At 40.9% G+C, this 249,127-nt stretch overlaps 16 protein-coding genes across 23 annotated transcripts in view; 9 read left to right on the forward strand and 7 right to left on the reverse strand.

Moving 5' to 3' along the window:
* kdm5c (lysine demethylase 5C) overlaps positions 1-11,664 on the reverse strand; it is an 18,230-nt gene extending 6,566 nt beyond the window's left edge. The window contains exons 1-13 of one of the 4 annotated variants that reach the window (XM_061057741.1): positions 11,644-11,664; positions 9,390-9,537; positions 8,713-8,790; positions 8,483-8,605; positions 8,217-8,387; positions 7,944-8,078; positions 6,081-6,137; positions 3,064-3,187; positions 1,907-2,184; positions 1,528-1,686; positions 1,223-1,342; positions 948-1,106; positions 1-148 (exon numbers count right to left, since the gene is read on the reverse strand). The exon at positions 1-148 is cut by the window's left edge and continues 34 nt beyond it. In XM_061057741.1, coding sequence (XP_060913724.1) covers positions 1-148; positions 948-1,106; positions 1,223-1,342; positions 1,528-1,686; positions 1,907-2,184; positions 3,064-3,187; positions 6,081-6,137; positions 7,944-8,078; positions 8,217-8,387; positions 8,483-8,605; positions 8,713-8,790; positions 9,390-9,533 — 1,696 coding nt within the window. In that variant the 5' untranslated portion in view covers positions 9,534-9,537; positions 11,644-11,664. Of the gene's footprint in view, positions 149-947; positions 1,107-1,222; positions 1,343-1,527; positions 1,687-1,906; positions 2,185-3,063; positions 3,188-6,080; positions 6,138-7,943; positions 8,079-8,216; positions 8,388-8,482; positions 8,606-8,712; positions 8,791-9,389; positions 9,538-10,999; positions 11,272-11,643 lie in introns of those variants that run through there. The other 3 variants (XM_061057743.1, XM_061057740.1, XM_061057744.1) reach the window with 3 other exon arrangements.
* A 1,071-nt stretch (positions 11,665-12,735) lies between these two features.
* Positions 12,736-42,932, reverse strand: iqsec2b (IQ motif and Sec7 domain ArfGEF 2b). Of its 3 annotated transcripts, none has more exons than XM_061057747.1 (14): positions 41,543-42,926; positions 21,999-22,293; positions 21,523-21,840; positions 20,327-21,381; positions 20,053-20,214; positions 19,777-19,899; positions 19,512-19,678; positions 17,985-18,124; positions 17,758-17,883; positions 17,532-17,631; positions 17,276-17,437; positions 16,893-17,078; positions 16,593-16,642; positions 12,736-16,271 (listed from the first exon to the last, which is right to left on the reverse strand). In XM_061057747.1, the coding sequence occupies exons 1-14, from the start codon at positions 41,992-41,994 to the stop codon at positions 15,084-15,086; spliced, it is 4,524 nt and encodes a 1,507-aa protein (XP_060913730.1). In that variant the 5' UTR covers positions 41,995-42,926; the 3' UTR covers positions 12,736-15,083. The 3 variants fall into 3 exon arrangements, with proteins under 3 accessions (XP_060913730.1, XP_060913731.1, XP_060913732.1); XM_061057748.1 differs by lacking the exon at positions 41,543-42,926 and adding an exon at positions 22,457-23,107; XM_061057749.1 differs by lacking the exon at positions 16,593-16,642 and having other exon boundaries at positions 16,122-16,271; positions 41,543-42,932.
* Positions 42,933-45,450: 2,518 nt separating this feature from the next.
* On the reverse strand, positions 45,451-93,289 carry LOC132989849 (membrane-associated guanylate kinase, WW and PDZ domain-containing protein 3). Its single transcript, XM_061057751.1, has 17 exons — positions 92,997-93,289; positions 79,814-80,103; positions 75,973-76,089; positions 69,330-69,449; positions 67,129-67,302; positions 64,851-65,046; positions 63,496-63,566; positions 62,234-62,395; positions 60,564-61,089; positions 59,231-59,795; positions 58,457-58,520; positions 57,940-58,353; positions 52,179-52,379; positions 52,008-52,084; positions 51,750-51,896; positions 49,557-49,695; positions 45,451-48,594 (listed from the first exon to the last, which is right to left on the reverse strand). Exons 1-17 carry the CDS (start codon positions 93,077-93,079, stop codon positions 47,447-47,449), a joined length of 4,494 nt encoding a protein of 1,497 aa, XP_060913734.1. The 5' UTR covers positions 93,080-93,289; the 3' UTR covers positions 45,451-47,446.
* Positions 93,290-94,751: 1,462 nt separating this feature from the next.
* Positions 94,752-101,904, forward strand: gpkow (G patch domain and KOW motifs). Its single transcript, XM_061057752.1, has 11 exons — positions 94,752-94,968; positions 95,196-95,365; positions 96,860-97,005; positions 98,121-98,227; positions 98,875-99,079; positions 99,215-99,347; positions 99,839-100,028; positions 100,177-100,297; positions 100,581-100,650; positions 101,467-101,552; positions 101,637-101,904. The coding sequence occupies exons 1-11, from the start codon at positions 94,775-94,777 to the stop codon at positions 101,763-101,765; spliced, it is 1,551 nt and encodes a 516-aa protein (XP_060913735.1). The 5' UTR covers positions 94,752-94,774; the 3' UTR covers positions 101,766-101,904.
* Positions 101,905-101,949: 45 nt separating this feature from the next.
* Positions 101,950-104,496, reverse strand: pqbp1 (polyglutamine binding protein 1). Its single transcript, XM_061057753.1, has 6 exons — positions 104,392-104,496; positions 104,167-104,278; positions 103,348-103,448; positions 102,974-103,159; positions 102,835-102,892; positions 101,950-102,372 (listed from the first exon to the last, which is right to left on the reverse strand). Exons 1-6 carry the CDS (start codon positions 104,456-104,458, stop codon positions 102,222-102,224), a joined length of 675 nt encoding a protein of 224 aa, XP_060913736.1. The 5' UTR covers positions 104,459-104,496; the 3' UTR covers positions 101,950-102,221.
* A 1,988-nt stretch (positions 104,497-106,484) lies between these two features.
* Positions 106,485-112,439, forward strand: timm17b (translocase of inner mitochondrial membrane 17 homolog B (yeast)). The gene is made up of 6 exons (XM_061057895.1): positions 106,485-106,560; positions 108,900-108,999; positions 109,092-109,155; positions 109,373-109,501; positions 109,583-109,693; positions 111,058-112,439. Exons 1-6 carry the CDS (start codon positions 106,535-106,537, stop codon positions 111,120-111,122), a joined length of 495 nt encoding a protein of 164 aa, XP_060913878.1. The 5' UTR covers positions 106,485-106,534; the 3' UTR covers positions 111,123-112,439.
* Positions 112,440-114,874: 2,435 nt separating this feature from the next.
* On the forward strand, positions 114,875-138,839 carry cacna1fa (calcium channel, voltage-dependent, L type, alpha 1F subunit a). Its single transcript, XM_061057755.1, has 46 exons — positions 114,875-114,976; positions 116,882-117,021; positions 117,114-117,259; positions 118,407-118,559; positions 118,654-118,850; positions 118,948-119,051; positions 119,161-119,303; positions 119,391-119,459; positions 119,538-119,601; positions 119,699-119,725; positions 120,784-120,944; positions 121,051-121,276; positions 121,387-121,594; positions 121,714-121,834; positions 122,899-122,971; positions 123,148-123,211; positions 123,297-123,354; positions 123,456-123,552; positions 123,726-123,855; positions 123,945-124,004; positions 124,100-124,206; positions 125,059-125,146; positions 125,272-125,379; positions 126,181-126,233; positions 126,338-126,484; positions 127,272-127,473; positions 127,571-127,729; positions 127,830-127,940; positions 128,023-128,106; positions 128,886-128,906; positions 129,028-129,156; positions 129,253-129,318; positions 129,476-129,567; positions 129,852-130,011; positions 131,668-131,795; positions 131,896-131,992; positions 132,085-132,187; positions 132,306-132,407; positions 132,621-132,745; positions 133,233-133,573; positions 133,671-133,850; positions 134,625-134,977; positions 136,139-136,251; positions 136,345-136,680; positions 137,966-138,232; positions 138,311-138,839. Exons 1-45 carry the CDS (start codon positions 114,920-114,922, stop codon positions 138,170-138,172), a joined length of 5,910 nt encoding a protein of 1,969 aa, XP_060913738.1. The 5' UTR covers positions 114,875-114,919; the 3' UTR covers positions 138,173-138,232; positions 138,311-138,839.
* Positions 138,840-141,614: 2,775 nt separating this feature from the next.
* sypb (synaptophysin b) lies at positions 141,615-155,900 on the forward strand. Its single transcript, XM_061057759.1, has 7 exons — positions 141,615-141,754; positions 143,223-143,288; positions 149,429-149,553; positions 150,633-150,831; positions 150,947-151,138; positions 151,249-151,573; positions 153,645-155,900. Exons 1-6 carry the CDS (start codon positions 141,737-141,739, stop codon positions 151,534-151,536), a joined length of 888 nt encoding a protein of 295 aa, XP_060913742.1. The 5' UTR covers positions 141,615-141,736; the 3' UTR covers positions 151,537-151,573; positions 153,645-155,900.
* A 1,587-nt stretch (positions 155,901-157,487) lies between these two features.
* On the forward strand, positions 157,488-166,451 carry plp2b (proteolipid protein 2b). Its single transcript, XM_061057760.1, has 5 exons — positions 157,488-157,834; positions 164,024-164,179; positions 164,280-164,378; positions 165,135-165,231; positions 165,326-166,451. Exons 1-5 carry the CDS (start codon positions 157,742-157,744, stop codon positions 165,337-165,339), a joined length of 459 nt encoding a protein of 152 aa, XP_060913743.1. The 5' UTR covers positions 157,488-157,741; the 3' UTR covers positions 165,340-166,451.
* A 235-nt stretch (positions 166,452-166,686) lies between these two features.
* On the forward strand, positions 166,687-190,149 carry prickle3 (prickle homolog 3). 2 transcript variants are annotated; one of them, XM_061057757.1, is made up of 11 exons: positions 166,687-167,748; positions 173,693-173,775; positions 183,208-183,391; positions 183,627-183,740; positions 184,977-185,114; positions 185,473-185,676; positions 186,306-186,492; positions 186,739-187,077; positions 187,188-187,475; positions 187,572-187,955; positions 188,842-190,149. In XM_061057757.1, the coding sequence occupies exons 1-11, from the start codon at positions 167,707-167,709 to the stop codon at positions 189,291-189,293; spliced, it is 2,415 nt and encodes an 804-aa protein (XP_060913740.1). In that variant the 5' UTR covers positions 166,687-167,706; the 3' UTR covers positions 189,294-190,149. The 2 variants fall into 2 exon arrangements, with proteins under 2 accessions (XP_060913740.1, XP_060913741.1); XM_061057758.1 differs by lacking the exons at positions 166,687-167,748; positions 173,693-173,775 and adding an exon at positions 177,901-178,066.
* Positions 190,150-190,705: 556 nt separating this feature from the next.
* On the forward strand, positions 190,706-193,857 carry fam110a (family with sequence similarity 110 member A). Its single transcript, XM_061057769.1, has 2 exons — positions 190,706-190,861; positions 192,068-193,857. The coding sequence occupies exon 2, from the start codon at positions 192,233-192,235 to the stop codon at positions 193,484-193,486; it is 1,254 nt and encodes a 417-aa protein (XP_060913752.1). The 5' UTR covers positions 190,706-190,861; positions 192,068-192,232; the 3' UTR covers positions 193,487-193,857.
* Positions 193,858-194,505: 648 nt separating this feature from the next.
* mfsd2al2 (major facilitator superfamily domain containing 2a-like 2) lies at positions 194,506-203,643 on the forward strand. 2 transcript variants are annotated; one of them, XM_061057771.1, is made up of 15 exons: positions 194,522-194,657; positions 195,685-195,763; positions 195,859-195,978; positions 196,059-196,183; positions 196,286-196,418; positions 197,410-197,488; positions 197,576-197,739; positions 199,060-199,150; positions 199,268-199,389; positions 199,864-199,947; positions 200,539-200,622; positions 200,712-200,824; positions 201,062-201,205; positions 201,289-201,465; positions 202,591-203,643. In XM_061057771.1, the coding sequence occupies exons 3-15, from the start codon at positions 195,949-195,951 to the stop codon at positions 202,925-202,927; spliced, it is 1,683 nt and encodes a 560-aa protein (XP_060913754.1). In that variant the 5' UTR covers positions 194,522-194,657; positions 195,685-195,763; positions 195,859-195,948; the 3' UTR covers positions 202,928-203,643. The 2 variants fall into 2 exon arrangements, with proteins under 2 accessions (XP_060913753.1, XP_060913754.1); XM_061057770.1 differs by lacking the exon at positions 195,685-195,763 and having other exon boundaries at positions 194,506-194,657.
* Positions 203,644-208,731: 5,088 nt separating this feature from the next.
* On the forward strand, positions 208,732-212,557 carry LOC132989857 (peptidyl-prolyl cis-trans isomerase FKBP1A-like). Its single transcript, XM_061057761.1, has 5 exons — positions 208,732-208,848; positions 208,960-209,007; positions 209,309-209,421; positions 209,576-209,751; positions 211,672-212,557. The coding sequence occupies exons 1-4, from the start codon at positions 208,812-208,814 to the stop codon at positions 209,705-209,707; spliced, it is 330 nt and encodes a 109-aa protein (XP_060913744.1). The 5' UTR covers positions 208,732-208,811; the 3' UTR covers positions 209,708-209,751; positions 211,672-212,557.
* Positions 212,558-213,041: 484 nt separating this feature from the next.
* On the reverse strand, positions 213,042-218,742 carry LOC132989930 (syntaphilin). Its single transcript, XM_061057874.1, has 5 exons — positions 218,572-218,742; positions 216,235-216,353; positions 215,999-216,130; positions 215,249-215,398; positions 213,042-215,045 (listed from the first exon to the last, which is right to left on the reverse strand). The coding sequence occupies exons 2-5, from the start codon at positions 216,279-216,281 to the stop codon at positions 213,788-213,790; spliced, it is 1,587 nt and encodes a 528-aa protein (XP_060913857.1). The 5' UTR covers positions 216,282-216,353; positions 218,572-218,742; the 3' UTR covers positions 213,042-213,787.
* Positions 218,743-219,349: 607 nt separating this feature from the next.
* Positions 219,350-226,751, reverse strand: rad21l1 (RAD21 cohesin complex component like 1). The gene is made up of 13 exons (XM_061058206.1): positions 226,583-226,751; positions 226,374-226,503; positions 224,926-225,025; positions 224,621-224,724; positions 223,885-223,992; positions 222,961-223,059; positions 222,776-222,874; positions 222,334-222,563; positions 221,542-221,623; positions 221,288-221,430; positions 221,039-221,149; positions 220,671-220,745; positions 219,350-220,332 (listed from the first exon to the last, which is right to left on the reverse strand). The coding sequence occupies exons 1-13, from the start codon at positions 226,727-226,729 to the stop codon at positions 220,156-220,158; spliced, it is 1,605 nt and encodes a 534-aa protein (XP_060914189.1). The 5' UTR covers positions 226,730-226,751; the 3' UTR covers positions 219,350-220,155.
* Positions 226,752-231,681: 4,930 nt separating this feature from the next.
* Positions 231,682-244,904, reverse strand: opn7d (opsin 7, group member d). Its single transcript, XM_061058296.1, has 6 exons — positions 244,754-244,904; positions 236,463-236,553; positions 236,172-236,334; positions 235,137-235,264; positions 234,701-235,035; positions 231,682-233,246 (listed from the first exon to the last, which is right to left on the reverse strand). Exons 2-6 carry the CDS (start codon positions 236,551-236,553, stop codon positions 232,770-232,772), a joined length of 1,194 nt encoding a protein of 397 aa, XP_060914279.1. The 5' UTR covers positions 244,754-244,904; the 3' UTR covers positions 231,682-232,769.
* Between the last annotated feature and the right edge of the window lie 4,223 nt (positions 244,905-249,127).

Genomic DNA, 249,127 nt, shown 5'->3' on the forward strand with positions numbered 1-249,127 from the left:
CCTCGATGTGCCAGCAGAACGCTGAGAACACCATGCCCACATAAAGCCACGGCACCTTCATCCCAGAGATGTCTCCATTAATGTGGCACAGGAGAGATTGCTCCAACACGGGCATCACGTTCAAGTTCCAGCCACTGCGGGCATATTCCTAACAAACACAGAAAACAGACAGCTCTGAAAATAAAGACCTGGACTTTCACTATGAAATGTTTTGATTAATGACTGACTGCAGGAACCACGTAAACAGGATTGCTTTATATACGCAGTTCATGTCATTTGAATACATTACAAAATAATTAAGATTTTGATCAAAGATTTTTACTCAAATACAAACTGAATGACACTATTGACATTCTGTTGTCTACAGTACATTTATTGAAAACAATTTTTCCTGGTGTTGGTTTTTGTTTGGATTTGACTGATTCTGAAGTTTTTTTTTTTACAAACTGACCCAGATCAACTCCTGATTCAAATTCTAAACATCAAAACAAGAAAGAAGAGAAGAGAAGCTTGTAGCACTGTATCAATAGCAGTCACTTTAGTTTCAGTTATCACTATCATGGTATTTTTTACAGCATTAGGCAGGGATATGTTTGTCCATACATGTCAAAACAGTTATAATAAAACACATTTCATGGGTTTGATTGCTTTTATTTGTGCATTATCTCTTTGTCTGTAATTCTGTTACTATGCCGGCTTGTTTTGAACTTCAAAGATTTTGAATATTTTCTGATGAAATAGAAAACTGAGTGCCAAATGAGCCTCCTGCAGTCATGACAGTGGATTTAATGTTTTTTGGGGGGGAGATCAACACTTTACTTGAGCAGTTTTGAGCATTTTAAAAATGCAACCAAAAGCAGTTTGCTGTGGTCTTATCTCGAACCTTGAAGACTATTCAAGCAAAGATTAGCTACGAAAGGTTAGTAAAGACACAACAATGTACGTACCTCCTCTTCCGTTGTGAGCTTCCTCTTGCCATTGTCCATCGGGAAGCCGCTGCCAAACTCTTTTGAGTGAATGTCGGCTCCGTATTCAACAGTCACGTCTTCCTCGATACTACTCACTAACCTCCAGAACTCTCTCTCCACGAGCTCAGTGGGAACCATCTACAAATGGGAACAACGCACAGGCTGGAGATTAGTCTCTCATATTGTCAACAGTCAGGACAGAGTCGTGCCTCAAAGTAAATAGGTGACATCCTGCTGTCTGTGTGCACACTTACATGGACAGGCATGTTGAAGTAATCCGCTTTGAAGGCGTCCGCCATTTCCCCAAAACTCTGCAGGCTGTATTCTCGTGTGGCCTGCTCAAAGCCAAACGCTTCTGAGGGTTTCTTGACCTCCTACAAAATTTAAATAGTTAAATGTTTTAACTCTCAAGACTTATCTTTGTTGTGAGAATATCACAACAAAGATAAGTCTTGAGAGTTAAAACATTCTAAAAGCAAAAATGTGAAATCTGGAATAAGAGTCACACAGTTAGTCCCACCAGACTCCTTTTTGAAAGGGTTAAAATAGTTTTACTAACCTCTGCGACACACTTTGGACATCTCCAAGTGCCTTTGGGAGGATCAGTGACCGGGGGCAGTAGACAGTATGTGTGGTAGTTATCATCACAGCCATCACATAACAGGAGTTTCTCATCATCATCTCCCCGGCCGCACATCCGACACACAAAAGAATCCACCTTTGAAGAAGGGAGAAGAAAAGCAGAGTGTGGTTACCTTTCACGAAAGCAGACAAACACACTGTCCTCTGAACAGATGACATTCTACAAAACATCAGACTGTGGGAAAAGTAAGTCGAGTAAAAGCTATTCAGAATCATTTGACTAGAGGTAGTTTACATTATGGAAATGTGGATCTCAATTTGAACTGCTAACCAGGGGCACCCTGTGGTCAACTTACACACTGTGGGTTGTTGAGGTTGCGTCTAAGCCTCATGGTCATTTTGGTAAAAGGTCCATCTTTATCATTTTCCTCATATTTCTCTTTCCCATTCTCTTCCTCCGCTTCTTCTTTTTTCACTTCTGTTTTCACTATGAGGCTGGGAGGAGGCGGCTCGGGGCTTGATGTGCTTCCTTCACTCTTCTTCTCTGGAGCCTCCAGAGGCTCTGCTTTGACCGAGGTATCAGCAGGAGCAGGAGACAAATCCTCCTTGATGGTAACAGTTTGAGGAAGCTCATCTAAAAAGAAGAGAAAAGAGTGTTCAGAACAGTTCCATTTTTAGAGACGACAGCTACCGGTAGTCCTGATTGTGGTACTCAAACTGACAGCAAGTTCTCAAATATATTGACAATAGCAGTCAATAATAAATTCTACAGTCAATATATTTGACTGCACCAATGGATGCAGGGTTTCCCCGACCATTCATTTGTTGTGGTGACCAACCATCACAATGTGACCGCCCACCAACATAAGAATAAATGAAATAAATAATGATTAAATGGAATTCATGTACACTCATTTCAGCTGAGAAATACATTTCCAGAATGCCAGAACAGTTTGCCGCTTGTGATTGGGTTGGCAGCCTACACTCTGCATGTAGCGACCCTTTGTTGACGAGGTGAATCATGCAGAATAAAACACTGACTTTCTCTGGACGCACCATCCCATTTAAATCTTATTTACTTCATATTCAGTCCCCTCATGTTAACAGCATGTTACATGCTGACGTTTAGCATTGTAAATCATCTCACATATATGATAGTATCATTTTTAACCTTTAACTCTGTAAAGCACTTTGGTCAACCTTGGCTGTTTTATTTTTATTTTTTTATTAGGTGCAATAAAGTGACAAACTGGTGATATACAAATGAGGCACAAAAACAAACAGACAAGGTCAGGACAACGACTCCAAAATACAGACAAGATAGACAAGAAGACAAATAACCTTGGCTGTTTTAAATGTGCTATAGAAATAAAGGTGACTTGATTAGACTTTATATACTAACACATCAAAGGGGCAACTTTTTAATTCTTAGTCTGAGGTTCATAAGAAGTTATGTCTCAGGTTTTTTTAAAATCCCCATCTTAATTCATTTTTCCACATTCAGGGCACTAACCTTTCTTCCTGAGGCCTTTGTCTCTTGCCACCAGTCCAAGTCCCATCATCTTCGGCCCCGCACCATAGATCTGTAGCTTCTTCAGCTCTGGGTTCTTCTCTATGTCCTCCTCTGTAGGTTCAGGCTGTGGATGAAAGCACATCTCAGTGACAAAGGCTTAAAAAGACGACAGCTACTCTCCAAAGCACAAAGATCAAACCAAGTGTGTCGGCCAAATGCAGAGCAGACAGCTGAAAAACTTGAGAGCGCAGCAGTGCATCACAAGAAGGTTTACGCTCACTTAGAAAGTAAGGAAAAGTTAGGCTACGTCAAAGTGAGAGCTTAAAGAACAAGACCCACCACCAGAACACAAAGTCAACAGCAGGTGAAACCATCCAGTTGAGACAGGGCATCGTTAAAAATGTGTTAATTGTTATTTTGGTTCTCATCAAATCCTTGCATGATGTTCTTAGTATATTATTTTGGATGGGGAAGATGAGAAGAAGTCAAAAGAGAAAATAGTTGTCATTTGTAGTAGATCATAAGGTATTTTGTAAGATTGTTTAGTAAGAAGGCAAAATAAATAAAAACAAACACATCTTGCTAAGCACAAGTGATCCACTGTTTTATTAACCTTTTTCTGTCTTAGGTGATTCTGGGGAATTATGACCTCTGAGGAGTTCTCAAGTCAAGTCATTTTATTATCATCAGCACGTTTCACTGTTCTTGTTTAAGTCGTATCCAGTCACCCATTATCTTTTGTGCCTTTTAATCTCCCAGCGTCCCCAACTGCTCTCCTGCAGATCTGTTCCATGTCCCCCATAGAAACAGAGAATTCTTAAATCTGTTTTATCTTTTACTCCCACCTAATATCTCAGGTCATGTGTGCTGTTACAAGTGATAACAATGCATCACAAGTTTTGCATAAACATATCATTCTCTAATAGTTACTGTCACTGTCAAAGCATTTTTTATCTGTCTCTAATGTGATTAGATTTTTTGGGTCAGAGTTATTTCCTGTTTGGATCACATGTAAAACTTAATTAAATCTGAAGTGCCGCACCGCATGCGGGCCACATTGAAAGCAGCAAGAAGACCACGTGCACTTGTTTGTTTTTTAAAAACCAAACCTTGCTTTGTATTTACCGCCTACTTGAACACAGCCTTCAGCTGCTGTGAATTATGTTGTCTTGACTTCAGTTCAACTTCATCTGGCTTCACACAGTGTTCTCTTTACTGAGCTGCTTCAATCCCCCCCAAAAGAATACTGTTTACAGTAAACTCCAGTGAGACTTCTGTATCTTAAAGTGTGAGACATTTGGCTGAAACAATGTTGTAGGGAAAGCTTTGTCACCCTGACGTCATACCTTTCAGTACATTTAAGAAAAAGCTAAAGACCCAGCTCTTTCATAAATACCTAAGACCTTAATGATGATGATGACGATGGTTTTGATATTATTGATGATGATGATGATGATGACAATGGTTTTGTTTGATAACATCCATTAATGATGGTTTCTATGCTGATTAGAACTCAAGAACAGCCGTCGTGTTGTGCATTGCCTGTCATTTCTTTTGCTCTTTTTTTCCCTTTAATTTTCAAATCACAGAATCAGTTTTATAAGTTTTGTAACACTAGTTATAGTCTGTCAGCCTTATGATTGCAAACAGAACACATAAGTCATGTGTATTTGATTGTAGGTGGAAATGGAGAAGGTCATAAATCATAAAAACACAACAAGCAGGATTCAAATGATTCCCGACTCCTGCCCTGGAAGTCGTTTAACATCCATTCAAGATGCTTTCACACCACCAGTTTGGCTCAAATCTGAATGGATAAAAATCTATTATATAAACTCTTTCTCTACTCAGGTGTGTGGTCTGTGATGTCTGAACACAATGTGAATTCACACACAGCAGAGACTTATTTATACATGCCATGGCAACATTGCAAGTGCCAATTAGAGCACAAAGGCTTAATACCATTAAAGAGACATTCATGTTCAAGAGTTTCAAATAGAGGACAAAGGATGAAGCATGTTTGTTTCTAAATCTGTCTGTATCGGTTTCAGTTCCTTCAGTCGTGCTGATTTAGCTGCTGTGGCCTCGTTATTCTCTGTATTTTTGCATAAATAAAAACAGGTGCTTTGTCCTGGCATACTAACTGTGCCGACCAGAGGAGGACTCAAGTGAGACGGGGATTAAAAACAGATTACAGAGCATAGCTCAAAGCATGGCTTGGTAGAGAGGAGAGGGCAGTAAAACTTAGAGACCGACAGTCAAAACAAAATGATTTCTTAAGACTTCAATATAGCTCGGTCCATCACCTGACTATACACCTCAAGAAGTGAAAACCCATCAAACTAAGACTAAGTTCTTCTATGTGAGTGCACTCTAAAGAAAACTCATGCAGCCACACTGTTAGCTGCTGAATTAAGCAGACAGCAAGGCAAGCCGGCAAAAGTGCATAAGCACACTGACAGCCAAGCAACAAAGCGTTTGAAGCCAAGTACAACCAGAGACAAAGAGCATGGGTGAAAGGGAGAAAGTTAGAGAACCTGGGAGAATGTATGTTTGGTATTTGGGATACATTGAAAGTTTCTTCAAGAGCCCTCAGTGAACTGTGACATTTAGGATCCCTTAAAAAAAACCCACGGCCCAAAAACACCTTTGTCCAACATAAGACTGCACAGTGTATTTTTATTAACAGTCCATGGGGTATAATCATGAGGAACAAAATGTTTCATAACAAAAAATAAGCAGCCTGGGGAATCTCACTGTGTACGGTGTCTGTTCTAGAGTTTGAAAATGTGAAACATGGCCATCATGTTTACAACAGTTATGAAGCTACTGCCACTCCTACATTGCTTAATGTAATCCCTTTGAATGCATGTTAATGAAAATATTTTAGTGGTTAGTTAGGATAACAAGAAAAAAAATCTAGACAACTTCAGAAGGGGGCTTAAGTGGTCGAGGAAAAAAGCAGGAAGAGAGCAGGGGAGGGCAGAAGGTGAGCTTATATGCTCACGAGGCAGTACCGCAGAGATGAGTTCAGAGCCAGTGGTGAGAGGATGGGGGGCCAGATCCTCTGGACCCTGCAAGGGGAGACAACAACAGCAACAATAAACTGAGACAAGAGGAAATTAAGAGATGAGAGAGGAAGGGAGTGAGCCTGGAGGGCACAGAGCCAGCAGCTGTAGGAAAAGGGACACATCATGAGACAAAGGTCACAATAGATGTGGGACGTGTGACGGTCCAAAAGGAAACAATGTAGATCTAGATATTAAATGTTGCCTTTCAATTTAAAAGTTTGTAGTTTTTGCATAACTGTTATATCTCCCTCTACTTTGGACAGGGCTGACTTGTGTGCAGCCTCAGAGGCCAGTATGTTGCCAGACCATTGTAAATGACTATCATTATTTATTTTTTTAAAGCTATGCCATTGTAAAAATGCTTTTGTATTTAAGAGAACTGTTTATCTTTTATCTCTGCTGTGACCTAGAAAGATACTGTCCTGAAAGCTGAAAGAGTTCTAGATTGGTACTTGGCATGCCAAGGCATTAAATATCCAGGTCTAAGTGATCAATTGAGATCTCCTCACTTTTGTAAATAAGTTTAACTGCTAAAACAAACAATTTCAGCCAGAATGCTTGAAAATGTGTTCACTGGTAATATAAATAATAGTTCATAATAAGAAATAAAACAAATGAGCAAACAAATTATTGCACGAAAGCTCTTATGAGTAGTAGTTGCATTGATCTTTTTATTGTTATCTGTACGAATTTCAGTCCTGTTTTTGTCAAGTCAGCAAATAAATGCATATGCAAAAAAATGTGTTGCAGATATGGTGAAATAACTGGAATCCACTGTCATGTATGAAGTACTTTAGAAAGAACATTTTATGCTACTTTTATGTTTTAAAAATATTATAAATATTTAAGATAATAATAACGGAAAGTGTATGTTACAAGCTAATCATCAATAGCTTACATGGAGCAAGCATATGATAACATACTTTAGGCTGTTCCACAACTTTAACTGCATGTTTGTAGATAATGTAAAAAAAAGAAAGAAAAAAAGAAAGAAGTTTTGTGACGATATGAGGCTTGTGAAACACACAGCTGGGTGTCTACCTGTGAGATGAAAGGAAGTGGAAAAAACACAAAGCAGGGAGCAAAAACAGCAAAGATAAGCAAAGCAGCATAGCGGGATGGAGAGTTAGCAAGCTGGGATGCGCTCTAAGTGCACTTTTAGATCTTCCAGATACTAGCGACACTGTAACCAAAGTAAAAGAGCACATGGATGAGCACAGTTAACAAGAAGCGTGTGAGCTTTGACTTTTTGTTTGTGTGTTATGATGGAAGCTAGGATGTTATTTATGTGTGAAACTAAACCATGTTTATAAACAAGTGACTCAAAAACTTTCATGTTTGCTGTTCAATCCACAAAGAAAATAAGTATAAATCTTATGTCCAATAAGGTTTGATGTCCTGAAAATAAGCCTGCATATTCATTTTGATTACAATATAAGAAAACAATGTAGTTACAATGAAACAGAGATTAGAAGTCTACAATTAAAAAACCATATCTGATGAGGTTAAACAGCCAACTACCTGGTATTTAACCTCATCTGCAGGTTGATATTCAGATTTTCAAGTGCCACTGTTGCATCAAATTCTTCTTTGACAGATTATCTTCAACAAACCCACACAGTTTTTTTGGTATTTCAAAGTAACCATGGAAACAACATTTTTATTTTTATATTATTATTCATTTTCCTCGGCTGAGGCATCAAGGCAAACACAGAAATGTGAACCAGGACATTACAGCCCACTGACCAGGTGTATTCAGTGTAGGGTTACTGGGAAGAGAGTTATGCAAATGAATGGAATGTCACTCACATCAGGCTGGCAGCGGTTAGCTCTGCGTCCGTAACTGCTCATTTTGGATGGCTGCACAGACTGTCGCAGGGGGATGGAGTGCGGCTTGTACTCTTTATCCACATCCTCACCATCATAGTGCTTTGGCTTACAATGCTGGAAATGATGTTAAAGAAGAGAATATACATGAAAACCTTTGTAAACACCCGCTCAGCTCCAAAATAAATTGAAGACTTGAAATGCTATCACCCCTGGTTACACTACAGGAGGAAATAAGAGCGTGTAGATAGATACCGGCATGCTGGCACCAGACTGGAACATTTCAAAGGGGTAGACGATCCTCTCGTAGTGCGAGCGCAGCAGAGAGCCAATGTTCTTGCCTGGAGGGTAGCCAAGCCTTTGGGCAACACGAGCCCAGCGCCGTTCCTTACAAACCATCTCAAAACCTCCTTCATCGGTCACAATCTGGAACAGGAAAGTATTCCATCCAGTAAGAAATGAAATCCTACATTTATTGATCAACATATTTTTTAAGTTCAAGACGTTACATTAGTATTTACCTTAGACAGGCTGTACAGATCAAGGATGCGACGTTCAATATGTGGAATTTTCAAGGAAGAAGCCTGGATCTCCCAAAACCTGGCAATGCGGTCCAAATAATTCAGCTTCACTCTGGTCTCCGCCTAAAATAGGATTCACAAGGGACATGATTGATAGTTTGACAAGATCCATTCACATATTTAACTGTCTTTCATCAATGTGCAACTTTTAAGAATATATATTTTTTTACCTCCAACTCATTGAGCCTCTGGATACGAGGCGTGAAGCGGAACGTATCCAGCTCCACTGAAAACGGTGGCTGCCAGTCCTGTTTGAGGGTAAAAACATGCTATCAAACATCAAAGACTTCAGGACTGAAAAATGTTGTCAAGAGCAAAGGGAGGTGAAACTTTCATTCAACCCCTTTAAACGCATGCCTGCTCACCAATCACTAGAGATTTTCCAAGGAGCTACTTTCCTATTCGGCTAAACAGAAATCTAAAATCCAGACTTAGGGACCAATTTAAAAGTATGAAAACACTCAGAAAATAATTTAAATTGTGAACAATCACCTGAATGTGGTAACGCCTGACTCGCCTGGTTGATATGCCAGTTTAACTTGGCACAGTCTGTATATAACTATTTCTCAATATTCTAGATCAAACTACTACTCCTATAGGATGCTATCCGTGCTTGTTTACATCCTGGTAGAAGAGCAGGCTACAGCCCCCGCTAGTGGCCTATACCGATAAGATGTTAAAACTCGGCTTGACTCTGCTGTAGGTGGATGTATCAGCAAGGGTGAGAAGGCTGAGGTGGGCGACTCTGTCACATTGTGCAACTCAACATGACAAAGACCAAGGACCTGATTGTGGATCTGAGGAGGAAAAAGGCATCCCTACAATTCAAGCATTAGCAGATATTTACTTGTGGAGGCCGAATCTTGCAGATTCCAGACTTCTCTGCAATTGGACGTATCTTGGCGATGTAGCCCAGGGGATCCAGAAACTCCTCCCATGATGGCTCAAAAACTGGACACTCCGGAGGAGGTACAAAGTCTTCCCCTTCCATTGCCCTGAAAAATAAGAGTGAACAAAGCAAAACAAGTTATTTAACTGTGGTAGACTCACCAAAGGGCACAACAGCATCAATAAAGCATCCGCGAAAGCACAATACTCTTATATTTAATTCTCAATTACCTCAAGATACTCGGGCACTGTTAACATTGATGTGACGAAAGTTATGGGAAAACAATCATTTCAGAAGTTTGTTTACTGTACAGCAGCGATCTTTAGAAATGACATTTACTCGACAAAACCATAAATGTTCGAATGTTAAAGGAACATTACAGCAGATTATACATTTGTGACAAAAGTCTACTATATTTGTTTACTCTTTCAAAATATTTGATTTATCCTAGCACATGATTTCAATAGCCTCAGTTTCAAATAGAAGGTAGTTAGTTCCTCTTCAAGTTTCATTGTTTATAATTTACATAAATACTTTTCATAAACATCCATAAGAGGCATGGGGATTCACAGGATGAGGGTTTTTTTCCACTCAGAGTGGTCCTTGTTCAAAACCCCTCCCCCAACTCCAGACACAACAAAACAAATGCCCATGATATTGAGAATCAACAAGGCAAAGGGGGGCAAAAGTTTTTGCAAGGCACCACGCTTTATCAGCTGCGGTGCAGAACATCAAACACAAAAAAATAAATATAGAAATGATTGCAACATTTTTTTTTGTGTAAGCACTTGAGCAATAGGCACTGCTTAAAAAAAGACTGTTCAAAGTGAAGACAAACATATTTTTTTCCCCCAGAATACTTCTTATTGAAGAAATTGTATCAAACTCAACACTCCACATGCTTCACTTCAGTGTCAAATATCTAATTAATCTGATTCTTCATGAGCTTCCAGGCGAGAACAATGGCGTGGAGGCCATGAACCCTGAAGGTATAGAAGGCCATAAAGGCATCACCACTCACAAGTGGGTAGATTAATCAACAATCTTTGTGGAACACACATAATAAATTGTATAAACAAAACAAAAATGTTGCCTTACATCTTGTAAATACAACTCAAGTGTATATATAAATGTCAGCAGCAACTATTAGCGACTTTAACTTCGGAGAGCTTACCTTCCAGCGAAAGTCATAACACTCAATTAAAGAAAGGATCTCCAATTTAATAATATTATAATGTGTTGGCTATCTTAAGTGTTAATCATGTCTTCTTCGGGCAATCATGAAGTCTATTTGTACCCATTGTTCGTGCTAGTAAGAGGTACAGCCGCTTGCAGCTATCGTTAGCAACGAGGCCTCCAGACCGAAAAGATCGCTTTACACGGTTTCAGGAAACTAGCACCGCTGAGCTAACGTTAACAGAGTGTAAGTCAACATTTTAACCTTACATGGCGGAGCTGGCAACACGCTACACATATGTCACCTATATGCAAAAAAAAAAGAAATGCCACATGCAGTTATTTGTTTATCAATTCATACTACAATGCCTCGCTGCATTCAATTGACTGACCGAAGACACCTCGATGTCCCGGGGTATGAGTGGGCAAGTGGCCGCTCTCCTTCCTCTGTTGTTGTGATGACTGGCGGTTAGCTAACGTTGGCCAAACTGTTCGGTCCAGTTGGCGAGCTACCGTTGCTAGCCGACCCCGTTTTTCCCAACCTCAGGTGTCCATACACTCCGTTTTGGTTCAACACAGTGACGGCAAAAGGTTCGTTTAACAGCAAACGAGAGTCTTAAACTTTATCAATTATGTCGTTATCGATCATTTTCCGACCACTATCATCACTCTCTTCAGGCCATCCTATCTTTCTTGACGAGACGCCATCTTAGTTTTTTTTTTTTTTTTCTCTCACGACCGAAGCACCACCTCAAATCTTCACTGCGCGTCCGTCACGTTTACTCCCTGAAAGTAGTCCCCACGTACGCAATCAGCAAGTCTGATAATTAAATTAAACTGCAACAAGGTTCGGTACGTACAGACAAAACCTAGTGGAATTAGTACATTTAAAACCTTTATATTGCAGTGATAATTTAGGATGCTGAAATCAAGGCTCTTAAGAATAAGGTATCTTTTTAAAATATAGCCTATACTATAATTTAGTCCTCATGTACTGGGACATTTTCAAACCATTGCAATATCATCGGGTTCTTACCTTTGTTTCCAGTTAAATAAGCAGTGACGTAAGCGGTGACATATGGAATTTACACAACACTTCAGTTTAGGTAATGTTGCGTAATTTTAACGCGTAGCCGAATTTCCGGATTAACATGCAACTCGTTTCCTAATAGCGCTTGTTTCCAAATCACACTGGCCATTAAATGTATTTGAGTTGAGCAAGACTTATCTAACTGCCCATTTAACACTGCAGAACAAGAGACAACGATGGACAGCTAAAGCTGCATTTCCACCATAAGTACCCAGGACTTTTAGTTCCAGGGTCTTCTTGCCAAGAGATTAACAGCCCCACCGAGAAAATCCGACCCCTATAGCCTAATAAGGACATTTTTGGAGGTTAAGATTAAGATTAAGATTTACTTTTATTGATCCACGCAAGGGGAAATTTCTGTTTTTACACTCTGTAGTCATGCAACACACACATGCACAAACAGGATCCTATGGACATGCACTAATGGAGAGATGTCAGCGTGACAGAGCTGACCACAGCGGGCGCTCCTGGGGAGGGGGTTTGGTGCCTTGCTCAGGGGCACCTTGGCACCTGGCGCCTCTCCAGCTACCAGACCAACGTCCATATTTGGTCCACACTGGGACTTGAACCGGCAACCCTCCGGTTCCCAACCCAAGTCCCCACAGACTGAGCTACTACCACCCCCGTCTTAAAGTCTTGCACTAAATCCCACATTTTATTTATTGACTTTAAGATTAATTTTTGGGGTTTTGCCTTAATTCGATAGGGCAGTGTATAGAGTTAGTGATCAGGAAGAGAATGGGATATGGCATGGGAGAGGAGCCACAGGTCAGACTTGAACCCGGGCCGCCTGCCTCATTACATGGGGTGCATCCTAACCTGCGTTCTAAGTCATCTGCGTTCCCCAAACTTTTATTTGAAATATCTATTTCCCTTACTGGTAAGAGTTGATATGCAAGAATCCTACAGGTCATCACTTAGACTAAATCAATTACATTCCTAAAATAAAAGAACCTCATATGATGACTGATGTGATTATTTGAGTTGTGTAATAGTGACAGATGTTTGTTGTGTAAGAACTGGACACGTAGACACAGGCACTGCAAGGACACTTTAATTTATCAGAAGCAATAAATATTCACATCTCAGTTCTCTATTCTTTCAGTACACATAATACATACACAAAGGAAAAATTGAAATCATTTGTTTTAAATGATATCAATAAGTGCACTGACGTATACACTTTTTAGGCTTCAATTTATAGCACAAAAACTCATTCTCTCACCTTCAGTCTTAAATAATAAGAAACGAAAAAAAAGTCAATAATTCTTTTGGCCAACATCACCTCTGCACCCCCCCCCCCCCTCCCCCTTTGTTATGTACACACTTAGTGGCACTCACATGCACACACCTGAATACAGAATGGGAAGTGTTCATCCCATAGTTATGATAAGAAGCCTATGTATAGTATATTCTGTACATTCAGGTTTATACAATACAATCTATTCAATAAGTGCAGATATATTCATGCAAGAAGAGCCAAAAAAGACACACTTAAAAAGAAAGGCTAGCCAACACATACTTTTAAAATCTTCATCTGACATTCTTGACTATCTCCAAACCTCCTTGAAATCCTTTCTAGAGGATTCAGATCTCGTTCAACTTTGACATCTTTTTGGGTAGCTTGTTCCTCTGACTTTTTTTATTTCTCAACAGCCATTCTTTCTCCCCTAAAATCAGAAATACATGTAGTTTTCCCTTTGGGATGAATGGCACCGATGGCATCAGTACTCAGTCACAACCTCAAAAAATACTGTAGCAAAAGGGGCATCATAGAAAAAAAGAATGAACCTGCAGGTTTTTTTTTTTTTAACATTCTTGACTTTTTTTTAATGTGTTTAAACAATAAGCGCTCAACAGCACTGATGTTATACGATATCTTTAAAAGTGGCTGAAGAGGGAGGATAAGAAGGCCATTTCTGACTTATGACATCACATGTGCAAAACCACAAAACCTCATGTAAAAAAAACAAAAACGTGCTTCTTCAAAACAGAAAAAATGACAAAATCTCATTGCTGCAAAGAGGTGAGCATCGATGCTGTATAGTGATGAAGAAATGGCATTATCAAGGGCCTTTTTCTCAATTTCCACAACCCTAATAAAAGCCCTTTTCCAAGACTACGAGCCTCAAAAATGTCATAAATTAAACAGTAAACTCAGATCCATTGTAAATTCAAGTTCTGTTAATTGCCCCATTTAAGAGATTGTGCCTATTGCTCACATCAAACAAAACAGAAAAGGAGGAATAATGTTGGTGTTCAAATCAACTTAAACAAAACAAAACCCCAGTCATTATTTTGAACAATCAATAATACTAATAATTAAAAAGATGAAGTAATGGGAACCATGGTACTATGGAAATAAATCACACTTCACATATCGGAACACCCTCTGGTGGCTGTGGCAAACTGAGGGAATTTATATGTGCATATACTCTCTATAACCATGTACGAACATCTGCTGATATAATTAATCACTGATCAAAACAAATATTGGACAATATTCATCATACTCATAGCAGGTATTATAATATCGATAAAACAGCAAAAAGCTTCAGAAACATTCAAAATATATGATTGATTGTATCATTAATTTCCCATAACCCACAAGGAATGCATTATAAAGCCAGGTGGATCCTGTTGACATGTAAAAGACCATTAAGCAAAAAGACTGTCAGGAAACCGTGCACTGGTTTTAGAAGTTTAAGACAAAGCAACATATCTGAGGTTCTTTTTTTTTTTTTGGAAAAAAAAAAAAAAAAAGATGCCTATCAGCAAAGCAGAACCTGCAAGAATAGACGGAGACATCATGAAGCCAGGAAAATTATTGCAAAGTCAAAGGACATTTTTTGCAACTCTCTGCTTTTCTCAGTGGCAAACTGCGTTGAAATGCAGTCAGTGGGTTTAGTCTTTATTTACATCCCCATGTAAGCAGCTCAACATATATGGTCTCTGTATTTCCAGTGTCACATTATCACATTTTGGTACTTTACATGAATATAGTCTCAATTAGACTTAACAAGACTTGAAACATTTTAAACTGAGGCAATATACTTAGATATAGATTTAGATTCATCTTAAATTATATGGCTATAGACTTTCTTTGACATTATGTGCAGAAATGTGAGGAGTGTTTGTCCATATCTGTGTGCAGGTTCCACTGATGTGTGCACATGCTATTCTAACTCTTGCTGTGCTTTATGTGTCCATCTACATGTGTGGGAAACGGAGGTGAAAGTAACAGAGACGAAGCAAACTGCGTTTCCTCTTGTCACTCGCGCTGCTGCTGTTACTTTCTGTCCTGGCAGACTTGGATCTGGCTCTTGCTCTGCCAACCTCCTCCACTCTGTAATCTGACCTGTGACCCCTGGGTCCCGACACTCTGCTCACACCACGGTGCTTATCCGGTTGATAGGTTTGGATTTGGAGCTGTTGCCCCCTGTACCTGTCGCTCCAGCCCCCGTCACCTGCGGCCCCTGCTGAGGCTGCACGGGGTGCTGGGGGGGGTGAGGGGAGAGTGGTGTAAGAGGGGTAAGGGGGGACGAAGGGGGGGGTAAAGGGGAGTGTGGTGGGGGAGGGGGGATGGAAGAGAGAGGAGGGTACTGGGGCAGATACGGGGCGGCGGTGGCAGCGTGATGTGCATTGACGGTAGCGGACGGTAGGTTGTGGGGCAGAGTGCCGAATATAAAGTGTGTTTGGTGGGTGGAGTGGCTGCCTGGGTGTGGCGTGTGAACGTGTCCGGGGTGGGTTTGGGAGTGTGCGTGTGGGTGCGGGTGGGAGTGAGACAGGGTTAATGGTAGTTTGGTACCAGGGCCGCCGCCCCCTCTGATAGAGTGTGTGGGCTGCGCGTGGTACAGGGCGAACTGTGGGTTCTGGGAATGTTGGGAGAGAGGAGAAAGGGGGGGGGGACACCCCACCACCATGTTGGTGTAACGACCCGCAAGGCCATGCTGGGAAAGCTGGGAGAGATGGGCCAGCTGCGGGTGCTGAGTATGTGGGGGGCCAAGCGGTGGCCGACAGGGTAGTGGGCCTCGCTGTATAGTATGAGGAACCATACCTTGCAGTGGAGGAGGGACAGTTTGGACGTGGTAACGATGGTGATGGTAGTAAGGTGGTGGAGGCTGCACGGCTCCCACGTGACAGTACTGTGCGTGCAATGCCTGGATCTTGGAGGGTCCCCCGTCCATCTGGCACAGAGATGAAGGGGAGAGAGGAGGGGGCCCTCCTGTAGTCGGTGGGGGGACAGGCGCGGGGAAGGGTGGCCCCGGTGGAATAAGAGGGCCTGGTGGCTTGGCGCGTTTGCTGCCGAAAAGGGATCCCAGGAAAGAGCTGCTGTTGTTGTTGCTGCTGCTCCCCCCAGGGCCACTCCCCACTCCTGTTCTCTCTACACTGCTGGAGACTCCCCCAACTCCTGTCCCAGCAGTGGTATGTTGCTGCCCCGGCCCACCCCCCACCCCCGTTCCGGGGCTCAGGATGGGGCGGTGGGGCCGGAAGTCTTCTGTTCCATAGCAGCCAGGCATCACACCTGGCATCGGGTAGCGCTGATGAGGCTGAGGACTGTTAATGATGGAGCCCTGGGAGGACAGAGCATCGTCATGCTTTAGAAAAATCACTGGATGATTCACATTCTGTTTCCAATTACATCTTCACACCGGACATATTTGTATCTGGAGGTAACAAACATGCTGGGGGAAAGTATGACAACAACAAAACGAAGCAACAGGTGTAAGTGCAGGACAAGTACATGTGGACACGGGCGCATGCTTGTACACGTGCACACCATCTAAGTATATGCACAATCAGTGTTTACACACTGCATGTATTGGAAGATGTAGCATCACTGAGGGGGAAAACATGTATATTAGCATGGCCACATCAAGTCTTGTAAGACTTACTTCCATGGTACTGTCCAGAGAACCAACACTGTTGCTGCGACCACGTTTCCCTGCACCCCACCAGGAAGAGTCAGGTTAACAAAGAGTGGAAGATTTGAACGTTTGCACAATTTAAAAAAAAAAAAGAGAAAAGCTTCAGAGCAGTGTCTCACTGACAGCAAGAAAGAGGAAAATGATGCAGCAATAGTTTAACTCTCACTTTAGAAGCTGTGCTCCCCAATTCAAACCCTGGAAACAGAAAGGAAATAGGATTGCCCCCCCCCCCCCCCCCCCCCCATCTCTGAGGTTCTGTTGTCTCACCTGTGTCCGATAGGTCCCTGAGAGAAGAGCTGAGCCCTGAGCGTTTGAGACCCTCGCAGTTGTCATCAAAACTTGTCCTTCCCATGGTGCCATTCACCACGTCGCTCTTCAAACCTACACCTCCTCCAACCACTCCTCCAGTGAGCAGACTGGGCCGCATCACACCTTTCTGCTTCTCCAACTCAGCTGGAAATAAACAGGAAGGTCACAGGGGAATTCAAAATCAGAAGGATGTGATGAATAAGACGAAACCATATTCGAATACCATCAGCTTTTTTTTTCTTTTTTTTTTAAACTAAAACCCCATTTAGGAAACCTTTAAATATAAGCATACACACTAAAAACTATGATTTCTAGCAATGACCAGCAGATGGAGTGCTTACATTCAACTCTGTATTTCTCCATCTCCTGCACTTCAGCAACACTCTCCCTGAGGTCGCTCACAAAGCGGGTGCGGTCCTGTTGACTGGGTGCCATAAAGACGATAAGAACCTTCCTCTCCCCGCCCAGGACCGCTGAGGTCAGACGGATACCATGAGGGTAGTCTAAGAGATTTCAACAGACACAAAACACACTTAATATTCACAGAGGCAAATTAGGAAATCATTGAAATGTGTAAAAAGAAAACGGGTCTCTTACAGGAGTTCTGAAACATGTGCACTTGCATCTCAACCAAAGGAAAAGATTGTCTGAAACTGTAAGTCACTGAGGTTTTCTTCTTCTGGAATATTTTGGTCACCTGATACACAACATAAATGGGTTGTTAATATTATAATAATATAAAATACTTTTTTTTTTTTTTTAATGAGCTGACTTATTTGTCTTCCTTGCCTTAAAAAAAAAAATCAATAAATGTGAGTCTTACCACCAGAAGGTCGTTAAAGAGGAAGACCTCTCGCTGGTGCACTCCTGTCCTCTGAGGTCTGTTGGGGTCAGGGACCTCGTACAGCTGGCAGCAACACACCAGCCGACGATGTGGAAGGGACAGCACCTACATAGACAAATACAGAACAAATTAGCTTTGTAATAGTAGCTACTGTAAAATATAATTAAAGCTCTACATGTTGCTCGGCATTCAGCTTCAACACTCACAGGTTTCTTTCCCACAATGACTCTCTCTACCGCCTGCACTTGGGACACATGGTCGTCGTTGGTCCGCAGCTCCCATTTCTGTATCCGCTGGTAGATCCCAACCAGCAGGTCCCTGGGTATATCCTGACCGTTGTCAACTCCTTTGGTGGAGACAGGGAGAGATAAGGTTTTGTTAAATGATGACTATCAAAGATGCACTGCACAGAGCACAAATTAAACAGCGTGATGAATCTTAATGTATTTATATTTATCATGAAAAGGAGGACAAAAAACACATTTGAAAGCTTATTACTACTTAAAGTCAAACCGAAACAAGTAATAATTTGTTGCAGGTGTTTAATGTCAGTGTATTTATTAAATGAAGGTTTCTATAAAAAAAAGATTTTGTTGGAAAGTATCAGAAACATTTTAGTTCAAGGGGAATGTTTGTTTGAGCTGGCAGGCTTTCAGACAGACTGTGTTACACAGTGGGAACAGACACACAAAGTAAACAAACTCACACTGTAGCCCACTTGTCATAGGCAGACATCATGATGTTAAAGTTATACTTAGATAGTAGACTATCTAATACTGAAGGAACTGGATTGGCCTACACAGAGACCTGACCTAAACCCTTAAATAACCTTTGAGAGGAAAAAGAACGCTGAATGTCAAACATCATTACCTGACCTCAGAAATTCTCTTTTTGGCTTTGAGCTACAGAGGGGTCCAACTGAATATTAACATTTTAAAATTGGATGTCCAGCAAGCCTGAATGGTCAGGTGTCCACTGACCTTTGGTCTTATAGTGTAATTTAGCTGGAAACTTGAGAGGGAGAGCTAATTTTGGTTATAAGTCAAAGCTTGTGGCTCTTGTGTTGAGGAGCAGGCTGCTGACCCGCTCAGTATGACTCTCTGCTCTGCCTATAGGGTCAGCTGTGGCTCAGCGGTAGAGTCGGTTGTCTCTCAAACAGAAGGTCGGGGGTTCAATCCCCAGCAACATGTCCGATTTGTCCTTGGGCAAGACACTTAACCCCAAGTTGCTCCCGCTGCTTCGTCGGCAGCATGTGAGTGTGTATGACTAGATTAGGTAATACTGATGGACACATACAGTCGCAGCCTCTGCCATCAGTGTGTGAATGGGTAGGTTTGACCTGCGGTGTGAAAGTGCTTTGAGTAGTCAGAAGACTAGAAAAGCACTATACAAGCTCAAGTCCATTTACCATTATCTATGGTAAACAGACTCGACTGTTTTATGTATAAATGAATGCCCTGTGTTTTAATAAGGTTTCCATTTGAAAGAAGATATTTGATATTGAAGTCAGTGGTCAAATGACTACTAAAAGAAGGGGAGCTATCGTGTTGACATGAATTCCTCCCTTTGGTTTATAATTTAACACATGACACAAGATAACACAGACAATGTCATTTGAGAAGTAGAAACTGTATTTGTGTTGTAACACAAAAAAAAATACATTTTTATTTCAGTACAACTTGAATCTACCTCAATACTGATCTTATTCAGTATAAGCTTAAAATTACAATTACCTCTCAAATTCTTGATGAAGTCCTCTAGTTTCATTTTCCTCTCAGCTTTGACGTTTGGACTGTACATGTCTGTGTTGAGGAGGATTATGGCAAAAGCCAAAATGAAGATGGTGTCCGGGTTCTGGAACTGCCGAACCAGGGTCGGGTTACACACACAGTATCTCTGACTGCAAGAAGACGCAGAGACAACATGTTCAAGCATTAACACCATATGGACAGATGCTAAAATTAAATGAACATGAACTCGTCCATCACATTCACAAACCTGAAAGCCTCAATGAGCCTCTCCACTTTTTGGGCTTCTCCTTGAACTTTAATCTGAGCCTGGAATTTCCTGAGAGCATCATCCAGGTCCATACCTGAGAAGTCCATCTCATCCACCACACAGCTGGAACAAAAGATACAAGAGGTGACAGTCTAACCTAAAGCACTGCAAAGCATGGATTTGCAGAAACATTACACACAAGTGCTTTGTGTTTGGATCAACGTTTTCTCTTCCTTAATATACAGATTTACTTTTTCTGTCAATCCAAATACTCACTCTAAGACATCTTTGTTGAATTGTTTCTGTCGGTTTCCCAGGAACTCCCCAATCATCTGCCTGCTGAGGCCCTTCCTCTCCAGGATAAAGCGAGCAATCCCGACCGGAGTGTCCGATACAAAACCTCTCTCTATCAGATACTGGATCCCTTTCTCTGGCTTCCTATTGTCAAGGAAAAGGACTTTGTCACAACAGCTTCGCAGCGTTTATTACATGATTACCTTCAATTGGTCTCAAAGGATTTTGGTGTTCATTAGCAGTAGGAGCGTCTTACTTGTTGAAGAGGTTGAGACCTATGCGGTACTGGCGTCTCTGCACCACATCGCTGTTAAAAGGCGGCGAGTCCCAGCTGTGACGGCTCTCTCTCTGGTAGGTTTGCTTCCCCAGAGGGGGCAGAGGCTCCCGCAGGCTGTCCTGAGACGAGGATCCAGAGCTGCAGTTGACCGTCTCGTTGGAGTTGGTGGTGGAGTTGAGTGAATCGTTGTCTCCATCCGAGCAGCACGGCTGCTCCAGACCGCCGGAGGGCAGCGCTGTAGAGGAGGAGGAGGACAGAGGGGTGGTGGGGGGTTGCTGTGGGGATGAGGAGGACGAGGGTGTGTCTGGGTACTGATGGTGGTGGATAGGATGGTGGTGGTGGTGGTGGTGTGCGGCCACCTGGTGAGGGATATGTGTTGGTATGGGTCTGCCAGGGGCTCTGGTCTGACCCTGAGCAGCTGCTGTGGACGAAGGGCGGGCGCCTGTGTTGGGGGAGTGTTTGAGGGTTCCCTGAGGGGAGCCAGCCCCTACCCCAGACTCCTGCTCGTAGACCAGCTGCCTGCTCAGGGAGCCTCGATCTGAACGGTCACTCATGTCCACCGAGCTGTCGCTGGGCGGCTCAATAGTAAGAAGAGGCAGATGTGCGCCTCTTAAACGATAATCCCTGCATTCAGTACACGGGGTGCTGCGCCGACTGTTACTGCTGCCCCCTCCCTCAGTGTCCCTGCTGTCCTCACGTCCTCCGACACCTCCGCCTGGACCCCAGTATTCTGTGTCCGTGCTGCTGGGCGCCCGATCTAGGGACAGCGGCGACGACGGCATGCCGTCATCCATGTAAAGAGTAACGTCACTGTATGAGGTGGCCGTGCTGTCACCGTGCATACTGAGTCCTCCGCCTGCACCCCTGGCCCGTTCTCCCAAACCTCGTTGAGAGGAGGGGTTGCTACTGCTGCTCCACACACACTCCCCAAAGTCTTCACTGATGCCTCCACCTTCCCTGCTGCCCTCCTGGGAGTCATCGCGTCCTGCGCGGCAGGTGAGGGCATCGTCTATGGAGTCAGCTAAGGACTTGACCTGGAGGAAACAACACAGCTTAAAATATCAGTACTTTACCTGCAACATTTGGAGTTCAGATTAAAATGTAATGTCTAAAGCATTAAGAATCAAAGGCTGGTGGTACCAGATATGCCTGACATGATAAGAAATGTCTTTCACCTGTTTGGAAAAGGAGTCCTCTAGGCGGGTGTAGTCTCCCGGGCGGTCCGGGTCGGGTGAATGAGGAGGACCTATGGCCACACTGTGGGTGAAGTTGGTCTGTGTCTGGGCCTGTTGCTGAGGCTGCCGCTCATCAAATGAATACTGTAGCCTCATGTTGGACAGGATGATGCGGCGCGTCATGCGACTCTCCGACGCCGAACTCCGGAGGCGCTCAAAGTTCTTGTTCATGCGATACTGTCTGAAGGCAGTCTGAATGGTCCTCGCGGCTCTGCGGCTTACAAAGGAGCCTCCATATTTTCTTTCCAGCATCTCCACCTGGCAGAAGGTTGCAAGGGGAAAGAATTCAGATTACATCATATCCATCGTGTTGACTTGCATCTTCGATCCCAACTGGTCTGCGTAACGTTTGCACATGGGTGCCGTCCAAAGAACACAGACATTCTCAACACAAACAACAGCCTCAGCATTGATACCTTCTTATCCTGGAGATCTGTTGAGAGTTCATAGCTGTCCGACAGGGCCTTGCATCTCTTGTTCTCCTCTTCCTCTTGCTTGCGGAGGGCCAGACTTGCAGGTTGGTGTCTTGTTCGCAGTGCCCAGGCCAAGCTCGCTGAACTGGAGACGGACACGTGCGAGGGGTCCCGGGACACAGAGGGCGCGATGTTGCTGCTGTCAGCGTAGCGCTCGGACCCACGCAGGTAAGGCGTTTGGCTGAATGAGCTGTCTTTGTGGGTGCCAGTGTCTGGACACTGGGAGTCCCCTTCCACACTACAAGAGAAAAAATGAGCAGAAGCTTTGACAATGAGCCACTTGTGAGTAATACTCACCAAACATTTTTCAGTGCAAACAGGAAACTGATTTAATGAGTGACTAAGTTCAGGATCACCAAAGCATGTAGAACAGTACTGAAAGAAATTGGATATGGACTTACATGTACATTTTAGAGCGGCGAGCAGTTAACCATCTCTTACTGGAACTCATGATGTCACTTTTTAAAGCAGTGCAAAATCCTGAGACCTGACAACATACTTGACCTACATTGTGAGTTTAGAATCCAACAGGCATAAAAGTCTCTAACTTCTATCTTCTTCCTTTGCTGGGTTAATATATTACTACATTCAACCAAGCTACTAGTGTTTATGCACGGCCCTCTTTCGCTTCTCACTGTCTTCTTTCTCCACCGTGTATTCTTGTCTGACAAACACAGCAGTGATATCACACTTTGAGGAGTCATCAACACACTCCTCCACTGTCGTATACCAGGAACACCATACTGACAGGAAAGACCAGGTTGTTCAGCAGCCGCGGGTATAAAACAGGCCCATTACATCACTATGAGACATCGTGACACAAAAAAACACATGCAGTACACGTCTACCACGAGATGGCAAGCTGCTAAGATTGTGCACTTCAACTAATTCATCAACTAAGTTTAGCTGGAGTCACACCGCTTTGCAGGAAGCACACCGAAAAAAACCCATAAAAAAAAAAACTTATCAGCATTCAAGTTAATCCAGAAATCCTCCAGTGTCCTGTAACACACATCTGCCCAGACCAGTCCATTTGTCAGTGTGTGTGTGTGTGTGTGTGTGGGAGAACAACAGCGGTCACATGCTCCTGCCTACATTTCCTCCTTGTGTTGGCCGCACCCCCTTCTGTCAGCTGTGCAACGCCGGCTCTTTCCCATAAGAAGGCAGGGCGACAGGGGCGTGTGTGCAGATTCAATTAAGCGCATGAAATACAAATTTTCTAAATTTGGCTTTTGTGGTTTATATCTTTTGCATACTGGTCGAGCATATTTAGGTCATGCAGTTGACAAAAAGTACGACAAAGTGACCTTAACTTTGACAGTTTTTGCTTTCAGTGGGTGGACTAATGTACGCCTATACCTCCCTGCCTGAGTTGCTTGCTGTTCCACAGTTGGATCACAGCGACTTCCTGTGTTAGGGTTTGTGGACAAACAAGGAAATCACTGTGTATTTAACCTCACTGCACTTGATTAATCTTGAATGTGTTACTGAAATACTTGCCAGTTTCTACAGCAGGACTCAGAATCTTTGGAGTGAACAAAGGGGGAAACTGTTGTTCACGGGAGGGTCTTTCATCAGGACTTCCTTTTTCCTTCAAAGAACACATGACCTCACTAAATGATTGTTGAGTCTAACAACACAGAGGACGGATCTGTTATGGCTGCACAACACAAGAGTCGTACAAAGGCCCTGGATTTAAGACACAATGAGATTAGACTAACATCTACAGGACTAATTACATAAGCACGTCTAAATGGTGAATATTGAAAAGCTACTCCACGTATTATTGATTCTATTTGCAGATCATTTGCGACCGAATTAACACGCTGTTCATTGTTTATCCTCAGAGCTAATTCATCACGAGCAACAAGTCGTTGAGCACAACTCCATCTCCTTTTCAAAACAGAAATGTGTTCTCCGAGCAGCATTTATCATTCCTCCTCCTCCACTGCTACTTAAATAGAGAAACTGAGAAGAGGGAGGGGGGTTGCTTGGTGACGGTTGCCGTGGGACCTTTGTGGGCGGTGAGTCAGTTGTTAGGATGAGAAGCGGTAGTTGCCATGACAATGCATTGACTGTTATCACGCTTGAGGTGGGTGTTGAAGATGCTCCACAGGTTGTGAATGACAGTCTACATAATACTTGTCTTGTTATGAAAACAGAAGAATAATAAATATGTGCAGCATGCAAATCGAGCGATGTCTAAACTTGTTAGTTCAGGAAGACTGGATGCCTAAAAATACCCTCCGAAATTTGGTTACTATTTATATAATGTCCTGGGTAACCTGTGAGAATAGGAAATTTAGTCTTTCTGCCTTCAAAGTAAGAAGTGCTCCTTTTAAGGAATGGAAAGTAGCTCCGAGAGTGCCTCTGCCAACAGGTCGACACAAGCAGCGACCCAGCTTCCTGCCATGCACATCAGCAGGAGCAGATGGTATTTGCTCATTCAACTGAGTCACAGAAACCTAAAACACATGCAGCGCGAGAAAATTCAGGAGCCACAAGCCTAGTTTTCATTAAGCTGATTGAATATTCATGGCTGTTCCTCTGGATTGACTTGACCTCAAAATGCTTACAGCTGCCATGCCACTTCTAGTGGAGACAGAAAAAAGCGAAATCCCTCAGGGGGAGCTGTGTTTTCTACAGCGGCGTCACAACTCGCTGAATCAATGACCGCCTGTATGGATTATGTGACAGAACACACAGTGTCATTTTCATTTTTACAGTATGTATGCAGTGATACGTGCACACATTTTAAAATCTTCATCAGAGCAATAAGAAGATTTCCGAGTTGAGAGGGATCCAGTTAAAAGTTTTGGCACTTCTGTAAATAAATTTGATTCTGTTTCAGCATTGATTTATTTTTCTCCATGCAAGGCCTTTCAACTCCACCTGCAGGCGTGCGTGCATTTAAACAGGACTTTCATTTGGTTTTCCCCGTAGCAAACGCCAAGCGGTAACATGCGGCAGTGGTACAAAGTGAGAATGATATACGAGTGAAAAGTTGATTGTATAAAACATGAGTGCGGCCATATCGCAGCTGGCATCTGCACCAGCTCATTACTTATGTAAGAAACCCCGTATTCTTGTTACAGTGCCAGAGAGAGGTGCTCTCTGGAGGCTCCCTCGTAAAAAGACCAGCACAGAGTTTCACTACCCGCAACCATTTAATTGGAGGCGAAACAGATGGTTGAAGTCTAATAAACAGGAAAGTGATCGCTGATAGTGTTGAAGGGATAAAAAAAAATTGACAAGAGTTCTAACGAGAGAAACTGAAAAGTGAATGATGGTGTGAGCAGTCAACTAAATGCAGTCGCTCACTCATGTATTATTGATGCACTTACAGTGTGTGAGTGTGTTTTTGTTTGTGTGAGGAGCAGCAGCAGGTCTGACTGTGCAATCGAACCCGCAGCAGGACATGCAGGCTGCCACCTGCCATGAAGATGCCAATAATGGCATTGATCTTGTCTGTAGACTCATATCCACCTGAGAATTAACTGAAAGTAATTATCGCTTATCTCATTTCCTCTGGATCTATCTGTTCAAAAGCTTGCTGCCCGAATGTGGACTGTGAAGGAGAGGAAAGGAGAAGAAAGGCCGCACAGAGAGATCCAAGATAACTTTGAAGTTTTGCTATGATTAACCACCAGCTTATGGTCTTAAAAGAGATTTTAAAAAGACAGTTTGTTGATGTTTTCCGTCATACTAAACCTTCAACAGGGACAAACTGTGCTCTCTTTGTCACGTGTGATCTCATTCTTTGAAATGGCCAAACTGAAAGAAAACAATCAAATCATTCATGGGTCAGAACGGAGAATTCCACCTCCGCCAACACTCCTCTGCCACTTCTCAAGCTGTGAGCTTTCCAACACACACACACACACACACACACACACACACACAAACACACACAGAGACACACTGTTCATTCCTTTGGATGACCCAGACCCTCAAGTTCAAGGCTGAGTCGATATAAAGCGATCAAAGTAGAAGATGTTCCTTCATCCAGCATTGAGGAAGTGAAATCTTAAATAAAAGACTAAAGCTACAAAGTGATGTAGCAGGATATTTGCTGTTTTTTAAGCATGACTGTTTCAGGTCATCTCTGGCACTGAAACAAGAGAGAATGAAGAGACAAGCAAACTAGAGGTCAACATTCATTATAAGACTTCTTCCTTTCTTGAAGGCTAATTGTAGTTTGTATTTTACACCAATTGTTTTTGAGTCTGTTACAAACAGCACTGCATAATTTCCACAGTTTGTTTTTGTTGGTAACCGATTCACTTCCAGATTTGGGCAGAGCTGATTCAGCCTCTACAGAGCTCACGCTAACGCTCACTTCACCAAATCGCTGACTGCAGACTTTCATTGAAATCCTCTTTACATGCCGTCAAACTTGAATAACAAACCTTAGTGGATAGTACGTTTTGAACTGAAGAGGTTAGAGCCATTTGTCAAGATCCTGTCAGGTGTTCTGTATTTGCGTTTCCTTGTGATTGACATTCGGGGACAGGCTGCCTAATTATCCAAGCTTTGAGAAGTATGTGATCTGTCATCTGAACGGCATGTATGCTCTGTCACACAGCGCACACCTCTCGGTAGCCCATTCATCACTCCGCCTAAGTCAGCTTCTTTTAAGATAAATTACTTTATTTTTTAAAACAAACCAGCAAAATGAAGCTGAATTTGAGGATTCAGCTTCATGTATCTATTTGTCAAACAAAAGCAAATGCAAGCTCTCTCTTGTACCAAACTTAATGCTCTTTTTTTTTTTTTTTACCATTTTAAAAGTGAAAAAACAAGTTGAGTTCTTACCATGCTGCTACTGTCAGAGACGGTCCTACACTGACTGGAGCCGTGTCATAACAAACACACCCTCTGACTCTCTCTTTCCTTCATACACACTTTCACATTCGCTCTCGCCCTGAATAAGCTGTCCAGGCTACATTCTCGACAGTCATTACTTGACAGTCTATGAACTTCCCTCACCCTGCCTGGCTCCCCCCCCCCCCCCCCCTCTCTCTCCCGCCTCCCTGCTCCAGATCACTGACACATGCACATGCACAGTCACGCTAATTACACAACACACGACCAAACAAAACAAAGAAACACGTCACACAAGACGACCAACAATAGGAAAAGAACGAGAGACACGTTGAAGAAGTGCATTCATTTATTGAAAAGGAGGGAGGAGAAATACAAGAAAAATGATTCCTTTCGCTTTTGTGTTGCCACTTTGAAAGAAAATGTATGCCCTCGACGTCTGCAGGGAAGTGTGTAAAAGCCTTTCAGACGGGTGACATAAAGCAGCTTTTAGTTTTCGAGATGAATGAGATGATGTATTAGTGTGGATGAAATGTACTCAGATGAAAATGGCCACTTTTTTGGGGGGGGGGGAGAAAACGCAGGAAACACGTCATGAGAAGTTTGTCAAATAATGAAGTTATGGTGTAATGAACCTTATACGAGTAACACATGCTCTCTGAGGTTCAGTAGTTCATATTGCTGCAGTGTGCATGTGTAATAATAACTGTCCTGAGTTTTCATGATTCGACATCACATGCAAGATAACACATCTACACACAGTGTGTATGTTTGGGAAATTGTACTATTTTTGGCAAAGGACGAGGCTGATCTCCTTCCAAAGCTAGTTGCCAACAATAACGGGGCGACATACTGTGTGTTCTGCAGAGGAAAAGAATTAACATTCAGGGATTATGCACGACAAAAACAAATCAATACTTAGCTGAAAATAGAAGTCCTATAATTAAATGTTGCCTGTGGATGAGTGCATTGTGCTCGAGGTGGAGATGAGTGGGGTGGTAGTGAATGCGAAACATTCCTGCATGACCGAAAGAAGACTTAAAAATGACAGCAACACTTATTTTGCCTTTGGAAACTTTGGAAAGAAAACCGAATTGTGAGGAACTGGAGATCTTTATTTTTTTTTTCTCCAGAAAGAGATTGAGCTCCTCCAGGGAATTAATAAACATGAAAAAAAAAAGTGCAGAATTTGCAGGAAGTATCAAACTAGCATGTGACACAAACTCCATATTTTAAATCTTTACATCACATAGGAGGTTAGCTTCTCTGACATTGCATAATGGTTGGTGACTGCATAGTGATTTGCACAGATAACAAACAGTGACTACTGGGCACATCCGAACTGACATGACTCAACTAGTTGACCCTAGATAAGCATGAGCGCGACAGTAACGAGCAAAGGATGGTGATGTGTTCTGACAGCTTGTTATGGCTGCAAGAAATGAAATAAATAGCAGAATACAGAGAGAAAAAAGAAACATCACGACTCCTAGAAAATGCAAATTAACACTCAAACCATATGATACAGAAATAAATCAGCGATAGCACATTCACATACTGCCACAAAGACTACAAGTTGCATGCATTTTTTTTTCTATAATTCTTTGAAAATACTCTGTAGTGGTATTTTTTTTATTTTTTTGGTACACAGTGAGGTCTCCGTTTTCTGGCAGCATAAAGTGTGAGTCTTTTCACAGGTAAGCGGGCGAGTGAGACGTTGTGCGGTCGGTCACACCTCGGCTCAGCGAGAGGAGGGGCTACTGCAGCCTGAGGCGGAACAACAGAACTGATGGGCACCCTCCTCCTCACCCTCCTCTCTTGGAAAGCAACACAGGACGAGTAATAAAAAAAATTAAAAAAAAGAGAAATTGAAAGAAAAAAACAGGAAGAGAAACACACAGGAAGGCAGACAAACAGGACAGAGGAGGAAAAAAAGAGAAAGGAGGACAGAGTGAAAAACAGCATGAGACATGTAGAAAAGCAGAGAAAAGCTGAATGTAGAAGAGCAAAGGGCTGCAGCGAATGACTGTTTTCAGCAACGATTAATATTCTAATTATTCTTATTGAAGTGATGTCTCCAAATTGCCTCTTTTTGCAACAAAAAAAACAGACCTCAAAGACTATTCATCTACCAATAATAAGTTAAAACAGCTCCTTTTCCAAACCAAACTCTTACTTTAATTGTTACACAGCAAAAAAATGAAATATTGATGCAACTGGGGATTTGATTTGTTTCAATAACTGTGCCCATACTTTCACCATAACTACTAGAATTGTAGCTTTAAATCTATTTTATATATCGTTGTTGTTACAGAGTTTGTCTCTATCCATCTCTCTCTCTTTTTCTGCATCTCCCTCTATCACACCAGCCAAGACCAACACAGGTTTCGGCAGATGGCTGCTCATCATGAGTCTGGTTCTGCTCGAGGTTTCTGCCTGCTAAAAGGACGTTTTTTTTCCCTTGCCACTATTACTTTGCTAAATGTTGCTTAGTGCTGTGCTCATGGTGGAGTGTCTTGAGATTGCATTTGTTATGAATTTATAGCCTACATAAAGATTGATTGATTGATTGATTGATGTGCAAAACAATCATCAATGTTATATTAATATTAATATTCTTTAATATTATAAAGAATTAAGTCAGGAAAAAAAACATCCTCATTACAAGTAAAGCATCATCAGGGAACATGCCATTTTAATCAACAATTTATGCTGTTTTTAAAAAAGTGTGAAAGACATGCTCATCACAGCTATCTAGAGGCTAAAGGGACATCTTCATATTGCTTTTTTATTTGGTGTAATCAACCGTTCCAGTGCCAAGACTCTTTATTTACTGCCATGAATCCCATCGACAAGCAGCAAATCATACCATTAAATAAGCTGGAACCAGTTCATTTTTTACATGTCTGCTTCAAAAAAATTAGCGAACCAATTAAACAGATTTTAAAATACTTTGTGAATTATATTTCTTTGATACATTTCTTTTATGCTGACTGCATTTTACTGCATTTTAAGATTAACAATGACAACAACAGGCGTCTTCATTTGAAGTGTCGACCATGCAATGAGGATCTGCTAAGATCACATCTGTAAAATGCCATTAGGTGGCAGTGTTGGAGCATCATGCACTGATGTGTCTGAGAGCAGCATCAGGTGGGGGATAAATGAGAGGAGAGATGAGGGGAAGAATTCATCAGGTTCAATTGTGACTCAGCGCACCTTAGTGTCCTGACTTAGCGCAAATAACTGCTCCCTCTCGCTCTCTGTGAGGAGCTGTGTCTTTTTCAAACCGAAGTGCCTAACTCAAGCTATTAGTCACAACTGGGAGAGGTAGGAGACTAAAAAAAACAGGCTCTTAAGTGGGATGAGAAGAAAAGGGAAGGGGGTGCACAAGGGTAAAGCAGGCAGACGAGGCTGGAATGAAAGGAAAGTGAGGCTGAAAAGGCCACAGAGGGAGATCTGGACGTGGTTGCTAGGATTTGGGATAGTTGCAAGGCTCCTAATGGATTCTCGGCGCCTTGCAGTGGCCCTTACCTGTCCTCCCGCTGCACACTTTGGTCAGCAGAGGGGCAGCAGTACTGATGGAGGCTGACGAAGCTGTGAACAGTCAGACTGGTGGGTAACAGAGTGGCATAACCAGCTGCCGTAGGAGTGCTGGGAGCCGAGGTGGGCTGCCCTGAGATAGACGACGGCCGGACGCTTTACAGGAGGGAACCAGAGACGGACGCGCAGAGGGACAGCAAACACAGAGACATGGAAGAAGCAGAGAGAGAGAGAGAACAGACAAAGGACAAACAGTCAGCGACACAACAGAGAGAGACAGAAAGAAGAGCATTGGTTTGAAGCCGCACATTGACAGTGACAAAAAAAAAGCAATGGTAGCACGAGGAATGACACATTGAAAAGGAAATAATAGGTGCGAGAATTTGAACACACACACTGACAATAGCAACAATGACAAACATCCGTGAAACACCTCAGATTTTGGTTGAAGATTCTCAAGGGACACGTGCATTGAAGTGCAAGAAGATGGGAAGAGTTTACGGTCAAGGCATTAGAAGAAACACATAGAAATGTTCAAACCAAGGTTATTTAATGAGAGCTTTGTGCAACAAAAAAAAAGCTCCTCCAACCCCTCTGCTGGATTTGATAAAGCTCTATAGTGATCTACAGCGGAGTTCTTTTGTGGATAGTCCTGTTTGAAAATGTGAAACCACTTTCTCTAATGCATGCAAAAGTGCACATATAGCACAAAAGCCTCTCTACCAGCCATCTACTCAGGCAGGAATTAGAGATGTTCCCTCTACAGATAGCGAGCCAGCGGCTGAAGAGCGAGCAGTGGTTGAGATTAGCATGTACTTAAATCGCTGGTTTCTCACTGGGGCCAGCTGCTGTCAAGGACGCGCAGTCCCTGTCACTTCAGCATGGAAGCACTCTGAGAGGGGAGCGGGAACCGAGACAAGATAGAGGGAAGAGGCTGGAAAAGGAAGTGATATTTACTGTGTGTTAGGCAGATACAGCCAGCTGAGAGAGAAGGGGCGATCAAACTGACTGGACTTGTAATTCACTTACTGGTTGCATGAAGAGAACTCAGAAGCTACAAGTACGGCTGCAAGTGGATAGCTTTGTTTTTTTTTGTCTTTTTTTAATGACAATAAAAAGGTGAAAGAAAAGAAAAACAACAACAATGAATCAGTCGTAGTAACAAGCTCTGTCTGTTTAACTCAAACTCGTACATCTTCCATTACAGCTATCCAAATGTTGCCTCGATATCCTTAAACATGGCAACTGTACACAGTACACATACACTGTCCTGCTGCTGTGAACAGTCACTGAAAATACATTATGTAAACCTGTTTGAGCAACGTCTGCTAAAAACAGCTGTACCAAGCTGTGGAGTGAAATCAATAAGCCTTTTTTTTTTTTAAAGTTAAATTGAATTGACCATCTAGCTAGTGGAGCATTTAGCAATTAAGCACAGATATGGAGATACACACTGCTGGTTTTTCTTCTCACTGGACTCGTTAACAATAACACACGAAAAGTAATCCTTCTTCATCCGTTAATCCAACTTGATGACATAAACTGAAACATGTTGGGACTGGATTTCAAGTTGTCTCTGCCTCTTGGGTGCAAAGAAGACACAAATGCAGCGCACTGATCCCCGGGCTGTTGGCAACCGTGTAAAGGTTTCTAGGCGGATGGGAAACACTGGTGGTTAAAAACGATGTTTGTGTTTAAGGATATAACCATGAAGGGCGGAAAGCTTAATTGCTTGGTGCAGATTATAAAAGTTCAAATCACGTGGGGATAACCTGTCAATAGGCTATTTTAAAATCAGAGTGCGGAACAAGAGCGCCTTGTCTGTTCCTTTTATATTAAGAGATTACACAGAGGGATGAGCTCCCAGGTTTCATTAACAGGAAAAGACCCCGTTCTGTTGGATGTCCTTTTCAGATGTGACCTGTGTATTGTACATTTTCTGTTCGTCAGATATCCGTAGCTCTGGGCAATAAAAGGACTATTCTGCACAAATGAACCCGCTGACCTGTTCAGCTTGGGATGGAGATGTGAAGAGAGGCAGAGGTGCTGTTATGTAAGCCTGAGCAACGCTTGTACTCACTGTGTGGCCTTCTCACTGCCAAGATTTGTATCTCACCAGCGGAAAAAAAAATGCCTCCTGATAGACTTTCCCCAGTGTGGCAAGTGTCGACAGCCTCATTTAGGATGTTAGTTTTTTTTTTTTTTTTTTTTGTTGCTTCATGAGTAGTTATGCCTGAATCCCACAGTGCCTTAAAAACAACTCACACACACACACGAGGCCCCAATAGTCATCCTCCTTCTTCTTCCTCTACTCCTCCATGGAATAACAAAATACACAAACTACCCACTCGTGTCTCTTTTTGTCGTCAACAGGCACACAGACTGGCAAAATATCAAAGATAAGGGATTACGATTCCAAAGTAATGGCTCACAGGTGAGGCTGTGAAAACGTCTGATACTTTGATACAACTGGTATTAAGGGTACGACACAACCTCTGTTATTTTAGTTGTTGATCGAAAAGGTCCCCAAACTTTTAATCATGTGCGGATCATCAGTCACATTTATCCCAACGCTGCCTGCAAGAGAGAGGGTGCGCTGTGTAGAGGCCATTTTAATCATGATAACTTTAGTTTCAGAAGTATGGTTTAAGTTTGTGTTTATAGAGTATATTTTGTGTGTTGTAAGAAATAAGTATTCATTTATGCGAAGTACTTGATTTGACATAGAAACCTTTATGGTGAATAATGGATTTATTTTGTGTTATGGGTGGAGCTGAGTTAATCATTTGGGTGCGATGCACAGGTGCCGAGAAAAAAGTAGATTGTTTTTTTGTTTGTGGACTGTGGTGGAGGTATAGGAGCCACGCAGCAAATGTTTTTTGATCGTGACCTTTGGTTATGAGTTTTGATATATTCACTTTGGATCTGTTCTGGAAACAAGTGGAATTACGAATAAAATAAGAAATCGAGTGAAACAACGGATCTGTGAGTATATTAAAGTGGACACGCATCAGGAACGAACAGGTTGGCTCCTAGGACACAAGTGACAATTTTTATATGACACACAAGAAGAAATTGCCACTACACGCTGTCTAGATTAAAAAAAACAAGAAATCACCCAAAATTGGGTGCCTAGGACTTCTATTTGTGTTGCCATGGTGTCGGAAACATGTATCAGTATCGTTTGATTTTTTACCAGTACCATATCCAAGTTTAAAATGCTGGTATTGTGACAACCCTAACCACAGGTGATGACACATGAGAAAGGACACAGGAAGTCCCAGGCTAGAGAGAAAACTGGGAGAAAGTGTGAGGGTATTTAAAGCGTTGAGCTGACAGAGGCTGGAGGCGGGAGGAAGAGTGGGAGGAGAGCGAGCTACACAAGAGTGGGAGAGGTTGAACATGGAGGAGGGCAAGGGTGAAAATAATCAAGAGAGGAGGAATCAAGGAAATAAGGGAAAGTGGAAGGATAAGGGCGGAGGACGGTTGTGAAATGGGAAAAAGCCGGAATCTGTGTTTTTCCCTCGAACCTGTGCAGCGGCAGGGATGGGGGAGTCAGCGTGTGGGTGAGACTATGTATAGATGAGTGAAGAGAGTGGGAACCAGGATCACATATGAGGAAGACTTCTCCAGCACCAATGTGGCAGCACCTTACGCTCAATCCACCCGCCGAGTTTTCATAAACGTTCAGATTTGCCCATTTGCAATCCTCATGGATTTTCTTTCTGGTGCATAATCCATCCTCGCTCTTTAGCCATTGTGTTTTCAATTTTTGCTTTTTTATTTCTCCGCCATTGTCTATGAAATAAGCGCGTGGGAGCAGCACTGCGTCATCCCACCTCCAGCGCGTGACCCGCCTGACTCCTGCTGACAAACAGAGACGTTTGATAACCACACACGCTGCGCTGTAGCCCAAAGTTAAGTGTGTTTTTATACACACTACCCTTCCCCTCCCCTCCACTTTCCTTCCCTTCTACCAGCTATTCCACAACCAAACTCCCCTCTCCTCCCCTCTCCTCTCCTCCCTCCCTTCCTCCTCCCTCCACTGCCTCCATCACTTTCCACTGTGAGCTTGAGTCTCCTGCTGCTTGGCAACAGCGCGGACTGCCTGTGTGGGCGTTTGGCGTTGAGTGCCGGGCGAAAGCACTGACAAGGAGGGGCACAGTTACAGTTACGACTCGACTACGCACACCAGGCACCTGCTGTACCCTGTGAGGTAGCCTGCCCATGTTTGAGCGCCTGTGTGCAGGTGTGTGGGTATGATTCACCCAATGAAGAGCAATTAGGCTTCATTTAAAATGTGACGTGGGAGACGGAGAAGGGGTAATTCAAGAAAGCGATACCCCTCCAGAACACCAACGGAACCGTTCGGTAGAGTCTGAAACAGATCTCAGCAATAAGCGTGACTCCTTTTCTCCTCACGGAAACAAACTTTTCTGATTTTTTTTTCTTTTCAATGAACCTGTGAGAATGCGATCAATAAAAAGTCGCAGCGCTCATCTGTCTCCAATACATCTCCTCCGTCCCCGTCAAGTCGCCATTCAGTCCTGCTTCTGTCTTTCACCCTGCTCCTGCTCCCACTCCTACCCTCTCTTCCTCTCTCCAGCTCGCTCTCCCTATTCTGTGTCTCTCGCCCACAGACTTCTTCACAGAGGAGCTCGCAGCGTTCCCACGGTAACCAGTCTCCCTGTTCTGCAACGCGTGCATGAGTGTTTGACAAACATTCCGACTTAAAAAAAAAAAAAAAGAAAGAAGAAGAAGAAGAAGAAAAAGAAAGTGCCACTTATCCTGCATTTGAACAGAAAAAAAAAAAAAAAGGACAATGAACAAAGTTAGATAGTAGCAGCTGGGAACCGACTTAGGAAGTGTTAATCAAATTCAGAGCTGGAGATTCCGATGCGAATGGTGAAGGGAGTGATGTGAGGCAGAAATAACATGAGGCATGAGGGAAGACATAATTACGTCCACAGTGATTTTTAACCCGCTCGGGAACGGACAGAAGGCTTAGCGCTCGGCCCTCCTCGCTAATGACAACGCAAGGCCGCTAATCTCTGTGCTAATTGTGTTGTTCGGACACAGCAGTTATCCATACACCAGCTGCACTTAAGCTAAAGAGGCCACCTTGATGCATCTTAAGGTAGGGAAAGGGGAGGAAGTAAGGGCAAGCTCGGGATATTTAGCAGCTCCATCCAAATCCCACTCCTGGATAAAAGGTGTTTGAGTAGAAGATAAAGGGAAAGAAATGAGGACAGCCAGGCATTACTGTTTCCACAGCAACTACATCTTTCACATCACTCCCGGTCCAAGGACATTAAGCTTCCTGTGAAGAACTTAACATCACAGCTATTCACTCATCATTTATAGGGAAGTCATGTTGGATCATGAGACACAGAAAAATGCAATGACATGATGAAAAGTAACTAAAGACAAGGAGGTTAGGAGCGAGAATGCTTGAGGCAAGGTGATGTGGCGACAGGTGCGAAATGTATTCTGCAGACTTTAAAGACATACACGTTAGGGGAAGGTCTGTCATAGGCTTTCTGACCGCCTACTGGCTTTTTATTTGGAGTAATGTTATAGCCATAGTCAAAGACAAAACATTTGACTGATTCTTTAAGCTTTCGTTTCTCGTGTTTTCGGTGTTGTCGTTTTTTTTAAAGTCCCACTTTTCTGTAGTTCATTTCTGCTCGTATTTTGAGTCTGTTTGTGAATCACTTCGGGCTGCATGTTTGTATGAACGGTGGGATAGGAAGAAAGTGAAGTTGTCTGCATGTTGCAATATTAGTTGTTGTTAGTTTCACTGTTTGTGGCTACAAAGAAACATATCGGCTTCCTGGCAAATCTAGCTGTCAATCTGTTTAAAGTTGTCTGTCTTTATGTGGGAAAAAAAAAAAGCACATTTATTGAAAAAAATGAAATCCTTAAAAAAATCACAAATCCACATTTAGCTGAATATGCCCGAGGGAGCTGAGGTCATTGGTCAGTCTTCTCTGGCGCTGTCTTGCCATTGGTCCACTGCTACTTGAAAATATGTCACTCATGAATTGAGCAACATGTGATTAAATACAAATGAGAGAGTGTGCCTTTCATTATCACACACATACACACACACTCTGTAAGAATCCAGGAACAATCACTGCTTTCAAAAATGGTGAGGAGAAGGCAAAAAAACACCGCCTACGTACGCTTGCCTCCCACACACAAACACACACACACACACACACACACACACACACACACACACACACACACACACACACACACATCATTTAAATTTACGTTAAGCCAAACTGCATCATACCAATCATTAACCCCCGCTGTTTGAATCAAATTCAGGGCAAATTAAACACTGTTTACTCCATACATATCCGGAAGTGGAAGATTTAAAGTACGAGTTTGACTTCTTGAGGAGCTGCGGTTTTCTCTCTGTTTCTTCTAGAAACTCAACGCAGAGAGAGAATAGATTACCTCCCATCACATCACACAGACTGTTTGCAGCAGGTCAGCACAGCTCGGCTGAGCTAACCCACACACTCGCCCGAGGGCCGGTTCATTCCTCTAAGTTGTATCTGCGCTATCTTTGCAGCTATAGGATGTGGAAAAAAAAAAAAAAAAACGCTGCTCAAAATTCTCAAATCAACGCTACGTTATGAACTCTCTACCAGCGTGAAGAAAGAAACATTCAATCACGCTGATCGGAAACAACAACAAAAAAAAAAAAGCGTGATTCAGTTAATAGCAGGAAAAGAGCGAGTGAGCGCAGGGGATGAGAAAGAGAATAGCACAAAAGTAATTTCTGCAGCTTCTCTGAGTCATATCTGCAGCAGTGGGAAAGAGAAACAGCGAGGGGGAGAGAGTGAGTGTGTGTACGTGGGTATGTGAAATAGAGAATTAGAGAAAGAGAGAGTGGGGGGGGGGGGGTTTGTGTGTAGTAGTGCTACACAAAAGTGGCAAATTAGGCTTCTTTCTGAAACAAAAACCCATTAGCGTCCTCAGCGGAATTAATGTCAATTTCTGAAGGAGACTGGATCACATGCACGCGAGGAGAGAGAGATGGATAGAATAGAGAGACAAGTGGAGACACAAGCACCTTTGCAGGGCTCTTTGGAGCTCCTCAACACTCCCGCTGTGACAGTGAAAGTGAAAGTGAAGAAGGAAAAAAGATAGCTCTGGCTCTCTTTCCGTGCGTTACATAATAATACAACTCTGCGTATCAGCACCACTGTCATCCGCAGGAACTGGAGCCACTCCTGCCACTCACTCCCTGAACTGCAGGAAGAAAGAAAAAAAAAAATACCGAGCACATATATGTGACACATAATGAAGGATGTGATCTCTCACCCATGCAGGGAGAACTGTCCCATCATCATAGCGTGGCAGCCTGTGTGGCAGGCCGCAGGTTCACATTGGCTGTCTAATAATGGGCATCCTAGGTTATATCCTACTGTGTGTGCACACACACTCACAGAAAAAGACACACATGTATACACACACAGCATTAATTATCACCCCAGGGCGAGTGGTAATTATACTCTGGTCACACTAATTAATCTCTCATGCACTCTCTGTATGGACCTCCCTCCCTCTTTCACACTTTTTGGTGCGCTCACACCATCACATACATTATATAAAGATGTACTCACTCTCACACACACACACACACACACACACACACACATGCAAAGATTCATGCTAAAAAATGTTCTTGCATGACCTCTCCCCGAAATAACAACAAGAAAACATCTGCCGTGCTCACAGCGAGACGCGGCAATGCCCTCAACCCCGCTGCTTTCTTGAAGAGGGCACTTGACGTTGAAAATCATTTCACCCAAAGGCCTGTACGACTCGCATTGTTCACACTGCCATTAACGGGAGGAGGAAAAAAAGGGGATGACAAAAAACGGGGGGTAGCATTCGGGGACAGCTGTTTACAGTGTGCCCCTGGGAGGAAAGAGAGAGAGAGGGGAGAGAGGGGCCGACTTTGTTTTGGTGTCGCACGAATGGCTGAAAATGGAAAAAGAAAAAAATGGGGACAGTTTATTCAGCTTCCCTCGTCCAGAATTGAAAATTGTTTCGTGAGGCACAAAGAGTGAAGAGGACTCCTGCAGGAGGAGCAAAAAACTAATTGGACAGAAAAAAAAAAAAAAAAAAAAAAACAAGCCTTGCCTTGACCGGCCCAGACTCTCTCCCCTCTCTCTCGCCCGCTCTCACACACTGTATTGACAGATGGTAAATCAGTGTGTGTGTTCCACCTTTTCTCTTTTAGACTGAGGCCCGCTGAGTGAGGTCGCCCAGTCACTTTCCTCCCCCTTGTCATCTCTTCCCCTCTCCCACATCTCCCTTCTGTCTCTTGCTCGGATTCGACACCATATTTAGAGCAACGCAGGCTTTGGTGATGAAAAGAAGTACATGTTCCAATCTGATCCAGGATAAGAGGCGGGCGGGGGTTCCGTCACTGACCTAAGCTAGTCGGCCAGTTTTTGGGTTCGGCTGAGTCACAGCCAGACGGGGACAATATGGCTCTCCACTGTGCGGGTGACTCTTTATTAAAAGTGACACTTCGTATGATACGCTTGTCTGAGCTCGGCTCCAAAGTCATGCTACAAGCGCTACAGGCAATTAACAAGAGAGGACATGCAAGCATCTACATTTGCAAATCATCTCTGCATTTAACACCCACATAAATAACTAAATGTGCTTCTGTGTAATGACTCAGTCCCCCCCCCCCCCCCCCCCCCAAGAGATGATGAGTGGACGGAGACAGCAGAGGACTGCAATCGATAAGGGATTTGGTGAAGTCAGAATCAATCACCGATGAAAAGATTGGGGGCAAAATCCAGTAATTATTACAGAGATGATTTGATGAGGAGAAATCCTATCACAGGCTCAGAGACCAATGGTTTTCTGTCACAGTATATTTCACTGTGTACTTTTTCTACATGAATTGTTGCCTACTCACAAAAGCCTAATGCTTCCGGGAACAAATCCCGACTCTATCTGTGCGTGGTGAAGTAAAAAAGCGAGGACAGATGCACTTGCTGTTTGCCAAAGCAGTGTGTGTGTGTGTGTGTGTGTTTTTTCTTTCTTTTTTTTGCAGTACTCTTAACTTCAGGTCAGCCTTGAGATTGGGGGAGTGGGGGGGGGGGGGGGGGGGAGAAAAGGAAAAAGCAACCAGCCTACAGTTCAGAGTAAAGAGGGGGGGAAAAAAAAACACAGTTTGAGCAAACCGTAGGTGGATTTTTTTTCTTTTTATAACAAAGGGTTGCGTTGGTCTGAAAGTTCAACTCGCCATCCAAGAGTCCCGTTCTTCTCCTGCATGATCTCAAGTTTTCCTCGGCACACTACTACGCTGATCGCACACACATCACACACAATGGACTGTGAACCTTACCCAAATGAAATAGAGAGACCAATAACCAAATCGTGTTTTTATAGGCCTTCTAAGCTGATAGCAATATCTGTATCAGTCTCCAAAAAACAATCATTATCAGTGTACAGGCCTCCATTAATACAAAGATTGGTATCAGGTATATAGGCCTTTAAAAACCAAACCTTTATTGGCACAGGCCTCTGATACAATATCAAAATTCAACCTCCAATAACAACACCATTATCGATATCAGCATCCAATACCAGTAAAAATATCTGTAGCAGCATCTAAGAACCACACCATTATCGGTATAGGCCTCTAATACATATACATATATCTGTATCAGCCTCTGCTAACTTTACTTTGAGCACAATGGGAATCAAATTTAACTAAAAACACTCTCTGTATTGGCCTACAATTATCATGCAAATATGGTATCAGCCTTTATTACTCTCCAACACTGCAGGGATCTGTTCAAATAAACCATTAGTCCCCGTAAAAATCCAAATTTCCAGCATATTATCTCTCAAACACAACAAAAAACAACAGCGCCTTACTGTCAGAGTATGTAATGTTCATCAAAGCTAACACAATAATGGCACTCAAAGTGTATCCAACAATATTAAAAGAGAAAAAAACATCATACTAGTATATGCAGGGTTCTCTTATCCACTGGTACTTAAGTCTAGGTATGGGAGTCATTACCGGGAAGGGAAACGATAATACAGCATCTGTACAAATTGAGTTGTCCTGATAGTGATACCAGTATCTGTGTCAGCCTCATATTCTGCCTTAAAGTGCAGTACGGGCTGTCAGCAAGTGTGCAGTATTCTGTGCAAAAATCCATAAAAATAAATCAGTTTCAGACAAATTATTGGGTGAAAATAACAAACAACAACAGAATGGTGCTTGAAGAGATTGCAATGTTAGTTTAAGCTTACCAAATATTGTTTTTACAACAAAGTTATGTGTATTATATTTTTGATTACGTCAGCATCCGAGGGGTACTTGGAATCTGCCCATACTCAAGTCTGACTTCAGACTTTCTTTTATTTATTCCTACCTGTATCTGAGCGGCATCGGTCAATACTTAAGTCTAAGTATCCAGAAGTAAAAATGGTATCTTTACAGCTCTACTACTGCAAGTTGTCCAGTATAGGTATCAGCCTTCTACACTGCCTTAAATAAAGTATCGGCATGTATGCCAATCGATAACTAATTAGCCCAACAAAATAAAATGGTTTCGAGTATATTATTTTGTGACAATAACAAACGATAACAGTGCGGTGCGAGCCGTTTGAGTATTGATAGTCAAAATGTCCAACTCTCAAAGCCATGTATAAGAAAGGGAAACCACTCTAATATCTCTAAAATCAAACCCTCTGCAGGCCCAATCACACACAGCGTGACGTAATGGACACCTTGAGCACTTATCACTCTACCCATAATCCTCCTGCACTCTGCATATTTCCTCACAGCAGTGAATTAAACATTCCCTTCTTAGGTTAAGTCCCATTACTGTGAGGATTATCTCTAAAGACTGGAGACGCTCCACACAGCCTGTCATTAGACTGGTTTGGAATATGTGACATGATGGATGTTACGCAGACTTTGGTCATCGTTGCAATTTAGAGCAACCTGGACCAACATCTCTGACATTCCTGTGATGTGACATGAAGCCACGCTCATCATTCATTGGTGGATGATCGGGCCAATAGAGAAAGGTTTTTTGTGTTGGAGGAGAACTTACTTTCTGCGTATGGTGGAGCTGGTGTTGGTGTCCGTGCTGTCGGTGCGTTCGAGCCGGTCTCGCTCGGTGGTGTTGGAGCCGCAGGAGAGACCTCGGGTCAGCCTGGTGTGGCTCCTCCTCTCCCTGCTGGGCCCTGGAGTTGTAGCCGTCCCAGCCGACGCCTGAGGCGCAGAGGCACCACTGTTCCCGCCGCTCCCGCCTCCGTGATGGATGGGCAGGGTCAGCGGCTGGCTGTGGTTGTGGTTCTGCTCAGGGGTTTCCAAGCCAGCCCCGTGTGGGCTGCGTTCCTGCTTCAGGTCCTGGTTCTCCTGGCTGACCCGGTCCAGCTGGCCTTCCAGCTCCTCAATGCGGCGGCGCTGGGTCTCCAGGAGCTTGGCCTGACTCTCAATGATGTTGTTGAGCTCCAGCAGGTACTCCACTGCCCGGTTTGGGCTCTCCGGGCTGGTCTCCATGGTGGAAACCCTGCCTTTAGGGTTACGACCACCACGGTTTTGACCCCCGTGGGGGCCTAGATCCACCCCCCCCACCAGCCCTGATGAGTGGGGGGGAGGGAGGGACCAACGACTAGTGAAGATTTACTGCTGCCGTTGGATGTTCAGAAACAGAGAGTCACTGAGATTAGGAGTTCTTGCGGCTCAAAAAGACTACATATCCCCAAATCTGAGGGCAAAGACGAGCATTATAGCATTTTCATGGCCGTTAAAAGTGTTGCAATGCAGAGAAAAGAGTTCAAGGAAAAGGAGGAGTTCATAATGCTGTTGCTTGTCTGATTTCCAGAAGTCATTTTCAAAGCCCATGCCAAATCTGCACGGAGTGCGTCAAGAGTTGGGGGCATCATGATGGATATTAATCATCAAACTAGATATGAGGGGAAAAAAACTGAGTCTGGCTAATGAGGAAGCAGTGACAAGTAAACATCAATTATATTAGGCAAAGGCTTGATTTAATGGATCTCTAATCAAGTAATTACATGCAATCTGAAAAAATGTAATAAATATTCATTCACCTGTGCCATATTTTTTTATACAACCTTTAAATCAAGCACTCTTTAGGCTCTACTTAAGGGGAAAGGGGAAGGGGATGATTGGGGGTGATGATATTTAAGATCGACCACTAGTTATCAGTTGTTGTCAATCATTACATAACACAGAAATTTCTGCTCCCTCCCACGTTGAGTATCCCCGCAGTCTATCATCGTCGCTTTCAACCCATGGCTCGATGTGTCTCTACAGCACATAAAGTAAGCACAGGCAGCTCACGAAGTTCATTCTTAGGGTTTGCGAATCCTCCGATAAAGCTACATCTCACAGTTTGAAGAGTCAGATCAGTTCCGTTGGTTGTGTGTGTCTCTCTGGGATTTCTCATCCGAGATAAACGTAGAGTTGGACTTCCTCGTCACGCATTCACAAACACTGCTCTTGGAGATAAACTTGTTAAGGAACCCAAAAAAACTATTAGGAATCGGTTCTGACCGCCCGAAAGTCTCAATAAAAGCTGTGCCAAAAATCTTCAAACCGCACTTTCGTGTTTGCAGCGTTTAGGTCGCTGAGCTGAAAAAAAAACAAAAACGGTTTTATGCGAAAAACGGTTTATTTGTTTCCTACTTATCTGAGTGGAGTTTGGCGGTGGCAGGTCAGTAATCCACGCAGGAGAGCAGCGGTGAACCTTCTTTTGCGGATCCGCAGAAACACAGAGGTTTCTCTGAACTGCAGCGATGCGTGCGGCTCTTCCTCTGAGAGCTATCGCCGACAAGTTAGACATAAATACACAGAACATCCGGTTAGGGTTTTCAAAATAAAAGTGAGGTTACAAAGGTGAACCAGATTCCTTAGCAAGGAATTTAGCAATTGAAATACATCGAATAACTTCGCTTGTTTAAAAACAGACACACAGAATAACAGAGAAGTAATAATAATAATAAAAAAAACATTGGTTTCTGAATCTGCCAAGAAGCTATATTGTTATTTTGGACATAGGTAGATCTTTTTGCATGGACCATGATTTTCACAACTGGTGCATCTCTTGTAGATAACCTTACTTTTCATAATTTTATTGATGTAGTTTGCATGATAATTCATTAATTATTAACAAAAACACTGATCGCAACATTTTCATCTTGATCAAATGAGCTTGTTTGGATTAAAGACACTAAAATATGAATGCTGTTATGCAAACCAGCTGGTCATTGGTTTTCCTTGCATACTGATAATTCAAAGTTTAAAACCATCTGAATAATGAAATGTTAACTCGAGTTAACATTAAGAGCAACATCTTCACTTAATTTCCCCTCTCCTGTGTCTCTGTTTCCACGAATTTCCTTCTATAAAACAAATAAATAAGGGTAGAAAGATATAGTAACACAATACATAATGTGCAGTTTTTTACACAAAAGTTTTGAAATTTGGAGATACATGTTAATGCAATTTTGCAATGTTTACTTTTTATTTAAAAAAAATGTAATGAAAATGTGCGAAGTTGCAGGTGGCATTTTATTTTGAAGGTACTACCCGGGTCTAACTTTACGTCTTTCTTTGTACCTTTACACACTCCAGGAATCCTGTTGAGCTCCAGTGGACAATCGTGCACATGTAGAAAACAGTAATACTGTAAAATGAAATGTGGTCGCCTGCAGGGACGTGAAGACACCACATTCTCCTCCGTTAAAACATTTTACATCATTCTTATTTTCCAACCTGAACTGAAGTCGTTTGGATAGTTTAGGCCCACTTATTTTAGACCGATCTTCTTCTGACTCCTCAACAGTGAAACTGACTGCAGCGCTGTTCTAACTGCGGTGATTTTTTTTTTTTTCTTTTTTGCATCTGAGCTGACATGAACAGAAGGATGCAGCTTAGGACAACATGAGAGCGAGGCAGCCTCAGAGCGGTGTTATTTTTAGTGACAGTACTTAAGTGCTCATATCTGAACTGAGACGCTGGGCTATGAATTCACCCACTTTTTTCCCCTCGCTCTCTATAATAGCTCGCACAGGTGTACAGTATAGGAAACTAATATTAGACTGAGCGATGGGCGTGCAGAGGAAATGTAAGATCCTTGTTCTTGCAAAAAGCAGGTTTAATAATTGATCTTTGGAAAAATTATCAGATTTTTTTTTTTTTTACCCTTGTTGCATGTCTCATTCAACTTTTACATCTTAGTCTTTATTCCCAAGCACACATCTCACCCTATTTCTGACTATAGAAGCTTTTCTTTTGGGCACATCTGACTTAACATCTCCCACACGCCAAACCCTCTCTTTAATATACTGCACTGTGTCCTACAGTTTTGCTGCCATCTGCTGTCCACAACACCGACTTGTCTGTTAGTGTTAAAAAAATAAAAATAAAAGCAATAAAGCAGAAAGACATGCATGACCACTGAGGAGATTGGTTCAGCAGTTTATTTGGAGTTTTATTAGAACATGTTTACAGTTCAGCCATATAACCCCCCCCCCCCCCCCCCCCCCCCCCCCCCTTAGGAAATGAAGGTCTAAAAAAAGAGCTTTAGCAAACCTTATAAAACAAGTCTGACATATAGGATACCAAGCTACTCTGAACGCTCATTGGTTGGGGAATGCAGTATGTTGGTGTGGTCACTGTGCTGTGCAGCATAGCAACGCAAAAACACATGGTCAGGGCAACACGTTGGTTTGGGTACAAAATGAAAGAACGTCTTCATTTTTAGAATCAACCTTTCGATAATGATGGGTTGGTAACAAACAGCTGTAACAGTCTGCGTCTCGTAATGCTGCCGTAAAGCCACAAAAAGAACAAGAAAGAAAAAAGCTCTAACGTTTAAATGATGTGTAATGAAAATGGTCTGAAGTCACTTTGTAGCTTCTTTCGTCTTAATAATGGCTTATCTATAGAGCTTAAAACCTGAGTATTTCCAAAAAGATAATTTCATAGAAAAATAAAATCTCACAGTATCCGTTAAGTCTGTTTTTTGTTTTTTTTCAACAACAGAACTATTAAAAAAATGAGAGCAAAAACTAAAGGATGTGCTATTTTTGCCATCTTGGACGCACACTGAGTTTTATCCTAAGTTTAATCTTTGTAGATTTACAGTAAGGGCCTTTTTTTTTTTTTTTGGCATGACTGAAACTACATAACGGCTCGCCCACTTTTCCCCGTATTAGAGACCTCAGAGCAAAAAGGGTTTTCACAGTAAGAAAAATCAGCAGTTAGGATAAAGTGATTTATGTTACCAAGGCAACTGTACGTGGCACGATGGGCACAGCACTCACTAGAATCAAGATCGTGTTTTTGTTCTGACCCCACATACACAATATTATTAACAGTACTGGAAATATGCACACTGCATATGCATATTTTTGGCATTTTCTTTTCTGACTTCTGAAGATGGGTACAACACAGAGCTTCCTTATCCACACCGGAGCAGCTTAATACTAAACATTCATGTCTGAATAATCAGGTACAATATAGTCTGTATTTACTTTATGAGCCTTCACAAAAGCTATATACCACTTTTCACATGATTTCTCATCACACTATAATAAATAACATGTATGGGTATCTGTAGTGTTTAATATAGATATACTGCATATGTATATTATTCTATTTATTGTTACGTATTACAATATAGTAATACAAACTTGCTCCAGTTAGTACAGTATTTACAATAGGTTCTGTCATTTATTTCTGTACATATATTTACAGAATATAGATTTCACACCTGCTGTCCAAAAAGGGGATTTGCATGATCACAATCAGTGAAATGGAACAACGTTACAAGTCGAAAAGCAAGTGACCACATAAGAGGATTTTGAACAAACACGTCACACAGTGTCCTCTTAGTTCAGTTCGACGTGGCGCAGCGGAAAGAATGGCTGTCTGTGACAGTTGCATTATTATTGCTCAGTGTCTTCATGAGGTATAAAGTGAACGTCTGTGCAGTCTCTGTACAGTAGGGGGATGATTAAGAGAGGGGAGGCTCAGCTAAAGTGGCACGCATGAGGACAGAGACGCAGAGAGTCGAGGAAGTCATTCAGACAATACCTTGTTGTCCTGGAAACTAGAGATGTTCTGATGCCATTTTCTTTTCTTCCCGAGAACCTAGACTTGAGTATTGGCTGATTTCAAAGCACCCCTCTGATACGGGTGTGATTGAAAAGAATAACGTCCTTATCAGTGTGAACAGCTTCAGTCTATGCTACTAACCAAGTATGCACGTCATATGATTACAGCCATTGTTGTATGGCTCAGTCTAATAAAGGAAAATCAATCTGAACGGGCTAAGCTAACATTTCCGTTAGTTCTGCGTATTCTCTGCTGAAGCGTGTCGAAGCTAACTTTAATTTTTAACATAAATCTTTTTCTGTTTCTGGGTTTATAGCAGTTAAAATCAAGTCTTACTCAAGTTATAAGTAACTGGCATTGAACCTCTCGCCAACAGCACACTGCTGTTTGCGTTTGTAAATGACATTTTATCCGTGTGTAAGTTTCTGTTTTAGAGAGAAGAAACAAGTAAATGTTTTTGGTGGAGCTGATAAGTGACGGCATCAGATGGGTGCATTGACTAGCTTCCTCGCCAACACTGGTTACTGCGTTATCCGTTAAATCAACGGGCATCTGTTCCACCGGGTTGGTGCTGGAACATCTCTAGTGGTAGTGATTACAAGAGCAGCAAACATAAAAAAAAAAAAAGGAGTGTATCATTTTTAAAATAGTCGACTCAACAGTAAAAGGTGACATAATTGTTTTAGCATGTTGGTGCATTGACAGGTTAAAATAAGATTTTTTTAACATTGAACACCTGCCAGAGGTCAGCTGTAAAAAGGCACAAAGAATATGACTTCATACTACTGCAGATATCAAAGTGACTATGAGGAGATGTTGGTACAAAACGAGTCAAAGTCTAACAGTGAGAGATCGACCGACTCAGCTACTTCTTGTTAAAAAGTAAAGAGAAAGGGTTTCTTCTTCTTCTTCCTCCCTCCTGCCCTTCCCGCCTCCCGGGGCTACCACCCTCCTCTTCCACCTGAGCCTCCCTGTGTTGGCTGGGTTGGAGCCAGGGGCCTGGCACCACCGCAGCTCTGCGCCTGCCTGCTTCTGTGCCGACCAGGGAGAGGCCTGAGATGCTGGCAGCAGTCACGCTGCCGTCAGATTGGCTGCCTTCGGACTCCGACTCGTGGTCGCCCAGCTGCTCCGCGGACGGCGTGGAGGTGAGGAAGGAGAAGGGATTTCTCTGTGACGTCCGATCGATCACATCAACCCCTAAGGAAGGCCTCTCGACGCCAGCGCCCCGCGTGTCCTCGTCACTTCTCCGGTCCGTGTCGCGATCTGCGTCTCTGCTTTCCCCCCCGTCTTCATCCCGCTCCACCTCCTTCTCTCTCCTCGGCTCTCTGTGTTCTGCCATCGTGCCCCAGTTTTCGTCCTCCTCGACCTCCCAGTGGAGTTTAGGTGTGGGAAGTTTTTGGTTGGGACTTGGAATGGGAAGAAAAACGTCATCGTCACTCTCGTCCATCTCTAAACTGACTCTCTCCTGGAACTCCTCTCTCTCTTCTACCACCTTCTCCTCAACTGCAGGTTCCTCCTGCTCCTGATTTTCCTCTTCCTCTTCCCCTTCATCTTCCTCTTGCTCCTTGACCTCTGCCTCCCTCACGCTCTCCTCATTTCTACTTTTCCTCTCCCTTCTTTTGCTCCTCCCCCTCTCCCTCTCCCGTCCCCTCTCGGTCCCTTTTTCCGTCTCACTATCATCATTTCTCCTCAACGCGTCTCTGGGTAAACTCCGAGAGCCTCTTTTTTTACTCCTCGTCCTCCTGCTCCTCGTCCTCGCTCTTGCTTCCGGAGACATCTCCTCCGGCTCAGAGGTTGGGCTCCTTAATTCAGAGCGCCCTCCTCCGCCCTCATCTGAGCCCCGTCTTCTCCCTCTCCTTACCGTCGCTCGCTCTCCCTCATGTCCATTTGAAGACCTGCTTCTCCTTTTCTGCTTGGAGCTGCGCCCCTTCCGCCCAGTGGAGTCTACTGCAGCCAAACCCTGCTCCTTGGGGTGACGCAGGGGGGAGGGGGAGGTGACTCTGTGCTCACGGCCTGGGCACATATATTAGAAAGAGAAGCAGGTGGAGAGAGGAGAAGAAAACAGACTGAATGAGCAGGTAAAATAAATCACATCTCTGACAGAGGGCTTTATATAATCTCTTATTACAGAGCCTACAATCCAGAAACTGATTGTTTTGATTTAGAGATTTTTTTTTAAATTAGGTACACTTGCGTAACAACAGCTGCTTTCCATTTCAGTGCAACATGCAGATAATGCCTTTCTTCAAATAAGAAACCAATCTGCCAGTATCCTACATACATAACGGTGCTTTTCTCCTCATTAATAACACACCTACGAATAGTGAGATTGGGGAGTCCACTCAGAGAAAGATTGGAGGGAACCAGAAAATCAGATCACACATTTTTTTTAAATAGTTCTCTAGCTTAAAACCAAGACCTTCTTGTGCAGGAGGTTAGCAGTGGTGACTGAGAGGAGGAGTGTAGAGAGACAGAAAATGGGAGAACTAACAGGAACCATTACCAACCGCGTATTCTCTGTCCGTCCAATGACATAGAAGCAAGGCTCTCCAAGCTTGGAGTTGGTCATACATAGAGACAAACTGGAGAGCTCCACTGAGAGAGAGAGAGAGAGAGAGAGAGAGAGGGGAAGGAAAGGCAAGAAAGAAAAGGAGTAGAGTAGAAAGAAGTGTTAAGAAAAGGAAATACGGAAACCCTCAAAGGCCAAATTCAGACGCAAAACTGATTAAAATGACCAAAGATGCAGACGGGTTAGAAAATAGGGAAACAGGAAAAAAGGAAGAGTAAAAAAAGTAGAATTTTTTTTTTTTTTTTTTTGTTAGCATCAGCCCCGTGGAAATAAAGGAGAAAGGAGATAACACACCCAAGACAAATTCATTGCATGCCATTTTTCTTCTCTTATATTTCCCCCCTTTAAACACATGGCGGTAACAACACTCACAACACTATTCTTAAACCCTCCCACTGTTTCTCACCATAGTCGGGCACATAGCCGTTTCCTCTCTTGAGCACCAGGTGGATGCGGTGGCCTCCTCTGCGGATCTGCTCCACCGCCTGGCTGTGCGTCATCCCTGCTGTGCTGTCCCCGTTGATCTCCACCAGCTGATCACTGACCTGCGACATCAAAACACAACAACACCCACGGCATTACTTTATATATATATATACTGTATATATTGTGTCTGTTTTAACCTCAAAATACTTCAATAACCTGCAATAAAGAAGACACATAACAGCAATTTCAAAAGTCGTTTTCCACAGCAGACAAAAACACTGTTACCCATGATGACAGTAACGTCCCCCAGTGTCCCAGCAGCCTCATCCATGACGGTGTGAAAGTTACTAGCATTTGCAATAACCAACAAAACTGAAGATGCTCATTGGATTTTTTTTAAGATCTGTCATATCCTCCCAAAGTTTGAAGTTAATTGTCGTCTACTGTGACGCGATGACTTTCTGTACTTGAGGTGAATTAAAAGGAAACTTGTTCACAGCAATGCTAGCAGCTCTGTCAGGTCAAACGCTGATGCTAGCATGGTAACATTGCTAACATAGTATATAAGACCAAGTCAATTAGGAATTGATAGAATCTTTCATTGGGGTTAATTGAGAAATGTGTACACTTCCTTATTATTCATGTACCACATACAGACCTGAGATAAAACACCTGCACATGTAGAATTTATTGACATGCGTTGTTTAGAGATGTTAGTATGATACTGTGTGTTGCTCCTTACTCAGCACTTTAAGCAGTTACCTCAGTCACCTTCTCAAGGGTACCTCTGCAGTGCTGAGGAGGAGGCCTGGCCCCTCTCCAGGTATCACTACAAGGCTGTCAAAAATGTGTTTCTTCACACAATAAGACTGTGACTTTTACTCACACTATTGCTTCTTTTCCCCCTTTGAACATTTGATTATATTTAAGCTCCAATGAGGATTTTTTTTCTAGCTATGAGAAAGACTGAAATTAAAATGATGTTTCTGTATGACACCTTAAAGCAAACAAGACAATTAGCAACAAGAACAATTAGTAGACCCTTCTTAATTATTGTTCTTAATGCCTGAAACTGCTGCCGAAGTGTCAGACGTAGTGACATCACGCTTTTTTATATTTTCCATGGCGAAGATACATTTCACTGTAAAAAAAGAAGCAGAATTAATGTTTTGTTTAAAGAAAAAAAAAAATTTTTTACTTACAGGACAAAATTTAGCAAAGAAATAAGAGGTAACTCTTTGTCCAAATTGGAAATTGACAGAAGCAAAACCTAATTTAACTGTCAGGCTTAGCAAACGCAACGCTGTAATTACAAGGTTTTTAAAAAAAACAACGGAATACAGATCAATTTCTTTGTGTTTAGAAATATATAATTAATTGATGACTCTCTGTCTTTCAGGCATCATATTCAGCAACTTGTAAAGAAGCTAGATGTCTTGTTTTCTTTCGCTGCATAAAAAAGACTTGTTGCTTCTCCCTGATTGATTATGGTGATGTTTTATACATGCATGCATCGTCTCAGAGCCTAACTTTTTTTGGATACTGTATATCATGGTGCGCAGAAGTTCATAACAAATCTTGGGGATCTGACTCATCATTGTATATTGTATGATCGAGTTGACTGGCCTGCATTGTCTAAGCGTAGACAAAATCATTTGCACGTCCTTATTTATAGGGCTATAGTCACAAAACATATTCTTCTTTTTTCCCAAAATGCGTCTTGAAATGGGGAAAAGGTGTTTCAGGAACACTGCTCCTGTGGTCCGGGATCTCCTGCAGGATGATCTGTGTCTGGGGGATCGGGTCTCTTTAAATATTTTTAAAAGAAGTATACTGAAGGCAGAAGAGGAAGATGCTGCTGGTTGTAGATGCTTTGAATAATTACTTCTCTGCTCCGTGACTCAAAATATGTTGATCTGTTTCTGTAATTGCTCTGTGTTTTATGTCTGTAACTTGTTTGTTGTGCTGCTGCCCCTCTTGGCCAGGACACTTTAGTAAATTAGATTCTTAATCTCAACGAGGTTCTCCTGGTTCAATAAAAAAAATGAAATTCATTAAAGGCCTTTTGGAGGGTACAACTGCACAGTACAGATTAAAACACATTAAAGTGGAAAAGTATAAAGAGGATACGAATAAAGACAAACTGTGAAATGCACACAGCAAACAAACACACCTGCATTTTGTGGCTCCGTGACGCCGGCCCCCCCTCCATCAGTCCCAGCACGTAGAGGCCCATGTTGTACTCGCTGCCGCCTCGCAAGCTGAAGCCGAAGCCTGATGGGCCTCGATCCAAGTCCACGCTGTAATACCTAGAGTCACGCTGGGGCACGAGAGCACAGAGGATAAGAAGGATGAGAAGATGAGCTACAACAAAATCGTTTCAACTCAGTGATCACGTGACCCAAATGATTGATTATGATACAGCTCTCACCTTTGGACGCGATCTCTGACCCTTTCTGCTTCTGTGAGTGGGGTCAAAGTCGTTGGTTTCTGAAAGGCTGGAAGAATCTGAAAAAAAACAAAGAGGATCAAATTGGATTACAAACAAAGAATCAGGCTGTAGGCTTGTTTGTGTTTCCTGAATACTTGTGTCTTTGCATACAGGTGCTGGGGCGTGGGACAATGGTGAGGCGCAGAGTATTTCCCGCCCGCCGAAGGATCTGAGCGAGTTCTCGATGAGGCAGAGTCACCACTGAGCGTCCCTCCACCGCCTCTAATCGATCTCCAGGACGGATCTGACCACTCTTGGACGCCGGGCTGCCTCGCCGGACCGTCACAAACCGGTGCGGGAGTAGAGAAGCAGCTAAAAAGCAAAGAGACAAATCAAAGAGTTCTTATTACCTCAAATGGCCTTTTTCTTACTTACGAGTTAAGTAGTCCTGTAAAGTTCCAGTTGGAACACAATATCCCAAAAAACTTTCCTTTTAACTGAATCAAGTGAGTAATAAGTGCGGTCAAACGTGGATACATTTAATAGCAGGATGATATATTTCACCTGTGTTCGCCAAAACTCCCAAAACAAGATGTAATTATGCTTTGGATCGTTTTTGGCACAGTTAACTTTATATATTACTTCCTACAGAAGCCTGAATCAACCTCCCCCACCACCACCACCACCCACTGTCACCTTGAAACACTCTCCTCCTCTTCCCCTTCATCTGCCCATCCGTCAACCCATCTCTCCGTCCGCTGCCACGCGGGGAAATGTTATTTGCTGTTCGATGATTTGTCATTGAAATAACTGTCATGGAAGATGAGCTTTCCAGCATTTTTTTTTACTCTCAAGGACCTGTCAAACTTCCTGAAACCCCGGACTGGAGACATCAACACTTCAGTTTTTACAGAGTCAGTTTGAATTGCTCAGCTCCTTTAGGATCCACACACTTGCAGTCTGTCTGCATTGCTATGCCACGAGCATACAAAACACTAACACACACACAAAAAAAAAAAAAACAACCGCAGCAAATATTCTATTGTTTATGCTTGCACCACAAAATGTCTTCCTCCCCTGTTTTAGAAACACTTGCAGCCTTCTCCCAGCTCCTACACTACACAAAGTCATCATGTTTATCCCCCTAGAAGGGTCAAAGGGGACCCATGAGTATTTTTGTGAGCTTAAAGTGACTTATTAGTTGAGGCCTGAGGCACTCCAGACAGCAACCTCCATCGTTGAAAAATGAAGCCAATGTGAAGGACAAAAAACTACATTTCCTATAGCACCCACTTGAGGCTGGCTCCAAGAGGAATCTCATTATCACACATGTTAACATGCATATTCAGACAGAGAAGTAAACATGTTAACAGCCTGGTTCAAAAGACATTTTCTGGTGGAAACATAATTTCTCTACATGTTAAAACTGTGAATGAACAGAGGGAGAATCTGTTTGATTTTATTGAGGATAAGGCTTTTGCATAAACTTGCATAAATAGGGGTGTGGCTTATTGACTGACAGGTGGCCACATTTGCCTAGGAAGCTAAAGATCTCTCTCAACTGTACCTCATTGTCTGTTACTAGAAGACCAAAAGTTTGCCAGCATTCCCAGTAAAAGGGCGACGGCCGTGGTTCAACTTCCAAACGACTCTTCAGAAAACAACGTGAGACTAATGTCTGTTTTTATACAGTCAGTTGGGAATGAACTGTAGGAAAGTAGTGGACTTTGCTTTCCTGGTTTCAAAAGAGAAGCAGATGCAGATCTTTCCTAAACCTGAACTCTTTTTTTGACTGCACTGTTCACAAAAATAAGTCATATTGTATTAAAGCAAATGAGAAAATGACCACCTGTCAGTTGATTTATTACCACAGTTAACATTTTTCTAACTTATTTATTTCTAGTTTACTTCAATACAACATGTTTCTTTTAATGACAGTCTCATTTAGAGTTAAATTGATAAATAAAGTTGTGTACGCTTTAAGGCTTGACATATATCCTGTCAGTCAGGATAGAGACGTTCAAACAGTGACAGTGCTTAACCCTCCTATTTTCCAAATATCGTCACTTTTAGATACTAGAAAGAAGGAAATGGCGATGTGTTCCCAAACCAAATAGGTATGTTACTATGGCTACGCCCCCTTCTTTTATACAGTTTATTTGTGAGGTTGGACAGTGGGCCACATGTCTTGTTTATACAGTTTGACTTGTCGTCTGCACATGAAGATAATTTACAGGAAACCTGGTCAGAGTCTGAAGTTCATGAGAAACAGTATGAAGCAGCCTAAAAATAAATCTGCCTTCATTAATCTCCAACTAAAAAGCTTCTTATAGTTTTTAGCCGGACAGTCTGTCTCCGTCTGCTTAGACATCTAATTCCATCTTCTGTTTCTCCTCCTGTATCTTAGTAAACTCCCAATTGCTCCCAATCTGACCCCTCTTTCAGGGTATGCTCTGCTCTGCTTTGGGTGACAGCTGGCTCCTCTAGAGTCTCGCCGGTGGCCTTACGTAACCCATCAGGCAGCAGACACAGGAACAAGTTTCTTATTCAGCTGAGGCACAGAGTCATTCCACATCTTTGGGAGATAACAAAATACTCTTTTGAACTCTCTAATAAAGTGCCACGGCATGCTTATTAACAGATTACATTGTGTAATTGACGGGGGCGAGGAACATGCGATGTAATGTATGTCACACTGCCGTTAAAAGGCAGAGTACATCTCCAATGTAGGCCTAATCTGGGTGACCCAGGCAGAAGCGGCAATCAGGTCAAATCAAAGCCAAGGCAGCTTTGCAAATAGTCTTCTTAACATGCATAATACATCGCTCCGGCATCAGCAGTGGCTAAACACATGAATACGCATGCAAAAGCCATGCTCACAAAAACACACACACACAGCATCATTTTGTGCACGCAGACACATGAACCAAACCACACACACAGTGACTCACACGCAGAGGGATTTGGACAGATGTACTCAGCCACACACGCACACACTCTCTCACACACACACACACACACACACACACACACACACACACACGTAGCTTAAACCACACACAGATGCATCCAAATGGACTGCTTTATATTAGTGTCTTTTCCTCTGGCTCTGCATGTTCTCCTGTCCAGAGTAATCCCGCTGCGGTATGCCCTGCGGCCAGGCAGCCTGTAACACTGCAATGATCACTGCTCAGGAGTGAAAGCAGCCCCCCCTTCTAGCCGTCGTAAAAAAAAAAAAAAAAAAAAATCCCCCCCCCCCTCTGCAGTCCACATGCATCAGCCGGTGCAGACGCCCCCCCAGCAGCCTGCAGATGCCTCGTACATGTCGGACACCGGAGAGGGAGAGAGAGCTGTTGATCTATAGCAGGATCGTTCATGCAGGAGTGTGCCGGTTGGTTAATGCTGAACTCAGCACTGCTGAAGGTATCTGTCAGTCATTCATGTTACTGCATGTGAAGCTCAGAGATGGCTCTGACACACAGATCTTTACCACGTTATCCCACCATGTCGTGTGCTCTGTTAAGCCTGCATAGATTTAAAATGTTTAAAAATTCTGTTCCTGTTGCTTTTGCTGCAGAAATCATCCACTAAAAAATGTAAACAAATATTTCATCCAAATAACAACAGCTTGATTGATTTGACACCCCCAACATGTGAGTCTGTGGATCTAACTTTCACTATGCAGAGTCAACACAAGCAAACTTCACAGAGTGCCTCACAGAATGACAACCTTTAGCTCATGCGTAAAGCTCAACAAGAAACATTGCACCAAACCATTTCTCTTACTAAACATGAAAGAATAAGTGGAGCGAATAATTACGTTTAGACTCCTTCACAGTTCTCAAAGCAGACTGTAACCTCTCCAGCATGGCTGTTTGATTCGCATGCGCGGAAAAAAAAAAAAAAAAAAAAAAAAACTCCTTATGCTCTTCTCAGGCAGCGTGAAGGTGTTGAGATTCACGTGTCGGTCAATAGGAACTAAAACATAGGTCCCCTCTGTTGATCCTCTGCAAGGGAAACGTTCAGTGTAGCATTTCTCTTAAGCATTCAGAGAGCAATGGAGAGAGCGGGAGGTAGGTGGAAGGCGGAGGTATGGAGGGAGGGAGCGACAGAGAGAGGAAGAGAGAGAGGAAGAGAGAAACAGGCAGGGAGAGTTTTAATCTTTTGAAAAAACAGACTGGATGCTTTTACTGCAGAGTAAAGGGGTGAGAGAAAGAGAGAGAGGGAGATGGAGACGGGGGGGGGGGGAGCTTGTGAGGGAGAGTGAGAGAGTGATGAGAGGAGGAGAGAAAGAGAGAGATGTGAAGAGGAAATGATATAGGATAGAAATAGAGAGACAGAGGCGACTTCTTCCAGTGACACGACAGGAGTGATATGAAGAGAATGAGGAAGCAGAGGAGATGGAGAGTCTCCGGACCACTGAGACAGGTGCACCTACAACCTTAATTCCCCCCCCCCCAATGAAAAGAGAAACATGTGCTCGCTCGGCCCATAACGCAAATTGAACTGCATCAAACTGGAACAGAGGGCGGCCAATACAAGACAAAGGCAGTGGAGAGCGGGTAATAACTCATGGGGATGCTGCGGTTAAATCTGTTATTCATAAGCACTGTACTAAGAGCTAGTAAGGGCAGGATTTGTTCCCAGACACCATAAACAAGCCTCAACCTCCTGTCAGGTCAGGGCGGATAAAGAAGCTTACAGTGACATACAAGTGATACTTCTAACAAAAGGTCATTTAGCTGGGGACACACAAGCCGACAATTAAATTAAAGGAGCACGCTAAGTGTAACACTTGTTAGCTTGTTATAAAAAAAAAAATAGGCTGACATTGGAGTAAATAGGCATATTTGCTTCATGGTAATTTAATGTCTCTTCAATAAAAAAAAGAAGCTGAGGCCAGAAAATGGTTAGCTTAGTTTAGCATTAAAACTTGTAACAGGGAGAAACAACTATCCTTTTTCTGTATGAGGACAAAACCTGCAAATAGTTGCAGCTCAATAGTTTAACACACAGTTCTTATTTTGTTCAGTAAACATTAAAACCAACGTCTGGAAAAACAAACACAAGTTCTGTATTTCTGTTTAGCTAATAGTATTGAGACTGGAAACAGGGAGAAACAGCTAGCCCGGTTCTGTCAGATAACTAACTGCAACAGATCCCTGACTTAGCACCTTCTTATCTTGTTTCTTTAATTTATACAAAAACTCCTCATAAAAAGTCTAAAAAAAAAAAAAAAAAAAAAGCATGTTTGGCTTTAGCATTAAGACTGGAAACAGTGGAAATGCTAGCCAGGTTCTCTCTGAAGGTAAAGCTCCCCTCTAAAAGCTTATTTAAATCTTCATGTCAAATTTGTTCTAATCCCACAAAACCTAAAGCTTTACAACAACAATTTTGCTATTGCTGTTAAGCTTAGCTTAGCCAAAGGAAACATAAGGAAACAGCTTGACTAACTCCTAATTTAACAAATTGCTGGAAACCAAACTCACAGATAAATGAATAACATTTTGTTTGTCTGATTAATACGACAACTGAAGTGTTCAAATGCATGTTGCAGTTTTATTGACGGTATGAGCCAGACCTTTTTTTTTTTTCTGCTGGGGGCTGTGACTTATGGAGTTATTTTTTTTTTTTTTTGATGATGCATCATGACTCATCCAGTGGCATGAAGCCATTGTTACCACTTTTTAATCTGTAATTACTTAATGGTACGTTTGTCCACAAGGGCATCCAAATAAAACCTGTTTCCCTGGGCAAGACACCAAATGGTTCTATGGGGGCCAGAAATGTCAAACTTCTAACACGTAATGCCCATCTAGGCCTCCTCAGATTAAATTATAAAAAAAAAAGATTTTCAGTTTTGAAAAGTACTTTTTCAGCACTTTACTTGATAAAGATGTTGCGTAATTTGATTTGTGACAAAGCGACCCACCTTTTCCATTTTCCACATCCTGAGAGGCAATGACGAACCCAAAGCCCTCTCCAGGTTTTCTCCTCAGCTCCACATCAAACCCTCGGAGTGGCCGAGTTCGTTCAACACCCTGACCCTCCAGACCTGAATCAGGGACTGTGACACCGCCCGCCTCTTCCTCCAGGCCCGTGTTGATCCAGTCTTTGGGCTCCATGGTCAGGGTCACTGGAATCGACTCCAAGAAACTGGTGCTCTGGATCAGAGAGGATCTCATCTTGGCCGGGGAGGGCGGGGTGCTGAGGGAAGTGCGGGGTACAGGCAGAGTGTCTGGGAGCAAAGAGGAGTTTTCTGAACCAACAGGTGGAGGAGGGGGGCGGAGCAGAGGCGGAGGGAGTCTTCTGATTGAGCCGGGGGAGACGGTTGAATGATAGATGCCTGATAATGAAACAGAGACAAACCGTGAGATAAATTTAGCAACATAGATACCTGTTTGTCCGGAACAAAACTCTGACTTTTCAAAGATTGTGAGCAAATTTACCTCCTCTGTAGACCAACAAGATGACTTCTGCCTGCCTGGTGTGTTCATGAAGAATTGTTTGTACCTGTAAACCAACAAAAAAAAACATGCAATAACTTCTAAGACTCACTGAATAGCACAAAGTAATGCTTGTATATCCTGCATGGTTTGGGAATGCCCGAACAGTGGAGCTTGTCAGATGGAGTTTAAACACAGAAATAGGAATCAAATAAAAAGATATTCTGTTAGTTTTGGGAGTAAACTTTGTAAAAGTAATTAAACTACCAAAATACCATTATCCTATTCTGTCTTAAACGTATATTAAGCCCAAAATCTACTGATTTAATCAATCATCCTTATTTTTATTTTGTATAACTTTTTATTACAGTCTATCTTATCATATTTAAAAGTATTTTTTATTTAATATTAACTCCCACAGGAGTGGCAATAACCATCTTGAAACTTAGTCCTAACCCCAGGGTAAGGAGGAAGGTTTTTTTTTTCTGTGAGGAAAGATGAAAAATGTAATTATTACCCTAAAGTTTAGGATTGTTTCTTGGGTTTAAATTTTAATTTCTTTTGAAAAACTAGTTTTGTTGCTCAAGGCCAACAATACTTGCAAATGATGAAAATCATAATGAACCATCTGACAAGGTAAATAGTGGTTGAGATAAGCTGAACAAATCATGCTCCCAGGTGAATAAGTAGGAATCAGACATCACAAGGTCTGGAACAACAACACTCTTTAAACTGTTTTTATTCCACTGATCTCCCTTCCTTCTGCTCCCCCTCTACCTGTGAAAAGCTAAGGCTCTGAACATCTGCTCCGTTGATCTTGATAATAGCGTCCCCTGGCTGCAGGGAGTTGCACTGCTTCCTGTCCCAGACCCTCTTCACTATAGTCATCCTCCCTCCGGGGCCGCCGGCCGTCACGCTGAAGCCCAGCCCTTGATCTCCTTCACACTGGGCTAAGGCAACTGGAACCAGCTCCCCTCCGCTTAAACTGCCAACCCCACTGCCCATGCTCATCGCTCCGGGAGAGGACATGCTGCTCGGACTTGCAGTGGGGCTGGTGTTGCCATGGAAACCGTTGAAGCTGCGGTAGTGGGGGCTCTCAGGTGTGGGGGGAGGTCTGAGGTGCGAGGCGGTCTGCGGTCTGAAGACGTGGGCGTGGGCGTGAGCGCTTCGCGGGCCACCGGGGGAGGTCGAGGGCCTTCTCGGGGACTGAGGGAGGGGCAGGCGGGACCCTGACAGGGTGCAGGTGGACAGGTCGCTCTCGGAAGACTTGGACGTGCCGTAACGCAGGGAATGTTGGGGCGTTGAGAGGGAGTTATTGTTGTGGTTACGGATCATTGAAGCCCTGATGAAAAGATGAAAAACAATTGAATGAGTTCAAATCAGAAGTTAATACAGTAAGACTTTTTAAAAGATATTCTGAGGCTGAAATGCTAAGGGATGAATCCATTTCACAATTCTTATTGTGTTCGACACAATTATTGACTCTTTATCAACTTATTGTTGAATCGATCTTTACTCGCAGCTCAACAGTCGTTAAAAAAATTGATGAACTGTATGTATTGGAAGAAATGTGATATTTTGCTATAAATGAACATTTCAGTGATTTTCAAGGCAAAAAGGCAAACAGTTGCTTGATGAACAAACTTAAATGTGGTTATGTGCTTTTCTAACTAATGTATTTACACTCTATAAAGTGTCTTTGGACTGTTGTTTCCATTAAAGCTGAAAGCTGAAGTCATGCACTTTGGGAAATTGTAGTAAGGATTTCTTTTTTATTTCTTCTTTTTTATCTTAAATACAACAATTCAAGCTTTAAGTTATACCCCTGAGGCATTTTCACTATAAATATTTAACAAGTAAAATGCCATCACACCAGAAAATTATAAATGATATAAATTGATGATATAAATTATCACTGAGTAATATCAAATTTTTCATTGAGTCACATCTGGATCTCATACAGTTGCTAATTTCACATTGTATCTTTCTGAACCTCAAGATCAGGACAAAAACAACCTAAATTCAAAAATCCCAGGTAAACTTTCAGATTGTTTTTCTCTCAAAAAACTGGAAGATGTTTTGATGAAATATTCAACAGTGGAGGTTTTACCTGTGTGAACCGATGGCTGAAACAACCTCACTGTCACTCTGGCTGGCGAGCGTGGGGTCAAACGACTGCAGCCTTGCTAACCCCCTGATGGAACGAGGGGGGCGCATGGGGACGGAGGAGGCGGGGTTGCTCACGCTGGAGCGTCTGTATGACGGCGGTTGTCTGACAGCGAAAGACATGGCGTTTCCGTTAGCATCCAAGGTCACGCCTGGTTCCATGTAGCTCACGTCACTGTGGACCCCGTTGAAACTAAAGTGCTGGGGCTGGGGGCTGGGGGTCAGGCGGCGAGGTAGTTGGTGCAGAGGCTGAGGCTGGGTGGTGGTGGGTGGTAGGATGGAGTCTCCGCTGTCCAGTATCCGTGGCGGGGGTTGCTTGGGAATGCCGTCGTGGTTGTACAGCATGGGGTACCCTCTACTGACCTCGACATCCACTGTGTGACCCACAGGCACTGACTTGAGCATCTCTACCACCTCTTTGTGAGACACTCCCAGCACACAAACGTCATTAATGTACACGAGGATGTCCGCTGATAAACACAACAGAGACAGACAAAACTATTTATTATTCACTTCTCTTTTTTGATAATTAAAGCAAAAAAAGAGCCTGACCTAAATGAGATTTTTTGGATCATGTGAGTGGTTATGAAACAGACTGAAATTATAACTGAGACCTCTTAATGAGCTACACAAGCAAAAGAGAACATCAAGGGGAAGGGGATTATTTCTATATTGTTATTTTTAATGCCTTATTTTTCATTATAATACACTATTAACCAATTCTAGTGCAGCTGATTGTCTGCTCAGCTGCGATGATGTGATACATGTGCTATGGAAAGTGCGGAGATTATTGTAAACTACGGAGTTGGAGGGCGCTCTTTAGTTCAAATTAGGCGACGACACAACTTCTAAATCACAGCGAGCATTTGTTTTCTGTATTGTTTGAGCTGTTACAAACGTCTATGAGGCTGACATATCCGTTATAGATCTGCATGGGTGAAAATAATATCTTCCAGAAGATTTATGAGTCAGGCTTTCAAAATCACCCTTTTGCAATTTTGTAGGAAAACGTTCACATCTTCATTTGTGTTTGTTTCAACTCTTCTGGCCTTTTTCAGCAGTGTGCAGATAAGCGTAGTTTGTAAATGAGACACAATCATGTGTTTTGTGTGGGCGTCGACTAATCCAACCAACAAATCCCTCTAAACCAGCCTATTAACAGATATGAACTAGATCAGTCCCTGCAGAGACAGCCTGTGGTGCATGGGCTTGATAGAGCGGTAATATCTGCATGCCCGGGTTTTTGTGCGTGAGTGCTGATGTGTACCGTTGCATACGCACACGTTATGATTACGAGCTTGATTATGGCGTGCTAGCCCTGAGGATTAAGGACTGATTGTGATACACACTTGCTGTTGGATATCAGACGATGACAGAAGTATAATCCCAGAGAGCGGAGATGGAGAAGTAGGGATAAGATGTTGAAACACACAGCTGATTCAAATGTTTTGCAAAATTTCCAAGTTAGAGCTCTCTCTCTGCAGCTATGGAAAGTCTTGTACTATTTCTTAGTAACTAATGTCTTTGTCCACTTCTTCTGCATTTAGCGGCTAGGACTGCAAGTATATATAGTCCTTTCATGCAGTAGTCTCCCTATGTTTATTGCAAATGTACCTGTCTTGAGTGCTGAGGGTCCACTTGAGGTAACGCTGTAGACCTGCAGGAACTCTCTCGGCCTGCTGCCTCCGACAATATTAAACCCGAACCCTCTGGAGCCCTTTGTCAGGTGTGTGTGCACAGGGAAACCCCTGAGCTCAGAGGGCTGGTCTGTAAACCCTAATTGTCACCAAAATATAAAGAGACAGGGTGAGATAGTGATGACGCTTACCTCTGAGGAAAAATACACACATGTCATAACAGCCTTTAAGTCTTAATGTACCATCAGAGTTATGACACAAACGGAGAGGAATGCCAACAGAATTTATGTTTTTTGAGAGTTAAAGAGAAGAAAGAGAGAGTCTGAATACTGCATAATAGTCGCCAGATGGCTTTTAACAAATAAAGTTAAAAAGAAATAGACCAGCATACAATCTCTGAAGAGTTTTGTGGAATTATTGAATTAAACGAAACATTCCTTACAGACTCTTTCCTTAAAATAAAACCCATAATCCATTAGATTTATCCAATTCTGTATCTTTTCCACTTAATTTGCTCTTAGTTGGCATCTCAAAACCGTGGACAATTTTTATTTAAAAAAAAAAATCAAATTTGTACCTCAATTTTACTGCAGTTTTTAATTTTGTAAAAATAATTTAAAGTAGCAGAAATATAAAAAAAAAATTGTCCACTCTTGAATGCTAAAAATGTAGTTGAGATTCCATTTGTTCAAGATATTACAGCCATCATTTCTCCTGCAGGTACAACTGTCCATAATGAAGATTATATCCCCTTCTGCTGGTGAGAGAAGTGTACTGCACTCTACTGAGAGGAGCTGGAGTCACAGCTCTCTAACAGATGGGTTTCAAAGAGTTTGCAATCAGCCATGTCATACAGACTTCAAAAACTAGATTATGTCCTTGTTCTTTTAACAGAGAATCATGTGACCAAATTATGAAATTAAGTTGCCGGTCACATGCTGTCCACGTGTCGACCCCGCCAGCCTCAGCAGTGAGTCTGGCTCTTTGCCAGCAGCTCCGAGCTTTAGGCCTTAATCACTTACATGTCTCTGTTCAGCTAAAAAGCTCATTCCATCTCATTTGACTCTAACAAGCTGCCTCTGTCTCTTACTTCCGTTCTTGACAAATATGTAGCTTCATTTAGGTCCTTCAACGGTTAAATGTGTCACTAGTGTTGAAATAATTACATCCAGAGAGAGAGAGAGAAAGAGAGAGAGAGAGAGAGAGAGAGAGAGAAGGGAACAAAAAAAAGAGGCTCACATTCATTTTTGTAGACGGTCTCCCGACTTGAAGCTCGAGCACTCTGCCAGCTGGTCCTCTTTGGGTTGCGTCTTGGAAACACAAAGGGGGGAAAAGCGAATGAAAAGCCTTCCTCTTCAGAAACATAATAGTATTGGATACGACAGCATTGGAACTCAACACACTCAGAATAGAGACGCCTGCCAGTGAAAGTCAAGACAACTTTGCATAAGAGAAGGAGAAGCTCTTTTTTTTTTTGGTTCAGAGCACGTTGGTTTATAAATTCGGGAACAAGCAGATTCACTTTGTTGACTTGGATGAGAAGACAACAAAGTGACTGGTGATGTGGGACACTCATCAGTCTGAAGTTGGAGCCATCAGACAGTTAGCTTAGCTTAGCATAAACACTAGAAACAGAAGAAACAGCTAGCCTTTCAAAAGGTAACAAGCCCTGTTTATGTGCCTGTCTTACAATCCAAAAATGACATTTACAAGAGGTCATGTTTCCCCCCTCAAATACTGTAGAAACAGTGTTTCACGCTTCAATAGTGATCTCTGTGGTTGGAATAAAGGCATTGTTTGGGCATGTGGTTATGCATCATAGTACTGGCTGCTTGGCGTTATGATAAACTGAAATTAGTGTTAATCATTAAAAATAAAATAATTAAAGTATGGTCAAGGCTAACATGAAACACAATTCAGTGGGAGACAGACACTTGGTCATAAGAACTCACAAATCTACAACTTCTCACTTTTTTTTGTCACTGTAGCATTAAATGAGGAGATGTTGCCTCACATTTTAAATCTTAGGTTGGTTTTATTTCAGACAGAACCAGAAGCTAGCTGTTTACATCTGTTTTAAGTCTTTATGCTAAGCTAAGATTGACCGCTAAAACAAACATGTTTTTTTTCTCATTTAACTTGTTTCAACGATTAAAAGAAATGATCTGTGAGTTTTTAAAGGTGCGTTAACCTTCATGCAAGCTAGCTGTTTCCCCCTGTTTCAAGTTCTAATGCTAAGCTAAGCTTGACTGCTTCAACAAACTTGTTTTAAAATGTGTTTTTTGAAGAGTTTAAACAAACTAGATACAACATGTAGGCTGTGTGAGGCTAACTCTTTCCCCTTATATTAAGCCTTTATGCTAAGCTATGCTTAACAGAAAAACCATACTTGTTGTTTCACATTCAGTTTTTGCACTAACTAGAAACAACATGTTAAATCTGTGACTTTTTAGAGGTAGGTTTTAACTTTAGACAGAAGCAGGCTAGCTCTTTCCTTAACTCTAGTCTGAATGCTAAGCTAAGTTTAACAGCAAATCCCTTCTCATTTCACGTTCTACATTTAGGGACTCTGTGAAGAACAGGTTGATACTCACTCTACATGGTGAGACTTTCCTGGGTCACTGAAGGCCAGCTCCCAATGATCAGGCATCACACCTCTCAGCCTGGCACCGCTTCTGCCGCTGAGGATCCCGTTCTCTACGACACGACCATCCCCGCCGCTGGCCGTCCTGGGCCTTCGGGGGGACCGATGGCTGTGTGGGACCCCGCTGCTGATGCCTATAGAGCCTCCTGTAATTAAAGTCACAAGAAAGAGTGTTAGAAATCTAAATTGGACAGGGATACATTATTTACCCAAGGCAGAAGGTGAAAAAGTTTCTACTGCAATCTTTAACGACTAGATGGCAGCGATTCCACTGGGAGGACTGTCGGGCAAAAAGACCTGAGGTCAGCATCTCGGCTGGTGCTTTGTGATCCCTCTAAGGAGGCAGAGCGTGTCACCATGCATGCCACTCCACCAGCACAAGAAAAATAAGCATATTTTTTGCCTAGCTGTCCTTGTAGCTGTCCTTCAGCTGTGAGCCCCTGCATGGATCTGAGAGATGTCGGACACCGCACGAGGCGTCCCGAGTCCTGCTGCACGACAAGTGCTGCCGAAGCCCTCCACCCACACAGTATCACTTCAGTAAGATGACTCAGCAAAGGGCAGGGTGTTGGATGGCTCTCTCTTAAACTCCATCCTGCCTGCATCCCGCATTCAAATCCCCCCCCCCCCCCCCTAGTTCAGGCTGCCTGCTGCCCTACCTGCCTGTTTGGAGCACTATCTGGATCTGTCGCCTTCCTGTGTTTATAACCTCCCACACATTTCCGCCTCGCTCTTATCCTGTGTATCATTCTGGCTCCCTGCCTCCACCTTGCCTAAATCTTTCCCTACCTGCTGCCACAATCACCCTGTGTCGATGGGGCGATGGCTGGCCGTTCCTATCTAATCTCAAACTCTCCTACTGTTCAGCTGTGTTCTAGTTTATTGTTGCCTCATTTTTTCCAACTCTCAAACTCAACACAGCCATGATTTTGTCTGCACAGATGACTTGGTGAACAATGTTGGAAAGTACATTTTTGTAGGTACTACTAATTTGAAACCAGTTGATTTGCTAGTTGATGAACAGTTATTGGCTGTCCATTAGCTGGATCCTTTCCTGCCATGTCATTCCTGCCACTCTCTCTCCCTTTCCCCGATCTCTGACTCTGTCCACTGTCCTATCTCTAAAGAAAGGCATAAAGCCCAAAATAAACCTTTAAGACAACATACATTTCCTATATGAAGATATTTAAATCTACTTTATACCATGCATGTTTTTTTAATTAATTTAAACGATTGGTTTTAAAGAATCGTAAAGCTTTTACTCCTTTTAAATATAGTTATGTGTCTTTTATTTAGTTTTATTGCTCTGTAAAGGGCTTTATCTATTCAAATAAGCAGCCCTGTCTTGCTTCTAAATAGTGCTGGTTTCCAACATTTAGTTTCTGAGCAAATACAAAAAGTTTCTAAGGAGCCCTGTTGGAGCCATTGTCACCCTAAAGCTGCAACATTGCAAACATTTATACATAATAATATAAATCAAAAACTATTTAGGTGAATCAGTTAAGCTCCATTATAACAGTAAATTGGATATCTTCAGATTGATGATAAAGACATTTAATGGTGACATCTTGGGCTTTGATCAAACTATTTATTTTACAGTTCCCATCATATTATAATAAAGACAATGGCTGACAGACTAATACACAGTGAACATTATTGTTAGTTACAGAACTTTTCAGATGAGTTCTTTTGATCAGTTGATATGAATCTCGTCTGGCAAACTGAGTAATCAGGCACTTCTTTAATGAATGATGAAATGATGCATATTACAGAGAATTACATCTATATCTACTAAATGTTGGTAATTAGTGTTATGTGTTTTAAATCACCTTCGCAGCATCCTTTTTAAATGACCTCCCTGGGTGCATCCTCGCCTATCTCCTTACCTTCTTGCCTGCTCGACCTAAGGCAGTCTGACCTTCCCTTGGAAGCGATCCAGCGATCAATGAGGCCACAGCCCCTGTGAGAGTTTAGAGCATGCTAATCGTGCAGATGATTGATTAATCTGGGTATCAAAGACTGAAGCTATAGCTAGGGGGACAATGCAGTATTTAGCTGCTGGCTGCTGTGCAGAGTTTAACAGACACGTTTTCTTCTGTCTGAAAAACAACAATACTCTTCTTATGATGCTGTTAGCTATCGATCCGCTCTTATTTTCCCTTCAGCTTCACATTCTTGACCTTGTCCACACATGCTGTCATATGCACAACAGTTGTAGGGATACTTGCCTGACAGGCCCAAGTCCTCCTCACTGTTCTCGCCCTCCTCTGCAGCCTTCTCCAGGTTGCTGAGCGATTTGCTGCGTGTGCGGAAGTTTCTGAGCAGGTTGCGGTGTTCCTGGTAGGTGATGGGGGGGCTCTCTGGGCTGATGTGAACAGGCCGAGGGGTGCCGTAGTAATTCCCTGAGACCGAGAAGGAAAGGAGAACAGCATCTTAAAATGGAACTCCAGTACGGGGTAGTTTATGAATTCTTTCGATTGGAACAAATCACATTTTATTGAGGCTTCAGAACACCTAATGAGAATCATTTTTGGGAGAAGTTGAAATAATTCATTTAAATCACCTGTCTATTTGTTAATCTGTTCACATTAGTTACATATACGTGTGTGTATATAAAAGTGTATCTCCTTTGATACCATGGAAAAACACATGTTGAACAACCCCATGTTCCCTTTTGATTACAATCACAATTTTACTGTAAAGCAAAAAAACAAAAGATGGATTGAAGAGACAATAAGATAAGATAAGATACAATAAGATACGATATAATACACTTTATTGTCCCTTTGGGGAAATCTGTCTTGGATTAAAAGTGCTGCAAACATTCAGCTGATCAAGTGGACAATATTTTGTAATATGACTGTATTCAATTTTTATTTAACATTGTTAACATGTATATGATAAAAAAAAATTAAATAAATAAAAAACATCAACTGGGTGAAACGGCATTTTCTTGAAAGAATATGTCATAACTGATACAGAAAAAAAATAAATGTCTGTGTTATGAATGAAATCCCATAACATGAATCTAATGGTTGCAGGTAATAGAACAAAGCCTGCTTCAACATGTAAATAAAAACTTTATATTCAGATATTCTGCAGCAGAATGGGTTCATGTCACAACACACACATTTGTATGTATGTGCATTATGTATCCCCTGAGATCATCCTCTGTATGTGTTCTATATTCTCCGTCCTAACCATCTGCTCCAGCTACCAAAGAACAAATTAAATTACCTCTGCCCCTCCATTTGGCTCAATGGGTTGGGGGGAAACATTAGATTAGTGAACCCAACAACAAGGTCACCAGCCGTCACCATTTTCTGCCGTTTCTGCAGGCGACTGAAGGGACAATGCTGCAGAAACCTCCGATTGCTATGCTGCAGAGATGTGCCCGTCAATGTCACATGTACGGCAAGCGGGGATGACATTCATTGCTCCCATTAAACTCTTATAAATTATGGATGCTAATGTATGGAGGCTTTTAATCAGACGCAGCACTGTGACCCTTAATGGAGGAGGAGTCTGCTGAGTAGATACAGGCTGGGTAATACCTGATGGCATTCATATGCATGCAGTGAGGTGGCTGTCCTTTTATGATCTGTGTAATCCTCATTTATCACAACAAAACATGTCAGTGTTATTTATAAGCAGCAACAACCATGAATATATAATAAGTAAGGTAAATATCCAAAAATGAACAGTTTTGATAGACAAGCTTGTTTGTCTTCTTAACTATTAGTTAAAGGAGCAATATGTAACTCTGACACTCAGTGTTTAAAAGTGGTACTGCAGTCCAAATTCAAAACATAGGAGAGAGCTGTCCTCCCTAGAGACGATGTGTACACAGTTTGCCATGTCGGGGACACGGAAGCTTCAGTGTTTAGCCAGCTCTGCATCAGTCTTGAAACCTTTCTGTGTTCTAACCTCTCTCCATTTTTCAAAAGCATCTCCAATATTTATCCTAGTTTTACCACGTTTCTGCCCGTGGAGCTTATTAGTAAAATGCAGAAGCTTTTTAGGTCGGGCAGAATGAGTTATATCTGAACTAGTTCACTCGCCCCCGCTTCCATTGCTGCAACACCTGTTTGGTTTGAGATTTGCCTGGCAGCCGAGCGAGGGGTGTGCAAAAACGTGCCTTAAAACCGCCTCCCTTCTCTGGTCAAAACAAATACAGACCCCAACGTTCCTCTTCTTCCAGAGAAAAAAGGGGCCAAAATACAATGCTGCAAAACACCACCAACCACAGATGATAAGAACTGCGGCCTGTACTTTTAGGGGGGTTAAAATATTGTTGACAGAATTTAAGTTAGATACTGGTTCCTTATTGTAACCAGCTGAGTTTCTCTTAAGTTCCTAGTCCCTTGGGAAAGTTCCCGCGGTGGAAACACAGCTTAAGTTGAAAAGATCCAACAAGTTAAAACCTCACCTTTGAACTTCCCACTCTCAAGCAGCGCTCCTGCCTCCTCCAAGGAGAAGAACTCCTCAATGGAGACAAAGTTGTAGTCTACTCCTGAGATTTCCCCATCTCTGGGCCGTCTGGTTGTACCTGAGAGAAGAGACCACAGGAAATACTTATGTCATACATCAGAGTAATGCAGGCTGGAGATAATGCTAGCTCTAATGTTGATGATAAGTCAATTAGTCAAGACCATTTTTGTATCATAAGGGCTCATTAATCAGAGTTCAACAAAACAACAACTCAGCACATAAGTCTTCATATTTAATTAGTTTGACAAATTGACAACAAACAAAAGGTAGAAACTAATGGGATCTATTCCTGCTTTTATTAAAGCTTATTAAAGCAATCTTTGAAAGAAGCTCAAACACGAACATTGAGTGATAATAACAACTTTTACAAGTGACCTTTTTATTCGCAGCATTTTGCTGTTGATGTTAATTCAGTCCCAGAGCAACAGAGCATCCACCCACAAACCAAACTCTGCCCTTTGTTTTGAAGAGCACAATGATGAAAGCAGCCATTTACCATGCCGGCCTTCTTTATTACGAACAGATCAATGAGAACAGAATTAATCATTAATGAGGCGCTGTGAAAGTCCTAAAGTCTTTCTATCACCATCGCAAAGATGGAGCACTTGGATGATCAATGGTGTGTCATCATAATTGATTCACATTGACCTTGGCCCCGGATGAGAGCTGGGAGTCGAAAGCACAGCAAAAAAAAAAAAAGAGTGTCCCATCGTTACAGAATCACAGAAGAAACCATTAAATTCATGTGCAGGCATGTGGTGAGAAACACATCACATCTTCAAAGAACTGATTAAGCTACAAGACACCCTGTCTGACCTTGAGACAAGCAATTTCTTTCCCAAGACGGAATCACACCCGAGCCCAAACTAAGGACGAATCTGTGTCCTTCTCCTTGAGGACCACATGTGATGTCAGTGTGGAGCTGGCAGGAGGGAGTCACACCCAGCTACCCTATAAAACCCATGATTAATGCACTGCCGTCCTGGGAGCCGCTCTCGCAGCCACAATGACACATGCAGGACAGTGAAGAGCATGCATGCAGACACACACACAACACACACACACACACACACACACACACACACAGAGTACTGGAAACACAAATATTAGAGAGCATGAGGGCATGGCACAGTCTGACCTCTTCTCTCTGTAGCACAAAGTGTGTTTAATGTACAGTCTGAGTCCCAGTAAGCCGCAGACGATGAGACACTTGCTTCCGATTACAGCTACAGTTGTAATGCCATTTTTGTTGTGCTAACTCCGACTCTCCTCTTTATATATTGTTTTATAAAACAGCCAAGGCCGAAGGCACGTTTCAAGGTCTTTATTAGTAAAGGTTATGATATGGCCTCATCAAAAATCACAAAGAAACCTGTATATATATATATGTATTATATGTGTAGGGAAGGGTTGCATCTACCCCAAAAACGGACATCAATATTGTGTGAGTAGCTGGAAAACTGAAAGTGAAATATATGCTAAAAATGACAAAGATGGTTGATTATTAACATTTTCAACAGCTTTTTTTTCTACGGATTGACTAGTTGATTGATGGACTAACTGGAGTTTAGATTCCTATCCTGTGTACTTTGAAGAGGAATGACATTTTGCGGCTCATTAGGAAACAGCCTGGTTCTTTTAAAGGGCGAGTGTAGAGGGCCGATGTGATTGCTCACCTTTTGGTCAACTCTGTGACATGCTGCACATCTTCACTCTGTAGCATGGGGAGTGTGTCTACTGTAAAGTTTGTGTCCTCATCCTCTGCAGAGGATAACGCAATGACCTTTGATTTGTTGCTTGCAGTCATATCCTGCAGTTTTTAATACAATTTTTGTTCGGCTTACTCCGTCTACTTATAGGAAAAGCAGATCAAAGAAAATCATGTTTCTAGACTGGAAATGACTAGATTGAATAGAAGACTAATGAAATAGATGGACTGATAGACTCACAAAAACAAACAGGTAGATGAGTTTGTGGTTGCAACTTTGTATTTAACTTATCAATCATTCTGTGTTTAGGATATAAAGATTATAAATATATCCAACCCTCTATATTTGTAGAGAGCTGTTAAACTGCTAAATCTGACATAAGATCATGATCCGGCTCAGGATAAGTTTTGCTAATGCTTTTGAGTTTAAGAGTCAGAGACATAAATAATGATTTGTACTGTCCTAAGAACAGATCCTCACTTCCTGTTAAGAATCTGGCGCTCTTAATTGAGACGTGATGAGCTGGTGTGATTGGCCATCATTAAAGCTTTTTCTGCTTTTCTGACCACTTTGCGCCACTTGCCTTGTATTCGCAGGTTTTGGTCACCAAAGAGAAACAATAATTACCTTCTTGCATGTGATTAAAGAAAAGCACAAGTCTCTTTGACTAATTGCAGATGTTACGTCAAATCTCCCACGATGACACCTGACATGTGTAACTCTTCTCCGCCCCCTCAGGACACACATTATCTCTGCAGCTGATATGGTGCGAGGCAGGGATTCATTATCTATGCACCCTCCCAGGAAATATATATGACATGTCAGTGGGGGGGGGCAGGATGGATTATTGGCATCTTCTTCTTCTTCTTCTTCCCTGCCTATCCCTGTAGGCGCCACACACTGATCCCACGGGAGGGAGGTGTGAGATAGAAATTGAAGAGGTAATTACACAGAAGCCGGTACCAACACCAAAAAGAGAGCGTTGTCTGTCAGGACCATCGCACACAAATAGATAACAATGAATCCCGCAGTTGAAAAGGCCACAGACGATCTGTGTGACAACGCTGGAGCGAGCGAATTCGAATAACTAAATGATGATGTTTTCTTATCTCTGACTCACTCTGAAGACAATTAGAAAAGTCTTTTATGGAAGGGGGGGGGGGGGGGGGGGGGGATGGGGGGCGGAAACGGAGCCAGCCTTGAAGCGGCGACATTGGGACTGAATCATTCAAGGGCACATGATACAAATGGTCTGTGCGATTTAACGAACAACGGCGGGAAAGTTCTTGAGGCTTACGTAAGATCTAAAGAACCTGCACAGAGAACAAAAGAGTGTGAATTAGAAAGCTGCGTTATGTAAAAAGGTTTCTTTTACTTGACTGAACACACGATATACATTTACCTGCTCCCCCAGGGCTTCACAGTGAGCATCCTGTCTGCTTCAATATGATGCACACAGAACCATTAAACAGCCACTCCTCCACTTTAGCACTGATGGACATTTGCTTTTAATTGAATACCTCACTCTAGATTGTTGATACAGTAGAATATATCCATTTTTATACACTGCCCTCATGAGTGAGCGTTTGTAATGATATTTCTTGCACCGGTGCCAGCTCAAACATCACAGCACATTGTCTCATCAAAAGGACTCGGGGATTGTGGTATTCTTTAAATAGCGCAGTCACAAAAAGCCACAGATTCAAACAAAGAACAAAAAGATCAAAACAGCACATAAAAAACGGAGGCCTCTTTATACTATTTCTGCTCCTCTAGAGTAAGAAACATTAAAAACTTAAACTTGCTTACAGAGGCCACTCAATTTGTATCTTACCTAACTGAAAGTGTTAATCACAGAGAGAACAACACAGCAAAGCGTCTGCTGAAACCAGAGGAACATACATGTGGTCCTGAAGGGGGCCACAAAGAGCCACTGATGAAAACTCCTCAGCTTTTGGTTCCTGTTGAATCAAGCACAGCTACCTCCTTTGAGACAACAACAAAATCAAGACAGAAAAAAATCTGCTTCTTTGCAGCCTGACACGAGACGTGATGGCTACCAAGCCGTCTCAGGATCAGGACAGCATGCGTGTGTTTGTGTCGGCATGAGAACAACAGCATCTTATTGGGTCGTCTCCAGCAGATCAGAGGATTACACACCCGGTGGGGGGGGGGAGGCTGAGCCTGCCTTGTTGTCACTCTTACTACATGAAAGCAGTGAGAGATTGAAAGTTGAGTCCAAACTTTGACACCACATTCAGGGGAAGGCTAGACAGCTTGGTGTAATATGTAACAATAGCTTGCCAATAAATAAAGTGATATGCTGTGTCTTTAAAACACCCCTGATTAAACATTAAACTACTGATATCTAATTTTCTACATGACAAGCCTCTTTTATCCATCCCATTCTCTGAATCCATTCACTGAGACGGCTTAGAGCATAACTGTTTATTTAGGCAATCACTCTCCGAGCAGCAGCTTGTAGATGAAACAGGATGCACGCATGCATGGCTAAGTAATGAGAGAGCTTGATTTGAATAAAACTGCAATTATAGTCCGATATGAATATGCATGTTGTACGCTAAGAGACACAGTATTTTCTTCCACGCACCGTCCTGGGAGTTTTGACCTGTGCCTTGTCCTGTCAGCGAGTGGGCTGTGCTGACAGACTGTCCCACATGACCTACTTCCTGGACTAAAGGAGAGATTAGCAGCAAGCCCACACTACTACGCCAAGGTTAAGACTACGGGCACACTAGGCGGTTTATAGTCTCCCCAATATAACCACCTGAACAAGAAAAAAGAAAAGTAATGACTTACGCAAATCAAACAATTACACAAAAGAATGCACATGTTTCTCAGAAAAGCCTGCACGGCTGCTCTATCCTCTATCTTTTTTCCAGTGACGTCATATTATACAGGATTAAGATGGCAACAGATGTACTACAACTAGCTGCGTTTGGCTGCCATTGTGCCTGATTTTATACTTAAGCATGAAAATGGAACAGGCTTCTTTTTCATGCAGGGGATCACACACACAAAAAAGTGTACAATTAAAATAAAAACCTGTTAATCATATGACGAATATAAGACCCAGTTAAAACCAGAGTGTAAAAATGAATTTCCTCTCTGGGATGAATAAAGTACATCCTCTTAAAACAAAGTAACTAAACAGCCACATGGGGCGGCTGTGGATCAGTTGGTAGAGTCGGTCCTCTCTCAACCAGAAGGTCAGGGGTTTGATCCCCAGCTCCTGCAGCCACATGTTGTTGTGTCCTTGGGCGAGACACTTAACACTAAGCGCTTTGAGTAGTCAGAAAACTAGAAAAGCACTATACAAGTCCATTTACTATTTACCAAAACCAAAGAGGTGGGTAAGTTGTGAAACTGCCACTTTTGATAAACACAGTGTTTTGCCATTAAAAATGTCCAATCTGACTACACCTGTGGCTCTTCCTCTCTGGCTTAAGCCCGATATCAGCTGTTACAGTCTTATAACAAAGCCCTGATAACATGTTCTTTCATTACTTCGTTAAATTAGCTCTGTTCCTCTTGCATACATTGACAGGAGGAAGTGTGAGAAACAGCACTGCAGGCTTAAATGCCAATTAACACCAAGATATTCACATGGTGGAAATTATAAGATGTGTTATCTAAGAATTAATGAGGTCAGTAACCTAAGACAGATATGCCTGGATAGATTAAGGTAATGAAAACTGATTTTCTGATCAATTTTTTTTCCCTTGATAATACTGATTCCAATACCTGGACTTAGTTTTTGCTACTCTGACAACAGTACAATAAAAAAAAAAAATTGTGATTATTTCCACAGCAGTATTCTAGAAACCCTGTTAGAATGGCCCCGGTTTAGTACACTGGTACAAACCTTTAAAGAGGACATATTATACCCCCTTTTCCAGTCCCCTGTTGTCTAAATGAAACATCTGTGCTGTGCTTTGGTCAAAATATAACATGAATCAAGCACCAGAGGAGGTTTGTGACCCTGTATAAACCAGCTCTCTCAGAACGTTCCGTTTTGGTGTGTGTGTCTCTTTAAATGCAATGAGCCCCCCCTCAGCCGCGGGGTGTGCTGAGTGGTGCCGACGAGTTCAGCTATGAGCTTCCATGGCAACTTGTCAGCGTGCCCCCTGGGAAAAACATGGCTGCCGGAGACAACACAGGAGGGGAGGGGATTTTTTTTTTACCAGAATCCCACTGTGACATCACAAGGAGAGCTCAATTGAAACTGAGCACTTTTCTCTGTATTGTAAGACTTATTCTTACCACAAACAAAGGACTGGATGGGTTTATTTCACATTTCATGGGTCAGTAGACACTCTTACCCAAATACATGTTCAAAAACAAAAAAACTAAAACACTGTAAAAGTGGATTTTTCATAATATGTCCCCTTTAAACAAAACAAGCCCTGCGCCTATAGAAAACAGGCTAAGCTAATGTTAGCGGCAGCTTGACGTCCCTTGTTTGTCTAAAGTACATCTTAAAATTCTGACATAAAACAGGTTCATTTGAAGTTTTATGAGTTTATATTATCTGAAAATCAAATTAAAAAAATCAGTATTTTTTTCTGATTCTAAAGCTGTAGTTGCAAGTGGATGGTCTATATTGTAAAAACAATATGTTTGTTAAATAGGAGACAGGTTTTTGTTTCCTTAGGCTAATAAATAATGGTATCCAATTAAGAACAAAGACTCTCGACACTGGTGTCTGTATCGAAATGACTCTAAAGGTTAAAAATGTAATTCTATATGTAAATGAGCAAATATCTGCACAGGAGGTGTAAAGCACTGAGAGCTATGAAGACAAAGTGCAGAGAGATCCAAAAAGAAAAAGAAGCACATAATGGGACTCACAGGGTACAGCTCGGAGGTAGAGGTTCTCTCTGATGACCTGCTGAAGTTGGCTGTCCACTGAGCCGGGTGTGAAGCACTTACTCAGATACAACCTGAGATCCTTGCACAATGTGGAGCCTGAGGGAAGGGCAAAGGTACGAGCATGGTGAGGAGAGGAAGAAGCAGAAAGAGAGAGAGAGAGAGAGAGAGAGAGAGACGTTAAGGAAACAGCTCAGTAAGCACATCACTCTGATGATGCATATTTACTAAGATTTGTTTGTTGCCTGTCCAATAGAGACTGAAATTTATATAATGTACTGATCTTTACTGCCAGGCTTGATTTAACACTATCATTTTACAACCTAGACTTACTGATATCCCTATATCACTTCTCATAGATCCTGAATATAAAATGTGTTTCCCCGAGTACCTCATGCATACATAACAACCCGCTGAGGTTAATTGCTGCAGACACAACAGTCGACGCTGTCACCAAGGGAGGCAGAGTTGATCATGGGGGGCTCAGTTTCCTCTCTCTCATCTCTTAATATCATCTCAAGTGCTTTATAGCCTCTGATGACAGGTCACTCACTGTTATGGATCGGCTGAGAGCTTCTCCGGGTTGTCACTCTGACAGACTACCGCTCTGTCTGTGCTTCCATACCCTTGTCACCCCCCCCCCCCCACCGCCTGTTACAGCGGTTCTGCCTGGTAGCAGACTGAATTTGTGCTGTGCGCCATTAAAAAAAAACGTCACAATGTTATAATTTTATTAGTGGAGAACAGTCAACTGCGCGTAGATATTACTGGCTGCATACGGCTGCCGCCCGTAAAAAGGAAATGAATCCAGCCAGCTGCCTTTTGGGAGATATGAGGGGCTTTTGTTCATCTCGTTATGAAACAGCTGCTATTTTCTAGTCTATTAGACCTCAACATCAGCTCTCAGAAATTGAATGAGCCGATATCTCGTACATTGTGCAATACAGGCGAGCATTAAGGAAGTCAGAAGTCAAGGTTAATAGCTACACAAAGAAGATGTTCTACAGTGCCTTACATAAGTCTTCTTCCCTCTTGGACTCGTTCACATTTTATACCCTGTTTTTCAAATTATACTACGTATTTGGGCTTTTTACCGCCTGGTGAACAATCAGAGCAGTTGAACAAGCAGCCATCTGTGGATGCACGAGTAATAACCCGAAGGCGATAAGTTTGGCACCTGATCTAAGTTAGGCATCGCTTATTATTTTGTAGTTGTTTTTGTTTTTTTAAGTTAACCATGCAATTGAAAATAGAAAAAAATAAATCAAGAGCAGCTGTTAAAACAACATTTTTAAAAAAAGTTAAAGATATGAGTGCCAAAATAAGAAAGTTGTTTTTTTCATTACAATTGAAACTCTAATCACAAGAAGGACACAAACAGCTTCGCTAATTGTTCTGAAATGTTGTAATCAGTTGCAAAAGTCAATTCAAGTATGAGCAAGATAATGATAAATAACAGAAAGGTAACTGAGAAAATGGAGTAGCTATAAATAAACACATGTTAATAGCCTACTTTTACCTTCTCACATTTAGCCACACTTTATTTTTCTTGACTATTTAGTGTCAGCCTGTTACTAATAACCTCAATACAATCCATTTTAATTCAAAGTTGTGACACAACAAAATATGGAGAAGTTTGGGGAGGGAGGCCTAAATGCTTATGCAAGGCTCTGTAAACTGAGGCTCTGCTGGCAGAGTCCACCGAGTGAAATTGGACCTGTCATATCGCTACCCTTTGTTTTTATTCCCCACAGAGCAACAGTATTAGTGCTTAAACCTTTAACCTGCAGCCTGCCTCTGCAGAATGCAGCCCTGTGTCCTGTATTTGAGCCTGAACCGAAGCAGAGGGAGCTGTAATAGTAGCAGGAGTAGGAGGAGGCGTGGTACAGCAAGCGGTCGCATCAGCTCATCCATCACTGTCCACAGTACACGCAGTCGAGCTGCAAGGGGAGGGGCCAGGCGGACTTCAGAAAATGATAATGGATCTAGCAGCAGCAGTGGGAGCCGGAGCAAAGGTCCCCATTTACACCCCTGCGGCCAAATCAGCTATCAATCTGGTCGGCAAGGCCATCGGGAGCCACGGTCAGGTGACATCCCGGTGACATACTGCTCTGTTCAGAGCGAACAAAGACATCCGTTACCCCCCCCCCCCCCCCCCCCCCCCCCCCCCGAGCTAAACATCAAGGACCCCTCACCAGTGACAGACAACTATATTGCCTCGCTCTTGTCATGTGTCACCAGCAATTTTGACCTCCTACCCACATATTGACCGATTGCCTTGACATATCCGGACTAATTGACAAGTGCAAATCAGGCATCAGAATGCTCGAGGCTGCAGATCTGGCTTGTGGGAGTCAGCTGAGCTCGATTTTTTTTTTTTATGAGTGACAGCCTGGACGCTAGGATAACAGATTGTTTGGGAGTAGTCCAATGAAGTTAGTGTAATCAAAAAAAGCAACAGGTTTAACTGTCACAGTGTTGGGCAATAAAGCAACATCACACAAGAGCCAATGCTGTTGTACTGAATATCGGCATGATTGAATATTTATCAGAATCACAACCATGCTGATATCCACCAACACAGCACTCCGTCTTGTTTTTTTAACTAAACAGCGACTTAAATATTATTTTGTGCTTATTTATTTTTTTTTTTTTGGGCTACACCAACACATTGAGCTCCATACCATGACTGAAGCTGACCTAATGCCAAGCACAACATAAACATTTCCCTGTGCTCTCTCCATTTTGTGTAAGACTAATAATTTCACCAGACCCTCTACTTTTAATTATAATAATAAATAATAATAATGCATTTTATTTATAAGCGCTTTTTTAAAAACTCAAAGACACTTTACAATGGTTAAAACATAAAGAATAGCACAGAAGGACAGACTAACGGACATCGCAGTATTACAAACAAATCATAAAGATAACAACAATAAAGATAACAACATAAAGCTAAACTACAGAAAACAGAAAATACGTCACAATCATACATTAAAAGCTTGTTTAAAGAGGTGAGTTTTGATAAGTGATTTGAAAGTAGGAGGGTCGGTGCGGTGTTGAATGTGTGTGGGGAGTGAGTTCCAGAGGGGGGGGGGGGGGGGGGGGGCAGCTATAGAGAAGGCTCTGTCCCCCCCAGGTTCGGTGCTTGGTTCTAAGAGGGGGAGATAGGAGGTTGGCTTTTGAGGAACGGAGGCTGCGTGCAGGAGTGTGAGGGTGAAGGAGAGCCGTGAGGTAGGAGGGGGGCCTGGTGGTTAAGGGCTTTATGTGTGAGGAGAAGGATTTTGAATTGGATACGGTAAGGGACAGGGAGCCAGTGGAGATTTTGCAGGACAGGGGTGATGTGTTCGCATGATCGGGTGTGGGTGAGGAGGCGTGCAGCAGAGTTTTGGATGTATTGAAGTATTGAAATTATGAATCTTTATCTGCATGTTTTTATTTATCATCCACCAGAGAAATAAACACTGTTGACAGTTGCGTTGGTGGACAATGTGAAGGGGAAACCAGCTTGATCAATTTAGACTGTTGGAAGAATGTTGGCTGTAGCATCAATTGACAGAAGTCAGAACACATGCAGCAGAGTGACACGCATCATAAAAAGTCCCTCCCTGCTCTATATCAGCACTCTTGCCTCTTGTCCAATCAAATCGCTCAGTCAGAACTAACTGTTAACACATAAATAAAATTAGCAGGAGGAAAGGCCTTGCAGTTTATTCTGTCCACGCCTCGCTTGACTGCTGATTATTTACACCTCCCAGAACAACGAAACTGCAGACTAATTTACAAGGCTGTGATTTATTAGAGTGCTGAGTCATCGTACCTGGAGACAAGGTTTTGATGCGGATGGGATGGGAGCAGGAGTTGAGGACACCCCGGACATCTCCTAATGTCATCCCTAGTACTGGTGTTCCCCCGATCTCTAGGATGATGTCACCCACAGTGAGGACGCCTCCCGGAGCCGACGTGACGAAAGGAAACTCTCCATAATCCGCTCCTCCGCCGACGGCGATGCCCAGCTCACCCGACGAGCCCAGCAAGGGGACGAAGCTGTCCTGCACCTTGGAGCGCCAGTGCAGCTTCTTCACCGCTGTCTTAGACATGGCGAATGAGCTGGGGAAGAAAGGAAACAGAGTTGGAGACTGAACAGAAGGTGTGAGACTGTAATAAGGTGGGGGAAAGTGCCAATTACATAACAAGCTGGAGGATGATCCTGTGACTGCAGGCAGAAGGTTGTTTTGTTATTCAACCTTTGTCAGTTCTTGATGCCTGAGGTCTGTGGAGTGTTTCTGCTTCACATCAAAATGCATAAAAGTCAAGAATAATTGCAGCTTCACAGGTTTGGATATTTTCTCTGAGAGTTGGAACATTGCAGAACCATGTCTTTGTTTTGGGCAACAGCGGCAACGGCGCTGTGCATGACCGTCCAACCAAAAGAAATTCACAGACATTCCCTCATGTTCACTGCACTTGCTGCAGGCTGACGTAGTGTTTTCATGTAAACACAGGAGTTAGTGCACATTCCAGCACATTTTGTGTCACATGGGAAAATCGAGTTTGCGTTCAATAAAGTTGCGGGTCATTGAATGCACACAGGCTTAGACAGGCAGGACAAGAACCTGTGGCTGCAGTCTGACAGAGTACTCGGAGTCGTTTCTTTATCTGCACTGATGCACGATGCTGGTACACGAATATAGATTTTTATAGATTTTTCAGGACAATGAACAATGACCCTGTTTGTTTGCAAAGTGTATTTCCCCAAGACGCATTCTTCAGTTGCCTATTCCATTGCAGTGTGAAATGACGTGTTTTGCGTACTGATTAAAGCTCCAGTTGCTTCAAGGGTGACCAGTCCTACTGCAACTGAAAATAATGTGTTTCGCTACATGTTTCCTAGGGAGCAGCTGTGTGTGTGTGTGTGTGTGTGTGTGTGTGTGTGTGTGTGTGTGTGTGTGGGCTGAGGATGTAGCTGACATGGTGAAGATCGGTTTGAGTCGACAGTGACTTGACAGCTGCGTTGTCCGGAGAGGGGCGGACAGGGTGTCTCTGACATTATCAGGGAAGCACTGTCACCTTGACGCACGGTGCAACAGAGATGCGCAAGGTAGGGAAACAGTGACATGCAGATTCTTACACAGAAAAGGCCTGATATTAAAGGAATACTCTGATATTCCAGGCAAAACATTTTATTTGCTGTTTGCCATGAGTTAGATGAAAAGATCAATACAAATCTCAAGTCTGTTCATCTAACAAAGCCAGAGCCTGGGGGCTATTTAGCCTAGCTTAGCATAAAGGCTCCATGGATGCAGGAAGACGCAGCGGGACTGTTTCTACTTGACAACAACTTTAGAATTCCCATAAATGGAAGATAGCTCTTTAAGCTTACATTTCACATCTATAAATTAAAGACGCCAAAAGAAGCAGATTTGCAGCTTTTTTTTAATGATAAATACTTTTGTATCTCCTGGTCCATTAAAAAAACATAGAAATCCTTTTGAAGCTCTCTCGGGTGTGTGATAATCTGCATCCAATGAAATGCAATATGATATTCAAGTCCCTCCCCCAGGATTCACAGGAACTACAAGCTAGCTAACAATTGTAGGCCGTAATTATTGAACATTGTCTGATTCGGTGCTACTGGCAAATGTGAACACCCATCAAAACACAAAACATGTCCCACCCTATCTACCTGTTTTAAAGGGAACCAAGTCAGTATGAAGAATATAATAACACCCTGCTATAGGGGTCCTTCTTGGAAAAAAATGGGAAGAAAGGATAATATCGTATGTGAATTTCTTTATCAGTATTTACATGAAGTCATATTTTACACATTTGTTATGAAGATCAATCAAACTACATTTGTTTATTCATTGGTTAAATTCAAAGACGCTCTTGTGTAGAGTTTTTTTTAATGTTGGACCATGAGGCCAGTGCTTCCTTTTTTGCAGGTGCAAAAAAACTGTGTTTCCTACAGTGTCCACTTGAGGTTGGTTTCAAAAACCAAGGAGCCCCCATTCATCGCTTTCACAAGACGTCACACACTTATTGAACCGCCCAGTTAGTGAGCAAGAAAGGCTTCCTACTGCTGCACGCTACAGAGAAGTTATCAGTCTCAGTTGCCACCTGCATGTTTTTTTATCAAAACAAAGTCAAAGGGTAAATGGACTCGAGCTTGTATAGCGCTGTTCTAGTCTTCTGACTTCTCAGAGTGCTTTTACACTGAACGTCACACCTACACATTCACACCCTGATGGCAGAGGTTGCTTTGTAAAGTGACCATCGGAAGTAACTAATCCCAGTCATACACACTCAAACGCCACAGGCAAATCAGCAGGAGCAATTCAGGGTTAAGCGTCTTGCCAAAGGACACATCGGACATGTTGCTGCTGGAGCTGGGGCTCGAACCCCCGAGCTTTCCGTTGGGAGACGATCGACTCTACCAACTGAGCCACGGTTGCCCCTGGCTGTATATGGGAAACACACAAAGGGCGGAAGTAACTCTGGACATGATACACCAGGGGCAAGAACTACAAAATAAAACAGGACTAACGACTAAACGACTAAACTTGAAAATACTACAAATCAAAGTATACACAAGGGAAACGAGCAACACCAGGGAAGAATGAGTGAAAATAAAATAGGAGATGAAATGTAAACACTGAAATAAACAAAATACAAACTGAAGATGAACAAACGTGACATAATTAAATTTAAGAATAAACTATTTGTAGCCTTATAAGCAATATTCCTAATGGACAGAACTGATCTCAGAAGATTAGCATCATCACTTCACAAAGACCCAATCCTCTTAACCAGTGTGTGTCTATCATGACCCTCTGATGGGTGGGAGCTGAGTGAAACACCACACCACCACCATCACTATCAGGATCACGCCGGTTCCTCCACCAGGCCTCATGAGACTGCTTTAAAGAGCCAGAGACAAAGACAGGATACAACTAATCCTTTCTGCTTGAGTGGTCATTGGACAGGAAGATCTGACAGAGATCTTCTTCTCCATCCTCTCTCCTACTGCTCGGCCAACAGAGGGGTCTCACGTGGGTTATTCAGAGATGGACAAAGAAGGGAGAGTAGGGCAGAGAGAGATTAGAAGATAAAAAAGCAGAGGTAGTGTAAGAATGAAACGTGCGGCTATGAGTAAGTTGGGGCCGTTCAAGTCGTGTTGAATCCAGTGTCCATGAAGGTAAGTACACAATAACTGATAAAAAAAAAAAGAAAATGAAAAACAGCTCTTCCCTTCTGGCTGTAATGTGATCCGTTTAGACCACTTAGTAGAGTAAAACATATTTTTTTATCTTTCATTTTTTTCTTGTGATGTTCAGTGTATTTCATGTCTAAATTAAAAAAGACGTTACTCAGTACTTTCTCTGTGGGCTGATGCAACAATTTAGTCATGTTTTTTATTAAATATATATTTTTTGTTAACAATACAGCATTTCAAATCTAAACATTGGCAGATTAGGGGACAATAAAAAGGTATCGTATCATTTCATATTGTGTTATATCGAATCTTGTCGCGTCGGGTCGGGTCATGTGGTAGCGTATCTAAAGCGTTTATAAACGCATGTCTGAACCTGAAATTTATCTTAACACCTCATCCTTTGCCAAACACTGCCCCCAGTCCCTCCATCTCCGCCCCACTGTGAAACCTTCTGCAGTAACACTGTCGACCAGCCTGCTATCCATCCACCCACACAGAGTCACAACTTGCACAAAGTGTCTTGTGAGAAGAGAATAAAAACAAAAACATCAACTTTTTCCATGAAAACTTACACAACATATCCCCACATTCATGAATCTGGAATAATGATTCGATAAGCCGTTAGTCTCTTCATTTCATGTTTTAAGATTTCTCAGAATTTCTCAGCAGTTGGCAGGAATGATTAAAATGCTAAAAATAAAACGACTCATAAGTCTTGGGTATTATCCTGTTGGGCCAGCACAGTCACATTGTGTGTGTCCACATTATACTCATGTAGGAGGAGTGTGTCGCCAGCGCAGTAGCTGTTGTCTTGACCTCGTGCGTCTGACGGGGGTTTAATGAGCCACAGCCTGTCAGGCCCGCTGAAGCCCGGACACGTCCCGCAGCAGACACACCCTGACACCGCTCTCTGCTGCTGGTGTTGATGCTGCAAACTGGCCCTGTATACTAACGTTACTGTATGCACATTAAACACGGTTTAGGTAGACGGTGAGGCTGAGGAGGGATGTTCTGCTGGTGGCAAAAGGAATTTTATTGATTCAGAAAGTTGCATAGTGCTGTGTAACTCCACTATAATTAATCATCAGGAATTTGCTAAAAAAAAAAAAAATGAACCAATAGGATTGCCTGAGATAATCAAACTAAAAACCTAAAACCTAAAACATTGCATTTTTCTATTTGAAAAAAATGGAGAGAGGTTAGAACGCAGAAAGGTTTCAAGGTTTCTGCATCAACTCTAGGGTGGAGCGGCCCGGGAAAGACATCTATCTTCAATGTTTTGAATTTGGACTGCAGTACCCATTTTAAACACTAGGTGTCATACTTACATATTGCTCCTTTAAAATGTCCGTTAAACTTGTGCACGGCCTTGTGCAAAAATAAGTTTTGGTCTGATTAGTTAATGTCTTTATCGGCACACACTGTACGTGGGCTCCTTTTTTTAAACTTAAGAACGAGTTATGCATAATTAGGGGCATAACTGATCTGACTGCAAGCAGCCCCGTTTTAGCGGTTTGTCAGGAAGCTTAAGGCCCGCCTCAGCTCCACCTCTTTGCCTGTGACTAAGCTGACCAAAAAGTTGAATAGAGTCAGCATTTCCAGTCTGGCAACCACCATGTGGGCTTTGAAAACAGCCCTTTAGAAACCAATGGGTGAGGAAACTCATGTTTATATACAGTTTACGAGTGTGATGTGTGAAACCCATGATTCCAAATATGTACGTGAGTGACCTGAATCTTAAAGAGTTGGTTTCATTTGATGTTTTTAAGGTGATTTTCAATGACTTGGAGGCAAGCACATCTGGCTAAACATTTTTGATTGTGGTTAATGTTGAGAAATAATGCTGATTCAATTGCTATTGTATGTCTTTTAATGTATTACAGTCATGTTTCTTGTACTATATTTGTAAGTAGGGCTGCTTTTTGTTTGTCAGAAACTTTGGTAACTATGCTGCTGCCTGTCTGAGCCAGGACACTCTTAAAAATGAGATTATTTTAATCTAAACAAGTTTTCTCCTGGTCACAAAAGGGGAAAAAAACAAACGTCTTTTTCTGTATGCATCCCATAAATCAGTTAAGAAATGACATATTAAGTCAGCACGTAATGGCAATCCATCCATCCATCTAGCTGTTAAGGTTATACAATAAAGACACGAGACAAAAATCAGGGCATGAAAAAAGAGGTCAGGGAATTTAAGGAAAACAGCGGGACCCATCACCTGGGAGCCATGGATGTCTGTTTATCATTTCATGGCAATCAATCAAATCTTTAAATGAGATGTTCAGTCTGGACCAAAATGGTGGACTGACGAACGATGGCGTCCATAGAGCCATGTCTACCTTGACCATAAACAGCACATATATTACCCCAGATGAATTATAGAGCCAACAATAAAACTGATAGCCCCACAGTAGAGGACACACTACGAGGATTCAAGGATATCTGAGCCTATAAAAAGAATGCTCAATTGAGATTTCTGACCTTTAGGTCATGGAAGAGCTGACCAACACAGATCCTGTTTCACTGACTTCCTCTCCACCAGAGACATGCTCAGAATCCTTAAAGCCTGCTGAAAGCACAGCCTCTCAGTGTAATTTCAAACCATAGCAATCTATCAATGGCAAAACACACATCCTTCTGACTTCCAAGCTATTCTTAGAGGCTGTCTTTTTTTTGATTTCTTCACCATCTTTGTTTAAAGCACAAAGCAAAAGCTTAAGGCTATTGTGACTCCGTGTGGCATGAACAGCTGCGCCACATCGTGTTTTCTGGTTGACATATGCCTTTTAGCTTTGAATTGCATAAACACATGCCTGCTCTATCCAGAGAACATTCACTGCTCATAGTTAATTAACCATGATAATAACTTTTCTTTTGACTAAAACAGAGTCGGATGGAAATGCAAGCGTCGTCTTAACAAACTTAACATCCCGGTGCAGCAGTGGTAATGCTGAGATTTAACGTCCTGCACTTTTAATCATTTCCAGTGATTAGTCTGAAAAGGCTGGGGCCATTTTATCCCTGCAGCCGGCTTGCAGTCAAAAGTGAAATATCTTTTTTTACAGGACAAATTAACTAAGCGGTTATTTCAGGTTGGATCTCCTGGGTGATCATTTATTAAAGTTACACAGATGAGCTTTGCCACAGAGCTCAATTATTCAAAGTCAACTTGAAGCAACGAATCAAGGACATGAGGGAATAGCACTTGACATTGGGGTGCAAAGCGTCTTGAAAGACCTTCAGGAACAGCAGGGCGTGAGCTAAACACATCAATTAAGATGAGGGGGAAATGTAATTGTATAGAGGGAAAAGTCCCTCTGGTGCAGGTACAGCAACAATATATCCCATAAGGGCACGAGAAAAGTATTTCTTCAACCTCACCGTGACTTTTACTTTCATTTTGGCACCACAGACTCTGATATTGCCCCTGTATCAGTAACATTATTGAGGCTTTGTGGTGAGAGCAGTATCTGTCAGCTCTGGTGATCCTCCCCGTGCTCCTGATGTCTATCTAGATGCCGGCCCTCATCCCCATCAAAGCCGTCTCTCAGCTGCTAGAAAGCTCTCTGACATAATCGGCTTTGACCACAGACCAGAAGTTTGAGAGGAACTTCTTCAAAGATAAGAAACTTTTAACAATATCAGCTTTTGCAGTGAGATGTTGCTCTAGTTAAGCTCCGCCTGGTGATCTTTTTCTCCAAATGTTCCCATCACTTAGCCGCTTTTTCTGCAGCTGCCTGAGCAGAAGAGTCGAGTTTTATGCCTATAAAAGCTTCTGTAGGTTTGACTTGTCTGAGCGCATGCTCGCTCCGTTGTCCACGTTGTGTTTCCGCTCTAAATGAGATCCGCGATAATGAAATTAGCCTGTTCAATTAGCTCAGCAAGAACGCTCGATGAATTTATGCAAGCGTATTTGGTATTTTCTGCATGCTCACTCAAAGTTCAGGGCAGTTGTCTTTCCTAAAAGTGAAATTCTGAGAATATAGATGGACTGACTGGCTGTGTTTTGTCAGCTTCACTGTGACCAGCATGCCAAACGGCTCCATTTATTTGTCTCTCTGCAAACACTCGCCATGAATAAACAACTAAAAAAGACTGGAGTGTCTTTATGAGTCTGCACAACCAAACCCAAGTCAACCAGACTGAGGATTATAAGAAAGTTCTCTTTAACTTATTACAGAGCATGTGCACTGCTGAACTTTAAGCTGTAATCTTCATGTGGCGATTCTAGGGTCTGTTAGGGCCCTGGGCAAAAATTCATTGGGGGCCCCTACAAACAACGTTTTTTTCTTGTTTTCCTTTTTTCACCCCCAGACGGATAACTCCTCTTCATTTTCCTTCATTGACACATTTTTTATTTTCACAGGAGTAATGCTGCAACGCTTAGCAGGGCATTGAGAGTGAGTGCTGTCAGATGGGGCCCCCTTAGGCAGGTTTACTACTGAAGTTGCAAAATTTGCACATTTTGAGGCTATGCTTTGGTTTAAAGTTTGGCAGCCATTTGGGGGCCCCCTACTGGCCTGGGGCCCTAAGCAGTTGCTTGCCTTGCCTGTTGACAAGCAGCGCCTCTGATCATGAGTTAACACCTGCTGCTGTGAAAAACACTAAAGCTAGTAAATTATTTTGCTGAGTTATTATTCCATAGAAAATGAATCACCTTTGAGTTTGATGAAAGATAACTGAAGCCAGTTGGAGAAAAAAAACAAATATTTCTTAACTGTTGACCTTCTTCTGTTCTTGCTCAGTATCATTGCAGATATGGATTATCATCATTATCAAATTACTACTGAGTGAGTGTAAAAAGTTCAACAATGACCATTACATCTTGTTAGAGACAACTGATGAACACTTAATCGATTTACACGAGTCTGATTATTGTTCTGTTATATAATCCTGATTTCTGTGCTAAAAAAATTATTTTAATTCTGAATTTATTTATTTGGGATGTATGGGTATTGGGTGTATCTGATGAAGGTCTAGTTAGTTCTAGGAATACATGATGGGACTTTTTTTTACAAAACACTGAATAAAAAAATCACTTAACAGAAATCAGTTGTTATTGAAACGAACAGATAAATGCTACTGAAATCATCAATAGTTGCAGCCTCATATAATTTCCACTAATAGCAGCTTTTAAAACCAATAAATGGTTTATGTTTTAGAAAGACAAAACGTGGAATATGAAAGCATGATAACAGAATAGATACAATTATTTTCACATAGCCGATCTGTTTTTCTTTTACTTTTTAATATTCTCAAAAACATCATGAAAAATGATTTGCCAAAATTGCTCAAATGTCTCCCCTCGTCCCAAACAGGCAAAAGATATCCACAGAATCTACACAACTGTGAAGCTGTGATCACCACATTTTATCATAATAGCTTAAAAAAAGACTCAAGATAATTAGTTTCATTATTTTAAGATTTGCTGATTCATTTCAATAAATGAACTGATGGACTAAGCTCTGCATTGTGATATGTTCACTAAGAAATAATGTGCAAAAAACTGCTAAAATCTTAGTTAATATATAAATCTTGCACAAATTTCCAACAGAAATATCAAATACCAAAACCACAGGATGAAAGTCTCGATTGATTGATAACCTAATTCCAAACCTGTAAAGAAAATACAAGCGGATTAAAAGTCAACTGGAATAAAAATAATGGAGTGAACTTCTAAACTAAACAACAGCCTCAATTTTTGAAAAACATTTCGACACATTGACAAAGATAACCTTCCAGTTCCAAACAGAGGTATGTTGTGCAGAGTGCAGGACTTCACCCTGACCTGCAGTGAAGCACACTGCTCCTAATCTCACTGCATCCTCCCACGGGGGTTGAAGGTGAGACAAGTGAGGCATCTTAAATAACCGCTGACCTTTAATTCATCTCATCTAATAGAGCGCTGGAGTGGCAGACTGACAAACAAAACAAACAACAACAAAAAAAGGCACGAGAGCATTGTCCCAGTCTGACTTCTCGGTCTTATCTGAAATCTGTGCCCCTGACCTCTCCCGCCAAATATTTACACCGAAACTGTGTGAGCAACGTGGGGTGCCGTAAAGCTCCCTGATGCTCACTCGCTTTCAAATCTAGGGCACGAGAGTGCTCAACACAAAACAGACAGCAGAGGCAGATTTAAAAATAAAAGATTAAATGCTTGTGGGTCGCAAAACACAAAATGTCTCCCTCTATCACACACGCACGGAAACATTTCACTCACTATGAAGTATACATGAAAAAGCTGATGAGAATACATGGAATGAAAAGTCAATATCATCCACACGCCATGAATGAATAGACAATCTATTCCTGTGTGTGATTTGATATTAAAGCTGCTCTTCTATTGACTGGGACTTAGAGTAAGATTCAATCATCATTGAGAATTAAAGTGACACCCACACGCACACCTGATAGGATAACACACCCTCACTGATGTCCTCTTTGCGGGGGGGGGGGGGGGGAAACGTCAGGGGATCAAGGTCAAGTCAGGGGGTTTGCATTAGTGGCCCGCATGTTGTGTATACACTGCACTTCTGAGGAACACCACGGCTGCAACAACAACAGGTCATCTTACTCAGTCTGCCAGGACGCATTACACTCCTCGCTGTGATCAGAGATGAACCCTCATCTGGAGGAGGGAGCAGTTTAATTAAACAGAGCAGACCATGTGTCTCCACAGAGATGAGGGATAAGAAAGATGGAAAAAAAAAAAAAGCAGGAAAATTAGGTAAAATTTTAAAGAGGATGATGCAGAAAATAGAGCCAGAACCAGACTGGAAGCAGAATGGAATAAAACGTTAGAATTGCCATAACGACGGGTGTGGTACCCTTATTAATAAATGGCAGAAATCTTAATAACAAAATGTATTATTCATAAGGAAATGGAGGGAGGTTCAGTTCACTATAATGAGCATTTTTTGTGAGGTCGCAGCTTGGTAACCTAAGCAGGCCTTCATGTGTGTGTGTGTGTGTGTGTGTGTGTGTGTGTGTGTGTGTGTGTGTGTGTGTGTGTGTGTGTGTGTGTGTGTGTGTGTGTAAGAGAGATACTGCTGATTCAGTAGGGATGGGTGAAGGTGACCCTTGCCTGCTCCTGCCTGCCTGTCTCACCACCTGATATTGATCCCAGTTGTCCAACTCACATCTGACTCAAGGATACATGGATTCATTGCCTTCTTGACAGTTCAAATATGGCACAGTGTAAATTGTAACTCCTCACACTATCATTGATTAGTTATTGATTTGCTACCTCAGTCAGAGTCCAACCACTTAACAGAGGCTTATCCAAACCAAATTGAATCTCAGTGCATACAGACAGCGTAGGGCTGTGCATTGGATTAAAATGAGGAAATGCCAACGTGTATTGTGATATGGGGGATTGTGATTCATTTTATTGTAAGATTGTAAGCCGGGCAATATATTGCTTCCTTTTGTGACTCTGCCTTTTATAGCCTTTTGTTCTTTGACACTCTCCAATTCAGTTCACAATGTTTTGTTCAAGTTTGAACAAAGATTGTTTAAAGCATTTCCGTCTATGGTCAGACAAACACACACACACACAACTAAACATCGGGCAAGAATCTTTGCATGTAAACTATTAAATGAAGATCAATGAGAACCTGTAGAGCAATACAAAAGATAACACTGCTATACCCAAGTGTGTAAATGTAAAGCTCTGATAAGACACTCGAGGGATGTTCCCATTTAATTGTTTCTATTACCAATGAAAACTCAGAAACCTGGACTATAGAATTAGTTTGTAACACTCTTTAAACACCAGTGCTAGGGAAAAATATACTCTGTGTGGCATTATTTTCAACAGCTGTATACTACTAGCCCTGTAAGGCTGTGATAGCTGAAGGGACTACCTCAGGAAACTGAACAAAACAAACCTTAAACGCCTTAAACTCAAGCTACGCTAACATTAGCTGCAGCACTTCTAGCAACCTCGCCTGACATCTGTCTGCCAAATGGCATCAAAGAAACCCTGGTATTTGACATTAAAACTTTAGATTATCTTAGCTTACATTTAAAAAATATAGACTCTTAAAATGAGTGTGACCGTTAAACTCAGATGACATGCTAGCTTTGACTAACGTTACACTCTCTGCTAGCATACCACTGTTGTTTAGTGCTATAATCGCATGATTATTTACGTGAAATCAGTTCTTCTGCTGTGATTTAAAGCATCAGTTGTATTGCAGCCATGATATACATTATCAGTGTGTGGGGTTCTGTTTTGTAGAAGAAGAAACACATGCATTTTGGGGGGTGCTATCAGCTAATTGACTGTCATACTCTTTGACACCAGGTATTGAATTTGGGCTCTATCAGAGGCATTTTTGATATTTCAATACTGATATTTATCAATATTGGAATAACTCTACTTTAGTTTCAGCACAGAAATGTTGTTGTTATTGTTGTTAACATTTCACATCAGACTCCACATGATCTGTTGAGGACTAAGAATAGAGCAGGGTACAACTGCTGAATCCAAATGCAGTGGCTGGGAGCAAAGGTTTGGACCACAGATGGGAGAAAATGCCTGCGTAGCCCTGCCCTGTCAAGGGTAAACTGCCATGTGCGCACACACACACACACACACACACACACACACACACACACACACATATACAACATGGACCACACACACATGCACACACTGTTTTCACCTCACCTTAAAAAAGCAGCATGAATATGCATGATGCCGAAGGACACAGGAGGTACATAATTAGACAATCAAGTAGTCCCAGCTGACGTGCATTACTATGACAGAGGAGAAATGCACCTCACTTCATCCTCCACTCTCGTTAGCAGTGAGAGCAGAGTCATGTCGGTACCCGTACATGCATTTCCACTTACTGTCAGTTCAAACTCGGGCAGAGAATTGACATGAAACAACGACAAACCCAGAATAAAAAGGCTTTGCTTAGTTATGGTGTGAGTCAGGTGCTGCTGGGCCCATACATGATGAGAGGAAAACAAACAGTGTGAGGTCCAGAGCAGCATGAGAGCATATGTGCACACTCAAACACACCACATGTCTCTGCTTCTTGTCCCTCCAACAAATTAATGATTCTTAACAATAATAGCATAACCTTGACTTCTTATAGAATGCGGAGCAATGCAAAACATTAAGTCAGGGTCACTATCCATCACTTCAAAAAAAAATGGGACACGCCCTAAACAAACAGCTACACACACTCCCAGAGCTGTGGGGCACTCATGCACACTCCTACACATACATGCACACACACACACACACACACACACACCTGGCTGGGAACTACACAGTACATTTTGCAAGTCAGAGTATTTTTCATGACAACATGAATACATGTGCAGCAAACATGAAACTCCTGTTTCCTCTTTATTCGTGTGATTTCTGCAGCAGGATATTTATAAATAGATATTTTTAAAAAAAAGAACACCTAGATCTAAAAAATGAAAATTCATAACAAACTTTTCAAACCTTATATTAGTTAACATGTGCACACAAACTCCCTCTCTCTCTCACACACACACACACACACACATGACCACCTGCTGTTGACAAAGGTAAACTTCATCTGTCAAAATGACTCGCTTATCCCTAAAATCTGTCACAATCATCACTCTCTTTCACACTGGCTGAGTAGTTTACATGCACACACACTCTCACCTTCTCTCTTTCAAACACACACACACACACACACACACACACACACACACACACACACACACACACACACTATTTGGTTACACACAACAGACTCTCAAATTTCTCATATTTAGGCAAAATACTGACCTGCCCTGGCGCTGACACACACACATCCTCTTCAAGCAGTTCAGCCTTTCAAAGAGGATCCGTTTGAACGCGTCTATATACATTGACCCGGCTGAGGTTAAACACCAAGCATGCACTTGAATAAATATGTTGTTGTGTGTTTAAAACAACAACAACAACAACAACAACAACAACAATAAAACAAACCAGGACCCTTATGTGAGATGGTTAAAAAAAAAAAAAAAAAGCAGCGTGGGAATGCAGTGATGAGTATCGTATCCCAGAGAAAGTCAGAGAGAGCCGATGCGCACGGCTGACGGGATATTTGGACAGTGATGCTCTGAGAGCTGAGGGATCTTGTGGAGAGAGAGAGAGAGTAAGAGAGAGGAGAGAGAGAGAGAGAGAGAGAGAGAGAGAGAGAGGGAATAATACACAGACACTCACGTACACACATGCACACACATACAAAGACACACTATCGGGCAAATCTGGCAGTGGACGCTTACAAACGTAGCAGCTGCTGCACTGCTATAGGCAAAACGACGCCGAGGATGGACAAATGGCACGGTCATAACGTCCTGTTTAACTTGGGTAAGGAGTGTGAAGTCTTAGCACGGGCTATTAAACAATAAGTGCTGGACTTGTTTCTTACCTTCATGTTCTCCTTTCTCTTCAAATCCTTGCCTCTAGTCCTCGTTTAGCTGGCACTGCTGTTAACTTGAATACAGATGTAGTTTGGTTTATTCCGATGCAACAATTAACCCAACCGACAGTCGTCTGTGTGTGCGGCCGAGTAGGTGTCATTGAGCCGCAGTCGCAGTGCAATCAGGGCGCGGAGCGTCAGTTGCCGATGATTTGATTAGATTAGGATATATAAATGATGAGATGTTCACGAGAAAGTGTGCTCAGGTTGATGTCCCTTCTTCCAAAAGGCACTTTAAAAAAAAAGAAGGAAACAACGAAAGAAGGCACATGGGAAGGTTATCTTGGGAAGTTAAGGAGCACAAAGGGGGAGGGAATAAAAGAGTTAAAAGTACCGCCCCTTATTCTTCCCAGTCCTGTACCTGCATCAGCAGCATCACTTTTCGCTTACGAGTTACAACCTGGATTTAAAGGCGTGAGAACCAAATTATCAAGTGAGGTTTTACACAAAAATGTGTTGTATGCCTATTGTGTTGAGCTGTGATTAATATATTCCGATAACAGTGGCAAATCTATTTATAATGCTGCAAGTGTAGGTCAATTTAAAACTATCTTCATTGAAGAAAAGTTACATAAGTAATATGTCAAATCAATACCCTCCCCATTATTAGGCCTGAATTAAAATATCTGTTAAAGGAATATGAATAATAAAATTGTGCAACATGTCAAAAAGAAACGCATGGAGCAGGCATATAAAGTAGAAAATGTAAAAAAATATCATAATAGTTGCAAACTCAATTTAATAAGAACTCCACATTTTATTATCGCTCAATTTTTGGTTCATTTATTGTTATCATCGGTCCAAAAAATGTAAAAATTTAAATAGGCCTACATTTGTATTTATTTTTTTATGTATTTATTGTCTTTCTTGCTTCTTCTTTCCAGATGATTATAATACATTTTATTTGTGTCTCCACCACAAAATTCGATTAAATCTAATTTCAATCTCGATCCGCTAACCGGTCGTTGGACCTTTAATGTCGACGCATGATGGGAGTTGTGGTAATTCGGAGGGGCTAAAATGATACACCTATAGCAGGAAGAACTACATCTACCAGAATGCATTTCTCTTACGTTCTGATCAGTTTCAAACAGTAATGGCGTCGCTGGCGAACGATACAGGTGCCCCCAACTCTGTAGCTTCTGGGGAGCCTGGCGAGAGAAAGAACCCGGCTGTGTCGTTTGGTTTTACTAAAACTGTTAGCAAACTAAAACCTCCAACTGGCGACGCCGCGTTTAAGAAAGACGAGAGGGACTACTTGACCGGAATTGACAAAAATGAACTGCAGAGGTAGGCGTCGGGTGCTAATGCTAACTGTTGTAGCATTAGCGGAACTGTTACGTTTCCTTTCAATCAAAGCTCAGCACTTAAGCCCGTAGGATTAACACGCACATTTTTAGTGATATTGAACATGTGTTATTATGAATTGTGGGTGTGTGTGCCGTGTTTGAGAAGGGAAGTTAACGTTGTTTCAGCTGTCCTGCCTGCTGCCTCGCTAACTCTGCTCTGTCCCGCAGTACAAAACCATCCGAGAAGCCCAAAGAGCTCATCATCCCTCTGATCCAGAAGAACCGCTGGCACAAAACAGAGAAAGTGGTCCAGAGCGATGCTGGTGAAGGCAAAACGCAAGAAGCAACCCAGGAAAAGGATTCTGTGGATTCTCAGGCTGTCAAAGAACTCATTGAAGGTGTGAACTTTTAGATAGATAGAATCTTTATTATCATTGTATACAAGGACACAACGAAACTTTGTGTGCAGCAAATCTTAAACAGCAGCGTTTACAAAAACAACAACAAAAATATATTTGTGGTGATGTGAGAGAGAAGTATGCAAAAAGGGGCCAGAGCAATTGCTGTTCAGTGAATGAATGATAATAATAATAAATAAATAGACAGTTGTGGTGACTGAAAGAGTATATACAGTTATTATTTTGCAGTGACTGATTAATTAAACAAATATAAATATAGAGATATAGTGCAAATAAGTGAAGTTATACTACAGTGAAAGAGTATATACAGTTATTATTGTGCAGTGACTGGATTAGTAAATAAATAGACAATTATAAAGCAGTGAGTTACAAAGTTATTAACAAGTAATGATAATGATAATAATAATAATAATAATAATAATAATAACTTTATTTATATAGCACCTTTTAAAAACACAGGTTTACAAAGTGCTTTGACAAACAAGAACAAACTAAACCAAACACAGAAGAACATTAACAACAGCAAGAACATAACAAATGCAAAATACTAAAAAATAATTAAATACAATTCAACAGAAAAGAACCCAAAGTGCACGATACCCAACAGATATATAGAATAGAATAGAATGTCTTTATTGTCATTATACAATTGTACAACAAAATTATTTACACATACAAGCATCCACAGCTAAAAACAACAAAAGAAGAAAAAAAAAAAGGAACTCTCATTCAGGTAAGACGGGCAATGTATGGTAGGAGTTATTTACAGGTAGTAGCATAACAGAATATAAATAGATATTGCAGAAATATAAAATAAATATTGCACAGTATGAAATGTAAAATTTCCGACCATCACAAGAACCATTATAAGAACCCAGGCAACACAAACCCAACAACACGACCTGAGACCAAGTGGACCAAAGATTTAAAAATATGTAAGAAACTAAAAGAGCTAAAAGCAAATAAAAAGATAACAGCAATAAGAAGGTAAGAGCAGTAAAATAAATAGAAACAAGCGGTTAAAGGATCAAAAAACCCAAAACTATAATATTAATAAAAATAAAAAGTAAATATGAAACATAAATAGACTAAGTAAGATAAGAAATTACCAAGTTAAAACATCAGAGGAGATTAAGATATGAGCATAAATATGAGATAAGAGCATAAATAAAAGAACAGTAAGAAGTAAAAGAAGATAAAAATAGTAAAACCAGTAAGAAAAGACATTAAATGCCAATTCATAACAAATGTATCTCAATACAGTTTACTGAAGAGCAGACAGAAGACTTCACTCTTTGTTATACTCAACATCAATCCATCCTGAGCACAGCACTAAGCAACATTGAGCAAAGTTACAATGGCAAAGAAAAACTTCCTTTAAGAGGCAGAAACCTTGAGAATAAGCAGGCTCATGTTGAACAGCAGTCTGCAGAAACAGTGTTGGGCTCATACATCTCCAATCCGTTCTAATAGATTCCCGAAGGCAGCTGGAGGAGTGGCAGAATGGCCCTCAGTCGGAGAGAAACCTGAACCTCAGAATCCCACTGTTGATGCAAAACAAAGTGCCAGACGGCTTTGAGGATGGAGACCATGTGAAGGTGGATCTACGGCCTGAATCTGTGAGTATGGATACAAGTTGTGTGTGTGACTGAAATATTCTGTACTCTGAAGCAGAGAAGAACATGTTGGGATACACGGTGGCTAGGTTAGAAAAAAAACGTTGATCCTTTTAACTCGGTGCACTCTTTTTCAAGTTTTTACAGATGATTTTCCCCACCATGCTTAATTGATAACATTTACCATAAACCTTGAAAGTGCTAGCTAACTCTGTGTTATTTGCCATCAGTCAAATTAATGTAAATTCATTATCCTTCCTTTATGCTTTCATTTTGACAAGATTTCTAATGTTTGCTGCCTTGCTTGAGGGCATAGGTTTTTTTGATAAGGGCCTGGCTCGATGGTGTTTAGTTCTATGTCATTTCTTTGAAAGGTGTCAGACATAAATATCACAATTGAATCTGCTAGAGTGGCAATTCAATGAGCACATAAAAATGCCTGACTGTACAAAGTCTGGTAGACTGGCTACTTTGGCTCAGATTGAAATTTGAGTGTGTGAAAGTGCTGATGGTCAACTGAGCAAGAATAAACACCCGTGTGTGTTCCCAGTTGTGCGCATGCGTATGTTCATGGTACAGTAAGGCCACGGTGGCAGACAGGCGTCTCCCCAGAGACATGCAGGCAACCAATCGGACCTCTTTTCTGTTTCTTTTCATCAGATGCCTCACGTCCCGTCACTGTCACCCCGTATCTGCTCTCAGTCACTGTAGATGTGTCTGTCAGAGCAGGAGAGTCAGGGGAAACTGGCTCAGTGTGCCCTAAGCTAATTTTAATGCAGTGTCCTCTGCTCCAGGCTTCCCTCAGAGGAAAGCCTTCAGCAGAGACAGAGCCGAGTCGGGCCACTGCTCAGATGACGGTCTCTGTGGCTGCTGCCTGGTGACTTTATTCAGCCCGGGATGAGTCTTACAGCCTGGAGTCAAAATGCTGAGTAAGACCGGCATCATAAACTGTTTCTCTGTCAGTCGCCTCTGGCAGTTTCTTGTGTTTCCAAACTCAAAGATTACATAAACACCTCATTTAGGCCTGACTCTATTTTTTTAATGAAAACCATGGTTTCTGTATGTCATCATCTCTTCTTTTTTTTAACACTTTATGCACTTCCTTTTTTGTTTTTCAGTCAACAGAGGCAGATTATGAGACTGTTCCGGTTGAGGCTTATGGACTGGCTATGCTTAAAGGGATGGGCTGGAACAAAGAAGAAGGCATTGGCCGTACCTTTAAACAGTAAGTAACCAACTGAACATTGAAAGTTGATTTATTGCCTTGGTAGTGTAATAAACAAAATGTATGAAACAATCTTAAGTTAAAGCTTCCAAAATATGGAGATATTGGTGTCCTTAGGTTTAGCAGGAGACTTCCCCTGTCTGACTAGAGGGCGTTTCTTAAGAGGCAAGACATGACATAAAAATAACGATGCAGTAATGGCAGAGACTGATGCTATAATGACTGTATATTAATGCTATGTGTATTTGAACATATCTACAGTATTAACAAATGAGTGGTAAAGAACTTAATTGCAAGCAGAAAAAGCCAGAATATATTTCCTGAATATAACTTTCTGCGTCGGCTCAACCGAACTTCAGGAAGAATTTTTACTAGGTGGCCTAAGCTCAGAGTTTTGTTTGTATGTGAAAACACCAACATAGCAATTAATCAGCCAGTTTAAACCAATTCTAGTAAATGCTTCTAGCAGCTCTATATTGAAATTAATGAAGTCAGTGTTTGATTCAGGGAAAAAATCAATCATGTTTTTGTACTCATTAAGTCTTGTACCCTGATTTTAAAATAGAAGACGTTTGGCTCCAGCCTCTTTTTTAATCCTGCTCATCTTTGTTTATTGATTTAATGCTGTTGTTCCCTGTCTTCTTCAGACACGTGAAGCCGATCGAGAACCAGCTCCGTCCCAAAGGTTTGGGTCTCGGTGCTGATCGTGCAGCGATAAAAGACCTGGAGCCCAGCAGACATCAGCGTCCACCCAAGCCGGGTGAGGAGCGCGTGAAGGAGGAGGAGCTGGTGATGGGTCCAGGCGGCTGTGTGCTGGTGACATCAGGGGCGCATAAAGAACTGTACGGCAAGGTAGAGTGGATCTGAAATGTTTACACGCAGTTCACTCCAAAAACTTGACTTGAAGGTGTCAACCATCTTCCCATTTCATTTCTTTGTGTTTTTCTCTACAAACGACTTGCCATAACTTTCACTCATGTGCCGCAGATTGAAGGCGTCGATCCAGACAACGCTCGAGTCATGGTGAAGCTGGCTATTGGCAGCAAGACGGTGACGATCAGCCAATATGCTGTTAAACTGGTCGGACGCAAAGAATACGAAAAATACAGCAAAGACCTCAGTGAGTATATCTGAGCAAATGAATAATAAACGGTTAACTTTTGTAGAAAATGATCTGGATACAACAATGATTTTGAGTTCCATTAAGCCAAATTAATTTATATTTCAGGACTACAGTATGTAGGGGTCGAAAATGTCAAAATTCTGAATTCCATTTTGAAGGTGGAGTCAGTAGAAATGTTCATTGCGGCTTGTAAACACAACATTCAAAATACATCTGCCTTTATCTCTTTTGTAAATTACATAGTTTTAGTTTTTTTCCTTTTCTACTATATTCTGACATTCAGTAGACCAAACAAATACCAGTTATCAGGTCAACTGCTTCTCCTCATGTCTTCATGTAGGAATAAAAAATGCACAGCCTCTCCTTTTAATTTCAGTAATCTGAGCTGTAATCTCCATAGACTGGAGCACTACCACTCAGAAACACTGTTTGGGTGTTTGCCACTTTCCATTATCGCCATGCTCACCATTTCCCTTTTCCCTCACCAGGTCGCCTGAGCAAAGTCCACAAAGACAAGGAAAGAGAAAAAGAGAAGGAGAGAGAGCGAGAGAAGGAGCAGCAGAGATCGGAGGAGAAAGAGAGGAGAAGTGATGGCAACGAGGGGAAACACAAATCTTCAGAAAGAGATGGCGGAAAAGACGAGAGGAAGAGGAAACACAGAGAATCGAGTCAAGACAGGTACTTGAAGGAAAAGACGGCAAAAAAACAAACTGCTTTTCTACTCATTTTATTTTGTTTGATGAAATTAGATTTTCTTTTGTTGATTTATGTTTTGAGTGTTTTCATTGAGTAAATATTGGGGATATTTGTTCTCTTTCTGCCGTAGAGAAAAGCCTCCAGTGAAAGAGGCGAGGCGACCGCCGGCTCCCCCCTCCTGGCTGCAGAGAGACCTGAAAGTTCGCTTTATAGACAAAGCTTTTAAAGGAGGCAGATACTACAACTCAAAGGTACTAATGACCAAACAAAATGCCAAATGATGTAAGCACCTTTTCTAGATTATGTACATATGCTTACTGAAGCCTCTCTCAGTCAGGTGCGTCATTCAAGATCCAGCACATGTAAACATGTAAAGGGAATGGATGGAAATATTTGTCTCACTATTTTTGATCAACCCTAATATACTGGAACAAGAGCAGTGAAACATGTAGTTATCCCTGTAACATTGACTCATATCCTTACCTACTGTACTAGAATGATCACAGCTGTTAAGATCAGTCTTGTTTTCTTTAGATGCGTGTGGAGGACGTCCTGACGCCAACAACATGCGTGTGTCGAACTGAAGAGGGAAGACTGCTCGACGGTGAGTCATTAGAGCCCTCTCACTTCTTCTTGGTGTTTTATTTTTATTTATTTCAGAGTTGTAAAATCTTACTGGCTCGGATGTTATATTGAATGAATCATGAAGCCAGGTAGCCATTGATACACCTGTAGAAATGACCCGTGTTATATATCTGCCTCTTAGGATAAAGAAAAACAGAACACATTTTTTTGTGTTAATGTCAATTTTCTGTTAATCAACAGAAAATTCCTAGAATCACATATAGCATCTATCTATATAGCAAATATTTGTATTGTATAATTATTATTTTTCTGCCAGCAAGGGCTACAACTAAGGATTACTTTTAATTTATTTAAATCTACGAATTATTGTATTTATTGGTCGTTAAAAATGGAAGAAAAAATGTCATCTCAACGTCCAAGATCACCTCTCTGATAGTATGGTTAAAAACTCAGAGACACGTTGTTCACGACTGAAAGTCTCACAGAAAAACAGCAGATGAGTGATGGTGACGTCGGTTCTTTTCTACAGGATTAGTGATCACATTTTGGTAAAAATGTATGTATAATTTTGCAAACGATGTTAATTGGGTCCCCAGTGCAGACTTTATAAGTGCTCTTTTTTTTTTGTAGAGAACTGGTATGAAGTCAAACTCGAAACACTCTGGGTTGTTGTGTCATTAAAAATATATTACCAAGCTCTGCATACAGATAAACAAGTTACATTTTAATATCTACTGAATCAGTAGTGAACAGGTAGGGACTCAGCCTTTGAGTTTTGCTCTAAGTGTTCTGTTATAACATTTTTAAATAACCTAGTTGTTGTTGTTTGTGGCAGATGTGAAGCAGGACATGCTGGAAACCATGGTTCCAAAAAGTGAAAACGATTCTATAATGGTTGTACTGGGGGAGCACAGAGGACAGGTAAGCAAACCATCATCATTCCTGCAATATGTTTGAACTAGTTTGTACTTGTTCTTATCACAGTCTTTACATCTGTAATCTCAGGTCGGCCGTATTCTCCAACGGGACAAGAACAAGTGCAGAGCGATGGTGCAACTGGACCGACACGATGAGAAAGTGTTCACTCTGGAGTATGACTGTATCTGTCACTATGTAGGAGAAACAGATCACTGATCCACTCCTTTCTCACCTTTAGTCAATTATGTTGTCACTTGTTTATCCTGTATGAAACTTTGTTTGTTGTAATATTCAGAATTAATGGATCTCATGAGATTTTAAAACATTTGAATTTTGTAATAAAATGTTAAAAATGTATTTGTACAGATGTTATTACACCAAACAGACAACGAGTTGGGTCGTTAGTTTTTTCAGTCATCTTTGAATTTATTAGCAAATCACATCAGCAAATGGTCCTAACAAAACAAATGTCAATCTTAAGGTCATATAAAAACATATTTACACCTGGACTACATGTTCGAGCAGAGTATGAATGCAATGGTGGTAGAACTGCTCAGACTCAATTTCTGAAAAGTATAAACACAATGAAAAAAAAGAACTTGAGAGATGTTCTGTAACCAACAATGAGAAACAAACAGTACAGTTGTTTTATTTGTTTCTGTGGAGCTCTGCTTACTCCTTGGGGATTTGGTTTGCTGCGTTAGCCCGAAGCACAGCTCCTGGACTCGGGTATGGTCGCTGCTGGAACAGAGGCCCCGCTGCTGTGGTGTCCGCACCCGTCTTTGCTTCATTACGCTTGGGCAGGCCAGTTGACCATGTGCCCCTGTGAAGTAAAACAAGTTTGTTTGGAAGGGCACTCATGTCATTTTAAAGAACACAAATCAGCGTTGTTGGACTAGTTTTACTGTGAGTCTGTGAAACAGCTGTTTTAAAGACGTCTGCAGCTGTGGAGGAGCTTTGTCAACGCAGAGAAGAGAACCCCAGTGATGTCATAGTGATGTCATCAGATTTAGCTCTGATACTGACCTACATATTTAAAATATATCCTGCCAGGGCTTTAAGGGTGAAATGATGTGGCTGTACATTAGGCAGGGTTTTATAAAAGATGGATTAAGTTACATCATGGGAATTGTAGGAAAATGCAAGAGTGTTTTTGTGCTTGACCCCTAATGGTGTCATAATTTGATGGTTTGGTTTTGTCTGTCACTCTCACATATTTGAACATTATTTGAAATACTACATTTCATGAGTACCAGTTTGATAAACAGCTGTCTTAGTACAGTACCTAGGAGCATCAGAATAGGCACTTGGATCCATTGGGTCCATCTCGTCGTCTTTTCTCCCTACAAGAGAAACATGTATCGGTTAATTTGTTCAAGCGTCATCAGTTTGTTAATGATTGTTTTGTATCATGTGCACATTACCTCTTTTGCCCTTGTTGTACGGTGCCATGTCTTCTCTCCTCTGCTTTCTTCTGTCTCTGTCCCTGCCTTCATCCCTCTCTCGATCCCTTTCCCTGTCCCGCTCTCTTTCCCGTTCCCTGTCTCGTTCCCGCTCTCGCTCTCTGTCTAGCTTCTCAAACTGCCTCTCGATTCTTTCTTCACCTCCCTCTGTTGACAAAATAAAATTTAAAGCAACGGTCAGAAATTCAATCTGTGTCAGAAATGTGTCAGACCGGCAAAGAATTGTGCGCAATGATAACCAATAGTACATGATTACAGAGTCCCACATTAATGATGGGATCACAATGATCACGATCATCTAAAATATAAGTAGCAGAGACTTCATTATACAATACCTCTAATCTTCTTGGCAGGTTTTGTAACCACGGCCGTTGGATCATTTGGTGAAAGCCAGGCCACCAAATCTGTCTCTACATTCCAGTAATAAGGAAGACCACTGTGGATTGAAGAGAGGAGATAAAAAAAAGGAAGTTTCATTTGAATAATAATAACATTTCACTTGTAAAAAGACTATTAGAATTGATTTGATTATAAAGAAAAAACTCAACTGCAATGTTGTTGAGTAAAGTAATGAAATTATGAGGTATGAGTACAAAAAATACACTTTGACTTGTGTGTCAAGATGAAGTTGAAATATGAAATATTTTTTTTAATTATGACCATAAATGATGAATAACAATCTAATAATCCCTTCTACTTAAAAATAAGTTCATTGCATGACTTGGTTTCATCCAACAGAGAAAGTCAGAGTATTGTGAGTCAGAGCTAGTCAAAACTGTCCTTTTTCCCCACGTCCGTTTTTGTGTCGGGGAAAAAAAAAGGAAATTAATTTCTAATGCCACCTTTCAAAATAAAAGTCTTTGTGAGGATACCAACAGGAAGGAGTGAGCGTCTGAAGTTACAGCCTGAATCACATAAGTGAGGCTTCATATCACAGAGGAACTATGTTTTTTTCTTGTCATAATATCAATATCATCTAGAAACCCAACCATCGAATACCAGCTGAAACAGTTGAAACGAGCTGTACCAGCGACACAATGAGTTGAACAGCTGTATTTAACTTGGCTGTGTTAGAAAACGCCTACCTTCTAGGAGAGGAAAACAATGTGAGTGAAGAGTGACAACTTATTGAAGAAAAACAAGTAGGAACGTACCAGGCGGGATCAAAGACTTTGTACCAGTTTGGTGGTAGACTCTCCAGTCTGGTGGATTCATAATCTACGTTGTTGTCATCGTAATCTTCTGCAATAATCTCCTCGTCTACCTCTGGATGGATTGAAGAAAAGAAGAAAAAAAAAGTAATTAAAAACAAATGAAACACACAGAAGGATTCTTTTAAGGTCCATGATGTTCTAATTAAGTGTTTTCTGCTACTGTACCTTGTTCTGAAGGTTTAACAATCCCTCTCTTGGCCAAGCGGGCCAGCAGGGCAGCGGGCAGAGGCATCCTGTAACAGAGAGAGAGAGGGGGGGAGAGAGAGAGAGAGAGAGAGAGAGAGAGAGAGAGAGAGAGAGAGAGAGAGAGAAAGATTAAATTATGATGCAACCAGAACTACAAACCTTCATCAGCTGCTTTGGACAGCTGGGAACATGAGTACAAAGATAATGCCCACTGTCCAATCTATGATCTGTACCAAATTATCCAGATATTCTCAACATTGGAACATGTCATTGGGGACCAGTATTTATAGTTTAATTTGTATTGTTAAATTCACGTTGAATCATTTGGGTTCTTATGTTTGAAGAACACAAGGAATGCAGTGACAAAAAAACATTTTCATTTATTTCTAATATATTAAAACACGGTCACATGGTTTCTCACAATTTTAAAGGAAAATATAATGTTGGGTTGCAAACATACAACCAGCATTTTGGGAACATTCCTGCCGACTGCACATCTTTTCAATAAAAACAATTATATATATTTGAAATTTCCTTGTGGATTCTGTTTATATATATATATATATATATATAAGATAAGATATACTTTATTCATCCCAGCAGGGAAGTGTAGGTGTTCCAGCAGCCAGCATACATACAAACACACAACACAACACATATATACATACATATCCCACCCATACACAAAAAAAAAACATGAGCCCACAATACATAGCCAGGATAAAAAAAAAGTGGTCTGGATGGTCCATGTGTATAAGTAGCTGTTACTCATAGATAACAGTACAAAATACTAGCTCTGCCAGTGCATAGTATGATAGATAAATAAAGAGTTATTATAAAAAAGTAGTCAAGTGTGCAAATATACAGTTTGATATATATACGCAGCTCAGGCTAAAGTTTAAAAGTTTAAATGTCTTCTGTCCTTACTTAAAGGGGAGTCGTTATAAAGTGCAATTGCAGTAGGTTTAAAAGTATTTTTAAATCTGTCCCACTAAAAACACTCTTTTGTTCACACACGAGATTGTGTAAGGGATGCGTGTTATTGTCCATAATGTTCAACAGTTTCTGTCTCATCCTTCTCCCCAGCACAGAGCCAGCCCTCCTAATCAGCTTGTTAAGCTTTTTAGAGTCACAAGCCCTGATGATGCTGCTGCCCCAACAGACAACAGTCTGATAAAACATGGATAACATAATGTAGTAATGTACATGTATCTCCTTCCTTCCTTCCATCATTGTCTATTACTAGTTTGCTGTGTGCATCAGATGTAAGTCTTTTGCCAAATAAAAAGATTCTCTAATTCTGAAATACATTTTCCAGATGAAATTGGGGAATCCCTTTTTTTTGCATTCACATTTATCTTTGCATCTTCAGCTGCTGGTTTCTAAAAATCACAATGGAGATTTAAACAGAAACTTAATTTGAACTTGTGAAATGGACATTTGAAAAACTATGTAACTTATATATAGAAACATTAAGACATTAGATTCATGTCCTTCTACGGTGACGAACATCAGAGAGACAAACAAAAACACAAACTCGGATCTGGAGAGGAGGAAACGACGTCAGTAAGAATTCAAAGTGGAATTCTTTGAACAGAAAGCAAATAAAGCAAATGAATTATCTGGTTTTATGTGTGGATAAAAGCATGGCAACACAATGTTACCCCGCGTATTCAGAGACTAAATGTTAGTTCTTTCTGCATGCCTCACTTCACTGGAGAGAAGCTAACTTGATATTCTTAGATACTTCAAAATCATCAGGTTTGAATCGCCTTTTAATTCTTGTAAAAAAAAAATAGCACCTAATGGATTCAGAAATCATCCTCTGACTTTACAATGAAACATGTATTTCCAGAAAACTCCACCGCTCGCTCGGTTCCTCCAAATGAAGCAACAAAGAGACACCTGTGTGCTTCATTAATACAACAAAACTACACAAACACTTCAAACAAACACTTCACACTTCACTCATGATCGAAATCAAGTCGAAGTTACCTGTATTTTAACGAAATCGCCCCTCTGACCGTCGAGCACAGTGAACGATGCGACAACCCCCCCAAAACAAGCACACGGCGCGCAGAGTGATGACGTCACACTCTTCTCCTGACTGACGACAACAAACATGGAGGAATATGCCCGTGAACCTTGGTAAGACTAGTTTGAAATGTTTTTTTTGCCTTTCGCTGTTATTTCTACACGTTTAACCTCTGAAACAGTTTTGTTTTCTTAATGTCGTGTATAAGCTGCTTTGAGAGCAAATAGATACATTCTGAGAGACTCGGTAACCTTGTGTTTAATGTTTTTAATAAGAGCTGAAGGTGTTGTAAACATACTCTTAATCCTTATTCACAGATGTTTCAGCCCACCTTCTCTACAGTAATGTCAACTAAACTAAATCCATACACTTTTTCTTATATTCTTGCCTTTTAATAAATATATAATGTGACTTCAGACTGTTTCATTGTACAGTTTAACATGCTACACTAAACTGTATTGTTCTGTACAATATGATAATATTTTATTTCACTATATACCAGGGCAAGGCAAGTTTATTTATACAGCACATTTTAACAACAAGGCAATTCAAAGTGCTTCACACAAGACATCAAAAGCATCCTGACAGAGGAAAGAAAAGAAACATTAAAATAATAATAATAATAATTCAAATTAAATTAATTGAAATAAATAAAGTAAAAATCTAAAAAGAGTTAAAAGTTACAGTGCAGAGTTAAAATTTAAAATCTTATTAAAAGTGTTTAATGAAAGGCAGCTGTAAACAGGTGTGTCTTCAACCTCGTTTTTAAAAGAGCTGAGAGTTTCAGCAGACCTGCAGGTTTCTGGGAGTTTGTTCCAGATATAAGGAGCGTAGAAACTGAACGCTGCTTCTCCGTGTTTGGTTCTGACTCTGGGGACGGAGAGCAGACCTGTCCCAGACGGTCTGGATGGTTCGTAATTAATCAGGAGGTCACTAATGTATTTTGGCCCTAAACCTTTAAGCGCTCTATTAACCAGCAACAGGAGTTTAAAGTATATTCTCTGACAGACTGGGATCCAGTGTAAAGACCTCAGAACTGGACTGATGTGATCCATGTTCTTGGTCTTGGTGAGGACTCTAGCAGCAGCGTTCTGGATCAGCTGCAGTTGTCTGACTGATTTTTTAGGCAGACCTGTGAAGACACTGTTGCAGTAATCAAGACGACTGAAGATAAAAGCATGGACAAGTTTTTCCAGGTCCTGCTGGGACATAAGTCCTCTAACTCTTGATATGTTCTTCAGGTGATAGTAGGCTGACTTTGTAATTGTCTTAATGTGGCTTTTAAAATTGAGGTCTGAGTCCATCACTACGCCCAGATTTCTTGCCTGGTCTGTGGTTTTGAGTCTTACTGACTGAAGCTGATTGCTGACTCTTACTCTCCTCCTTTGCTCCAAAAACAACAACCTCAGTTTTGTCTTTGTTTAGCTGGAGAAAATGTTTACACATCCACTCGTGGATTTGCTCTATGCATTTACCCAGTGCTTTTATGGGACCATGGTTGCCTGGCGACATTGTAATATATATTTGTGTGTCGTCTGCGTAGTTACGATAACTTATTTTATTGTTTTTTTATAATCTGAGCTAGTGGGAGCATGTCGAGGTTAAACAGAAGAGGCCCCAGGATGGAACCTTGGGGAACTCCATAAGTAATTTTTGTTTGCTCAGGGGTCATAACATCGACAACATCTGTACAAGGGCCATCTTTTTTCTTTACACTGTGGGGGCTGGACTTTAAAATATACTCGTACACAAGCAGACAGCTGTGAAGCCCGATGTGAAGCGTTGGTGTCAGAGAGGAAATGTCATTTCTCCCATTAACCTAATGCGAGTATTTCAGCCTTGTGATTTTATTTTTTATGTTTATTTTTTTAAATATATATTCTGGGGGCCAGATGGGAAGCTTTGAGGGGCTGATTGTGACCCACGGGCCACCAGTTGATGATCACTGCTATATACTATAAAATTCATTTCTGTTACTATATTTAAACACAAACACGACGCTTCATTCATTAATCATGTTACCTGTTACTGCTGTGCTAAATGTTTTGTACATATATTTAACTTGCAAAGTGCTGCTTTTTCTCACATCACGATCACTGTTACTTTGAATTTGTCTGTAAGGCTTCCTGTGTGGTTTCTTTATTCACTGCGGCTCCTATTCGACTTTGGTTTTTCTCTGATTTCTGTTATTAATAGCCCTAATTTGATGCATCTTCTTGTGTGTTTTTCCACATTCTCCAACAGTATTTTGTTGTCCTGTTACAGTGACAATAAAGATATCTTAACTTCATTAATCAGCACAGAGTGTGTGTGTGGTTACATCATGTGTGTCTTTAAATGATGACATACATGTTACTCCACTAAGCGTAAGTCACTTTGGGGTACTTCATACTTTATACTGTCTTTACATTTTCTTTCTCTCTCTCTCTCTCTTTTTGGTGCATGTCTTCAGTCCCTGGAGGATAGTCGATGACTGTGGAGGGGCGTTCACCATGGGTACAATCGGAGGAGGGGTGTTCCAGGCCATCAAGGGCTTTCGTAATGCCCCTGCAGTGAGTTCACCATGTAATGATCATCGTAACTTCCTTAAGCCCATGTCTGGGGGTTTTCAAACACAGACTTAAACAGTGCTCTCATGTTTCAGGGCGTGAGACACCGACTCAGAGGAAGCGCAAACGCAGTGAGAATACGAGCCCCACAGATCGGAGGTGAGGAGGAACTTTCCTCTCATGAAATCTTAATGTGCTTATGGCGATTGTTAGAGATAAACTGTTTAATTTCCTGTAGATATTTAATGATTTACCTGCAACATGCTTTGTTTTATAGAGCCCAATTATTTCACAGAATTAACCTTTTTTTTCATTCATCATGATCATTGTAATCCAGTCTTGCAAACAAATGAGTTTGTGTTTTGTGGTCTTGCAGGTAGCTTTGCTATATGGGGGGGCCTCTTCTCCACTATTGATTGTGGTTTAGTCCGTCTCAGAGGGAAAGAGGATCCTTGGAACTCCATATCAAGCGGCGCACTGACTGGAGCAATCCTAGCAGCACGCAGTAAGAGGAAGCTAGTGTTGTACCCCTTCTGTGTCACTTACCACATCACGTGTATTCAATGAAATCTGTGTTGTCCTCCAGGTGGGCCGTTAACCATGGTGGGCTCTGCCATGATGGGAGGAATTCTGCTCGCTCTCATTGAAGGATTTGGAATCCTCCTAACCAGATATACAGCGCAGCAGTTTCAGAACCGTGAGTGATGCTGAAAATGTTCTTCTATGTTTATAAAACATTTTGATATCAGCAAAGGATCTCAGACATGTATCACCTCTAACACCCCCCCACCCCCACCCCTCCCCCGTGTTTCAGTATGTTTTATCTCACAGTTTTGTTTTCTCATCAGCACCTCTACTGATTTCATTCTCACCTCTCATCGTGCCATTTTTAAAAACAAGTGCATGCTACCTGTCTACCACCAAACAGCTGACAAGTTACTAACTATCCCCTGTGAACATAGTGAAACAATGAACAGATATCATCCTCAGGGTAAGGTGAAGACTGAAGCAGAGTGAAGAAGAGGAAGCAACTGAATGTGTCAATTAGCTTTATTAAATTAAAAGATGCTCATGTGTCCAACCATCTGCAGCTATTAGAGGTGTAGAAACATATATAAATATCATTCAGTCTTTCATATTGATCTTTTGTACAGATATTCTCATTGTAACTAAAAATCTACTCGTGCAAAAAACAATTAACCATCAATTAATGACACACTTTTTGCGACTGGGAGTCTAGTGCTGCAGCTAAAGAAACATCCTTTATATTGATGGAGTCAACGTACGTGTTTTGTTTTTGTTAATACTGTAAAAAAAAAAGAGAAAAAAAAAAAAGAGCCCTCCAGCACGAATGTTCTGAATTGAAAAAATGTTTCAAAATAGTGTTGAACATCTAAGCTGAAAAGACGTGAATATAACATGTCATTGCGTCGTTATCTTTCTCTGTTAGAGGTTTAGGCGTCTCTGGTGGCTACTGTATAAAAAGCACAGATGTTACTGAATACATCCAATTCATTCAGTCCAGCAACATGCATCGTACCAGAAATCGATTAATTTATTTATTTTTGTTAAAAAAAAATATTTATACTCTTCTGGTTTACACTCTGTTAATGAGAGACATGCGACTCACACACAAAGGCCTGAAGTACACACATGCACAAACAGGACGTGTGGACATGCATTCGTGCAGAGATGTCAGAGCGGGGCCTCTACGCAGAGAGCGCCTTGCTCAAGGGCATCTCAGTAGTCTGCAGTATTCGAGACGGGACCTGGCGTCTGTCCAGCAGCCAGACCAACTTCTATACTGTATTTATCCGCACTGGGACTTGAACTAGACTGAGCTACTGCCGCCCATTACATTAAAAAAAAAAGTATTATTTTCACCAGTGCTTTTGCTTTTTTAAGAATTCAAAATGTCTTCTGCCGATAAAGGCTTCTTCTGTTTTATGTAGAAAGTCACTCGACTGAATACATGAATGAGTTACATCAAGGAGGTTGATTGAGCAGTCTGAATTGCCACAGAACCTCAAATGTCTTGTGTCTTCTTTCTGGTTTCTCCAGCTATCCCCTTTGCAGAGGATCAGTTACCTCCGAAGGATGGTGGTCAGCAGCAGCAGCAGCAATGAGGGGAGAGAGGGGGGGCAGTTTGTGTAGAGAGCAGCATGGACTGAGGCCAGAAGGGAGGACACCAGACACCACAGCAGGTATCAGGAGGAACAGGAGGTGAAGACACGGGTCCTGTTTGTGGTGTCACACTTGCACTATGTGAATTAACCTCAGGGGCAAATAATTGTGTGTTTTAGTTATTTATAAAGTGAATGTTTTTATGTCAATAAGGATCCTTACACACTTCATTATTGCACCTTCAGGATCTCATACTACATTTATTTTAATGTTACCCTTAGACCATGTTCATGTTAAAGACAGATGGTGTTTATATTGTTCAACTGGAAGTACTATACATTGGGTGATGGGACTAGCAACCAAGCTTAGTAACCTACCATCACTACCACGTGGCCCGTTTGGGTTGAATATGCAATCCTGAAATGTATACATAAAGTCAATTTTATTATTCAGCTTTTAAAACATCTAACTATAAAAGGATATTTTGAGACATTGTGGAATTTACTTATGTGAGTTAGATGAGAAGCTAGATTTGCACTAAGGCTAAGATAAGGGGGAATAGTTGGCCTAGATCTTACCAAAGAAAATGAATCTCTTGATGTTTAGTTTGTCAAAACTACACTGTGTGTGTTTTTACCAAAAGTTTAAGCTAGAAGCTTTAACTTCTATCTTATCAGACAGGAGAAAGCAGGTATTTTACAAGTTTGCGAATTATTAAGTATGCACATATAAAGTAGTGAAGCTTGACTTCAAAATATTTATGATTTTCATGTTTTTTATTTAAATAAATGTCTGTTTGGTCTCTAGTGGTGATTGAGCCAATAGCTCACTGATGAAAAGTTCTATATATGAAGGTTTATAAAGTAGGAACTGGTGGTGACATTCCTTAGATGAAGAACCTTCCTCTCACTCAAGTCTGAAATAGATTTTGTGTGTCTTTGATCTATGCAGGCTTCATAAGTTCACTGTTATTCTGGCTAAATCAAAGAAAACTAATGACTTCTAACAATGAAACTTCTAAGTGCTGATCCAAAGAAGAAAAACAAATTTGACATTTAGATGAGATCCAAACAATCGTAAAAGAAAAGCAACTCTCAGCGAGTAAAAACCTGAGTTAGCTGCAGTTCACTCTCTTTACCACTAAAGGAAAGAAAAGAGATCTGCAAAAGGATCACACTCATTTGAAAAATAAGCTGTGACTTTACAGCATAATGTTGTCCAGTGAAAGTTTTACCATGGAAAGGAGTGTGAGAAAATGCTTTTAAGTCATCGGTGTCCATCAGATGTGACAATCAACACAAAAGAATGTGTCCTTAAAATGCATCTGTGAAAAACAAACCCATCCTATTCTTAGTTTGCATTATCTTTTGATGAGATATGTCCTTCTCCTGAAGCTCTGAGTTATTTTGTATCATTAGTATTTGTATTTATATTCAAAGGATGAGCTTTTATTCTGTCTTTTATGCAACGCTGCAAAAATGTGGAGGAGTTAAGAGCTGAATTACTTTCACAGTTTAGGTTGTATTGCACCCACTGTCACTTTGATTTCTGCATCAAGCAACAGAGCACTTTTTAACTTTATCTCTTAAAATAGTTTCATCTTCATAGCAGAGCGATGATGCAATCCGAGCCTGTCTTTTTGTGTGTCTTTGGCTGTATGGAAATAATTAGTTATTTATTTATTGTCTTAATGTATTTATCTTGCAAAAGTCCTTAAAAACAATAAAAGTTTAAAAAAGTTCTTAAAGACACGGGGTGGTGTTTTTTTTATTTTTTATTTTCATGGGGCCCCCAAGATGTTTAATCCAATTCAAACTTTATCACAGAATCAAGGTCCAGAAAAAAGACAGGACGATACATGGAATAATCAGTCAAAAGCACAATACACCACAAAACCTGGAATATAATGTAGCATGACATGTTACTCCCTGTGAAAGCACGCCCCCTGCCGCCTCTCATGTGGTACTGCACCCACCGCCTGCTTCTGTCCGTGGTCCTGAAATGTTGCTCCTCTAACTAACAGAAGTATTCAACACATTTTTTTTATATCTTGCAAACAATTTAAAACATTTAGATATTTTTTTTAACTAAAACTTTAAAACAGCCCCCCCCCCCAGAGAGCCGCAGGTTTCTCCTGAGTCCACCTCCACCTTCCCCCTGAAAGAAGATTTCCACAGTCATCCTTTTAAACGGCTCAGCAGCGTTAATCCTGACGGCTGACCACCGCGGATATGCATGCGGACACGTTTGTTTTCATATTATGTGCCCGCAGAGTAAAACAGTGATTACAGTTTTCATTGACACGTTTGAGAAACTACTGGAAAGCTTCTTTTTTTAATTGGATTTCGAGGTGTGAGGCAGGCGGTGAGCAGGATGGCCCGCAGTCTCTTCTCTGCGTGTGGATGTAAGATGACGGGCTGCAGATGGTCCTGGTGTGTTTCATACACAGTCAGTGCTCTCTGTTTTTGAGACCTAAATTCAGACCCTCTGAGGAGTTGAATGGTGGTGTTTTGTTTGAAGTGATTTCGTGGCGTTAAACTGCGGCCATGGATGCAGCAAAGAAAGGTAAGCACTCCTTAAACTGTCTGTGAGATTTAGTTGACACGGAGAGAATCGAACAAATACGCATGCACGGAAAAAACGGGTCTATCTAGCCGTACTGAACAGCGTAATGTTGACTGGAAATAGGAAAATGCATGCTGTGTGGGTGATTAATCATTTCACTCAGAAATAATCTTCATATTCAGTGTCGACAAGCTTAATTAGCAAAGTTCTTACTGCTTGTTTTCAACAGTTAAAATAAGAATAGCCTCCAGTAAACTTTTACAAGATGTACAACTGGCCTAGCTTTCAGCATTTCCACCACATGTCCCTTTATTCCAGCTCTGGTTTGTCCGTAGTTCTGGTCATTCCTTTGTGTATAAATGTACCTGCAGGGCTTATTCTCTGCGCAGGGCCTTGTCTACAGGTGTCCATAGGCCTATACAAGGGGATAGCGCTGGGCTAAGTGCTATGCTGCTCCCAATAAAGAAGTAGGTCACATCTGGTCTTACCATGTGAAGCCTCCAGGACAGAATACCTGTCTGTTCCTTCAGCCGTGGGTCAAATCCAAATTCCTTCATTGAGTTAGATGATAAGATGTGGTTTGATATAAGCCATAAATGAAAGTTGCACATCAAGCAGAACTGTGCACTGGGCTTTGATTAAATGACAGTAAAGTATATTTAAATACAACAGGCCCACCCCTCTCCTATTAAACACCTTTTTTTAATTACCTACGTTTATTAGCTCAGATTTTAAAATCAGTGGTTATTTATTATATTTATTACTTAGACATAGTGATTCTTAAATACAAAGAATAACATCACTTTAATATGTTTTCGACAGATGCCCCTCCTGGGGGCGATGCCGGGAAGACAGACACCATGGGGTCCACCGGCTCGGCCAGAAAAAGAGGAGGGGGGGCCAAGAAGGCAATGCAGGCCAACAAGTCTGCCCTGCGAGCCCCCCGAGCCCTCTGCTGCCTTACTCTCAGCAACCCCATCCGCATGGCAGCGCTGGCCCTGGTCGAGTGGAAATATCCTGTTCAGACTGTGTTTGATGCACAGCAGTGTATTTGTGTGAATGCATGTGGTGAAAATGTGTTCATGAAAATATGTGCGGATGAAGAAGAGCTGCAGTTTTATTCTATGATGGTGTTTATTTCCTGGAAAGATGCGTTCTGTTGTTCCCTTAACTACAACCCTTCAAGCCCTTTGATATCTTCATTCTCCTCGCCATCTTTGCCAATTGTGTGGCCATGGGTGTCACAAAGCCGTACCCTGACGATGACTCCAATGCCACCAATCACCAACTGGTGAGTATCCAGTGGACAGATGCACAGTGGTATAAACTCAGAGGTTTCTTTATCTAACTTTAAACACAAGCTTTACACAACTTAGTTTTTCAAAAGACAAGTTGAGGAGGTGTGAAATGTCATTGAAGGGGTTAAAAGCACTTTTTTAACCTTCATGTTGTTACAAAGGAAAAAGTTATTGGATCTCGTAGAGGGCCTTAAAAAACACATAGATGGGTTACCTCTAACAGAAACTTTAACATTTAAATACACAACAAATGTGGCTAACAGCAAAAATAATCACACAGTCACAGAGTTCAACTCAAAAACAAAAATAAAGATATAAACCTGCAGGATATAAAATAATAACTGCCTTAAAATAGAAGAATGATAAGTATCCCGGTCTGAATTAAACATCCTCCATGCATTCCCATATTTGTATGCTTGCTGCATTAATATAATATACTCCCATGAATACCTACTTATAGTGATACAAAGCTATAGAGATGCATACATTGGTTTGTAACAAGACAGGTGAAGGGGGACAGAGGCTGACGTGGAGAAATATCCATAAAGTTTGAACTTCCAACTGATGCTGAGATTTTCATCATATCGTGGTTTCTACATCTGATAACTAAAATAGAGCTCATTCTATGGAAACTGGAGCTACAAAAAGTTTAGGATAGAATATTAATGCCTTTACAGGGGAATACATGAAACAATGAGAAATAAAATGAGAAATATGTTTTTGTATTTTTATATTCAAAAACATTACATTTTGTCGCCTTTGTTTTCGTACCTCATGCTCCCCCCCCCCCCCCGTGTGTTTCTGACCTCAGATCCCCTCTCAGGACATACGAGAACCCTGAGAGAAGTGTGCACCACTCTTGTGATGTATGAAAGAGTCTCAGTGTTTCACTTAATGGACACAAAGTCAGTCGATATTTTGAGTAAGGTCGCAACATTGAGTGAGAAGCTAGCAGCATTGTGTTGGATGGTAATGGTATTAGAGGAGGGGAAAAGTTGTGGTGTGACCTCTCTTAGGTGACCCTGACGGGGATCACGGCTGATTTAAAACACCAACCATCTGCCTTCTCTCTCTCTCTCTCTCTCTCTCTCTTTTCCTGCTGCTTTTTCACTCAATCTGATCATTTGTAAATAACATATTACACAGTCAAACTAAATATCGTGTTTTTCTTCAAAGTATAAGACAACATGAGCCACCAAAAGCTTTCTTTATTTACTAACTCTCTCAAATGTTTGCCTCATGTTATTGCATCGATCCCAATGAGCTTGAAGTGATCAAATATTTGAAATGGATTTGAGGTAATTAGAGTAAAAAGTGCAGCAGAGAGACACACGTACCCTTGCAGCAGGATGTTAGTAGATCTCTTTATTGGATTGCTCAAAGGAGGTAAGCTGACAGTTTAGCAATCACTTCCCCGCAGTGGCTTGAAGGGTTTTTTTTACATTTTTTTTAAAGTTGGTATCATACATTTTTTAGGATAGCTTCTGGTGAATGTATCAGATTGTTGTGAGTCCCTTAACGTCTTCTTAAATTAAACCACATTATGGCGGGATTATGGTGTCAGCGTGAGGTAAAAGCACAGTGACAGTGGTGCTAGTGATTAGACGCATTAAGCTGAAGGGCATGGAGAAGGGATTCAACAGCAGGCTTAAGCATGTGTTAGGCAGTGGGTTAAGAGGTTAGAAAGCCAGTGCAATCAGCCTATAATGACAACACATGTGAAGTACGGGAAAAATCATTAAAAGCCCCTTTTTTTTTTTGCTGTAGACTGTTTGGATTAATCTGCTGTTTCTATGTTTTTTTTTTATTCCTTTCAGGCACACTGACTGACGCATGAAAACAAAGGTCATTCCAATTTTACCAATCATGCCCACATTGACTTTTTCTTTTGTTCTCAGGAACAAGTCGAGTACGTCTTCCTCGTCATCTTCACCATCGAGACCTTCACTAAAATCCTCGCCTACGGCTTAGTCATGCACCCCAGCGCTTACATCCGCAGCGGATGGAACTTGCTCGATTTCGTCATCGTCATAGTCGGGTATTTTTTTTGTACCCTACCCTCACATGCTCACCACTTGCATCCACACATGTTTCAAGAGCTCTAACAGATACTGTGTGTTCTCTGTGCAGGTTGTTCAGTGTGATAGCAGAGGCCATGACGGACCATAAACCAGGAGAGGCTCATCACGCCGCAGGAAAACCCGGAGGCCTGGATGTCAAAGCCCTCAGAGCGTTCAGGGTGTTACGACCTCTTCGACTCGTATCTGGAGTGCCGAGTGCGTCTTTTTATTCTATTTTGTGTTGATATTTGCATCTCTGCTTTCTGCCATTCTAACATCAATCAATTTTAATTCTATTGCACCGAGTCACAATAGGACACTTGACCGAAAGAGCAGGTTTAGACTTAACCAATACCAGACCAGAGGGAGTGATGTTGTTCTGACTATCAGCACTGCTCTGATTTGGTCGCAGGCATGAGGCTGTAAGCTGAGTGCTGAAGATAATCACAGCAGTGCTGATATCCAGTAAGAACATCTGGACTTCAGGTGTGATATTGCTTTAATACAACAGTTATTCAAGCAGCAAAAAGTAGTAAAAAGACAAATCAACAACCGATTATTCTTAACTCTACCAACTCAACAAGTTTCACAGTTTTACTGAAATGAGACTGTTGCTAAGCTACTCCAAACATTCTGCTTCTCTGTTGGCGTACATGGTTACCACAGAGCAGCTTCTTTGTAGTATGAACATTTTATCGTATGTTAAAAGAAATGCATTTTATATGAGATTGATTAGTAAAGAAAAACACTGTCAGTCCCGTCATTAGTCCACAATGAGCCGGCAATTGGCAACACGGTCAAGTGGATAAAAATCATTTTTTCAGGCAGAACCTTGAGCAGATCCAGACTCAAACCCAAACAGCTCTGGGGACTTTTTGCAGAGGAACTATCCACTAGAGAGTTCCCCGAGAACTACAAACCACGGGGACTTTTTCTCCGTCTGCATCTGCCCCGCCATGGTGCCTACTCTGAAGCAGGAGCTAAAAAGGTTCCTCTAAATGGGGTTCTAGGAACTAAAATAGTTCATAGTTCCTGTGGTGCAGAATCACTAAAAAAGAGGGGGTTCCTAGAACTATGAAAAAGTCCCTGCGGTCCGAAAGCGCATATAGTGTACATCCTTCTGCCATGACTAGATGGGCTGAGAAAGTGTGATGGAGGGAGATTCAGAAAGAGGGAGATAGAAAGAGACAGACATCCAGAGCGACAGGGAGACATATACACAGCAACAGCAAAACTTAAAGATAAGATAAGGCTTATGGGTAAAATTCAAATGACACAAGTAAAAGTAGTCTGTGTGAATTATTAGAAATAACAACCATTATAATGATTATGTAATTATGTTGTTATGTAATGTGTTTTTCAGGTTTACAAATTGTGTTGAACTCCATCATGAAAGCCATGGTCCCTCTCTTGCACATCGGTATGTTGGTCATGTTCGTCATCATCATCTACGCCATCATCGGTTTGGAGCTTTTTATCGGGAGGATGCACAAGACATGCTACTCCATGAGCACAGGTATCTGCTCTTTGACTTTTAAAAATATATATTTCATACAGTGTCCATATTACTCGCACTTGTTGGCTTAATGCAAGTCGTCCCTCCGCTCCAGGTGTGATGGTGGAAGATGACCCGTCGCCTTGTGCATTCGCCGGGAACGGGCGCTTCTGTGACTGGAACGGGACGGAGTGCAGGGGGAAGTGGGAGGGGCCTAACGGAGGCATCACAAACTTTGACAACATCTTCTTCGCCATGCTGACGGTCTTCCAGTGCATCACTATGGAGGGCTGGACAGATGTTCTCTACTGGGTACACAGACATGCTCCGGCATCCTCCACATTTTTTTTTACATACTTAAACATCTTTTTATTTTACCTGTAAATACTCGTTTTTCGTTTGTGCACAGATGAACGATGCCATTGGCTTTGAGATTCCGTGGGTTTACTTTGTTTCTCTGGTCATCTTCGGATCCTTTTTCATCATCAACCTCGTATTGGGAGTGTTGAGCGGGTGGGTAGCTGCAATATTGCACTTCTTGACCTTTTTTTGTTTGTTTGTTTGTTTGTGTGTTTTTAATCTTTTTCTGAGTGTTTGCTGTGGTTGTGTGTTATGCGGACAGAGAGTTCTCCAAAGAGAGAGAAAAGGCCGTGGCGCGAGGTGAGCTGCAGAAGGCGCAGGAGAGCAAGCAGATGGAGGAGGACATGATCGGCTACATGGACTGGCTCATCGAGGCCGAAGATGTGGATGAAGAAGGAAACAAACGTCAGTTCCAAACATGAGCATGTGAATGTACTCACGCTAAAGATTCAGCTTTATTCATTCTCAATCTGCCTGTGCTTCACCTTTAAGGTGCTGCCATTGCAAAGAAAAAGATGATGAAGAAGTTTGGATGGTACAAACGCAGTGAGGATGGAGGAGGTGAGTCAGCCCTGACTGTCTGTTGGTGTGTTCATTTTATGAGTCTCCCTAACAGTTCAGTATCTCTGCTTTCAACAGAGTCAGACTCAGACGATGATATAGCATACCTGGATGATGACAACGGCTTCTGTGCTTCTCTCATGTAAGAGAGACATAACAGTGTGGTTTTTCATTCATCATTGACATGCAGCTGTAAGTGGAGTCGCTAATCATTTGCTGATGTTCTTTTGTTTTCTCAGGGCAAAGATGATGGCCAACAGCTTCTGGTAAGTGGACTTTCGGGGTGATATTTCCAATAGAGGAATAATAAAACCCTGTTTTTGGTATTGCATCATTTATTACTTTTCTTGAATCGGTCATTCAGGAGTTCTTTCTATTATAGTGTCAATCAAGTTTATTTACTTATCGTATTGCATGAATCCAAAGTTATGTCTTACTTTGAACCACGCATTCCTCAAGGACACTCATTGTATCATTACCTTCTAGAGGAAGCTAAAATATTTGACTTTCTATGTTTTGAAAATGACTGAGGAATTCATCCAGGCGCCTCTTCTTACCAAATCAAAATAAATAAGTCAAAATAAAGAATGCCTAAGTCCCTCTACTTAAAGAAGGAGGATATCAGCTGATACCAAGTGCCAATTTAATTCCCGTGTCTACCTAATAAGCTGCATGACTCACTATGTGGAGGAGACTGGGGTCACTGTTTCATATGTCAGGTATCATTAGACTAAACATTGATTTGCTAACTTTCTACAAGAAGGGGGGTTTGCAACTTTGCAGGTGTTGCAAGTAGCTGCAGAATCTGGTGGTGGAAATTAACTACTAAACTCCATCCAATCGGTCCAGTCCCCCCTCACCTTTAAGGAAAAGCTAAAGACCCAGCTCTTTCATAAACACCTAAACAAGTAATGTTAATGATGATGATGATGATGATGATGATGATGATGATATTTCGGATGGTTTGGATGCTCATTAGGACTCTCAAGAGCAGCTGACGGTGTTGTTTTTGATGACAGTTGAAGCGTCTGCTAAATGAATTGAATTGTAGAAATGTAGAACCTGATTGGGTTATTGAATAAGTGAAACCTGCTCAACACCTCCAAACAGCTGACACTAATAGATCAGCCAAGTATTGACCCTATAAACTTCCTGAGACAGTCATACATTTCTGCTAAATGGTCCGACTGCTAGACTTGTGGCCCCTGCAGATAATTAGAAATAACAAGTGAATCTGTTTTTGTTGTTGTTGTTTAATTGTCCCTGTGATGGGTGAACCCAAATGCAAAAATAATTCAAATTCCTATTTTCACTCTTTTTTTAGTGACCAGTTGTGTCAGCTGAATCACACGTTCAGGAAGAACTGCCGCGTTGCCGTCAAGACCACAAACTTCTACTGGTTGGTGCTTCTGCTGGTGTTTCTCAACACAGTGGCGAGTGCCTCCGAGCATTACGGGCAGCCGAAGTGGCTCACAGAAATGCAAGGTAAAAACCTATTTCTCATTTACTTTAATAAAGGTGTTTGTAAGTCATCAAATCAGAAAATAGAGGGGTTGATCGAAATGTCACGTCTTCTCTTTTCTTCTGTCAGAGCGAGCCAACAAGATCCTGCTGATGCTCTTCACTCTGGAGATGTTGATGAAGATGTATGCCTTCGGCCTGCAGATCTATTTCATGGCTCTGTTTAACCGCTTTGATTGCTTCGTGGTGTGCGGCGGCATCCTGGAGACGCTGCTGGTAGAGATGGATATCATCCCACCAATCGGCATCTCTGTGCTGCGCTGCATCCGGCTGCTCAGGATATTCAAGATGACTCGGTAGTTGCAGGAGGATTTTTTATTTTTTTTTCCTGCAGATTTTTCTTTCATCTTTTCCTCGTTTCCTGATGTGTTGTCTTTTCTCTCCTTGGGTTTTTTTAAATCTCCAGGCACTGGGCTGCTCTGTCCGACCTGGTCAACTCGCTGCTGAACTCCATGAAAGCTATCTGCTCCCTTCTACTCCTGCTCTTCCTCTTCCTCATCATCTTCGCCCTGCTCGGCATGCAGCTGTTTGGAGGCAAATTCAACTTTGACGAGACTCAGATGAAGAGAAGCACTTTTGACTCCTTCCCTCAGGCCCTGCTCACTTGTTTCCAGGTCATTAACATCACCTAGATATCTCACAAAACCTCGCTGCCATTTGATGTGCTGTTATCATCAGTCGCTCACTTCGTCTGTCTGCTGCGTCTCTCTTTTTTAATGCTCTGTCTCTGCAGATCCTCACCGGAGAGGACTGGAACGCTGTGATGTACGACGGCATTATGGCGTATGGAGGGCCGATCTTTCCCAACATGGTGGTCTGCATTTACTTTGTCATCCTGTTCGTCTGTGGTAACTGTATCCTTCTCCGGTGTTTCTGAACTCTCTGTTCTGATTCCTGTCAAAGTCTGAGCTTTGAAGACTTTGTGAGTCAGATCAGTGACATAAAATGGAAAACTATGCTCACAACTTACTATTCATCAGTTTGTAATGACCCAAAACTACAGATTGTGGGAGGTTTTAGGACTTTCAAGGCCTTTGTAGGGATTTCTACATGCTTTGAGGGGAGAATTGGCGGAGAGGTTGTCAGATGGCTCCAGCCGGCAACCTGCAAAATTAAATTTTACACATAAAATAATAACTTTATTTGTATAGATCATTTAAAAAAGTGCTTTGAAATGCAAGAAAAAGCATCAAAAAGAACAAAGCATAAGAACCCAAACACAAAAGAACCCATACAAAAAAAAACACAATTAACCCAAACATCACAAGAATCCAACAAACTGAGACAAAGACGGCCAGAGACGTTAGAGGGAGGAGCAATGACAAGAGATAGAAGAATTTAAAGGAGATAAAAGCAGTAAAAAGAGATACAACTAATACAATAAATCACAGCATTAAAATGAGGATATTAGTGAAATAAAGAAACTAGAGGAGTAATTAGAAATAAAATAAGATAAGATTAGAAAAAGTAGAAAAATGATCAAAAAGCAACGAGACACAAGCAACACATAAAACCATGTCGATAAAGGAAAGCTGTAAGAAATGGTTTCAAGATGTCTCTGATTCTTCAAGTCTTATCTCCTCAGGCAGATCGTTTCAAAGCCGACGGGGCCCTGATGGCAAATGCACTATTTTCTTTAGATTTAAGCCTTGACATTGGAAGGATCAGAAGAACCCCGCATGAGGATCTAAAGCTGCTAGCTGGTCCACGAGGAGTCAACTGTTGTGCTATGTAGCTAGAAGCCAGAACTGTAAGGGCTTTAAAAGTGATCAGTTAAATCTTTGGAACTATTCTAAAACTAACAGGAAGCCAATGTAAGGACGCTTCGATAGGGGTGATATGATGTTGTCTGTTAAAACCAATATAAATGTCTGGTCTTTTATTCTGAAAGAAATGGGTTCCTTAACTTAATGATCAGACATCCTGCTCAATGTCTTCTTGGCTATCGCTGTCGACAACTTGGCAGGAGGCGGCGGAAAGACAAAAGTCGAGTAAGCTTGATGATTTTGTTTTACGCTGATCATGTTGAAAAGCAGTGGGCATTTTAATTACTGGGCTGTCTTTTTTTATTTCTTGCACTGATCTGTAAATTTAGTTCATGAAAAAAAAAAAAAAAGCAATCCCACTTCCCAGCTTCATTGCAGTTGCTTGTTGTTCGTTCTATCAGAGAGAAAAAAGAAGAAGAAGAAGAGTGGGACGAGGACGACGAGAAGGAAGATGAAGATGCAGGGGTAGAGAATCTTGGAATTTCTTAAGCTTCTTTGTTTCTGTTAAGAGCCACACTGAAGACGGCTGATCTTTTTGTCTCCCTCTTAGAACGAGGAGGACGACTGGCAGGAGAACGAGGAGCTGAGGGCCATCGAGGGTCTGGAGGGTGAGTATACGGGACCCCACGCTCTGCAGGAGAAACAGCGGACATGCAGATTAGAAAATGAACCGTCTTTTATACTTGTATCGTTTTCTTTTAAATTGTAGGAGTCGCTCCTTTAAAGCCCGAGTTCTCAGGGCCCAAAGAGAAGATTGTCCCAATCCCTGATGGAAGCTCCTTCTTCATTCTGGGAAAGAAAAACTGGTAATCTGAGTTCCTGCCATGGGGTCAAATTTAACTGAATCAACCATACCATTTGAATCACTTTAGCTCCATCCTGATTCAACCTTATCTTGTTGTTTGTTGTTGTTTTGACACATTTAAACCCGCTGCTTGAAATCTAAGCTTTCCTTTTGTAATTTCCTCCCCATTCTCAGTTTGCGCGTTGCCTGCCATAACCTCATCCATCACCCCTACGTCACCAACTTCATCCTCGTCTTCATCATCCTCAGTAGCATTTCCCTGGCTGCTGAGGATCCAATCAAATCCCACTCATTCAGGAACATAGTAAGACTGTACCCATTAGCCTGACACCACCTCCACCTGTGTGTCACTACCTTAACAATAAAACTGATGATCGTTTCTCGCATCCTCAGGTGCTCGGCTATGCTGATTATGTTTTCACGTCGGTTTTCACAGTGGAGATTATTCTAAAGGTAATGGTTGCTAAGACTTACATCGCCTAATTTCTTTCCGTAGATTGTGTACATTTCAACTTTGCCTTTTTTTCCACTTTCTCTCTCACCTCCAGATGACCGTCTACGGAGCATTCCTGCACTCGGGCTCCTTCTGCAGAAATGCTTTCAACCTTCTCGACCTGCTGGTTGTCAGCGTGTCGCTCACATCTTTCTTTCTACAGTGAGATACCTGTCAATCAAATACCGCTGTGTTTTCTCCTGACAGTCAAATCAATAGCGTGTGGTTGTCATGTTTAAATGCAGCTAGAGTTGTCGCAATACCAGAATTTTAAACTTCAGCATGATACTAGTACAAATCAAATGATTTCCATACCACAGCGACAAAAAACAAAGTCCTAGACCTCAGGTATAGGGTAATTGTTTTTAACGTCCGACATTTTCAAGCGAGCTCCTGCACCCTCTCTTAATTGCAAAAATACATCAGCAACGTGTGAACTCCTCTCCTCTCTCTGCTTGTAAGAGACATAAACTTAACGTCTGCCTCTTAATGAGAAGCCAGAAGGACTCGAGAAACGTCAGTGTTTGCTGACTTGTACATTTCAATGAACCACTGCTCCCTGACTTGATTGTGGGAGCTTTGGGTTGGAACATGACCGAGGCTCTGGAGTTTTTTGTTTTTTTTAAAGCTTTGGTGCTTTTTTTGTTACTATCCATCATTAAAATAACAGAGATTTTATCATTTTCAAACACCTGGAATATCAAAAACTTTAGAACATTTTCACTACCTTAGATGTAGAGATGTCTCACTAAACACTAAAGACTTTTCAAACTTTCTTTCCTCTACAGATTAGAATATTGTTTTATACTTGAGCTCTTTGTATTTTCACACTCATGGGTTGTACTGCAACTGATGTACCACACTTTTCTTCATCTTATACTAAATGATGCAATCCGTGCATCTTCTTAGTGTCATGCCCAGTGATACTCAATACTTTATTTTCCAGCTCAACCTGCACTAGTTGTTATCCTTGACTCTCTGGACTCTTAAAGCTTTCTGTTTCATTTCTCTCAGTTCGAGTGCGATCTCTGTGGTCAAGATTCTCCGAGTGCTGCGAGTGCTCAGGCCTCTTCGAGCCATCAACAGAGCCAAGGGCCTGAAGGTAAACAGTCAAAATGTTGTTTAGGTGTTGCTACCGTCAGTCAGTGTACATTTTCTATGAATATAGAATATAACCGGTTGTTTCTTAAAGCTAACAGATGTCCTCTGTTGTTCATTCTTCCACAGAACGTGGTGCAGTGTGTGTTTGTGGCGATCCGTACCATCGGCAACATCCTTATTGTCACGACCCTCCTTCAGTTCATGTTTGCCTGTATAGGAGTGCAGCTCTTCAAGGTACAAGTTCATGTTATCTGCCTTTATGAGTCCTACACTTAATGTCCACTTTATAAGGTGCACATGTAAAGCCTTAAATGTTCCATTTTTAAACAGTTTAAGTATTGAGCTCATAGTTATCTGCACCAATTATACATGTGAGTGGCCTCAGTATAATGTAGTCACTCTCAACAAATATAGAATTTAATTTACACTATTCTGTTAATTTCACCAAAAACGTAACATTTAGAGCTTAGTGAGAATAGATGTTGAAGGTCACATATTATCCTGCTTTTCAACTAGTTACAATAACTCTCAGAGCTTCACAAAACATGTCTTATCTCATGTTTTATCATGCCTGTAAACCTCTCTATTTTAGTTTCACTCAGAACGGACTGTTTCTGTGTCTGTAGCTTTAAATGCAAATGAGGGCAGAAACAGCCCCAGGTCACTCACCTGGGGGAGGGGTTACTGCCCCTTGTGATGTCATGAAGGGAAAATCTCCAAACGGCCTATTTGAGCACACATTTTCTGAAAAGTGGAGCAGGGAAAAGACGGAGAGGATGGACTTTTAGTATTATTATTAGGGGGTTTGTAGACAGACTAGGGACACATATTAGTGTTAGAACAACATGGTAAAGTGTACTTTGTATAATGTGTGACCTTTAAGGCAGAGCTCTTGTATTGGCCTGCATTGAATTGTGTAACTAATCAAGCGGCCTTCTGAGTGTAGTTTTCTCTTATTGTAGTTTTCTCTTACTTGAAAGGCTGGTTTGCGTCTGAGTGTTTTATTGGCGTAACCTTCCTGTGTTTGGATCACAGGGCAGATTCTACAGCTGCACAGACGAAGCCAAGCACACTCCAGAAGAGTGCAAGTCAGTCTCTTCAGTCCTCGACACAATAATACACACATGATAAGTCTTTTGACATGGAATTACTGTGATACAATGAGTAAATGTGTGTTTTTATTTTATTTCAGGGGAACGTTTGTGGTCTTTAAAGACGGCGACATGAACCACCCCATGGTGAAAGAGAGGGTTTGGGAAAACAGTGATTTCAACTTTGATAACGTGCTGATGGGCATGCTGGCTTTATTCACTGTGTCCACATTTGAAGGCTGGCCGCAGTGAGTAGGAACTTTCTTGCATTAAAGTAAAGTAGATAGTACAATAGGATAGGATAAGGCTGGTGGAATTCACTTTTTTTAATGAAGTCCCCTCAATAGAAAAACACAAGACTTTGTCAGCTAGTCGCTCAGGCCTCTGCACGTTTTATCACCTGCTCTTACTGAAGATTAAAATCTTTGAAAAAGGGTCATAAATGTAGATTAATTTTAGTATTTAAATCATTTTCTAAAAGACCTTGGTACAGGGGCGCCAGTGGACTGGTGGTTGGCAGAGGCTGCAGTCCGCCTGGTGGGGGACCCGGGTTTGAATACGACCTGTGGCTCCTTTCCCGTATTTCATCCCCCACTCTATCTCCCTGATTTCTGGCTTTATCCACTGTCCTCTCTCTGGATAGAGTCACAAAAATACCAAGAATAAGCCTTTAAAAAAAGGCCTGGACACAGGTTATAAAAGTGCAAACAAGAGGTAAATATAGGATTTGTTAAGGACTGATTTCAAAAGTGAATTAACATATCTGGTGCCTTAAGGATAATATATGTATAAAAGTGTTTTTTGAAAACAGTGGCGGTCTATGACAGCTCATAATTAGCTATATTAGACTTAAGTTACACCAATGACTCTTGGTAATAGTTTAACTCATAGTTTCTTTTTGGCCTTTAAATGGCATTTTTTGTCATCAATAACATCTAGAATACCATAAGCTTTTTATTTTGTATAAGTTTTGACATATTTGTAATCAAGGCTTCACCAACACTGCTTTCACTGCTGTGATTTTTTTTAATAAAGGCTCCTTTACCGCGCCGTGGATGCCAACGCCATAAACCGAGGGCCCATTTACAACTACCGAGTGGAAATCTCAATCTTCTTCATCATCTACATCATCATCATCGCCTTCTTCATGATGAACATCTTTGTGGGTTTCGTCATCATCACATTTCGGGAGCAAGGAGAGGCTGAATTCAAAAACTGTGAACTCAACAAAAACCAAGTTGGTTGTCCTCCGAAATCAACATATATCCTTCAGATTTAGTCGTTCCCGCATAAATTTGATGATATTTTTCTTTGCTTTTTTTCTCCCTGCTCAGCGTCAGTGTGTGTACTACGCTCTCAAAGCTCAGCCTATAAAGATCTACATCCCTAAAAACCCTTCCCAACTCAAATTCTGGAGACTCATCAACTCCAGCCAGTTTGAATACATCATGTTTGTGCTGATTCTGGGAAACACCCTCACTCTGGCCATTCAGGTATCAATTCACACCTTTAAAATAAACAAAATACAGAAATATCAACCTGTCTTAGTGCTGTGATGAAAAAATGTTGTGTCTCTGCTTCTCTCATATTCAGCATTACGAGCAGTCCAAACTCTTCACCTCCGTCATGGACCTCTTAAACATGATCTTCACCGTGGTGTTCACCATAGAGATGATCATCAAGCTGCTGGCTCTGCGTGCTCATGTGAGGTTTTATTCTGTGAATTCACAACAATGACAATACTTTCTGTTTAAGACTCTCATTGCGCTTATTCTGTTCTTTGCAGCATTACTTTATCGACCCGTGGAACTCATTCGATGCTTTGATTGTCGTGGGGAGCGTGTTGGATATTGCCATCTCTGAATTAAGTGTAAGTTTTATTCACACTTCAATTTCCATCAAGAAAGAATGACAAGTGCATGTTTACAGTACAGATACGTTTTAAAACCTCTTTATTACTGATCTGTCTACACAGACTACATTTTTAAGATTTACCAAGACAAATAATGCAACAATCATTCCTACTTTATTTGTCCTTTTCAAGAAGCATCACTTAAATCTATCTACAGCAATTGGCTTTGATGTCATCAAAAAAAATCCTGCAAAATAATTCTTCTTCAGAATTGTATTCTCAGCAGTGTGGAGACCACTTCAAAACATTTTAAAGGAATAAATGAGTATGAACCACTGACTGTATATAAATATGGACAACACATCTGCATCTCCTTCCATTGTACAAAGTTGAAGCCAAAGTACCCCTCTGTTTTACATTAAATAAATAAATTAAACTAAAGTTCTTACAAGAATAAACACATGATCATAAATCATCGCGATAATAACTGAATTTAACGACAGAATCCAGGTTTGAGAAAAAATATTATTTGACGAATTTTAAAGTTTGACCCATGTCCCCTCTGTTATCACGGAGGAGGAGGCAGGGTTTATTGCCTATACTGCAGCCAGTCTGTAGGGGGAGCTCTAAATCTAAATCTTTTGGCTTCATTTCTGGGGGGGGATTGTTGCTCCGTCCATCTTATTATACAGTCTGTTGTATGAACAGTTAGGATATATGTAATGAATGATTCCTGTTGTGTCTGATCTTGATGTCTTTTTAACCTCTTTCCTCTCACGTGTCGTCCGTTGATCCAGGGAGGAGGCGGCCACGGAGAGGTGAGAGCTGAACTAATCCAAGTCCACATGTGTGATCATACTTCAGATCACTATATGCACAAAACTGTAACATATAAATTAACCCTTTGTTTTATGTCTTAATACATTGTTTTTGCTGTAGGGTAAAGGAGAGAGTGGAAAGGTTTCCATCACGTTCTTCCGTTTGTTCCGAGTGTTGCGGTTGGTTAAACTGCTCAGCAAGGGAGAAGGAATCCGAACGCTGCTCTGGACTTTTGTCAAATCTCTTCAGGTCAGTTTGGCGTTGAAAGAATGGCTTTGAGGATTGTCTCTAATATGTTTTCATGATGCTTATAATCTTGTGTTTTCTTGACTTCATCCTGCTCAGGCCCTGCCTTACGTTGGTCTGCTCATTGCAATGATCTTTTTCATCTATGCTGTGATCGGCATGCAGGTGAGTCTCTCTCTCTCTCTCTTATCACTCAACACTTTAAAAAGGATCCATTAAAAAAAGAGCCGGGTAACTCGTACTTGACAGTCCGCCTCCATTTCACGGAGATTTATCGGTTGTATTTACCTCCATTGTTTGTTTTCTCCTCTCCTCGATTCAGACGTTTGGGAAAGTGGCCATTGATGACGACACACATATAAACAGGAACTGCAACTTCCAGACTTTCTTCATGGCCGTTCTGGTGCTCTTCAGGTCAGCAGCCTTAGCCAAGAGAGACCCACGCTTGTTATGTAGTCAGACTTCAAGTTGAATTCTTACAAGAGAAAAAATAAGCAACATGGTGGATAAACACTAAGGCACTAGCAAAATAAGAAAAAGACTATAAATAAAAATAAATAAACCGGAAAATGTGTTCATATATTCATCCCTGTCAGATTTCCCTCTGTGTTTTTAGGCGAGCACTAACTCATGTATTCCCCCTCTCTAAATAAGAGTTAAATGAAGGCTGAACACGTCCCCGTCTCTGTGCTCTTCAGGTGTGCCACAGGAGAGCAGTGGCAGGAGATTATGTTGGCAGCTCTGCCCGGCAGACGCTGTGACCCAGAGGCCGACACGGAGCCTGGAGAAGAGTTCACCTGCGGGAGCAACTTGTCCTACATCTATTTCATCAGCTTCTTCATGCTCTGTGCATACCTGGTGAGGGACGCTGAGGAGATTGCAGATTCTTTCCATCACTTCGTTTAATCACTCGCTCCTCGGATCAGTTTGTAGAGAAACACTCTCCCTCCTTTGATGAAACGGTCTCTGGACTCCAAATCAAATCCAGATATAATTAATTCCGACTTGTGTTTTACACGCTGTCGGGTCAAGTGGGATCAGAGGGAGATGAAAGCAGAGAGGATAGTATTACAGCAGTTGTGAGTAGTAGCAGTTTTAACAAGCTAACCCTGTCTACTCCAGTTCCCAGCGCGTCAGAGAAATCCCACTTCCAGGGATTTTGTTAATCCAGACAGCAGCACCAAATCCAAACACATTTAAATCCTGATTTAAGAAGGTGTCATATATTTTTGGTAGAGATTCAATTACCTCAGTGCTATATTAAGAGAAGTTTAGAGTTAAGAGGTTACATGAAGGTGACCTATAATCTGGAGGAAACAGAGTGTAATGTGAAGAATAAAAACTGAAAATAGAAGCTCACATCATAGTGAAAACATACACTTTTACCTGATGCAGATTAACTTGTCCAAATCACCAATGCCATAAAATAAAAGAGTATAATACAGCGTGCTAATTCTGATTACCTTCAATCCAAATATAAACCGGTCCCACCAAGTTCTCACTCTGAAATGTCTTCTGGTGCCCTTCACAAGAAGAATTTTGTGCATTTTGTAAAAATCTGAATTTCTGTTAATTTCTTTATGCTCAGCCATTTTATGTTCCTTGAGGCCAGATTTATCTCTGCAGCGTCCAAGGTTAAATTCTCATCATGTCGGTGAATCTTCTGTTTCCTCTCTTTTGCACAGATGAAATTAATGAGGCTTCAGGTGGTCTTCTACCTTTGGCAGAAACACACTGTAACCTTTCCTGACTGCTAAAATTAGCCCTGAACCACTTTGTCCGTTTGAGTTTTTTTGATACCACTTTACTGGATCGATCAATCAAATTCATTCGTTTTGAGAATTTAGAACAAATAAAATGAGATTCAAAGTGATTAAAATAATGAATGAAAAAAAACATTGTACGCTCAAAATGATCTCAGACACGAATGCAAGCCTCCGAAAAACTAACAAAGATGATCAAGCAATACAAATAACAATGAAAAATACAAAAAACTACTAAAATTAAATTACTTTATTATAAAACTACATCAAATAAGAATGATCTAAACAGGATAGATCGACATTTCGAAAAAAAAGAGCGACACACGTTCTGAAAATGTTGTGTTGATATGTTTTCCTAATGAAGTGTGTGACAGTCTGAACTGTATTTTGTTTCCAATTGTCTTCAGAGATGATTCTCTAACAACCAATTACCAAAGAAAATGTCTGTACAGCAAGACCGCCAGAATGTGTATGTTAATGTTTAGTGTCATCAAGCAAATCTGTTAAAACTGACACATTAGGGGGCGTCGGATAGCCTATCGTGTATGTCACGCGCCCCATGTACAGAGGCTACAGTCCATGAGTTCTAACAAACACTCGGCCCTTTGGTGCATGTCCTTCCCTCACTCTCTCCTCCCAACATTTCCTGTCTCTCTCCAGTTGTCCTTTCTAGTAAAGCCAAAAGGGCTTTAAAAAAAACAACACATTGGTCACATGTGTTTGCACTGTCTCTGTATTTGTCTCTATTAAGATCATCAACTTGTTCATTGCTGTCATCATGGACAACTTTGAGTACCTGACGAGGGACTGGACCGTGCTGGGTACTCACCACCTGGACGAGTTCAAGAGAGTCTGGTCTGATTACGACCCCGAGGCCACGTAAGAATGAACCTCTTGAAGCCTCGACTTCTCCTGCTGAGCTCTGCTGTTGTTTGTTCACAGAACTGTCTCTTAATATCTGCCGTTTGTGCTCCTGTAGGGGTCGAATAAAACACAACGATGTTGTCACAATGCTGAGAAGGATTCAGCCTCCTCTTGGTTTTGGTAAACTGTGTCCTCATCGAGTCGCCTGCAGAGTAAGTCAACACACAGCCGTGCACTTGATGACACACACTCGCACAGGGTCATGGAATCTCACTCTTCCTATCTCGTCCACTTCTCCTCTCAGAGATTGGTTGCCATGAACGTCCCCTTGCACACCGATGGGACAGTCACCTTCAGTGCTACTCTGTTTGCTCTGGTGCGAACCTCCCTCAAGATCAAGACTGACGGTCAGACCTCACACTCAGACTGTGACACATGCTCATTGTGTCTGTGTTGTCGTTGAGCTCCTGTTAAGGCTGCCTCACTTGGTGCAGTTTAAGGATTTGTTTCCTTTATCCCATTCAGGTCCTATCGACCAACAGAACGAGGAACTGAAGCTGATCATTAAGAAGCTCTGGAAGCGCACCAAACCCAAGCTCATTGATGAAGTCATTCCTCCCCCTAGAGGTGAACTAGAACATAGCTGCCAGCCAGGATAGAAAAAGAATCATTACAATCAACTCCAGCCAAGAGATTCTCCTAAAAGCTGCCGCATAAAAAAAATCTTACAAATATACTATAAACTGGAAAAAACTAGTAGAATATAAAATAAATGTCATCCTTCATCACTTCTTCTTAGCTCTCCACATTTGAATAAATAACCTTTTCTTTCCTTCTCAGGGGATGAGGTGACTTGTGGGAAGTTTTACGCAAGTTTCTTGATTCAGGACTATTTCAAGAAGTTCCGTAAGAGGAAGGAGAGGGAAAGAAAGTCCAAAAGGAAGGACAAGGCTGCTTCTCTGCAGGTGAATGAAAAATGTGATTTTTTTTTTATTTGTGAAGCCATCTCCAAACATGTGAAGTGTTTTTAAGGACTCCTTTTGAGAGTTTTCTTACAAAACTATTCAATTACCTTACCAGTTAAAACAATATTCTTCCCCACCATTAAAAAGCCCACACTGTCGATGTGCATTTTTACTTTTATTCTAAAGTTTTAGTACAAGACAGAAGATGTCTTTAGGTCATTTAAAAGTCTATTTTCAGTGTCTGTTCCCCAGAAGTTCTTAAGAAGAGTACTGGCTCTTGATTGGCTATCAAATTAGTTGTGATGTCACAAAATCCTGCAGGTGTTAACTCAGATCGACTGTGAGGAGAAATAAACTTTTCCCTGCGGCATACATCAAGATCAGACTTTGAAATGAGGAAATAATAATCAAGATACAGTTGAGAGGGACTTGAGGGACACACGCTTGTAGTGCACACTGTAAGTTAATGTTATTTCTGTGTTCTTAGCAAGGGCTGCGGACGCTGCAGGACTTGGCTCCAGAGATGCGTCTGGCGATGGTCTGTGACCTTGAAGAAGAGGAGGGAGTTGAGGGGGAGATGGCATGTGATGAGATATTCGAGAGTGAAGCTGGAACCTCAGCGCCCAACACACCCTGCACGACCCCGCTGCCCCCGTTAGAAGCTCTGGTGGAGCAGACATACGTGATGATGGAGCCCACGGCCGACATCGAGGCCGTGATCACAGAGCAGGTGGCGGGCCTGCAGGAGCACCAGAGACCAGGATCGGAGCTGGCAGGCGTCAGCGTCGTCACCGAGCAGCCTGTGAAGTCCGAACCCCTGCCCATCAGGTGTGTTTTATTTAGAGCTGTGTTTATATGTTGCCTTACGCTCACTCGTTGGTCCTCCGATTCTAATCATTTGCTTCCTAAAATCGATCTCGTTCAGGGTGGACTCCGTCTGCGAGTCGCCCCTTCCTCCTTCTCCTCCTCCTCCTCCTCCTCCTCCACCTCCTCCCCCAGAGATAGTAGTTGAAGCGGATGTCGTTGATGTAGCAGCTGTCGCGGCTACAACCGAAGCATCTGAGCCGGTTTACTACAGTGAAGGGGATGCTGCATCAGTTGACAGGTAAGAAAAACCAGGAGAGAAAATAGACGTACAGTAAAAGGAACCAATAAAGAAGCTCGAACACACAAATCAGTCAGCTTGCCAAGTGTTAGAAGACTGGTCTGTTAAATATGAACACTTCTCTATTTACAGCTTATACAAACAACTGATAACATTTTGATTAATCTTTAATAACTAATTATCAATTAACTAATTATCAATCCGTTTAATGCACACTGCACATATTGCACAAGTTTACTTTTTCTTAAAATTGTATTTTATTTATTTTATTTACCATTTTGCACAATTTAGAATTTATTACTGTAAATATTATTTATCTTATTTTTACCTCATTCTATTTTATCTTTTTACCTTATTTTGGTTGTATTGCACCGCGGGTCGGAGACAAACGCAATTTTCGATTCCACTGTATGTCTGGCATATTTTGAAATTGACAATAAAGTTGACTTTGACTTTGACTTTGACTTAAGTTCAGGGAGCCGCATGTCTTTATGCCTGAACAAAGCCAGGCTAACTGAATCCTCCCTTTTTTCACATATTTATGCTAAGCTAACCGTTTCCTAGCCCTTGCCTTACATTAACAGACAGACTACAGCTTGTAAGTAAGAACTGATGTCGCAGCCTGGTTGGTTTATGCACTATTCTTTCGAAGCCTCAAATTGGGGCATCTTGGCTGTTTTCATCTTTGGAGACAGAAGTGACCATATTTGGACAATTTTGTTGGAGTCCCACTGTTTCACGTCCATCCTGGTACTTTTGGTATGTTTCCTTTAGGTACGAGTATCCAGAAGCTCCCTCTCCTTTACCAGCTGACCCAGAGAACATTGAACAGAGCAACATGGAGGAGATTCCCTACGACACACACATTGCAAACGACTTTGTCAGTGACGGTTATAACGGCACCAACATGAACGGAGGGAGTGTGGCTCCAAGCCCCGTACCCTATAACTCGAATGGCTATGACGGGAATGGATACACAGGTTACGATGAGAATGGCAGCACCATCAGCACCAATGGTAATGGAGCTGCATACATTGACAGTAGCAGCAATGGGAACAGTATCAATGGAAAGGAGAACGGAAGCTCAGGATTTGTCAGGCGACGGCTGCTTCCTTCCATACCTAAAGGTGAGAAATTACATTCTTTTTTTTTCTACTTCTTTATAAGGTGGAAAACGTTGGGCTTTGTACATGTGTGTGTGCAGTATGAAATCATTCTAATAACTTACAAACCATTAGCGCTTCAAGTGTTCACCTTCAACTAGAAGTGTTATTCCCAACATTATAATGTTCCGACTTTTCACACATGAGGATTTTCTGATTTCGCTTGGCTTATTTTTGTGATATGCATGTATATGGAAGTAAACTAAAGACGATATTTTAATTTCATTATGTCACCTTAACCTCAAGGAAATAATGATGAGCATTTTTTACATTTTTAGTTGCAGCCATTGTTTCATGGTGATGCATACACTTCATGTGTTATTTCAATGATCTAAAACACTGGCCTACAACTAGATTAATCAAAAGGATGTTCACTAACAGGTAGTTTGGACAGGTATGTATGATTAGTCGTGGGACTGTTGTCATTGACTCTTAACCATCTAATCTTCAAAGCATGATTACCAACCAGCAGAAGTAGGAAACATTTTTTAATCACGGGTCAGTTTGTTTTTTGTAGTATGATAAGCTGTTGATTTTCACAACTAAAGCGGAGTATCAACTGAAATGGCGAGATAACCTTACACTACAAATGATCTTTAGCACACCCCTTTCATTCACACGTGAAAAAATCATGTGAACTTTCTCTGTCCCTGGGGCTGCTAGCTCGCTAATTATAGCTTGAACACACTTATTACATACACTTTTATCTTGATCGAGCGTTTAGTTCATTGATTGCTGCCGGTATTTAGAGAGAATTAAAAAAATGGCTTCTGAAATAAATTGCATACCCTTGCTATGATCAGATGATAAAAAAAAAATAGGGGATTCTTAGGGTGGGCTCATGGTGCGTTCCATTGACCTCGGAACTCGGATATCGACGCTGGGAATGGTGTCACACACACGAGTTAACCGCGTTCCAGTTGCAAGTTGGAGGGCTTTCCTGATGACGTGTCAGACCGACGACTCGGAATTTCCGACTTCCGGGATCAAATTGAACGCCCCATTATTTCTGTCCTGAGGTCCATTGTTGGCTAGTTTAGCCATGCTTTTGCCTTTTCCCTCCACACGTGGTTAATGTCATGCATCCTGTACGTTTTCCTAACACCTCCCTGCTTATTGTTTCAGGTCGTGCGCCTGCCTTTAACTTCCAGTGTATGAGGCCACAAAGCAGTGTGGACAACCTCCCCATCCCTGGAAGCTACAGTAGAAGCACAACTCCTACCAGATCCCGTTTACAGGTAGACAAACAACACACACACAACACTCTAAAAATGTCAAACACCTAGTGTGTATCATCTTCATTCACCGTTCTTCTCTCTCTCTTGTGTCAGACACAGCAGAGCCTCCCAGACTCCCGACGGAGCAGTGTGTCCTCCATGTCGACCGCCTCCTGGGTGAATACAACAGGAGCCGGGGCTACCCCTGCTCCTCCTAGGATAATCGCCCCCTCAGCCCGCAGGGGTAAGCTCATCTACACACCCATGATCCTGGTAGACGAGGCCACGGGCACCAGCCAGCCGTTGTGGAGCGACGGCACTGCCAGCCTCCCTGTAGGAACCCGTCCTGGATTCCATCCCGGTCAGACCAAGACCTTCACCAGCGTGAGGATGCCGCCCCAACACCAGAGCTTCATAGACAAAGGCAGTGCAGACAGCCTGGTCGAATCGGTGAGTAAGAATCAGTCTGTTTATAAAAAGTCAACAAAGCCTCTTGGTTTAAAACGTGATGCCAATGCAAAAGTGCTTTCAGTTGCATTGTTTCTAATGACCAGCAGGGGGAGACTGCACTGGCAACAGAAGAATGCTGATAGTATGAAACCAGCTGAGAAAATGAAATAACTTCTAGTTCAGAACACATTTCCTAATTAGGTTAAGATCTCGATTGAAGTGTTAACCATTCTTCAACATAGATGTGATGTTTATTTATGACTGATGGTCCCATTTAGTGAAAACCTGGGATAATCAGGGTGTGATTTAGGGCCAAGCCTCTTGTGATTGACAAGTTGCTTTGACAGCAACCTGTCACAAACGTATGGATGACTTCACCGTTGCTAGTCCATTTGGTTACCTTCTCATTTGTTGATTGAAAGAATGCAGCGTAAATACCTGAATGTACAACTTCATAGCACAAACCCTGTTTCCAGTTAGCTACAGAAGTGGTTCCCAACATTGTTTCTTTGGAGCCCCACCCCCCATTGTATCCAATCAAATCTATTCATTGTTAAAATCCCACCAGAATAAGCTTACTCACACTTTTTTTTAACCAAAAGACCAGTAAATAAGCTTTCAAGTAAGTGTTTTATCATGACTTTAGTTTATGTGTGCAAATCTAATTTTGACAGCCTCAGAGAAGACAAATCCTCGCGTCGAGCCGGTTTAACCTGTTTCCATGTTCATTGGGAACTTGTCAATTGTCTTTATGAAACTCAAATCGTTGTGATTTTTTTTCCCCTTGAAAATAACACGATCGTCATACCTTTCTTAACACTGTAAGCACTACTTATTTCTGGAAAAGTGATAGAAAGAAAACAAATCCTTAATATGAGCAGTAAAAGAAGATATTGACTGAATGGTGATATTGGATTATAAAGTTTTGTGCTATTTTATTGCAGTTGTTGTACTACGGAGAGAAAATCCACTGGGAATAATGTTTAAATCTTTTTCATTCTCAGAATTTTTAATCCAGGAACATTTTCTGCTGCCTAACTTTAACATTGTAATAAAAAATAGAGAACTAAAGTTGTCTCTGATTGGACAGCAGAGAGTATTTCAATTTGTCAAAACGACTTCTAGGCATGACAAAACTCTATGCTTTTAATCAGAGAGACATGCATGTAATATTTGCGTGTCAGCGAAACAGCATGAGTGGCTAAAAACATAATCCCTGTTACATCATCATCATTGTTCTACTTTGTTTTTTTTCGTTTTTTTTTCTCTATCTTGCTCATGTCAGATCTTGATCTCCGAGGGTCTCGGTATTTACGCCAGGGATCCAAAGTTTGTGAGCTTCGCCAAGAGGGAGATCGCTGAAGCCTGTCACATGAGCCTGGACGAGATGGAGAACGCCGCTGCTGACCTCATAGCTCGAGGCGCCAGTCAGTCGATGTCTCGCTTTGAGGACGAGCTGGCTGATGAAATGAACTGTGTGATTTCTTACTGAGATCAGCGAAAGTGAAATAAGTGTGTGTGTGTGTGTGTGTGTGTGTGTGTGTGTGTGTGTGTGTGTGTGTGTGTGTGTGTGTGTGTGTGTGTGTGTGTGTGTGTGTGTGTGTGTGTGTGTGTGTGTGTGTGTGTGTAGGTGAAAGTGAAGTACAAAACATGAAACACCATTTATCTGGTGTTTGTCTGCCATTGTGAAAAAGAAAGCAGACAGGACAGCGTGTGTAAGTATGACTTGATAAAAAATTGAGTGTAATTTTCTTCCAAGGTGAAATGTCATGTTGGAGTGATAAGATATGCTTTAATTATGAATGCCAAAACACACACACACACACGATCTCATACACACACTGGTGATAGTACGTCAGTATGTGGCAGATCTCAACACTGACTGTTGTGTTTTGCAGAAGTGTTCGCTGCATGCAACAGAGAAGTGGCTCTCAAGAAAGACGCATATTTTTGCATTGTGTTCTTATTTTTTACTGTACTTGAATTTGTGTCACTTCAAAACCCTTATACAAACTGTCAAAATAGAATATGGTAAAACTATTAGAATAAAAAAAAAAAACATTCATACTTGCACTAATGACAAGAACCACAATCATTTGTGACAGCTTAACAGCATTGGCTATTTTAGATAATGATTTAAATGTACAGAATAATAAAAAGATCCTCTTGTTTATAACGTGCTAAGTTTTGTTTAGGAGTTTTTGCAACTACAAATAAAAAAAAGCTTTGTTTTCTCAACTTGTATTTTTCTTGAATAGTTCTTTCTCTGCAGTGATAATAACACTCAAAACCTTGAACTTAAACGAAAGGTCATTTTGGGTCACTCCTGAGCCTGACAGCAGTGTTTTAGTGGATGTTCAAAAACTACAGCAAAAGATACACAAGAGTGAATTACATAATCGGCCATTAATGGACCGGCAGATGGACGACATCTGGGTTTCATTTCCCCTTTAAGACGAAAAAGAATCATGCAAAACAGTAATCCGTGTGTGTGTGTGTGTTGTTAAATACTAAATGAAACACTCTTCTTCTTCTTCTGTAGTCAGGGGTGAACTAAGGCTGACTGAGTGGGCACTAACACAGAAGAATAGTTTGAGACCCTGGTTAAGATTTCAACTTTATTTTCAGGTAAAAAAAAGACACAGGGATCAACAAGTTTATAACAATTAAAATGCATTAAGAGTTCTTATCTTTGGTGATGCTGTTAAATCCACTAGTAGTGGACACCTTGTTGGAAACTTTATCATGTTTTCTCTACCATAGGAGCAGACACGTTTGGTAACATACTGTATGGGCATTTTGTCACGTTTTGGAGGGGCACCTTGGAGGGCAATTTATCTCTTCTTTTTGAGTGTTTTGATTTTGGGAACTTCACACATTTTCTCCACTGGAAGGGCAGGCACCTTAAATGACTTTTCATCAAACTTTCCCGACCAAAGGAGCTCCAAAACTGACCTGTCATCCCGTTGTCCACTGGTGGGCAACACAGTGGGAACTTCATCATACGTTCTCCACTGAAGGGGCATGTTTGAGGGTGCTTTTCACTTTGTTTTTTGTCATTGTAAAATGCACTATAGAGGTAACGTCACAACATTTTCTTCCATAGAAGGGCACAGTACAGCACACTTTTCATGTTTTCTTAATTGAAAGAGCACCATATTTTGTTTATGTGTTCAAATAATTCTGTTGTGGACTGTCTGACATTTCAAGAAACGCTATTTTAAGTTAAACTGGCCTATAAACATCTTGGTTTTTGCATGACCTTTGAGCTCTACAAGGGTGACTCTGCATGGGCTGCCTGTAAAGATAACCACGCCCACCTGCACTCACACACACAGCCATGCACTCCAGACACACAGGGGAGTATGTCTTTGTAATAAAAAACTCAGTGTCTTTTGTTCTCAACACCACAATCACAGACCCAGAATGACGTTTCGTTATCATAAACATATCAATCAACAATAGTTCATTAACAATAGGTCATCTCTATGGCCCAAACTCTGATGAACCATCATTTTTTCACAATTTATTTTCATCCATATCAAGCATTTGCAACTCCCCAATAATAATCGGAGGTGACTTGTTATGGTTGACCCATAGCAGCCCCTCCCTCCCTCTTGTATGTTGTTAGTTTCCTTCTGTCTGTCTCTCTTATTATTGTTTTTTTGGTCCAAGACGGTGAACGCGGTGGAAAGTTATGTTGTTGACAGAGTCTGTGGGAAGTTGTTCCTGGCTGAATTCAAGGCTTTGGTGTAGAGACTGAACTTCTCGGTGCACAGCTTCAATCAGTGCGACTCAGGTGTTGAGGCCAGGAGGAGGAGGAAGTCCAATGCCACTGTGATCGCAACTCTCCCGAGACAGTGCGAGATCCATGATGGCCGCGTCCAGCTGCTACACGACAACAAACAACTCTGATCAGACTGTTAAGCATGTTTTTTTTCTTTCTGTATTCACTCTACAAACTCCATTTCCTTTTTCTTTTTCTAAAATTGGAATACAATTTCAACCGACCTGGACCCCCTGGAGAATTGTTTTGACGACCTCTACGACTTTTTCGACCACTGTTCCAAAAGACTCAAGCATCATGAGCACGTCAACTTCACTCACCAAGAAAAACTGGGAAATCCAGCCACTCTCCAGATTACAAAAGAGCACGTTCAGACTCACCGCCCAGCACAGGTACATCTCCATCCACATCCCCGAGATGCTACACCGAGGTGAGAATAATACTCCTCTCAATTGAAAATAGAGCTCGCCATATTTAAGTTAATATGAATCACTTTTCACAAGTTGGAAAACTTTCAATTAGTTGAGGTGACATATTGAGTTAACACAACATTTTCATAGACTTGAAGTAAAACTAACTTAGAATTTGATGTTATCATGACTTGTTGTTTTTACAGTGTGTGTGACAATGAGTCTTTATAATTAATAAAGAAGTGTGACACTGAATTCCTCCTCGGAAAGCACCAAAAATACTTTACCCAAGCCATGGTCCCGCCTATAAGAGAGTGAAAGTTGAGCTGAGTGTCTCATGATTTTTTTTTCTGTTAATTTAATAAACGTTGGCACCTTTTCTCTTTAAATCTGTTTCTGTCTTTCATTTGACTCGTCATTTATTTGACCCCTGTTAGGAGCACTCCACTAGCCTACATAACAATGCTACCCCTTCAGATTAAAGTGCTGCCAGATAATTACCAGCAGGTAGTTCCCGAACCTCCCTCGACCTTTTCATTGCTCCTCTTCATCGCTCCTTCTGTTTTATACTAAAGCGCGAACAGTCTCCATGCGCTCCTCTCTGCGTTACAACAACCCGCCGGGCAATCTCAGCTGCCTTAGAATAAAGCCGCGCTGCTATTGGACAGACAAGTCGACCCGTCTTTACTTCGTCGCCCGACGTCACGACGCCTTTGCACATCCTCTGCTAGGTCGTGACGCAGCCCGGCTCTTCCGTCCTGGCTGTCCTGCCCCCTCCTCTCCCGGTCTCTTCCAGATGAGACGCCTCCCTCCCTCCCTCCGCCCCTCTGATCCTCTTATCAGCGAGTAAGCGCCCAAGATGGACGTTGTAAACCAGGTAAGGCTTTTGGGGGGAAAATCATGTAATTCATTAACGTTTTTGCTCGGTTGCTTACGTTCATGTGATTTGCCTAATTTTTCTGCGTCGTGCGCTCAACGAAAGATATTTTTCTCGTGATGTCTCGACCTCACAATTTTAACGGAGCTTTCCATCCCTTAGAATTGAAATTGTAATGAATGCATTTCTTTAAAAAAAAAACAGCATCGGTGTTAAAGACACGACAGAGCGCGATGTAATTGGACATTTTTTTTCCCCACTACTGATGCTGCGGTCGAGGTGATGGAGAGGCCCGCTGACAGCCGCTTAAATGTATAGGATGTCCAGAGAGCTCTGCAGCAATGACATTTAGCAATAGAGAGGGGAGGATGTCGCCTATTATCTCCAGGGATTCTGCTAATTGATTTAGCCTGCTCACGTCTCAATTAGCCTGCTGTTGCTACGATAACAAAGAGGAATGTGGTTTATATCTAAGGGCCTCGTCGGTGCTTGTTTAGCCGCAGTATAGGCCTGAGACACGGCATCTATCTCCATGGCCGCGGACAGCTCGTCTCCCTGATAGCTGTGTGCTTTTTTTTTTTGTGACAAAGCCAGCAATAAGGAGAAATAACCGGAAAATACGCTTCTGTCAGACTGGTTGGGACAGTGCAATTATCAGTGCATGCTTCTTATGTTTAATATTGATGTTTGGCTTCAATGAGAAACGATGAGCCTCCGAGAAAAAAAAATATCACTACTGCTGATTCCAGTGCGGCCATTTATTGATGCACACAGGGACACACCGCCTTCTTTGCGGTGTCGCATTCACCTGCGCACAAACGCCCCCCCCCCCCCCCTCCTTTAATTCTGTCTCGTCAATTAGACAGATTTCGCGAGATTTTGTCATGCTTGAATTTAAAAAAAAAAAAAAAAAAAAAGAGTGCTGTGTAGGGAGTAGAGAGAGAGACACCAGAGAAAACAGACAGTTAATCAGCTTTGTCTAATTGTAATGCTGGCAGGAGCTCCCTCTATCTCTCACACACAGCACGTACACACACCCACACACACACACACACACACACACACACACACACACACACACACACACACACACTCTCTCACACACACACACACACACACACACACACACACACACACACACACTCTCTCTCTCACACACACACGCGGGCCTTTGAAGTCTAGTTGTACAGCATCTGAAAGGTTCACAAAGAAACCAGCTGTGAGTCACTTTCTTCCTTGGCAGAAATTTGCTTAGTATCAAACACCAGTAGGTGGCCTACACTTAACCTGGAGGCCTACAGGCTAAACATGGGTGAGGTTTTTTTTTTTTTTTAATGGGCATCATCATATAATAATCTTTAAGCATGCTCTACTGAGAGAACAGTTTCCACAGCAAAAGCAAAAGTGCCAGTGTGAGGATGTTAATGGAAATTAACTCATTTTGTTTTCTTGTATTTTTTTTTTGCAGTTGGTGGCCCAAGGGCAATTCACAATAATCAAACAACCTCTGGGATTTATAAAAATTCTTCAATGGGTAAGTCTAGGAGTTTTGTTTATGTGTGCAAGCATAGAAAAATGCATGGATATGTTTCTTATATTAACAAAAATATATTGCATTTAAAAAGGGACAAAAGAACTTGGAAGTTGTGTAGTGTGCAATAAATAATGTGGCAGCATCTCTTTCTGACAGATATGTGACCTTTAGTCACACAGAGGTCATAAAGCTGCATGAGGCTTAATAATGGATGTGACTGGGGGGAAAAGCTCCCCAGTTGGACCCTCTCTCGTGGGGATTTATTGTCAAACGTGTATTATTAAAATGTTGTCTGTAGAAACATTTCAGTAAATCTACATCATTTAATGTAATTACTCTTTAAATGTATGCAGAAGCGGCTGTAGATAAGTACTGAGGAGTAGCCTTGTTGGCGGTGATGCTGTCCCAGCAGGCCTGAGCCGGAGACACCAGCAGTAGTGTTACGTCACAGTTGTAGTAACACTAGATGTCAGCTCACTGAGGAATATAATGACAATTTGTCAAATCCTTCTCAGAGGACGTGACCTCTGCATACTATTGCAGTTTATTACATCTGTCTTTATGTGCCCAGTCTACTTCACCACATGATGGAGCCAGAAAACTGTTCACTTAGGGGGTTGTCGACAATGAGAGGAGCATAAATGGATAAAGAATTTTCTGATCCTTTTTTTAAATTTAAGGCTTTATTGGCATGACATTTTTTGGAAACAAATTTCCAATGCATGAAAGGACACAATGATCAGAACAGTTAGATCAGCAGTAAGCAGTACTACAATGAAACTTGTAATTTTCACTTGAATAGGAAGGGGCAGTTTTTTTTCTTTCTTATTTTTGATTTAAAAGGGTTTCATTAGGCAGAACATACTTAATAATTGTACCCTGTCTTTAAGATTTACATTAAGATAATTTGAAAATTGATGTGAAAAAGATGTTTGACCCATAACATAATGTGGGTTGAAACAATTAGGCAAATTAGCAACTACTGTGTCTATTTTTAGAATGAATGAATCAATTCGCTTTTCCTTTTTCAGTTAATTGTAAAAATATTATTTCTCCAGTTTTTCTGTTATCCAAAACAACTGATTTGAGGACGTCATTTCAGGCTTTTCAAAATTGTAATGACCATTTTGTTACCATTTTGCTTTTCAGTATTTATTCATTTAAATGAATGATAAAATAATCTTCAAAATAATGAAAATGAATGTTAGTAGCATTAGCATAGATCAGTCTGTGAGCATTTTATAATGAATAGAAGCTTATTGAATTAGGATATCTTCCTACACGTCTCCCAGTGTAATATGTGGTCATGCACAGTGTTTGTCCTCTACCAGCAGCAGCAGCATGCTCACAGTGAGCTGGCTGCAGGGTAAACAGTGGTTCCTCTCTACAGCTGGGGCTCCACTGTGGTGGGAATAGTTCTTCTAATTATACCTGCAGACCCTGAGGGCCTTAAACACGTGTGTCTCTTCTCCTCATGTTATGATATGTTTAACCCTTATTTGGTGCTTTGGACTGGTTCTGGCTGGTTTGGGTTCGAGGTTTTGCTTAAGCTACCGGTTACTGGTTTAAAGGTTTCAAGTCATTTCTTGAGCTTAAAAATTGATTAACATGAAAGGAAAGTATTTTGATAATAAAGTATCTTTTGGATAATGGCTATAACAAAATAAACCATCTGAAGAGGTCACCTTGGGATGTGGAAAATGATAACAGACACATTGACATTAAATAGACAAAATAAACAATTTAGTAACTGGTAGATTAAATGAAGTTATGAACATAACTTGGAGCATGAATAATTTGAATGATCTCAACATTGATTATGTAACATAATAAGATGCATATATTTTGAGAGGGTTTGAAGGAGAGGGGATGGGGGAGGGGGTTGTCCTTGCTTTGCACTGGTTGCCATAATTCTTAGCAACACCTCTGCTCCTCAGTATGAGAACACATTTTAACACAACCCAGATGCAAACGTGCGTGCCAAAAGCAGCTCTCGCAGAGTACCACACTGTAATGGGCTCTGCAGATATGCCAGCGAGCAGTCAGAGGCATGAGTGTGCTGCATGACTCTGTAGTCCTTCCCTGGAGCTGTGATTGTGCCAGCACCTCATCGCTGCCTCCCTGGGTCACAGCGAGCTGAACCACCAATCAGGAGGCCCGCTCGGGAGGCCAGGGCCCATGAATCATCTGTCAGTGCGTGCCTGCGTGCCTCCGCGTCAGACCTGGAGGAGGAGCTGGCTGCTGCTTTTTTTTTTTTTTTGGATTAATATGGGCATGCACGAGCATCAACACAGAGATTTTTTTAGGAGGGGAGAGGGGAGCCAGCCCTCTTTTCTGTGGAAACAGGCAGCAATGAAAAGGATGCTTCAGTAAAGTAGAATCAAACCTTTAATGGCTTCTTGTTGCAGCCAGTATGAAATGATGAGACGTGCTGATATCCTTTCAAGGAAAGATAAAGCAGCATTTTGTCTGCAGTGTTCATCATCATATATGTGATTCGAGCGATAAGTCTACAGTGGATTTGATTGGTGGAATGCATTCAAGTGTGTGGGATGAAGAGGTGCAAGCTTGTGATTTTTAAAAAATCTGGCGTTGGATGATGAAAATTAGTTGTGAAAGCTTCTGAGAACCATTTTTTGTCTCGTTTCACCAGCAATCTGTATGTGTGACTCATAGCTTTACACAACTCCCACCCCCCCCCCCCCCCCCCCCCCCTCTCTCTCTATCTCTCTCTCTTTCTCTGTCTCTGGGGAAGAGTGCTGACAAAGCCTAGATTTGATGGATGTTGGAAGACGTTGAGTTCCCAAATAAAGCTAATGTGTAGCTCAACCCTCGAGTATGAAAACAGCGCGCCTGCCTCCCGCCTCTACAACTCTGCAGAATATCACTGATCTGTTGAATTTCAATTGCATTCAAATTCCACCTTCTGACTCACTCCCTGCAAACATGAAACGGCTCTTTGGGAGAGAGAACATAGAGTCTCTTTTGCTTTAGTGTAATCCCTAAAGTGTGATAAAGGCAGTTCATTTTGTCGGAGCTGAGGGGATCTTGTTGTTCAGACGCTGGTGACTCTGGGGTTATTACTCCAGGGCCTTCCACAGCTACAGTACTATGTCTGTGCTTTGTGCGTTTGGCTGCTAGTCCTTTATATATCTGGCATAAAATAGACACGTACTTGTAAGTATTTAATGACATCACAGACTATTTACAAGAGCATGTTAAATTAGCATAGAGGAAACAAGCCTATCAGTTAAGGACTAACAAGAACAAAATACATAATACGAACAGGCTTATACAAATCTAAGCTTAATAATGCTATAAGATAGGAATGATAAACTTAACATTGAAAATTGTATAAAATATTTTTTCAGGAAAAAGGAAATATTTTGTGTTTATGGGTTTTGTAAGTTTCAGAAATCAATATATTCAAAAACCTGTAACAAGTCAGACTCTACTGTTGGTTACAGAGAAACAAACGTTAAGAAACACAGGCTGTGTGAGAAAATCACTCTCAGACAGATCACTTGTGTCTCAGTGAGTACGTTTGTACATCTTCTCCGCACAGAAGAGCTGACAAACCGTCCAGCATGCCAGCTGGGCTAGAAACCAGCCTCTGCCTCCTCACCGTGCGATGCTGCCAACAGTGTTACCACGGCAACCTAACACTCGGCGTGACACCATTTCTTTTCACAGTCTGACTGGCCCTCCATCTCGTCCCCACTCTTCATCACTCCTCCTTCAACTCATCTATCACCATTAAAGCACCACTCTTGAGTGTGGTGTGGCGCCACCAATTCAGATTTGCTTTTCTACTACTTTTTTTTAGCTATGCTAGTAGCATGGCTCTAGGGATGAGAAATGCCACATTGGTTGAACAGTATACATCTCAAGAACTATTGGAATGATTGGCACTAGATTTTATTCATTTTTCCTTGAAGTCAAATGCAACTTACTTTGTTGAGCCACTAACTTTCCCCGAAAATGATTTGCTTCCTGATAATATTGTCTACCTGCAAAACTAACATTCAAAACAGCCTCAGTCTTGAGTAATAATTAGCTAATGCTATTAAGCTAACACACTTCACGTATTAGCATTAGCACATGGCCAAAGAGGCCAGTAAAAACATAAATGTAAGTCAAGTCTGTTTAACACTTCTCAACACTTAACGGTCGACAATTAATTGTGTATAACAAAGAAAGAAAGAAAGAAAGGAATGAAAAAACAAAACTTACATGTTAGCATGCTAACATTAGCATTTAACTCATATTACAGTTTCATAGAGCTACCAGCATTTCTCCAGAACCTAACCTATAACTGTTGAATTACATTTAGATACACGTACATTTGCTGTGTATTATTTGCATTGTATTTGGTGTTACACAGTAACTATGTTCAAAAGAAATCTTCTTTTCCATCTGATAATGAAACTAAAAGCACCATCGGCTTACTGTAGGTTATACATTTCCAAGATGTAAATATTTTGCATTCCCAATGAAATCCTGCTGACGCTGTGATGAAAATGTTTGACTCATGACACTGTACATCTGACTGAGTTAAAAAAAATCAGTGCTGATTGTTGCTGAGATGACCTCCAGCCCTCGTTTCCATTTTCTCATAATGTATTTTATATACGACATAAACAGCAAGACCCAGTCAAACGGAGCACAACATGTTGTTGATGTTTGTCTCCATATTGAGCCTTCTCATGAAATCTTAACCTCTAACTGTCTCAGAGCGATAATGATACATGATATGGACACTGGGCGCTCTAAAACCTTTTAATAGTCTTAAAAACAAATTAAAGTGGCTATGAGTGCAAAAGACAGTGAAGAGAATGAAACTGATGACATGTAGCTTTAAGGATAAAATAACCCACAATGCACACTGTGTGAAGGATTAAGCCAACCCTGCAGTTATTAAATGTTGCACATGCTGTAGGTATGGATTATTTGCACATCTGCTGCAGCATTACATTTTGTTATTCTCTTTTGGGTTTAAAGGGAAAGCAAATCTGGTACTTTGGATTTTTCATACAATCTTAAAGACACAAATGAACGTTGCACCAAAAACAATATCTAAAAGGACTTTAACATTAGTCAGTGACATTAACTGGTTCAGACATGCAGGCATAACACTGCAATACATTTTCATATTATGGTTTAAGTAACATTCAAATGATAATATAGCAAATACTAATAGGCAGTTCAAACAATCTGCTCCAGATGGCAATTGATTTTTTTTCTTTGCTTCAATTATATAATAAATATATTCTCCCTCTCACAGTAACTCTGCCCCTTTCCAAACTTCCAGTCTTTGTCATTGTGTTAGTAAAACCTGTTAATGAGCTCACAAAAGAAAAGGGATGGTGTTGGAGATATTGGCAGAAGAAAACTCTGCAGGAACAAATAACGGATGAGTAAAGTGAACACAATGAGGCCTCCTTCAGGCAGCAGGTGTGTGTAAATCCAACAAACAAGCCTCTGACTCACATCAGCTACAAGATTACTGTAAATAGTTTAGTGTGTTGATGCCTGCGGTGGATAGACAGTAGTACGAGCTCACGTGTGCGGGTGTGGCCTTGTGTGGGTGTTGTGGCTGGCTTTGCAGTAGCTTGTCACAGAGTACTTGGTGACAGATGGTGGAGCACCTCGGTCAGATTAATTGTTGGATTGTCCGTCCAATCGGATCTGGCCGGCAGTGCAGGGAGGGTGTGGTAAAAATAGTCTGACCCGCCTAATCTGTTTGTGAGTGAGGGAGAGAGCGTGAGATTATCTTCACGCATGTCTGTTTGTACCCCTGTCGTGACTGTAAGCGTGAGCTGCAGACTGTTGTCCTAAAGTTAAAGTCACAGTTACTGATAAATACTCAGAATATGCCATGAAACATACAGGTCATAATGGTAACAGATGGAGCCCTCGCTGTGAAACCAAGCGATAACACCGCATTGATTTGCACTTGGTCGGCATCTTTGAGCAGCGTCAGTTGTTGAGAGCACAATGTGCAGTCTAAACAGAGCTGTTTGACTCATAGTCTTAACAAAACTGTAGTATATGTTGAACTAATCATCACATCTTTTTTTTTTTATAAATATCTGTCTGCCAGGTCACTAGATTAATTGTCTGTATCTCTTCCTCCTCAGATCTTTGCGATCTTCGCCTTCTCAACATGTGGAAGTTACTCCGGCATGTTCAAGATGAGCGTGGAGTGTAAAAACCGGTCGGAGAGTGATCTAGACATAGAAGTAGAATTCGAATATCCCTTCAGGTACGTAAACTACTGTCACAACTGCTGTAGACGGATGGAAACATGTAACTGTAGGCTCTCAGAAAGTGTAAATGCACACTTAGCAGGATTGTCAAAAGGAGCCAAACAGAGCCAACTAATTGCATTTTGTATAATAATTCAAGTACATGCATTTTTCAAACTCTATAATTCACATAAATGGAATAAAATATGTGATGGTTTTATTTTTCACATTTGAAAGGAATTATTCAAAATTGGCCTTTAATCCCAATTTCTACAAACATTCGCTGAGGTAACAAGCCGTTTAAGTTATATCCAAGTGATCAGTCTACATTTTCAAGAATATGTCGGTTGAAGCAGCAGTACAATATTTTGGGGAATACCTTCTACACAACCTCTCTTCCGGGCTGAAGGTCAGATTAGGAGATTGATATCCCTCTCTTGACTGTAAGCTAAATACAAAGCTATTATCAGGGAGATAATTAGCTTAGCGTAGACTTAGCAGCAGAAAGCGGCTATCTATTCAAACGTTTGAAAAAGAGTAAATACGCCTACGCATGAGTAAATACCACAAATTGCAGATAAACAAGGGGTTAAGGTATGTACTGTTTCTTTAACAGAACTCACTGTAGTTACATTGTCGTAACTTTTGAGTCAAAGTGCTGTAGATTTTATTACCTTTGGACAGAACAAGGCTAGCTGTTTCTACCAGTCTTCGTTCTGTGCTAATTTCTCGTGGATATAGCTTCATATGTAATTAAAAGATTGTGTGGGATACGATTAGATTATACATCAATGATCTACACAAGGGATAACTTAGCTTGGGTTATACTGACACATCTGCAATACTAATCCCCTCATATGACGCTTTAAAAGAAAGTAAATAATTGTGCTTCCTTAGTTTCATACTACTCCTTTATTCAGATCAAATTAATGAATGAATAGTAAAACCATTGGAAAGAGCAATAAGACACACACTGCCCTTGGTTTGTGATATCACAAAGTCTTTCACACATCTTGATTACCATTTCTCTTTTGCGTCTCCGCTCATGCACAGTTTTTTTATTGCTCTCTTTCTCTCTCTTTCCGTGTGTTCTCAGGCTCCATCAGGTTTACTTTGATGCCCCCACCTGTAAGGGAGGGAACCCCGAACGTCTGTTCCTGGTGGGAGACTACTCCTCCTCGGCGGAGTTCTTTGTCACCATCGCTGTCTTCTCCTTCCTGTACTCTATGGCGGCCCTCTCTGTGTACTGCTTCGTACTGGAGAAGTACCGCGAAAACTGCAAGGGGCCTCAAATTGTGAGTTTACAGTGTGAATGTTCATGATTCGCATTTCCCACAGCTTGGGTTAGAATTGATGCCCAGTTGATGTTTTTGGTGGTGAAAGTAATCAAGTTGTCGCTCTGGTTCCCAGGACTTCGTGATTTCGTCGGTATTTGCCTTTATGTGGCTGGTGTCGGCATGTGCTTGGGCTAAAGGCTTGTCAGATGTGAAAACAGCCACTGATCCAGAGAGGGTCATCACTCTTATCACAGCCTGTGATGAACAAGAGAACCGCTGCCGTGAGATGCACGAACCCAAGGTCTCTGGACTCAACACCTCTGTGGTATGTCCCAGATGCATCAAACCAAATAAAAGTACACCAATGATTTTAAAATGAGGATAGAATCAGTAGATTGAACTGACCCATTTTTCAAACACCTCTCTCCTGCACAGGCTTTTGGCTTCATCAACCTGATCCTGTGGATAGGAAACCTGTGGTTTGTCTTCAAGGAGACTGGCTGGCTGGCTGCCTTCGGTGGAACATACGTCCCATCGCAGGAGAAGCAGCCTGCCCCCGATTCCTTTGGCCAGGCAGGATATGGTCAGCAGGACCCCTACGCCGGCTCCCAGGGAGGGTACCAGCCAGAATACGGCCAGCAGGGCGGCTACAGTGAGGACGGAGGTTACAGCCAGGGCTATGAGCAGCAGCAGCAGCCCACCTCCTACGCCAATCAAATGTGAGCCTGCCCAGCCAAACCACAGCTGCAACTGCAGGATGGTGAGTGTTTGAACACAGTGATGGTACATCTCAGCTTATCTTTGATTTTAAGCATACCTGAGAGATGATGAGACTTACAATCATAACTCGGGGTATCAGAATAACATAATGTATACACATGTATATTTCAGTGAAGTAGTGAACTTTTCATTTAGTCATTTCTTGTATGCATAAGATATGAGCAAAGTTCTTCCTCTATGCAGATGACACCTATGTATATTTTCACAAAGTCTGTTACAATATTCTTTGCAAGCTCTCTTTAACCTTTTGATTTTCATAAAGATGCCCTGTTTACTTCCTTTAAACCAGAAAAGTAAGAGGTGTTTAGGTTGACCGTAGTTTATAGCAGCCAACAAACTCAGCTCACAGTTCAGTAATCAGACATGTATATTCAAAACGAGAGTCTCTGCAATATGAAGAAATATTCTTGGTATGCTTCTACAGCATTTGTTGTTTGTTAAGATGGCTTAAGTCTGTCTTGAAACATTACCCATGTGTCAATATTTACACTGAAAGCAATACTGATCTCTGTTATGATTCCTCCTGTCGATACACACCCAGAAGAGATCCTGTTCTACTCTAATTCCACTGTAATAGAGAGCAGATGAAAACTGAGTATTGAGCGATCTAAAATAGCCAATCGCAGAAACTCATAGCTCCAGGATGAAGTGTTATAGACTCAATAAAAATGTCAACATAACCTGGTAAAACGGCCCATGTTTTCACAAGGGGTCTCTTATGTGCAAATGGTTGCTGACCTGCCCAGAAAAATGATACAACAAATTTAGATTCAGTATTAAACATAAAAGGAGCTACACTGTCTGCTGAATAAGGTCAAGGTAGAACTCTGGGATCTCCCCCATTGCTTTGTGCATTCACCTGCTCTATTTGCACTTTAAGTTCCACTACTTTCCAGCCACCCTGTAACAGTCTGGAAACCTTGGTTGAAAGAGCTTTTTGGTGTTGTTGCTTGAAGGCTTTAGAGTGCTCTGCCTCTCCGTCTAGGACTGAACTCAGTCTCCCCAAAGCCTAAGAAATGATCAGTCAGAGCCTTAAGCATCACTGGCTGGGATTCCCTACAGATGTTACTGATTTTAATCATTCATTTATGTTCAAAATCTTATCTTTTTGTATAGATTCCCATCTTTTGTTTCTGTTATAAATGCATGTGTCACATATTTTCATGCACCAATCCGATTTGAATAGCATTTGAATAAAAAATATCAACTACTGGCGATTTTATAGATTAACCGAAATGTCGGTCAAGTTGCGTCACTCCTTGATTTTTCCGTTTAACTCGATAAAAATAGCTAAGGATTTTCAAAGTAAAATTTAACTTGTGTTGTCTGAAGGGTCATCTCAGCAGATGCAGACCAAAATGCCTTTTAAAACTGCAATGCAAAACACATGTGTCGTAGTGGTGTGTTGCTAGGCAGGCTAGCTCGATAAGCCATACCATTCCGTTTCTAGTAAAACATTATACACAGGCGCATTATGACTGATTTAGACAGCAACATTTACCATTTTTACATAATGTGAGCTTCATTCGACTTAATTAATACTGCCTCAGTTGTCGTTTGGCTGTCTACAAAAAGTCCCTCAACAGCTCTTAAAACCCGCCCTCTGTTAGATGAACAGTTGTGATTGGCCTTTCCTGAATTAGGCCGGATGAAAATCTGTTTGAACAGGAAGCAACCTGAGGCAGCTGCCATAGCAAATAGAATGTGAGCTTGCACATTTGTCTGTTTCCTTGGTTCAAATATTGTCATGAATATATTTAACATTCGAGTGAAAGACAAAAAGATATTTAACCAAGTTTTGGAGGCTTTTAATTTCAGTTTGTGCTCCTGCTTTAATAACTTCGGGGGTCACCAGTAAACTTAGAAGACATTTTAAAAGTGCAGCATCAGCTTCTGATCCCATATTTGTTGAGCATTAGCCTTGTTTTTATATTCAACAATATATTATATTCATGTGATTGCTGATCATAGGATTGCTGTTTGTTGAATCATTCCCCCCCCCCTCTTTCTCCCTCTGTCTCCCTCCTCTCTATCCTTTCTCCTCCTCACAGGGTGACCTTGTGATTTCGGACGGTGGCTCTCGACGACCACCTGTGTTTCCACACTCCTCTGTGTGTCTGTTTGTGTATCTGTGAGTTGACAGGTGGCGGGAGGGAGGCATGGAGGGCAAGAAACTGGTGGGGCCAGGGGAGGGGATCCCACCTGGAGAGCAGGATTTTTTGGGGGGTGGGGAAATAAGGGGGAAAATGGGTCTTTGCTGTAACATGATGTTTATTCTCGTGATGTATTTAACTGTAGAAGACAACAGAGGATTGTCTGTTTGGTTATACGAGAAAAACTTGAATACAAATACCAAAACATTCGTTGACGAACATTTAAGAGAAATCTTGTAACGGAAAAGACTTACATTTATGGAGAAAAAAAAATTGTAGTAATCTTTAACTTGGGAGAATGTATTTGTCTGTGCTGTGTAAATATTAACATGCTGATATATATGATTATATGTACACAGTTGAATAATTGTGCACTCCATATAAGTTGTTATACAACAAATGTTGAGCACAGAGTTATTCAATTGCATTAACTTTGGTTCTGTTTAGGAGCTCACATAGTTTGGCCCTTGCCCATCATTTCCCTTAAATCATTCATACCACCATAGTATTTTTATTTGTTCATCTCAAAGTCTATGAACAGCTTTTTTTTAAATTTCTCATTATTGTCTTTTATTTGATCAGCAACAATAACTGGATTTTAGAAACGAGGGTAAAGGCTGCAAACAGATATCATGGAAAATATGGAAAGTACAGAATTATCAACATAAGTAGGGAGCAGAAAAAGAGTAATATATAGTAGATGAAAGAAAATAGAAGATAGCAGAGGGTTGTTTCAGCTTTATGTTTTTATATATATTTTTCCATCAAATATTGCTGTCAAGCAAGGACGATCTCTTGAGAGACACAGAATATTTTAAATTCCTGACATAGAAAATCAGAACTTGCATAGGGTTAAGAAAATTAGTGAGCATGGTAGCATCATCTCTTATTTGCTGTGCTGTTTCTGAAACTGCTATAGTGTGCTATCAGTATGAAAATTGTGAATCAGGGCAGTGGATACTAAGTTTTAGCAACGTGTGTTTGTTTAATTGTTTGGATTTTGTGTAACGGCATCGAAAACAAAATGTTGTCAATGAACCTCATCCTGTTTTGATCGCCTTTTATGTGGTCCAGAAAGTTGTAAGACAGAGTCATATAGTTTTTTAAACTAGTGTTTCTATCACAGTGACGTACATACTCACGCTAACAAGAACTGTATTAGGTAAATGACACTTTAAAGGAGTTAGTTACGCCATGGTAAACACTTCAATATGAGGCCGTCTGAACAATATGTCTCCATATATACTTCTCCTGCGTCCTCAAACTTAATTTATCTTCTGAAGGCAATTAACTGCATGCGTCCTTATATCCTAAAGCATCCCTAAACACGATTGAGAGGCTATAGGGCTCAAGGCTGGTACATTTGATCCAGGTTAGTGGTTACTGCACAACACATATACAGTACGTACAGCAGCTCTGCTATAATCTATTCAAAGCACAAAGTAAGTGCTGCAATAAATACGTCTTCACAGTATAGATACACCTGTCCCACTGCCAGGCCTCTGTTTTAGATTTATAAGATCTTGTTTGCTAAATGGTAACAGCTGTTTCTTGCCTGGTAGGGTGGGGAATTAACATTTGAAAATGTGAACCAGCTGCTGAAAGAAAAATGTTACAGAGTAAATCATTATATGTGTCTGAAATCTACCAGCCACTTTCATGTTTTACCAGCATTTGGCTGGTGACTGGGGCTAAATTTCCCACCCACAGTCCTCTTCAGGATGGAATGGTTTCCATCTCCAGTATATCAATCCATTGCACAGCCTTGGATTCCCTCTTCTCATTAAAAAAAAAATATATATATATTTAATTCGGACAATGTAGAAGCACCTGGCTTTCTCTTTTACTATCGACCCCTCTCCTCACCTCTGTTAATTTCTCTCTCTCCTTCATTGTAGCTCTTCTAAATATGCTGAAATGAAATATACTCTGTTGTTAGTGGTGAATGATGTCTTGTGATACTCTCTCTAAGCCTTTGGATAGTGCTGTGTTTATTGTGTATGATGTATTCATATTAGCATTTATGATAATGATAAGTCAGAGAAAAAAAATTGATCCAAGACTCTCCAGAATTCTTCTGTATTCTTATTATATGGGATCCATGTGAAACTAAATGAAATAAACATGAAATTATTCTGTTGAAGGTAAAAAATATATATATGTATGTGTACTTCTGTTCATAGGAGTTGTGTTGAGTTGGGTTTTGTTGGCAAAAAAAATCTGTTACAAAAAGTTTAAAAATCACTGTTATGATTACTTAAAATTGAAATTAAACAACACCATTCTAAAAATAAATTGTTCAAGCACAGCATAGAAAAGTTAATTCGGCAGCTGGCCTATATTTCTGAGGGAAGCAGGCATTTAAAGACCCAGAATGTCAGCAAAAGGTTAGTTTGACCCTGTATTTTTGACCTAGACTGTGGTGGGTAATGAGGATTCTGCAGGGTGCCCCCTAGTGGTTGTAGGGAGTATTACTTGGTACCCTTCTAATTTTTTTTCCAGACCTGAGAATTTTGTCCTCAGTTTTCAAAGATATGTGCATAAATAATGCAAGGCAATTCAGATTTAAAGACATATTGAGTATATTGTGGATACAGTAGTGGTTCAAAACCGATTTCAAGTTCATAATTAAGCTCATTTGTAGTGATTTTCTTTTCCATTTTGCATATAAAGGACCATACATTTCAAGTGTTGAATAAAGTGATTTTCATTCACAGAGTGGTTATTAATATACTAGAACCATATGAAATTTAAATTTGATCACATTTCAAAGTTATATGTCACACCTCCATGGTTTGGCCTGCCTGTGAGCACAAAGGTAGAGTCTTGTTATGTGTTTCAGGTCTTGTGCATTTTAGTTGTTGTTGCCAAAGCAAATATGACGTGCCATTTAAAAATAGATTTCCTGTGGAAAAACGTTTCATTGTCTGATGCAAAAATGATCTGTATCTCACCAGCTCTGTCTCATACTAAATACAAATACAAACAAAAAACAAATTGGGCTTGTAAAACTAGGCTAGATCCCGGAGAGAGAAGTTTGCTTTATTAGGGGAATGATGCGTTCAATGACGGTGGGAAATAACCCACTATTCTGGGTTGTACAGGTAATCAACTGGAGATGTTATCTGATCTCTTCTTGATATTAAGAGAATTAAAATAAGAAATCTAAAAAGCAACAATGATCAACGAGAATAAATGTATGTATACAAATTAAGTTAAAAAAAATGCAAATTTGCAGGAATTTTACAACAATTGCAAAATATTATTGTATTATTTATTAAATTTAATAAACATCAAATAACAGCGTCTGCCTGAAGTTAGAAAAATACACGTTATAGATGCTCTGTAATCTCTATATACAGTATAAATGGGAGAAAGGAAGTTTAAAACAATGTGCATTTTCCCTAATTAAATATATACAATCCAGAGTATTTCAAAGTATGGTACTTCTGCTTGAGTAGAGAGTCTGAAGACTTCACCCATCCCAATATATAAACCACAGTTGATTTGTTAATAAAAGAATCACATTTGAGCTCGTCTTAATAAAAGGTAACGAGGAACCCTTGAACGCAGCATGGGAGCAGCTCGTCTCCGTGGTGCCAACAGCAGCAACTCCCCTTGAGAAAAGTGAAAGCCAACGCCCCACTGTCAGCTCCTCAGCTCGGGATACCCCCGCCTTCTTACACCCCCTCCTCCTCTCCGCGTTCACCTCAGACAGAAGCAGACAGAAAGTTTTTTTTTTTTTTCGCAGAGAGCTCGCTGTGGTTGAGACTGAGCTGCTACGCCGAGTGTAACTTCACTTCACTTGAGACTTCTCATCTTAGACATTGATTCATCCGACCGGGAGCCAACGGAACCGCAGCGACGGGGACTTTTCCCTTCTTTCGCTCGACACGAAGTTTTGTTCAGTTTATTCAGACTCCTGTTCCGTCGGCTGCTACCTCTGACGCTCCGAGAGCAACTCACTGGCGCTACAATAAGTCAGTTATTACAGAATGGCTGACACAACCGCGTCCGGTCCCAGCTGCCTGGAGAAGCTGAAGAGCTACGTGAAGACGCCGAAAGGGTTTCTCCTCTCTGCGGAAATTGTGAGTTATCAGAACTTGGTGTCTAACATGTAACTTTAATCTCTGCTTGAACAACTGCTTGCAAAACTAACCTGCAATTTATCGACAATTCAAAGCGGGAAAAGTGGTTTCTGGCAAGCCCTGTGTGATGGTTTTTCATTTTCTCCCTCTTAAGCTTTACAGAGATGATACAAAGTGTTGTTGTCGCATGTTCGGCTACATTTCTGCGTATTATCTTGCTGGAGCTTTGTAGTCCTTGAATGAGAGGCATGTGCCCTGTGGGGGTGAGGGTTAGGGTAAGGGTTTCCACCTGTCACTTTTACTCCTCTGTTTTCTCAGTTGGCACCAAAGAGCCAAATGCTGAGCGTTAATGGCACATAAAAAGGTCATCCGGGTTAACTCGACCCTCAGTTGTCAGGCAACCCCTCCTTTTTTTTTTTTTTTTTTTTAAACTTGTTACCACCGGCTGCATACTATTTGTAGGCAAGGAAGTAGACCAAATATGGCCGTGAGATGTAATGTATATCACATTCCTAGCAGTATAAAAGCTCATTAAAGTGAGTTTTCCCCCCCTCTTTTTTGCACATCTGGATCTAATGAACAGGCATATATGCAGCTACAGAGGTTGGAATAGAAACATCAGAGCAACACTTGTGTGCAGTAGTGATGAGTAAGTTATAGGTGTGTGGGTTAAAGTGTCCCACATCCTGACACGAATCTACCACTTCCTGGCTTGGAGGACGGTTTTGGAGGACAAACTGTTTTTCACATGATCGCCTTTGTTTTGCATTTCACAGCGGTGTGCTCTCTTTAACACATGACAGGCTTTGACCGTAGATTCTTCACTTCAGTTCTGCATTTTGAATTTTTTTTTTAATCAGATTCCCAGCAGTCAGGTGTGTCTAATTTGACTATTATGATACACCTCACAGAAGCTTACAGTGCTGGACTGGACATTATTGTAGGCTACTTTCCTCATTCTTCAAAGCGCCTTTTTAAATAATTACAATAATTAGCACAAGCTAAAATTTTTAGCTTGTGCACTTATAACTCAACAAGCTCATTATACAGGAAGATGTCGGATGTTGGTGGAAAGTGGTCCACCCACGGTAAAGTTTTTTTTTTTTTTTTTCTTTTCAGGGGTAATGGAAAGTCCAGACCCAGTGTGAAGTTTAGGAACAAAGAATGTGAGAATTGCTCTGCACACTTTTCTGGTGTGCCTTTTCTCCGGCCTTTTAGCTTTTCTGCTTCACTGGAATGACTCTGTTGTGTTGTTTTCCTTGCCCTCACCGGAGCCTGGTTAGGGAAAGCGTCACCAATGCGGGATGTTTGAGATAGTTTACGAAGGTGGGAGTGAAACAGGAAGACAAATGTCATTACTGCTTATTATGTCTAATCTAAAGGGAAGCCAGGATTACACAGATTCAAATCTTAAACAGAAAAGAAACCAAAACTCTAATGAAATAAACGACATATTCCAGCTGATTTTCAGAGGTGTTTTTGACAGCAAGCCTTGCCAAACAACAGGTAGTTCTATGTTGTTTTTTTTTTCATTTATCCTGTCTGTCAAAGGCATGACCGTACTTGAAGCTGCAGAACGTCAAGCAGATAACAGTCACACACCCATGTAGTGCAAATTCTGCTTGTCATGTGGCACAGTTAAGCCATTGGCATTAAATCAGGATGAGTCATGCCCTGGGCCGATCTTTTACCCTGCTGTTAATAATATCATAAATACGAAGCGGCTAAATTGTCTTATGACTGTAAAACCTCTCCTTTAAGAAGAATGAGTCAATGAAAAGAGGGTGCAGGAAACTTTGAGTGAAAGGGTGAAAATGACTGTGACGAAGTAAAACTGAACTTTTCATTTCTCAACACACATGGTATATGCTCCATTGAGTCACAGCGAGCGCTAGTAACCACCCAAAAATGTCGGAGACTTCCCTTAGCAACTGTTGCTGTTTGGTGTGCCTCTGTTTCACGGACTGGCTCTTGGCTCTCATGTTGCTGCCGACTATAATTAGCTGAGCGTCCACGACAAATCCCCCCCCCCCAGTCGGGTTTTAAAGAGCAGCTCATTATATACTGATGTGAATAACTAGAAATCTTTAAAAGCTGACCCATGCAGACAGATCAGCTGCTGTGTGGAAAACATAAAGGTGTCAACAACTCGCAGTCGTTCTTGTCTCTGAGGGACTCTTGTGCAGTGGGAGTTGTCCTGTGTCACGGCCTCCTCTGCAGCCGCTGCCCTCAGAGCAGCTCGCTCCGGTCAGGATAGAGCTTCTTTTGTGCTGGACCTCGGCCTCGACCACCCCCGCTACTCTACAGAGGCAGCCTGTGCCAGTCTCCAGAACACATGAACTACTCATGCAGCTGACTGGCTGGCTGGATGGTTGTGCGTTTGTGTAGCAGTTGCAGCGGAGAGAGGAGGGGAAGCAGTAGTGACAGATGTAGGGCTGGTGTCGCAGTCGGCTACCTCGTGAATGTATCGTATAGACTGTGCAGTGATCTGACACTCGCCGCTGAGTCGTCTGCTTAGAATAAATCTTAGAATAAAACTTTGCAAGTTGCGAGACGTGCTTCTCTACAATCCACATTAAAGTGGTCATCCTTTTTATTTAGTATTTAGTAAAGCCGTGAAGATAAGTGTTGTAACCACTTCAGATCATTTCAGGGCATCAAACTTTACGAGTTTCACGAGTTTATCATTTCTTCTTCTCCCTCTGTCTTTAGGAGAAGATTTAAGATTCAGAGGCTTTTGTTACATGTGTAATTAATATAAATAAGAAGCAGGGTAAGATGAGTGATAATAGAGAAAATGTTATACTTAATGTATTTCAAGTTTTTTTTCTGGCCTTGGCCTGGACAGCTGAAGAGAGACAGGACACATTGGCGAGGAGAGAGTGATGGGATGACATGCAGCAAAAGGGCTGAAGTCAGATTCTAACGACCGCTGTGATGAGGACTATGTACATGTGGCGCGCAACATAACCGTTAGGCGATCGGCGCCCCATACAGTATTTTTCATAAATTTGAATATGCTTCATTGCATTAGAACTGCAAAGATCAGTTTCTTCATTCTGTCAGCAGAAAACTATTTGTCAACTCTTTATAGGGTTGGAAGAAATATCCCAAGCAAATCTCCTTGATCTGAACTGTTTTAGCATCTCAAGTGGAAGAATTTGTGATCATTCTATATTTGACTTGCAGGAAAAATTCAGCTTTTTTTTGCTTTGGGGCTGTAGTTATGAAAAAAAAACATTAAACGATTTTATCTTTATCTTTTCAAATATAAGACACGAGGGTGTAAGAAAGTAAAGATATACTAAAATATAAAAATATTCTCATTTGTGATACAGTATCAGATTCTTCTTTGCTTCAAAGGGTCAATCATTCTGCTTAGATTTTACTAAAAGTAATTCTATAATGTTGGATGTCACAGGGGCTGTGGGAAGTAAAAATGCACATCCCACTGTTCTGATTGGATAAAAAAGTAAAGCATTGTTACTCAGATTGTATGCATAAAGCGTTGTATCCATTTTAGCATATCAGTATCTAAAAAGTATCTCAAATTACATCATGAAAAGTGATCTTATTACCAATGCACAGCTCAAGTTTTATTAACTAAACATGTAGAGAAAAAATACAATATTATTTGATATTAAAAACAGTTCCATCTGTAAAATTAAAACCAACATTGCAAGTTTTCCAGTTTATAAAAATGTGCATAAAGTTTGTCACAATTGCAAAGTTCACTATTAAATGCTCAAGTGCAAACATGCAAATAATCAGGGCAGTGCAAATTAATTCTATAGCAATATAATGGAAAGGATAATAGAATAAATACTGTTCACTGTCTTCAAGTCAATTCAATATAAGTCTTCAAGATTTGTAGCTGGTTCAAATTTCCACTCCTTACAGCTCTCACATGTGTGAAGGCACCCGCCCCTGCACTTTGACAGCAGTAACAATAGCGGTATTGAAGAGCGGAAAAAAAGGCTGATACTGGTTATGAGCCGTGGGCTGCCTGCGATTATGATTTCTGCGCATTGGCTGCATTTCAGTGGAATGGACTGAGAAGAATGCACGCTGACTTTTTACCCTCTTGTGTAAAAATATGATGTTGATGTGCTGTAAATCTCAGGAGAGCGCAGCATGTGACCGACAGACTGATAGCGAGCTTTGTAGTCCGTCCAGTTGTCTCACCCGAAGAGTATTTTTGTGTGTACAAAAATATTTTTTTCATGGCAAAATATTTTTTATGTGGATGTTGATTGATGAGCTGGCTGCTGTAAAGAAACAATGATGTACTGTTTGACGGGTCTTTGATATAGAGTGAAGACGAGTCTTTACTGTGTGAGGGAATCGCCACAGGCCTGATGATACAATAATGGAACAAAGTACTAGTACATCATTTTCTTGATATATGAAGTATTGCATCACAAATATTTTTGTATTCTTTTTTTTTAGCAGTCTATTATGCACCCAAATAAAAACTTTGCCAACGTCTCTTTATGTAATAAGATTTCATTCTCAGTGTGTTATTAATAATTGAATATGATTGTGAAGCAAACAGACTTATGAGCATTGCCAAATGGCCTTGATGGACTTGAGGTTGTACAGTGCTTTTCTAGTCTTCTGACTTCTCAAAGTGCTTTTACACCGCAGGTCACACACACTGACGGCTGAGGCTGCTATGTAAAGTGACCATCAGAACTAACTAGTCCCATTCAAACACATTAACACTTCACAGACGAAGCAGCAGGACCAAGTGTCTTACCCAAGGATACATTAGACATGTGGCTGTGAAGCCCGGGATCTAACCCCCAACCTTCTGGTTGAGAGACTAACGACTCTACCAGCTGAGCCACAGCCGCCCCGTCATAATGAACATCATTATGCATAAATGTTGTTCTGACTAACTCAACTTGTTTAACAGTTAAGATACTCCCATATTAAGCAACAATTTGGTTTGGTTCGCTTTGGGCATATCTCTGTAATGAATAATATCTGCAGGGATAGACGTACACTCTGCTTCCTGCTCGGTCACGCTCTCTTTTTTTCTTCTTACCTTCATCAATCACCGTCCTCTTCCTCTTGGCCTCGGCCATCGTATCGAGACGGACTGATTGGCTAATATTTATAACTGAAGGCTGGTGTGTGAACTAGTGGCGTAAAGCCGTACACACTTCTTGAGAGATGACTTCCGCCCGCTGCCAGAGTTACATACTGCAGGAAACAGTCAATCGGGCTGCGCTGTGGACATGGGAGAGACTCCATTCTCCCTGTTGAAAGTTATTCTACTATTAAATCAACCTCTGAAGCTACTATTTAAAGGTGGACAAGTTACATATTGTTGCTTTAATTGAATGCAAATGTGTGTTGACAAATGGACACTTTGAGGTATTTTATTTTTTTGTCTTATGGATGCAAATTTAAAAGAAGAGTATTATTTGGGTGGCTGTGGCTCAGTTGGTAGAGTCGGTCGTCTGTCAACCAGAAGGTCAGGGGTCCGATCCCAAGGTCCGGCAGCAATATGTCCGATGTGTCCTTGAGCAAGACACTCAACACCAAGTTACTCCTGCTGCTTTGTCGGTGGCGTATGCATGTTTATGAATGGGATTAGTTACCTCTGATGGTCACTTTACATAGAAACCTCTGCCAAGAAGACTAAAAACTCCATCTCAATCCCTCTGACTGCTAAATCAACAATAATCAGCACCAGCTAGCAGACTGAAAAAGCAGCTGATTCTATCACTCTAGTTCCCAAAAGCTATATTTGTATTCATGATATAACCTTCATTATATGCATAATAAAACATTTATATTTGAATCGGTTTCATTAATATTGTAAAGAAAAGCATGACATCACTATGATTTTTTCTGTTGTCCTGTGATTCATTCAAGCCTGACCTGCGTGAGTGCAGGTAGCCTGATGTTTAGTATGGAGGCTGTAGTCCTCCACGCAGGCGGCCCGGGTTGCATCATCCTCTCTCCTGATGTCTGCCTCTATCCACTGTGCTATCTCTAAATAAAGAGATATAAAGCTGACTTACACAATCTCATAGAGCAGAGAATGTATGCAGAATCTGCCAGTCTTCTTGCATTGCATTCTGGGATATTATTAACATTTTTGATGTCAAAAATCCTAGACTCTGTGTTTGTTGTTTCTAACCCCCCCCCCCCCCTTTTCTCCTCTCTCACCTTAAGATCATCAGCTTCATTATCATCATCTGCTACGCTGCCTCTTATCATGGAGGCTACTCCGCTGTTGCCATCTGCGAAATGATCTTCGCCATGGTCTTCTTCGGCATCTTCATGATGGAGCTCGACAAGCAGATCCAAGTGGTCAACTGGGTCTGGAGCGTGAGTCCTCTTGAGTGTTTTAACCTGTAATCTTACACAAACCTACTGTGTGCTCCTAGTTGAACAGTCTAACATCTTCTGTGTCCCTCCTTTTGTGCAGGATCTTTTCCGTGCTGGAATTGGCGCTGTGCTCTACATCATCACCTCTCTGATCTGCGTGATTGGAGGGGCTGGGGACGGCGCTCGTATCGCAGGCGGGGTAAGTGAATGAATGAAACTCAGCTTTTATTGTTTGTTTTGACAACCATCAACCACGGACACAGATTATTGATGTGGGGGTGGATTTTAGATTATTTAACATGTTTGATAAGACACAGAGACTTTAGGGAAGGAACTCAGTCACCGTTGAGTAATATTCAAACTGTGTCTCACACTTCCTTCTTGTTTCAGTCGAGTGAGTAAGACCTCAGCAAAAAGTTTCCTGTGTCAAACTAATTTCTTCAGTTTGAGACGAAACACTACATATGACACAACATCTGCATGTCCATTGGTTCAAGGAAGTGTTCGTCACAGGTTTTCAAACAGAGTTGGTTTCATGGCAGCGACAAACAGGATGCTCTTAGTTCCAGAGAAAAGTGGCGCACAATCTGTAAATCAGATAGGAAACGTACACAAGCTACTGCAACCAATGGTGTGCAAGAGAGCGAGAAGGACTGTGCAGCAGGATGGTGTGAAGATAGTGTCATAAAGCTGATGTCTTATTAGAGACGGATGTAAACACAGTAACCGTCAATCCAAACAACGGAGTCTGAAGTGTTCAGGTAAAATAAAGTGCTTCACAAAAGAGGCTACAGAAATATAAAACAGGAAAGCACAACAAAGCTCAATATTTAGTTAATATTACTTAATATTATATTACTTTTATTATTATTTATTACATGTATTAACCAACCACATGGCATTTCATTTGGGCAGTGAAATGATGATTATTGTGTTTCTGATCCTTGTTTCTCAGGTGTTTGGTTTGATCGCTGGCCTGCTGTTTGGTTATGACACCTACACCATCTTCCAGCAAATCAAGAGCACCAGGCAGCACTCGGCAGCTTCCACCGGTGAGTAAAAAAAACCAACAGATTTTACTCTAAACTTCTGCTGTATGAAAACAATATGCCTCATTCTTAATGCGTTATTTTTTTTTATTTACAGATGACAGAGTTTAAACACTACAAGATTCAAGTCAAGAACGCAGCAGAGGTGGAGCAGTTTTTTTGTTTTGTTTCAAAGGTTAATGAAAGAGCGGACAAGAGGAGACGATGGACAGTCAAACGGACAGGTCACATTTTATTCAAAGGCAGTGTTTGGTGGGGACACATTTTTTTGTGTGTGACGGGAGACATAGTGAGAGTGAGTGGTACTGTACACCTGTGCCTCCTACACAAGGAATACTCCTCAAAAACATCACTCCAACCTCAACGTACCACTGATTCAAAAAGGGAAAACTGTAAATACTAAAGGCAATGGTTGATGTCACCCAGCAGCTTGTCTTATACACGTCTACTGTTAATGGACTGCTGTAGTGAGTAGTAACTGTGTCGTTTGGACTTAAGAAGTAACTGACACATGAATGGGTGCTTTATGGATTGTTTAACATTATAATGCATTTGGCAAGTGTTTGTCTGTCTTTTTGGAGAGGTTTTTAAGATGGTCAAACATTTCCTTCTATGTAACTTAATTAAATCTCTTCAGATTATGCTCGCTGAGTGTTGCCGTGCCTACAGTGCCTAATCACTTCCTTCATCCTTGAATTGGCCTAATGTCATTGATAAACAATCTTTTAGCTTTCGTTTCACTAGTCAAGAGTTTAATCTGTATTGTAGATTTCCATTAACCGTCACACACATGCCAATTATTTGAATTACAGTGTCATCCTACAGTTTCTACTTTAATTCATGCTCAGGTTGAAGTTGTCTTTTTTTTTTTCTTTTTACATGTTTAACACATTTTTATGGTGCAAAACATATTCTGTTGAGAGTTTATACAGGTGGACATTTTTTTTTAAGTACATGTTGATATAGAAGAAGAAACATTTCTAAAGATAAAAATCACATAGTTGTAAAATATTCTACGTAAATATCACATTATTAAAACATTCTGTAACTGTTTCCTCTACCCTTTCATGGTTATGTGTCCAATGAAACGTTGCCTTATTATTTGTTTTTTTCCTAACATGCTGAACAAGAGTCTGCAGTTTGTAACTTCAGATTTCAAAGCAGCCTTGATTTTGGAAATAAAAGCCATTTTTATGACAAATAAATGCTTATTTTGTAGCTTACATTGTTCACTTATCTTACTCACATTTTTAATATTCTAAAGGATGTTGTATTCATAAGGAACTTCATTTTAGCAGGTGTTGATATAAATATGAGCTGTCACTTTTCTAGATAACCACTAGATGGAAGCAGACTGCTACTTTTATGAAATGTTTATTTAAAAGGTTCTGTCTCATTAACTAGGGGGATGAGTCTGTAAGAGTATTCACTGCTAAAAATGTTTTTTTTTAAAAGAAGCTGTTTCCCATCAGGCTGTTTTCACACTGTCTCTGCTAGGACTTTTGCTGCCCTTGATTTATCTGTGATCTCTAAACTCATCTGCAAATGGTTTTAACACTTTCTATTTGAGATAACTTTGCGTTTATGAAAAGCCTTTCCTACTTTGCTTTGATGCCTTTCAGCTGCGGTGATCATTACAGTAAAGTTATGTGTCATTTGAAAGGCCACTTGTGCAATGCTCATCTTAATCTCAGTCCTCATTTTGTTGCTGTTCCCCTAGCAGCAGGGATAAAAGCTACCATTAACTTTCCCTGTAAACACAGCTGCGTTCATATCTGCTCGCATAAATATTTATATAGGGATATTTATTCAAAAGTTGAAAGTGACCCCTCCCATGCTCTGTATGTGTCTCGACCTGTAAATATTAATCGACTTGATTTAGAACTGCAGGTGCAGAAATAAAGACTTAAGTGGGTCTGAATATAAACAATAGCCTTGAAGGGATTTCGACATCGTTTAAACGTCCTTCTATCCTAGGTGAAGTGCCGTCCAAACTTTAGGATGGCCTGTTTCCTTTCTTTCCTTTCCTTTTTTTTTAACAGCAGAGGTGAACTCCACACTTCGCACAGATACCCAGGCTCATAGATCTTCAAGATAAAAGCTGAAACAATATAATATTTTGAAAAAAATCATTTTAAGCGGATATCTTCACAGTAAAATCTTAAACGCTTATTTCACGATTGCTTATTTATTACTTTTGTTTTTATGTTTTCTCTTGTCAAGAAATATCAAACGGAGGTGCGTTACATTTTGTTTTACTTTGAAAGCTCAACCGGAAGTTACATATTTTGGATACGCTAACTTGTCATTTGAGTTGCTAAAGTAGTCGGAAGGAGGAGTCTGCGGCAGTATCAGGGTAACATGATGTAGTTAAACACAGACTGTGTGACTTATAATATCAAGAAGTCGCTGTTTTCACTCTGTTTTTTTCCTTTCCCCTTGGAAACTAATTCGTGTTTTTGACATCCAACCGACGTCATGTTCCTGCGGGGATCAAAAAAGCGACGGTCTAACCGCTCGGTGAGTTTTCTTTCTCTCATACATTTATACCTTAATGACTTTAAAAACTGAGTAAAGACTTTCAGAAACGTTTATATAATTACATTTAGTGTCATTTGTACGCGTTAAAGCCGTTGTTTGCTTCGCTTTAATAGTGGACTCGAAGTTAAACTTGTAAGTCCAACACAGAAAACAGCTCGAGCGGAACTTTGTCCCACCTCCACCTGGCTTTTGTGTCGGAGAATTGTCTTCGTTCAAAGGCCCTTCAACAACTAAGACACTCTTTTTTTATTTTCTACGTCATTATGAAGCATTGTATACTTAAAAAAAGTCTTCATTTTACATTCTTGTTGTGTTAAGTCATTTCTGGCGCCCCAGGTAGTCAGGAGGGGTCCGACTAACAACTGACGTCATAGATTTTTTTTTTGATTTTTTTTGATTTTTTTTTTACCTGGATAAGTTGTGGTATCTGCAACCTCAACGTGTTTATCACCATTGTCAGGTTTTCATCACAACATCAGATTGATGCTCTGTTAAATTATGCTCCTGACTAATCTGAGCAGATTACTGAACAAATGAAGCTTGTTTTCGGACCAGACTAACAGCTGTGCGGCCATGAAACATCTGGCTCTGCAGCACACTTGGGAGTACATCCAGACAGTGACTGTGAATACTAACAAAAATATCACCACACTGCTTCTTGTTAGATTAAAATTTAAAGTGGTCTTACTGCAATACTTTGTTGACAAAGCAACCCGTCATCATATATTGCATACTCCGTGTCATTTAGTTTGACTATAGTTGTTAATATAGATCCTTGAATTTACATGTAACATATCCTTTCTGTAAGTGCATTAGCAATATTTACACCCAAGAAACCTGTTCCCACCCACCACAAACAATAACTACACTCAAGTATTAATGATCATCAATATTTGATGCAACACTCCATTACAACACCACTTGATAAATGAGTTTAGCATCATGTTACAACACAAATGTTGACAAGGTGGACCGAACTGTACACACTTGAGTGAGCTGCAAAATTACTTGCAGATTGTTAAAGCAGGGACTACATTGAGTTATATTCTCTTTGTTGTCGTATTGAGATTATATATAATCTTAGATTTGATTTATAAATATACAGATTAAATGTATTTCCCTTCCCGGAAACTGTACTACTATTGAGTTATGTAATTTTGTATTATAATCTGATTGTTGTGGCTGAATGAAATGATGGATGTCTGTAAAGTACCTGCTTCCGACATTTTTTTTAACCTCTTTTTTTAGTGTTCCAAATTATGCAATATTAAATCTAATTTAATCATTGTAACGCACTCAAATTAATAGGTTTTTTTTACACAAAACACTTGAAGAAGTATCATAAATATCAGCGTCACCTTTGAATAAACCTTTGCGCCACCACAGCCATAAAAAAATATTTCCACAACAGCATTTGCAGCTACTCTTGATAGAGGGGGGGGGGTCTGTGCCTCGCTCAAGGGAAATTCGGCAGTGCTCAGGAAGTGAACTGGCACCTCTCCAGCTACCAGCCCAATTTCCAGACCTGGTCTGCACCAGGGCTTGAACCGGCGACCCTCCGGCTCCCAACCCAAGTCCCTACCGATTGCCACCTCAACATTTGTCAATGTATGGATTCAGTGATCAATGATTCAATAATATTTTTGATTTAGACCCACAGTACTGCCAATGTAAGTGGCCATTTTCACAGAAAAAATAAATGTAACTTGTCACAGACTTGTCCTTATTTTCAGGATCCTTGTGTTCTAGATCATCTGTCATGGAATGAAGCCCTCGTTAAGGTCATTAGCAACACCCGTGTTGCTACAACAAGGCCCTGTTAAACCTTACTTTTTTAACATGTTTAAACTTTTAACAGCGCTACCACCGATATAACTTCTGTTTGACCCTCTTTTTTTGGTAAACCCTTAATTCCCGTTGTTAAATGTTGTTCTTTAAATTAACCTGTGCAGTATGTGAAGCAGTGATGCGTAAACCATAAGAGCAACAAGAAGTGTTGTATCACAGAGCGACACGCCTGCAAGCTGTCTGTTTGATCCTGTCCAGTTAGGAGAGGTGCTTTAACCTGCATGCCAAGGCAGCAAAGGCCCCTAACCTCTGACCTCTTCTGTTAATGTGTAACCCCTCCCACGCCACAACATTTAAGCAGGAGAATGACAGTTACTGTCTCCTGGTAGCGAGGTTAAGAAAATCTCTCTATTTAAGTGGTTAAAGTGCTTATTTCCTACCTTAAGAGCACCTATCTCTTAGCATTTATTCTCCCACTAATGGAACATCTACATATGTGTTTAAGTGATTCTCTGATGTTATTCTAAGTAATCACTGACTGAAAGATAAGAGTCACCTTCTGAAGTGAGATAACAAAGCCGGCAGACTTTCAGTTTGTCCATTACCTGGTAACACGGTTACTTGGTAGCAAGAAAGAGCTCAAGCAAACCAAAGCTGTGATGTGATTATAACCTTATACCCACTTAGTGAAAACAAAACAAAGCTGATGTGAAAGTCCAACACTGGTCTTGGTGTGAGCATGTAAGCCGATTTGAACTTGTGAGTGCATTATTTGCTTTACCCACACTTAGTTTAGAAGAAACTTCCTACAACCACTCCCATCACATCCTTCACGGTTTTCAGCACAATAGACAAACTTCATTGTCATTATCTTTTGTGGGGCACTGAAAGGAAACGCATACACGAAACCCTCAAGTCACGGTGTGGCCTTGGCGTATAGGACACTGTCATCATGATAAGGAAACGTATGGGAAATATAAAACTGTGGCTAATGTTCAAGGTTGTCTTTTCTGTTGTCATCAACACTCAGTCAATAAAAAGTAGATCAAGGCCCCTGTTTTTTAAAATACCTTTATTTAAAGATGGGATGTTTTTTTCCATCTACCAAACAGATTCTGTATTAAAATCGGGTAAATTAGGCGGAGTGTAACCAAGGCAAACTTTTATGTTGTGAAACTCTCGAGGATGATCTGTCGTGGTCTGTTATCTCAGCACATATTGGGCCTAAATACTTAAAGTGATGTTTTTCCCAGAATTCTTAATCCTTCATTAATTATTGCCTCATTCTTGCTTCACTCTTAATCACTATCTGCCCCTAATCGAGTGAGCATCCATCCAGGCTGTGATGAGGAAACCCTCAGGAGATTGGAGTATGTCTAAGTCCCCGTGCTGAGTTTAATCTGATGTAAACCGACCTACCACTCATCAAACTTCCAGAGTTAATTGGGGAGAAATCCAAGCGCAGAAGCTGGGTATACGAGGGCAGAGATTCAGTGGGCTTTAATGCCAAGTCAAACCAATTATTCTTGGAGGAAATTTTTTACATTTTCAATAGAAAACCTCAGGGCATAAGAGTCTGCCTGCCTGCCTGCCTGCCTGCCTGCCTGGCATTCAAACATTCAGATAAACCTTTTATCCAAATAGCTGGTGATTAATTTGACCCTTTTAAACTAATAGAGTACTTGTTGTAGATTGAATATAATATCTACTAGTTTGCAGCAGGTTTTATTTGTACTTGATCTCAGTCAACAAAATTGCCTTCAGACCAAGTAAGGCTTCACATATAAAATCAAACAAGCAGATAAACGAGTACCTGAATGGAGAAAAAGACAGTGTTTCCAGTGTCATGAACATATCAGGTGTCATTCCATACCTTCACTCTATGAATGGAAACTCAGTTGCACCCCGTGGTGCCCTGAAGTATGATCACCTCAGGTCGGCTGAAATTTGCTTTTTCAGCCCACAGCTTTTTAGTTTTGTTCTTGGTAACATAAAGGATTATAGTGATAAATGTGCATGTCATAGTGTGTGCCTCGCGGGCTCAGCTCAGAGTAACAGCTGATGGACTCATTTCTTAGAAAATAAACAAGTGAAAGGTCCAGTCCCCTGGAAATCCTCTGTTTGCTTCATTTAGCCTGTCTTGTCATCTTTCATACCTGGCTCAGTCAGCAACAAAGTGAACTAAAGTCTGTATGGAGACTGAAGGAGACGAATGACACATCACAAAGTGAGACATTTAATAACAGCATGTTAATTATAATTTACTGCCATTGTGGGACTATTCTGGACTAACTTGTTTATGTTCCCTGTAATCTGTATACAGTCATCATGGCAATTATCTTCATCCTGGATGCATGTATCTATACTCACACGGGAAATTATCATCTTAAAAAACACACACACAGAAAAAGATTTTTAATGTTGAAAAGAACAAGAAAAAGCTTCTTATGGCCACGTTCATGTACTGTATCTCTATTCTGAATGTATTAGTAAAACAGATTTTTTTAAACCTGAAAAACATTACAGCCTTCAGATATCTGTCGAATAAGCCTAACAATCTGTCATACTTTAATCAAGGTAATAAACAGCGGAAACTTGATATGTTTGTTGGGAACCCTTCATGGGGAAAACAGGCTCAACGTGAATACTGATGTTTTTGTGGTTAGAGCTGTTGTCCCAATGAGGTGTGTGTGGTTGGAAAAAAGAAAATCAAAACACAGCTGAGCAGGTATGCACAGGTACTCTGTGAATCACATCTGCATTTTATTGCTTTGCTCGTTAAACTCTGTTAGCCTCCCCGTAGACGCACAGCGTTCTGCATCTTAATGTGCAGGTCGTTTATATGCTTGAGAGGAGCGACTAGAGAGAGTAGAGTTTGATCCATGTGGATAAAACAAGTACAACAACTTAGTATCAGCTTCAGCTAAATCATGGTGAAATGTTTTCTTAACTCCTGTTATGGAATGGCAGTTTTGCTTTTGGGACAGTAGCCAGTTTGCAATACAGATAAGAGTGGAGACTAAAAATCCTGTCTGAGAAACCTGTAGACATTCATCTGTGCCAAAAATCTATGTAAAATCACAAAAAAAATGTTTTGCTCTACCTGAAACAGACAGTGAACATCACAACCAACTTAGAACATAGCATTTTTCTTTCAGATTGATAGAGAACAAACACTCATTTTCAATGAAAAGTTCAGCTGCCTTTGTTTGACTTTTTTCTGTAATTACAATAACTTCATTATCTTTGGCAATTTAAAGGAATTATTTGTGGAAACTATTATAGTGCAAATAATTCAAGTTATCATCATAAAAAATTGCTTGTTGCAGCCCGTGTAGACAGAAAAGGTCCCTAGACTTGAGGCACAACTAAAATAAGTGCACAGAAAGTGACTGCATGGAGAGGGAAAGGGTGCAGCTCTCATCCTGTGTCTGCTTCCTTCCTCTCATCCTTTAAAAGAGGCCTGTGTCTGCAGCCTATGGTCCACACACACACACACACTAGGCTGCAGGAATTGAACCAGAACTGAGATATGAGGGTAGTTGGTGTAGTTGCTTTTGGCAAAGTCAGATGCATAACTCAGCACTTTAGGGAAAGTGTATTTCTCATATTTTATTCCACTAGTCACTGCATCACACAGTAATGCATTGCTTCAAAACTCATTGTTGAACATAACTGAGGCTAAGTTTCAGGGTTGTACATGCAGACAGGTTTACCAAAGGGCTAATTACGTCAAATACCACACATCCTTTACTGTACTTTGTGTATGAAGGTCGCTTACGGGTTAAACGCCCACTGTAAAATATAGTCCTCACTCCTTGTTGCTGCATGGTTTTTGTCACACAAGAATAAAGGAGAGATTACTTGACTGATAAAGTGCAACGCTTCTTATGGATTAAATCTTTCATATATAATCTATAGGCAGCCTTTATGTACATTCGGCTCGTGGCTTTAATGGATACACTACTGACTGACTCACTCTCTCAATATGATGTTGATGTTTCTGCGGCCATGTCTGGCGAACATTGTACGTGCTCATTTTATTGTTTTAACTTTATTGTCTTGCGCCAGAAGGTGTGAGTGCTACTCCATGGGAAATAATATGAGCTGAAGAGAGTTTGTGTTGTGTTTTCAGCAGGAGGAAGAGGACCCAGACAGAGGGCAGCCCTGCATGCGCTGTGGGGATCAGTGCCCTGGCTTCCGTGTCCACGGCTGGAGGTATGAACCTTGGAGCTCTTTTAAACATTAAACAGTGCTGCCTAACAACTCAGCAGGAAATGTTTGTCTCAAACTTTATATTACACCTTCTCCAACTGCTTTTTGGACATCACACAACTTCAGATAGAAATAATCAAGAGCTCATTTTCGGGGGTGTTCAGATTTGTCCAAAGGGGCAAATGCCATTTAATTAAAATGTTTTCTTTTTTTAAATTCCAGCTTTTGTCTATTAATAACCAATGTTGAGTCTAACTTTTTCCTGAGCTGACGGTCAGATACTGTTGGCAGCTACCAGTGAGGACAAAACATATATAAGAAATGGAAATGACATGCAGATTTTTTTTGTTTTTCTAAGTAGCTGCTTAAAGACTATGGACATAATGTAGCCATTGTGCTAGTTCTAGCATATTTACATTGGCGCGTGTGATAGGTTGATAAATGTGCACTTTCCTAATTCAATCAATTCAATCAATTAAATATGTCTGATGTGTTAACCAGAACCAGGCATTTTTTCTACTTTTTTAGATATATAGATATATCAATAGATACTTTATTAATCCCCTGGGGGAAATCCAGGAGTGTCCCAACAATTCCATTGAATAGTTGTTTAAGCATTGATAGTTTGGGACACAAAGTATGTCACCTCATGTCTTAGTAAGGACATCAACATGATACCAACAGAAATCAGCTTAACAGTGATCTGTGTACACCATGAGTGCAGATATACATTAAGGGACAACAAACATGACCCAGTCAGGACACCACATGACATCCACAGAGCGGGTGTAAAGACTCAGAGCTGTAGATTCATGAATGCCATTAAGCCCTGACATCTGCAACGGATGCAGCAGCATTAAGTTTACATTATCTTCATGGGAAAACAGAAGCGCAACAGAACTACAGGATTACAGAGTGACATCCAACATGAGTCTGAGCGTCAGCAGTTTGAACTTTAGACCTATTGTGTGAGGTACTATGATAAACGTAAGGTATTCTATTTATTCTGTCTTTTCCTAAAACAAATGAAATAATTAAAATATCTCAAAGAATACATTTTATAAAAACATGAAATCATATTTTACTAGTAGTTTGGAACTGATTGTTTCAAACCCTCTAACCTGAAACAAATGAAATGTATATAATGAAGTGACAGGCTTTGTCATATCAGTTACTGTATACCATATGTGATACAACAATATATATATTTTACTTATTTATTGTGTTTTTTCAAATGTGTCAACTAATATTTAAGTAGTTTTATTTGAGTTGGCATTAATTGATTGATTGATTGATTGATTGAGTAATGTAACTGGCAGTATCAAATGGGGCATTAATATCGTTATGTATTGTCTGCGGGCCCCTGACTGCAGTACCAGCAAATATTGTGCCTTTGTCAAAAGAACTGATCAGATGTCGAATCGAGATCCAACAACTGATTATTTTCTGTATCAGAGTTTCATCCGCATTAAGTTTTTAAGAACACATTGGCAAGCTCTGCTGAGTAGAAGGATGAGTGTCTAGAAGAATGACCATCTTGTGTTTTTGTGTGTTGGAGTCATAGCCACTTGAAACGTCCGTACACACCTCTTACGCCTGCATGTTGAGGACTTGTTAACGGCTGTCAGCGGCACAACAGTTTACTTTGTTCTGTTAAGCAGCTTCTTGCGTGCTTTCATCTGAGCCCTCTTATTCCTTTCTCACTCTCTCGCTCTCTGTCCTTTAGTCCTTTGGTGAATATCCAGCCGGTTAGTCTAATCCTGTCAATCACGCTAATAAGATTAGGCCTTACTGCTGTGATAGTAACCCTCCGGATCACTTATTACCTCCCTCCATCTCCCTCTTCCTCCTTTACACTGCTGCTGTCCTTTATCAGAGTGTAAGATAAAAACATGTATGGAATAACTACCTCCAAGTACTTAAAAGTAGCGTTCTTAAGAGGGGAAACCGCTTGGACGGGGGCTTTAAGATCCAGTTTCTCTGTGTACATTGAGTTTTTTTCAGTGGCTCCAGCCTACAAGACTGAACATCACAATACCCAATTTTGTAGCACAAATAGATGGATGAATAAAAAAAATGACCAAGATGTATTTCTGTTTACAAATCCTGCTTTAAAACTCCCAGATGGGCACTGCCTTCATGTCTGAGGATGATTGTGGTTCAGTGCGGAGAGAATAAAACAAAAGGCACTGGAATGCGTGCTGCATGTAACCAAGAGACTGTAATTGTATCTTTGAGCTTTTTCAATTCTGTTCCTTCTATTCAGGTCAAGACAAAAGCTTCGAGTCGGGATGTAATCTAAAACACGTGCGCTGCTCTTAACCTACAGCCATTCTGTGCTGTAAGTCTGGTCCAGGGACGCATTGATCTGTTTACAGTAGTTTTAATCTGTGTTGTTGCAAAACATTGACGGTGGCTTATGGGAGGTTTAATGATAATGCATGTGGCTGGAGGACAGATTTTAAATGTCCCTTGGTTGGGGTTAAAATAGAAAATGTCTTGTTTGGGCATTTCAAGTCTCTTAGCTGATCCAGAACAATGAGGGAACATGAAGGTGATTAAATGATTGAGATTTATGGGGGTCAGTCTTTAAGACCCCAGAGTCTGCCGCTAATTGCATCTCCCTTAATAACCAATTTAGAGTCACACCTTCCCGATGGAAAAGGAAGATCTGAGTGAGCACAGGCTGAGCTGCTGAAGCTGCTGAGAAGGAAGTGATCCATCTTCATCCTGAGCTCTCTCACTCAGAGCTCAAACTGAGGCGGGGGGCAGATGGTGCTTCCGCTGCCCAGCAGAGAGCGAATTGAGTTACTTTTGACCCGCAGGTCCCCACCACGCTTCAAAAATTGTTCAAAGTCGCAGGCTCTATTAGTCTGGGTGGCCATGCGGCAATTACTCAGTCCCTAATCAGTGGCAGAGAGTTTGAGGACAAGACCCATCTGTTTGTGAGAATCAGATCTGAGGAGGGCTTCACTATCCCATCTGCAGTCAGCCTCAGTTAGAGATTATCACACCAGCAGCAGAGGATTATTTTATGGCTGCTATACTGGATACCCCGCCAGTTTTAATAGCTATATACTGACCTACAATAATGATCTTAAACAGTGGTCTCAATGGACTGTTTTAATGTCTCAAAACGGCTCTACATAGTCTTTGTATGATCTTTAAGTTAACTAACCATCTTTAAAAATCTGGAAAAGGAAAAGTGAATCTTCTCAAAAACAGAAGGTTATAAATTCCAATCACTTGCTTTACTTAAAATGCACAATGAAAAACTTGTAAGTCATCTATTTTAAAAAATTTAGAAAGCTTGACATTTTGCTGGAATAAGAGTTAGGGCATTTTTCTCTTTGTAAAACTATTTTTAATCAGTCCCTGTTCAAATCTTTTATCAACTGAAAACAAACGTGTGGACCATCATTTGTAGGACTACATCAGGGCTCTGTCAACTACAATGCTGGAGTTGTTAAATCGGCTAAAAATGTGATTAAAACTGAATTAAAACTTTAAAAGTAACATGAGACAACAGTAAGTGCAACTTAAAGAGCATCCTGCATCATCCAGAGAACACATATCCTCACCGACTGACCAAAGCCAGATGAGCTGAAGCCGAATTCAGAGTCGTGTCGTGACTTTAATAAAAGTTTAAAGTCACGCTGCCTGCTGGATATTCCACCAGAGACACTCTGCTGTCATCTTGATCGTAGAATATGACAAATCACTGCACAGCACGGCATTGCTCATAGCCTCCAAATCTGCTCCTCTTCTTTCTATGATTAATAACTGCATCAGAGCAACAATTGTCCATCTGTTATGAATCAGTCAGAGCAGTCTGGTCGGAGGAGAAAATACACAGTGTGTTTACTATTCTTGAGTGTCACGTGTAGTTTCAAATCTTTAAAGGACGCTGGAGAAAATTGTCCGGCTTTATTAAGATATAAAAAAAGAAATTCATCCTGTATGCATGCGTTAGATTATCTTTTTATGTTAATTTAAACATCTCATGTATCTTGAGTGTCTGTGTTGTTGCGTTCAGCGTGGCAGAGCCTTTTGTCTGAGCCCGCTGTCAGCATGGAGGAGGGTGGGAGTCGGGGGTGGCGAGGACAATAAAAGAGCTGAGCAGACAGAGAAATCAGCACATTGAGAAGGAGCTGCCATACAACATCCTGCTCTCACTGACAGACAGGCTGACAGGCAGGCAGTGATAGGAACCTTCACTGTTCCAGAGGAAAACAAGTCTGGATGGCACCGCTTCAGCAGGCCAGGCTGGACTAATTTGTCATGACTACAGCAGGTACTGAAGAAACTATATTTTACTCTCTGACAGGATTAGAGGGACAGGAAAGTCAAACAGCTATTAAGTCAGGAGATGTGGGCAGACTGAAGGTTGTGTGTGTGTATGTGTGTTTAGATTCCTTTTTATCTTTCATAGCCTGACTTGAGGTTGTTTAGTACACATAACTGAGAGAACTTCAAGAGTAGAACATGATGTCATGTGCAGCTGTGTTATTACTCACCTCTGTGGACATAGTTAGTGCCTTTATTTAAAAAAAGGAATCGAAATTGTACTTTATGGGAGACAAGACTTTGTAAATGCAGATGAACGACTGTGTTAAAATTATTACAAAAATTAAAGCTAATTATACTGCTGGGTTTCCAACAGTTCAAATAACTTTATTTAAACTTCATATTTTGTCAATATTTTTTGCCAATATCCGTTTTCTTTTCCGTCGGCATGGCTGAGTTACGATGCGATACACTTTATCACCCTGTGGGTTAAATTTGTCTTGGACTCGAAGTGCTGCCAAACATTCAGATGCTTCAATTATAATCAATAAATACAATAGAAAAACACTTCCACATGTAAACAGAAAGGAACATAATGCAAAAGAACACAACATGTATTGCACATCGGTGACACTACTGTTAGCTGACATGGCCTTTCCTCTATGACCTTCACCCTGCCTTAGTACAGAGTTACTTTATTTTTCCTTATAATTATTGACGACCCAAATAACACTAGCTGTATCAGTAGTCTCTGAAACTGTTTTGGTTAAGCACAGTAGATTTCGAGGCAGATTGTTGATTCTGGTCCAAAGAAGCATCTGTTCTGTGTCTGCTGGTTGATAACACATGACATGTTTTGGACTCGTTTGCTTTATTTTTATTTTTTTCTGGGCCACACAGATTGAATTTTGTACAGAACATGATGATAAAAAATATAATTTAATGTGTTAGCATTTTTATAGACACCCCCCCCCCCCCCCGTGAGGTCTCATGGGTCGTCCCTCGCGGTGAAAATGTGATCTCAACATGTCCAATGAATTTGATAATCATCACAATATGCTTCAAACTTTTAAAGAATGTAACTAAAATCATTGTAACAACTTAATGTCATTTTGTCAAGATTACATAGGACTAATCTTTTTTGTGAGCATTGTAAGTGAAAAAAAGTCAAACAACATAGATGATTAAAAAATGAAAACTGAATCAAAAGAGGAATGTACATTTTCAAGATAGACAGCTTTTCATACCTAATGAACACAACTTACATCTGTTTTAAATAAATTAACTGACTCTTTACTTAACTTTTTCTTTTGTCTAAATACAATAGCTCGCATTAATGGTTTTATGTAACTTGTTTTGTTGAACAACGATCCTCGTCTCAAAGTTATTTAATTCACAGCAGAGAAAAATGTGAAAACACTGTAATAACAAAATCTGCTTAAGAAGTGCTTTAGCAGTTAACTGCTCAAGTATAAAGTTTCTTCTTTTTATACATTAACAGAGCCGATCACTTATCGTTAACTACGTAGTCTTAATCATAGTCTATACATATTTCCATCATGAAAGTATCTCTAATCTAATTTTCCTCATTTGGAACTTTCTTTGAATTGCTTCGACCCGTCAGCACTCAGTTCGTGCAGAGCCGCAGGGGATAAAGTCTGGTTGCATTACATCAGCAGCTTGTGACTCTAATAATTGAACAGGACGGGGCTCAGCGCAGCAGGACTCAGTAAATTGCAGTGTTGAAATGTTCTGCTTTTAAGTTTCACTCAGTCAGGGTTTTTAACTACCGCCTGCCAAACAAAAGACAAGTAGAATGGTTTCCCATGATGTGTCATATCATACACTGTATACTTTTGGTGTGCTGATTTGCTCCTTTTTGGGTTCAGCATGTTGTCTTTAGTAAATAAAGTCCCTGTGGTTTAGGTTATAACCATAGACTGTAGAGTGCATGGACATGGTCTGAGGGACATTACTCGTTGGTTTCTGAAGCGGCGTTATGAAGCCCAGTGATGGCCGTTGCCATATTGGAATAATCTACTATCTTAACTTTCCATCAATCTAAAGAAAAGGAAAAGAGGTAACAGTGAGGCGGGTCTCAAGCCTCCAGGCAAACAGCTATAAGATTGTCCACATGTTAGTCAACTCAGACACTCCCCTAGTTACACAAAGTTATGATTAAATCTTTAGATTAATAAAATCAAACCGGATCTGTTATTTTTTATTTTAAATCGTCCCCCGTACAATGTTATCGTTTACCAATACGGAAATTAGCTATTAATGATAAAATCCCTTTATTGAACCAGGCTGTTCACATGTTTTGACTTAGGACCCTGGTGGTGATTCTTTGGCTTTAGGAGCCAACCTCCAGTGGGCAGAACTGAACTTTTTTGCACTTTTTCATTGCCTTCATTTTTTGTTACCAGAGTTTGCCGCCTGGTTAATGCCAAAGGTTAACTTAAATATGTAGGTGTGTGCACAAACCAGGCTTTTCCACAAATGGTATTTGAGAGCACTCACACTCACACACACACACACACAAACACCAAGGCAAACACACGCACTCTCACATACAGCTGGGGTCAAATTCATGCCAGCATGGCTTACCCTAAGCTGACTTGCTGTGTTTACTATTATTTGTATTGGTTCTGCCGGCTCAGCCCCCACTACTGAATAAGGTGCCAACACATCACAGGACAGCTGGAAATTATAAGCAGACTGACTCAGGCCTGAGAGAGGGTGCCACGATCCCATTGTTGAATTACATTGTTGCTGTTTTGTCGACTTTTTAAAAAAACGTACTTCTCATTAGTGACACATTCAGTCTGTCATGTAGGTTATCAGATGACGCTTGCATTTTAAATAAGGTTTTTTTGATTAAAAAAGGAGCTGTCGTGCACTTCACAGTCAGTCGTGTGTGTTTGTGTGTGTGTGTGTGTGTGTGTGTGTCTGTGTGTGTGTTATAGCTTTTTGCTTGTGTGGGGGTTGGGTGCTGGAATAAAGCAGCTTTGTGCCTCGTGAACTTGAGCCACAAGTGCCAGCTGGCAGGCTGTTATGCAATCCCAGCAGAGATGTACATTTGCAACACATGCTTCATATGTCTGCATTGTCACATCAACACATACATGACACTTGGACCTCACTGGCCCCCCCCCCCCCGAGGCGCCAACTTCATACACAGTCACAGCCACCACCACTACACTGAATGGGGTGGGAGTCCCGGGACAGGTCGGGGTGTAATTTGAAACTGAGGGAGATTATTGCTCCCATCTTCACCTCCCTCTCTTAACTGCCACCAGATTGACGGCCAGCTTATGTCAGTGACCTCATTTTCCTGCGCGTTTGGTAGTAGCTTGTTTGGGCTTTGCTGATGACCAGATGCAGATCTAGTGAGATGTTGGCATTAACCGGATCTTCTGAGCCGCAATAACATCTGTGAGGAGATTGAGTTGACTTCTCTTGTTAACACTTTGCAGCAACAATACATATGGGATAATGTGCAGGAAGGATTTCTCCTTTGTGTTCCTCGCAAATCATAGCAGCGATATAGTATGACGACCAATAGCATCTTCTGATTTAGAGAGTTATAAAAAATAACTGAATATTTGAAATTGTTTTTTTAAATGAAGGATGGCAATCAACAACAGTGAGTTAAGATTAAGATGGGTGAGAATCACAGGGTAACTCACGATATGATACGATGCTCTATGATACAATACAGTGCAATACCACATGATACGATTTGTGATGTTAGGACCATGATATTGATGATATCACGATGCAGCATTTATTTGAAATTGTATATATTGCAAGACAATCAAATAATGATGGATCATGATATCTGGTTTTCTATATATGATATATAATATTTATAAAGTTGTATTCTGATTAACTAAAGAAAATGAGAGTGCAGGATTGATGTACTAATTCACTGCAATTTGGTGTCAGTTTCATCTTCAAAATTATTTTCATCGCTGTCTGACATCATCTTCTCCTTCATCTTTTACTGTCTTGTCTTCTTTATTGGGCAATTAACTTCTGATCACATCAACTTTATATATGCTGCCACTGTGAGGAGTCATGAAGTAGTAACACTGGGTCAAAGTGCCATGGAAATCTATTTATTTGTTATTAAGATTTTGACATATTGCACCAGTGATTCGATTTTTTTACCACACAATCAGGGCGAGTAAAGTAAAACATAACACACAAAAAGTAGTTTCATGGTTGACATCCACAACCCTCAGCTTGGTTTTGGATGTGAAGCTTGTTCTAGGATTCCTTCGGTGTTCTGAGCCAAGCAACACTGACACCTCTCGTGTTGTATACCCTCATGGGGCGAGTTTAAGCAGCTGCTCAAAAATGATAATACTATAGATATTTTTGCTATCCCACTGGTACCATAATGGTTCTTGAGTGAGTCTTCGATGATGGTTTGGGTCCTGGTGTGACAACTGTTGTATCAATCAGTTCAAGCTGTTGCTAGTTGAGTCAACTTTAAGAATGTGTGTGGGCTGGTTTGTGACATAATGCCTCCAACATAATGTGTGTTCATAAATTGAATAGTTACAACATATGGGAGTGCCTGTTTGAATGTGTTGTAAAGAGTGTTCACTTTCAGAGCCCTACTGCATGGTTTGGTTTTGGGAGCTGGATGTCGACGTCAAGAAATGAAATGAAACTGTTAGAAAATTCATGTATTTTTTTTATTTTTTTTAAAGTCTGTATTTCGGCTTTGTCAAATCTTTCAAATCTTGGTCATAGTTGAGATTAGGCGGCTATGGCTTAGTGGTAGATTCGGCCGTCTCTCAACCAGCAGGTCAGGGTTCAAACCCCAGCTCCTGCAGCCACATGTTGTATTAATGTGTATGAATGGTATTAGTGATGGACATTTCACATAGCAACCATCAATGTGTGAATGGGTGTGAATGGGTAGGTGTGACCTGTGGTGTAAATCCCTCTGCGTAACACCATTACTTCATTCACCGTTTAACACTTTGGCTTGCACCTTGGTACCTTCAGCACCAGGAGAACCCGACTGTACAATGTCTTCAAGTATTTAGTATTTGATCAGCTTTGGCTTGTGCCGTAAATCAGTGCTAACGACCCCAGGGATGAAGCCAATCGTTTTCTTCCTTGTCTCCACAGAAAGATTTGTGTTCACTGCAAGTGTGTGCGAGAGGAACATGTTGTGCGCTCAGTGCCGGGCCAGCTGGAAAAGATGATGACAAAGCTGGTATCAGACTTCCAGAGACACTCCATCTCTGACGACGACTCAGGCTGCGCCTCAGAGGAGTACGCATGGGTCCCACCTGGGCTCAAGCCCGAACAGGTAACAAACAAGTGCAAGACGGGACAGAAACGTAATGCTAGATAGGCAGGGATCATCTGTTCTTCCACTTATACATGTTCATGCATAGACTCAAAGAACTTTATAACCTTTGGAAAGACATATTCACTTTATGATTTATGATGGTAATTGAATAAATTGCTCTTTAAATGCATAAAGTGTTATCTGCACTCTGTCATTTAGGCCTTTATGTGAGCACACTTGTCTCCTCACACAGGTTTACCAGTATTTCAGCTGCCTGCCGGAGGACAGAGTGCCTTATGTGAACAGTCAAGGAGAGAGATACCGAATCAAACAACTTCTGCACCAGCTCCCGGCCCACGACAGCGAGGTAACATCACTGTGAGATGTGCTGTAACAGTGGGGTGTAACGCCTGATACAAACCTTCAGTCTAATGTGTTGGCTTAATCACAAAACACTTTGTACTTAAAATAGATTATAATTCATGGGGAGTTTTCTATAATCGTTAAAATGACTGCCATTTTCGAAAAAGTTAATTAAAGTCTGGGCCTTTTTGACTTTTTGTATCCAATTTATTCCACCCATTTCAACAAATATGCGGGGCCTCGTGTACCATTATACAATAATTATGTCCTATCTTCTATCGTCAAAAGTTAAGAGACCTTTTTCGTGGTGATTTATTCAAATGTCTGCATCATTTATAACCATCATTGTGATGGTCTCACTTTGCACAGTACTTCGCTGTATCTACTGATCTGACTGCTCTTATCAGTTCTCTCTGTTCCCTCAGTTTGAGGCTCGACTGGAAGATATCATTCTGTTCAACAGCTCCTTTGTTTAACAGGATTTATAGCCTTTGACTCTGTCAGGGCTCCTCCTGCTGCCTTGTTATTTTTACCTTTTGCAGGTCACCTTCGGATAACAAGTCAGACAAGCAACCCGATTGCTTACAACACTTATATTCCATGGCAAACTATATATAATCTTTTATTTAAGACAAGGACAAACAACCTAATAAACTAATACTGTATGTAACCTTTGAATCACCAGTGTCTTCAGTGTTTAATGAATGTGGGGTTTTATGAAGGCAACGAAAAAAGAAGAACAAAAACAAAAAGATAAATGATGGCGATAAAAGAGAGACACCTCTTGTACCCCTCAAACGACCTTGACACAGTCTGCCTAGGTGCAAAACAAAGTGACAGGCTTTAACTCATTCTAAATTCGATATAACAAACATCCCTCTGTGTTGTTAAAAGCCAACCTTTTCTGATGCAGTTCCAGTGCGTCTAACTTCTAATATTTAAATTGATATTTAGGCATTCATAACATGAGAGTAATTCTGTTGTTATTATTTGAATCAAGTATTTCTCATGTTTTTTGTCTTTGTTCCTTGTTTCTGTGTGTTTGCTTGCACCACTCAAAAGCATTGTTAGTTTATTTTTTCTAAATTAATTAATACAATTATTTCAGGGACTACAAATAGTCAGATTTGATTCATCCTAATGCCTACCTCGACTTACTGCCTCACTCACCCGAGGACAAAAATTAGGTTTTGAAATATTCTTTAATGCCGATGTTAACATGAATCCGTGTTCGTTGCAGCCTCAGTACTGTAACGCTCTGGACGACGAGGAGAAGAAGGAGCTGCGTTTGTTCAGTCAGCAGAGAAAAAGAGAAAACTTGGGCCGAGGCGTCGTCAGACTCTTCCCAGTGACGATGACGGGAGCCATCTGCAAGCAGGTAGAGCAACATTTTTATTTTATGTTCATAAAACGATGCAGATTTCCTCATGAGGCAGGCTAATGCAAAGCTCAAAAACAACACTATCCTTATATAACATTGTTTTATGCAGGTGGAAACCTATTGAAACATATGCAGAATGCTTTCTTTTTATACCACTGGAACAAGTTCAGGTGCATGTAGGTGCAGGTATAGCTCAGGGGCCACAGCACACAGGAGTTTAATGATTACAGGGCTTCATAAGCACACTGCTATGCGACCTGCAGAGTTCATCATTTGTCAAAGGAAAAACCTCCTAACCCCCCCCCCCCCCCTTTGCATCAAACCCCCACCCACCCAACCAAATCTATTTTTCCAGTGCGGCAGGCAGATCTGCGGTGGAGACATAGCTGTGTTTGCCAGTCGGGCGGGACACAGCAACTGCTGGCACCCTCAGTGTTTCCAGTGTGCCTCCTGCAGCGAGCTTCTGGTTGATCTGATCTACTTCTACCAGGATGGACAGATCTACTGCGGCCGGCACCACGCTGAGAGGCTCAAACCCCGCTGCCAGGCCTGTGACGAGGTGACTTGATCACTGAAATCCTTGAACTGTTAATAAGCTTTTATCTGCAGCTGTGCTTTGCAGCAGGTCTCTGAAAGCAAAGCAAAGTGAAAGTCAGAGCTAACAATGAAGCTAAGAATCCTCCAGCTTCTTTTTTTAGATTTTCTTGACTTCTATATTTCCATTCGCTTTCTCTCTGTACCCTTAACATCAACTTCCTTAATTGAACAAGGCACGGTACCTTGTGAGTGAAATTTTTCAGACATGAGACTTGAGAAAGTTTATCTTTTGTGGAATGGTCCTTTAACGACTTATCAGGTCAAGTGTTCAAAAATTCCTGTATTGTCATTATTTCTCTCACCAGTGCAGAGTTTATGGAGGGATATTTTAGAGTTTTCTGTCCTCTCAATGTGACTTAAGAGATTAGTTGATGTACTTTACTAATGGATTCGGCTCGACTGACCTACGAGAGTTCTCTAGACATGGCTTAGCCTGCAACATGGCACTGATAGCATCTTTCTTTCTCCATCTTGTTTACCCAAATCCTCAGTACTCATTTTACCAGCCATGGTTTGTTTACCCCCATGAAATCATGGCTGCATCGCTGAGTGACTCCTCTGTCTCTTAAAACTGTCCTCTCTCGATCTCAGATTATTCTGGCGGATGAATGTACGGAGGCAGAGGGAAGATACTGGCACATGAAGCACTTCTGTTGTTTTGAGTGTGAGGCGGCGCTGGGCGGTCAGCGTTACATCATGAAAGAGAGTCGACCGTACTGCTGCTCCTGCTACGAGTCGATGTATGCAGAGTACTGCGACACCTGCGGAGAACACATAGGTACTGAATAAAGTCTCACTTTACTGTTGTTTCTATACTGCTAACAGTGATTTAGAGTCAGAAGAAGAATCTTAACTACTTCTTTGGTGACACTTTTCTTAAGTTCCCACATTAGGCTTTTGTACAAATATGTCTGAGACGATCACAAATGCAGAACAGGAACAATGTTCAAAATATAAATATAGATTTTTTTAAATTCTGCAGCTGACACGTGAAAATTGTCATCATGAAATTATTTCCACCAAGGTATCGACCAGGGCCAGATGACCTATGAGGGTCAGCACTGGCACGCTGTGGAGACGTGTTTCTGCTGCGCACGCTGTCAGCTCCCTCTGCTGGGGCGTCCATTTCTCCCTAGAGCCGGGCTCATCTTCTGCTCAAGATCCTGCTCGCTTGGAGAAGACCCCAACAACTCTGACTCGTGTGACTCCGCGCTGCAGAGCAGAATGTCTCAGCACAGGCGTGGTGGGACAGCAGAGAGGCAACAGCAGCCACAGTGTGGGTCACTAGTGCAGCCACTAGAGGGCATCAGTCCTCCTATTACTCCTGCAAAAGACTACATTCACACTGCAGTGGAAAACAGAGGTGATCATGATACATTGATGTTATATATATATATATATAAGTTATACGTCAGGTGATATATTCATTTTTAGAAAGAGTTCTCACACATGTCTCTACACTGCTTCTCTCAGGTGTTCACTGTACTGCTCCAGTGCAAAACGGAGCTCCTTCACCAAGAGGCTCCTACTCCCCTCTTCCACACATTCATCTAGGAAATGGCTTAGGTCCATCTTGGCCCAGTGACCTTCCTCATTACAGTTTACTTCCTGCAGACAGTGGCATCAAACCTCCTGTGGCTGGTCATCAGTTTCAGGCACAGCTCAATGGAAACACTGGACTAACTAGTCTTAATTCAAGAGGAACCTCCACGGCTAAAGACTGCAGGAACTGGGTGGAAAAGACAAATCAAGTTATGCAAGGTATCACTGAGTCTTCCTTCCCTTCAAGTGCCTAAAATCACAGTTTCAATGACTTGCCTAAATGTTTTTTCTAAAATATGATTTTTCTTTCTGCAGTGTTTCCTCCTCAGATAAACTCGCATGTGCACCCCCTCATTTCCCCCGACTCCCCTACCCTCCCGCCCAACCCCTCCGTCCTGCCGCCTCCTCTGCCCATTAAATCTAAAGACTTGATGCCCCCGGAGTTGCCTCCACCAATCCTTCCCCCACCAGAGATTTGCCCCTCTGACTCTCCAACTCCGCTGACTCGCAGCAGCACAGCCAGAGTCAGCTTCAGAGAGCCGATCAGCAGCAGCTACTCTGTCGACGAGGATGAAGATGAGAACGAGGAGGAGCTGCAAGAGGGAGTGGAAAACCAGCAGGATGAAGATCAGGTGGAGGAAGGTTTCGGAAGCAGGTTAAATCTACAGAAAGGCATCCCGCCGCAGATGGATCTACTGGGTAAGAAAGGCTAAGGATCTTTTGACATCTGGTATTAACGTGCATCCTTAGTGATCGGAATAAAACAGGACAGGTGCATTATTATCCCTTAATTACGATTTAGAGCTGATTTGGGACATAATGTGTCCACAAATGTTTCAGCAAAGTGGAAGCAGATATGTCCCGGCTAAGGAAGTCTCCATATCCAGAGATACAATGACTTTTAGAACCAGGACGCTTTCCCTTCATTTCACCAGGTTTTGTCCTGCTTTGATCATTTAGACTCATGGATCAGAGTGTCTGAATGGGAATGGGGGTAAAAGCAAAGCAGAAGATGACGAGTGAGAGGTAGTGCAAGTGAGTGGGTGAGAGATGTTTACCACAAGCATTTCATTGCAGTAAGGTGAGGATACAGCTGCTTCATGGAGGAGCTGAGCATTTAAATCACAGATGAATCTGTCTTTTTAGTCACTGTTAGCAGATCCTCCAGTCTGCAGAGGAATTCCTTCTCCCCCTGATAAACAAAGCAACTGTAGAGTAAGATCAGGCTGATCAAAGAGAGTTGTTTTAACACCTCAGCACTGCTGTCTGTAATCACACGCTTCTTCTTCTCAAACCTCCACACAGTCCTCTCTCTTTGCTGCTGGTGTGCATCCCAGTTTTAATCGATTAATGTTATTCAGAATGAAGAGGACATAGGCATTTATCTCTATGTTATGAATTGAGATCTTTTTACAAGTGGTTACCTGAGAAACTTGTGGAAAACCGTTCTAAATACAGATGTGAACTTTTAGCTGTCCAGTTTAAAACCAGGTGTTAACAGGCTCCTGAAGATAAATTGATATTTTCTTTCATGAAATTTGGGAAATCAAGTTAAATTGAGTTTTTCTTCACTATTCCCGAACAGATGGATCCTCTTACCAACAGCGTAGTCTGAGGCGAGGCTGGAGTCGCAGCCGTGTCCCCTCCGACCCCGCTCTCCACCCGGGACCGGAGAGGCACTGCCATCGCTCGCGGTCAGAGCGCCCTCAGCTTGAAACGCTCGATTGGAAAGGTGACAAAGAGAGGGACAACCGGGGCTCTGCCTCGTTGACCCTCCACCCTGGCCATTACAAACACGGAGACTCCTGCTCCACCTGCTCCTCGTCCTCAGACTCGGAGGAAGAGGGCTTCTTCCTGGGACAGCCCATCCCGCTGCCTCCCCAGCTTCGAAAGCAACCACAGGAGGAGGGCAAGGAAAGAGAGGGAGGGGAGGAGAGGGAGGTGCAAAGAGACTCAGGGCTGAGAGGAAGCTTCAGGCGGAGACGAGCTCACAGTCTGGGTGCAAAGGACAAAGATAAAAACTGTGCTATCTCCTAACCCCAAACACAAACATCAAAACACTGCTATTGTTTTCTAAATTATGGTGCTCGAAAGGAGCTTATGACCCTCATCAGTCTCGTGTTCAGGCTTTTTATCAGTTTTATGATGTTGAGAATCAAACACACACATGCAGACTCACAAAGGTGAACCACAGCTGTTGTTCCTGGAATACACAAAGGGAAGCACGATAACCCTCAGAGGAGTCAGTGCTTGTATTGTATGTTGCTGACTTACATTGAGTCACTTTTTAAATGTTACAGAGAAGAAAAAGATGTGATGAATAATGTGATGAATGTGGAGTGATTATTGGTAGTATTCGGATTCTAAGTGTGAACACAACTGTCACTGAAACTTACGTTTTTATTTAGCATTACACGTAATTTACATATGCAAACTTACAGAAGCAAATGTGACCAGGAACTGACTGCGAGTTCCTCTTTCAAGGTTTCTAAAATATGTAAAGCTCTACAGTGACAGACTAATCTTTCCTCTTATGTGCGATTAAACAACTGTAATAGAATACAGTTATGAACACTACATGGCCAAATGGGATGGAATAAAATGCTTTGACACTGTGGTAGTTTTGTACTTAGGAAATCACAAAAGGAGAGAACATCTGTTGCGTTTGTTGTATAGTCCAAACAAAATACTGCAAAGTATATATACGCATTTGTGTCTTAAAACAGATCGACAACAGAAAACACTTTTACGACCCTAAAGGTCATTTATTTTTATATATTTGTGGTGGGGGGGCGCTGTGTTTTTTGTCTGGGTAAGAGGATAAGATTTTCATGACCGTTTCTGTTTCTCTTGATTGTGCAACAAAATGTTCTCGTGTTATTAAATGTGTCTTAATTGTTTGTCCTACTTGTGTTCTTTATTGTAAACGTTACACACCCTCAGCATGGACCTTTGAACAGCTCAAATGGTTTCAGTTTGATGTGTGGATGATGTATGATACCAGCACACACCTAAAGTGCTTATCATCCAGTTTCCAACTTCTTTTTTTTTTCACAAAACCTTGTTCGGCAAAAAAGTATTTTACAATATCACATATAAACACATGGACATAGAATAAGATAAAAAATAAAACACATACATACACACATCGAAGTTACATTCACCATGCTTAAGTTTTCACTTTACAAGCATATCATAGTCATTCAGTAACTTTCATTTCTTTAATAGTTTGTTTTGTTCTTAATGTTAGATATGGTAGTGCCATAATGTCTCAGTTCATGAATAAAGTGCAGGAAAGTTTTGATTCAGTCCATTTTTGTATGAGTATAGAATTATTCGGTTTCCAACTGCCAACACAAAACAAAGGCTGGATTACGATACCAAAAAAAAAAAAAAAAAAAAAAGGCAGTGAACATCCTTGTAGGAGAGCGATTGGACCAATCAGGAGGGAGCAGGGCGGGGTTAGGAGGAGCACACATGAGTTGTCAAACAGGTTTGTCTTCACTTTTCGGACACATTCTACTCAGCAGGAGCGGCACGGTGTATTCGTGGACCTTACGAAAGGAAATAAAGAAAGACTCATGAGGTTTACACGCGTATTAAAGGTGAGTTTTCTGTAGACAGGCCAGAGAGAAACACGCGCAAGTGTCTTTAAATTAAACCTATACATTCAGACAAGGAGGACTGGGCTTGTCAGGACAGGACGTATAGGCCTTTTGAGTTATTGCGGGACATTTGTGTTCGTTGTTTACCTCCTTTTGTTTCGGTTTCTTTTGCTTCCTGCTTCCACGTTTGTAATTTACTCATAACTGCAGGACATGTTGGCACTTGACTCAGAAACACAAAATTAGAGGCTCTATTTTTGTTTGTCTGACCCTCCTCTTGACATGCCTCGTTGGTTTGTAATACACCAGCCTGCTGTTGCTGCTGCTGCCATGATGACATGTACATATATATATATATATATATATATGCTTAACACAATGCTTGTTGCCTTTAAGACCACTTTGTTTCTGGAGCTCTTAAAGCAGGTAAGATTGGAGGTAAGGAGAGTTTCCACAGCTCCATCAGCAGTTGGTTAGCCTTGGCCTGGCTCAGACTGGAATTGCAAATATGTGGAGAATGTGACCGGCAGATGCAGAGTGTTCAAACATACACTGTATCTTAAGTGACTCCAGTGATCAAGTTCATTATCACGACCTCCAACACCCTCAGAGGCAGACTTCACAACAAAGAAGAATGGGCTACCGGCTGATAACTTTTTTTTTTTTTTTTGCAAAACTGAGTATAAACTGGTGAAACTGGCTGCTTAATTTAAAGTTAAGGAGCCTTTGTTCCCACAGCAGCTGTTGGTGTGTGTGTGATCTGCTCTGTATCGCCTCCAGACAATAGCTCGTTGACAGCAACCCCCTAACACACACACACACACACACACACACACACACACACACACACACACACACACACACACACACACACACACACACACACACACACACACACACAGGCCGTCTACTGACTGAAAATGAAGTGTCAGTTTTATTGTGTGTTTGTCTGCAGAGAGATGGATGACTGCGACTAATTGTTTGAATGTCGTCGTAGCCAATGAACTTGTAAGACCGGAAGGGATCAAGCGTCTGATTGGCTGTATTTCTAAATAAAAGGCTTTATGGGTGTAGGTTTTTTGAGGAGTTGGCTGTGTTGGAGTAGTCTTGAGAAGAAGTGTGTTTTGGTTCTCGGAGGTAGGCTACATGTTCTTTTGTTGAGCTTTCACTCCTGACTGATCTGATGCTTTTTTTCCCCCCCCACAGACATCCAAATGTCAAGAAGCTGAGGTGTCCCCTCTGCAAAAAATGGAATGGAGCCTATCTTAAGAAAACAGATTAACAGAGGCACAAACACAGGATAACTCTGCAGAAACAAGGACGTTTATTTCAACAGATAGGACTTCTAGTTTTATAAAAAAAAAAAAAAAAATGCCTTCAGGGACTATCCAACACCTTCCAAGACAACCAGCGAGGACTGTTATGACTGCAACACCCCCACGCCTACGCCAAAAGGGTCCAGTGGGTCCAGACTTCCTCCGGCAGTTCCCGACCGCAGACGGCAGACCCAAGCAGAGCGCGGTGGAGCGGCTGGAAGCAGACAAGGCCAAATATGTGAAAAGTCAGGTAGCTCTTTCCAAACAGCAGCCCGTGAGGCCTCCTGATGTTCGGAAACCCCTGCTGAACCCTAGTACAGCTCTGCGGCCCACAAGGAAGACCCCGACCCCAACCAAAGCAAAGCAGGAGGGAGTCCAGCTTGACTTGGAGCACCTGAGTAACCTCATCAGTGGTGTGAACGACGGACCGCAGTCTGGTGTCAAAGCAGAGGACAGACCCGATGGCGCAGAAAGCTCGCCTCAGCCGACTCCTGCGGGGACCCCTCAGAAAAAGGAGAGGCCGTGTCCCCCTCCCCGTCCTAATTGGTCCAGTCCAGCTAAAGTGAGATTAAAAGCTTCTGGTCCTGCAAGAGTAGAGGGTCCTGTTTCTACAGGGTCTCCTGCTGCAGGGACGGTACGCAGAGTGGACGTCATGCCTCAGGCCGGCCCTGCGAGGACGCCCTGCAGGCCACCGCAGTTCATCCGACAACCCCTTCAGCCTTTACACTCCCAGTCTCCACTCCGCCCGGTTGCCTCTCGTCTGCGTGTCTTCCCCCCCAGAACAACAACTTTAAGTCCGCTGAAACCAGTCGTTGCTCTGCCGAAACCTGAAAACCCTGCTCCCTCTCCAGATGGAACCCCCGTCCTTGCTCCGCATCTTCTTAACCTCCCTGTGTTTCCTCCCACGTCCCCTGCAATCACTCGTCTGTCCTCCTCCAGCTCCAGAAAACGCCGCTCCCTGACCCGGTCTAAATCGGACATGAGCGATCGCTTCTCCCGGGCCGGCACAGAGCTGGAGCGCTTCTTCAACCTGTGTGGCCTGGACCCCGCAGACCTGCAGGAGTGGACCGGATCTAGTTCTGATATTGTGTCACTTGCGCGCTTCCGCAGCGTAAGCGCTCCAGGGTCCGAGGTTGCGGGCTCGGGCAGAGAGGAGGAAGACGAGGAGGATGCGGAGGAGGACGCTAAGAATGCTGCTGGTCGCGTGCCTTATGGTGTTTCTGTTATTGAGAGAAATGCCCGAGTGATAAAGTGGCTGTACGGACTCCGGCATGCAAAGGACAATGCAAACAAGAGCACAGATTTATAGGACATGTTTTCAAAGTCTGAAATAAGCTCGAAAAACAAAAGCAAAAAGTTCAATGTGTCAGAATTTCATAACACACACTGATGTGAGCGTGTGATTGAGCTGGAAGTAAATGAGGTGTTTGATGTGATTTCTATAGAGATGGATGCAACCTTCTTCCTAATTCTTTGTTTTGATTAGTGTTTTTTTTTTTTTCCTTTTTGAAAACTGGAAATTTGAGTAAATGTGTTTTATTTTAAAGACATGTTACTTATTACTTTTTTGTTAACGATTTTTCTCTTTGGGGTTGTGTGTGATAATGAGGATGTTGAAGTGTCATGTCTGACCACAATCCTGCTGTGAAAGAACGCCATTAAAGATTGAATGATGCAAGCGTCTTGTTCATTGTTCATTTGTTTAAATGATGTCAAAGGTCCTTTATATTTAGTCTATGTAAATGTAATGCGTAAAATTGCTTTGAAGCTACTGTTTATTTAGCTGAATATGACATTGTCAGAAAGAGGAAAAACTGGATCGACATGATTCACTGGAAAGAGGAAAGCTTCGCTGCTGTTCCACGAGAGGTCACATATAACATATCAAGACGTTTCCTCCTGTCAGTGCAGGAATCTGTTTACTTCCATTTTCATGATTTCTCTTCTTGTTTTTTTCTTCATCTTTAAAGTGCGTCCTACGCCAACTTAGAAAGCTGTTTTAGTGTTTCATTCATAAAGATTAAGGACAGCAGAGTGCAGTGCTCGTCTGCATCATCTCCCTGTATCAATCAATCATTTCTGAAGCAAAAATCAATTGCAGTGAAAACATTAACTGTTTCTAAATCAAGTTACGTAAAGCACCCCAATCAGGATAACTTATTTTTTTTTTAGCCAGTTCATTCTTTCTGTAAATATAAGTAGTTAGCGTGGATTAGACTCTTCACTCTCACACAGTAAGGAGTGGTTCGACCAGATTCCAGCGTGGCACAAGCATCACCTTAACACAAGAGTATCTGTGTCGAGAGAGCTGTCGTGAAACGTTTCAGACGGTTGAAGACTGAAGCTCTCGGTCTGCAGTCGGCAGTATTTTTTTTGTCTCACTTCAAACAATGAATCGTCTAAAGAATTTTAAAGATGAAGTTCGGACATTAAAGAGTCGGTTGTTAAAACAGAACACAGACAGCGTCTCATCACAGAGGGTAAGTTTTTAAACAACTTGTATAGTAGTAAACGTACTTATATTAAAATCAGAAGATTTTCATTAGTGCAGTAAAGGAACTTTTAGAAGTCTGAATAACATTAATGGTTTCATGTTTCTCTCTCGAATATATGTTTTGAATTCATCCTTTAAAGTAAGAGGTTTGGAGAGATAGTTTGTTTGATTGGATTACACACAAAAAAGTGAAAAAAATCTGTAAACAAAAACGACAGCAACAACCATACTCCTCAATCAAGACGGCACCATGAGAAGTAAGCCTCTTCTGTAACACTTTGCCACAGTGTATTCAATAAGTGTGAACCTGCAGTGAGGATGAAGAGAACTGGAAATACAAGCTGGTTTCTATTCTATGCATTCAGTTCACTGTGACATATCTTTATCTGATCATGGATTTTAATCCAATCCCCAAACTTAAAGCTCCTGTGAGGAGATTTAAGCTGGTTATGAAAGAGACTGAAATCCATTCAGATGCCTTTATATATATATCAGCGACGAGCAGTGCTGCAGGGTAGGTGTCAGAAATAGTGATATGGTGGACTCTTAGAAGAGAGCAGGATACGATAAGACACTCCTTACACGTGTGCTGGACAACATCAGTAAAAAGAGAAGGTGAACTGCTTTGGCCAAAATCGACACAAACCAAAAGTTTGTCACAGGAGCTGTTATCAATATGCAGTAGCACATTTTTAAAAAGAGCTTTCCACTGAATTTAAAAAAGAAATGAAACACAGAAAAAGCACATAGACCAGTATAAAATACTTAAAAATATATAAACTGCATAGGAATAAAAAAAAACAGACACACTCTTTAACTCCACCAGCTGCTGTAATAATTATCTATAGATAAGATATCTGGGAGGAAATCGTTTTTATCCACTTCTCCAACATTGTTCATTATGACTTTTGTTATTTCTCCTTCATGGATTCATCAATTTTCTTTTAACGTTCTCACACGACACAGTTGCTTATTTAATCAACCCTGTATTTTCACATTTTTCCAAATCACAGGTCAACTATTTCATTATCTGGAGAAAACAAGTTTTATCTTAGTATGAGGGGATAGTTTCTTTATCCCAGCAAAACAAAGGTCACATCCTCTTATTATTACTTACAGACCAATCAGAAGTCAGGAGTGAGCATACATTCTGCCCTGACGGTCCTCTTACTGTCTGCTCTTCACAGGGGTCGGGGGGAATTCCTCTGGCCAGGAAGTTGTGTTATGCTGCGGGCGGGGTCCCATATCAGGTTACCACAGTGGCTATAGGTGTATCCATGCAGATATTTCTCCTTGATGTTGTGCAGGTAAGAGTTAAAGTCATCCCCACATACAGAAAAATAAAAATGTTGTCAATTTAAGAATAAACCCCCTCAGCATTTCACAGATGGAGGCCTACTATGTTTCTATCATTTTGTTTGTGAGTCGGGCCTGGGACGCTGTGACGGACCCTCTGGTGGGATACCTGGTGAGCCGCAGTCAGTGGACCCCCATCGGCAAGCTCACTCCCTGGTTGGTTGGTTGGTCGGTTGTTCATCTTGAGTTTAGAGGCTGCTCGTCCTTGAAGCGCTGTGTTGAACTGGGCTGATGATGTTTTTGTTTTTTTTCTGACAGGCTGGTTCTTTCCACTCCGTTTGCTGTCTTTTTGTATCTGCTGATGTGGTTTGTTCCACAAGGCTCCATGTCTCAGGCTCTCACAGCACTCTGGTTCATCACAGCAACCTGCCTGTTTGAGACCCTCATGAGTGTAAGTGGCACTTAAAGGGACTTCTTGTACTGGTGGAAAAGGACATTACTTCAAGTAGGGTGCTTCAGTACAATTAGAGGCTTTTACCTCCAGAGGGGAATATTCACGTAAAGCTCCTTTAATTGTATCTGTAGATTCAAGCGACCTTTAAAATATAGATTTTGCATTTCAAAAACATGATATACTTAGAAATACAGAATACATTAAAAAAAAAAGCAGCTTTGCAGACCCTCATCACATTGAATGTCTTTGGTTGTTAACAGTTCAACCAAAGAATGATTTCCCCTCTTAACTCCCGAGATGATTACATAACAGGAGCTCTTTGTGGCACAAAAATACTACGGTGGCCCTGAGGGTCAAACCACAGGAACATTTCATGACAAGTCACAGTTCCTGAAATGTTGTTGAGTTTTTTTTTTTAAAGTTTTGGTTTGAGCCTCAGGGCCACCATATGATGAGATGTTATTTGTTAACAAAACGTAGAAAAAGCTCAAAACTGGAAACTACTGAATCTAAGGGCCCTCAGATTTAAGTTATGAACTTATGAACCAACCCAATGTTGGGAAGCATTAGATTTAACTGCATAATCACCTTTAACATTTTAAAAGCATCAAATAGAGTTTGCATGATGATGCTTTAGGAACATTTAGCTGGTAAACAATGCACTTAAAAGCATGTTTATAGAGTTTAACTTGTGCTGTGTTGACATTGTTATGTTGGTACTTTTATTTAAATAAAGGTTTTGGGTATCTCCTTCACCACTCTTCATTCTGATCTTTACATATTTTTTTGTTCCTCATCTTGTTTTCCCCCTCAGACATTGTTAACGTCCTCTTCCTCTTGTAACCATTGTGACAGTGTTTCATACTATTCTCATGTCCCTGTTGGATCTGTCATTTTGCTCCAGGGTTTGTCGCCATGGTTACAGACTTTCACACCATTTACGTGACTGCCACTTGGCGTCTCGTTCTCCTCTGTCATCCATTAACAGTGCTACAACGTCCCCTTCCTCTCTCTCAACATGTTCCTGGGGGGAGATCACAGAGACAGAGACTCTGCCACGGCCTACAGTAAGACCAACACATCCTTACTCCTCACTTAGGCCTAAACAGACTGTAAAAAGTCATCGTCCCCTTCTTCTTCTTCTTCTGTGGCAGGAATGAGTGTGGAGATGCTGGCGATGCTGCTGGCTTCTATAATTCAGGGTCAGGTTATTGCTGTGTACAACACAGAAAAACAGGAGGCCTGTGAACATCTGGACCAGGCTCATGAAACACCACAAAGCACATCTCCACCACAAACTGCATCTCTCAGGGAAACGGTAAAAGCTGTACTTCTATTCTTAAAAAAAAAAAAACAATACCGGTCGCTCTAGCTGAGTCAAAACTCAAATTTCTTCAGCAGCCTTGTAGCATTGCTTTGGCTCTGTGCTGTCCCAGGGAGATCTCGTTACCCTGTAATTTACTGTTCTTAACTCAACAAAGGCATTGTTGTGTGTTCATGTGAACATGTTATCGTGCACAACGACTAGTTTTGATTTAGTGGAATTTGCAAAAACAAACCATAAAAAGTCAATTTTAACTCTATCAAGGAGGATTATTGTAGGCTTAAGGGATAGTTTTATATGTATTAGGAATGTGGGGAAATAACCAGAGCACACAATAACAGTGGAGAAGGGTTAAAGTCTGAGGCTAGGCTTTCTTTAATGAATACAAAAGAGCTGTGATTCTCTCATTTGACTTTTGATTTTATTAGATTAAACCATCACTAATAACTATCTTAAAGAACTTGTCTTCTTGTGTCTCTCTCTCTTTATAGTGTTTGCCAAAGATAGCGACACTTCATTTCTAGATTAGTGTCAGCGTTATGTTGAAATCCACCACTGATCTGATGATGTAGGTGCATAAACTCTAGAACTTACTCACTCCCTCATCTCCGTTATTGTTACGGATCGAGACAACCAAGAGGAGGACCCAGATGCAGAACCAATAAAAATATTTAATTAAACAAAAAAGGCAAACAACAACTCACTTCAAAAATCCAATCAGGAGAGAACAAGGAGCCAACGAGTAAAGAGACAAACGACACCGACAAACGACAATGAACTTACACAGAGGGGGACGAAGCACAGGGACTAAATAGACATGGGGTAATCAGACACAGGTGAGACTAACAAGACACAGGCGAGGACAATCAGGGCAAACAACATGGAGGGAAAACACACAGAGGCAGGAATACAATACAAGAAAACACTGAGGACAACTACAAAACTAAATCATGAAACACTGAAGACACACAGAACTCAAGAACAAAACGCACTAGAACATAAAGAAACACTAAAATACAACACTAAATAAGACCAAATCATGACAGTTATGGCAGAACACTTATTCATAGGCAAGACTGCCAAAGAAATGACAACAATCTGCTGTTACCTTTATCACTGCCCTTCCCACTAGAACTACAGAAGCCCTAGGTGGACATGCATCCATACATTTCATGTACTCCATTTTCCAGTTATAAGGATTCATTTCCAGTCGCTTTTACAAGATCTCGACTGGATGCATTGAAAAGGGATTTTGTAGAAAGTTGTTTTTTGGTTGAATTGTCTTTAAATGTAATGTGTGTACTTTGGCACCAGGAAAAGGCTTTCCTGACCTCAGCGCTGGTCACAGGTGCTCTGTTTTTCCTGGGCAGCCTGGTTCTCTTCTTGGGGGTGAAGGAGCAGAGAGGCGAGTAAAGCAAACGTGGCCAACTGTCAGTGTTCAAACTGTATGAAGATGTTGATCTATAAGCTTCTTGGAGTTTCATTTCATCACTTCTCTTCTTCTGATATCTGTTATTTCCAGCGCCTCCCTGCTCTGATGACAAAGCACGACCCTCATATCTGACCTCTCTGAAGATGCTGACACGTCACATTCCTTACCAACGCCTGGTGCTCGGCTTTGTGTTCTGTGTACTTGCCTTTCAGGTACAGTTGAGATCAGAGCTGCTGCGTTGACTCTTCTTTAACTCCGCTCAGCACAGAGAGATTAAAGCTGTACACAGCCTTAGCCCACTTTATGGATATTACTGACAACATTAAAGTATGAGAATGTGTCTCCTTGTCAGACTAAATGTGTTACACTGACATGCTTGATTTGGGTTTAAACATTTAACTCTTAATTTTTTTAATTATTTGTACATTTTTTTATATGTTTAGCCTTTATGACTTGGCTTCTGAAATGCATATTTTGTCATCTTGTTTGTGTAACATTCACCAAAAAGCAAAGGCAAATATATTTAAGTCTCCTTGGTAACAAACATGATTCATATGGACTTTTTTTTTTCATTTCTGCAACAAGGTTTTCTATTTTTTTATTAGTTATTCTGCCTTTTCTGCTTGCATGTACTTTATGGTTATAAAAAAAAACAACATATTTTTACTTTCTGTCCCAACTCTCAGATGTCCTTGGGTAATTTTGCGCTTTTTTGCAGTCATGCAGCTGGGCTAGGGGCCAATTTCCAGCACCTCCTACTGGTTCTACTGGTGAGATACAACTACCGAAATAAACACACTGTGCTCGTAAAGATGTTTAAAAATTTATATGATAAGTAAGGGTGCTGAAAACAGCTCTGCTTGAAATCATTGTTACCCCGTTACTCCAAAGTCACAAGATAATATTATGATGTTCATCAGATGTGTATCACTTCATCATGCCAACATGCACACATGACATTTTTTGACATCAGTATCAACTGACAAAAGCTGAAAATGTCGGATTAAGTGGTAACTTTTATTGATCAACAATACAACAGACTGTACCTCAATAACTCTTCAGTCGTGAATCGTGGCAGTCAGTCAAGAAATGAACCTTAAAACTGAAATCAGGTGTGAACAAATGTACTGACACTCATTTTTTGTTCCTTCATTGTGATGCATGTGACGTTTGTGACACAATAAACTTACCTCCAAACAGGATAAAACAAGCTATTCCTTTAGAAGGCAGTTAAAGTCGTGTAGAGAAAATTGCGTGAAAGCACATGCAGGGATGATCTCAGCCTCCGTGCAACAGTCTTCTTATGAATTTTTCAGGATGCATTTTGAATTTTAAATGAAACAGTCTCAATATTTCCACAGGGTTCTGCCTCCATAGCAGTTCCTCATTGGCAGATGGTTCTCCTGACAATAGGAAAAAAGAAAACAGTTTTCATCGGACTGTCGGTAGGAAATCTGTGTACGGTACCTCGAATGATTCAAGTAGTTCCCACACCTTCTGTCTCCCTCTCACTGCCTCATTTTGTCTTTCCCAGCTCTTCATCCCAGCTGTGATTATAATCGCCTGTGTTCCCAGTAACCTGCCAGTTTTTATGATCATGTGCGTTTTGATGGGATTCAGCGTGGCGACTTTATTCTTGCTACCCTGGTGAGTCGGGTCTCTGCTAGGACACGCAGCCCTCTGTCCTCTCGAAGGCCCCTGTCAGATCTAATCAGTCTCAGGACTCACTGCGGTGCACATGAATCATTCAGTTTGCCTTTACCTGACCCTGGCCACGACGTTCTAGGAATCATCTATTTTGTTGACCAATCCGTTTTCTTCACCTGCAATGACATGAGTTTTTTTTGATACTGGATAAGTCTGCTTGTTCTGTATCTGCCTCAGGTCTATGCTCCCTGATGTAGTGGATGACTTTGCAGCCAATAATCCCTCCTGCAGAGACCTGGAGCCTCTGTTTTTCTCCTGTTATGCCTTCTGCAGTAAGCTGGCAGGAGGCCTGGCTGTTGGAATCTCCACGCTGGCATTACAGTGAGTCGATCAGTCTCACTTTACGATCATTTGAAGCCCATTTGAGGGTCTGCTTGAGGTTTTGTTTTCTCCCGTGTCGGCAGGTTTGTGGGCTACAAAGCAGGCTCGTGTAACCACGGCGACGGAGTGGTGACCGCTCTGATAGTGCTGTTCTCACCTGTTCCCATCGCACTTCTGCTGATGGGGATGGTCATCTTCTGGTACTACCCAATCCAGGAGAGGCAATGTTTGCAGCCCCAGGATCAGCTGAGCACAGTTCAGTAAGTGGTGACTAAACCTCCCAACTGGGAACCTCCCTTTTAAAATAATAGTGTATAAAATGAATTACAAAATAAAAACTTGAAGCGCCTTAAACCTTAAACGCGGGATTAAACTAAAAAACTTTCAGTCCATCTCCTCTAGCTTTTTTATGTCAGTGTATTCATTAAGATACAACCAACAAATGTACTGGTTGGTTTTACTTTCTGCTCTCATAGCAGAGAGCTCAGAAAAACCTCTACGCTGCCAAGCCACAAACAACAGACAGATAAACTGTAGATAGGGAACAACTGGTAAAGATAATGGATCATTAGGCAGCTAAGAGTATCTTTCCCAGAGAACTTGATGGAGAGCTCAAAGCGAGTTCATCAGTGGTTCAGAAACTAAGCTCTGGGGGATGAAAATGTTGCTCAATAACTGTTGGATACGTAAATAAGAAGCTGTTAACACCCTAACATATCAAACAAAAAAAACATGACATGATGTTGTTGTCATGTAAACAGTTACAGTCAGAATGGGATCACAGTCACAGCCGGGTCATTAACTATTTTAAAGCTTGAAATGATTCTGTTTTTGTGTTCGTTAGCACACCTGTTGATCTACAATTCTGCAAAGAAATTAAATTGAACAGCTTGGTACGTTGGAAACCTCACTTTTTCATTTGCTTGCCAAAATTTAGATGAGCAGATTGAATCAATCCTTCATCTCTGTAGTCTAAATAAAGCGGCAGCCAGGGGGCCTGTTAGCTAAGCTCAGCAGAAAGAGCAGAGGAACGCAGAAGAGCTGGTCTGGCTCTGTTCAAAGTTTGCCAAGAAAGTGAAAGCATATTTTCCAAAATGTAAATAAGGTTTTGAGGAAAACACTGAGCACTCAAAGCAGTTCATAAGAGTTCAATATAAATAGCTGTCGATGTACAGAAAGTCTTTTTAACAAGACGTTTTTGAGATTTGTCTGATCTGCATACACTGTTCCAGTATAAAGATCTCTCTCTGTAACTCTTTGTAACGCACGTGTCATAAAATAATACCTACATACTATCTGACATGGCACCAAATGTAACCGGTTACCGCACATCAGCTGTAGTAAATTTGATTGATTTGTCATTTTAATGTTCTTTCTTCATCCAGGCCAGAAGCTACATCCTCATCGTCGGGCTCAAGGGAAAACGCAGAGCAGCCGGCAATCCTGCAGCAGCCGTCAAATACCTCACAGTGTGACTTCAGTCATGATAGGAAAAGCTCAGTCAGGTCGTCTGTCCGTTCACATGCATCAAAGAGCCCCTCTGGAGAGTTCAGCAGGCCTAAAGCTGTTGTCCAGTCAAATGAAAATCCTCGATGTCATAAGCAGAGACTCAGCCTGCACCGGCACTCAGAGGAGGGAAAATTGGTGCGAAATTCCTCCCAGAGAGGTTCTGGGTCTTCCTCCAGCTGGTCAAAAAAGAAATCCAAAGTGTCGTGGGTTTAGTCAAGACGCCTAAGAGCGATGGTTTGACATTTTGGGAGATGTCTTCTTTTTTTTTTTTTTTTATTGCTGGGAGCTCTCATGTCAGTAAGTTAAATATGAGCCTGCAGCAAGCTGCTGTTTCAGCCTCAGGACTCAGGAAAGGAAACAGCTCGGCCTAATGAGTCCAAAGGGAACAAAGTTTACTTACCAGCACTTCTACAGCTCCAATTTGTCTTATTTGTTTTTAATCACTCAAAACTGAAGTGTAGAATTGACAAGACATTGTTTTACAAGAAATGAAGGAGGAGCTGTAACAGTTTTAAACATTGCGATTCAGTAAAGGCCCCGTATAGAAGGAGCTTCAAAAACACAAACACTCAGGCATACTGGTGTTCCCCGTCGTCTCTGACGTTACACATCGCCACCAACTTCACCCTATTTTCCTATCTGTTACTACCTCCAATGCCGGATCAGAGGCAGAAAGATTTCACCCTATTTCACGCCTCCGTGCCTTCCACATTGCAGACATGACGTAACAGGGGCATACATATCCCACCTTGAAGAGTTAATTGCCACTGTGAGGTAGAGAGATAATAACAGACCATGTACCTCTGAATCAACAATGTGTCATTGTTAGATTTTATTTATGGACAACAACTTGACTCCATAACTGTTGATGTGTAAATAGGTAACTCTTTGCAAAAACCTTATCATATTAAACTGTGATGGTATCTTAATGCTGTGTTTTGCTTTTGTTACCCCTAAGAGGACAAAATAATCAGTTATTGCAGGTTCATGCTGAACATCCATCCATTGCCTTCTGCTTATCCGGGGGCCAGGTCGCGGCGGCAGCAGGCTAAGTGGCTAAGTTGACCCAGACATTCCTCTCCCCATCAACACTTTCCCGCCCCTCCTGGGGGATTCTGAGGCTTTCCCAGGGCACACACTGTAAAAACATAAAAGTCATGATAACATACAATTCTAAGTTAGTTTAACTTCAAGTCTATGAAAATGTTGTTTTGACTCAATATGTCACCTCAACTAATTGAAAGTTTTCCAACTTTGAAAAGTGATTCATATTAACTTAAAAATGACGAGCTCTATTTTCGATTGAGAGGAGTATTATTCTCACCTCGGTGTAGTGAGGGGGTTTCGGGGATGTGGATGGAGATGTACCTGTGCTGGGCAGTGAGTCTGAACGTGCTCTTTTGTAATCTGGAGAGTGGCTGGATTTCACAGTTTTCTTGGTGAGTGAAGACGACGTGCTCATGATGCGATGAGTATTTTGGAACAGTGGTTGAAAAAGTGGTCGAGGTCGTCAAAACAATTCTCCAGGGGGACCAGGTCGGTTGAAATTGTATTCCAATTTTAGAAAAAGGAAATGGAGTTTGTAGAGATAATACAGAAAAAGAATTTGCTTCCAGTGACGCAAAATTACGATTTTTGCGTCACTGGAAGCTGTTAGCGGGGTGAAACTACAACGCTTGTTCCTCATATTTACGACCACTGAAGCTACAGACCAATCACAGATCAGTGGGTGGGAACTCACTTCCAGAATCGAAACTTAACGTCCGCCATATTGCTTGGAAGCTATGCTAACAGGCTCTATGGAGAAAGCTGATAATGGCGAAAAAATATAAATATCTTGAGTTTCGGCTGCTGGCCACCGGGGCCGCCACCAGCTCAGCAGCCGAGACATAAGGCCTGCCTGTCGGCGGCGGTGAGGACAAGGAGCCCGGGCCGGCTCGAGCTGGGGCGGACTGGTGGTGTCGGTGCTCTCACTGTTTGCCTGTGGATACAAACATAGAGTCTGTTTTCTGCCAGGAATTTCCAAGATCAATTCTGGAAGAAATCTCAGAATCAGTTGAGGAAACGGCCTCATGTGTCTGTAAATGTTTTTATTACTATATTTCTACTGTTATACTGTATATTTTGGAGAAACTGTGACGACCAAATTTCCCTCTGGGATTAATAAAGTATTTCTGATTCTGATTCTGAAATAGAGGACCTTCGTGGGAGCGGCCTACGGTGTGCATTCTGGGATTTGGTGTCTTTCATCCACATGAGCCAAAAAGACACTTTCTGCCTTTTCTCGGCCAAGACGGCGATAACTTCAAAATTTATTTCACACTTCTACTACATATATGACCCAATGTCAATACAGATTCATGTTTCAACGGGTGGAGTATCCCTTTAAGTTGGTTTCTAAAATAAAAATATGTATTCAGTTAAAATTGATTAATTAATTTAACTCAATATTTTAGTTGGATTCAAATTTTATTATAAGTATTCTAAATTTTTGATTTAAAAAATTGCCTTAACTAGATAATATCACAGGAACTGAATTGTGATTTAAAGTTTTGTTAACTTAAATATTTAAGTACAAGTGACTTGATGTCACACACACCACACATTCCAATCTGCACATTGCACTTTGACACCCTGGACACTTTACACACTGACACTTTACAGTGTTTACATTATTCTATATTCTATATTTTATATATTAAAATAATATTTTTTAAAATATTTTACATTATATTCTATTTTACTGTATATATGTGTATTAGTAATTTGAGTGTTATTGCATGACCTTGCGGAACAGTCTTTACATTTCACTGCCCATCTGTATGAGCATGTGACAAATAAGAATCTTGAATCTTGAATGTCAAGTTAATTTGACTAGAAATTTGTATTTCTTTGGAATAATCACAAATTTATCTCAACTTATCTTTTTAAGTTCAGTTAACTTAAAATTTTAAGGAAGCCCGGACACTAACTTTTTAAAGTTATAGCAACTATAGTTTTTTTTTTTTTTTTTTTTTTTTTTTTTTACAGCGCATGTATTCCCTTCAGCAAGCTCTAGGAGTACCACAGGGTCTCCTCCTAGTGGGACATGCAGGGAACACATGGGGATGCGTCAAGGAGGCATCCTAATCAGATGCCAGAACCACTTCATCTGGCTCCTATCCATATTATTATTCACACAATGATGGGGCTGTATGTCTAAAAACTTATAGAAAGACTATTTTTAAGGTTATACCACAACACCACATTGCTAAAAGGTAAAATAATATTTTTTGAAAGGGAAACAAGTCTGTTTACTTTTTCTCCTGTGTTGTCTTTCTACAAGAGTTGTTCATAATAACTTCGTAGGGGCTTCATGAACCAGAAATGAATCATGTTTCTGTTTTTTAAATAAACTCTTGTGCAAGCGAGTGCCCTGTACATATAGGCTTCATATAATATTGCTCCAACATTTGTTATAAATTAATTATTTTCCCCTTCTCCACCCAATACAAGTAACCTACATGGTTATGATGTTGCTTGCACTATTTTATCAGAACACATTTGAAACACATCTTCAACCTCTTAATGTTATTTACAATAGCCTCTGCAGATTTGTTTTAAGGTGTCCCTACCGAACTCATCACTGCTCCGTGTACAAAACTTTGAACTGGTTACCCCTGAATGCAAGAAGACATTACCATTGGCTCCAATTTCAAATGTATCCACTTCAATTTTCCCTTTTATTTAAAACAACATTTAACACCACATATTCTTTAAGACATACTCAGCAGCCTTTTTTTCTTGTTCCCAAAACCAATAAAGAAATCGGCAGACGAGCATTCAACTACAAAGCTCCCTCTGACTGGAACAATCTACCTATAAACATCAGAACAATAAATTCACTACACATTTTCAAGAAATCACTGCTACCTTTTCTCACAAAACCATGTTGCTGCTTCTAATGGTAATGTCTTCTTACCCCTCTAATATCTTGATTGCATATGTCACTATGTGCATCTACCTCTGATGACTTTGTGTGGGTGCTGTGGCTTTGCGGGAGGGATACGTGGGCGGATGGGTGTTTGAGAGCCTTTATCTTTATGTGTGTATTTTTTCCTTGACTGTCTGTATCACACTGTACTGTTGTGTTTTTGTTTTTGTGTTGGACCCCCTCGAAAACGAGATGGTTCATCTCAAGGGGCAATCCATCAAATAAACAGAATTTCTCACTATTCCTGAAAGAAGTGCCTTGAATCATGTTACTCTGCTGCAAACACTTATCTGTTAGACCTTCAAACATCAGTCAAGGTTTTCCATAAATTAGATTTTTGTTGTATGTCATGATTTTCTTTATGTTCTAGTGTGTTTTGTTTCATTCTTGAGTTCTGTGTGTTTTCAGTGTTTCATGTATTTATTTTGTAGTTGTCCTCAGTGTTTCTTGTCTTGTGTTCATTCCTTCCTCTGTGCGTTTCCCCTCATTGTCTTCACCTGTGTCATTAGTGTCGCCTGTGTTTGATTACCCCTGTGTCTATTTAGTTTCTGTGTTTCTTTCTTTCTGGGTCAGTTCATCCTGTTATGGATCGAGAAAACCAAGAGGAGGACCCAGCTGCGGAATCAACAAAAACTATTTATTCTTCAAAAAGACAAACAAAAACTTACTTCCAAAATCCAAACAGGAGAAAACAAGGCGCCACGGGTAAACTGACAAACACATACAACAACTGACACAGAAGGGAAGAAACACAGAGACTAAATAGACACAGGGGTAATCAGACACAGGTGAGACCAACGACACAGGTGAAGACAATCAGGGCAATCAAAGCAGGGAGAAACACAAGACCAGAAACACTGCGGACAATACAAAATAAATCATGAAACATTAAAGAGGCACTAAACCAGGGATGGGCAACTTTGGTCACAGCAAGGGGCCACATTCATTCAATTCTCACTGCCAGAGGGCCAAATTGTAGAATACAAAAACGATTTCAGTCAATTATGTCTCAAATTTAACTTTTTATTTTTATTTCTTTATTTCGAACGATTAAAAAATAGATGAAAATGAATAAACAAATGGAAAAAAATAAAAATCTGTATAAAATAAAAAAGCCAATTTCAATATAATACACATTTGACTCGTTCGAAAAGGGATAGGAAGAAGCCTAGGCTTGTCAAGTCCTACCCCCATTCTTCACCATTAACAAATGCAAAATCCAATAAAATAAACTAAACGGACAATTAAAAAAATACTCCAATCAAGCTATTAAGAAAAACAAAACAAAAACAGACAAAAAAAAAAGAACAACTCAATATAAACCAGTGATCAAATATTATTATGGACATATTTCTGGTTTTCATGATGTTATGGCAGATTTTTGTCATGTTTTCTTCATGTTTCCAATTAATTGATATGTAAAAATTGACCTGAGGGCCACAGTGAGGGTTGATGGGGGGCCGCATGTGGCCCCCGGGCCACCAGTTGCCCACCCCTGCACTAAACACTGAAATACAAAACTAAATAAGACCAAATCATGACAATATAGGCTATTAGACATTAAAATGTTAAATTATTTTTTCGCTCAAAACTATTTTCTAAATAAGAAAACAATTTATTTTTATTTTTATGATGAGCTTGTGCGGGGTTTTTTTTCTCCCTCAAAACAATTTTAAAAATAAGATTTTTTTTTTTTTTAATTTGTATTATTTTTATAATGGCTATGATGAGCTTGTGCGGGTTTTTTTCCCTCTCAACTATTTTAAAAATAAGAAAACAATTTATTTTTATTATTATTATTATTATTATTATGAGCTTATGCGGGTTTTTTTTCCTTCAAACAATTTTAAAAATAAGAAAACAATTTATTTTTATTTTATTATTTTTATAATGCTTATGATGACCTTGTGCGGGTTTTTTTTCCCCCTCAAAAAAGTTTAAAAAATAAGAAAACAATGTTTTTTAATTTTTATTATTTTTATAACGTTTATGAGCTTGTGCGGGTTTTTTTTTTTTATTTCCCCCCGTTCGTGAGGAGGCCGCCCCCCGCCCCCTGCCTCCTGCCTACTCCTGCTTCCGCTCGCATTGTCGGGTGGTCGAGAGGAAGGATACCGAAACGAAAAAATGGGAGTAGAAATTGAGACCTTAACTCCAGGCGATGGTGCGAATAAACTGCCTTTAACAGCGTTTAACTCTTCTGTGATTCACACACTGTATGCGTTTCATTATTGCACACACACACTTTCATCTATTTTATCTCCTCTTTCTGCAGGACGGACATTCCCAAAGAAGGGGCAGTGTGTCGTGGTGCACTATGTCGGTGAGTACTGAGGCTACTGAATGGAGCTATTTGAACACAACATGTGTTATTTCAGAGACAACTTCGTGTTAATCAAACACACACACACGTCAACACGTCAGTCATTCTCGGGGCAGCTGAAGGACGAGTCAAGTGTCAAGCTAACGGTGCTTTAGCTGCTGTCTGTAACACACACACAACGTTAGCTCACCCGGTCCCATGATGCTAATGTGAGCTAAGCTAGTTAGCTCCTGGCAGCTTGGTGGTGTTGTTGCTGTTTTCATTAAATGTTTTTCACTTTTTTCTTTCTTTTTTTTATCAGGCACACTGGCAGATGGAAAAGTGTTTGACTCTTCGAGGTCCCGAGGAAAGCCCTTCAAATTTAAGATTGGGAAACAGGAGGTTATTCGTGGATGGGAAGAAGGAGTAGCCCAGGTGCAGTTTGTTGTGTATACTGAAATGTTCATTCTGGACATTATAAAAGCTGGATAATGCATTTTTTCCCTTTTACAATGTTAGATACTTTGTGCTCTACCTGTTATTTAAATCAGAGGTCTGATAAAAGTCTTTTTTCCCCCTCTTGTCTCAGATGAGTGTAGGTCAGCGGGCAAAGTTGGTTTGTTCTCCAGACTATGCTTATGGCCTCAAAGGACACCCAGGAATCATCCCACCTAACGCCACCCTCACCTTCGACGTGGAGCTGATAAGCCTGGAAGTCTGAAACTTGTGCACTCAGCTTTGTTTAAATTCCACTCAGATTTCAGGGTGAGAAGTCTTGACTTTATCATTAATACCAACAACATGATTGTGTGCAGCATGTTTTGTGAAAATGAGGCACCTTTAAATTATAATAAGATGTACTTTATTCATCCCAGCAGGGAAGTGTAGGTGTTCCAGCAGCCAGCATACATACAAACACACAACACAACACATATATACATACATATCCCACCCATACACAAAAAAAAAAAAACATGAGCCCACAATACATAGCCAGGATAAAAAAGTGGTATGGATGGTCCATGTGCATAAGTAGCTGTTACTCATAGATAACAGTACAAAATACTAGCTCTGCCAGTGCATAGTATGATAGATAAATAAAGAATTATTATAAAAAAGAAGTCAAGTGTGCAAATATACAGTTTGATATATATACGCAGCTCAGGCTAAAGTTTAAATGTCTTCTGTCCTTACTTAGAGGAGAGTCGTTATAAAGTGCAATTGCAGTAGGTTTAAAAGTATTTTTAAATCTGTCTTTTTTGCAGTTTAGCTGCCGTAGCCTCCCACTAAAAACACTCTTTTGTTCACACACGAGATTGTGTAAGGGATGCATGTTATTGTCCATAATGTTCAACAGTTTCTGTATCATCCTTCTCCCCATCACCACCTCCAGGGGTGATGGGGATTTTATCTTTTATAAACTATTTATAACTTTTATCTAAAAGTGCAGGTGATAGCCTTTTTACAGCGTTGTGTATACATTCAATTTTACACATGCACATTAATTATTGTGAATCACACACTCGACTCAAGATACCGGGTTCCCAATAAGATTTTAGTTGTTTTTTTTTGTTGGGGTCCTAAATTTAAAAAATAAATTAAACTGAAGTCAACTTATGAATATTATGACCTTGGTTTTAAATCTTTGACAATTCAGTCTTTTACTTATGAATCCTATTTTTTAGCAGAGATAATGCACTGAGACCAAGGTCTCTTTTCCAGGGATGCCCTGCAGCAATACAGTAAAAGATAAATCAAGAAGAAACCTATGAAACACAGTTAACATGTTTAAAAATACATCCATCAACACACGGATTCTTGCAAACCTATGCTATGGTTAAAAGTCACATTTTGAAGCAGTTGAAAGTACTTTCCTTTAGTAGTTCAGGCACTCGCTGTTTAAAAACACGGTATGATACAAGGGAGGGCAACTTAGCGGTCATTTGAAAGTTGTTCCACATAATGGGTGCAGCAGCACTAAAACCAGTTTTTCTCCATTCAGTCATGACCCTTGGTATTTTTAAAGTGACCCAGTTTTGAGATCTGCTTTTATGGGTAGAGATGTTTATGGATGGAGGGAAGTCAGGTAAGGAGGAAGTTTACCTATCGGACCCCTTACAATTGTCTTTTACTGTTGAGGTTGTATATTTACTTTTAAAATATACACATTTTTACTTTAACCTTTCATTGAGGTTTTTTGAAAAGTTGGGTCATTACAACCTGTTGATCATCATCATCCCAAATCCTTAAAACACCAATGCATGGGGCGTCGCATGCCCCATGTGCAGAGGCTATAGTCCTTATTGCAGCGGCCATGGGTTCGAATCCGACCTCAGCCCTTTGCTGCATGTCATCCCCCGCTCTCTCCTCCCAACATTTCCTGTCTCTCTTCAGCTGTCCTCTCTAATAAATGCAAAACGGCAACAAAACTAAACACCAATGCATGTAGCATCTCAATGAATTATTTGTCTAATTGATTTAAATTGTCCATAATTGTAATGATTTTAAAAACATATTGTGCGGTATCGTTACATCTGTAGTAACAAGTCATTCAGACATTGTCATTTATCCAGTGGTGTTTAGAGATGAAGTAGTATGTGCATAAGAAGCTTCAGTGTTTAGATCCTGTAATCCCCTCCTGCACCTCCTCCTCTATCACTGAACCGTTTCTCTTTGTCACCGCAGGTTGACTCCTATCTTGGGAACATGGAGGAAAATGTTAACAGAAGATTCTCACTCTTGATCCCCGCATAGGACCTATGTCTATAGCTTCACTAGTTCACTCTCCTTTCCATTTAGATACAAATTGTGTTACGTCACTTGCTTTAAAAATAATTATCCTTCATGCTATGCTTTAGATTCCATTCTGTAATAAGTCATAGGCCATCCCATGTATTTTGTCATATTCTGCTTTGTATTTTTTATGGTGATGTCTTTTTTTTTATTTGACTTAAAATGGACAAAAAGTGTCAGCCATCAGGACCAGGTTTTAAATACGTGTCATAAATATTTAATCAAACTCATTCCTGTGGCTCAGTGGCCTTTACACTCAAATTGTATTGATTTGCGGGTAAGGAATTCTCTTGAATAAGGTGTTTGACACAACGATATTTCTATGAATTACCTTTTGTGATACGTGTCATCGAGCTCAATTCAAAGTATGGAGTAGTTTGTAACCAGGGATTCATGAATCAAGCACATTATTGCCATGAACAGCCTACAGTCTTTGCAGATTTAGAGTCGTCTTCGTCTATACTGAAGCATCAGTTCTTAATTTATAAGAATCAACAACTGTTGCTGAAATGTTCACAACTTGACATTTTACTTGATTGCTTTCAAAACTTTTGAGGGTAAACTTGATTTTCTGCCGAAAGGAGTCGTGGGGAAATGATTTGGTGTCTCGCGGAAAGGTTTCTAATCTTGCATGGTAAGTTCCCCCAAAGAGACTTGTAGGCACATTATGGGCTTTGTGATTGTCTTCATTTGAAGGAGTTGTGTGTAACAAGCTGTGGATGTTGTAAAAGGTCTGTTCTTTACTCTAAACACATTAAAAGAGTAATTTTAACACTAATTTCTGCTGTTCTTCCTTTTGGAAAGCTGCATGTCACTTTAATGACAACATTCCCTGAAAGTGGGATGTATAAACCCTGCAGGTTTATGAATTAAGGGTTTAAAGCACACTAGAAAACAAACGGATTCATTCTTTATTTCAATCAGAAGTACATGGATTGGGTAAATTATTAACTATTTTGAACACATGGTGGGTGTAGTCCTTCAGAATGGAAGCCCTATTCCGCCACTGTGATGACAAATAAAAAGATCCTGTAAGTCATTATGAGTTAGTATCTAAAAAAACATTGATAGTATCTCAAAATAATGACTTAGAAAGTTAATTGTCTTATTTTCTGTTGATATCAAAACGTGTTTTCTTGAGATGAATGGAAAATAACTTGTGATCTCAGCATAACAGCATTCATCCAAATAAGTGCGAACAAAGCTGCTGCAGGCTTCTTTCTAAAAGTCCCGGAGGGATAAAAGACATCGAGTCTGTGCAGTTTTACTCTCCCATGTTTAGTTTATTGGCAAAAAGATCAATGATCTGTTTGTTCTGCACCTGAGTACCAGATTTGATGCACATGCTCTGCTTCTTTTTTTTTTCATATTCAGTATGTTCATGGAGGGAAAAGAAGGACAAAGATAAATCATTTATGCTGCCTACATTCACTCTGCTCTTTATTAACAATTTCTGAATAAGCCATAAAAGTACAGGTGTTTTTTTTTTTTTTTTTAAATCTTACTGGTTTTATAGATCTTTGTCTCCACATACAGGTAATGACTCTCTCATTCTATATTCACACTTCAAAAACATGTGAGGATGAAAAAAGAGATTGAGACTGTCCCTTTTTATTTCCACTCCTGAAATAGTGTCTAGTGTGTCTTTGCCTAGAGGATGGCTCATCTAAATCCAAAAAGGGACTTTTTAATTCAAGCAAGAGAACCCGATCAAACCGCGGGCTACATGCAAATTCCAATACAGAGAAAACCACTTAAACTGCAGGCAGAAGCAGTCAATTTTACTTGAGTAATGAAAGTGTTTAATAATGTACAACTAATCTCACTCTGAGGCAAGGCATGACCACAAAATCACAAGGGAGTAAAGTAAAATCTCAAAAATCTTAATAAGAGGAGTTATTGAACACATGGCAAAGGCGAACATGTAATAAAGGATAATTAGCATTGTTGTGGCGGTGCCTGCACACTTTGGGAGTTGTGTTCTTAATGTCAGATGGAGCAGAGAGTCTTATATTGATGTGGTTCCATTCATGCTGGCAGGCCTGCATCCCCTGCCTGCACCCCGGCGGCGGAGCGAGTGGAGTGCCACGGCACAGCACCCTCTCAGCAGGGAGCCGATGTGATATACGGGCATCACTTCCCGCGGGGTTCCCCGACACAGCCAAGCCATCGTTGGGACCACTGGCATCGCCAACGCCAGTAGATCTACGAGGAAGTATCGGCTCCAGTGGCAGAGCTGAGGGGGGGGGCTGTCCTCATTTGTGCCGTCACTTTCACCTGTATTGTCCTCGTCTATCTGCAGTACTGTAGCTTCCTGCTGTAAAGGCATTGGAGCTGCAGGGTGGGGCTGACAGGTGTGGGGCTCTGCTGGCTTCTTTTTGTCATCCTCTGGTGGGTCGGCTGGAAGCGGCTCGATGCTGTAGCGATGCTCGGTGGGGGACACAGCAGGTAGAGATGATGGGACTGGCTGTATTTCGGATGGGGTGACTGCTGCTGCGGGGAGAGAAATGATGCTCAGCTCTTCTTCTGCTGCAGTTTCCTCACACAGCCAGGTCATGGTGGGGCTGCAGGCCTGAGAACGCACCTCCGGTTTCCTCTCCGCCGCCGGACTCGGAGTGGGGATGGGATCAGAAACGGGCGTAGCAGTGGCTGCAGCTGTTTGCGGGGGCTCCTCCTGAGGTAAGTGCAGGAACAGGTGGTGATGGGGTAGGTAGGAGTGGCCGCTGCACTTGCAGCTGCTGCTGAGAGAGTGGCAGGAGTGCGAGATTGGTAACATGGTCCCCCCGCTGCAGAGTCTTTCGAAAGTGGCAGAGCGCGGCACAGCAGGGGGGGCCCGGATGTGACTCTGCTGTGGAAGCGGCTCAGACAGGAGAGCCGCTTCCAGGAGCAGGTGTGTCTGTCCCGCTGGGCGAGACACCCGGCTGGACTCGGGAGCATTTGGGCTGCGCTCCAACTGCAGAGCCTCACTGCTCATGCGGGTGTGGGTGGTGCTGCGGCTCAGTGTGCTGGCGGGGGAACACCCGCAGGAGCGAGACCTTCCCCCCGGCCGAGCTCCGTGCAAACCTGAGTAAGGCTTAGGCTCATGCGGGTCTTGTTCACGGACACCTACGTTGGACCGCACTGACTCCATCACCTCGTGAAGATGCTGGATCTCCTTGCGAGCCTCTTTAAGGGCCAACTGGGCCTCCACCCGGTGACACTCCTCCTCAATCCAGTCCTCCTGCATCCTGTACAGCTGTGTCCTCAAGTCGTCTATTTCACAGTCTCTGGTAAGGAATAAAAGAAAAGTCAATTACATCATTAAAGCATGGAAGCAAATAGGACTCCTCCTACGTAGATCAAACTTTGTTATTGAAGGATACCGCCATCGAGCATCACTTCAGGTAAAATAAAGAAACATTATTCACCTTTTACAGCACAACCTGGCAAAGCTTTCCAAAACCAGAGCCGGACGGTTAGAAGGACTCACCTGGTTTGCAGTCTCTCCACGTTGTCCCTCAGCCTGGCTCGTAGATGTCGTATACACACCTCCTTCTGCTGCAGAGGAGTGAGGTACTGCTCCGGGGTTGGAGTCCTGATCCCATGGTTGTCGCTGCACGCTGTGTGCTTTGCCTGACGCCTGAAGGAACACACAGGTATGAGCAGGTATTAAAGAAGTAAATGTAAACCAGACAGATTCCGATTTCATTACAAACACAAAAACATGCTGGATTTATACTCTTTTTTTTAAAGATTACATTTTGTGCATGTTTGGCCTTTTACTGAGAGATAGAACAGTGGATAGAGTCAGAAATCAGAGAGAGAGAGAGAGAGAAGGAAGTGAAATGTGACAAAGTAGAAACAGGTCAGATTAGAACCTGGGACGTCTGTCCTGAGGACTCTGCACATGGTGCTGCACAAGCTAACCACTAGGCTGTATGCTGTGGTGTTGTTTAAATGGATTGCAGGAGACTGAAAAATGTTTCTAATTTTATCCATCCTAACTTATACAGTCAGTGGGAGTGGATGAGACAAGCAGACAAGCTGCTGGAGTCGGCCCCAGCTTTAACGCCCAGGGAGAGGTCACAGTCTCTATCACATGGCTGACACTGTACACTCAGTCGTGTTCATACTTAATGTTATAGCCTGAACACCTCCTCCTCCTCCTCCTCCTCCTCACTGCAATTGCATTAGGTTTTATGAAGGAGGAGATAAGTGGAGTGTTTTATGCTAATGTTACCTGGGTGTACTTGGATACGTCCGGGCTGTGGGACTGCCATCTGCTGTCCTAACCCGACCAGGGTAGGTGTGAGTGCTGGATGAGTCACTGTGGGAACACCGCCCACTGCCTACATTGGTCTCCACTGAACGCCTTTGAAGGAAGAGATACAAAACACACTGTTTAGACGACACTTATCAAATATAGTTTGCATTATAAATGCTTAAAATGAAGTGGTAAGAAGGAAGCAACAGTACCTGCGCTGACCTGAGGAGCTGGGCTTTCGACTCGGAGTGAGAGACATTGATGTGCGAGGGACCTCCAACCTGTCCACTGCTGTCTCTACAGAGGGTCGCTAGGAACCCTCACAACTGGACTGTAACAATCCGTCACATAAACATTTCAGAGGGGAGTCAGCAGATCTGCTCAAAAATAATCTACAACAAAAATATTACAAATGACGCAATAAATGAATCCCAACTTTTCATTAAAGCAATGTTTTCCCTACCAATTTGTTGCACACTGCTCCTCCTCATTATGTGCTTCTTTACTGGAAGTCAGTGACAATAGTCAAACTCTAATTAATAAAAAAAGTCTAGGCCAGCAGCAAATAAAGCCTCCTTTCTGTGCTGACACAAAGGGGACACAGTGAGTTCACAGTCAGTGCAGCTGCCACTCTGAGCCGTGTCCTCAGTCTGCAGAGCTGCAGAAAAACATGATAAACTGTCACATACACTGAGGGCAAAGGACAGACACTGAGACATGTGACATGTGGTGGCTGGTAGACACGATACCTGTAGTCAGATGTGATCATTTCCTACCCAGAGTCAATTTAAGAAGTCTTAGGACTGTTTTTGGGACATTGTGTAACTCCTTAGAGGGGGCGCTGTAGAGGATTTTAGGACTACTAAAGCCATGAGTTTTATGTCTAGACTATTATCATTTTATTTATTCATTATTTTGGGGCGTCTGTGCCTTTTGTTGATAGGACAGAGTGAGAGAGAGAGAGAGAGAGAGAGAGAGAGAGGTAGACATGAGGTCAGGAGTTGAACCTGTGATGGATGAGTTGAGGAATATAGCCTCAGTGTAGTTGACCTAACCCCATCTTTTTATTTATGAGGTTAACTGGTCATTTCTATAGTGTGTTATTTTCTCAACAAAAATAACCTCAGATGTGCCTTTTTGAAACTATCTGGAATAAAATGATGAAACAATCACCCTGTACTTTACAGCTTGTTATCCAAACTGTAACCACATTGGAGTTTTGAATGCTTTATAGAAAACATTTATTTTTATTTATTTAATAATTATTCCTCCAGATATTTCCCTATATATTTATTGTTTTAAAATTTGGACTTTGATTTTTTTTTTTTTTTTACGATATCTTGTCTAACTGAGGTTGGAGAGATTTTTACATGTTTTTAAAAGAGAAAATGGTCAGAACATGTTTAGATAGCCAACCCTTAACATTTAATTATTTATATTTTGTTGATGTAAAAAGTAACAAATCAAAGTCTTAATACTGGAAAATGTGTGTAAAATATCAACTGCTTTTAAAGGATTCTTTACTTTAGAAAATAAATCCGGCTAAAAAAAAGGAGGACATGAACTCGGTGACCTCAATGGAGGCTCTGCGCTGCTCAAGAGAGAAAGATTTTCTAAAAAACCAGGTGACTCTGTTACACAACCCAGCACACTTCTATTTCCCAGCAAAACGTTAAAAAGGACAAATTGTTCCCATCCTTCTTCTAAAATATCCTTGCTTCCTGCAGCTCTGTTGGGAACCTGCTGATCTGTCCTAAAATGTACCTGCAGCTCCTGGATAAATCTCTGAGGAGGCTGCAGACACATCATCAGACCTCTACTACTGTGCTGATAATGAAAATCAGTCTAAACGAATATCAGTAAGTCCTATATATAAATTCTAGGACAATGAGACAGAGACAGGAAATCTCACCTCCCTCTCTTCAGTCTGCGCAACAAGTGGCAAGTACGTTATTGGTGAGAAATACGCAATCATCTTACGTAAGTGTGAGGATCGGTGTTTACTGTGGAGGCGAGCTGCACACTGGAGGAGGTTGAAACTGTGTTAAAGCAGCTACAGACGTCGAAATGACAAATTCAGTGGGATCTTTCAGAGTAAATATCTTGTCATACTGTGCGGGGACGTGACGCTTTGTCCTTGAATAATCATTGTGGTATTACATCGCAGGATTTCACACATCTGTCGCCTACAGTGAAGCAGTGTTAGATAAGCAGGCTGCATCTGGTGTGCTGGTGATTACAGCAGGAAAAAAAAACTACAAAAAAAAAAAAAAGTCGCATCATTGTTTTTTTTTTTTTCCAGCAGAGTACAGAGCAGAGGCGTCCCCAAACAGGACATCCAGCAGGTACTTTCCATAAGGAAAGACGCAGCCCGGGTTGCTTCTTCCTTCACAAACAGCTGACTAACACATTTAGTCCCAGCTGTGTCCTACATACGGTTACTGAACTAGGATAACACCGGTTCCGTGAATCTGAAAACAAATACCGGGAGCTACAGGCGCGCAAAACACAGATACAGCCTACAATAACAGTGATAGATGAAACTCTACCATGTCAGCAGGGGGGAAGTTGTGCATCGCAGAAGAGCCTCTGTTCCCGCCACACTTGCTGGATGAAGAAGAGTCCCCGGTGGCAGCAGGAGGAAGAGATGCTGATGATGCTGCTGATGAGAGTCCATCCTGCAGCCATGAAGCCCGGCGATGAAATGAGGCAACTGCGTCTGCTGCATCGCTGCTTCTTAAAGAGACAGTAGGGGATACTAATGATTACAATAATGCTTCATGTGGCAGGACTTCAACTGCACATTAGCGTTTATTGACGGTGTTTACATGGATGGGGTTATATTAGATCCTGTTTAGAGAGCCCTTTGTATTCTATCACTGACAGGAGGTGGAGTGATGAGGTCCAGCTGGACTGGTACACCATGTTCACACCTCATATGATGGATGATCGTGCAGAGGAACAGCAAGAGCAAACTTTGTTCATTTCAAATAAAAATACATAAAACCATACACGTTTATATGTTTTAATATAATCCACAATGACAGAGGCCATAAGAAATAATGACATTTATAGAAAAATAAAAAAAATTGGATGGTTTAAACTCTTCAATTGTCAGACTTTTCACATAATGAACTCCAAGAAGTAGAAAATGGGAATGCCACAGCATTTGAGCATGTAGTCCGAGTAAGGTGCAATTACCTACTATCATTTATAAAGTGCTGATATAAAAATAGAAGGCCTACACTGAGCACAGAATAATATGGATGACAAACATTTTCAAGTTTAAGGCAAACAAGAATAACATTGTATAATGTTGCTCTGGTTAGTGCATTTGTTGCTGAGCAAACAGCTCAGTGCTGAACTGAAGTAAGAACAGTTTACTGAATATTCAGACCACGAGAACGTTAGAACACTTGTACTGTCATATCCCAAACTGAAGTAACAAAAACAATCTAGTTATATTCAGTTGGTTAGATTTCAAATAGGTACTAGATATTTAAGTTGACATTTAAAACAACTTTGTAATACAGAAGTTATTAATACCAGTATTAAAACTTTCTTATAATGAAATGTCTGCCTAGCTGTCCCCTCTTAGATAAAAGTCTTTAAATAAACTTTTTTTTTGGTTGTAAAAATGTTAACAATAAATAGAAGGGGAAGTTGAACAAAACGCTAACTGAACACACAGGAAATTTAACTCCTGAAAGAACTTAACAATAACATTATGCAACAACAATTATACGTAGTTTTAAAATGCTTAGAGTTGTTTAACTCAAATCTAGTATCAGCAACTGTTTAACATCAGGAAAGACTAAAAACAGTCTGACAACGAGGTTTAGACAACAGTCCTTCATTTATACGTCCCTGAATTTTTCACAAATGAAAAGTGTCAAGAACAAACAAGTTTAGAGACACACACAAAACATACCAAAGTGTGTGACATTAATAAAAATTGAGATTGTTCCTTTTAAGTTATTTTTTACTATTTACAGATATTCAAGGGAATTCAACCCTTAAACTGACAGAGGTACACAAACATGTGCTACTTGTAAGTGAGGCAGATCAAGTAGAACAAAAACTGCCCCTCAACCTAAGTTGTCATTTCTTGAAATATTTTCTATGATCTTCGTCTAATCATAGAACTTTGGTCCATGTGTGGCAAAGATGTCCTCATACGGTGCGCTCTGGTGCAGGTGAAGGGCATTTTGTTTCTTCAGGACCAGGAGGCAGAAGAAAGTAGTTGCGGCATTCCAGCGACTTCCACCTTCACAGAGTGCCTTCAGACTGAACGTGGTGTCGCTGTTGCTCTGCCACACACACACACACACACACACACACACACACACACACACACACACACACACACACACACACACACACACACACACACAAATGTCATTTCTCCAGCATCATCTCTAATCCTGTCTAGTCCTCCTGTTTTTTTAATCCCTGTCCACTGAGAGTATAGATGTTTATCCGCCATTCAATAGAGCCGGGAATAGAGCAGAGACATTGCCTCACATGCAGACAACAGTCCTGTATTATGAACATGCAGGTTTTAAAAATATAAACCAAATATATGGAAGATGATTTGGTTGGTTTTAGTGCGACTCTTTCACTTGAACATTTATTTTTAGCTCCTTACTTTGAGAGTGCTGAGAAGCTTCTGTACACGCTTGGTTATCTTCCTCTCCTCAAAGTCCTGGCTGTCCAACATAGACTGGAGGTTAGAAAAGGGACAATATTTCAGTCAGTGATGCCGGGCACATCTCCAAGGCAGCATGGGAAATTAATACAGTCCATCTGGCAAACAATGACAGAATGACGCTCACCCGCTGTACCACCCATTCTTGGAGATAAAACATCCACTATTAGTTTAATTTCGTTCCAAAGATGAGGTGGATGAAATATTAAGTCCAACAGAGAATAATTCCCTGATCTGTGTCTATTTGTGACTGTACGTGTGTGTGTGTGTGTGTGTGTGTGTGTGTGTGTGTGTGTGTTCACAAGCACCTGAGTGAGGACAGAAGTTGTCTGAGTATCCTGCTCCATCAAAGATGGATGGACAAACATGGAGTCTTCTGATGGAAGTTCTGGCTGAGTGAACTCGAACATGTTTTCATCCTGGCAAAGATTATAAACCACAGATAAAAAAAATAGAAGACAGAAATCCATCATGCATATATATATATATATATATATATCTTTTTTTTTTTAATCTAGTGTACATACTGTGTCTTCACCTGACATGCTAATGCTTACTTGTGCATGCTCTGCGTGTCTCTCACTGTGGCTGTCACTCATTTGAGCGAGGACCGTCAGGTCAGTGTTGTGTGCTTGTTCAGGATCCATCGATGAATCTACGGCACTGATGCTTTCTGTGAGGGCACTGATGTCCCTCTGAGCTGTACCAGGAAATAATGCAGATTGCTTTGTGACAAAAGACATGAGCAGGTAGAACAGAAGATAGAACATCAAGTACTTTGAAAGTGAGATATTTTCATGCAAGCTCCTACATTCTTGTCCATCCAGACGCATAACCTCAGCCTCCTCACACACACTGGAACGTTTCACCTGGAATACACTCTTGGCAAAGAGCTGAGAAGGAAAATTATATATTCTGATAAGAAATGCAATAACTTAAATGCTCACTTCTGATAAGTGGTGTAATGGCACAATGGATTGGCCTCAAACTGTATGGTAGAACTGTAGTTCTGTGTGCATCTGGCTTTGTAGTTCTGCCCTGTGACCCAAAATAGCCTAGTTTAACTAAATATGTTTTTGAAGTACACCCGTTATAGTTTATGATCTGAACATGCTGGTCATTGTTAGCCAAACTAAATGTGCAATGTCTGGCATGACAGTTTAAAATCCTCTAACACATTATTGACAAAAGCATCACATGAAAGTGTTGCCTGGTGGGACGTGACTAAAACAGACGATCTCCCTGCAGCGTTCAGGCAGCCTGTCACTGCAGATTCACACTGTGCCAAAGAAATAACGTTGATGCTATAGAGTGTTAAGCACTGGGGACATGGGATTAAACTCAGGGTTTAAGCATATAATCAAAACTCTTGAGTCCTACTTCAGTGTGTCTTTGCATATGAATGTCAGTCTGTTGTTTCTGCCCTGTAAAAACAAAACCATGCTATAGCTGTTCAGGAACTATCACTAAGTCAGTCTTTCGAGGAGCAATACTAATTATTCATGTTTCTTATTTGTGCCATACATTTTATCCATGCTTTTCTAATATACATATTCTTTTTTATGATTAAACCAACTATTCATCAATGTGTTGATCTTTCTACCTCCTTTATCTGTGGAGCTGCTATGCTGGAACATGGCTGTGTTAAGAGTTTTGCTGCTCCTCCGTTCTGCTTCCATTGCATGAGCTGCAGAGTAGGCGGGGCCATGTCCAGCGGGGTGACCAGATCTGAATAGTCAGTGAGCTGCTCTCTCATAAATTCACTCGTCAGCTCTTTCCTCTGGTCTACCACCAACTTGCGTTTCCTCTTCCCCTTCTTCCTCGATGAGTTTGCTGAAAAGTGAGAGCAAGATTTTGATTTCATTGCAGGTCGACCCTTTCATTTAATATTTTTGGTTCTCTTTGCAATTTATATGAAGGATTATGACAGCCGTAGTATTAAGTGGGTGAGTTCAGCTCTAGTAGCAACATTTCCACAATTGTCTTTATATTATAGAGCACATTGTGACAGTTAGGAACACAGTTTGAAAGTCGTTTGATCGTACGAGTGATGGCCACAGGATCAAGTGCAAAGGCTGTCTCTGCATTAGTCAGCAGGGTGGTCTCATTCAGTGTTGGGGTCTCAACCTCTATTTTCTGAGCATCTGAAAACAAAAAGAGCCATTTTTGAGTATGGTGTAATGCACATTTTCCTCTCTTGATGAGTAAAAGACAACAGACTTGAATGTACCTTGTTGACGACTGAGTGCAGGGCTCTCTGGATTTTCATTTTGAGGCTCTTCTGGGATCAAGTCGGTGGACTCAGGATCACTAGGGTTTCTCAGGAAATCTACAGGTCCATTAAATATGAAAACTTCATCAATGTTATATTTGATATTAAAAAGGCAGCAAAATAATGATCATTTACATAATTTAGACTTAGCTTTAGAGCAGAGGAAAGGAGATTTTTCTGTTACTTGTTCTGATTTATGAACGAGTATAACGAGAATCAACTACTGGAAATAAAGAGCTACTGATCAATCAGACCCTGCTGTGTGTCAAACACTTTTTTTATTCTTTTTGTCAAAATTCAGAGGCTGAATCCCTAAAAAACTCTGTCATGAACACTGGTTCTTTGTAGGATGTTGAGTCAGTGTTGAATTTTTGCGCCTGTCGAGCCCCCCAGAGACCGGACCGAATGATGCATTTATGAAAACTAATTCAAGTCGTGAGGTCAAATATTTCACAGCTGGAGCAGAACATTGCTCTTAAGCTTGCCGACAAACTGAAAACACTTCTGGGAAACTGGGGCAAGTTACAGGGAAACGTTCTATGTTTTAGTTTAAAGTGACTTTGGTGTCCAAGTCTCAGATGGGTCACTTTTTGAACTTAAGTGTATACACATAAAATTATGGCACACATTTAAGCAATTAACCATAAATCTAGTTTTCTTGTTCAGACTTCTGCAATATTTGTTAATATTATGTATCCATTGTACTGTTTTGAAAATATTATTATTGTTTGGTTTGATACTTGCCTCATTTGGCAAATGTTTAACGCCCATTTTAAATTCCAGTTAGGGAAGTCAAAAATACAAGGATTGTTTATTTTCATTGCATGAAGCTATTAAGGCTTAAATATAAAAATCTTGAAATATTTATTTCACAACCATTACCGAGTAAGTCAAATACTCTATCTTCATCCCCAAAAGCATCCTCCTGATGAACCAGGCTCTGGAAGCTCATATCCAGCAGCCCATTCTTGTGGATTTGGGACTCATCTCCTACACATGAAAGTACACAGTACAAAGTAAAAGTGAGGAAAAAATTACAAATGTAGAATAAGTATTTAGCTTTGAACAAAAAACATGTTTTAAAATGGAAGCATGGTGATATTGTGATTTTTTGTTACTGCGAACAAATTCCCTGAAAAGACCAGAAGCCAAAAATATACTATTCCATCTCTAAATACATTCAGTCTGCTTTCCCTGTCTGCACATCTTAGCCCCAAAAACATGAATTATTGTTGTTGACATAAAGGAAAGGTTCTCTAAGGAAAGGTTACGAATAACAACAATGGAATACAAACAAAGGTTAAGATAAATCAGGCTTTGTCTGCATGAAAACATTTGTAAGTATAATGTAATATTGATTTTCTTTTTACAATGTTACAATTCACTTAGCAGACGCTTTTATCCAAAGCGACGTACATCAGAGAGAGTTTTTTGTGAGAGTTGTTGACCAAAGATACATAATTACTCAGATCTTTCTCCCTGTAATGAAATAATTATCTGCACGTAAGTTTCATGTCAAAACAAATGAATATTTATACCAAAAGCCTCAAAACAATAACAAGAGACATTGGCTATAACTTTAATCACATCTGATGTAGGGATAAAAAGTAGTTCTTACCAAAATCTACCAAGGTCAGAAAGCCACTTCCAAAATCCTCTTTCAGAGTGATTTCTTCTGTTCGACCCTGGTTCAGTGAAAAGTGGTCGACGATATCTTTGTTGCTTGTGTCCAAGCAGGAAGAGAACATTATTTTGACATGGACAGAATACCTATTTGTTTGACTTAAAGACATAGAGGATGAATGATCCAATTGTAAACAAAGGGGAAGTTATACTCCCAGAACAAACAAATATAACTACACATCAGTAATGGTCCTCATTAAAGGATGTAAACTTAATTTTTAGACTTAAAGTGCTTTGTACCTCGGAGCAGGCAGCTGGGCATCAAAAGCTGTGAAATCTTCAATCAAGGTAATAGCTTTTATCGTGGCCTCAAGCCCCTCCACGGGCATGTCTGTCTGACCTGGGGTTTTGAAAAAGAGAGAGAGAGAAAGAAACAAATAGGTACAACATTTTGAAGAACAACAGTACCAAGTGGTGTTAGTTACTAGGTATTTCTGTAAACATGTAGAAAAATAGAGAAAGAAATTACAGGCAGTGTGCTGTCACTTTTACAGGCTTTAGGACATATCCGGTGGCTATATAAATATTGAGATTCAGTCTTCAGGATCTTACACATTAGTTCAGATGTCAACACATTTTTGTGCGTCTACACTCAGTCTCTACACTGTGAGGTTATTCAGTCGGTGTGATATTTTACATAAGATAAATTGAAAAAATAGACATTTTTTGCATTGAGCTTCCTTCCCCACTTAAGTCAGTTTGGTAATTATGCGTCTGTCCCCCTCTGGTGGTGCTCTGTTATTTAGTCTATCCTCATTGTGATAAATAAGGAAAGGAAAAATAATAGAAGCAAATTCAAGTATAACCCAATACAACCAACCAGCACTAATGACACAAGCCACAACAAATAACTGTATTTGTTCAACAAACAGGGAAAATTAAAACCTACAAGAAGGTAGGACTTATTGCAGGACTGCTGTTTTAGACAGTATCACTTTTATTTGTTTGCAATCTAAGAACCTCAGGTTTATGTGATTAGTATAATATATTCAGCATCCCATGTGCTCCTATGCTTGTAATTAGATTGCTGAGTAAGCCAAGTTAAAGTGCAGCAAGCTTTTTCAGAGTGCAGGTTTTGGCCCAATTTACACAGGAGAACCAACTTAAATAAAAACATGCAAACTTGGTTAAAACTCAAATTATATTATGTTTATATAAACGTTTATTTTCGCCATCAATGAACGGTTTTTATTTGACAAAAGTTTATTTAGAAATCTTAGCTAAATATTTAGAAATCAAAGCTCAATATTTAGAGTCTTAGCTAAATATTTAGAAGTCGTTGCTAAATATTTAGTTTATATTCTATATATTTAGCTTTGATTATAAATATTTACAATCTTAGCTAAATATATATGATCAAAGCTAAATATTTAGAATGTAAACTAAATGTTTAGAAACGTAGCTAAATATTTAGAATCAGGACATGTGTTTTTAACATTTATATATAACATTTAACATTTAGATATAATATTTAACATTTATATTTGCCAATGAAATTATCTTACATGTTTATTCACAAAAGTAAATATGACAAAGTTCACAAATATTTCTCTAAATGTGAATAAAAAGTGATTTCTTTTAGGGCTAAATGTGGAGAAATGTTGTTGTTATTTGAAGTGTGCGCAACTTTACAATCGGCACCCCATAAGTTGTGACTATACAGCTCACTCACAAACAGGATGTTTTACCTGGCCGGAATGCAATCTTAATTTTAACCAGAGCTTCATTGCAGTCTGCAAGGAGATACTTTGCTTTCTTGGAGTAGATCCTGACCACACCAATAAGCAGATGACCAGATGTCCGCAAACCAATTTTCATCTGCAGAGATCACACAAAACATGACATCTCAGACAAAATTCAAAGCTGGGGTGTATTTCAGGGATGCGTTTAGACCTACCTTTGGAGAAATTATATCTCTGATGGTTGTCTCCAGATTGCATTCATATACATGGGCCTTTGTGAGTTTCCTCTCCCAGTGTGCTGCTAACCAAATCTTGGCTAGAGGCCCCCGCTTGGACGTGAAGAGTTGAGTGTAGAACATCATGTTGACATTTAAAGATAGCTGCCTGTCACCTGTGACAAACACAACAATGTATTGACATCTCTCACAGGCCTGCAGTGTCAGTGAATGCTATCACTTTAGCACTTTAGCTGGTGTAATTTTACAGTTTTAGATTTAGATTAAACCTAAAAATATCAGGAAGGTCAACCAGCTAGTTACATGTGCTAACCGGTGGCTGACGGTTCGCTTTTTGTATTGGCAAATACATTATCTCAGACAAAGCACAATATCATGGCTATGTGTTTTTTTTTTAATGCAGTTTAACAAGTAAAATACAATATAATTTGTATTATGAACGAGGTAGTCCTACATCAGTTTAATAGCTTACCTTAACTTTAAAAGTGGCGCGTTTTGACAGTACTGTATCGGCGCGCGCACTTCCCCTCGAGCTGAAACAAACACCGATTCCGCCAAAGGAAAAAATAATAATAATAATAAGTATAATAAGTTAGATTCAGTGTGGGCGACAGGCATTTAGATATCAGGGTACAATTTAAAAGAATAAAAAAAATGAAATATATCTTTTTTAAATCACGTCTACAACTAACCACTTACGTGACGTCATTCTCTGGCCAAGGATACCTACAGCACAGAGCTCACTTCAACGGTCGAAACTTGCCGAAACTTTACGAAACATTGGCTAGCAAAATGTCTATTACGTCCCGTACGATTTGATAACCGACCTCAACCCATTCCTATCGTAGACTTTTTACGACCTACACGTGTCAAAGATCGAGAAGAACTACTACTACTTGTTGAATAAAAGGGTAAAACAGGTAAATGTTACACATTTCTAAGCCAGCAGGCGTTACGGCTAAACCATTACCTGGCGACCTCCAGCCCAGTTCGACCGTGTTTGTCGTAGTTTTAACTGTTGTTTAAAAACATGAAATGTTGTTTATGTTCTTTGTTACATTGAAAATGAAAAACGTTGTTTAAATTGCAACATCCTGTTGTCGATAGCGGTTGGTTGTAACGACGACAACCACGAATGCATGCGGAAACGAGTCACCAGTTTACACGGCGTCTAATTGAACCGTAACACCGGTGTAAAAGTTAAATAAACGCATCTTTTCAGTGATCTGATCTACCAAATGGGACACATGTATGTATTGTTATGGTTGTCAACCCTAAGGTCATATTTATAAAAGTACATTTGCCCTTGTAACATATGGAAAATAAAGTGTAAACTTGCATACAATTGAAATATTAGAGTAAAACAAAAGTATATCACTAGATTACATTACATGATGATAAGACTGATTAGGCTGTTAATAGATTTATCTGACCTCTTTTTATAAGTAATCCTGTACATAAAAATAACTTTAGGATTAAACAGACAGTCTTCTAAGCCAGTGGTTCCCAAAGTGGGGGACTGGGAGGGGGGTCGCCAGTTCCCTTCCAAAAACAAATGCAAACTGGAAATGACTTGAAATTACATATTTTACCTATTATTGTGAAATTAACTTACAAAAATGTTGGTCAATTAGTTTAAGGCTGCTGTATTTTTTTTAATTGTTGTTCTAATGTCAGTGTTTGGATAGGCCCATTAGTGCGTGCTGCTGTGTGCACCGTTATGCTTTAACCACTTCCAGGGACAGAAGGGGTCCCCTGGTCTCTCGCATCGTTATTTTGGGGGTCGCGGGATGAAAAGTTTTGGAACCCCTGTTCTAAACTATCATAGCTGATTGTGGTTCCTGATGTTTCCATTTGTATGCACTAGAGGGCGTCAGGCCACAAGCTCATAGTCTTTGAGATACTGACTTTTTGGATGCACAGAAGCCACAAAAAAACACCATGGAAATTTAAGAAAATAACCCGTGTACTTCAGTTGCATTCATGATATTAAAAAATATTGTGGAAACTCAGAAATGTTAAGAAGTAATGATATTTAATGTTGTTGAGACATTTGGGACAATGCTATAGATTTGATTTTACTCTGGTAATGTTTTATTTGGAGTTCTTCATCCACTATTACAGCACTACAAACAACATTTGTCCTATTTACATGTAAACAGCCAGCTGCAAAATTGAAAGTCTAAGATAAAATTGTTTTGTATCATGGAATATACTGAAAGGGAAATATTAAATGAGGGCAGAAAATAGCAGATATTTTGTCAAGCCTTCAACTCTTACATGTGAAAAATATGTACTGTAACTGCAGTTGTAAACAATGCCAATCACAGTTATCTTTAAGAAATAGTGATTACTTGAAACTTGCCAGATTTGACTTAAAGAAAAAAAAGTTAGCTAAATATTTTGAGAAGTTGAAGAAATGTTAGGCAAAAAGGGAATGAAAATAACAGCTGCTTACTTTTCTGCCTCATGGTGTCAGCTCTAAACTATGTGAACTCCAAGTCCATGCTGCAGTTTTGTAAGAATAGCCCTTTGAACAGAAAATCGTATGCAGGTATTATCTGTTTGATAATTTATTTCAGTGTAATCATTAGATGCTACTTTTTGATTACTACAGGAGGATGTCGGCCTGATGTTGAGATGAACCTGTCAGAAGACTTGAGGACATGTCTGGAGAGTAAGTAAGACAAACCCAACAAAAGAAAATGAAGCATTATACAATAGAAAATACATATATTGTGTTTTAGCAGAGACAATCCCTTAATATTATCTCTTTGTCACGAACAAGAACAAAAATGATCACAATTGTCCCAAAGTAACTAATGAGGCAACGATCTCATTAAACATGCCAAAGTAGGTCTGTGTTTGCGTTAACTCCGGGCTTTGGGTCACCTGGTTGCACATTAAACAGCTGGTATTGCAAGGCATGGTCTAGATTTCAAGAGAGAGACTTAAGAAAGGCTGAGTTTCATGCAAAACTAAGAAGCAGAACAATGGTGAGTGAGTGAAGAGGGAAATTGTAGAAGGAAAAAAGACGTGACGTAAAACGCTCAATGCATCGATTCACATTCATTACCATTTTCCATTCAGTCCTCATTGTGGCAGTTGAATATTTAAATGCTGTGCTCGGTAAACTCTTACTCCATCTGTAATGGTGAGACAGTGAATTGGGTCATTGGGTTATAATCGTGTGAACTTTAAATTTCAGTCGGTCTTTTGAAAAGAAGCTGACTATGTCCAACACGAGTAATCTTATACACAAAAGTCACAAGAAAAAAACTGGCAGGTTTATAATTGTTTTATGGGTTTTCAAAGACACACAACTACTGAATGTATTCCAGTGTATCGTTAATCTGCCAGTTTCTCTAAATGTAGTGTGCCATATAAGTAACTCTTCCTTTACTTCCTCCTCTGGCTGCGTCTCACTGTATTTTGTCTTCCTATCATCTTATTGTCAAGACATCAAGACCTTTTTTTACACTCGTGGGGGGGGGGGGGGGGGGAACACAAATTACACTGCATCCATATCAGAGCTGAATATGAACATTTTCTCGGGCTCCCTGCTGTTGTGTTTTTTTTTGCTGTTATGTTTTTTATTTTCGGTTTATTCCAGTTAAGTTCAGCTCAGACAGAAGTAGACCACTTTAGCAGATAGATACGTTATTGTTATTTTTTCTTATTTGAGCTTTAGATGCACATGTATTGTGTTCAAAGGGTTGTGAACCCCCCAGCTGTGGCTTTGCTGTCATCATGATTTTGGTCAGTGTGCTCACAAACACCACTTTGAAAAAAAGCTGCCTCAGTGGGAAAAACAAAGATATGATAAGGTTGGACGAAAACTGAAGTATAGCAGTCTTTTAATAGAGATGAAGGTTGTCAAATCTATTTAAACAGCTCTTTAACAGTTATGATCATTTTTGTTTAAGGTAACTAATGTTGTAGTTAAAAAAAAAAATCAAATGTCCCTTCAGGTAGATGAAAATGTACATGATGCATGTTTTTATTTATACAATTCAGCAGCTATTTCATGTCATAACTGTTGTCCCTGGTTTGATTTTTTTTAAACACTTCCATCTTGTACTTATTTTTTCTTGACTTAGATGTAGATGTTTTTTTTTTTTTTTTTTTTTAAGAAGAAAGGGGGAGATTGGGTTCGTGCAGTTTGAAGTGATGCACACCAACTGAGGAATTATAAGCAGAGACCAAACCAAGGTGCTTCCAATAATTTCAATACCAACCTTTGAAGAAAATGAATTCAGCAGTGAATTTCAACCCAGTCTGCCCAACAGTTAATGATTTATGTCTTCAAAGCAACACGTCCAGATAATTAAACTGAGGGGGAAATTGAAGTCACCTTTTTTTAATTATTTTTTGTAGATCATAAAACATGTTTGAACTCTTAAAAGTATAAAGCTTAAAGGATTCAATTGCTATAGCGTGACATCATTTGCATTCACAATTCCCCCTGTATTTTTTACATTAAACATTTTCATCCTGACGTGTGTGTAATGGTAAATGACGCTAGACCACATCCAGATTCTTTGTTTTAACCTGAAAAGTGTTTGTGAATTGTTCAGTCCTAGCTATCTTGTCTATCATTCAGAAAATCAGGCAACAACCTTTCTTCCATGTTTTTATTTCATTAGTAAATAAGGCTGCACAAGAATTGGTTTCAATAGTGATATCACCATGCAGTTTTTTTTGTGACTATTTTGCATACATGAAGCAACACAGCACAGAACCACATTTAAAAAAGGAAGGGGGGCATTCATTATAGCAAAGTGCTGTTGTTGTTTTTTGGGGAAAGATTAATTGTTGGTCTTTTATACATGTGTGCAGGTTTAGACATGGTTAATAGTAGAAATGACTTCAAACCAAAGAGTCCGTTATTTTGATCGTTGTCCTTGTTTTGTCATTAATTGCACATAAATATCAGCATAATACAACAAGGAGTAGTAGACAAACATAAGAACATCTATTATCTTATATGTTTAAAAATAATAGATATATACCTTTGTTTGTACTTAATACAGTGTATGCTTTATAAAAAACACAATTTCAAAATATTTGAACAACAGGACAATTTTTCTATTTCGAAAAGTCCTGTGATATAGTCCTATATTTACAGGTTTCATAGATGATTTAGTCACTGTGTTTTCTTTACAGAGAGTGGTCGGTTTAGTATGAATCTAATGATGCCATTGTTCAGATTAGACTAATGGGGTCAAGTGGACAGACGTGCTGCGTAAGAGAGAGTCTTTGGGCAACTTTAACTGGGATGAAGTCCAAATTTCTTCCAAAGCTGTTACCATAATATAATGTGAAATTAAACTGTTGTCCCTTTTTTTTTGGTCAGTGTCCAACTCGGTTTTTGCAGTTTTGTCCATCTTTCTTGAGTAGGAAAATGCCTGCAGTGTTGTGTTAGTATTGCCTCATAATGTACAAGCCTCTAAACTAAAGTGATACTTTGATCAAAATGTTGTTTTAGTATCAAACGCTCTGCCCCTGTAGACCTGAACAGGGTGCTAAGACAAGTTGTTTTTTTGACTCGTTGCTGAAAAGAGCATCTGTCTGTTTGATTGAATGTCTCAGTTTGAATGAATTCCAGCAGTGACAAGGACAAAACGTACAGGAAAGCACTGAAGCCTACAGGGACTGAATACTTCATTTTTTATGTTTGGTACCACTCTTATGTCATTTTCACCATCAGTATGTCAGCATACAAACATCAGGTACACATGTCCAAACAGAACTGGATTTTAATTAGTTACATACAAATCTGTAGGACTCACAGGACAGACCATGAACCATCTCCTTTACAATCCGGTACAATTTCTGTCTTTGAAATATGTTTAGTTTGCACTGGTCAGATGTTAACAAGATTTATCCTTATAAAAAAAATGATATTCCTGCTGTGTGCAGAAGATGGTGAGTAGCTTTGAAATGTCACACATTTGCCTAATGAACCTCAAAGCCAGCAGGGGTTCTCAGATCTCATTTTCTGCTCCTTCAGAATCCATCTTCAGAATAACTGTACATAAAAAATTAAAAGCGAAACACGCTGACTCAGCAGTAGATATCAAGTATTCTGTGGTAAATCTTCTCAGATGTCTCTGTTTTTGAGCCCCTGTCTTTATTGGCTTCATGCAAGAAGGACATTGGACCACTAGAGCAAATCAGCCTGTCGTGTGACTGAGAGCCTGTTCACTGTCACCTCTCTGTAGGTGGACCCGGTCAGGATGCACGCAGTCCTTTGGGGTGTGGTCACATGACACATCCCTGTGTTCTCAGAGCAGTGCAGACACGCCCCATAGCTCTCCTGCTGTCCATTTGAGAAGCGTGTGGAGATGCTCGTGTCCTTATTGCGCTGCGATCCAAAGTGTTCTTTGGGATCAGACTGCGGGCTCCCCCTGTAGATCCTCTGTCGTAACATGGTCGTGTCTTTGTAGAGACACTCCCGAAAGTTTGGCTTACACAGCAGGTAGACCACGGGGTTGTAGATGGTAGAAGATTTGGCGAACACAGCAGCGAGGGCGAACGCTTCGGGAGGAACAAGCGTGGCGTCTCCGAATGCAGCCCACATGGCCACAGCTGCATATGGGCTCCATGCACCCAGGAAGCCAATACACACTGCTACTGACAGCTATAAAGAAGAAAGAGCCATACACACACACACACACACACACACACACACACACACACACACACGCACAAACACACACACAAACATGCAAGAAGCACAAGAGATATTTAGTGTGACACTCTAGCACCTGACTAATACTAGTTGGACGATATCATCACAGATTTAACCGTATCAGGGTTTTTGTTTTCAGACATAAAAAAAACAAAGATATGAAAGTTTTTATCACATGTAAAGCAGAAAGATTAGCCCACTAAACGATTACGGTAAGGCCCTGTGTCCTTTCATGACCCGGGAACTAAACCCTCGAATAGACAAGGCTAAGTAGTTTCTCTATCGTCGTTGTTGTTGACAAAGTTATTCTATAAGTTCTGCCCCCTTCTTTATTTTGATCAGCTTGTTAGGGCAGTGACAAAACCAGATGAAGTTCAGGGTGTTTTTGGTGCTGAAGACTCTTGACAGCTAAAAACGACAACTGCCTTGGTTTCTGTATAGAAAATGGGCGCTGCCACGGCAAAAGCAGCATTAATAGACACAAGCCCTAAATGATTACCTCCTTTCTCATCGCCACCAGCATTACTTGTCGGTTAAACTACTTATAAACAATGCCGCTGAAAAGTTGTGTCTACGCAGCTGTCTGCCACTAATGCCAGGCCTGGGCACACATCCATTAATATGTTAACCGTTCATTTTTTATACATTTTTAAATAAAGACATGAAATGATTATCGGGACATTTAACGTCTGTTACATTTGGATTCTGTTAATGTCATTTATGTGACTTGAGTTCACTTTAACCAACTCAAGTCAGCTGACCTTATATGCTCCTTACTCTCCAAAGAGACAAGACTGCTGACCCTGTTGTTTCCCATTTTTTCAGCTGACAACATCTGAAACATGTGTAATGTAATGCCCGTCATGGAGGGGAGAGAGAGAAAGTCCAGTTTCTATTTGCGCTCAGCAGTTGTTTCCATGACAAAGATAATGAAAAAAAACCACACAGATGGTGTGCAGCTCAGGGGAGGTGATAAATTAAAAAAGTTTTGACAGGCGTTACACACGTGTCTAATCTTTTAAGTCTCTTAAAACCTCACATGTATTGACATCTCAAAAAGCTTATGTTTTAGTTGTTTGTTGATACGACCCTGTTAACGTTAATGTTACTAATATTAACAGTGTAAGTAGATTCATGATTACGTTCACATTTATCTTTTTTCCTTAAAGTTAAATTCTAACTATAATAGCAGCCATCTGTGATATTTTCCCAGTTTAAAATCTGTAATAGCGCAGTGTCAAAAATCCCACATCAGTCAGGCTCTAGTGCACAGATAAAGCAAGTTATCAGCAAATCATTTTTATAACCTCTGAATAATTTACTGACTCATATCCTACTTAAATCTTGTCAACCACAAAACCTAAAGTGAGTGATGCTGAATTGACACACTCAAATCCTCTGACCTTGACAATGAGAGCGTGTGCGTTGCTGGTCTTGGTCTGTGGTGACACATGCTGCTGGACGGCCTGACGCGAGCCTCGCACTGTCAGCAGGATGAACGTGTAGGAGACGAAGATGACGGTGCAGGGCAGTACGTAGCAAAAGACGAAAAGGCAGACGATGTAAGACAATGCTGAAAGCTTGTGGTTGGGAGCATGCCAGTCAATGCAGCAGGCCGTGCCGTAGGGTTCAGGACTGTAGTGTCCCCACTGTGTCAGGGGCCCCACAGCGAAAACAGACGCATAACACCAGACTCCAACGATCAGGAGGCGTGCGTGCGTTGAGGAGAACTTGTTACCTGAGCAGATGGTAGATAAAAATAAAGGCTCTGTGGTTACTGTGATCACTTTTTCCCCCTTTCAACATCATGCTCCTCAGTTTAGGTTATTATCCCCTTACCGTAGTGTGGGAAGCAGACTTTAAGGCAGCACACTAAGGAGAGGGCTGTGAGGTTTGTCAGGCTGCTAAGACCAAACAGTACTCCACACATAGCATAGACCTGACAGGTGAATTCCCCGAACAGCCACCTGTGAACACAGACAAGAATAAATAAAAATGTGTTTTTCGATCAGCGCTTTTTCCTGTTTTGGCATTTTTTTTCTCAAACATGTTTTGCAGAAACAGCGCTAGCTTTGATTAAGAAATTGTGTTTCGTAGTTGTAATTTTTCTAGCAGTGTGCACTAAAATCACTTTTATTGAAGCACTCTCTCAGAAGTGAAGCACTCGAGCAGAGCATAACAATTAAGCAGATGGTGATCCGCTCTAAAATTGGTCGACCATATAATGAAGAAAAATGCTGTTGGAAAATGCTTGTCACAATTTCCTCTTCAAATTGCTTGGGCCTTCCAACAAGTTGTATAGCACTGTAAGATCATTCGTTTAAAATAGATATGAAGCACTTCAAATAAAGTGTTAAATGTTGCAGAGAAAATATGCATTAGACACATGTCCATCAACTTCTTGGAGCAATTTAACAATGCTTGTTGCAAAGCAGATTTTTGTCCAATGGTGGTTTGGAAACCTTTTGTTTTTGCATTTTTGCCAACTTCTGGATTGGTTTGACTCAGCCCTATGGTGGAAACAACTACTGAGTGGTGAGAGTTTACATCTGCTATTTAAACATGTTGAGCAGTTTTTAACTTTCCAAATTAGCACATTAACTTATTTTTTAACAAAGGCAAAAAAAACGAGTCAATTGAGCATAAGAGTATTTGGGGACGTTTAAGTGTAACCGCTTCTGTGTAGCTTTTCTCAGAATCTCGCTAAAATATTGAGCTTTTTTCCTGCTATTAGTAATATTCTTAATTGTTTCCCAAAATGTCTCGTACATGGATGTTTACAGTCTGTTACAGTCTAGTTCACAGAGAAATTCATTTGATATTTCTCAGTATGGAAGAAATACACTGGAAATATGAAATGGCAATTGGAGGTACCTGTGTGAAAAGGCTGATGGTATCGCCAGAGGGAATAAAGAGAGTGTCATCCCAAGGTCACTGATGGAGAGATTGATGATGAAGAACTCAGCTGGCTTCAAGGTTGACCGCTTGTGATATGCAACAAGTAGCAGAATGCAGTTTCCCATGAGGGACAGTAAACCTGCCAAAACAAAAAAAAGAGAAGGAAATAAGATAAATTGAGCTGATTTACAGAATCTGTATCTGTAGGGATTTGTCTTGATGTCCAATAAGTGCAATTCATAACATTTTTAAAATGTTTGGACTTACAAAAGATGCTGTACAGTGAACCCATGAAGATGTCGTGCTCCTTGGAGATGGTGGATTCAAATGCAGCAGATGTGTCTGAAGCATTTCCCATCTGAAATATTAACATTAGCAAACACATGAGTTTATTCTCTACAGTGCAGTGATTCATGTACTCAAACTGGAAACTTCATTGACTGAAAACTAGGGACGCAACAATACAGCCCACAGTTCAATACAATACTTTTTTTGGTCACAGTTTTTGGTTAGGTTCTGATGGCATGGGCCGTTGGAGTGGTTGTTTGTTTGTTTGTATTTCGGAAGGGGCAGGGGGGGTATTCTATTTTTAAGAGTTTTGTTAAATTTGACAGGAAGGGGTTAAGGAGTTTTATTTCTACTTTTCAGAAACTTGATGTTTATTATGTAGAAATGTACTAAAAGGAAGACATTTCAGTATTTGAAAATATATTTTTGTAAAAAGTTTCACACTGAAATGGATTGTGAAGCGTTGTTTTTGTTGTTACTTTGTTTCAAACATATTGTGTCTTCATCCCAGCACGTGGACTCACAGGTACATACAAACAGAGCCAATTCCAAAAGAAATACAATGCACTGAAGGTCGTTGTACACAAAACCAAAAAAACGCAATTCACAAGCGCGTAGTGAAAGGTTCAATATTTTATTGAGAATTGTTGCATCCCTACTGATAACCCTTGGAAGGATGAAGATGTATTGTAGTTGTTGTTCAATAACCACAGCAGAAAATTTCCCTCCCTACCTGGACTCACTTTTTTAAAACCACATGAACAATTTTTATTACTAATGCATCTTTAATACCATCTATTGTGTTCAGTAAAAGCCATGTTTTCTTTCTATCTCTGTTGTACAATACCTCCAGCCTAAAGCCCCAGATGTAAAAATAGATGAAAAGCTTTTCTTTTGGATAATAATAAATAATCCTGTGCCAAAGATGAATGCAATTGGTATTAAATAGAAATATACAAAGCAGGATTGACTGATGGAAAGAATTAGATGAACTGTGCCATTCAGGATTTACAATAGTACAAAGAGATGAGAGATTGAGCGAACAAGACAAAATAACTCTGATAAAGGTAACATGTGGCCAAATTTGCTGGAAAAAAATATTAAAAAATTGTAATACTGTCCCCAGCCTTACACATGATGCAATCATGCACACACGCAAATGTAGTACAGACACGTGTGCTGTGGGGACAGATACATATTGAGCAGCTGATAACAATTTCAGGGAGGTAATAAATTAACCTAATAGATAGTTTGGAGTGTCTTCTCAGCGTCGGTAAGAGCATGTCAGACACACTCATGCTCTTTGTTAGGAGACAGACTCCAGGCAATCAGGGTCTTCATGCCCACACATCTGCAAACAAGACGATGATTGCTATTCAGCACATCACTCTGCTCAGCAGAAGATTGAACAGTGAAATGGAAATCGCCAGAGGAAAGCGCCAGAGGAAAGCGCCATGCACGCACAAATGTGGAGCAATACTTGGAGTGCTTTCAGAAATTATGTGGAGGCAACATTGACTCTTAAGGACGGAGGCAATGACACAGAATAAAGACTGAGGCTTCATTACGATGCAAGTCGGCACACCAGCCAATGACGAAATGTCCATCAGTCTGAGTGGAGGAGACTCAGCACAGCAAGTACTGATCACTTACATCTAGAAAGTCTGCTGTCATGTCAGCAGAAACACTTTAATAATCCACATTAATACTACCAGGGAGATCTGCTATAAGCCCAACAAGTATACAGTACATGTCACAAGTTATGCAAAGTTAGAAGACATTTTTGCGTGTGTAAAGATTATAAATGAGTTTTATTTTTACTTAATTTGTGTATTTATGTTACTTTATCATATTTCGAGCAATAAATATTTATTATATCAACATTCCATTATTACTCTCTTTAACTTTAAAACAAGTTAAAAGTAATAATGTTACAATTTTACTTTAAAATTGATTAACTGGTAAAATATTAAGAAAACAAATGCTGTTAAGATGATAGGGAATGACATCATTTAAAATAATACATTAAAGAAAAGGCAGAATCTTACGAATCCTTCAAATCTGAAAATCTGAAAAACCTGAAGCAGACAGATATGATTCAGTAAAAATCCATCCGTCTTTCAACTTGTATTTGTAAAGCTCCCATTCATAGCAGATGCTATCTCATGACTCTTTACAAAAAGAGCAGGTCTAAACTGTACTATTTGTTATATTATTGAGAGTGTTTCGACATGAATCTTTCATGAATGAGAACACTTTGAAGTTACAGTATTAAGGAAAATCTTCTTTTAACAGGCAGAAACCTTAAATAGAACCAGACTCATGTTGATGAGCCATCTGCTGCGACTGTTAATGTAAAATGTAAAACTCTGAATCAAACTATTTCAAACATCATATGTTGATATAGAAGTGCAGCCCCTCCCCGCAACAAACGCATCAGCACACGGCCAAGAGAAATTTGTCAATGAACAACTTCATTCATAATTCATAAATCAGTTCATGCTGTCTTTAATGGTGAGTCGGCTCACAAATGCACTTACACACACACACACACACACACACACACACAATACTAAAAACAGTGGCACAAGTTTTTACTTTACTCCAGTCTGACTCTCTAATCCCACCGCAGCACAGACACGTTTCCCCAAACTTCATTCAACTGGCATCACACCAGGGCAGCCTCTCCATTTTGCCTCAATTTGGCGTGCAATGTCACCTCAAAACTCAGCAGCAAGCGTCCCTCAAGCATGATTACCAAAGTGAGCTTGACACTTCTTTATGACGGCACCAGCAGTGAGCGCAGACACGGTATTACCTGTGTCCACCCACCCAGGACAGCTCTGCAGCTCCCATGCCTTACAATATGGAATTGAAATTTGTCTGTCTTGTTCCTTTGAATAAAATGATTTGAGAGTCGTGATGAGATATTCGGTGCAGGTCTTGGTCCCTCTGCCACAGTGGATGCCATGAAGGGTTTAATAAACACAAAGAACAATCACGGTCAATATTCAGTTTGCTGCCAGTTCGTTATTTACACTTATATAAAACTAATGCTTAAGTCTTAAAATAAAAATATGCCTGCCACATTATACTGTTGTATATATGTAAAATTGTCTGTGCAGAGCATTTTGCTTTAACAAAAACTGTCAACCAAGTCCGATATTCTTCCATATCAATGTGAGGACAGATTGACTGGACTGAAAAACTGAGCCAATACCTCCTCCTGTCAAGATTATATACAAGCATTGACTATCAGCTGAAAGACAACGCCGTTTCATAAGGCAATTTGTGGCTGCATGTTTCCAAGGAGATAAGCGTACTGTACGAGGAGGCTGGAGATGGAAACTCTGCAGGAAATCTTTTATCTCATGCACGCTCTTGGATGGTTGTTGTCACGCCTTGAGGATTCAAAGCTTGAATTAATCAAAACAACTGTTGTGCAGATCGTAGTGCGCCGATGCTTCTCTCTCTCCAGCGTGCTGTGTTTAAGGTCCAGCAACTCCTCAAGCCTGAGTGAGCAGTCTCTCCCTCAATTTTTATAATAATCCCCCAAACTGTTTTACTTACAGAGCAGCGCCCCCTTGTTTGATAAGGACTGAGGTGAGTCGGGAGTGAGTGAATGCTTTGGTAACATGTTATTAGGACTGGGAAATTATATCACTTTTATCAATAAGTCTGGTTTTCTTTAACCTACTCCGCCGCTCCCCTTGGGCTCACAGAGTTCACATCCTCCACCCTCGTTTCTACAGAGTTGTTGGCCCTAGGTTTGTGCCAAGCAGCTACAAGTGCTGAAGTTGCTCTGCCTCATCTGCACTTTTGTGTATCCTGTAACTGAATAGAGCACTCTCAAAGTTACAGCTTTCATTTTAACCCCAAAAGAGAAATTCAGGTTACTTTGTTACTCCTCAAAGGGAAATGACAAAAAATGATTTAAAAAAAAAAAAAAATGTTTTTGTCGTTGCTATATTTTTTAGAAGAAAACATTTTTGATTAAAATTGTAAATTGAGTTTGGTTTGAAAAAATCTGAGATTTTATTTTTAGAAAATCGCCTTGGCCTACATCCTTGGCACATCCCCGGAGCTGAACTCATCCTCTGTATCTGCACACGTTTATGTAATCGGGACACAAAACCAAGACGACCCAGCGAGCCATGTGAGTGTGAAAACGCGAGGGGGGAGGCAGACAGAAAGAGCCGAGAGAGCTTAACCGGCTGAACTGTGCCTTTGGTCCGCTGTGACAGATTGAGTATTTTGAGTCTGGCTGAGCCGTCCCTCTACAGTTCTCATGTCTCTGAGCCCCGCTGAATAACTCTTGCGTTGAGCTGTGATTAATTAGACGCCTTTGAGACGTGGACGGAGACATCGCCCTCTGGATGATGATACAGGGGAAAAACATTTATCACCAGCTGACCTGGCTAAGCATTATGTTGTTGTTTTTTTAAATTTTGGATGCACATTAGCACCTCCCTGTCTTCTTCACTGACCCATTCACCCAACTTTGTTGTCTCAGTGGAGCCTTTTTGAATGCGTAATCTACCGAGAAAGAGATTTGTATTCATCAGTCTGGTTAAAGTCTGTCAGCATGACATGTAATAAGTTTGTAAAAAGTTTCCCTGCTGCATCCTGTATGTCATCATTTTATTCAGATTAATGATATTACTAAAAGTGCCAATCATCACATTTAAGTGTCTGCAGTCAAAGGAGATAAACAGCCATTTAAAGGCTGACAGGCGTGTCAGGAGTCTTAATTGAAACAGCAAAGCGAGCACATGCACACGCTCATGAGAAGTGACAATGTCAATGATTGGGAGCCCTTTGCACTGCTCTGCTTTTATGTTTAAATGTGAATTTAGAAATACTGAAATGCTGGGCATTTCTGGAATCCTGGGTGAAAATAAATATTTGTAACTAATGGATGCTGATGAATTCATATGGTTTTCCTCATTTTAACCTGATCATACCTGTCTTTCAGCCTGCACATTTGACACCCATCGTGTAGATAGAATATTGATGGCAGCATGGGGGATTTTTTTTTTTTATCTGGGCATAATTGTGATTTGTGATGCACATCCAGCTCTCAGGGTTTGTTCCTCTGACATTATGAATCACATATTTGTGTGTTTCTAAAATATTGACTGTCACATTGTATCATGTGTGCTTGGGTTGATTGATTGAATTAACGTTGTTTTCATGTTTGCTGTTCCAGTCAGTACTGGACCTTTTTTATTATTTATGAAAAAAACTGTTGATGAAGCGCAATCATTTTTTATATTTGTTGGATATCTTATTATTGTTTCAAATGTCTATTTTATAAATTGAGGGCTTAGAGAGCCTAGGCACATGCATTACAGAGCATCTGACTTTACATTGTGCTTTTAAGAGTTATATGAAAATAAACTTGAATCTGATGCTCCAGAAAAGCACTCCTGTCGTCATAAGAAATTCTGTCTGGTCTATTGAAGCGAAGCATTGTGATATTACAAGTACCTTTTGATATTGTTTTTTTATTTACTTACTACACTGTTGCAACAAGCAGCTTTTTATGGCTAAGCCTTATAAGACTTTACGTTGTAGAGCTTCCTTTGTATCATACACCAAAAACATTCACTCTCCGGCTGCAACTAATGTGTAGTTTCATTTGTGATAAAGATGCAGTTGTTTTTGTCTCAGCAAATTACTCAGCAAATGTTCACCTCAGAAATGGCAAAAAAGTTTCCATCACATTTTCCCCAAACCCAAAGTGATGTCTTCAGTGCATGTTTTGTCCAGAAAAATGTCCATAACACATTTGACTTATAATGTCTTAAATAATAAAGACAATTTTAACAAATCTTACAAGCATAAATGATGTGTTATTTTTCCTTAAATAGGATAGTTGTGGATTAATTACTTTTTAAACTAATTCATATCTGAAGCTGCAGTGGACATTTTTGGGAGCAACATTTTCTGTTATCAGCATCTTTTAAATAAATCAGGTTCATTGGCAAGTAGGTCCTCACGTACAAGGGATTTGATTAGCCTGAGCTTGTTTCACAGTTTTTAAACCTAAACCTGACACATATGACACAGAGTGTGCTGTGAGGCACATCCCCTGAGGACTGTGTGAGACCTTTGTGAGACTGACGGCTCACCCTCGCTGTGTTTAACTGCCCCCTCATGTGAGAGTGACTGACAGTGACAAGTGGATACCATCACAGTGGAATCTTTACACCGTGTTAAGCAGCATGACAAAGAGTGGCTCGGGGCGACCCTTTCAGATATTACCGGTCACACTGTGACATAACTTATGTAATGAATGTGGAGAACAGTATGTGTTTATGATGGCCAGCATTGCAGCTTGGTAATCTGAACATGAACCAGCTGTCACCTGATGACTTCACCTGGTGAGGTTTTAGGTTTTGGGCACTGAATTTATATGTAATATAATAGAAGAAGAAGAAGACATCATTTATTAATCCCTGAGGGTAAATTCAGTTCCCTGTTATAGGACATGCTACAGTACATACACATGGGCCAAGAATACACAAATTAACACGTGTAAACACAGTCCTGTGGGCATGCAATAATGTCAGAGTGAGGGGCTGCACACGAAAGAGCGCTCAAGCAGTTGGGGGTTTAGTGCCTCGCTCAAGGGCATCTCAGCAGTTCTCAAGAAGAGAACTGGCACCTCTTCAGCAGCTAGACCAATTAGCATACTAAAGTCCAGCACAGTACTTGAACAAGCGACCCTTCCTTATCAAAGTCCCTATCGCCCCATCAAATGAATATTAACACTGAATTATCATTATGATATAATAGTGACTTATTGGTGTTGATACACTTTATATACTTTTCTTACACAATATTCTTTGTCTTTAAAGTGTTTATTATTGCAGACATGTTGTGTTCCCTTTAACCAGTGGGATATGAGAAAGGGTTTGGTTATAGGAGGGGTCTGAAAGGTGTGCTAGCTTGGCTTTGTCTCCCTTGAAAAATGACCTTGTATTGTTGTTTAAGCACTTTGAATTGCCTTGTTGCTGAAATGTGCTATATAAATAGACTTGCCCTGCCTTGCCTTTATACAGAGGTTTAAATAAAAAACAGATTCATAGAGCAGTGAAAGAACAGATTTGGTATTAGAGATGGAGGATTCTTGTCCAGTCAGCACAGAGGCAGTTTATCATAAAATATCTAAAGCATAACAATATAAACATTTTTTCATCTTACATATCTTTTCACCTTTTTTCAAAATGACTTACTGGAATGCTCGGATATTAACGTAATGTTGTCAGCCTTTAAAAAATACTCCTCTCCCATCTCTATGCCTATGGGAAGGACAGCAGCCACGAAGAATTCAAAATAATAAATAAATAAATACAATTCTGCCACCCTAGTAAGTCATCATCGCTCAACCACAACTGCTTCCCCTACATGACACAAACATATTACATAACCACACTCTGATTAAGGATGGCAAAGCAAACATTTCTGTTGTCAAAGATGCAGATGTCTTGTCTCAGCTTTTTTTTGTTTTGGTCCCTTTGACTCTGTTGAAGGTCACTCACTTTGTTAAATCGTGTTGCATTCAATAGAAAGACATGATCACAATCCATCATTGTCAACACCTATTGATTCTCTGTTTGCCGGTTTGAGTGTGAATTTGCAAACGAAAAACAATCATCACTGATGCCTGTCTGTGCAGGCAACAACAATAGGCAGCTCATGCATACAGCCGGCAACACATATCCATAGATATAATGTGTGGCAAGCACACTGAAACCAAGGGGACAGATCAGTCCGTGCGCTGACATGTTTGACAAAAACATAATGAGAAACATTCTGTCATTTTTTGTGGAGTGGGATGATCGGTGACCTCATCTCTGCCAGTAATCCAGCAAATAATCAGTCATTTCTGTTCCTTTATTTCATGGACAGTAAATTCAGGACTTTTTGCTTTACTTTGTTCAGATGTTATTTGAACCTTACCTAAATGATGTCAAAACGACCTGTTATTATTTTTTTTGTAGATTAAACCACTACAAATCAGATTATACTAATTAAACTATCTTACCCCTACACAGAAAATAAGTAAAGAAGGAAAAAAAATCTTTACATGTCATGTCAGACTTCCCCATAGCTAGCAACAATTGAAAACAACAACGGCAGCATTAGAAGGATAAAAGAAGCGCTACATGAGCAGTGATTTTGTTTTTTCTTTTCTGTCTAATCTCTTTGTATTGCAGTAGAAATAATTTAAAAAAAAAGAATTCCAATGCTTTGCTGCTTACCTTCCAGGGAGGAATGGCTTATCCTCAGTTAAACTCATGGAGGCCAGGTGGAGAGCAGGACGCAGAGGAGAGGAGCGGAGCCTGGCCAGCCACCGACAGGATGACAGAGAGACAGAAAAAGAAAAAAGACAGACAGAGAGGACTGGACTTGTTTTAGGCTCCTACCGAAGAGTCTGGTTAAGGTATTCTCCGCCTCTTCAATGGCACACAATTACACACATCTTGCCAGGTGACCACACACTCTCACACTGTGTGTGCACTCATCATCGCTGTGGAGATGCAGCGAGCCAAACTGATGTCGAACGAAAAAGCCCAGAGAGATGGCAGGCCAGAATGAGCTTGAGAGAGGGGGGGGGGGATAGAGAGAGAGAGAGAGAGAGAGAGAGAGAGGGATCAGCATTATACTTGCTCTGAGTGTCACTGATGACTCAAAGCACCTCTCCCCCCGACCCTGGTTCCTCTGTCCTAACTCATTACTTTACTGCCACACTTATTCCCAACACTTGCATTTGTTTCTACTCTAAGGGTTTTTCACCTTCCTCACAGACATGATTCATGAATATAAATAATGTCGGGGATTTCCATAAATACTCTTCACAGTTTACTCACACACACACTGTTTCTTATTTCTGCAAAAGCGTATAAGCAACAGTGTGCTTGTCACGATACAATATTTTTAAACTTACTTATACTATTCTACTAAAAGTCTAACAATCGTTACCTGTGTCAGTACCAAGGCAACGAAAATACAAGTTTCTTAGCACACAATATTTGGTAATTTCTTGTTTTTAATGACAAAAAAATGCAGGCAAACTCCTGCACACGGTCCATATTACACAAATACATTGGCAATGTCTTGGTATGGGAACATTGCCAACGTGCAATTTAGACAAGTCTCTCTCTCTCTCTCTCTCTCTCTCTCCCCCCTTCGATCCCAGCAGCTCTTGTTTAAAAAGGGACTGAATATCTGAAGGTTTTTTTAAGCTCTAGTACATTTCAGTTCTATCAATCATAAAAATAACAGATTGTATGATTTTTAAACACGTGGTATCGGATCATGGAAGTACGACAACCTCAGTGTGTGTATGTTTGTGACCGCACTGCGTGTATATACAAATCACATGATCCGTGATATCACGATGGAAATTGGAGCCTTGAGCAGATAAGAGAAGATTAAAAATGTCTGATGCAACAACATCAAGGTAGATTTTCATGCTGTTTCAAATGCTGAGGTTTTTTTTCCTCTGAATCCAAAAAAAATATATGATTTGATAGAATATTAATATTGCTGATTATGCTGTGCAAAGAACGATAGGTTATAATATTAGACAGCGTTCATCACGGTAGTAGTAGTAGTTCATAGTTAGGAAAAGAAGCTTCACTGTGGTGGTCAGAGAAAGACCCTTTTTCTTGTTAATGCTTTTATGAATGGAGAATTGCATAATCTTCATTAATGATTTTGTTATGAGATTTGGAAGGTGACTGTGCTGAAGGGTCAGAATCCAATGCACAAGCCCTTTTAAAGAAAACAAAGTGTCATCCTTGGTCATACAGTAAACCCAGTCCTGTTAGGGAGCATTTGAACTGCACCTGAAGCGATGTGTCATCCTACTTTATCATACCCAGCCATGCAGTTTGCTCCAAGCGCTGTTGCACCGAGCCTGACACTCATGAAAAGCTGCTTAAGGGAGCGTGGGCTCGCTGAGCTGTGGCAAGGCTGCAGGGCTGTCAGAGAGCTGCAAAGAGCAGCGCTGTCATATTAATACATCTGCACAGGGTCTTGGTCCTTCTCAGGCCGCCTGTTCCAACACATTAAACTAAACTTAATGTCACATTCAGTGGTCCACTGTTCTGTAGTTTAAAGTCCCTCCGTGGCTCATTGGTGATGACAGCAGGCAGGAAATGATTGGATCCAGTGGAGAGGAAATTATAAAAGAATATGAGTGAAGTCACTTTTTTTTACTGCTGGGTGGTCTATCTGTCACTATTAGGACAGATAGACTATTGTGTTTACATGTTTTAGATACTTAATAATTAACTTACAAAGTTTAGTAATTAGGTGATTATTAAAAAATGTTAGTTTGATTGCTCAGAGTGCCAGGATTTGGATGTTACAGGGAGCGTGATATTATCACTGTTGTGATTGGATCAATTCTTTTTGCACATGATGATCTTTACTATGACATTTATCCACAGATTAGATGACACAAAAGATATATATATATATATATATATATTTGTATCTATATATCCCTTGGTTTGCAATATTTTAGTAAATATCAACTCATGAAAGGTAAGCACTGTATCTTAATATATATCGGTTCACTAGATTCTTGCCAATACACAACCCTAGTAAGAATCGTCCACTCTGAAATATCTAATTCTCTACTTCATGTAGTTCCATGAATTTTTAAAAAGATATTCACAGTTCCCTTTAGAGGATTCCAAATAACATTGTTTAACCCTCGGTCCACTCCTAAATGTTTACCTGTAAAGTGGAATAGCCTGATTGGTTAAAAAGTCTTTGTATACTTTTAAGAAACATTTGGTAAAGCCCAAACCCTCAAAACAGTCCCAGGCCATTTTCCTTCCTTTCTCAAACTTGACAGTTGCCAAACACAGTTCATCAATCATAATGACTGAAGGTAAAGAATGAATCAACAATCCAACAGAGACGTTTCCAGAGTCTTCAGTTTCTAGTATTGGCATTTTTCATTCCAATCCATCACAGGGTTTACATTGAGCATCGTGATCTGAGATTTGTGTCAGCTTTCTTCAAATCTACTTGATTGATTACTGGTACATTTGCACAAACATTACTGATACCTTGACGTGACATTCCAATCAGCTGTACTTTGTGAGCACATTTTAGGAAGATAATAACATGCTAAAATATGACTGGAAATAGTAGATAGGATTATATCTGCTTAATATTAGCATTTAACATGGTAAGGCTGTCTGAAGTTGTCAATGACTTTATGGAAGTTATTCTTCCATAAAGTATGTATAAATTATCCCCAGCAGCTTTATAATGAGTGAAAACCTCCTTCAGTTAATTAAATATGTGCAGCAGTTTCAAGGCAGCACTATAGGTCTGTTAATAAGACTGCAACCTCTGATGTGGAGATGTGCTACACCAGAGTGCTCTACTATAATGAATGGCCATCTACTGTATTAACCTTGATTGAATAATATGCAAATGACATCAGGCTGCTCCAAAATAACAGCCAGCACACACCTCATAACACATGAAACTGGTCCGTTATTACCAAGTGGCAACCTCAGGTGTTGAAAAATGAAGCAGATGCAGAAGTGCAATATCCTACACTTTGCGTTTAGGTGAATTTTTCATAACGCATCCGTTTTGATTTTATGAAGGATAAGGGTTATTCACAGTAATGTGCGTGGCTGAACTGATTTACGGGTGGGCCCCATGTAACAGTTAGTCAAGATGTTTAAAATCCGCCTCTTAGCCTGTTGCTAGGTTGACTGAATGTTAGGGTGAGACAGCATTTCCAGCATGGCTATAGCCATCAATGGCCTTTCAAAGCCCCCTGCAGTAACAGATGGGTGAAGACACTTGGACATCGTCCATTAATATTTACAGTCTTTGGTTGTAACCACTATCCATCCGATTTATGCAGAAGACATCAGATTTGAATAACTTACAATTAAATGAATCTCACCCAAATCGCATCCAAAAAGTATTGATCTTCAACCTCACTAATATTTGTGGTGCAATGTCTTTTCACCATGTTGCTTCACATAAGACAACTACACATATTTTTTCCCTTGATTGACTAGTCAGGGTTCTAACTGAATTGGGCATCAAGCTTATCCTGAAATACATCAAACATTAGTTGTTTTTTTACAGCTTTTGGTTTTGATGTATTTCCACAGTTTTAGTTTACTTGAACTCTCTCAATGCTCTCATGATTTATTGGATAAAGCTCTAAAACCCTCTGTAAATCACTCCCCAGCTACAAATGGCAGACAGACACCATAAATGTCTTGCTGGTAAACATAAAGCAACATGTAGTGGCTAAAGAGCAAATCATTTCTCACAGGAGTTTGTAGAGACGAGAAACAGCGCTGAGATATAGTGAATATTTACCTTGCTTTCAACAGATGGTGGAACGTAAGACATGACCCTGAACCTGATAAATGCAGTAAAAAAAGTTAATTCAGATAAACCATAACCCAATTTATTTGTGTCTGGAGAGGCAGTGGACAGAGAGCAGAGGCCATCCCTCAATCTTCTGAGCAGCTGGATTACAAAGATTTACGCTTGACTATTAATCTGATGAGCTGCTGCAATGTGACTAATTAGCGCTGCTGGGAATTTTGGACTGTGTTTTACCAGTGAATAATTTG

The sequence above is a fragment of the Labrus mixtus genome, chromosome 15, assembly GCF_963584025.1.
Source record: "Labrus mixtus chromosome 15, fLabMix1.1, whole genome shotgun sequence".
In the NCBI taxonomy this organism is placed as follows: Eukaryota; Metazoa; Chordata; class Actinopteri; order Labriformes; family Labridae; genus Labrus; species Labrus mixtus.

What these genes read in the sequence shown, in the direction of transcription:
- fam110a (XM_061057769.1), top strand. Translation starts at nt 192,233, where the DNA reads ATGCCTTCAGGGACTATCCAACACCTTCCAAGACAACCAGCGAGGACT.
- rad21l1 (XM_061058206.1), bottom strand. Translation starts at nt 226,729, where the DNA reads ATGATGTTCTACACTCAACTCTTCACGTCCAAGCGGGGGCCTCTAGCC. An exon ending in TGATCCTGTGGCCATCACTC is followed by an intron (nt 222,564 to 222,775) that starts GTACGATCAAAC and finishes CTCACTTTTCAG; the next exon opens with CAAACTCATCGAGGAAGAAG. An exon ending in CAGCTCCACAGATAAAGGAG is followed by an intron (nt 221,624 to 222,333) that starts GTAGAAAGATCA and finishes TTTCCTTCTCAG; the next exon opens with CTCTTTGCCAAGAGTGTATT.
- LOC132989849 (XM_061057751.1), bottom strand. Translation starts at nt 93,079, where the DNA reads ATGTATATAGACGCGTTCAAACGGATCCTCTTTGAAAGGCTGAACTGC. An exon ending in CATCAAAACCTTGTCTCCAG is followed by an intron (nt 76,090 to 79,813) that starts GTACGATGACTC and finishes CCCTTCCCTCAG; the next exon opens with GCTCCACATTGTGCAAGGAT. An exon ending in CACGGAGCCACAAAATGCAG is followed by an intron (nt 49,696 to 51,749) that starts GTGTGTTTGTTT and finishes TTGATGTCGCAG; the next exon opens with GTCAGTGATCAGCTGGTGGA.
- prickle3 (XM_061057757.1), top strand. Translation starts at nt 167,707, where the DNA reads ATGTTCCTGCGGGGATCAAAAAAGCGACGGTCTAACCGCTCG. An exon ending in AGCGACGGTCTAACCGCTCG is followed by an intron (nt 167,749 to 173,692) that starts GTGAGTTTTCTT and finishes TTGTGTTTTCAG; the next exon opens with CAGGAGGAAGAGGACCCAGA. An exon ending in CGGGAGCCATCTGCAAGCAG is followed by an intron (nt 185,115 to 185,472) that starts GTAGAGCAACAT and finishes CTATTTTTCCAG; the next exon opens with TGCGGCAGGCAGATCTGCGG.
- LOC132989857 (XM_061057761.1), top strand. Translation starts at nt 208,812, where the DNA reads ATGGGAGTAGAAATTGAGACCTTAACTCCAGGCGATG. An exon ending in GACCTTAACTCCAGGCGATG is followed by an intron (nt 208,849 to 208,959) that starts GTGCGAATAAAC and finishes CTCTTTCTGCAG; the next exon opens with GACGGACATTCCCAAAGAAG. An exon ending in TGTCGTGGTGCACTATGTCG is followed by an intron (nt 209,008 to 209,308) that starts GTGAGTACTGAG and finishes TTTTTTTATCAG; the next exon opens with GCACACTGGCAGATGGAAAA.
- pqbp1 (XM_061057753.1), bottom strand. Translation starts at nt 104,458, where the DNA reads ATGCCTCTGCCCGCTGCCCTGCTGGCCCGCTTGGCCAAGAGAGGGATT. An exon ending in TGTTAAACCTTCAGAACAAG is followed by an intron (nt 104,279 to 104,391) that starts GTACAGTAGCAG and finishes CAATCCATCCAG; the next exon opens with AGGTAGACGAGGAGATTATT. An exon ending in GCCTATTCTGATGCTCCTAG is followed by an intron (nt 102,373 to 102,834) that starts GTACTGTACTAA and finishes TTTACTTCACAG; the next exon opens with GGGCACATGGTCAACTGGCC.
- opn7d (XM_061058296.1), bottom strand. Translation starts at nt 236,553, where the DNA reads ATGGGAAATGCTTCAGACACATCTGCTGCATTTGAATCCACCATCTCC. An exon ending in AGTCTGCTTCCCACACTACG is followed by an intron (nt 235,036 to 235,136) that starts GTAAGGGGATAA and finishes CCATCTGCTCAG; the next exon opens with GTAACAAGTTCTCCTCAACG. An exon ending in CACACGCTCTCATTGTCAAG is followed by an intron (nt 233,247 to 234,700) that starts GTCAGAGGATTT and finishes TCTTCTTTATAG; the next exon opens with CTGTCAGTAGCAGTGTGTAT.
- sypb (XM_061057759.1), top strand. An exon ending in GAATTCGAATATCCCTTCAG is followed by an intron (nt 149,554 to 150,632) that starts GTACGTAAACTA and finishes GTGTGTTCTCAG; the next exon opens with GCTCCATCAGGTTTACTTTG. An exon ending in ACTGCAAGGGGCCTCAAATT is followed by an intron (nt 150,832 to 150,946) that starts GTGAGTTTACAG and finishes TCTGGTTCCCAG; the next exon opens with GACTTCGTGATTTCGTCGGT.
- iqsec2b (XM_061057747.1), bottom strand. Translation starts at nt 41,994, where the DNA reads ATGGAGACCAGCCCGGAGAGCCCAAACCGGGCAGTGGAGTACCTGCTG. An exon ending in TTCAACAAAGATGTCTTAGA is followed by an intron (nt 19,900 to 20,052) that starts GTGAGTATTTGG and finishes CTTTTGTTCCAG; the next exon opens with CTGTGTGGTGGATGAGATGG. An exon ending in AGGCTCATTGAGGCTTTCAG is followed by an intron (nt 19,679 to 19,776) that starts GTTTGTGAATGT and finishes GTCTTCTTGCAG; the next exon opens with TCAGAGATACTGTGTGTGTA.
- mfsd2al2 (XM_061057770.1), top strand. Translation starts at nt 194,568, where the DNA reads ATGAATCGTCTAAAGAATTTTAAAGATGAAGTTCGGACATTAAAGAGT. An exon ending in TCTGTGTACTTGCCTTTCAG is followed by an intron (nt 199,390 to 199,863) that starts GTACAGTTGAGA and finishes CCCAACTCTCAG; the next exon opens with ATGTCCTTGGGTAATTTTGC. An exon ending in ATCTCCACGCTGGCATTACA is followed by an intron (nt 201,206 to 201,288) that starts GTGAGTCGATCA and finishes CCGTGTCGGCAG; the next exon opens with GTTTGTGGGCTACAAAGCAG.
- LOC132989930 (XM_061057874.1), bottom strand. Translation starts at nt 216,281, where the DNA reads ATGTCTCTCACTCCGAGTCGAAAGCCCAGCTCCTCAGGTCAGCGCAG. An exon ending in ACGTATCCAAGTACACCCAG is followed by an intron (nt 215,399 to 215,998) that starts GTAACATTAGCA and finishes GTGTTCCTTCAG; the next exon opens with GCGTCAGGCAAAGCACACAG. An exon ending in GTGGAGAGACTGCAAACCAG is followed by an intron (nt 215,046 to 215,248) that starts GTGAGTCCTTCT and finishes ATTCCTTACCAG; the next exon opens with AGACTGTGAAATAGACGACT.
- gpkow (XM_061057752.1), top strand. Translation starts at nt 94,775, where the DNA reads ATGGCGTCGCTGGCGAACGATACAGGTGCCCCCAACTCTGTAGCTTCT. An exon ending in GACAAAAATGAACTGCAGAG is followed by an intron (nt 94,969 to 95,195) that starts GTAGGCGTCGGG and finishes TCTGTCCCGCAG; the next exon opens with TACAAAACCATCCGAGAAGC. An exon ending in TGGATCTACGGCCTGAATCT is followed by an intron (nt 97,006 to 98,120) that starts GTGAGTATGGAT and finishes TTTGTTTTTCAG; the next exon opens with TCAACAGAGGCAGATTATGA.
- cacna1fa (XM_061057755.1), top strand. Translation starts at nt 114,920, where the DNA reads ATGGGTGTCACAAAGCCGTACCCTGACGATGACTCCAATGCCACCAAT. An exon ending in TTCGTCATCGTCATAGTCGG is followed by an intron (nt 117,022 to 117,113) that starts GTATTTTTTTTG and finishes TTCTCTGTGCAG; the next exon opens with GTTGTTCAGTGTGATAGCAG. An exon ending in CAGACAGCCTGGTCGAATCG is followed by an intron (nt 136,681 to 137,965) that starts GTGAGTAAGAAT and finishes TGCTCATGTCAG; the next exon opens with ATCTTGATCTCCGAGGGTCT.
- plp2b (XM_061057760.1), top strand. Translation starts at nt 157,742, where the DNA reads ATGGCTGACACAACCGCGTCCGGTCCCAGCTGCCTGGAGAAGCTGAAG. An exon ending in TTCTCCTCTCTGCGGAAATT is followed by an intron (nt 157,835 to 164,023) that starts GTGAGTTATCAG and finishes TCTCACCTTAAG; the next exon opens with ATCATCAGCTTCATTATCAT. An exon ending in TGGTCAACTGGGTCTGGAGC is followed by an intron (nt 164,180 to 164,279) that starts GTGAGTCCTCTT and finishes CCTTTTGTGCAG; the next exon opens with GATCTTTTCCGTGCTGGAAT.
- timm17b (XM_061057895.1), top strand. Translation starts at nt 106,535, where the DNA reads ATGGAGGAATATGCCCGTGAACCTTG. An exon ending in GAATATGCCCGTGAACCTTG is followed by an intron (nt 106,561 to 108,899) that starts GTAAGACTAGTT and finishes GCATGTCTTCAG; the next exon opens with TCCCTGGAGGATAGTCGATG. An exon ending in AGCGCAGCAGTTTCAGAACC is followed by an intron (nt 109,694 to 111,057) that starts GTGAGTGATGCT and finishes TGGTTTCTCCAG; the next exon opens with CTATCCCCTTTGCAGAGGAT.